Consider the following 222,163-nt stretch of genomic DNA (forward strand, 5'->3'; position numbering starts at 1 on the left):
ACCCCTCCCAAGCCCTGGCCCATCCATCTTCAGTGGGGATTCCCTGGTTGGCCTCATGACACGCTCCATGACATCACCTGCCTGCTAATAATAGCACTTCAGTGAGCCACCCGCCAGCAGAGAGACGGATGGGTTTGGTTACAGATGCACTCACTGAATGGCTGTGTCCTGCGGTGCTGTGTTGTGTCCCCCCCCGCCATCCCCCTCCCCAAGTCTCCTTTCTCTGCTGCCAAGGAAACACAGGCAACACACTCCTGGCACATTCTCGCTCTCTCTTTCCAGCACAAGCATATGATTTTTCCAGGTTTGCTTTAATGAAATCTCTGTTGACATCAGGGCCAGCTGCTGTTACTCACAAGAATCCTCAGCTGGACCACTTTGGCCATCCTGTTCATTCAACAGAGGATAAACTCTGAGCCTGTTATTTTGAGAGTTGTGCACACATAACTGCACAATGCAACTAAGAATTCAGAGTGCCAGAGGACAGCAATGGAAAATAACTCCTTCATGCTGATGCTCTCTTGGAATTTTTTCTCCAGCATCCATTAGTGCTTACTGTAATGGTGCCCAGAATTCTTCTCAGCTTAGAACTTCCCACATTATTTGTGAGCATTTTGGTCAAAACTATCAAACACATGACAGGAAAAGCATTTTCCCTCTGCACCCACTCCTGGAAAGCACTGGAGCACTAGAAGGAAGAGGTATGATGCCGCTCACTCTAAGGGAGTTTTTACACAGTTAAAGTCATCAGCAGTTGACATGGACCTTGGCACAGACCCAGTGATCAGGACAGAAGGCCAACAGGGGTCCCCCAATAGTTAGTCTGTCACTAGGCATTTGCGACTGATGGCATTACCTGACCCAGGCAGATTTAAGGTGATACAAAGGCCTAAGCCTACCACAAACACATCGTCAACTTGCACAGCCTCAGAGCAGTGCCAGGTACATTAAAACACTCAGGCCCCCAGCCCTCCCCAGGAGCATTATGAAACAGCAGAAGAGGCTCTGACAGTGATATGAAGTGAGAACTATTAAAATGAGCACCTAATCCTAACCCTAACACCTTGGCTACTGTGCAAATCTCTGCTGATCAAGGCCAACCAGTCTGTCACTTTGCTGCTCTACTCTCATTCCTTTTTTCAACTTCTTATAATTGCTGACACTATCATGAATTGCACTGTACATCACACTAAATTATTCACTCCTTTACATACCATTTACCTTATTAATGATGTTGTAAAAACCAGAAGTGGCGGAAAAATCCCAAGTATAGTGCTACAAGCAAATGGACAAACACATGCTCCCAGACCACCATCTTGCAGTCCCATAAATTTGACTTACACATCGCATCCTTTCCTTGACCGTGCTCTTCCATATGAATCTCCTCGCCATGGCTGTCGTATTGTGTTTCCCAGCCCTCCCTCTATGCCTGCATTCTAAAGGTCATCTGTGAGGCAGTCACATAACCACCCCTTGGATCTGAGACATCTGCAAGAACGGATTTGCTCTAAGCTGCACTTCAGCCTGCTCCCACCTTGCATAACCACCTACCTGGGAACTATGACAACATTGGAACCGAATCCTCCTCTGTACCATAAAGGCTGCCAGTCCTCATGTATTCTTATGAACAATTGAAATATTTAATTTTAAAAGTTTTATGAAGATCAGTTGACTTTTAAGATCTCAAGACTTGTTTTGTAGCATCAGCTTGTTAGCACTGGACAAAATACAGCACCCTCCCCTCTGAGACAAGTCCCTCTCCTTTTCTATCAGATTAACTTCAGCCCTAATACTGTAACTAGTTCCCTGCAAATGGATTTGGCTTCTAAGTGGCTCTGCCTACACTGAGCTAACTGCACAAGAGAGGCTAATGGTTAAAGCAAGGACCTTTGGAGGCTACTGTTCCTTGTTGTATTGGGCTCCTGTTCCCTCTGAAAGCCAAACAGTGACAGATTATCTAAAGTATGTCTACAACTCTGCTTCTTTTGTGCAGCTAAAATGTTAATGTTGGTATATACTAAAGGAAAAGGAACAAGAAAAAAATCTGACTATTAAAGAGAACAAGCTTGTACTCTCTGAGGCATCTATACCTCAGCAGGATTTCATGTACTAAAGCTGATACACACTGGGAAAGCCTTTCTCCGTACAGAAGTGCAGTCCCATTCAGTGACACGAGCTCTTTTCTCTCCAACAAAACAAACCTTGAGATCCTTGCTTGCTTCCCCCTTTTCTAGTCTCTATGTCCTGCTGTGTTTTTATTTTACAAAAATGGTTTCAGTTCTCCTCAAAGACAGCTTGCTTGAATGTTATGATAAATTTAAACTTGGACTTTGCCATTTTCATTTGTAGCATCACGATGCAAAAGAACCCTGTAAAGTGGTACATCGGACAATTCCATTCCTTTGTTTCATGTTTACATATTTAAATAACAATTCTTCATCTCAAAATTCAGCTGATATATGGTGATCATCCCCAATTCAACTGTTGAGAGCAGTGTTGGAGAAAGAAGGTAAGGGAGGAGAGAACAAAGCATAATACTCTTTCATTTTTAGAGACAGATTAATTTATTCTTCACTGTCCTTAACAAGTCTAACCATTTCAGCTTCCCTTACCAGTCTTCTCAGGAGGTGACGGGCACCTCCAACATGTATTTTTTGCAACTGTGCACATTCAGGACACTCTGTACTTATTTCAGACAGATAAACATTTGGACTATGGGCTTTACTTCTAGCACCAAGTGTTTTTCTCTATCTCCTAAACTTATTGCAAGGTAACCTAATCTCCTCTTCATTAAACAATCACCACTGGGGTATCTGATAACCCTAGGTTTTAACCAGGTGGAGGAAATATTTAAGTTATTACATAGGGATGTACTTAGGAAGATTTTAACTAAACACTCCCTCAAATCCTTACACTGAATAAATCAGGCTGAGAAAGATTTAAGCCTTATCACTGTTATCTTTTTCTGTACTGACAAAGCACTATTGTAAGAGATAATCTTGGAAAGGCCAGAACTTTATTATATGATTATAAAGGTCTTTGCAATTTTCTAGTATCCACAATAGGGTACTGAAGTCATGTGATTGCAAACTGTCTGCAGGGCTTGCTGGCTATCTGACTCTCCACTTCCCATTTTCAGCCAGTGAACTGCACTAAGAAATGAATAAATTAATTTAATTAGTATTAATTAATATTAACTTAATTAAGGAATTAAGTTAATTAGTATTTTCCTAAACTTGTGTTCTAATGCAGGAAACTACTGTAAACATTCCAGAAACTATATTCTCTTGGCAGTAAGTGACAGTGGTCTGCCTCATAGTAATCGTGGCACTAATTCACAAATTTTGTCAAATTATTTTGTTGGTCAGAAAAACTAATAACAAAAGGAATAATCCAAAATAATTAAAGGACCTTTTTACTCTACCATGGGTAGTCCAGAAGTCAACATCTAGACTAATACTATGACTCTTCCTATGTACTTAAAATGTTTCTACTTAAGAATAGTCCTGTCTTGAGTATCAACTGTATCAAATCTTGAGAGACTTAAGCAGCATGAATTTAGAAAGAAAACAGTGGTTTCAAACATCACCCTGTAAATGCAAAAAAGAACAGCCAGAATAAAGCAATCCCAGTTCCAATTTTTCAGATGAGAAGATAAAAACAGTGATCCTAATGACTTCTCTGACACACAGGATTAGCAACAAAAGAACAGAGCGCGTGCCTCCGAACTAGGATGTCTGGCAGTGGGGATACACCCTACTCTCAGCTCTCCATCTGCCACACATTCAACACGAGCTGCATCAGAGCAACCATCTGAGACGCGCTGATCAGTCCAGCATCTGCCATCCTGCTCCAACTGAAGCCTTGCTGATCAACAGTTGGGCTGAAAATCAGCTTCAGTCACGGCAAGGAAAGTGCAGGTACCAGAGCCTGACCTTTAGACAAATGCATGCTCCTGTCTTACAGCAGAAGCACATCCGTGCAGGACTCCGTTCTTTTCCTTACGCCCATGTCACTGAATGTTAAGGGTACACTGGCACAGACGTCTTTGTATGTTGGACAAACCAGATACACGACTGCGGGTGGCCCTGCAGACTTAACACTGATTTGACTGAGGAGCTGGCTCCAAGTTTGAGAACAAGATGTCAACAACAGATTTATCCTTGTTTTTTGTCCAGCATTGTCGAGACATGCTTATAAATATATAAGGTGCAACGACCTAGCATCCCTTGCACTCAGAAACTGGTTGTGTAAGAGGCTGCAGTTTATTTGACTTACCAGGAGATGGCGGCTGAATCTTAGGTTGTTTCTTGGTATCTCCAGTGCTGAAGACTTCTGGCGGGGGCTCCTCCCCTCGCTCAATCTTGCACTCGAAGGCAAACAGGTACTGAATGTATTGTTTTTTCAGGGAGCTGGCTGCGCTGCTCGAAGTGCCAACGTTCAAGGTGGTTGCCAGCTCACGCCATTTCTTGTTTTTATTAACCTAGCAAAGTAAACGGCAGAATCATTGGTTTGCAGCAAAGTGTTTTGTTTAAGTCAGGAAACAAAAAAGGAAAAAAAATCCCACTTAATGTCTTGGTTTACTTTTTTTATTTTCCTCTTTTAACTAATGCTCATTACTCCCACACGCAGTAATGCACAGACAGCATTTACAGTTATAAAGCCATTAAGGAACCTGCTGATAGCTACATAAAAAGCTTTGCTTGTGGAGTCTTCTGCATGGTGCATCCTTTAAATGCCTTACGCCCTTCCAGGGCCTATGCTCTTCACTTAGCAATCCATCTCCAAGTAAATTCCTGCTCACTCTCTCCCTCCCTGACACCCACCCACACCCACCCCATTCTAATTAAAAAGCAGCTTCTAAAATATAATTTAGAAAGCAATAACAGTGTTATTCTGCAATTTGTTTGAACGTTGATATGAAAAAAAAATTTTTCTCCCAAATAGCCACCAGCTGTCAAACAGTTCAGCTTGTAATTCCTGGTTCAATTCCTTTCACTTTAGTGCATCTTGCAGGGGCAGATCAATGATTCTCTGGCTAGATGAGAGGCAGAGTGAAGCCAGGCCCCTTAATTAATTAAGGCAGACTTCAAACACTCACGGCTAGTCCAGCAATACTCTGTATTACAATGCTGACTGCACCACTCCACTGCCAGTCTTGTTTGCAGCGTAAGGCTGAGAATATTGAAAGACTCTGCTCATGACTTCCTCAAACACAGGTGATCTGTAATAATAGCGAAGTTCATTTGTCATCCTGGATGATGCCACTGACTCATTCGGCTGTACCACTTGTAGCAGCCACTGCTTTTGCTGTAACACCTGATGCCCTTAAGTTCATTCAACCAGTTATGCCATTTCTAGGTATGATCCAAGGAGCAGGGTCAGCACCAAAATAAATGGGCTTTAAACATCTGAGAATATCAGCTTTTGTGGGTAGCAATTCTGATTCTATGATGTCTGCTCCTTGCCCTAAGGCCTGATATTTTAATGACTCCAACTTGTGTAGCTAGAAAGATTGTTAGCCATACTATTCCTTAGTCTGTGTGCCAGAAAAGAAAACATTTTCTTAAGTTTCTCTCTGTGTTTAATAACACTGTAACTGCTGCCAGTCAGCAAAGATCTTTTGAGGATGGCATTAACAGCAAGCAGGTTGGCATGGCTGTGCAAAGTGTTTTTATTTCTCTGGTGCATCCTGCAAGAACCCAGGAGTTAAAGGAGACCAGATTTTCATAAACTGCCCTTGTTGAGGCTTGAAATCCAGTTACACAGCTCTTTGAGCCTACTGGCTTACAGCTAAGTGGTGCGTAACAAACACATTGCATAATGCAAACTGAAACGTTCATGCCTAAATGCCCAGGATATTGGCATTTAAAAGAAGACTGCCAGCAGCTGGTCTGTTCATGTTGGGACCCCATCAGCTGCAACTCTTCAGACAGAGAATGTGCACCAGCGCTGCACAGCTCCACTCCCTGGCACTCTCTGGGCAGAGTCACAAGATGTGGAGTGCAGCACTTGGAGCAACAGCTTTTTAGGAGGGCATCACACAGACACATTTAAATAAAACTCAGCAAGCAAAGCTCTGCACCTCTGAGTTGCTCTAAACAGATAAACATAGTGAACATTCATGTGGACACACCAGCAAAACCAGAAGCCTTCATTTTAAGTGTAAATTTTCACCGGTACTGAAGCACACACATTTATAACTCAAGCTCTTTCAAAAATCAGTCTAAGTGAACAGCATCTATTCTTTGGCAAAACATAAAAGTCTGTCACTGAAAATCAACACAATGTCCCAAAACAAAATAAATTTCCATAATAAGCAAACATGAATGACTCTCTAGAATATCCCATCTGCCCCCCATCTTGTTCAATTTTGGATGCTAAGAGTCACACTGTGGGCACAATCATGCTGTATGAGGCAGAGCAGCTGCATGATACGATTTACCTGTAATAAAGTTTCTGAGCTAAAAGTAATCAAATCCATATGATGCTGAGGAGCATGAGCCGATCACTAAAAATGTCAGGATAACATCTCTTAGCCATATACAGCATTTAGCAACAGATGACTGTAGTAGGTTTCTCTGCCTTCCTTTAATAAAAAGAATAGCTAAAATCCCTGGATTTGAAAGGCCAATGATCTAATTCAGTAGTCAAATCCTATGTTGTGAGGTGCTATTAAAAATAGCTTTGAAAGGGGTACTAATTGATGTTGGACATTCCTTTCTTGAAGTAACCACATAGATTATGAAAATATGTTCTCTTTTTGAGAATCTAATTTGTTTGCCATTTTTTTGAGTTCAGATTTTGTAATGAGTGTAGATTGTACCTGTTTTAATATTATATGTTTTATATAATATTACACATGCATATTTCTCTACATGTTAGCTATGTTTAAGACCTCATTTTGCAAGGCATTTAACACATGTCTTCAAAAACATAGAACTGATGGATCCTGGCACTTCCCAATACTTTCTAGCATCTAGCCAGTGATCCCCCAGATGCAAGGGATGCTTTGTCATCAGGCAAAGACAGGCAACTTTGAATGCCAAATCTAAGCAAGTACTGACCGTTTTCTCTTGCTTTCCCTTTAGATGTTAAACAATGAAACATTTCATTTTGATCTGTGGTGAACAGCCTTATAGAACACATGAGTATTTTTCAAACATCCCTTTGCAAAACTTCCAGTTAGCTGGTGAGAACACAAACAAAAGCTTCTGTCTCCCATCTGAGACTTTTTTATTCTCAGCTCTTCCTGCTCTCATTTTTCTTCAACTCATTTAGGTAATTCACCTTTTCCTTGTAATCATTATGTTTGCAAGGCAACCCAAAATATCCTGTAAGCATTTTCCAAACACAGGGCAAAGCACAGTCTGTGTATAAGAAACAAATGTACCATATAGAGACACTCAGAATTAAAGGTTTGGGATGAAGGACTGTGTTTTAAGAACATGTCTGCAGTTTCTCTGGAGAGATGAACTGAATTGTCCTACAGGCTGTATCTCTATATGGGAAAGATGGACTTAAAAATTTCCTTTTCCTTTTAGCTCTATCATCTGCTTCTTACTCGTAACTTTGATCCAGTGGCCTTTTCCTCTTTTCTTCTCTCAGCAGCATTACTAGATTTCCCTGAAAAGGCAACAATTTCATCTGTCTACAGCAATGGTCAATCTTGATTCAAACTCCAAAGTTTTAGGGCCATTATAAAGCCCAAAATGAACTCCAGACAGATATCAAAGCATGAAATTTTCTTCAACAATATTGCCAGTGCTGGAAACCTAATGATGTAACCAGCAGGAAATACTCTAGAAAAAAAGGGCATTGGCTTTTTGAAGGTTCACTTTTAACCAGTTCTCACCTGTGCCAAACCTCCAATCTCTTTGACACAGACATAGAGCCTGAACAGGTCCAAGGGCTTCTTGCCCACAGCTGGCAGACTGGCCACAGGCGTGCCCCTCTCCTCCATGAACGTCAGGTACCGATCTACCCACATCTTGCGCTCCGGCTCATTTCCTAGCTCATAGACTTTAGTGATCTTCTCTCCAGTTGTGGTAGAGGAACTTGATTTCTAAATTGCAAGAAGAAAAGAAAGCGTTGGGGGAAGGGTGGGAGGGGAAGGGAGAAGAAAGTAAGAAACTCACAACACTGAAAAAGAGAAGATGTCAAACAAACTAAAGCTATCACACAACAGTCAGGAATGAAGGCTACTAGTTCAGGCACAAACAGTACATTCTGTCCATATGCAGAAAAGTCAACTTTATAAATAAAGGGCCCAAACTCCCCATTTTCCTATTTCTTTCACTGATCTGAACTTTGGATCCCAGAAGGCAAGTTTCTGATGTTGCCTCATGTCATTTTAAGAAGAGGTAGCTCTCACAGAGTGCTTCTTACCCACTTATTTCAAAGTGCTTTGCAAGCAAATATTTTGGTAAAATTAGAAACAAGCTTGTCCCACACAAGTTTAGAAAATCGTAAAACCAAACCAATCCTCTCCTCTTTGCCCTCAAAGATGGGCTAGAAAACCTGGAAGTGATCCTCCACAGCAGGAATTGCACAAAAATAGCCGAAAGTGTGAATCATGGCAAACTAGTACATGGAGAAGTAGTCCTCTCTTCAGAGTCATAAATGGTTACACTTTATTACCACTTCACACCACTGGTGGCCAAAAAGCAAGATAAGCAAGAGTGCCTGCAGTACAAGCAGATTGGTGGCAATACTCTTTGTGAACTGCCAATTAGCTCCCTGATCCAATAAGGCTTATAAGTAGCTACTACTCTCCTCCCTTGACAGAGTACAGAAGATATCCATCTCACTTGTCCTACCTTGCAAAAGGAATGTGTGTTATGACCTGGGGAAAACCAAGGAGGGACAGGAATCAGAGCTGAGCCACCAGGAAAAGCAGAAGAGGTGGCAAGAGCAGAATTCCATCTCTGTGGCAAAAAGGCAGGAGTGAACCTGCTTTCCTGCTGCTCTTTGGGCTTTACAGCTAATGAAAGCTCATATTATGTTTGATTCCCTTTTCTTCTCTTTTTTGTAAAATGTAGAGACAGCAGAAAGCACTGAGGCTGCTACACAAGCTATGAATTCTCACCCCACTTTTTCTGTGCAATATAACCCTGTGAGCTGGGCTCTGTGCCATGTATGGACAGACCCTGTCACAGACCCTACCCGAGCTGCATCAGCTCTGACAGCAGAGAGGGGCTGCTGCTACAGCAGGAAGACCCTCCTACTTGCAGAAAGTGAACTGATTTGCTCAGCAGTGGAAGATGGGAGTGGTTCTGAATTAAACACAAGGGGAAAAGACTGACATAAAGCTTTGGGAAAGGAGCCAAATATGTGAAGGGAAACATATCCTTTACGTCTGTATAGTAAAAGCCTAAACTTTGTTGTTGATTGCAGCAGACACTTCTTAAAACTCATCTAGTCAATCACTCTTTCCCTCCTTTGCCTTTTCCTTACTTTGAACTGAAGACAGACTATTCTCATGTAAACAGAAACTCATTCCTAGTTGAACATCTCTAAAGAGGACCCTCACTGTACCTCACAGATGCTACAAAACCACCCACTTTGTCCATGTCCCCACATAGTGGTGAGGCCTGGCACTCGACACCATGGAAGAGGGATGCAGCAGAGCAGAAACCCACTGCCAATGATTTCACCATTCATCTTGCATGTTAGCCTGGAAAATATGACAGACTCTGTATCTCCTTCCAGCTATCAGCTGCAACTTGGCAACACCAGAAGACAGTCAGGAGAACAGAAACATGAAGCCAAGGGGGGTGACCTAGTGGTTCCATGAGCCATTGCTGTTCTTTCCAGTGAATGGATATCCATTTTAATTAAATAAATACCCTCCTTTAAAGTTTTCTGCCTTGCTGACATTGTAACTTCTTCACAGCAATCCTTGCTACAGACAGATATGATTACCTTTCTTACAAATGAGGTGCATGCCTGAATTTACTTGAGCCAGACTCGGTAGCGTTACAACTCCTACTGAAGTGAGAGTCAGGGCTAAACTTGTTTTATTAATACTAAGTGGCTGGCAGGAAAGTACTTTGACATGAATCCTGCAGATCATGCAAAGGAAGCACAAACTGATTCTGGAATAGCAACCAATTTACTCAAAGCATCACTTGCTGTGTATCTGGGTGTCCAAGATCAGTTTAACTCTTTGCAACAAGTAACACTTTGTCAAAGTTTGGGAGGTTTTTTTGGGTGGGTGGAAAGGGGGCAGTAGGCAAGTCATGTTGCTACTAATTTGATATTGTAGTGAGCACTAGATACATGACCACACAGGCTTGAACAGTTTAATGAACTGGAGCTATCCCACTACCTTTTGCAGTAAGTACAAAGTTACTCTCTCTACTGGTCGCCAGCATCAATTTTAATCTGACACTTAAGATGCCCCAGAACTCTTAACAAAAATGAAGGTGGGAAATTCCAGCTTTTACCCAGCAAATTTTCTATGTGCTTATATTCTAACATACGAGGCAACAAAATAGTTTGTATTTCATGTTATGGTGAACCAGGATTAAGACAGTTCAGATTTACCAGTTTTAGGATTTCATTTTTATATGTTAAGATTCACTTTTTCAAATCAGATTCAGAGCAGAAGGAAAACTGTTAAGAATTTTTCATTCCGTATTTTTCTACTATACATCTCAAATGATGCTGCTTTTCAGCAGTGTGGCAGCAAGCTCTAAAATGACAGTATAATCTGAAAACTTTTCACAGCTTACAGAAGGTAAGAAGTGTTTCTTACTGCGTGAGCTTTCAGGTTGTCATGCTTTATAAAATGGGTGCAATTTTCTTCTAAAATGAAATGTTAACTTTAGAAGAATGCACTGCAGGGAAGAATGCTATTCCTCAAGAGTAAAGATCTTTTTCTCTTCTCTATTTTTATAAATGTAAACGTATAAAAATGACAGATTTGTGCAAGCTAGTCTACACACAAACAAACTTCAGTTTCACATGGGCAGGTTCAGCTGGAAGCCTAAATTCACCTATAAATATTAAATATTAACCCTTATAAAGCGATAGTTTATAAGAAAAAGACCCCATTGTTAATTAAAATGAGCACATCCCAGGCAATGCTGGAAGAACACTGATCATGACCTTTTCTTCTGTTAAGTATGTTGATAATTTTGGTGATAGAAGAATGCCAGTGCAAGCCTGTGGCACATATCTTTACTGATTTAGTTGTATCCTACTCTGCCCGCAATCCCCAGCACTCTTCCACGATATACTGGCAGTGTTGAAATGGGTGATTAAAAAAACTCCACCAAAGTATATGGATATCAAAGCCAATTCCCATATTAAATCTGTTGAACCCCATACTTTCTTTTCAATATACCTACCCACTATTAAAACTGTATTATACGCAGACCCTTGTATGGTGAGTCTGCAGAATCCTTCAGAGCAATACAAATTTCTGTAGGAGTTATTTTCACATGAAAGGCAGTGGGTAGTTGCTTCTGTACAAATCTTTAAGGATCTATATTTATAGAATTACCTACTGTTCACTTCCCCCACTTCAGTGAAGAATTTGCCAATATTACATGTATTACACAGACCTCTTTTACTACAGAACAGAGCGTGCATACACAGGCAGCAAAAACTGCCAAAGTCCAATCCGTGGCAGAGGCTTGTGCAGGACACAATCCTCTGTCAAGATTTTCTCCTGAAGGACTCTGGAGACCCCTCCCAGCTAGCACCATGGAGGTGCAGCACTGTTCAGGTGTATTCACTGTCATGTTCATGGGTACCTATGGACAGGGAACAGCAATTTACAAGGTTTTCATAAGCTACTGTTTTACTCATGTTGCAGTGACCCTGCGTAGTTTACACCCACACTTGAAATGTTTCTTTTAAAGAATTTTAAAACTACCTCACCAGTGTCAGGGACGCACATTATATGCAAACTTGGCATAGCAGAAGTGTCCTTTTCCTGATATACCCAAAGAGGCCTCAAAACCTAATGTTCAGCAGTTCTTTCTCCCCATTTTCTCATGCCTCACTTCCGCACAAAGCAGCTGAAAGAGAGGATCCACTTAGTAGGATCACAGGAATACCTTGAAGTGAATCACAGACCATTCACCCCTGCTTTTATCCTCTACTGGAATGGACAAGTTGTAGCACATGAAGCAGCTTTGGGATTTAATGAACCAATTCGGGCTGTTTTCAAGTGTAACGAAATGCCTGCAATCAATCGTTCCAGGCTATATCAGGCTGCTGTTAAAATCGATGAAGTTATCCAATCCACTGGCCTTCATAGGTAAAAAGGGATCAGCTCATTTGTAGCACTTATTTTGCTATCATTCCAAAGCACTGTATTTATCCATGTCTAACTGAAACTTTTGGAGAGAAGGACATCCAGAAGAAATTGAAAGCACAAACTTTCCTCACGTATTTTTTCCAATGTTATACTCTGGCAATAACCTATAGTTTATTTACATGAAAAAATCTCCACGTGTTCCTGATGACTCCAGGATTTGCTACACAGTTTATGCAATGAGCTCAGGAATGCATTATTGTTTGGTTGTAGAGGAAGCACTCAATGTGTTAGACAGCCTGTGCTATAACTCTCTTGCCTTCCTCCAGAAAACTGCCCAAAAGCAAGACCCCAAACATTACTACAAAGAAAACTAACAGAATTTTTGATATCACACTTTCACAAATGCTGTTAAGAAAAACATGAAACTTTGTGGGATCAAGTAACATCAGCTGCCTTCTGAGACTCAAAGTTGCTGTCAAATAAACATCCAAAGATTTAAGTGGTGCATTTCATGCCATGCTGCCCCCTTGCTCGGGGGATTCAGTAAATGTCTGCTTTTTTGGATGGTTAGATCTCTTACCCTCTGACTGGCCTTCCTCTGTTTGCCCTGAGACACACTCTTTAACATATCACTTTGTAAAAATTGTTATCAAAGAATTATTGCTAATTTAAGTGCACTTTAACATTAGGGAAAACCCCCTTTATATTCTGCACAAGAATATGTTTCACTATTTTTCTACAGAGAAATTACCATCATTTCTGCTTTTGATAAAAAGGAATAAGAGAGGAACAACATATACATTCTTAATTATAAAAAAAAAAAACAAAGCAAAAATGACCAAGTGGACATTTGCTCCCCATAGACCGACCACATCATCTTATGTCTGCATTCTCTTTTCTATATATGTATATAGATTTTCTAGGTGTGCGCATATATAGGAGATAGAAAGATAGATGATGAAATTTGGTTTTAGCTCCACACATCTCTCTCAGGTTTTTCTTTACAACCTGTATGAGAATGATTAAACATTACTCATCTAAAAAAATAGTTTTCTAAAAATGTACATGCATCAGGGTCTTTGCAGCTTATAATCTGGGTTATTTCAAAATAACCAAATGAAGCAAATTAGAAACAATTTTGGTTTAGACTGTGCCCTGACAGCCTAATGGCTGTATTTCCAAATACACAATTCGAAATTAAAAATCTTCCAAAAATATAAATGGCAGTTTTTCTGTGGTGCTGAGTCTGTAATTTAACTTTTGATGGATATTAGCTTCAATAGGGGAGAATACTTCTTTCTCTTTTTTGTTTGTTTTTGTTTTTTTTTTTTTTTTTCCTAAATAATCCTAGTAAAGACAAGTGCAGCAACCAGAGTGAAGTCAGTTGTGTGAAGGAGTTTGGGCCCAGGAACAGAAATGGAATTGTCCTTAACAACACAGTAGGCATGCTTGGAAGCTGATGCATTACAGGAAGGATGTTTTCTCCACAACAACTGCTGTTTTACCAGACAGCACACTTGCATGATGCACACAATTTTACTCTTTCTTATTTCCAAGTACTGTTGGGACAAATTTTGCCCTTGGATAAGCATGCTCAGGCCCCACTGAAGCCAGGCAGTGGAACTTACAGTCATGTGTCCGAGAGCAGAATTTGTACCCAGTGTTATAAAGAAAGAAAACTGTTTAGTGGATAAATAATAAAGAAAAGGAATTTACAAAACAAACAAGCAAGCATTAAAATATAATTAATTACAAAAAATAAACGAAAACCAAAATAACCAGAGCCACTTACAGGGCTTGATGGAGTCTTTGGCCAGCCTGGGCTGCTAATGCTATCACTTTCATCTCCATGAAATGAGGAGATGCTAGCAGAGCTTGGGGACATTGGGGAAGGGACTGGCAGGTTGCCTGGGGTTGGGGGCTGAGAAATACCCTGAGAGCTGTAGCTATCCTGTGGTAGAGGAATAAAAAAAAAAATATGACAAAGGCAGGGCAAACTTTATTAAAAACAAAAAAAATACATCCAGTTTAACAGACTGACCAATTTTTATATATAAAATATATATAAACAGAGAGACACATACAGAAAACACACACATACAGAAATATATTTATATATATATAAAAGGTATTAAAACAACATTGTTAATTAGTATAATTTGGAAAGTTTGCTGGATGCTTGGCTAAAGTCACTAAGCCACCATGCTTACTTCAAGCTCACATGAAATGCTAAGCATGGGTTTCCCATTATGAAAGAAAGAAACAAAAACAAGCCGTTCACCTTATTTAATCAAATAAGGCATGAAAGCAAAATATTAAGGTATGTTGCTGCTGCTGAGGTGGCCAAAACAGGAAGCTATAACTGAAGGCAGAGAAAAATGGCTGCAAGGATTGCAATCAGGCAAGACCCTTCTTTCCCACCCACCTGGCACAGCCAAATCCCCACGCAACTTTTGGCTTGGGATGCTTTGCCCCCACAAGTTAAAATGCCATAAGAACTAGTAACTTTCAGATCCACACAATGAAGGAAAAAAAGAAAAAAAAAAGAAACAAACAAAGAAATTGCACGTGAATGGAAAGGCATGCAGGAAAGAACAGAAGTGGGTAGGCCAAAACCAGGAGATGAAGGACAAGACAGCAGACTTCTGCGGGCAGAACCAACACCACGTGCGGAGGTGGTAAATACCTTTGACTTGCTCTCGGGTTGGGGGGCTCCTTCTTCTTTGCCATCTGCTTTGAGAGGAAGGGGTAGTTTGGACTCACCAGGTGTCATCATATCTGCAAGACCCATAGGTGCTAATCGAAAACAGGAGAAACAGTTAAGCATGACTATGTTTGGCTTTGTAGGAAAAAACATGCTTCCTGCTGCAAGGTTGTAGCGCCACGTGAAGGAGAGGTTTTCCCACCTCTGTCCTGTTATTCCAGCATCTGGAAACCTGGAAACCTCCTCAGCTGAATTGCAGAAACAAAGGAGAATGAACAAGAAGAGAATACAAGCACCATGCAACAACAACCACCACCACTTTACAGAGTAGAATTCATTCTTCCTGCTGCTCGTGCTCTTCAACTGTCTCTGCATTTGACCACAACATTTCAACAAAAGTCTATTTGAATTACTGCTCTCTCCCTTTAGCAGTAGACAAATGTAAGTGAAAACAATGTACATTTTGCTTGCTATGTTGAATCCAAGAAAAAGGCTGAATTTTCCGATTACATCTGTATTAAGGCTGGTGTCCAGCAGATAATTCCTACCCCTACTGACTTCAAAATGAATGGCTCAGCCACTGTGAGCCTTAACTACAGAATTACAAGCTGTAAACTGTGCTCTGTTGGAGAACCAGCACTCAGCTTCCTCCTCCTGCCAAAATGAGGTGGGACTATAACGAACACACAAATGTCTTTCTCTGATAATGGCATGCAGTTGCTTCCCAGGGGTGCAAGGAGTTTAAGGGTTTTTTTTATTTGAAGATGCAAGTGCCAAGTATAGTATTACTGCTGCAGAGCTGCTGGGTTCCTGCATTTCTAGAAAGATGCAAGAAGAAACATTCAGACAAATAGACAGAAAATACTGGGCAGAGCAGATGCTAGGAGGTGCCATGACATTGAATCAATGCAAATAACCAGAAAACAGCAGCACGACATCAGGTGATTCTTTGCCTGCTGAAAAGCATGTGCACAGCATTTGTGAAAGACTGGATTACCTTCCCTTTCTCTCTTTTTAATCCCCCTCATGCCCTTCTTTCAAAGGATATGAGTTAAGAAAAACATACAGAATAACCTAAAAGACAATAAAAAGGAAAAAAATATATATTGCAAATGTCAAAATGTAAGAATCAGCAAAGCATCATTGTCTTTATCAGAGTAGTGTGGCTCGCAAAATGACAGTGCTGGCTTGCACCAGGCAGCAGGCACACTGCACAGCGAGCCAAAGATAGGAGGGGGAAAAGAAGCTTTAAAAATACTTCACAGATTGCCCACTACAAAATGATTATTGCACATATTCATGTATTACTATGTTTTAGAAAATAATTAGTTTTAATTACAGCAGTGAGAGCACGAGCAGGACTCTAGCGAATACGCTGGCAAGCTTTGCAGTGCTAATTTGCTAATATCTTTAGCATCACTGCAGGTTGAGACTCTGGCTCTGCCAAAAAAACCTACCCAGCCATGTGCCATGTGAGTTTACAACTGTATGCTCAATATTCAGCTTTGAACTGCCGGTGTTTTTCATGGGCACATTTTCTTGTTTTTTCAAAGCACATTTGTAGCCCAATCAAGCCCTTAAAGTCATCACAACACATAAATCATAATTGAGATTAAAAAAAAAAATTACTTGCAATACTTCAGACTTCAAGAATTGGAACAAAAAGGCTTTTACAAGTGATGCAGCTGCAGAGAAAAATCTATTGGGATCAGCTAAAAATGCTGTTATTTTTATGTATGTGTGTGAAATCTCAACAAAACAGCCAGTCAATATGCTACTGGGAAGTCAGCATCCACTAAGCATTTGATTAGTATGCATTTTGCCCTTATATTCTGCTTGAGGAGCTGGGGCAGCTTGTGACCATTCTCAAGTTAAGGATGACAGCCTAACATGTTCTAGTTTCGAATTCACAATTAAAAAAAAAATAATTTTTCTTTCAGAGATTTTAAAAAAGTTCTATGTTCAAAATGGTCAAATATATGCCACAGTGTGCTTTCAAACTGGGATGCAGAACTGTTATACAAAATCCATTTTAACAGTTAACACATTTCATGCTGTGAAAGTGCTAAAAAAGAAGTCTTGGGTATTAGTTTCAAAGCAAGCAAAGCTGACCCTTTCCCTATAAAGCAATTTTAGAGAGGTCGAACAAAGCAAAGTTAAAGATGACACTTCTTCACCAGAATTCTGCATAGCTAAATCCTCTGCTGATATCTCACTTTTATGTAGTTGGAACATCATACTTCTATTACAAAGAATTTAAAAATTGTGTCCACTTCTGGTAGTCCTGTTCCCATCAGAACTCCCTTATGAAATCTCTGTTCCAGAGGGGCTTAAGTTAACACCTCATATAAAGGGCTAGTAACTCCAGTCTGCAGATTATCACAAACATTCTGACTCTATTAATCATGCTTAGAAATGTAAAAATACAGGTTCATTTTGGTTTTTGACTATTTATTTTTGGCATATGCAAATGTAACTATCAGAAGTTGGAGACAATTATGAAAAAAATAATAAAGTTACCCAAATTCTGTTTCACTTTTTGTTCTAAATTATTTAGTTCATCTACATTCTTTCTTTCTACCTCTAAGAGAAGAAAACTGCAAGCACTTTACTGGCAAACTGCAAGGTTGTCTATTATCCCTATAGCTTTTACCCAAGATGTTTCCACAGCTATTTTTCTATCTGCTGTTGAAATGCTGTTTCATAACTTCTTGCTAACATACTCTCCAGCGATTTGTGAGAAGACATTCTTTCACTTTTTTTAGCTAAGCGGTACAGCAAGAACATTGTTTTGACCCTTTCCGAGCAGTGAAATACTGTTATTGTCACGAAACTGCTAAAATAAGACACAGTCTCTTTCTACACAGGTACTAATAATTCTGCCTGTGAAGTGCAGACCAAAGGATAAAACATTGTAGAGAGGAGGATAACAGGGAAAATCTTGACTCGAAAAGTGTTGTGGCGTACTGTGAATAGGTTTCAAGTACTAGCCTCTGGCTTATTATAAGAATGTAAGAGGTAGAATGATTTCAAAAAGCAAGTATAGGTCAAGGTCCTGAATTAACTATTCCACACTGAATTTAAGGTACTCAAAGGCAGATATTGACATGAGTAAAACTGCAGCAAAGAATTATTTTTTGCTAAAGGCTGCTCTACCAGTCCCAGCAGACGATGAAATACTGTAGAAGCAGCAATATACAAACATTGTTTTTCTCTTTATTGCTAGTGCAATAACAAATCATGCTCTACAAAACAGAATACTCCCTTCTTTGTAGGACATTCCTTTCCCCCTTCCAACCCTAGCACTCTCCCTCTGCAAAAAAAAAGAGAAGAAAAAGCAAAAGCAGCGAATTAGTGACTGTGGAGTTGACGAGAGGATCTCCACTGCTTTGATGCCCACAGGAAAAACAGAATAGGGACAACAATAGTGCCTGATGTCCTGCCATGAATGATCCTCCAGCTCTGGGGACAAGGGCACCCCAGGGTTTGATTTGATTCCTTTAGTGCAAAAAATTTTTCCTAGAATTTCACGTTTTATGTGAAGTATTATGATGTTAAAAATTAATTGGGAATAATAATACCCAGAAAAATAAAGGTTTCAGTAAGACAGAGGTACTGAAATAAGGAAAGTCTCCTTGAGCAGTAAGGAGATTAATGCCTTTTTATTGGTTTGTCCATCTCCAGAGGTAGCAGAGATTGTGAACGCCAGTTTCTGTGCAAGAAAAATATGGAAACCTGTGAGATATAAACTTCATATTGCTTCTTTTTAAAGATAATTTTCGCTAGAATTAACAAAGCTCACAGCATGATCTATACTGGGGGTTGTAAGTTTCCTGTTTATTATATGCATTTTTAAACCTGGAACTTGAAAAACAGGGGGGAAAAGTCTGAAATATATATGGGTAATTTGAACTCATATAACAAAAGGACAGTGGAGGTTATACAGTTTTTCTGAATGGCAGTTTGTTCCATAATTGTGAAGGGATTCTGACACCTTTTTCCTGAAGCTTTTGTTATTGTTATGAATGGAATACTCTATTAGAAGGATCTGTCTTCTTTGATCTCGTAATTTCTGTGTTCCTAAACCACTCTGCATCAGCAGAAGCTGGTGATCTGCTGTTTGATCCACAGCCACTGCTGAAGTACGAGGATGCATAACTGCATTTTCCTTTCAATTGTGACATTAATTAAAAAAAACTAAAGACAAAAGGATCAACTGGTAATGAGGAGTTATAAATACTACTAAAAATGGGTGACAAAACCAGTGTTAGACATAGCTGTACTGAGGCTCCAACAGCATATGAAAACAATTCCATCAGTTATCAGCAATCTTCTTCTATTTTAGAGTAAAACCTAAAAGTGCATTTGATTGAAATGAAAGACCCACCTTCCTCCCTCATATCAGGCAACACAACTGCACCCTCCAAAACCCAGACAACCAAGAAACAAACTTCTCCTTATTACTTGCCTTGGGTTTTCATTGGCCTCTAACTGAAACCACAGTTGTTCATGCCCAGTGTATGTAAGCAAGTTAACCAGCGCCTTCACTCCAGCAGCAGCCACTCAGCTGCACTCTGTTTTGGCCCTCCATGTGGACTGAACGCTGGTTTATCTGACAGATGTATGATTTTACACTAATGGGGCAGGAAGGAAGGGGAAGCTAAGGAGCCATATAGCTGAACTGGTCTTCCTGCCACAGAAAATCCTGTTTTCAAGCCCCTAAATAGGTATCATGTGTAGGTTCTCCACCTCATCAAATGCAGGGCCAGAGCTGACCCTAAAGTGCACCCCCAGCTCAAGGAATTATCACTAAAAATATGGTATTTACACTTGGCTTAAGCTTTCATTTTTTTGACCAAATCAGAAGGATGAGTCATGATAGGGGGAAATTAAGCATTCCCACTGTATTTGCCCTCAGCAGTGTATCCACACCTAATTTTCTTTATTTGGTGTTGTGTGTGTCCATTTCCTCCCCAACATTGTCTCTTGGAGGCCTGTAAAGCAATTCTAGATGCGTGTCTGCTCCCATGCGGACTGAAGGGGTGCACTGAACTCCTCTAGTTCATCTCATACTTACTTTCCATTGGGTAATCTCTGAATTAATAAAACTGGAACAAAAGAAAACCTCACAAATGCACTGGCAGAAAAAACCCTGATAAATGTTTAAATTATTAAAAATCCAATATTTCAGAATGCATAACACAATAAAAAGAGTATGACTACCCCATACAAAAGACTGCTAGGATAAATGGTCTTGCATTGAACAGATTTCCACTGTATGAAATAACGAATGGCTGAATTATCTGAACAAAAAAACCTCTGTGAATCTTCCTTTAAACTGGTTATTCCTTAGGAATACATAAATCTTCTTAGGCAGGGCACTCTGCCATCTGTTTGCTGTTGGTTATTTTTGCAGCTCTGGGGGCCAACGGAAAAGGGTGGAAAAATTACTTCTGCTAATAGCAAAACAGAATTTATAGCACAGTTTCAATGCTCAGAAGTAATTTTATTTCAGCAAGCCAGACAAAACACATAACTAGACAAACAAAACATAATATTACCTGGGACAGCTCTGGTGGGGAAAAAGCAAGCTACTATCTAATGCTCTTTTCAATAGCTTGTCCCTCTTCATCCAGATGGTGCAGTGTGCTGTCTGGGCTAGCCAACAGCTTCCAGGCCAGCACTGGAAAAAGCCTTTTTTTTTTTGTTAATTTCTCTCTTTTTTTTTTTTTTTATATCTTACTGATTAGCAGCTTCCTTTCTGCTTCTTCAGCTAACCAAAATGGTAACATAATGTTCTTGAAATATAAGACACTGTTCAGTGTCTCAGCAGCTCCTATGTAGAGGAAAGAAACTCTCTGGACATACTAGACACTAGCATCTCACTGTGGCCATTTTCTTCCAAAGAAGCAGGAACATAATAGAATTTACAGGGAGAAAAGACGGAAAGATGCAAAGGATGAAGGAAATACACAGGCTAAGAGGGGTAGAGAAAAAGATACCAAAGCCAAGGCTCTTGGTAAGACACAGTTTAGGTAGTAAAGCATTTCTACAGAAATAACAGAAGTAGAAACAAAAACAACTAAGAAACAACATCATATTACCTTAGCACAACCTATTCAGCTTTCTGAAAAAAACTTCAAAAACCCCAACATTTCTAAAAGGGATAATGTAATCAGTAAAGCATGCACAGAAACTCCATGACTGGAATAAGTATTTGGGAGGATCCGCTTCAGGGTCATTGAAACTCCATCCAAACACAGCCCAATCAAAGAATTGATCTTTGCTGAAGTATTATCTTGAAGGAGGTAATTGTTAGGAATTCAAGCTGAATATGGACCATGAAGCACATTTGCACAGAACTACATTCACCTGTCTTCAGAGACACACAGAAAGCTACAAGCAATTCTGAACTCGTAAGTCATGATATGAAGGATAAATCCAGGAGCTACATTGAATATGCCCTTTTCCTTTTTTTCTTTTTCTTTTTTCCAAAAGGAAGTTATGATAAAATTTTATAAACTGATACTTAAATAAGTAAATGAGGAAACCCTATATGAATTTTGGAAACAGTAAATATGGCCTATGTTTTTCAAACAGAATAATTATGTTAAGTGCTCAACTTACAGCATCTTCAAGTCAGAGCAAGTGCTCATCTCTTTTTTTAAATGACTACCACATTAAATATCTGAAATTGCAACCTTAGCAAGTAAGATGCTGAAAAACAAAAGCAACCTCTTAAAAGAAGTTATTCTCCTTCCCTTTCCTGCAGACACATACACACAAATATACATACTGGCTAGTCAACGCCTATGTCAGGCTGAGTCTGAGTGACGCTGGACTCTGTGTGCATCAGCACTGTATGCATCTACGCGCTGTGCAGAAGGACTTAATGAAAAACGTATGAGTTACTGTACAAAAAAAAGGCGCGTACCTTAGCCTAATTTCAAATCACTCCAAACTACCCAACAGGGGTGAATCAAATGAAGAAGGATGTTCCCCTGCCACCAGCCCTGGGCTGACACTGTTAAGCAGGTTTATGGAGGAAGGTCACTGCTGGAAGGCTACTCACCATTACCTGTTGAACTGTTCACCATGTTAGGTGCCATGCTGTAAGGAGGAGCTTGCGGGTTCATCAGGCCAGAGCTGTTGTTCATCGGCTGAGTGTAGGGGGAGCTGGATCCCATAATGCTGCTCTGATTCATGGCAGGAAAATTGCCTTGCCTAGGAGAGGAAAGCACACATACAATATCTCATTACATACCTCATTGCTGAAGATGCTGTGGTTTGTCACAGAGCACATCACCTATTGTTTGTAAGGAGAAAGCAGGCAATTAGTTCATTTTACCTACGTGGGGAGTTTGAATTAGTCTTGAGCTAGTTACCATACATGTGAAACAGAACTGGACTGAAGACTAATTTCAAGAGAGGTATACAGAGTCTTTCTGTGTCACCACCAATTGAAAGAAAAATACAGCTCACATTATACCCTATGAGTAGACACCAATGTGATCAGGAGTCAAAATTAGAACCTAGCATGGCATAAAAAAAAATCCAGCGCATTGCCATTCTCACCATTTTGACCATGTAACAGCAACCCTCACCTGCCTGAGCTTAATAAAAAGCAAAATGACCAAAAGAAAAATGGGTACCATAGACTCAGTTTCTGATTTTTGCATCTCTTGTTATTGCGTTGGACAGTGTTCATCCGTATGTGTCATCTATGTCCAATCTTTCAAAAAACTCCATATATATTCCACTTTGCTGAAACAAGAAACCTCAGCAGGACTATTTTGCTTTTGAAAATTTAATCCCGTATTTGTTTAACGCTTTTATAACTGAGACTTAAATGTGTCTCAAAAACGACCCTAAATGAAGCCCTTGTATAATTCTCCACACATTCAGATTCTCCACATACTCAGACCAAGTATTTTTAAAGACTAAAACTTATCTACTTTTAAGTTCTAGAAAGTATCTAAGTATGCTCGGTACCTGATTTGTCAAACTCTGTAGATCAACTGAGGCACAAGGAAGAAAATAATCCAATCGAAGTAAGCACAGTAACCCAATGTAATGCATGATTCACTTAAAAAGTAACCTTTTATTCTTTTAATCCATAAAACAATTACCTACCTTTTCTTAGTATAGTTGAAGACTGCATGTATTATCATATGTATATGAGTTAGACTTAAACATATAAAATCATATCTATAAATAAGAACACATGGAAAAAATACTTACTTTTATATTCATAGGAAAATACATAGGAAAATACAAAACTCAGACCTGTTTCTTCAGTGTGCCCCCTGTAAATTTATGCTGTTTTTCCAAATAAAAGAAACAAGAAAGCAACCACCCTTTTACACAGCTTTAGTACCTGTCAACTTTTATTTCCTTACAAAAACGAAGCACTTAATTTCATCCTACACAAAGGGAAAGCTGAATGTCTTGGTAGCAAGATGAGAGTTTTAGTAGAAATTCTGCTTTTAATTATTATACAGTATTCAAATGAAAAAAGACAATTCCAAAATTAAGAACCCTGAGTAACTTCAGTGGCTTCTTGTCTTCTCCAAACTCATGGCAGATTCTTAACACAATTGGCAGAAGCAGATTTCTTTTTTAGGAGGTATAGGAGGAAGACCATTAAAGCACTATTTGGCCTAATTTTTCTTGACACATTGTGAATTTCTTCAAAGGAAAAGAGAACGTGTTATCTAAATAAAGCATCTTTTTCCAAGTCAGTTTTGTCCTTTGCTCTCTGAAGACAAACTTTTCTTCACTCTTGCACAGAGGCAAAGGCTTTCTTTTGATATGAAGGAGATAACTGCCATACAATGTCATTTCCCAGATGAAGCTTGCAAGGAGAAGTGGAGGGAAAAGATTTAAAATGCACAGTGGTGCAATGCTCCAAGGGAGAATTACAAAGGGAAAAGAGAAGAGCAGAACCATTTGGCAACAACTTTAAATTATTTCAGTCACACAATCAAGCTTTTCTTATGTAAATACTGTATCTTAAACATCCCCACCCTCCTTTTTTAGCTGAAAAAAACTATATTTCAACAAATGCAGTTAACCGAAAAATGCTTTCTACACTGGATAAGCAAGATCCTTTCTGTTACTGGGTAAAATTACTAGTGAAGATGAAAAAAATGTGCAAGTGTATTTTCACAGTTTAAAAAAGAAGTAATAGATTTTGAGAGGTTCTTTTATGGACTAAGGCTAGGATTCTGGAAAAGGCAAGTCTCTACAGGTATCTATCTCCTTAATGTGCTTCTTTTACTTTAAAAATACACAGGAGACACACACCTTGCAGGTAAGCTGAAATTGGTCCTTACCTACTAATATTTCAACACTATTACTTCCTATAGCATGTGTATCTTCTAAGCTGTGGGGCTGTTCATTGTCTCAAACTGAGGTACAACCTGTTTCATGTTACCCACTATGGACATCAATCTCAATTGCAGCTCATGCAAGCATATTGCTGTACAACAGCTTTAAATCAAAAAGTAGGAAACTATTTCCAGTTCAGACGGAAAGTGGAAATTAAATAAAAAAGAATATACTGGCTTTGGCCAGGGCAGCAAGAAAACAACTGAAGTCTAAAAAAATTGCTTCTGTACTCAGAAGAACCTGAATGGCAGAGCCTAATTCTGAAATTTCATCTGGCAAGGCAATACCTTTCCCTTTCATCCTCCTATGTAATGCTGCACTTGGAACGGACACAGCTCTCCATCTCTGGAAAGAGCCCAGCAAGTGAAAAGACTCAGCACCATCCCTGGCAGGACTTCGTCCTTTCCCGGCCCCCTGTCAAAGCCCTGACCCGCAGCACACGTGAGCTAATTCAGTAATGCTGAAAGGACATCCTGCCAGAGTAAATGCTGTTTTATTCTGAGATTGGGTGCAGTGAGCAGTACAGAGCTCCTCCACATATTATTTTGCTCTATGATGGTTTGGAATGGAAAGTTTTCTTTAGGGAGAAATAATCAGGTATTACTTCAGCCTTTAATTCTCACTCCACAGTAGGCCTCCTTTGAGTAAAGACTGCCGACTGTGACAAATTGTGCTGCATCAGTGCTATAATATGAAGTGGAGTCCATTAAGAACTGAGCTGAGATCACCAAACTCATTTTGATTAACCTCCAGGTCACTAAACACTTATAAATATGTTACACAGCAGCTGCTAAACATATTTATATATGCTTAAGGTCACAGCATCATCTGTTGGTTGTTGGAGTTAAGTCAAAAATCTTATGTTTCCTTCTGTGCTGCTTTTAGTTAAGGCATATCCAACATACTACAGTACCAGACTCTCTCCTACATCTCCCAATTCCCTTCTCCATTTTTCTGGGGTGCTAAATAAAAATCAAGCCTTTTAAAAACAGTCTGCTGTGCATGTAGTGACATCTAATGGCAAAAATTCAACTGTCCAGCTATGAATTTTATAGCAGAACAAACCCAGCTAAGTAAACAATTTTACAGTATTTGCCACATAAACACCAAGGGCTGGGTTGTTTAGGGACAATGCATTAGGAATAATAGGAAGAAATTAAGAAAAGAAACACTGAAGTTTAGTATAATGAAAAGATGTCTTCATGGTGAGATACAGTTACCCTCCAAGGGAATGAAGGAAACATCAGTACCTGACATGTCTGCATGCAGGCAACATGTTAGAAAACATACTGGTCAGAGAAACCCTGCATTGTGTATGAGCTAGAGTATCTGCTCTTGCAATACCTTGATCCCAGATAATGTATTTTTCCCATTTAGAAGAAAAAGCAGCCAGGCCAATAGAAATTTGGGATTATCCTATCAATTTAAACTCAGTCTCTAAGCCTACAAGTTTTTCTTCCTGCTCTACTGCTACAAGTAGATCTTCAAGAATTCAGCAGTTGTAAGAGATTTAAAGTGGGAAGAGAGGATCTGCTTGCTTTCTATGGCTTATTTACTCTGTTGACAATTTAACAATGCATAATGCCAGAGCCAGTTGTTATGCTTGAGGAAAGGGCTGCCACCTCAGGGGACCTGGACAAGCTGGAGGAATGTGCTGACAGGAACCCTGTAAAAGTCAACAGGGACAAGCGCAAGGTCCTGCACCTGGGAAGGACAAGCCCCCTGCAGTGGTGCCAGCTGGGACTTGACTACAGGGAGCAGCTTTCCTGAAAAGTCCCTGGGCATCTTGGCAGATAGAGCTGAGTGTAAGCCAGCAGACTGTCCTGGCAGCAAAGAGGGCCAACAACATCCTGGGCTGTGTGATGAGGTACAGAGTTGGGAGACGGAAGAAACTCTTGGAAGGGATGGAAGGGATCATCCCCTCCTTCCTCAGCACTTGCTGGACTCCATCTAGAGTATCAAGTTCAGTTTTGGATTCCCCAGAAAAGAAAAGATGATAATAAACTAGAGTGAGCAGTGAACGAACCCCTTAGATGGCCAGGGCTTGAGCACTCACCCTGGAGGGGCTGAAGGATAAGGCCTCATTCAGCCTGGGGCAGACAACTGTCAAGAGGAACCTACAGCAGCTCCATAGCACCTAAAAGAAGGTCAGCAAGAAGAGGAAACTGGCCTTTTCACAGTGGGCATGGTGGGGGACAAGACACACTGGGCAAGAGTGAAAACACATTAAGTTCAGACTGGATGCAAGGAAACCATTTTCCCAGTGAACACAGTGAGAGACTAGATCTGGAGGCCCAAACGGACTGGGCAATCTCTGTCTTTGGAGATTCTGAAGACTCAACACGATAACGCCCTAAGCTCTAAGCTGAGCCTGATGAGGAGAAGGTTGGACTAAATGTTCCTCCTGAGGTTGCTTTCCAGCTTGAATGATCCTATGATTTTAGCTTGTCAGCTTCACTGTGCTGTTGACAGTCTCGTGTACTCCTGGGTCCATAGTACAACTGCTCAAATTCAAACCATTTCCTTTTAAGAGGTTCTTCTGATCTTTTGCTTTCCTTCATTTGCAATCTACCCAAAGCTTAATCTGCATTTAATCTCTTTTCTCTGCAAAACAAGCAGCATCAGATCTAATTGTGTCTTCTGAGCTAATGCAGAAGTCCATGTATTTAAGAGGAGGAGTTGACATGCAAGATCTGGTCATCGTTATAAAGCAGAACAAAGAAATTGTTAGAAAGAGCAGCACTGACAATACACAGTAGCACAAGTGATCACAGCTGCTGAGCAGTCTCTTATACTGAAATGCCTTCCTTTAATTGGACCTGAAATCCTCACTAAGTTTTACATGTCTCCAACTGCTACACAGAAGTCACTCTACAGCCCTTGTGCTTAATACTTCCTGATATGTGATTTAGTACCTCCTCAGATTTGTCACCTTATGCTAGACTTATACTGTCATCTTCCTTCTTATTGAATTAGTATGAATTCACTACAAAATTGAGTTCAGACGTATACGTGGTAATTTAGCTATGGACGATGACAGAAATGGATTATGCTTCACAAGACAAGAAATGAAGACACAACTTTTCATATGGAAACATGTCAAAGCTCAGGTTGTTCCTGTGTACAGAGAGATCAAGTTCTAAAACTTTCTGTGGATTTCCTAAGAGGCATCTGATGCCTTGTATTCTTCTCTCAATCTGCAACACTGGAGCAAAGCCCTTTGTACAGCCAGAAAAAAATGATCCAGCTTCTCTATGAGCCTTGTGGCAGCCTGAGCACAGGAGGTGAGTCCAACATGGAAATGTCTAGGGAACAGAAGAAAGCTTGAGAGGTGGAGAGTTTAGAAGTGATGGAAGTGAGGAGATTCTGGGCCATAAGAAATGGAAATGAAGGAGACAGTAGAAGGAAATTAAGAAGGAAAAAGGATTGGGAGCATCCTCACTAGGTGCCAAAGATTTTTAGGGCCAGGAGGTTGGTAGGTACTCAAGAGAAAGCAGATAAAACAGAGATGCAGGAGAAGGAGCAGGGAGAGATGCACAGAATGCTGCTACTCCTAGGGCAAACACAGGTTACGGTCCCTCTAGCACAAGTGGAGCCTCTCAGCCAGATACACCTGAAGGAAGGAAGGGATTCACAGGGAAGCTTCCAAAGCAGGGTGCTACCAGACATGTGCCTTCCCTCAGCTCCTCAGCTCGTGCACCCTGCCCTGAGTTAGGCCAGGCTCTGATGTGGCCACATTGGCCAAACGCTGGGGGAGCCCCAGTCCAAATGTGGCACAATGGGGTGATGCTGAAGGAGCCGTGCAACAGGGACAAGAGCAGAGATGGGGCACACAGCTCAGGTAGGGAAGAGATGGCACTGAGCTTCCTGACACTTGCCACACAGTGCACCTAATGTAGGGATTTCGCCCAGTTATGTTGCCCTAGGTGTGAGACCTGAGAAATTATCCTGTTACTGTGACCTGGCCACCTGAGCAATTGGCTCATGAAAAAAAAATGGCCCACAAGTTTGCCATTTCTGCTCCAGATCTTTAACCTACATCAGTTTTGCAGTCAATGCACTGCAGCACCTCAAGGGAGTAATTTGTGTAAACATTTTAAAAGGAACATTTTTTCTTTTAATGCTGACACACTGCTAAGGTGGCTACTTGATTACAAACTGTGAAAATGACTGCGTTAGGCTGCACTCACAAATCACAGTGTACTGACCAAATTGCCCTGTGCTTATCTGTGCCAGGTCTGCAGCATGACAATATTTCCTCTCTCTTTTAAATGTCAAAGTATGATTTGGGGGGGCTGTTATTTAAACACACTGACCTGCACAATAACCAGAAGTACTTTATTTAAATCTGTCTTGAGCTGGGACTAGCCTTAAGCGCTTATAATCTGTCACACTTTGACACCAAATGGGTTATTATAATGAGAGTAATTCAGGAGTGAGACCTGTGAATGCTTTCTCCCTGGAGAATTTACACATAAACATGTGCAGGCAGATACATATGCTTTTTTGTTATGGATTTTCCTTCTTGCTACATTATGGGCTTCCTCGGAGAAGTGAAACCATTTCTGTTGTCAGTGGATATGGGAGAACTGAAGGAGGGAGAAGAGAGCAAGGGAAAATAAACCCCAACATTGCTTACTTTGTTCTGCCTGGAGGTTCATAGTACTCTTAGCAAAGGCCAAGACAAATGAAGCCTGAATATTGGCTTGAGCAGCTACAAAATGGCATTGAAGGCAGTTCCCATGTGAACAAAACAAACAAATTTAACATCACTGTATCTGAAAACAAAGTATCATCTTCTAGTTAGCTGCTACTAACTATACTGCAAGTATACTAGCCTGGACTTATATGTCCTCCTCTGTTCAGTGGGGAAGCTCAGCAATTGTAACAACAAAGTTTTAGAAAAACAACCACGAAAGCTGCTGATGTGACAGGTATTAGGGCTGCCACAGGACTTTTTGCCTTTTTTCAAGTTAGAAGGAAAGAGAAAATTTTAGATTTGTGCATGTGTACTTGTGTGCAAATGGAAGGCCAAAGTTCTGAAATACACTGACAAAGCACTGGCACACACAAATGAAAAAGCATCCAGATTTGTACTGAGGGGTGTGTGTGTATGTGTGTCTGCTGACAGGAGGTACACAGAACTAACACAAAACTGTTCTTCTCAACAATCAGGCCTAAATGGCAACGCTAAAATGGGGGAATATTTTCAGCACTGTAATTATGTGATAGTGCAAATTGTCATCCGCTGCAGTCGGACTGCTTACACTGACTGTTTTCTTCGTCTGGCTGATCCAAAGATTATTGTGCAAGATACTTGTAAAAAGAGTAACAGAAATAGCCTTTCTAAATATATTATTTTTCTTCTGATTTACACAAATACTTGTGCCTTTAGCATCATCTCCATTGCTTAGATTTTACTACAGAACAATCAAGGAGGGGGGAGAAACTTAAAAATTAGTTGTTCCTACCACACTGATTCAATGCTGAGCTGCTTAGCAAAACAGTCACAAAAACTTATTGTTTGTTTACAAGCTGTTGTCATCACATTAACCATTTTTCCAGTGAAAACATCTGCCTGACAGGCTACCTACTTGGTAGCCATTTAAAGCCCAACAGAACAGGAGTGTCATACCACATCAAACTCTTGAAGAGCAACATAAGAGGCACAATGTAATTCACGAGTAATGATGTTAATAACAACACAACTACCCAACATTTGCACAGCTGAATGCATGCTGAGATCAGAATAAATCTCCCTATCCTGTTTTACAGATAATAAAAACTGAGGAGGAGATCCAAGATTAATAATCATCTAAAATAAGGCCAGAAGAATAATAAAGTAGTTGAATACAGTGAGGAAAACACAGCGCAAGTCTATTAAAAATAAATCCTTAACTTCATTTGATCCTAATGACAGAAGGGTGTGTGACTGAAAAGCATTTAGTGATAGTGAAATATTGTAGGGTTTTGTTTGTTTGTTTGTTTGCAGGTTGCAGCCATTTGATTTTCTTTTTATAAAGTTCCATTTGTGTTAAAGTGGTTTTGGTCTGAATTTCATGGTGACCACAGCATTTGGTCACCACTCTTCAAACCCACAGGGAACCCCTGAAATGCCTTTATTGCACAGCATTCTTGCAAGTGCAGCAACACTTCCATATTTGAATTTATTTGTGTAAGAACAAACTAAGCTCTTGGTATTCAGTGCAACCTGTACTGGATAAATAGAATATAATGCTGTGTGACAGAAAGCAGAGAATGACTGAAAAGTGGGCCAAGTCAAATGGCTTGTAAACTCATCAGAGCTCTGCTCTTGGTAACCTCTGCCAACCTTCCCCACACATGGATTTGTATAGCAGCTCTAACAGCAACTTGCTTGCACAACTGTCCCCATCAGATGTGATATCTGAGCACTGAGGGGATACATTTCTTAGCCCAAGTGGAGTGCGTGATGCATAAAAGAGGGCTGCTTTAATCTGTCCAGCAAGCAGGAGCATGCATGAACGGGTTTATAGGGAAAAAAAGAAATTTGCCCTGTATGGCATGATGCTGTCAATCTGAACCAGAATGTCAAGAAGGGTGATTTAGTTTAGTGTGACTTGATATCAAAATGAGAATGACTCATACAACTCTCACTATGCATCTTCTATTTCTGTGCATGTTTATAAATAGCTGTATTAAAAAGTCGGAAGGCCCTATGAACTCTCTCCCAGAAAGATTACTTGAATGTGGCAAGAGTCTGTTCCCAGCACATAAACAGCCAGAAGGTCACCAAAGTGTGGTGTTAAAAAGCTACAGAAAATTATTCACTCACTCAGTTTCCTCTGGTGGGACACTGTCTTGAGAGAGGCTCAATCCCTGAGCTCCCTCATCTTTCACCCGGGGATGCTGTCTCCCACCACCATGTTCAGTCACATCCTCGCCCTGCTTTTGAGCACCTTGGACTGCACTGTGCTAGCAACCAACTGAAAATCTAATAAAATCCTCATCATTTCATGCCAGCTCTTCAGTGTATTTTTTCATAGTAAAATGTCATCTGGCTGACAGCAGGATGCTGAATGCAACTGTGCATGTGCAGCAGCATGGTGAGGAAGTTCTCCAGAGGGATTTCCCAGCAGACATGTTTTCACTCACCTATCTTTGCCCAATGGCCTGGAGCAGTTATATGTTTATCAATATTATTACCAGCACTGTTACCATCAGTCTCGGCTCTCTGGCACACCGGGCAGTTTCACAAGAGCAATGTAGTGCACATGACAGCATGATTTCAGTTGGCTCTCTTCTTCATCTTTGTCTCAATAGATGCCTGAAACCTACTGCAACCACTGCAACAGGTATTTAACGTATTGGTAAGATTGACAGCCATCATTAAAAAAATCTCATGCTGTTAGGTTATTATTTAATATGATTCTTACAAGGCTACTTATATGTCCAGCTAGAACGGGTGCTCCCATCTGAGCTCATCAACAAAGTGAAGGGTTCTTCCCACTCATATTTCCCCAGGCAGCATTGCTAAAAAAAATTTATTTTTCTCTCAAATATCACCACTGTAAAAGAACCTAAAACCTTAAACCCCCTTTAAAACTAGAAACCCTCCTACCATTTTTTATGTCTCTCCCTTTCTGTCACAAGAATCTTAGGCTGTTCAATCACAGTCTTGTACTTGCACAGTGTTATGTGCCAAATCACACAGTGCAGTCACAGAATTAGCTTTCTTCATGAGTCCCATTAAACAGATGGTTATTCTTCTATTTTGTTTTGGCTTTTTTTTTCCTAACCACTTCTGTGATTTAAACTAGTAGATCTTCTGACAGACTGTGTAAACTGTTTCCTCATCTGAAATAGTTTTTGTTGCCTAAGAAAGAGTACTCAATCTAAGATGCTCCCTTATTCTTTATACAATATCAATTAATGAAGTACTGCATTCTTAATTTCCTGAAGATCATATTTTAAGGTACACAATTTCTGTGTAACATCTGACCCTGAGGCGAGGCAGAATGTCAATAAACTACACGAAGTCCTACACTGCAATTCTGTTTCAAAATATTTACTCTTTCTACAGAGGGCAGTGAATCTCCTACACAACCAAATCAAGCCAAAAATAATCTTGACACAATACTAATCGAATTAGAAGTGTCTCTGAGGTAAGTGAAAATTCTCATTCATGACTGAAAATCATGCTTCCTTCTCAACACACTCCTGCTTTTACAATTTAAGAATGGTTACTCTCTGAAGGAGGAAAAGAGTAGGACTCTTGAGGTCTGTGGTTAATCTCTAATGGCACGAACAGCATACAGCAGTCGACTTGATTGATGAGTCCAAAGAAGAAAAAAATGCTTCCCCAAATCACTGGTTGCCTGCAAGAGCTCTGCGGCATGGTGACAACCAGGGCTCCAAAATGATGGATTTACCTTTTAGTAAAACAAAATTCCAGATAAAAATGTATTTCTCTTAGTCTCCCACAAGAAATGGCTATGGTTAGCTCAGCATGTAAAGTTTCTTCCAATTCTTACATGATTTTATCAGCAATTTTGAGCTGATCCATAAAATGCATCTCCATTTAAATAAAATAATCACAGAAGATTTCTAGCTTTCCCTGTACAATAATAAATACATATAAGCTGAGCTGAACTTCCTCCTTCCTAATACATTATAGAAAAAAGTCATACATGATTCTGCTTTGAAAAGTAAAACACAAGGGAAAGAAAAAAAGAAATAATAAAAAAATCAGCTTGATACAAATGACTATTTCTCATGAAGAGGAAAGAAGCACGGATCCTTTAGAAGAGAAATATGTCAATACTGGTTAATAGCTTCCTTAGAAATTACAGTTACAGTAAGCATTAGTATTTGGACTTTTAACCCCTCAAATCACATGGAAGCTGAGCTTGGGGAGAAGATATTCCAGCTATTACTGAATCTCCTCCAGCCTCAGGTGGAGCCAGCACAGGAGTATTTGGGGTTTGCAGAGACAATACAGCCATTTAGGCCAAGAAGCAAAACCACTTCACCCTGCTGAAACTACAAGTGGGGCTCATTTCAGGGTGACCCATCAGGATCTCTAAGGAGCAGAGCGGAAATGACCAGACAGCTTGAGCCTGGAGAACTGTGAATGGCCTGAATTTGAACAGGAGCAACTCCTTCCGTGTGACTGAATGTTAAATAAAAGACCAGGCAGAAAGAGCCTTTCTTGCCAGGGGCTTATTTCAAAGGCAACAGATAACGCAGGCCCTGGCTCCAATTATGGCTACCAGTCCTATCTTAGCCTAGTTTACTTTGGGGATTTCACAGTTGGCAGCCTTTCATCTGGAAGTAGCCTGGTTTGAATAAGCAAAGAAACTTGAATGAGTACTTAACCTTCCTGCACTCCACCGAACTTCCCAGCAGAGAAGAACAGCACCTCCAAGCTTAAGGGGAAAAGGGAAAACAATGGAAAACATATACTCTCTCCAAGGATTAAAGACGGTAAGTTTTACTGGAGCACTTCAAGACTTCCTGCTACGAAACTGCAGCTTTCAAAATCACAATTAGAATTTTAAACCCAAGTCTGAAGATCAAAAGGGCCAGACTGGAAAATACTGCACAAAACTGACAGGCACTAGGATGCAAAACAACTAAAACAGTCCTGGGTTTTATTTATATTATTATTCTTTTTAAAAAATTTATTCCCCATTTCCGCCTCCTTCTTTTGCCTTTTGACATTTTAATGCACCATGTCCATTACTGTATTTCCTCACCGGTACCTTCTAGTCCATCAGCAGTGCTGCATTACCCTGCTGTTGGAGAAAATAATACAGAAAAAGTGCTTTGCTGGCACCAGCAACACGGATTATGAATTATACATACATAGCAGGAGAGAAATAGCTGATGGAAGGTTAGTGTGACTGTGTGTGTGCAAGTGTGCATGTGCATGTATACACATGCACAGACTAAGAAGAAGACATCTAGAATGCACTTTTTAAACTAATTTATGCTAATTGTGTTTCTCTGTACAACAGAAATTCTCTAATATCAGTGCAGCTTTTCTAGATCAGTATTATGACTGATTAAAAACTTACTAAATTCTTCTCACCACACTACAATGAGGCTGTGGTATCTAACCAGTTGCTAAGTAATTTAGAACCAGAACCACATTCTAGAATGCCTAAAAGTATATCAAAGCAATGCCACATCATACATTAATTTAGAGACTGAACACCACTTCTCTCGCATGGGGATCAGCGGGAGATAATGTAAATATCCACCACAATTTAGCAACCCAATGGCCAGGATTTAAAGTGACCAGAGGCTGCAAATAGCAAAGCTGGTTTCCAATTCCTCAGTTTAATAAACTACTGTCTGAATCGCCACCTCTAAAATCAATGGCACTGAATTCTAAATTCACTCAATCTATAAAAAAAAATTGCTTTAATTTACAAAATTGCAACATGCAATCCTGAGAATCATATTAAGGTACATTGAGGTCAAAGGGGTGCCTTCAAAGATAGGATTGCTCCTCATGTAGGCACATCAAAACTCATTTTGTTGTAATTAGTTCAGGTATTGATAACTGTAGATGCACCAGCAAAAGGCTCATTTTAACATCCAGTTGGATGCACATTTTACAGCCACCTAGCACTGAATTACATCTTCTAAGGCCACAATTCTAACAGCATGCAAGCCAGCTGTTTTACAACTATGTTTTTACCTTTCCATATACTACAGTCACACTTTCAACTACTAAGAAGACATGCTCAGAATGACGCTAGAATGAGAGATGCTGAAAGTGATGGTGAAAAGCATCTAGCTCTAAAGATGTCTTTTGACTTCAGGTGCCAACCTGATAATCAGTTTTAAACTAGGAACTTGCTGTAGGAAGCAAAAGCTCAGAGACAGTGCACACATACTCCTGCAAAGATTCAAGCTGGGCATCTACGAACTGAGGAGATCAAAATTGGCTGGTACTAGAAGATATTGGCTAAATTTGCTGCCTTTCACATAAACAGGGAAAACACAATCTCATATGCTTAAAACTGTTTGTTTTTACTGAAGGCTTACTGTGTTGCAGTTTTGTGCACACAGGAGTATTTATCTATCACTATAATAGATACATGTATGGTTCTAAGAAGAGCCACAGTGTGATAAAAGACTTGATCTTTTGGAGCCACCTGGTCCTTGAAGGTCTCCTCTGGGTTCCAGTCTCCAGCAGCAGAACCAGCCCTTGGGGTTTCAGTCAATGTCAACCTAAGTTATGAAGAGTCTTTTCTTACATGGATATATTAGGTCTTTAACATAGAGTCCTCACCAGTCGATGCTTATGCTGAGACCAGGACAAGACAAATATAAAAAGGAAAACACAGTTTTGTAGTTCCTTCACACTCTCCTCCTGAAAATGAAGGGAATTACTACACAGGGTACTAGAGAGTTATTTAACATTGCCTGCTGTGAACTTTCACTCAGAGCAAGCTTGAACACCCTGGGCAGTGTGAAACAATGAAGAGGTTCAATGAAGAGGTCTTAAAAACACCTTTCTTTTCTCTAGCCTGACATGCTAGTCATCATTTGGGAAACACTGGCCTGCATGCAGAGGACAGACTAGCACATTGTAAGATTTTAGGTTACAGGGAAGGTATTATGTAACTGTAGAAATTAATCTAAGCTTAACATAAAGCAGATCTCAAGATGAGGTCAAAGGCTAATTCAAATGGTGTAAACCTAGTATCTTCCACAGCCACCACTTTCATTTATGTGATTTTTATCTTTTCTAATGAAAAGGGTGGTGGTCTGCTCTGAGGATGATACCTAGGTATAACTGGCTGACACTCAGATCTTGATCATCCTGCCCTGGTTAATGAACATCAATTTTAGGCCCCAGTGGAAGAGATTTTTTTCTGATGCATGCCATTTAAATTCATTTTATACAGCTGCTTAGTGTGGCTTGGCAAGGCAGAGGCAAACCAGTGTTCTAAGTCTAAATGAGACTCCTGAGCTGGTGAAGGACAGATCCTGTCTGTGGATTAACAGCTGAAGATAAATTTCTCTCCCCTATTGATACTTGGCTACTGAGTCAACAAGTTGACCTTGAAGTCGATCACGACCAACTTGTACAGAAATACTGCTGTGTAACCATGACTATGACACAACCTTTTAATTTTAATCTGAATTCTGCACAGAGGAGGGTGTTTTATAGTAATAAAAATCCAACAGTTTTTGAGGTCCACAGCCGAATCTTATAAACTCAACACATTCAAAGAAAAAGGCTGGGCACTGCTCATGCTTGTTGGCATACAGTAGTGGATGTCTTTCCAGTCAGGCAAAGTAGTATGGTGGGAGTGCTCTCCCATTTCACTAAGTTTTGTTTTTTGAACAGGATAACCAGTAGACTTGTGTTCTAATTTTTTGGTTTTCTTTCCGCTTTTTCTGTGCACATATATGAACAATGTTACTAAGGAAAAAACCAAACTAGCAGCTACAGAAAACTGGTAATTAAAACTTGTTAATTGCTGTGACAGCAGCAATAATTTGGGTATTACAGATTTCCTACAGAGGCAACAACTGAATTAACATGATGGCAGGGAAGTCCTTAAAGGTTAAATCTCAAATGAAGATGGACCTGTTTGCGAGGAAGCAACAGGCTGGGAGCCAACACAGATACTTTCTCCCAGTTCTGTAATTTATGATATGGTTACAGAAAACAGTGTGAAGGACTCTGGTGAGAAAACAGTACCTGCGCTTCAGGCAAATGTTTTGCAAAGGATACTTAGTGCTCCTAAAAATCTTCTAGAGACTAGTTTTTCAAATACATGCACACTCAATTACAGGGTACTACAACTTCCTTGAAAATCCCATTAGGAAATGCTGTAATCACTCCTGCAGTACATCATCTCTCAGAAAGAGATCATACTTTGGGGGTTGCAGTTCTCTGCCTAGGCAGCAGTGACAATACCACCAAGTCCAGAAAATTTGGCAGCACCACTGCAGACAAGAACACCAACAATGAAGAGAGAAAGATGGTGCCTGGGTCAGGGGAAGGAGACATCTCATCAGCCATGATGAGGTTCTTCATTTCCCTTTTAGTCACAAGGAAATGGAGCTGTGCCAAAAGCCATGCAGGTGTGTGAGTGAGCGACATGCAGATTTTTGCTGTACTGTCACAGTGATGTTAGTAAAAAGAAAACAAAAAACTAAAATCCCCTCTACAATGCAAGTACTTCTGTATATTTCATGTGATTTTTATACTCCTTCGGCAGCCAGATGGCATGATCATAAACATTTTTAAAGAATGCTAAGGTCCCACAGCAAGTCCAGTTTACACTGCTACCTACCTGTACTGGTCAGGCTGGTGCACTGAGGAGCCTGAGTGTTGCCATAGTTTGGGTGCTGTGAAGAAAACAGCCCCAGACTGGATGGGATAAGTGGGTGACCTAATGTGTGGTGGCCTAAAGCAGAATGAAAGAACAGCCTCTCTGGATTTGATCTGTATCACAAATCCGAGTCACTGTCAAGTACATGTCAAGTCATTCCTTCCATATGCGAGTCTGGAGGACTTGCAGGAATAGCCAAAAGCCATTATGCTTTCTCCCCTACAGTTGACTTGAGACCAAAGAGGAAAACAGTGTGCTTGCAATCTCCTGGCCTGAGAGCAGTGTGACAAGTTCCTCCCAATTTGCAGTTTATAAACAACCCTTTTGTCAGTATTTGTGACAGAAATTCAGTGACTGCTCTTCCATAGGTGCTGGATCACTGGAATGGGCAGTATGTGATAGGAAGGCTCCGAAATGCTGCAGTTTTGTCCAGTCAGAGCTAGAAAGAAAAAGCAGTTCTACGAAACTGACTTGGGAGGAAGGTGTGAGATAGAAATGGTAATCATTTAACCGAGTTTTTGATCAAACACCACACACTATGCCCAACGTATAAGTTGAATCACAACCAAATGCTTTCCACTTAATACAAAGTCTTTTCTTGCTGTCAAGACCAACAAATGTGAGCTTTTCCTTTCATTCTGTGATTATAAAGAAATCCTGTTCCTGCAGCTGCAGTGATGGCCTATTTATTCCTTTGTGCCTGACCTATCAGCTTATAGCCTAAACCAGACAGACAGAATCAGACTTCCATAAATCCTACTAGACAGGTCTGTTAAAACAAGCAACAGAAGAAAGGGACTGCTGGTTCACAGATATCTGCTGGAGTATGGTCTATTTTAAGGGAACCTGTTTCTATTTTACTAAGGAAGAACATGAAGCACACTAAATTTACTGTTATTGTTTTAAAAGTTTGCTGCTGCTTATCATTAGTAGCCACCTGCCTTTCAAGTTCTCAAAACAAGAAAGCAACAAATACAGGGACACATTAGCTTCCTATTTCTTGTTTAACATTGCATCTTGGAATAAGAGCAACTCTAGTGTCCACAAACACTGGTCTTGACTGATAAATACCTGGATGAATGTATGGGCATCTGTGTACGCATATGTGTAAGTGCAGTGAGCAACACACACACATAAAAACATGTTCACCAGAAGAGTGCAACTAGATTTCTGTAATTCTCAAACATTATGGACCTTCTTGCAACAGAAAAAGGTAATAAATATGCCAGGAATTATTTGAGTCCAGGGAAATGTGGATGTTACTTAATCTGAAATACTTCACTAAAAAAAAAAAGGTTTAACTCCAAATATTCAGGCACCGTAAGAATGACATGAACAGAAAACTGCCTTTTACCAAAACCCATATACAAATGGCAACATGTAGCTATGCTGGCCAAAGGGGAGACAAGAAGACATACGATGGCTCCAAACTCTGCAGTTCTGTTTGCAGGTTCTCTGTTATGGATGCACAATGGCAGGAATCAACTCCAGATTACTACAGATTGGTTTTATGTCCCCTTCTGCCTCTCCCCTCCAGCTGTTCCCCTCAGCCTGCCCTCCTCTCCCCTCTGCAGGCCTGCTCAGGAACAAGAACATCCCGCAGAAGAGAACTGCCATCAGCACTGCTGCTCAAAATGTGGGCAGTAGATGCAAGAGTTGATGGGCAGCTTCATAGGCTTCCTTACTCCCTGGCAGGGGCAAGCTGCTGAGGACATATTAGCTCTCTCTTTACTGGAGATAAAAAAAGTATAATCAGCTGATCAGTTTAAAGTTGCAGAGGGCTTGTCAAATGTCACTGCAATCCCGTGGGTTTTCCTAAAGCCTATAGTGCCAAGAACCAAACTAGAAGTGGCCATCATCTCCATTGTCACAACTGCTTTTTGAGAGGATAATTCAAACAGGCAACAGCATGCTTTCTCCTTAAGAAAAGGAGATGATTAAGAATAAGTATTCTTCGGACACACCATCTCCTCCCAGAGATAAGGGCACAGCTAGAACATCTATAAATGCACATTCACACACCTCTACAGTGCTGTTACTTCAGAAATTACAAGGAAAACATTCCTACTTATTTGAATTTCTTTCACCTGAGTGCATACCTGCTCTGAGCGGAGTTTGCAGCAGCCTGCATCACTGCAGCAGCCGCCTCCTGTGCCTTACGGTTCACAGTTGGCATGGGTGGGCCCATCCCAGGGCCTCCCTGCTGAGACATGCCAGGAGAATTGGGGGTCATACTGCTCATGTTTCCAGGAAATGGTCTGCTCTGCATCCCAGCTGATGGCATCCGTCCCAGGGGCATGGTACCACAAGGCTGGCTTGGCCCTTGTCCATGCATCTGACTGTTGGCATTTATACCCATGCCAGGTCCTGGGCCACTGTAACTTGTGTTGGGCACACCGCTGTATGTCGGTGGTCTGGAGTAGTTTCCTGAACAAAATGATAAAAAGCACAAAGAAAAACATTAAAACTTTTGAGCACATACTTCTATTTAGGAAGTTAGCAGCTGCAGAACGTACACATGTGAACTGAAGTGACCTACGCTGGCCTCAAAGTCAGGACGTTTTTACATATGAGGACAGAGAAGCAGCAGAACAAATTGCCCAAGGAGGTTTTGTAGACTCCCTGCATCCAAAATCCAGCTGGATAAAGCCAAGAGTAACCTGGTCTGATCCTTTATCTGACCCTGATATGAATACAAGGTCAGTTAAAAAAAAACAGCTCTTGAGCACTCTTCCAACCTGAATGATCCTATGAACCTGATTTTCATGTACCCTCAAACATTTTCTGTCTAATATATGTTATGAGGCATCATGAAATAAAGAAAAGCACAGCCTCCAGAGGGTTATCAGCACAGCACACAGTACACGACTGTCTTACGCAATAAAGAGAGATGTGGCACGTAAAAAGCCCATTACATAAGATCAAGGAAGACTCTTATTTTTGTAATTTCATGTTCTCATTCCTTTGTCTTTCTGCAGTTTCAGCAACAGGCTTCTTGCTCCTAACTGTTCTGCCCATTTGAGTCAGAGATGATTTGGAGTAGACTGGTGAGGATAACTGCTGGGGTCTGAGAAAGATTCCTGCTGCCTCCTGCCCCACCCCTGCTTTCCTAGTAAGTTCAGTCTGGCTATGCCAGCAGAAGGGGTGGTAGCTTACAGTACACCTCCTCTGAGAAAACTAGTCTTACACAAGTAAGCAGCAATAGTACAAAGATGCTAATGTAAGCAGGTGCCTTACGAAGGATGGCTGAATCCAATCTATGTTGTCACTGGAGTAAAGTGCTCTGCTTGCAGCAGCTTAACTCATTTGAGTGCTGATTTTCCTGTCACGTTGAAATCTCAAGAAAAAGCAAGTATACAGCATGCAGTGTTACAGAAACAAACCCAAGCAGCATGAGAAAGAGGGAAAAAAAAAAAAAAGCAAGCTAAAGATATGATAGAATACTATTTTAGGAAACGTATCACATTGCACTACTTCAGTCATCAGTTTTGACTTGTCTTCATTTCCATCTCATCCAGATTAGTGGAAACATGACCCATTCCCTCCCTGTGGGATGCCACACAGCAGAGTTTCCTGATTACTCTCAGATATTCCCACGCTTATTCGAAGGCAGAAGCCCTTGGACTCTTGCTCTGAATGTGGAGATCAGCCATGCCTCTCCTCAGGCCTCAGCTACCAGGCAGAGGAGTTGGTGGCATCCAACCCCCGTTTGTATTTAAAATAAACATATTCATCCATCATTTGAATGCACACATAATTAACTCATATGCTCCTGCTGCTGTGCTTTCACTAATCTTCTCCTCTCCACCCTGTAACTGACTCACTCTACTACAAGATCTCCTCAGCGAGAACGTGTGAGACCTACACTTCCCATGGAAATGAAGCAACCATTCTCTCCTGTTTTAAAATCCAAGCTTCTGCCTGGGGGTCCTCATGGAAGTATGTGGTTCAGCAGAGATGAAAGGCTCCAGATTCAGCTTTATGCTGGCTTAAGACTGCCCTGTCACTTCTCCTCCTCCTCTAGGCTTGGCTGCTGGCAGCTGACTGTTCTCTGTTCAGTGAGCCATTGCCCCCAGCCGGAGTTTTGGTTGCTGAGACCTGCTCAAGCCACGCATCTGATCCAGCATATGTGACTACAAACTGAAGGGCTGACTAGTTTCACACTGCTCTGCTATGTGTTACAGGCAACAGCACACAACTTGGATGTTGCTCTGGGTTTCCAGCTGCTTTGTGCAAGAAAAATGTAATACAGCAAGATAGTGTATATATGCACTCAAAGATTATGCACAACAGTTAGCACATCTTATGCACATGCTATTAGTAACACTACTTCCCAAAGTGAAGCAAATTCCCTCCCTAGACTAGCAGACCTGATATCCATGATCACTGGGAGCTACTGTCAGTCCAATTTACATAAAGCCAATTTGTTTTGTCATTTAGGGTCTACGAAGCACATTCAGCAGCACGCGTGGAGGAGCAAACACCAATGCTAAAACATTACCGCTGTTTTGATGCTATTTTGAATTGGGACAAAAAACGTAATCTTTTGTGCTTTGGCTTTTCCAGCATATGCACAACACAGAAAAAAACGTGGAATCTTCTCCATAAAAATATGTGGCTCAGTTAAAATAGCTTCTAATCGTTCATCTCCAGGGATACACATCCAAGAGCACCGGGAAGTTGTATCTTTTTAGTAAGGAAAACAAGTTTCAATGGTTTTTTCCATATTTTTTTTTCCCCTAAGCATTTCCTCAATACCTCAAGTACTAGCTATTCTTATACCTTTCCCAGACCATAAAAAAAAAGGCAAAATAAAAGCCAAACAAAATACAAGAGGAATTGCCAGGAATGAGGAGTGCAATCTTATTTCCATGTTTCTCTAATAGATTAGTAATTTGTTGGCAGTGGCTTTGACAGAAAACAGATGGATGCAGCATTAAACACAATGAATGCAGCAGATGCTAGGCCAGCCCACATCAGCTGGACGTGTCAGGCAGCCAAGTTCAAGAGCCCACACTTTTCAAGTGGGTACAAGCCTGGCAACAGCGGCTGCACAATACTACTGAACAACTCCTCCCCTCCATATCTGAGGGATTTTTGATTCCAACTCCCCCTTGGCAGACTAGAATTGTACCCAGAGAGACTACATCTCTAATGCATGAGAAAAAACAATGCTGTAACAGGAATCAGGAGGAAAAAAAAAAAGTGTAATGAAGATAAAGTATAAAAAAGCTGACTAACAACCTGCCAAAGACAGATGTTCATACTTACTGCTGAAACCCTGGTCCACTTTGTTCAGGTTTGCTGAACAAAGTGCTCTGAGATCTTGCCATTTCTAGGCAAACAGAAAAGAGGGAAATTTGAGAACTACCTGTTAGCTTTGCTCTCTGCTTTAGAGACATAGATCAGATGCATCGTATTAAAAATAGCATCTTAGGATAGTTCTAGAATTTTTTACATGTGCACTTAACCATCAAGCTTTTCTTCCACAGACAATTTAAATGTGTTGTTCTGAATTCCTCTAAACTATTTTACCCAGGGGACTTCACTAAGACACAGCTGATTTAAGTCTTAGCTCCACAGGCTCTCGCATACATGGGTCTGGATTCAGAGGTCCAGACTCTCAAGATACTCAGGGCATCTCATCCTTAAGATGCTACCAATTTTAATTAAAATCGAGGATTAAAATCAGTGGGAGCTAGACAGCAAAGTGCTTTTGTGAAATGAGTCCAACATTAAAGGTTACAAGGCACAAATACTCAATTCATACTACTTTATCACGAGCAAAAGGGGGTTTAACTTATAGTGAAGCTCTGGGGAAACATATTCAGTAGTGATTTCCCTCTTTGTTATATCCCCACAGAACAGCTTTACTGCTGAATTGAGTAGGAAAAGTTAGGAAGAGACAGGATGTATTTCTGAGACATTTTACTGATCCACAGGAAGCTTTTCCCTGCCCCGGTCTTAAAAGATCCAACTGACTACGGCATCCGACTGCTCTCCAGAGTGCATTTAATGGACATTTTGCTGTGACAGCAGTCTGATGCTCGGGTCATAGACCAGGGCTTCATTAGCCCCCAAGCTAGATGTTGTCCAAATACAAATCAAAGAGATTCTTTCAGTAACAACTTCCATCCTTGCTCTGCTTTTCTTTCTTTTTTTTTTTTTTAATTTATTCTTGGGGACAGGAAAATGCTGGGATTTAATAAAAAATTAAAATTAGTGTTCTGTACTGCATGCTCCTGTGTTGTATCCCAGACACACACAGAAGTGTGGAGCCAAAGCCATTTATTATTTTTGTAGGAAATGGTTTCAGAGAATTGGACTAGGACCCAGTACAGAGCTGCTTCCTGGGAAAATACATTCTGCTCTTATTATAGATCTAAGTGTCATGCAAACACACAAAAATCAAATAAATCAACCATAGGCATGAAATGGATCATTCTGCTCTTATGAACTGGGGGCTAATACTTCCAATCCAAACTTAATGGTGTAGTCTTTACAATGGTGAGCAATTCCACTGCACACAGGACACTAGCCTTAAGCAATGGTTTTCAGGACAGCACATAGTGAAATCCAGTATTCAAAGCTGGATCAAAAGCTTAGTGTCCAGACTGCTTTGATGCATATATGAAAATACAAGTAGTCCTGTCAAATCCAGCCTAAGCTTAACAATATTCTGGAAGAAGGCCTATGTGAACAAAACATGGAAAACAAATCAGATCTGTGAGAATTACTTTAGTTTAATAAATTAAGAACTTGGTTTCAACCCAGGTAATTTTTAGTATATTTCCTATTTTGGCAGGAAAAGGCATATGGGATAACATTATTATATATTCATCATTTCTGGCATATGATTATGCTTTGTAATAGGGTATGTTAAGAGTTGCAATTACAGATTACTTTTATTTAAAATGAAAAAACGCTATTAAAACCTTAAATCCAGGTAAACACGTAACTTGGAATATATCACTATCATCATACCTGGATTTTATTAATGGTTAGATTAGCCTAGTTAAAATGTAGTATTCTTCTGGTCTAATTGTTACCTATAGAGCTGACAGTCTGCAAGGCCCTAATTTTATGATGATCAGCGCACAGAACCACTGGTACCTTCCAAACACTGGCAGAAGAACATGGTTTTCATCCATCACACTATTCACCAAACCCTTCTGAAGCGGCCTGTTAATGACAATGATGCTCATTTTCTTCCTGTCCCTCAAGTTCACTTTTTAATAGCAGTTTCTTCCTGACCATGACCCATAAAATCATTACATAGGCACTTTCATCTACAGAGGGAGGAAAAGAACTGCTGAACTCAAGCAAAAAAAGAAAGTAGTATTTGGCGTGTTACTTAAATGCATTGATTTAGTACAAAAACCTTTCCATTCAATCAGTGTGGATGGCTAATGTTTTACTGCACTTGACACCCACTATTCCCATGGTTCGGAATCTCAGAAGCAGCAGTACAGCTGGAAGTCAGGATAGCACATCATAAATCCACTGGATTTTTTACCAGTTAAGCTAGTTGCTCACTGTGCAGATAAAAATAAGCACTTGGACAGCATTTTATGGCCACAAAATGCTTTCCAAATAAAAGGAAAGCACCAGTCAACTGGAGTTAGGTAATTAATCTTCGCACATGGCTATAAGGCATTACTAGCCCCATTTTATAGTTAAGGAAGGCAAAGCAGAGAAATGAATCTACTTGCCTAAGTTGAAAGATGATGTAAAAGGCAGAGCCAGAATTAGAAACTGGGAAATCTTGGCTTGTAGCCCTGTGCTCAGAACACTAAACCAAACGCTACCCAGGGATGAAACAGAAAGGAGCATTGCATAGGGCAGCAACGCTCTTTGCAAACAAACATCAGAACTAGTTCTCAGAAACTGTGGAGACTAAAATAACCATCCTTACTAGCATAGGCCAGTCATTGAGCCCTACAGAAATTCCCATTGCTGGCTCAAGTCCTTTTTGAAACTTTTAAGTAAGAAAGCAATAGTAGGAAGTGCTGAAATAGAAAAGCTTCTTTATGTACCTCTAAAGAAAATACTGACCCTTATATATTCTGTGGCTTGACTTCAACTTCATTAAACCCCTAAACAGATGCATACTTTATAAAGGTTATCCATTAAAGGCAAAACAATAGACAAGTTCAAGGTTGTCCAGGGGCAGAAATTGTGTATTCTATTTTTGTTTTACTCCCCCACCAATTTTGTCAAACAAGCAAAATAAAAAGAACTGTCTCTCTCAGTCTAAAGGGTTAGTTAAGATTCACAAACCATATGCATTAGAGCTCAATATTCTATTTCCACAGTAGCCACTGTATTATTATGCTTGTTAGAAGACTTTACCCTCGAAGTCACCACGCAATTTCAGGTTGGCCTTGGGATTTCATCCAAGAAAAAAAGACTTATTTTGGGATTGGTGTTGTGACCCTTATTCCATGCTCGCTCAAATGCAGCCTCATCACAGAGATGACATGCTTGGGCTCCTAAACAATAGACCTGGCAATGCCACAGATTCATCACTTCCTTGCCTAATTTAGGTCACTATTTTTACACAGAGAAAGGTGCTAATAACAGAAACAGCTTCTTCCACAAGGTGCAGCTCCACCTTGGATAACAGCTTTATTTGTTTAGCCTTTTTTTTTTTTTTTTTAGGGAGTGTTGTGTGTGTGCTTCTGTTGTTTTTAACACACCAACCCACATATATGATACACATATATATAGAAAAAAAAAATTACTGTATCTATTACCAGGAAGCATTTTACCTTGTGGTCCATACTGGCTCATCTGAGGCCCATAAGTACCACTTGAATTACTCTGCTGAAAGCTACCAATTCCAGGATGCACTTGACCTCCAGGTGATGGGTGTGGTGACATGGAAGGTCCAGTTTGTTGAGGTCCATACTGTGACATTTGGGGGTTCCTCTGTATGCCTGCCATGAAACCTGACGGGAGAAAAGTGACAAAGCAAAAATTAATATTCAGGTAACGGTTCTTTGTTTTTAAAAAATCTTTGGCATTAAAGTAAACCAACCCTCTTTAGTTATCTCAGACTAAGAATACCCAGAAAACTGCTGTTGTTCATACAAACAAAACCAAACACATCTCCAAGTCAGCAAAGATGTCTCAACCACCAAAACCTACACATAAGGTTTGAAATCCTTTACTTGTAAAATAAAGACAGGGCAGTACTGCTTAGTTACAAATGGGTGTTAATTTTAAAATTAAAACAACTTTTAGGAAAAAAAATTAAAGGCAATTATATGCATTACCTAATTAGCAGTACTAGGGAATTTGCCTGATGACTTACGGTAGAGTATCACGTCTTCCAAAATTATATGTTGCTACCAAAATGCCTCACTTCAGCATATAGAAACCTACTGTAAATACTCCTCTGTTGCCAACAAACTCACCAGAGCTAAAATTTACCTCTGTGTGAAGACTAGTCTTACCAGCCAGAAATAACAGTTGTTTTGTTATGTATTTGTGCTCTAGGTCCTTCTTCTACTCTTTCCCCAGCACATTCTATGGCATTCTCTCCTTTTTCTTTTTTGCAAATGTATTAATGAATCCCAATTTAATTTAAGGTTCAAAAGCTACAGCAAGAGGCCTAGTGAAACGGTATAAAATTTAGAGGCTTCACATAAAGGAACAGAACTTATCCTATTAAATGAAGGAAGAAGAGGGTTTTGTGGTGGGGTTTTTGAAGTTTTCATGAACTGGGAAAAATGCTGCAATCCTGCCTGTGAAATGTCCGTGTAGGAGTGCTGGTTTTCTAATGTTTTATACCTTGAATGGTTTTAGTGCTGCTTCCAATGTTGAAGAGGATGTGCTGGAAAAGTTTAGGGATTTTTTTGTTTTTATTTCTGGAGGAAATCCGCTTTCTTTCCTGTTCTGCTTGCATATTAAATTTCATCTTTCCATTTCCCTGCGGGGCAAAACCCATGCGTACCACAGGCCAGCGCTGGCTGTGCTGCCATCGTGCCAAGTGAGGAGGGAGTCCCGGTGTGTGGCTGCCCAGTGGGATCAGGGCCCTGGCACTGCTGCATTCCGGCCCATCCAGCTGCCAGCCCAGGATCCCGCACTCTGGGGCCACAGAGAGCTGAAGCCTTACGTATCAAAGTTGCCCCTTTCCAATCTGCCCCGTTCCTTTTAGTGGCATGTGTGTGGGGAGGTGTGAACTTGAAAGCCAAGAGACACCTTGCCTGGCAGCACTAGTTACACCTTTCCCTACATGAGGGAGGGAATAATAGAAAGGTAGAACAACCAGAAGCTACTGATGGGAGGATCAGAAAAAGAAGGGAAAAGGGGAGAGAGAGGCAAAGGCAAGTTGTGAGGACAGACAGACATGGGTGACCAGGAGGAGGCAGAGGAGACAAAAGGATGACTCTCCCACAGGACCGGGGTGTCCTCCCACTGGTTAGCACCAAACATCACCACCCCCCTCCCCCAAACACTCAATGCCTGATTAATGAAAAGAGGTAATTTTTTCTGAGCCATAATCAGATGTGTGATCAAACTCGTAACTGAAAACACTGAGGTGCAGGTCATAAGGAGAAAAACCAGGAGATGAGATGACTCTGCACCCCTTGTGCCCAGTTCTTTCGTGCAACAAACAGCTCAACCTCTATTGTGCTAGAACTCCAACTGCAAGATTTGGCAGAATATGCATCAAGTTCTCCTGATCTTTGTGCAAGCCCCAAGACAAGGAACTTGATCACACCTGAACTGCTAAGTCAGAGCCTGGCACTTTCTCTGGAGGTAGAGCAGACATTGACACACGGCACAGAAAAAACTGAGTGCAAAATGGCAGCTTGGAAACTGGTCTGTACTGGTTGGAAAACTCCACACTTCTGCAAAGGAAAACTTGCATGACCTTCTCCATTTAGCTGTATTTTGGAATAGACCCTTTGATTTTTAAAACAGTTCTACCCTCGGTACAACTCTTATTACAAAGCCTATGTCTTCTGCTGACAGTGTTGGTAAGTAATTTAGAAACCTAATACAATCGTATGGCTGTATGAAATAAATGCCCATGTTCCTGACAGACATACACCATATATATCACACTTGTGGGATCCATTTGAATGAAAAAATTTGTACTGGTCACACTAAGATTTTTATTATAAAGACAGTGAAGTTACTCCTGTGTCTAGTACAAAAGTGAGGGGGGGGGTTTTCTGTTCACCTTTAAATCTATATGAGGCAACTTTCCAAACACTGTGCTAGTGATTAAGGTTTTTCAGCCCCATTATTATTGCAAGTAGTACTTTTCTTAACACCACAAGGAAGGGTGATACACTGAAAAGCTACTGGTACAGTAATTTCCAGTAGTGACACAGAAGGACTGCTGGTTGTTGAAGCTAATGGAGAACATGGACTAATGTCTAATGAAAAACATGGAGATTATCATTTTTAACCAGCTCTGCTGGTTGTCAAAAGGGCTTCTCAAGGCACCAGAGTAATAAGTAAAATAAGTGTTTGTACTCAAATGACCTCTTCTTCAGTAACCTCCTTCTCATTCATTTCAGATGCTGTGGAATGGACTGGGCAGCTATGTGTACAGTCATAAATAAAACATGCCAGGAAGAGAGTGGGGCCACTTGTGTCCATCCAGATAAACCTTCCCACTCAATCCTGGTAATCTTACCTGTATGACTTTTGTGCACAGTCCCTTGTCCTGCCTTATCCATGCTCTGGGCTGTGGCTCAGGGAGTGCTAATGGGCATTGGCCAAAACTAAGCTGAGGGCATGCCAGTAACTCAAGAGCACAGATAACTGTGTGATACTACTCAAACTCATGCTCTAGCCTTAGTTTAATAAAGATGTTGATTAACACAACAAAAAAGGAACACACTCCTAAACTGCTTCTGACGTGAGGCATTGGTTTCATCATCTCAGACGGTGTAAGATTCCTCTCAAATCAAGGCTGGCTTTGCTATCTTTCCTTGAAAGAAGATGAAGCATTAAGACAGGTAAAGAATTAAGGAAAAGGAATCCTGAAATTCAGGAAGAGTATCTATGCTATACTGTGTTCTGTTACTGTCTGTACGGTCCATGGAAGCATGGCGTCAAAACAAGACATGCTCTAATTTCCTTCCAGCGAGCAGAGGAGTCCTTTCAGCTACAGATATGATGTAGAGAAGCTAAGAACAGTTCTTACTGTGATCTGGATTCCATTACAACATAGAGGAGTCTATCCTCATCAACCTCCATGAGAGCCCAGTCAACATTCAGAGATCAGTGCATGAGTTTGAAGTATTTCAAATATTTGCAGACAGCTCAGATGTCTTAGAGAGAAAAGGGTTCCTGGTCAATACATTAACATGCATGCATCATAAAGAAAAAACAACATCAATTCTAAAAATCTTATCAGAAATGAAAGGGAGCAGCTGGCATACATTCATTTTTCCTTATTTACACACATTTTCCCTAGTGTTCAACTTCATTTTATAGCCGATACAAAAACAAATAAATTTTCTTCCACAAAATTAGATCTAAGATAAAAGTTTTCTTCTGTAAAGAAAGGAAGTAGAATTACATTAGAGGTGCACTGGAGTAATGGCAGTGGAGTGATTCAACAGCCAGACTGCATCTGACATGTCAACCCCTGTGACAACAAGGTGAGTTGTTCTGTCTTTTAAACTGCTAGGAAACAGCTATGAGTTAAGCCTTTAGAAACTGCAGTGACAACATACTCATCAGTGAACAAATCTACTCCCTTCCCTTAATATTAGTGATAAAAAGAGATAGAGGTGATGCTTTACATGCCATCACAACAAAACATTACTTATTGAAAAAACACTTGAGTGGGTTTTGGCAAACTAAGCTATTTCAGAAGTAGCTGAATAAAGTGACCCTGTCAGAAGCATTCTCCTCGTTTAGTTAGCTGTTATACTACATTTACATACGTGAAGAATGACTGTATTAAAAACATTTTAACAATGCAGAATCATCTTGGCAATTTTTTTTGTTCTCAGTGGAAGAGTAGCATACTATTAACAATTATCACACCATAGCAACAATAAAATATGTTTGCATGTTCAAATAGAACATACATACAGGGTTTAAAAATGGTCAGGAAGCATTTTATTTTTCTTCTTTCTTTTTAGCAAAATATAGAGAAAAAATATAAACTGAGCAATGCTTATGATAAAAGAGTTTCTGCTCCTTTGATGATGGAAAATACAAAAACGAAGCCTCTGTTGTCCTAAACAGCACTAACACCTGGTAATACACTATATATATATAGCCACATATATAATATAGCTAATACCACTTATGATGCCTTTTTAAAAACATTCAGAAACTTGTCTTTCCCTCAGGCATATATATACACAAAACAGATACACAACAGTAAATTACTAAAGCTTCATGAAATTATGCACTAAGGTTGTCTTAATTACATTTGTACGTTGACCAAGACAAAACCATCTGTTTCTTGAATACTATCTCCTTAGCACTACCCATGAAAAACACCTACTGAACGTGCTGGGTGCTGCTGTAAAATCTCAGACGGATTCTTCTGACATTTTAAAATCTTGGCTTGAATATGAAAAAACCTTACAGAAAAGTAGAAGCTCAAACAAAAAGGAAGTGACTACAAAGGAACAGGTTATTGCATATCAGCTGACAGACAGCAACTGTCCACTGGCACACACTTAACCCATGGTCAATGAGAGGTCTTTTGATTTAGCCAGGAGTAGTGCATTGATTTTCATGAATGAATTAAACCTGAAAACATGTGGAACACTTACTCATTTTAAGCTCACAAAAACGTTGGAGTTTACAGCGATAGCAGATCACCATTAACTTACACATCTGATAAATAAAAAATTAGGAAAGGTACGATATGCAACAGTATATTGTAAAAATGAACTTACCTAAGTAAAAAATACACAGGGCTATGGCTCTTTCTAGAGGGGCATGCTTAGTGACACAACTTGGGACGAAAACAACTGAGGAACCTTTCCGAATAAGGAATAAGGAAGTTCCCCTTGTTCAAGGGCAGAGGCTGAAGAAAGGGCTAGACAGGCTTATTACTCTGAAAATCATGGAATAAGAAAAGTAAAAACAGATTGGATGCATACAGTGTTCATCAACTAATTAGAGAAAAATAACATAAAATCTTGTACTTATGAATCAGCTCAAAAAAATTAAGTACGTGAAGAGATATTTTCCACTACCTCTAAAGGAAAAACTTGTGTGTGGGGAGAATCACAGAAATTTCCAATGCTTGGTATTTAAGCAAGGCACTGGTCAGTACCCTTGAGAAGAAAGAGCAAATGTTTGCACACCCATGACACAAGTTTTTGGCAGACCTTCCTTCCTCAGATAGCAGTTTGGGTTCTATCCACTCTCTCAGGATTTTCAACAGAGAATACAACAGAACTGCAATGGATCTAAAGCAGTGACTCCCATATCTAGCTCATCTGTGGACAAACAACACTGAGATAGATGTGTCAGGGTAAAACTAAACAAATGAAAAGCATTATTCTGTGATTTGGCACCCTGTTAGCATGGCAGGATGCTGAGGAACATCACAGTCAGACTGAAACACTGCCTAGCCCACCCATTTCAGATGGCAAGGACAGCTCAGGAAGGCTTTGGACTGATGAACCATGTCTGGGTTTTTGCCCAGCTAAACATGTCCACAGTCAGCACCTCAGAGCACTGCAAGGAAACATCCAACAGAACACAACACACACATTAATTGTTTTAGTAATTGAAAGAGTTGGTTATTCTCACATAAGCCGGTGATACCAGAACCCTAAATATGCAACCAGATTGTCTGCAGACTGTTGATGGTACTTGAATGAACATCTTCAAATGGTGTGGTCAAACCTGGAGATGTGTGGCTTACAGACAGCAGGAGCTAAGAAAATACTATTGTGCCATTGCTTATGGGAGGCCAGCTCTACCTGGCCATAAACTACTTACTGTCACAGGCAAAGAATGGCGTGGTACCTATCCCTAAGGTGCTACTTAAAATAAACACTGAGAAGGACACAGTGAGGGAGATTTAGGTACTGGAAAAAACCTAAGCAGACAAAAATGTTATACAGGTCTAAACAAATAACAGCAATTAAGAAACTGGTGAAGGTTTGACCCATGTATCAGAATACAAACCAAGTAAATCAAGTGAAATCATGTGGGTGGCATAAAAAAACCTGGTATCTAGAGCAAGCAGGCACAAGATTTCTTTACATTTGAGATACCCCATCTTACTTTCATTTTCCAGAAAGCAACCTTAATAACATATGCCCAGCTAGCCCTATGTTTGACACACACGAAGCATCTGACTTAGCAATATGCATCACAGGGTGATGGGTCGGTGAGCATGAGTGGCTGAGCCTGCAGTGTCAATCTCATTTAGACACTGCAAATACTAATTCTCAATATTCCTGTCCAGTTAATAGGCAGGTAAAAGAAATAAGAAATCAGATAAATAAAACACCTGCACTACACCAATGCAATATCTTCACATATAATATTTTATAAAAGCTAAAAAAAAAATATTTAAAATTTCTTCTTTCTTCTCCAATCACATTCTATTTTTAACAAAAAGTCCCAAAATGTTTTTAGGAGAAAGTTCTTTGAGAAAAAAGAGCAAATGTTTGCAAACCCATGATACAGTTTTTGGCAGACTTTCCTTCCTCAGACATTCTCTCTCTCAGTTCTTCTGAGAACTGTTCTTCTTCTAATGAACTGCTCTTCTTCTAATTAGAGGTTCTTCTAATTTTTCTCCATTAACCGTGAAAAAACATAATCAAGTTTCTACACTGAGCTCTTTTTTCAGCCCACATAAAATCCCACATAAACCATGTCATCTTCTCCAAGTCCATCAGAGCACCACTAAAACCATGCTGAAGTTCTCTAGGCTAGAGTAACAGTGACATGATTTCCCTCTGGTATCTGGACAATTTATTTTCACAATGGCATCTGCTAATATCTGCAGTACAACCACCACATTTCTTCACATCCATTCAACAAAGAATGTTTCTTTGCTTATGTGAAACAGCAATGGAAAACATCACCATAGCAAAATTAGTTCTTCCTGCAAAGATCACTGCAGTATTTCTCGTTTCCACAGAAAGACCAATGTTCTGTTTAAGAAAAAGTGCTGGACTGGTTTTCTTTTTCTTTGAAATTATTTTCTTATTATGCTTTAATATCTATCTTACAGTCTCCTCACTGTTTATTTGTCTGACTGCTTCTCTTCACAATGTGAATAGCTTTGGGGAAGATGGAAACTAATGACCTAGCTAAGGTTTTAACCCAGACCCCCTAGTGTTTTACCAGCTGTGCTATTAGGTTAACTGGCTGAATCTCCTCTGCTTCTCTCTCTGATATTACAAAACCCCAGTCTATGTATAGCATGCAATAATGTTTAAATTTTTCCCACCCCTAAACCTCCCTCTGCTACCGCCTAGCCTTGAAATTCATATAATCTATCATTGATAAATTAGAATCTGGGGAAGGATCAGACAGATTACCCAGATGGTAGCCAGGGAAGAAATACCCAACCTTTCCTAATGCAAACCTTGCATAACGCTCTCTGATGCAAATTTTAAGTGCTATACTGAGGACAAAGAAGGAAAGACATCTGTGGAGATGTTCATGCACAGACTAAACAGAAACCACATTGCTCATCCCCCATTTTTCACATAATTTGTTACTGTAATATACCTTACACAAGATGCTTTTACTATGGTGCTTGAAAAATCAGGGTCACAGTGACTTGCAGTACAAAAACGCCCACCCTGCCCTCCCAATTGCCCCCAAAGGGAATCCTGAATTTCAGTAGGTAGCTTGGGCTGCTAGAATTAATCTCAGCAGCAACATGAAAAATCTGAGGAGTCCATCTGCTTTGTACAATCGACATTTGCTTAAGTTTTGCTAGTAACATGCACACTTAGGAAAATCACGGAGGAGAGCAAAGAAGGAACAGCATTTTATAATGTGTAATGTGCAAAGCCTGCAGGCTTAATGGTCTAAATCTCAGGTTTGAAAAATTTACCCTCCCCAGATACTGCTGTTCAAAGGTTCCTTGGATCAACTCAGATCTTCCTTTTCATGAAGTAAATATATTGAAGACCACTATATATATTTTTTGTGGACAAGACTAAAATATATGTGATGTGTCTTTTCTGTTGCACACATGTAAAATAAATCATAATGTTTCTTTCAAAAACACAAAATGAGTGTGTTGTCCCCAGTCCCAAAATGCCTTTGCCTCAGTCTTATTTTTACCATGATTTATGATTTGACTGATTTTTCCCTTCCTTGATTTGCAGCTGTTCCCTGATGAGTGTTTATTCTTTTGGGATCCTTTGGGATGGTAGGAATTATCCAGTGATAGCTATAAATATATACATTATATAGATTTCAACTCAGTGTCCTGTATATTAATTTAAAAAGACATAAAGGGTCTTAGATCAGAGGTTGTTTATCGTTACAGAAGCTTTATAAAAAGGTTAAGTTAGGTACTGAGGAAGTAGAGTGTCCTGACAACCATGGTGCTGCTGAACAGGAAGACCACAGGCAGCTCCCAGTTTATAGGCCACGATGGGAAGCTCTCCCAGGGACAGGGATCATACCCAGTAACTTTACATCAAGCGTGTGACACCAACATTGACTGTCACTCTGTCAAGTTCTTCATCAGTAACTGCTGTAGCTTATCGTGCTCCCTGAGCCCAGAGGCAGGGAATTTGATGGCTGCCTAATGAAGTCACAGGAAACTTTTCTATTGAGAAGTCTCTCTGCTGGCAACTGTATAAACTCTCTCAGAATAAGTGAATTCTGCTCCCTAATTTCAGAAAGAGAATCCCCAATTTAGTTTAAAAAATGAAATAAAGATTTATCTCCAAGTATAATGAGATTTAACATCAGCAAAAAGAGTGCAATGACCAGCTGCTAGTATACAAAATTTATTTGAGACCTCACTCTGGGTTTTGATTGTACAGATATTATTACCTACTTCACATTCTACTTCTGCAGTCTTGCTGTCTCCCAGCATGGCTTATCATATGTAAATCATACTCTTTTGTCCTCTGATTCTTCTTGCAGATGGCCTGCTGTATATTTAGTGTAGGCCACAACTAATCAGATCAACCTAAAGCTGAGACTGGCTACTGTATGTCTTAAATCCAAGTATAGTCTGAAACCAGTATCCTCAAATGGCGATTGACTTCTTTAAGAATTAACCTGTTTTGGCAGAGTTAACGTAATTTCTAATACTTTTGGCCAAGAAAACCAGGTCTTCCTGAAACACTTGAGAGACAAACAGACACAAAACTATGCACTCCACAACTCAGGGAGAAAAACAGTAACTTTTCATCCCAGTGATGTTGATTACTAATCAAAGTAGACATATTGTAAGCTTTTTTGCTGTGCATTGCTAATCAAAATAGCAAAGAAAAATAGCATGTACACATTTAAAAAAACTGCTCATCACACTGACACTGTATTTCAGTGCACTTCCACTTTTACAGTCAAATTAAAAATACAGAGGTAAAAACGAATGATGGCCCGATCTTTTTTAAAGACTGTCGCTAAATTCAGCACTCACTAAGTTGAGAAACTAATGTAGCTTTTTGAGTCACCGAAGAAGCTTAGTGCCTGGCTCTACTGCATGGCTCTGCCTTCACACACAGACCCTGCTCCGTGTACTCCTATGCATAATGTTCCTACTTCATCAAGTGACTTGAGATAAAAAAAGGATGTTTTACAGAGTTAGTGTGACAGTTTTAACTAAAACCTGCTTTTCCTCCTTACGCGATGCACTTTTTCTGCTTATTGAGGGCACAATTCCTCTAACCCCAGTTTTCCAGGCATGAAGATTTCCTCCCAGCCTGGCAATGTTCCTGCATACCAGACAGAGCTCACTGACCCACTTGGAGAACGCTGTGTGCAGAAGAGGCACTCAAACATACCTGTGGCTTTGCACTCTATGCATGTCTCAAGCATCTTTCTTTAAGAGCCTGAAACACTTCAGTCTACATCAAGTAAACTTATTACCAAGTCTGATTTAACCTTAAGTGGTGTCATCGTTAACATGGCAAGCAGAAGAATGTTAATGACAAGAATCGTTTTATTCTCTAGCTCCTCAGTGCTCTGAATAGATCCCAAATCCCCAAATGAGAGCAAAAAACGTATTCTCAGGGAAAAAGTCTTTTTAAGATATAAAAGCAAACTACAGTATCTTTTTTCTTGCAGTAAGAATTCTTTGATCTATTTTCTTCCTTCTGGATTCTCTTTTTAAGAAGAAAATAGATTTCAGGGGAAAGAATCTCTACCATCAAATGTCAGTATTAAGCCATAAATCTGATCAGGAATTGTAGGTGCAAAACACCTGATTGGTATTCTGTGTCTTCCACACAAGCAAAAACATTTATATTTTGTTAGAAGAAAATGCATGACAGTGGAATTTATGTGATGACTGTGTATAAATAAGTATGCCCAGAAAACAGTTAAAGGGGAGAAAAATACCTGTATGAAATCTAATGGGTAAATTAGGAAATTTTAGTTACATGAATTCAGTTGCTACTACTTAGTGTTTGTAGGGAAGCACAAAGAGAACATCAAAATGCCTGATCACATCCCATCTGTTACAACCTCTTACTGGATAACATCTTGACTGCCAAAAAAGCTATTTAAATTTACTACATTGCAGCTACTGATAAATATCACTTTTGTGAAGATCTAATACTAAATAAGGACAAGATCTGAGGATAAACCTTACAAGCAGTAGTGTCAGAAAGATCCAAACTTTGCTTAGTCTAACACCTGTACTATTAAGAGCGTGCAGTTTCTTACTCCTTGTCCCTGTCTGTGACATGTTTTTAATAGAGCACACAACTGTACAACACTCCTCAAAAGCTGGATGTCAACATGGAATGAAATAAAGGTACAACAGAAAGAATGACATAAAAAAGAAAAAAATGAAACGGTACTAGGAGAAGGTGATGGAGAAGGCAGCAACTTCTATTCAACAATTTCGGAGGTGCTTACTCCAGGCACTGTCCACATAGATCTGACAGGCACAGAATGCTGCCATGAAACTGCCTCCAGCAATGGAATACATTTTCCAGCACATCACAGCAGCTGCAACGGCATCAATTCTGCTTGCAATCCATGTCCAAAAAGAAAAGTTCTCAGTGGTCCTATTTCAGCATATCTCAAGGACTAATTAAATCCTCATTACTATCTTCTAATTATTCCAGTGCTCTGGGATTTCACTCAGCAAGTCCCCAATGGTGCATTAGATGAAAAGGGTTAAATAACCTGTGTTGATTTTGAGACTCCAGATCTATTTCAGACCTTTAGCATATCATCAGCATTATCATGAATATTTAACTATGTACCGCTGTGAAAATTATAAGGGGAAAACAATTAAAGATTTTTTAAAAATTAATTCTGACCCATATACATTTGCACTAATAAATAAGGTTTCTTTAAGTATCCCCATTATGAGAGTGCTTGCTAGAGTAATAATGTGAAGTCATTAACTGTTTTCATTAAATTCAATGGTTTTCAGGAGCTCCCAATTCATTATTTTAATATAAGACTGAAACCTGACATCTACATACCCAACTGCTTAAGCATGAAAATACTATTTAAAAGCAAGTAAGTTTTCTAAGCTTTTTCAAAATTACATAAGGAACCATTCATTCCTGCAGGGGTAAAAGTGCCTATTTCAACATCATTGTGACACATATTCTCCTAATAGTGCTTGCAGAGGTGAGTGTTCATAGAAGCAAACAGAAATCTTCATTAGTTTACAAAAGTAAGAATGGGAGTATAAGCTAATGGCCAGGACGAAGGTTTCTTTTTCAGGCTGCAGCTTCAGGAAACTAAATTAGGGGGTCAATTGGGATGTGCCGGGCTTCTATTTGATCCCTAGAAATAACTTCTAACTCACTATTCTGGCTACTAAGTACATCCTCAAAGTACAGCTTCCAAAACCCAAACAAATAAGTAGATACAGCTGAACACAGGGAACCCAAGCGGCTGTGTACCTCAAGTATTTGCCAAATGATTATGACAGCTGAGGTATTACTGCCGCCCTACCTCTGGGGCTGATGCCACAAAAGTCTATAAAGAGCTTTGACTTCAATAAACACAAAATATCAAACCCCTACTTTTGATCATATAAATGAAAGTCTGGCGTAAGTCTATCAGAAACGGAGAGCAAAACGTGCACCCTCCCCCCAAAAACACAGCAACTTTCGATGACTACCTCAATTAGTCATGACTACACTGTCATTATGGTAGCCCCAAGTAATGGTAATTGTTGGGATTCAACAGTGGCTAAACACACTCTCGCTTCTCCAAAAGACTTCTGACACCAGTCTGTCTCCGCAGCTGGCCGGCTCCAACAGTGCTTTAAGATGTATGGGACTTACTTCAAGTCCCAGTGCTTTCAAAGTCATGTGAGCTAAGAAATAGGTTATGTACATAATATAAATGCAATTTCTTGTTTCCTAGGTAGACAATGTGTGTTGGTAGAACTAAAACTACTTCACTGATTGGGCATCAAACAACAGTGGCCAGTTATCAGTTGTGGGACAAGAATAAAAGTGCCTAGAATAGCAGGCTACATTTACACTGAGCAGGTTCAAATGTTCTACAGCTTGAGCAGGACACGAAAAAATTATTTTTAAAAAGTAAGCATTTTAATGCTCATTACAGAAAGTATGAAGTAAGCTGTATAAAAAGAAGGCTGAGGAGAACAAAAAAAAATTCAATCCCCCAAGAAATTCCTATTACTGTGTATATGCACTACATTACTACTCCCCTACTTTCACACACAGAATGTACATCTAAAAACGTGGTCATTGCTTCATGCTGCATGGTATGACTGGTGATGCACAGTCTTAGGCAGGCAAACATAAAGATTCCAAATGGGTGTTGAGTAACCATGGAAAGCAGGTAAAATATAATCAAACACTTTGACAATAAAATAAGTGTAAACTTAATGGTTCAAGGTAGTGGTTTAGCATCCAAAAGTGCTGCAGCTCAGACCCCACCCATCGGTCAATCTTCATGATAGCTGGTAAATAACATTTTTTTCAAGTATTGAGAGCAGAAGATTCTGCTCAAGCAATGACTAGCAGTCTTTTGTCCACCCAATTTTCTCTCTAAACAAGGAAAGAAATGCTATACTAAGTGTGAAAACAAACAACTTTACCTTATCCTATGGAGTGTCTCTGGGTGTTTTGTTTTCATTTTCCTTTTTTTTTCTCTTTTTTTTTTTGGAGAAAGTGTATCAGTAAGCTGAGAGTTTAAATTACTGTAACAGATGCCCAAGGATCAGGTGTCCTTAGCAGCAACGATTTTCTGCTCAGGTTTTTATCAGTAAATGACAAGCACCTTCCCTTTGAGTCCCCATCATTCCCCCTCCTTCCTTTCTTCAAGTTCTGTTGAAACCAGTTCAAGCAAGCAAAGGAACCAACTAATGTAACAGCCTTTTTAAAAGGTGAAGTTTTCCATTTCAAAGGAGCCTCTAATCAATGGCAGGGCACAAAAGGGAATGCACGCATGTTTATGCGTACAGCACAGACTTTAGAGAAGCTTTGGGGAACGTGTTCTGCAAAATCAATATGACCTAGCTAGTTACAAATTTTGAATCTCCTGCATGAAACAAATGGACTTCTTGTACAAGCTGGGTCACAAGGATCATGCATATTACACCAGATTTTGTATATGAGGTGTGCAAAACCTGTAACATTCCTGAACACATTTTCTCTAAGAATATACCCACAATTCTCACTGCAAAGAGGAAAAAACAAACTAAATCAATCTGTAAATTTTATTTCTCTCACTGTTACTTACTTACTTGTTTGACTTCCCAATTATGGCAGCTGTCTTCTGTTTTACTTCTGAATAGGTATTCAGGTGTCCACCTCTCCTGACCATACAATGAACCACAGTTTTGCTCTGAAGCAGAACAGGTTCGACCTTTCCAGCTCTGTCAGGCCTAACTTGTCCCCCAAAGCCAGGTGAGGAACACACACTGCAGAAAAAATTATTACTGGGCAGTGTAACATTTTATGCCAAGACCCAGTTGTGTTAGGAAATGCACACATCTTTCTGAGATGTTTGAGTCTTCAAAGCCTCCATCCGATCCATTCTTGCTGCCTTGTGACGTTTCTATCCCAGAAAGCATCATATATTTGTATTGGGTACTGAGAGCATTCTTTTTTCCCCAAACATGTACATTTTTCTGATTTTTTTTAATGGGAAAATAAGTCCCTGCACTAACAACTGAGTATAAAGAATGACTGAAAAGGAAACAAAACAAATGAGCATGGAATTCTGTATTTCATGTTCTCATTAATCAGCATTCCTGGACGAGGGGACATTCAACCCAGAAAAATAGCAAAAATTAAGACTCTCTGCTCTTCTTTGTGAGTCCTCTTAGCTCCTCCTGGATGCTATCCCAGAAATTTGTCATTCTGTGAGTTCAACTTGTTTCACTGTGAGAAAACTTCTAGTATTTATGGTATCCCCATATGGTGCTACTTGGGATATTTCTGGAAGCAATTTTAGGAGGGGCATTTCATAAATAACTCCATGTTTATCACAGTTATCATGTGTCTGTTTTGCAAGCCTGTCACTGGCACATGTTAACCACTGCATGGACAGGATGCCCAGTTTACAGCAGTTGATCGCACGTATGGCCGTGCAACAAAGCTGCGACAACTATCTTCCATGAGCTAGGGAGAAAAGAGGTGAATGGAAAAAGGGCTTAAAGTTTATAAAAGGTAACTTTAATTTGAAAATGCTCTGTTTATTTTTGTGAGCACATGGTAGGGAGCACCCTTTTAGAACAGTGCTGTTGCCTGCAAGGTTTTCCATGGCAAGATTTCCAAATGTTTGAACCATTTGACCTAAATATTTGATTTCCCTTTATATTTAAAGATATTTTTATCCTAGAACGGGCTAGAGAACTATTGTGTCCATGCAAAGATATTAGAAATGACAATTCTAAGAATAGTGGCAAAACCGCTCATAGTTAGCACTCTTTCTCTACATCTTAATTCCAAGATAGACAACAAAGAGTTGTACTGTCCAGGACATGACTCAAGTATTTACAGAAACTGCCTTTATACCCTGGGCATTCACTGTATTTTGAGAAAACCTTGTTTTCTATTATAGTTTGGTAAAACCTGCTATTCAACTGCTCTTTCCCCGGAGACGGAAACCCCCCAAGCCTTTTACAATGAAGACTGTCATTATTTTCCCTGGGAAAAGAAAAGAAATACCAGGAAATCTCACATTGCTAATGTGCAACTTAAAATGAAGGCTGCATTTGGCACCAACTGAGAAAGCCCCAACACCTAACAAACCTCGGTCCTGTGGCATTGGTGACTGGCTCAAGGCAGGGTGGGAGCCGGATTCTGACTGGCTGCCAGGAGGCTGTGGTGGCATCTGACTGCCTGTAACACACAGAGAAAAAAGGGATAACAGACTTGCTTTTAGCATTTCAATGCACAAAACCAAGCATTGCTGCATTTTTCAACCACCAACATCAAAGAAAGTACCAGCTGTATAAGGTAAAGACAGAGCTCAACAGGTCTAGCTTTTTTCATACCTTTTTCTTTTTTTTTTCTTTTATTTTTTGAAACCCATGGAGGAAACATGCACAAACACATTTAGCAACAGGCATGGCGAAATGTTCAATTTCGCACTGAGCGAGTTCCCAACCTCACCAACATGATCCAATTTATAGCTGCAAATCTCCTGACACATATTTCTGTTAGAGAGTTTAACAAAATCCAAGTCTGCTGAACAATAGGGCTCATCCTGCCGAGCTTAAACTGGCCTCCAGCCAGGCAGACATGGACTGCTGCCAACAATATTACCAATGAAAATTTCGGTCAATACAAAAATTACTAACAACAACAGTTTAAAAAGTATTTCAATGAATCAGTGGTTTTAATATTGTTTGAATGTCCATGTAGAATATGGGAATAAAGAATAACATGTAGGCACACATGGTGAAAGTGAATGTTTGAAAGAGAGCAGACAGAAAAGGGGTATCTTATTCAAATAAAAGCAAAGGGAAGTTATTTATTAAAATAACTAAAATAACTAGCCCGAACAGACACATCCATTTTTATGACCTTGTTCAAAAGACATCCACTGCTGTCTACCCACCCAAACAAGAACAACACTCCCAGTGCTGTGAGGCTCAGAACACAAAATGTTCCCTTGCAATGTTAATAGATAATAAGGCAAGTGCTTATTGCACTGATGCAAGTCACTCCTCTGGGTCACCATTCAACACCGTGTCAACAAGGGAGGTTCATCTTACCAGCCTCCCAATGCCCCGAAGCCTTGTGCTTAAGTCAACCTGCCACAGCCCAAGCAGGAGGAAGAATGAGGCCTGGACATCCCCTAGGATTCCTCTTTGCTCTTGGTCTGAGACATGCCTGCTTGTGACAGCCCAAGAGGCTTGAAGACCACCTCAGGTTAGGCAGCAAATACACTTTAAGCATTTAGACACTTGCAGTGACGAGCACAGTATAAATAGCAGCAGACAGGTTTATATCCCTCATCCTCAAAAACTGTTCGGATTGTTTTCCATTTGAAAGAAATGGACAGAATAAAAACACAGGCAATAGATTTGTGCCTGCTGAGACTCATTTTCTCCTGCTCAGCAGCTGCCCTTCTGCAGTGGCAGGAGCAAGAATCCTGCGGACGGTCCTGGCACTGGGAGCCGGGCTGACAGCGGGGCAGTAGGGGCTGCCCTTTAGAGCGACCAAGGGCCCGGAGTTGGATACAAATGCAGGAAAGCAAATGTGTCTGCTCTGCCCCATCCACTTCCCATCCCCAAAGCCACCGGCTCTCAGCACCAACTCTGAAGAAAGGCCAGACTGATACAGAATAAAGAGAAAATCTATAAAATGTGGAGTGTAACCACTGCCTAGCTATTCAGATGAGGTGCTTTTGCACTAAAAACAGGACAGTCAACATTACTAGGAGCAGCTGTGACAACTGTCTCAGAGATGCAAATGCTGGACTAGAGGCAGAATTGCTCCTCCAAAAGACCAAACGTGCCACTCAGCGCCCAAGGCTTTGGGTTCCATGGCCCATTCACGAACTCTGAGGCATATGACAATAATAATGACAAATTCCAGCTTATGTTTTGATGTCACTCAAGAGCAGGCTGTGGAGATGGTAAGTGCCTGCATTATAATGAAAGCTTTCGGCTTGACAGGAAGGATTCAGTGACTCAAGACTGTAAACAAACAGCATTTCCATGTTAACACAGAGCACTGCCACTTCCACCGTGTATGCCCCAGGCACCACTATCAGACAGAGCACTTCAAGTATATGGGAACCATCTAAGATTTCTACAAACACTTAAAAAAAATAAATAATAAAGGCAGGGCTGCTCCTGACTGCACCGCATAGCTCTCAGCAGGATCCCTCCTTTAGGTGGACGCTTGGCAACTTTGAGAGAAGCTATAGTGCACAGAGTATCTATGATAGGCAACATATTTTGCATATTATACATGGTGTCTGGTTTTTTACATTGACAGTAACATCAGTTATCTGGCTGGATCCTTATCCTGTACAGGCAAATGTGCAAGCACAGACAGTGAAAGTAAAAGCCTAGAACAGTACCTGTACAACTTGTACAAAGAAATCAGTTTCATCTGCATCCTCAGTCAATACAGACTCAGGAGTTTTGCAGATTCACTGAAATTATCAGCCTCTGCAAACACTAGTGCTATTTTGTCAGTGTACTTCTATTTTTTCCTTATTAAACCAACTTCAAAGTAAAATTTCATAACATTTCATAAACACGACCAACTCTACACATATTCTAGCAAGTAACAAACTTACAAGAGAAGTATCCAGCACGCTAATTATCAGGGGGTGCTACAGATTATCCAGGTGCTGGACATGAAGGTACTGCATCAAAATGTTTTCAATCGAGCTGCCATTTTATTCTTAGAAGTGATGTGAAAGGTAAAAGGAGGTTAAGCACCCAAATACCTTTGAAGACTTGAACTGAACTCTTAATTTGGGTATCTAGCTCCTATTGATTGGGAGCTGATGACAGGACTTTAAAACCTTTGAAGATCCTGTCTGCCATGCTTTCTAAGTTTCTTTGTCATGAAAAGAAATGACCTTAAAGATTTTCCATTTCTTTCCTTTAAATGACAGTAATCCTTCTCTCTTTCAAACAGTATTGCATTTGTGTTTCTTGGAAGACACTTTAAATAATACATGAACAGACTTTTGTATTTTATTAGGGAAGGAAAATGTCTACAAAAGAAAAACAACCCTTTTTCGTTTTTAACATAAATTCTACAGCTATTTAAGAGAGAGAAAAAAAATCCAGTAATTTCTTTTTCACTGACAGACTACTGCCTCCTTTGACCCAGTGACACACAGAAGGAAGTTTAAACAGGGATGACCTTTTCCCATGTTTTGTATACCATTGTTGCCACATTGGTGAGATACTCCACCTGCCAAAATGTATGCAAAATGAATACTACAGATGTTTCACAATACTTCTATTATGCAAAACCACAGAAAATGCAATAATGCATGTTAAAGGGATAGAAGCTGCCACACTAGTTCTTTCCCCTATATTTAACAGAGGAGCAAAATGCTATTCAAAGTTATATAGCTATCTAGTAAAATTAATTGTTAAAACTACCAAAACCAGCAGTCTACCTAATATAGTATCTGCTATTTAAAATAAAAAAGGAGTCAGATGAAGAGGTAAGGGAATTAAAAAACGCATGCTTGTAAGCGGGGTTTCTATTTCTTAAATTATGTCGAACGCTTTTAAATTTTTGCACTTGGAAAATCTTCACTTCAAATGGAGTCAGGAGAGACTGCATGCTACCTTTGGAAAAGATGGACTGAGAAAATACTAAATAGCGACTGCATTAGGGCTACAGCCATGCAGTTAAAACTGTAAAAAGTAAATTCCTGAGGGCCAACATAGCAAGCAAGAGCAGACCTTTGGTATCCTGCTGAGGAGGGGTCCTTACAGTCCACATCAGCAATGTTTTGAAACATGCTGAGGGCTCTCTGCTCCCATCACTGTAATGATACTGGAGGATGCTTGACTGAGACACCCTGTACCAGCTGGACAATACCTCACAGAATTACGCCTGAACAACTGAATCAAGAAAACACTTTGGTGATAACAGGTTCCCTCTGGGAAATAACTAGTTAAAGGGGGAAGGAGGGATATAAGCACAGGAATTTTAAGATGCATGAGGAACTGAAGGGTGGGGGACTGATCACAGCCTGTGTTGAAAATGGAACACTAGTTTAAAGGAAAGGCAGAAGTCACAGATCTTGTGGGTTGTCTTTGGGACAATTCCCAAACTAATTTAGGAATTGAGAGCTATGACTGGATTAATGACATTGTGATCAATGTCATTAGGGAAAGTAGGGAATATTAGTCAATACAAAAGATGATCAAAATACTACCTAAGAAACCCTTGGTACCACCTTTTGGCCTGGATTATTAAAAATGCAAACATTTATATTCATGGATCAGAACCAGGCCTTTTATAACTGAAGAGCTGTAGATTATCAGGTAGTCATGGGAGAAGAAAAGGAAGGAAAAATCTGACCATATCTGTTGACCTAAAATGGTTATAGCCTACAAACAGGTATAACTAACCATGTGATGTGGCACTCAAAGAAACAAATTTATCACTAGGATAAATCAGGATTGTTTACAGTAGAGGTAAGGCAACACAACATCACTGCTGATGTGTCACTGGAGAGCCTTCATAAGGACAAACCCAGAAAGCCTAATGCAAACTGGAATGGTGCCACGATGCTAACCAGCATGAAATGACAGGAGGCTGAAAGTGTGAGTATTATTTTACGGCAAAATCTAGAGCGAGAATTTTGTAACTTCTTTCTAAAAACATATTTGAGGCTAAATATCAGGGAGGGAAAAGAGCATGATGATGTTTAGGAGGATAATCAAACCATTACTGGAATTTGAAACAACTTTGTTTTAGGAATAATGAGGTCCTGAAAATCTAGTGATTAAGATGAGATCTGATAAAATAACAGGATACTCATCACACAGTCAGTGTTACAATAAAGGCTCACAGACCAGAAGAGACATTCTGGGTCTTGGATCCCTACATCAGAAATGAAAGAACATAAGTAGGCTTCTATATGGGAGTGTTTCAAATGAGCTTTTCAGGAAATTGGAAGTGAGGTGCAAATGACTCAAAGGAAAGAAATTTTTCTGTGGGTAGCATAAAGGGAAACTGGTCATGTGTTTCATCTTATCAAGCCTATGACCCCTTAAGAAAAAAGATTATTTTCTTCCTTAATTTATGCATTGTAGCCAGGCTTCCTATTGTATCAACAGTATTTTTAAAATTACTTATTCATTCAAGTAAAAAGTAAGGGTTGTCTGCATATCCTCTCAAATTAAGACAAAAATATTAAAACCTTCCTCCTATCTATGCAGTAATCTGAGCACAGATGTTTTAAAAGGCCTGAGACATCAGGACCCTTTCAGATAGAGCAGCTGTGGCTGTGCTGGGGTATGGAGAGTCAAACACACTCAGACCAAGCCTTCTGGCTCTGCTCAGCACCACACTGCAGCTAATAACCCCTTGCAAAGCTGGTAATCCACTGCAGCCTGCTTACCAAGACAACTGCCACCTCCCTGACCCAGGAACTTAGGACCAAACCTAGAACCCTCCTGCCTTGGAATGCTTTTGGTGGCTGGCTGAGAGGCTCGCTGAAGGTGAGACTGCAAGAAGCTTATTTGTTCCACTGCAGCAGCGCAAAACTTCTGTACAAGCTTCTAAACAAGAAGCTTATCAACTTAAGCCAGATTTATGGATGCTCTTTATCATAAAATGTTATCAAGATTGTTGTCAGGCCTAGCCCTGATTTTCCATATTACCTCTTAAAACAAATGTATTATGCTTCAAAGACACAGATTCCCTAACATATGTGACTATCACAATCCACGTAAAATCAACTAGAAGTCAAAAACCCCACTTTGCTTCTCATGAAAGTGTAAAATTCTCAGATACCAACTCTCGAAAGTTACACTCTCACCTTCTTCTTCCTATCTATGTCACATTCACCATATCAGGGATGTGACAGAGTTTCAGAGAAATCACTGTAACTTAAGTGCTAAATTGCTCTCAGATCTCCATTAAAAAATGCAACAATGAACAAAGGGGCCTGGAGAACCCTAGCTCTGACTTTTCTCTGCACAAATGCAATAGCATAAACATCTTAATTTCATGAAAAGAAGCTACTTGTTTGACACGATACAACATTTAATTCAAAGCAAAGCCGACACTGACGGGATGAGGTAGCTAGTCAATATTTTGTTTCATCCTCATTACTCAGCATGTAGTCCCAAGGTAATACTTATGGAACACCATCCAAATGTCATCCTTACTACAGAATAATTCATTATATTATGGACTTCAAAAAAAAAGAATTAAGTAGCTGAAACTGGCATCTGTAAAATTAGACATCCAAGTTTTATTCCCAGGTTGTGTAAACTCTGAGTAAGGTATGAAGACTGTAACAAATACTCAGGAGTATGAAGTGAAATAATTGTTAGTACTGCCTGAACTGACGACGGTCTTGGTGGCAAGGGGCAAGAAAGAAAATATATTTTCCTCTGGAGAATATGTATCTTTTTCCTCTGGAGGGGAAGGGAGAGCAGCAGCAGACACTGCCAAGCAGGTCTGTTTCATCCATGCTCCATGCAGAAGTCACCTCTCTGTTGGGACCAAAGTGAAGCACTTTCTCCTGAGATTTTGGAAACAAGCCCAAAGCAAGCTGTCAATGGGAATCTTCAGAAGCCTGCGACTCACCCGAATAATGAGTGGCTTTCCAGTAGGTCACAGCAAGCACCTGTCTGCTGAGGACTATTCTTTTCCAACAAATTCCAAAATTCTGCTGCAAACCAGGAAGGCAGCAGAGCTCCTCAAAATTAAGGATGCATCATTTAATTATTTGTATAAATGAAGGCATAAATCAGTCTAAATCTAGGGATCACTGCTTCTCTATCCTCAGTAACATCCACCCCAGACCTGTAATTTCACTTTACAGTTATGAGAAGTTTCATTTGGGGGAATCAAATTCTTTCTGCTTTCACCTCCACCTAACTCCACGTCCATTTAATACATTATTTCCATTAAGCTCGAGAGAGTTTCCAGCCAAGGATATTTCTGTTGGAGGCCAGTCCTGAATGGTGCAGCCCAGGATAGCAACCAGTTAAATCTTTTCTAATCCCCACAGTCAGAAATGGTGGCTCACAGCGGCTGGCATGCAGGAACTGAATAGAGCAGGCAAGCTCGTATTTCTCTCACCAGGCCAAATTAATAAAAACAAAACCTGATTTCTCCTTCTCGTTTTCCTATTCTTCCTGTTCCCCAATATTTTTCCTTTCAAACAATTTTATTTTTTTTTTGTTTGAGAAGCCTAATGTTTGGCTGCCTTCTGAAGAAATGGGCACAGTGACAGATGAAAGGCCGTATTCATCGCCTAATTCAGAATAGGAAAAAACCGACTGCTGTGCATTTAAGATTCTAACAACCTTGCAATTTTGTAGAGCCGTTTTCCCCAACCCGTTCTTTTGAAGAAATCTGCTTTTATTCTGTTAATAACTAACCACAGTTGCAGCAGCATGGATCCGATTAGCAGTTCTTACGCTACAAAGGGGGTGGGGGGGAGGCTGTGAACAGGGTTGCCAATTTGTCCACCTGGGTCCCCAGAAGAAAGATTAGATGAGGTGCTTGCTCCTTTCTTCCCCACTCGCTTGCTGCTCTGCACTAGACAGACCTCTTCAAAGCTCAGCCACTGACTTAATTTCTTTTTTCCCCCCCTCTAAAGTCTCGTTTAACCACCCCTCCACATGTTTTGCACTCTGTCACTGCGTCCCTCTAAAGCGATGGCGTGAATTGGGATGAGAGGGGTTGGGAGAGGCCGTGGCCACAGCTTGCCAGCGCTTCCTCTCACACCTCTACAGGGCCTCTGAATTGCTTTTAGATTTTGCAAATTATATTTTCTTAAATTTGTGCAAGCCACTGGAAAAAAGCATCTATGTTCTTCAGGGAATTAACCAGACCCTGTAGTCGTACTGTGATTTTCATTCTCTCCTTTTAATCCTTCCACAAAAATGGTAGTTTTGCTTGCATTTAGACTGAAGTAGAAGATTGTAAAGGGTTGCATGGATTTAGTAATCTGTAATTACTTGGGACACATCATTACATGTTTCTAGTAATTACATGTAATGCAAAAAGCATATACTTCAGCTAGATAAAAACCATTCTCAATTTTTTTATAAAATGTCAATTAAACAGAATATAAAATTGTAATTGATGCAAGTGCTAAATATCTAAAAGCTCTAACAAAGGAGAGGGTAGTATTTCTTTCTTATATTTGGCTCATTTCTTCCCTCCAGAAATGAAACCTACCCTGCCACACACCTGAAACTTAAAACTTCAGAATTCTATTTAGGGATTTAATCCAAGTTCCAAAAGGAAGAATTTCTCATTATCAATGCTCATTCTCTAGACTGCATTTATAACTAGGAGGAGATTTTTTTCTCTAAGGTGTTCCTCATTGTGTCAACTGCATTTGAGAGCCTGAGAAGCACAACAGATGTAGCAGACATACACTTCTAAAATTTGCCACCTAAGAAAAACGTTAACTCCTAACTTTAACATTGCCAAATTCTAACCAAACCACAGATCAATTTTCATTTAAGATACCTGCAGTGTGAAAACATGCAAGATACAGAACAAAGGGTCAATGTGAACTGAAATTGCTGTTTCTTATCCATATCTCTTTTCCCTTGATCCAGGCAAGTTTAACAATTTCTCAGAATCAGGCAGCACTAACCTGGAATACCATCAATGACGGAGTTTGAGTTCTCCCTGCTCCTCCCAGCTCTCTCAAGTTTAGCAAGCAGGGAAACTGGAGCAGCGCTATGTGGCAATGAACTATTTAGCTAGTCCTGCCTGCTACTCCTCGTACTAGATCACTGTCTGTAATTAAAAAACATTTTAGTAGCAAAATGTGTGTGCTCTCACTAATACTACCCTCAAAAGGAACAAACCCTCAGCTAATCTAGCTTTTCCTATTGTGTTATATTGCATATTACACAGCCCTGGTCGCAGCAATTCTCAGGAATGAGGGAGGAAAGGGCAAGTTGAATGCACAAAGGATAAAAGCACCTTGAGGCAAACCTGCTTCCAAAAACCATTTGGTGGGTCTGATCTCCCTAGAAGACAAGATCTATCATGCCATATTTCATCTTGCCCGACAACGATAAGCTCCAAAGACCGGTGCAGAAGCGAAGCAATTCTTCATGTATTTTTAATCAACCGAGAACTTTCATCTGGCGAGCTCCCTCCGCAAGGTCACACGCACCACGCGCAGCCACGTGCCTCTCATGCAGTTTGCAAACACCAACTCCTATGTCAGCTTCTGTTTGGAAGGGGGAGTATTAACATTAGCGACTCCTGGTTATATCATTTATAAACATGCAGATGTGGATTATTAAAGATTAATGCATTTTGGGATTGGTGTCGGCATTCCGTTTGTCTCACGCCGAAACCAATTCTGTTCTTCATTAGTCAACGACAACCCACATCACCCTGTTGTGGAAGAGAAATCAAAGGTGCAAGCGTGAATTGAGAATAAGTGATGAAACTGATTACTAAGAAACTTAACGGCTGTAATCAATCAACACATCACAATAATTTGAGCCCACTGTTATCTGAAGATGGGGAACAAACAGAAAAGCTTACCAACGGAGTGAATTGTTCTTTTGTGCTTGCTTTCTAAAAACCCACTTTGCAATTTGACTTCCCTATCTACCTACAGAGTGATGCTGTCAAAGGGCTGTTCAAATCTTTCAAGTTGCAGCTCAACCTGCATGAATTTTGTCTCCAAGGGGGAGAAAAGATATCTTGCTTTTCATTAATTTTTTAAAAAATTATTATCTGGAGGTAGTGAAAATGTTCTTCTTTTGAGGCACAGAATTAATTCAAGCCACATTTGCAATTGTTCAGACTCCTTCTTCTAAGGAGGGACACACCACGTATCTGTCTAGTCAAGTCTGACACTAACTATGAAGCATGAAGGCCACTTTAAATATCTCTCATGGCAGTGATACATACTCCACTGAAAAGCTGAAAACTGCAGCAGCCTATCCCATCACAGAAACCAAACCACTTATGACATTTATGCTCTATTTTATTTAGGTATAACAACCATCTGTCAACAACAACAAAAACACACTGATGGAGACGTGAGAGACTTTTCCCATTTGCTCATCAATCACTGCTTAGTATTGCAAAGGACAAGGGAGTGAGAGACAACTTTTTAATTTATGATAAAACCCAAATTAATGCCCTATTTGCCAACACAAAGAAAGAGAGACAATCTATGTTTGTGTAGCCAAATAATGACAGAATAAAACCCCCCAAACATTCAAAAACAAATATACACCACTTAAAATTTCTTGTAGAAATGTAAGTGGCTTTAGAAAAAAGTTATAAAGAAATGCATAGGTTAATGATCAAATGTAAACAGTAATTGTCCAAGGTTGGCCTTAGAACATACACCTAAGACTAACAACAAACATACCTGTCAAATCTTGGCAGCTGTGGTTAAGTATATTTGAATTTTGTTACGTGAAGCAGAGCACATGCATAATTATGCAAATATGTTAACTGGATTCCAACAGCCCTCATACTCTAGATGGATTTGTACCAGCAGGGTGCTACCAGTGACTCACAGAGCTACAAGAAGTGGCCTGTCATACGTACGTGTGCTGCCACAGTGTCCACAGCAGCAGATGCCCTGCCATGCTGGCTGCTCAGCCATTGCCAGGATGGTAGAAACAGGCCTGGCAGGAATCAACAAAGAGGACAAACCAGATATGGGGCAGAGCACAGCTATGGGGATGCAAACGCCACTGATCTGGCCATCTGTGGGACGTGCTGGACAACTCTCAGCACTGGACTCTTCAGGATGTTCAGTCCATAGGGCAGAAGTGTTTGGCACAGGCTTAAGACAGCAATTAAACACTAAAACTGAAATGTGTGACTGTGAAATGTAAACACTGACACACCAGATATTAAGCAAGTGAAACCATTTGAAACTAAACCACGTAAACTAACCCTAAAAAATAACCACCCAGGGCATGCTTTTTTGGTGATTTACTGTTTCTCTACCTGATGCTTAACTTCGAGCCAATAAAAACCAGCAGGTTGATGCTGGTGGAATATGAAACCCTCTGTCATCATGAAAACCTAACAGGAGGAACTTGAACAGCGTGCCTCTGTCTCACTTCATCTCCTGCACCTGTTCTGCAAAGACCACCTCTGCAGAGAAGGACACCTCCCTGATCTCTGGCAAAATTGCAAGTATGATAGTTTTTATAGTGCCTTTTGCAGCATAGGCTCTCCTCATGAAACTTGATTGAGACTATTTAGTTATTTCATGAAGCCTTGAGACAACAGATTATTTATCAGTTGTGACCCGGTCTGAATTCTAATTGGTATCAGAGGTTAGACACTCCCTATGCTAGAAGCAATGCCTTGAGCTACAGTGCCTTACAATTTGCTTATTTTTTCATCCTTTGAAAAGACAGAAACACTCTAAGTGTTGTTCAAACCATTCAAAAGAAAGGGTTTTAAACCACTATTATGTGAAACATTCACATATTTCATTTGTAAGCATTCTAGATTTGCAAAACTGCTGATTAGATGTTTTGTGCACTAGAAGTGATTAAGAACATAGCTACGTCAATGGCATTTTGTGTTTTGGCTTTTTTCTGGTCTGGATGCCAATGAACAGCATGCATCTTCCTTGCAACAAGCTGTTGCAAGATTTTTGCCTCCGGAGAAGCCAAGGGGGAAACATTGATAGATGTGTTAAAATAATCTTTCCAGACAGGGGGATCATATCCATTTTACAAGGATATAATCCCCTCTTGTTTTGCAATCACTTTAGGGTATTTAAAACTTCAACAAAAAGCACAGTATTACAAATTCATACATTCATAGATTTGTTTGGGTTGGAATGGATCTTACAGTTCATCTAGTTCCAACCCTCCTCCCCCCTGTCATGGGTAGGGACAGCTTCCACTAGACCAGGTTGCTCAAAGCCTCATCCAACCTGGCCTGGAACACTTCTAGGGATGGGGCATCAACAGATTCTCTGGGCAACCTGTTCCAGTGCCTCACTACTCTTACAGCGAAGAACTTCTTCCCAATATCTAATCTAAACCTCCTTTCAGTTTAAAGCCATTCCCCCTTGACCTATTACTACATGTCTGTTTAAACAGTTCCTCTCCAGCCCTCCTGTAAGCCACCTGTAAGTGCTGGAAGGCTGCCTGCCATAAAGTCTCCCGAAGCCTTCTCTTCTTCAGGCTGAACAACCTCAGCTCTCTCAAGCCATCTTCTAGAAGAGGTGCTCCAGCCCTCTCATCACCTTCAGGGTCCTTCTCTGGACCTACTCCAGGTTCTTCTTGTGTTGGGCACCCCAGAGCTGGATGCAGAACTCCAGGTGGGGTCTCACCAGAGGAGAGCAGAGGGGCAGAATCCCCTCCCTGACCCTGCTGGCCACACTGCTTTTGAGGCAGCCCAGATCATGGTTGGCTCTTTGGGCTGCAAGTGCACATTGCTGGGTCTTGCTGAGCTTCTCCTCCACCAAAATCCCCAAGTCCTTCTCCTCAGGGAAGGGCCTCTCTCAATCCATTCTCTGCCCAGTCTCTATCTGTTGGGATTGCCCTGACCCAGGTGCCAGACCTTGCACTTGGCCTTGTTGAAGTTCATGAGGTTCACACAGCCCCACCCCTCAGGTCTGTGCAGGTCCCTGTGGATGCCACCCCTTCCCTCCGTGCGCCGACTGCGGCGCATGGCATCAGCAAACTCGCTGGGGTGCACTTGATCCCACTGTCCATGTCACCAACAAAGACATTAAACAGTGTTTATCACTTTCATGTAGTCTTCTCTCCCACAAATAATATTTAAAAGGGGTCCATGCCATGTAGCATACGAATAGTGGTGGTTCACAGGGTAAGTACATAGAAAAGCTCAATCCCAAAGAAAAGATGTTTCCAAATTCTTTTTTAAAACAAAATCTACAGTAAAATTATTGTTTTACTATAGTATATTCTGGAAACTGGTTCAACTGGTTCTTTTTTATAAGGTATGAAAGGAAGCATCATTCCTATTCAGAGTCTTGCAGTACAATGCCCATTTGGACTATGATAGACTGCTGCTCATGTTTTTCTTCTCGCAGCATTTTAGTCACACACATTGACTAACATGCACACGAAGACAAGATTTCCTGTTACTGTTCTGTCTGGGTATCCCATTTCCCTCTTGCTCCTTTTTTTTGCCTGGAGTGCTGGCTGTAATGCTGATGGATCCTGAAATTCAAGCAAGCTAACTGATCAATACAGATGTGGAAGACCTCCAGGTTTGCAGACAGTAGAGTTTAACACTGAATGGATCACATCCATTGGTTCACAGAATTACCAGAATTAAAAATTTGGGGTATTTTTAATCAGGGGAGGATGCTGACTGGTTAGCATAAATTAAAAAGTCTGGCAATAACACTCCTAAGACAGAGTATCCACAAATGGATCTCTTCCTGAAAATTGTAACTTCATCTGTATCCAAGCTCTTCAGTGAAAGAAGGCATCAGTCGTAATAAAAACAATGTAGTTGATGCTTAACACAGTGAAAATCAGCTTGTTTCTTTAGAAAGTACATGGAACGTGATAAAAGCACAAGTCAAAATACTGATCCATGTAAAAAAAAAAAAATTACATATTTCTAAAGGCAGCATTTGCTACTCGTTATTAGCACAGCATACCCTTCTGGACAGATAAAAATTGCTGTAGAGGTTTAAAAATAATAGAATCTATTAACTTGTACAAAATCTGCTTGTCCATCATGGGTTAAGGGATTCCTGGCCTATCAGCAATCTTTCACAGAACTCTTAATATTAAAAAATTTTTGCTGCTTACACCGCAAGGGAGAAAGAGCTGACAAAAGCCTTTGGCCAGTGAGATCAAAATTGGGGATGGGGGGAGAAAGGGGAGCTTAGCTTATTTACATTTTTGCTTTGTTAGTAAACTGGAATTGTTAGAGCAGGAGGGACAGGGAAAAAAAAAAAAAAGAGAAAAGTGAAATTAACAGCCTCTAAATCTTCTGGCAACAACAGTGCATTTTGATATGTGCTGTGTCAGCTTCCACTAATGGTTTAGGGTTGAATCAGGCACAGTTCAAGACCCAAAGCAGTGCAGGGCATCACATCTCATTCCTTGGAATAACATGTACCCTAATTATAAAGATGGCTACAAAATAAAGAGATCAGGATTTCTGGCAAAACAGAATAATGATCTACTTAAAAGGAAATCATAATGTCATTTTGAATCAGTAGAAATCATAGAAGAGTAGGATTTCAGCCCTGTAGTGAACATACATCTGAACAGGAAGTGTTCCCATTTTGAGAGAAAACACCTTTCTGACAAAATCCATCGAAGTTGCTTTTTCTGCTCTTAGGAGTTAATCTCCCTAGTCTATTCTGGTAATGCGAATGGAAACAAAGGCTGTATATGCATGTGCCACTTACCACACAAAATATCCATCCAGTATTTCAGAGAGCACAGGAAGGAAATGCCCACTGAGCTAGGGACGTGCCAATGTCAGTGCTGCCTGTGCCAGGCTGTTCCTGTGAAATTCGTGGCGTGCAGCAGAAAGCAATGCGGGGTGGCAGGCTTGCGGTGGGGTGCGGAGACAGCTTAAACAGGCAGTGGAAGAGAAGCAGCCATTTGGGAGGTTTAATAGGGGGCTGTTTGTTTGTCTGCCCTTTTGATGTTAAATTAGTTTTCAATTTTGTTGCAAGGAAGGAGCCATTGGGAAAAGGATGCTTCTCTTCCAGTAAACCCTGGGAAAGCAACACCTTTATTTTAACTGTCTTCCCACCAAGAACCCCCTGCAACATTTTGGCTTTCCCCAGCCATAGCTATCAGCAACACAACAGCTGCTCATTTTACAATGACTTGCTGGAGAGAGAATGATTGAAAGAGCCAATCTATGTCACATTGAGAAACTGTGGCATAACATCGCAGGAGGTAATAGGAGAGGAATGAGGTCAGAACAAACAACGGTAGGGTGAGAACAGAGAGGAAAATAGCAGAGAACAAAATTATTAAAGGCAAGGTGCTGTACTACACAATCTATGTTTAAAAACGGCTACAACCTGAATGCTGCAAACAGCCACAGAAATGCAAACAAGCTCTGTGTTACTTTTTCTTAGGGTCTCATGAATGCAGCTAATGATAAAAGCTACCAAAGTCCTTGTAATGAAGCACAATGGTGGGAACACACTTAGGTGAAAGCACAGTCTAATTCACATGGCTTGAAAGCCCCAGCACCCAGCAGCATCCCTCTATCACAGAGTTTTACATAGCAGCATTGCTCCTGTCGTTTTGTAGCTTGAGAAACGCAGCAGCAGCAGCAGCAGCAGCAGCAGCAGCAGCGATGCTACCACAGCTGCCTGGCTGCCCTCAGGAGAGTGCTGCCTTAGCTCACACCTGGGAATTCACCTTTAGCAAGAGCTGCAGAGACCAGAAGCTTGTCTGTGACAGGGAAACAGTGGAGGGTGATTTTGATTTAGCACCATTCATAAAAATCCTTCCTGAAAAAGAACCGCTTTTGTGTTACTGCAGCAGACCAGAAAACCACTGTGCAAAATGGTGGTACAGTTTGTATGTAGAGACAATGCTTTTCACTAGGTGAGTTATAAAAATGAGCTTTTGGGGCTCATCTGAAGTGATGAAGTGACTCTGACCCTGACCTCTGAGCCCATATCCCTTCTATTTTTACCCCATGGGGATCAAGTGGTAATAAAAGTTATTACTCTCCCCCTACACTCTTATGCTCATCCTTACATATCATGGCTACAATAAAGCTATTTTCAGTGTCACAACATTTTTTCCCTGTTCAGCAATCAGGCTGATAAAATGCCAATCCATTTACTGGCCTGAATCTGACTGTGGCAAAATGTTACTTTTTCAGCCAGGCGGACTATCTGGCTTCACTCAACAACAGAGATGGATTTCTATACCAAATACTGGAAATTATCTTGGAAATACAAAGCTACCACACTGCATACAATGCAAATACTCTGCCCCACTATTCCTGCTCCACTTGAGCTTGTGCTGCCAGTCAGAGCGGCTGGAGAGGGAAGAAATAACTGCAGGGCATGCACACAGCATCAGGGCTCAACATGCTCAGGCCACATTTAGTACTCAACATTCCTGTGTGCACTGAGCTTGCTTCCCTTTGCTTATCTAGTTTAACCTCTGCAGACAAACAGGCACAAACATTTTACACAGATACCTTTGTATCAAATACCGAAACACACGCTACCCTCTGAATTTTAACCAGCATTTGGTTTACAGCAACACTCAAATCACCTAACAAAAAGACACCTCTGCTTTTGTTTCTTGTAACTGAGCTCCATGTTTATTATTCCGTGGTTTTGTCAGCAACTGATGTTATCCCTAGGGTAATGTCAGCACTCTCCTACTCTTAGGAATTCCCCTAGTATTCAAAATGTCAGAAGATAATAAAAAAACTTGAGCATCAGGAAGAGAATAAACTCACCTGAAATACTAAATAAACATTGCTGCCTGACCCCCTGGAGTAAGGAACATGCCAGATTGGTGGGGATAAGGTAAGAACTGAAATTAATGTATGCCATTTTTTTCTTCTGGGTATCTTAACAGATTTCCACAAATTTCTGAATATACATGAATGACTGTGTGTCATACTCTAAATTGCACAAGAGAGCGAGTGGCAAGCATGCCACTGGTATTCCAATTATTACTGGTGGGGCTGAATCCCCAGTAACTTGTTAATCTTTGCAAATATTAAGAAATATCTCATACAATATTCTCTACTGATGTCCAAAATTACATTGTCACAATACAGGGTTGAAAAACCTCTGCCTCGTCCTGCAGGTCTGTAACCACCATATAAGCTCAACAGCCAAACCCAACAAAAATACACAGTTAGAACAAAAAAAGGATTGTAAATTATCAAGAGAAGTATGTGACTAATGACACAAAAACCAAACACAAAAACTACAGTTAAGTATTCACATTGCTTGGTGATAAAGACACGTATTGAACACCTATGGCGAGTCAAGCTCAGAATTTTGAGCATTCTGAGGGCTTGACAGCTGAAGTTTAGATGGGATTTACTCCCGCTCTAAGCATGCATTTTTTTCAGAAAAAGGCCCTGAAAAGGTAGGATTCTCAGAAAATAAGTTAGTTTGAAATACAGGAGTATTTATTTACGTATTTAATAAACCTACCAATTGCTTTAACTTTGTTTGTTAGAACCAACTTACCTGGAATACTCGCTGGAGAAATGGGACCAGATCTTGACTGGTTGCTTCCAACGGGTGAGCCTACAGGGGAAGGCGATGGACCCCCAGGGATGCCAGAGAGATGTGGAGAAGCATGAGGGGAAAACGGAGACTGTGCAGGGTTGCTCTGCTCCCCTTGGCTGCTTGTAGAGCCTGATGCACTAACAGCCGAGCTGAGGGTTGCTTCAGTTCCAGTCGGCAAGTCGTCAATGGATCCAGATAAATCCTGAGGAAAAATGAAGAAAGAACGTAAGTGCTTGCATGAATACTCAGGCCAGAGGACTCAAGAGCTGGCATGGCAATAGATCCATTTGTTTACTTATTGCAGCAGATAACTGAAAGGTTGTCTTCAACATGTAGTTAAATGATGGCAGAAAACAAGGATAGTATGCACAATTCTCTGCTTAATCTCTAATTCTTTTGAGAAAAAGAACAAGCAAGGGCAACAAATGAATTGGAACCAAATTCATTCAGCATTCAATTTAACCTTTTCCATCTGGATTAAGCTTTCAAAATTAATCCCAGAAATTCTGCCTGGGCATACCAAAACTAATGAAAATGATACATCAGTTTCACTTTTACACAGTATTTAATTTTGGGGTTTGCTACCATTACAATCACAGCTTATACTCTTCACTCCAAACTATTACCACAATGAGAGAAGAAGGGTTTAAAATACGCAGCCCTCTAACCCTCCCATGCAGCTCCTTTGCCTTGCAGCAGGGAGATGAGAAAAGGCCCAGCCCTCAGCAGCAGCACTGGATCTGCTGGCCACCAAGGAACAAGGACTGCTGCTTATTCACTTTCATCATATACCAGTGTACAGCTCACAGGTTCTCTTCAATTTCATCTGAATACAGTGCTGAACAGTTACTCCATTTTAGCTCATAACCGCTACATTTTCAATGAGAAATTTCCTCTGTAGATCACAGCACATCTGAATTCTAACTATGAACTGCTGGACATATTCCCTGAAGCTGTAACACAGGAATTATACTGGTCTTTGAATCTGTGGGAGTAATCAGAGGCTTTAAATAATTTTAAGATCAGATATAAAAAACCAAGAATGCTGTGACAAAGCAAGCACATGCTCCCCAACTGTCAAGAAAAATATTAATTCCTAAGCATCACAGAAAAACCTCATACAAACGGAAAGGTGCCAATATAGCTGTGCTTCTGTAGCTATTGGCAAGTCACAAGGAGCATGTTACTATGTTACTATTTCTATTAGCAAATTAAAGCTCAAAAAAGTAGCACGGAGCTAACTCACATATAAACCAGGTCATTAAGTGACCTCTGAGACTTGAAATAACTGGGATGACAGAGTGCATTACTTTGGTTGATCCTGACTTCATTTGTTTGGCTCATGCAAGTGGTTGCACCACAGACAGCAGGACCCCTTGTCCGAATGGCACAAAAAGAACTAAGTTCTGCTTGAGTAAAGAGCTCAGGAAGCAAAACCTTAGTGCTGCCTAATTTTCATAACAAAAACCGAAACTTTTTAGAAGTCACAGAACACGGATGAAATGCACACGTGGTGTACTTAGAGCCCTGTCCAACGATGACTACCTCCATTACAAGGGAGGCTCACAGCCAGGTTTCCCTAACAGACGGACATGGGCAGTCTTCCGAGGCACAGGAAGAGGAGGATTAACAGTTTAAGCGCTGCTAACACTCACTAGAAGCCACGTAGAACGCCGTGTGTTATTCCTCGTTGTGCGTAAGGGTAGGAAATACAAACCACCTGACTTAGCTCTCTGCAGGGCATCTTGCGGACCTTATTTCCAATGAGTTCCCACAAATACTTCAAGAACAACTCTTATCACAGTTAAATTTTGCTTTTTCTGACAAGCATGGAATTGTACCCCTATTTCATTAGGCATACGAAAAGCAAAAATTAAGGCTAAAACTTCAGTCTACATGTGGATGCTGCATTTACTCAAGAGTAGACTTCAAAATCCGTACAAATGGAAATTTAATTGTGAAGTGGGCAATAAACTATTTTCATTGTTTCCTTTTTGGATCTATTAACTGTAGAAAATGTAAACAAGAAATAACACTGCTTGGTACTGCATAGAGCAACACTAGATATTTTTCATACTAGAATGTATTTGGCAAACAGGTAAGCAATTATTGCTTTTCCATACATAATATGGTATTCTCCTAAATGGAATCAAATCGCTGCTGTCGTCATGTGTAACAAATGCTGCAGGAAGTGCTGATAAAACAAATGCTGCTGAAAAGCATATAATAAACCTATGAAAACTGAATGCAGCAAAATAGAGCCTATTCTAAAGGAATATAAATTCTGTGTAAAAAACCAGATAGGCACCCAACTGATAGAAGATACAGAAAACATAGAGGTTTACGTTTAGAATAACAAAGATTTTAAAATGGTGTGTGGAGTAAAGCTTTCACGTGGGCTGGCAAGCCAAAGTACTTGACAGAACAGGTTTGCCAGAATAACGGAAAAGCCATGAAGAAATTAGCACTGTCCTTGATGAAATTATCTGCTGTTCAAAGGCTAAGGCAAGACTTTGGGACGGGAACGAAGTCAGGTCACATCGAATTCTCCAGCTTTCCGCATGAGTGGAACAACTGGTGAGTCTCAGGCATTTTCTCAAGTGCCTGCTTTCCAGGAATTTCTTCACCCACCCGATGAAAATCCTTCATGAAGGTGGAAGGGGAAAGCTTGCATGACACCCTTCTATTTAAATTGTGAAGCCATGCCACCCTCATGCAGTGCAGGCTGAGGGAGCAGCCCGGTCACCACGGCACACCCACAGTCCCTTGGGCTCCCCACATGCGCTCAAGGGTAAGCACTGGGATTTTCTCCCAGGAATGGCAAACTTCACAATCACCACACCTGCTGAGGATGCTATGGTAGTGTTCACTCATCAGACTCGTCAAGAAAACCGAGAAAGAGGTTGCTCTCAGGATGGCACAAAAGACTGTTGCCTGTCTAGAAGTCTGGGCTGTGCCACACAGCCTCCTACCTTGCCCTCAAGTGGGCTATAATGAGAAATATCAGCTGTTCTGTACAGGGTGGTTTGGGGTTTTTTGTTTGTTTGGGGGGGTGTTTGTGTGTTTTGTTTTTGGGTTTTTTTTTCTTTTTTGTTAACATACACTTCAAGGCCTTACCTAGTCTTCTAAGGTAGAAAGCCTGAGCGGACGAGCAACTGGGAAACTTGCAGCATACGGAGGCTTTAGAAACACCTCTGTTAACTAAAAAAGCTAATTGGGAAATATAAAAGAAGGAGAAGAAAGACTTTATGTGAAGCACACCTGGACAGAAAGAGCAGAAGCCGGCTTTCTGTTCTCCTATTACCAGCATTTTAATGCTTACTTTTACCTCATTTTACAGAACAGTAGTGAAGTTGTGCAAATTCCACATCACAAACACTTATTTGTATATAAAACACTATACACACACACATTATATACGTAAATTACATGGATACACTTGCATTTACTTAGCACATCTATATGTAAAGCTATTAGAAAGCCTACTAATAGGAGAAATTCACAGCGGTTTAAGCATACAGCCTAGTTAACAAAGAAGCTCTGTAACTAATACTCCTCTAGAGGACAATTTAGTCAGCAGGGCACCAACTCTGTTCTTCTTTTATAAGTAGTATCAGATCTATGATGCCTGTAAAGAACAGAGAGACCTTACTTACTGCATCTCATTCAAACCAAGGCACCTTCAAGCTACAGTGCTTCCATTTATCTTGTTGGGAAGTTGGCAGGTTAGGTAATTGCTGGGATTCTTTTAAGGGGCTGAAGTCCCCATACCCTAAGGCATGCCTTAAATTTTGCCTCTTTTCAGAGGCTTTTTCTGGAAAGCACTTACTTCTTCCAGTAAAATCTAGCAAGTTTAGAATTACCAGTAGTCTTGTGTTTCTTACAGATCTGTTTCTTGTAATGTAATCCTATTATTCTTATCTATGGTATTTTTATGACTGTATTTTCAAATGTGACATCAAATCTAAGAAAAAATGAAAGACAAACTATTTCCCCCCTCCCATCACAAGTCTGTATTAAAGTTCTGTATTCTCTACGTCAGCTTTATATCCTGTATTATTCAGGACATTCCAACCAGCTTTCAAAGTTCATTTCCACATAATAACTTGATTACAAACTGAAATGTCCCCATGCAAGATTTATCTCTTTTAGCAAAGTGTTTTATCTTCAAGTATCTTCAGTTCTAGCCTCACCTTCCACCTATGCACGACCTTTTTTCATGCCCATCTGACAAGCACAAGAGCTAAAATGAACAAGATCACATTGTGCTTGGGATTATAATGTTATGCCTTCCTGGTGGTACGATCTTATCAGAGTGACAGGAGAGACACTCTTGAAACAGCACACCAATTTACTACCGCACTGTGGGCAGCAAGAGATAGAAGGAAGCAAATAGATTATATAGAGCCAGGAAACCCAAAGCTACAAAGAGATCACAGGGAAAAAAAGCCCTACAAACACCCATATATAATATAATAACAACTTACTCGAGGAACACACCTAGATCCAAGAAACAAGCAAAAGGGAGACGACAGTAGCTCAGCAATATCACCACAATTTTACACACTGAGTGCGACAGGATTACAGCATTCACTGTGCAGCAAAAATTTACACTGCAAACACTTCATGCAGTTGTCAGCTTTGCTTAGCAATGTCTCAGCAAAGACAAACCAAGATTTTACTAAGGGGATCCCTTGCTAAATACTTACAGTTGAAAAAGGATGAGCACCTTCTCAATAATCAGAAGAAGGAGAAAGTGTGGGGCCCCTTGCTAATGGAGTTCCTACGCCACTAAATTACAGCCTAAATTCTCTAAGAAGTTACGGCAGTTTGGGGCTCTCTTGCGGGGATTATGCAGAGCACATACAGCCTGTGATTTATTTAAATTTTCCAACTATTGCCTACCAGTTCCTTTATGCTCAGGGAGTAGAAGAAAAGCAGAGGTGTTCTGTCAATACTAAAATTTAAGACACACAAAACCTTTCTGTCTCCAAGAAGCTGAACCCCCTAGACTCTACCCTACAATCCATTGTGCTGGGATGAATCCCAGTGCTACATGTAGGGAACTGCATCAACTCACTGGCTGCAGGATCACAGCCTACTCATTCCATTCAGGCCTTCCTGCAGTATTTCCTTAGGATGGTACTGCTCAAAAGACAGGATCCTGCATGAAATATCCATCTCTTTAACAAGAATCGCCACTTTACAAGCAAAATTATATATACAAGCAAACATATTTCACATGTAAGTATGTAAATATATATTCAAACAGACATACACTCTGCTATTGTTTTGGAGCCATGGGGGATTACGAACAATATGCTCTGTAATTGAGATTAACTTTGAACAAATGATTTGGCTGACAAACACACATACGCACACAAAAGGAAAACCCACAATAGCTCTGTTTAAATTTCAAGATATTTGTAAGACCTCTTTTCATCACAAAGCAGCCTATAATAGCATGTTTCAAGAAGTCTTCCAAAGGCCCTGCTGGTCACATTGTGGAGGCAGCGAGTGAGCTAACAGCCTCCTAGCGCCTACACAACCGGAAAAATGCACAGGAGCAGCAATGATTGGGACCACGTGGAAAATTCTTTCATTTTCAAAGGCTGTTACCCACAACCTGGGTATCTTCCTTCCACGCCAGCTGCATAGGGACCTTCAGCTAAGCACAAAAAACTGTACCTAACACACATCCTTAAAAAACTGTTTAACAGGAGACAGCAGGGCTGCCATTAAATTTCTGCAAAAATTCCTTCTACACGCCTTTCTGAAATTAATTCTGGGGGAGAAAACAAGGTTCATTCTCTGAATCTTGTTGAATCAAGGTCTGGAGAAGGAAAAGTAAAGAAGATCACTTCTAGTACAAACACCTCTCAGAGGAAAAAGCTCGATTTCTATCGACAGGCACAACTCTACCTCAGAGCATGCTGTTGTAAGGAGAGGGCTTGTTTCACCTGCAAGACAAACACAAACTTTGACAATAGCTGGGCAGAGGTACTTCTTATGGTACTTTGTCATGTTACCTAGAATTCTTATGTAATTCCACTTACTATATGTTTCAGTGTTTTTAACCAGGTTTTTAACTTTAACCTCTATGTGATAAACTATTCATGCAATATTCTAAATGAAGGGAATTCTAAGTATATGATAAAAATACTAGCGTCTTGCACTAAATTTAGTGACAAAGAACAACTTGCTGGGGAAACACATTCCCTTCATTCTGTGGACCTCACATGCTTCCCAAAATAACTTGGTTACTGAACTGTGTTGCAAGTACTCTCTCTGATCAGAATCAAGAGCTTTCTCTGAGAAGTTATATAGGCAAGCTCCTGAGGATGCAAAAATCTTTTTCCCAAAAGCCCTATATTCACTCAAGCAACCAAGAAAAAGTGCAATCAAACAATGTAGTGCCAGTGCCCTGCCTGATACCTTTTCAATGTATGGGATCCTGGAACTAGATCTGTCTTCAAGAAATTATCCACAAAAAGCTGACTTGGAAAAACTTATTCAAATCACAGCTTACTACCTAATTGCTAAGCAAATGACTGTTCATTTAAAGAAAGAGTAATTTTTTACTACATTTGTTTAGCAAGCAAAGGATCTGTGCTTGTAAGAAACCTTACCTAAAAATAAAAATTGTTGACCTGGGGATACAGGAGTCCAAGAACAGAACATTACATGCCCGTATCTGTCAGACATGGGATGAGAAGAAGTTGCTAGGATGGATAAAATCGCATTTCTGCGTCTACAGTTATCCACAATGGGATCTTATTTGCTTGTCCAGACAAGAGCTTTACACCAAAGCAACTTAGGGCAGCTAGAAATTCAACACTGATGAGGCACCAGATGAAGGCCCCACCAGCCACACTCCTCCTTGCCCGCGCCGAGTGCCACTCACTGCAGGGTCCGCAGCTCCCTGGCAGTTACCAGGAAGGGGCACCTGAGTCCTACAGCAGCATCAAGTAACCTAACGGCACAAGAAAAAGTCACTGGTTTATAAACATTGACTCCCGTGTATGAACAATAAATACTAATGACCCATGTGCCATCAAAACAAATTGACAAAGTCTAACAAGGACTGTAAAGCGTAGGACACACAGCCTGTCTGACAAGGATACTTTTTTATATTGAAAATAAACAGTAAATCTCTAGAACAGAAAAACAGTAACACAGTATCTCTCAAGATACAAACTTCCCTGTTTATCTCTGAAGAAGAATGCTTAGCACGTAGAATTTCTGGAAATAAAATTTAAAAACAAAAAGCCATGAACCCTTAGGAGTCATTTGTTTCTTCAGTACTGTAGCAAAGAAAAATGCCCAGCTAACAACTCTTGTAGCTACAGCATCAGTCATTTATCATCAATAAATCATCAACTTTTAAAACAACCAAATCAATGAAAATGACAACAAATGGGCCTTACGAAGAAGGAAAGTTGTGTTTGCATAACAGCAATCTAATAAAATTCAGTTTATTCATACTACTTCCCATGCATAGTACTGTTCCCAAACATGATAAACCTAAGGGGTTTTTCATATAAAAAACAGTGAGGTGAGACATAACAACTTCCCTTTTTTGTGTCTCTTTGGATTACAACAATTTTCTAGATCATGTTGCCTCCACAGGGAGAAGACAGACTAAACTAGCAGGATAAAACAGAGGAAGCTGACTGAAGCAAAACATGTACTGATCCAAAATCTCTCAAGCTCACTGGAGAGCTTGCTCTTTTGGGGATCACTGTCCTTCTCCCTCTATGCAGCAAGCTTAGAATCTGGATGGCCACTGCACGACCACCCTGCTCACCAGCCCAGACAACTCTCCTAGCTCTGCTTCCAGCCATGCTGAATTCAGCATCAAAAAGTCATAGGGAAAACACCACGTGGCTGCTACTCCTCCCATTACCTACTTATTCTACTTTCACAGCTGATGTAGAAAGAAATCAGACTAAGTAAGCAAGGAGAGTACTAAATCACAAGAAAGACAAACACGGATTTAAGCAAAAGCATATGAGAAAGAACAAGACATTACTAAGAACATATAGGTCAGTAGATCTGAAAGAGACCAAACATTTTAGCAAGTGCAGCAGCAATATGCATTAGAAAGTATTGCTTACTCTCTTTATTCTATTTACTCTGGCTATCATACTTTGGAAATTTGCAGCACATGCAGTCAGACATAGACCATCTATCTTCGAGACTACATATTCAAAAACCTGGTATTGTGTGGGTGTGGCTCAAGCAGAAATGAACAAACAAAACTTCAGAATACCATAACGTGCAATGTGATAAAATTCACATCATGCCTCACCTGCACTACACCCACGAGACTGCAGTGCAGAGATTCTCAATAGGTCTGCGCAGGGCAGCTCACGTAGGAGAAGCTCTTTGAACATGACCACACCTCATGTGGCTGAATGTACCTTACTGTTTACTACTACAGACATACCCTGAGTCACAACACACTTATTTTGCAACTATTAATTGACATCTTTCTACATATGCTTCTCAGGCTATCCCACATGGCATCCAGAAGGCATTAACTGTGCTTTTAAATTTGGACCTACAATATTATCTGATTTGGAGACTGCAGTTGAGAGAATAGAGAAAGTGTTGGTCCAACAACCAACTGCCCACTGATCACTGAAAGCAGATACTGTCATGCCACAGTAAATTAGGCAAGTTGATAACAAGTGAGCTGTTCTGACAGCCCAAGGCCACCTATGCATGGAGTACGATAAAGGGCTTAAACAACTGATTGAACCTATACACCTGTATGCCCAAGGTTTAAAAACTCTTGATCTACAGCACTTGCCTTTTTTCTTTTTTTTTCATATTAATACCCTTTGTAGAGTTACGGTTTGATAAAAAAGTCTGTCCCAGCAGGTTACCGTGGGAATAAGGATCTACAAAACATAGTTTTTCATTAGCTTAGGGCTTGTGCATGCATCATACTGCGTCTCTTTCTTCTCTCTCCCACAACACCCTGTAACCAAATACCACAATTCAATGAGATGGTAAATAAGCCCCAGACACATCTTAAACTTCAAAAATACAGGTGCTCTGTTAACTTTCCATCTCTTCCTCTTGAATCAGAAGCAGAAAGGAGGAGAAAAATGTATACATCAAAAAGACTGATAAATGTTATGAAGACTTCCTTTTTAAGGAACTGAATAAAGTGACTTCCCTCAGAGAACAACACTAATTAATGAATTAAGTCTTATTTAAAATACTGGATATGCAGCATTATATTGCGGTAACAGGCAGAAATGAGTGCCATAAGGTTTACTTCAGTAAATTCAGCTTAATTTGCTACTTCAGGCTCATTGTCTCATCGTCATGCAAGAACCTCTCATCTCTGTTCCTTTCTCTTCATTTTTACTGAACCCAATGCGACTCAGTGGAGTGTAGTTTGACCATCAGTAAAGCACAAATGCATGGGGCTGTGATCACCCTGCTTCTGCTTTGCTCCTCACCCCCAGCTACACGCACAAACTGATGACTTCTTTCTGAGGTCTGTGGACCACAGCATCAAAGCCAAACAATTACTCTTCAAGAGCTGTTCACTCAACCCCTCCCACGAAAAGGTTGGAAAATGAAATCCAAGACAGTAAAAAAGCAGAAAATGAACTTTCACATTGTTTTTCACACATGCCTGAACATGGCCCCCACAGCACCCCAAGTTCTGGAATTCACATTTCTTTGCAGTAGTTCAGTACTTGCTGGACATGCTAAATAATTAAGCAGCCAGGGAACGTGGTATTTTGAGATGATACGGCTTTAACAAACTTGTGTAGAACTCAAGTCTCAGAAACCTCTATATAAATTTCAAAAGGCTTTTGAAATTCTATAAAAGTGTCTTGGCCTCAGTTTTCTTTTTGAAATAATGCCTTGATTAGCCAAGTAGGAAGCATAACTTGCAGCACTTCAACTGGGCATTAAGAAAAAATTCTGAAACACTGATACCCTCCCCCATCTACTGCTAAGCAACATTTTGGCATGGGAAGAGGTATCTCAAGGCTAAGATAGTGCCATGGTTGCCTTGATCACTGAGTGAACTAAGCTGAACTTTATTCAACAGGTTCATAATTTCAGGTGCACTCCCGAAATCCAGTAAATGAGGAGACACGTGGACCTGTCACTAGAGGAGTGTTAAACATTGTGGACTATGCAATCTACCAAAAAAACCCAACAGATCAACTACTACTGTTCTTTAATTAATATATCATACAAAGCAAAATCATCCATGCGGAATTTTGAGGGTTCTGTGTGCCTGAGCATGCTTCAGTGTTGCAGCTTTTGCTTATGATAGAGAGGATAGGGAATCCTGAGGTCCTTTAGATAAAGCTTGTAGTGGGTTGCTCTTCCAAAATTTTCCTTGCCTCTAAGGGAGGAGGTTGGTATTGCACAGAATTACCAATTGATTGCGATGCTAATAAAAGCCATCTGAAAAAATTCCAAGAAAGCATGGTTAGCATGTCCAGTGTACAGTAGTTGTGGTCTGCAAAAATGTGACTGCCACAATGGATGGACACTTGGTGGGGCCTTACTGGGCAGGGCGCTTCCATCTGCCTTTTTGTATGATGGTGCTTTACCCAGCCCTTCACCTGAGGTGCCAGTTGTCCTTCTCCAACACCTGCCAGGCTATGTCCCTGCTGCAGCTCCCTCCAGCAAGCATCACTGCAGTGCCACAGCCCACAGTGCACTTGTAAGCCACTAGTATAAAATATTTGTAATGCAATAAAAGGTAAATCCTTTCCCCATTGATCTCTATTTTTGTTGCCCTGAATTTTTAGAGTTTTCATAAATGGTGTGAAAAAACACATCAGGTAAAATGACAGAGGTGGAAAAAGAAAGAACTGCAGCTAGAAGCTTCTTTGAAAGAGGGTCTCCCAGGATCTTGTAAGGAAGTGATCCTTTGTTCTCCTCTCTGGCCGTTCCTGTTCCCCCATGGGAAGCCAAAAGAACTGCAGCTCTGGTCAATGGCTGCTTCCTGGTCCTTGCAAGATGGAGCAGAGACTTCAGCCCTGCCAGACCTGCAGTTGCAGCCCTACCTACTGCTGATTCTCCATCCTCCAAGCCTGTTTGAGCTTTGTAACACGGCTTAGGGAGCTGGGCCAAGAAGGCTTTTGGGGACCGTGTCTGATAGAAAGGTGGGAAAAGAGCCATTTGTATCAATGCATGATAAGTGCTACAGCTTGAGAAGAACCTGGTTCTTAACCTTATGAAAGTTTTGCTGCATGGCTTCTAAGGTCATTGCTGCTTTGCAGCAGCCTTTCCTAAGCTCCTCTCCTAGTTCCCTGTTCACGGTCTTCTATGCTGAATCCTACAAATAGGGCCAGTGTTTATACACTGCTGTCTTTCTTTAGAAAGACCACTACCTTTACCACAACTTCGAAGAAGATCTACCTAATGGAACTATCAAGCTACAGCTCATTTCAACCTCTAAGTTATTCATTAGATAGACCACCAAAAAAGAGGAAAAAAAAGCAAATCAGTAAGCTGGATCTTTACAAAGCCTCAAAATACTTCTAAAGGATGCTTGTCAGAACAAACAAATGTACCAAAGGAAGAAACAGCCTCATGAATTAAGTAAAAAAATAAATATAGGGAAAACATATGAAAATTTCAACAACCGTGCCGATCTGTTGCGAGCTGTATCCGTGCCAGTGGGCGGCCTCGGGGCACCGTAGGATTCCTCAGTGCAGTGCCAAGCTCCAGCAATATTGTTATGGTTAGAGAGGAATTTCTCACAAGAGCTAACAAAGGCAGAAGGTCATAAATAAACACAGCAGGATCGCCTTGTCAGTTCTCATTATTAGCGCTGCAGGCACTTGCTTTTCTATGGGCTGCTCACAGGTTCATTTAAGTGTAAGAGCTCCTCCTCAGAATTTCACATGCTCATAAATAAAGACAACATTTCATTAGAAAGAAAGGCACACCTAAGTTATTTTTTATTATGGAGGTTTTTTTACGCACACAGGGGCACATGTGCTTGAGCCGGCTGTGCTGCCGGCAGCCGCTCTATCCGTACACATCCTGCACTGGCCAAAACCTTACACTCGGCTAACCCAGAGCTGCAACACCCTTCTATGCTGGCCTCCATGACGCCGTGCAGGCCTCCCTCAGACCATGGTCATAATGAATGAGGAGAGCCTTACTACTGTAATAATGGTCACCAGAATTACATCTGGGCAGGAAATGAGGCTGAGCTCCTAAACTGATCCTGACGTGCATTATACAACTAGGAAAGCACAGCTGTGTGATCATTACTGCAATTATAAAGTGACATTTAGTGTTAATTTTCTTTTCTTAGTGAATTTTGAAACAGAGAGGGGGCAGGACCAGTAACCTTGGGAGTACAAATGTGCAAAAAAAGGAGATGAAAGTTTTTAAGAGTGCAAATGTTGAGTCTTCATCACCTGTCAGAGGTTTACAAACAGCAGAGTGAAAACACCTCGTATCTCCCATATAAACACCCACCTTTATCTATATTCACACCTGTATAAATGGGTGAAAAATAAGCTCTGTGTAAAACCAGACATGCTTGAAATAAATTAACACTATCATATAATGCATGCTGATTTCAAGTTGCAGATATAGTGCTTTTCAGAATATTAGGGGAAATCAAGAGATCAGCAATGCTATCTCTAGAGAGTTTTTATTTTCTACTTATTACCCTGGAATTAAAAAAAAAATGTAAAGATACTAATAAAGCTCAAAGATTCACAACCTTGGAAACACCACCAGTAAATAAAAAGTAAATAAAATAACAGGTCTTATGTTACACAGGAGATGCCTAGCAATGGGAAAAACACTTCTCGGTCACCATTCCTTCCAACACAAGAGAGGTGCTAGGGAATGTAATTACTCACCTGCCAACCCCACCCCTCAAAATACTGCTCCCTCCTGTGAACTGTACTGACCACTACTGTACCAGTACATTAACTGGTCGTGTCTATCCTTCTAGCTGGCTAAAATTTGACCGATGTTATTGTTACTATAAACTCAAATCCTCACCTTTTAAAGCAAACTACATGACTGACAAGCAAAAACCCTTGTCCCTTGCATGCTTTCTGTGAGAAGCTTGGGAAAACAATTTTCCTTCCAGTTTGCTTCCTATCCCATCACCTGCTATCAAAAGAAGTCGGGTTGTTAGTCCTGATGCACTGCAGCAGAAAAGCCATGTTCGGAGAACTGTTTCTCTGACCTGTGCAGCCCTTCATTCATCATTATCAACACCAGGAGCTGCTGAAACAGCCCTTGTGAAGGAAAAATCTCCCTGTTTAACTTCTAGAGGCTGCCAGCCCACTCCCTTTGGCCTCTGTGCTGAGGCAGGGTTTGTACCTCTGGCAGTGTGCTGCCGGCCATGCTGTGTGTGTGTCCCCTTTGCCCTGACAGGAGGGCAGCAGCCCCTCTCTCCTTCTGCCAGTGGGAACACACAGAGCCATTCTCCAAACAACTGACCCTAAACTGGTTTCTAGCAGACAGAATACCAAAGGGGCAAGGGAAGTTGCTTTCTTTCTGCACACCAGCAATGACGTGCTTCTTGGCTCCAGACTCCTTGAGAGGAAAGAGCTTCCGGAAGTGGAAGGAGCTGGAAGAAGGGACAACAGTTTGCAGCTGGTCACTTCCTCAGTTCCTCCTGATGAGTAGGCAAGGTGCTGCCAGGGCACAGGGCAGGCTGCAATCCCTTCTGCAAGCACAGAAATGGAGATGCTGCTCTATTTCTAGCCTCTTCCCTTTGCTCACTTTTTTCTTATTAATATTTTAAAAACATTTACATAGCAGACACGTTGCAATTAATTTATCTTCCCTGGTCAAAACACATTTACTTCTGCAGAAACACTCCTCTGCCACCCATTTCAAAAGAAGAGCTGGGTTTCAGCCCACTCACTCAAACATAGATTTGTATTAATTCTTGCGCCTCGTTAATTATTTCAGAAAAGGAGAATTCCTTACACAAGTTAGAGAGTGACCTAAACCTACAAACTGCTGTGTCCTATGAATGGCAATGGACAGAGACAAGGAGAAAGATGTTTTTCAGGGGTCTCTGCAGTGCTTTTAAGTCACACTGAGAAGAACTTCAGGTTTCCCAGACTCATTTTACTTTCTTTTTTTTTTTTAGTACCATCTTTTTTGTTCTTCAGTGGTTTTGGTCATATTTCAGTAGCACGATATCCATGGCTTTTTGAGACTTTTGGTATCTTAAACTTATTTTACACAGTTACACACTTGGAATTTTCTACAGAAAACATTATAGAAATATTTCAAGGACATCAAATTTCTAAGTTAAATTCATTAAATAGTTTGTCATATCCAGCACTATATTTCACTGCCATAGATGCACTACTGTGGAGTTTTTCCTCTAGGAGTGCAAAATATTTATTTTGTACAGTCTGAAAAAAGTAATTTTACATTTGTTAAGAGTATGAAAGAATTATGCAAAGAACAGTTGAGGAAGGGGAAAAAAAGCAGGAGGTATATTCTTCAGAAAAATTACAGAGGTATTTTCTTGTTACAAAATATAATTTGTTATTTTTCAATCAAAGAAAACTGCAAGGACACACTAAGAAGGTTGAACCAACTACTCTAAAAAATTATGAATGCCAAAAGATCACAAAAAGCACATTAATGTAAGAGTGTTGGCTCCCATTGACTGCTCAGGATTTTAATTTTGCTTTCCAAAGGGAGAAAACAGAGAAACAGAGAAGGCATCATTAGACTAAGTCCATCCTGCCTTGCCCTAATTTTTTAAGCTAAAACCCCCAAACTGTGTCCATGATCTGTATCGGTTTGTACCTGACCACTTCAGCTGTCCCTGACACTTGACCTGCTTCTGAAAAGCAAGAAGTCCAATTTAAGTCGACGGTCCTACAGGGAGGTAATGGTTTGACCCTTGTTCCCTCCACTGCAACCATTCCAATTCTCTAATGATTTCCCTGCAGGGTTCATTTACCAGTTCTGGGTCAAAGACCAGCACATCCACGAAGGCAAGGGGCAGCAGAAGCACTGCATGATGGATTTGAAAATAAGTGCATCGTAAAGGAAACCTCCATCAATTAGGGATGGCCTTTGAATTCAAAACAAAAGGAAGCAAAGTGCCAAGAATGGCTCAGTACAAACTTTACTAGAAATAAAGGAACTTATACATAATGTCTACTCTGCTCACTTTAGCAGCACATGATTTAGCAGACACATACGGTAAGAGATGCATTCTAGCCTAGGTGCAAAACCAGCAATCATCCTAGGGCAAACAGTCCCCCGTTCATCCTCAGAATAGATGGCCTTTTGCTCACTCTGGGCAACTGGGAAGTTGAAGGAATACACTATTCTATTCCATGCCAGCTTTTAGTACAGCTTAGTACTTCGGTATGTGCACCATGGCTTTAATCAGAAATATTAAGACCTGCTCTAACTAACTATGAAGCGAAATATTACCCAGGTCCACTTCCACTTTCTGGAATCTGTGGTTTAATTTACCTTTACAGGGAACTGCAAAACGACCAGTTATGAGTACATCTTTTCCATCCACCCAATATAATGCACATATTAAAAAGCTGCAGATTTCCTTCTTCTCCCAGTGCTTTTCAATATTGAAATGCACTACAGGGTTTTTTTGAAAGAAAGGTATGAGGAAGTCTACAGAAGGAGACAGTACAAAAGGAGATGCAGTAAGGGCATAAAAATATGAACAATGAAGAAAAAATGTATCTCTTGCTTGTAGTGAAAGATTGAGGGAAAAAAGAAAAACAGCAAACATGCAAATTAAAAAAAAATGAGAATGCTAAAAATAACTTTGAAGGAGGTCTCTGATGTCCTGTGTGAAGTGACCAGGCAAAGGCATGTTAACAACTCTGCTGATGCTAGAAGCCATGGCCATGACTAGTGGTCACTGAGCTCTCATCTAGTGAATTCTGCTTAGCTGTAACCATTAGGGAGCTATAGCCACACGTGTAACCCTTTTAATGCTATAGTTATAAGACCACCAAAATTAAAACATTAAAGAAATCCTACAAGTTGTGGTTTTGGTTTTTGGTGTTTTGTTGTGGGGTTTTTTTTTGTTTGTTTATTCTTGTTTTTTAATGTTTTTAGTACATCTAAGCTTCTCTTCCCTATCTATTTTTGAAAGACAGGAGAAACTGCTTATCTGATATTCAAAATATGTTTGTTATCATGCTTCTTGCCAAGGCTTCTCAAACTTAATAGTGATTGAGACCTCATAAAAATACTCTCATTTTCCAAGAGTTCCAAGAAGCCTGAAAAGAAAGGACTTCATAGTGTTTCAACATAGCATCTGAAAACTACAAGTTGTCTTTTAAACTTCTGCCTGCCTGTGTGCACGAGTATCACATACTCTCTCCAATAATCTGCCCAATACAAATATGCGTGTATTCTTTTCCTGCACAAGAAGCATAGAAACCTATATTCTTGCTAAAACAGAGAGAAAGAAAAACATTACTTTCTCCAACAATACTTATCTGAAAAAAGAACACGACTGCTAAGACTGAAAACAGCCGAATTTAAACAGGGAGCAGAGAGATAAAATAATAAGGAAAACATTGCAATAGACAAACTTTTTACATCACACCTCTTCACAAATGCAAAATTTAGAAGCTACATAAAATCCTCAGCATTGAGCCCATCAAGCTTGCTGACCTTGAATCTCATGAATTACCTCCCAAAGTTTAGCATTTTCACTTCTATTTTGGCAAAAGTGAGGGATGGGCAACATCTGCTGGGATCTGAGCGAACGCGGTTTGTCTATGCAACCGGGCTGGCTGAGAATAAGTTCTTGCTGCCAACCACACCATATGTGACAGGAAAACTTTTGTTAATAAAAACCATATTGATGTACTTGTTAACGACTTGAACAGCCCAGTAATTGAATTTAAACCAGTTAACTATTCACCAGGGCTTCATCAGCCCACCTCCTTCATCTCCTCGAGCCCTGTGTTATTTCAAAGCAACTGGAAGAATTTTACAGCACCACCACCCTTCCCACCACAACCCTTTCACCATTATGCGTGCTCGGGAAGCCTACCATTTGAGCAGCTCATTTGAAGAGCTCTTAACTGCATTTCTGAAAGAACAAAGCAGTTTTATAACTGTCTCTATACAAACAGAAGGCACTTATCTCAGGGGCTCTCTTATTTTCAGTCCATCAATAAGTGACACCGATATGTTACAACTGGCTACCACCATGGAGACAAAGTGTGTCCATCCCTGACCTCAAAAGGATCAATCACATCAATGTTTCGATGAGGTTTGGGTTTTTTATTAAAGGGGATCAAGGAAAGAAACAAAGCTCCCCCAAAGTACACAGAATGTTTTAATGCGTAAGTTTTTCAATTTCCTCATCCGCAACATTATTTGAAAGCTGAATTACTAAAAGGTTGCAATTACAGAAAAATGGTTTTCAATAACTTTTTTCTGAAGTAGTAATTCTTTAATTTATTTTCCCTCATTTTTCATCAATTAAGTTTAATTTTTCCTGTGAGCCCACACAAGGGAGCTGACAATAAAAGCCTGATGCAGCAAACCTTTCTGGAGGCCCTTAAGCCAAGTGATTTCAGCTTATAATCAGAATTTGCTTGCATTCACAACTACCCCCTCACTATGGCTCCACTTCTGCTCAAAAGTGCGGTTTTGCAAGATTTCTTCTGGGCTGGCAACATTTTGCTTTTGTAGTTGTATGCCAAGAATGGCTCACTACAAACTTTACTAGAAATAAAGGAACTTATTTGTTTATTTTTGCTTTAATTCAATTACTCTGTGCAGCTCATTTATCTCACGCAGACCACAATTTACTATTGCCATTTATTTAAACGAATTCTGCATCTGATGAACTCCTTATTGGTGAGCACCTACAAAAAATGAAGACACTTCTCTCAGAGCAGTCCTTCTCCCTCCCTAAATTCAGGCAGGAACAGAAAAGCCAATAGTTGTCTTTAACTGTACACCAGGTCGCAGACCAAACAGTAATCGTACACATTGCAACAGATTTGCACAACATTTGGGCAGCATCTCAATGGATTGATAGCTTGTCCGCAGAGATGTGAACTTATCAACGTTCTGCTTAGTGTAGATATCCAGACAAGCAGTTGGCAGCAAGGTTTCTTCAGCACTAATTACATTCTTTTCCAAAAGTTCACCCTGCCTGGGTGTCCAGGTAATTGCAATTAAGGCAAGAATCTGGTAATTAGAAATTCAAGTGCCCTGCCAAGAACAATACACTTCCTCTTAACGTGCTGCCCAAAGTACTAATTCACTTGGAAAAGACAGAAGCTGATGTGAAGTGGCAGAGTAGATGTTGATTAAGCAACAACCACAGAAGTAAATTCCCTTCCCCCTAAAATAATTTAGGTTCTTAGAAAGTTTTTTATTACCTTTGAAACAAATAAAATAAATTTAAAAATCAAAATTCCAGGCTTCCAAACAGCAGCATTTTCTGTTCCCATGTCTGCTTAGAATTTCTGGACTGTCTTTCTTGAAGCTGAAAGTGCTGGTCATACTCCCCTTCCACCTCCCACTGAAAGCTAACTTTGCATCATGACTCAGCAATTACTGCTCACAGGCATTACTGAGTAAGTATCAAATTGCTCAGTAATTTCTGAAGTAAATTTAACACAGAACAACAAACACATTTTAAAAAAAGTATAAAGCAAAGCCACTCACAGTTTAGTGCTCTCACAGGATAGAAGGATACTACAATGTCCTCTAAATTCCAAGTTTTTTAATGGTATTGTTAGTTGGAAACGAATGGTTACTTTTTACTCTCCCTACACATTTCGTTCTAACTCATAGCTGTTCCTGTCAATTCAGAATAACATCTTTATCCCAAATCTTGAGTCTAGCCTCTTATAGTTAATACTACTTTTTTCTTTCAGGAAACACAAAAAGCCTTTCTCCATTGGGGATAAGAAAACTCTTATTGTGTGTATATTGTGTACATGTGTGTATGCGTATTTACACAGTTACACGAACACAGACATTTCTGTCCAAATCAAAGCCCTGGAATCATGTGCCTGGCTTTAGACATAGCTATGACTATTAATTTTTATCCAGCTGAGCAATCTGAAATTCAAAGATGGAAGACTCTAGGACGATGTTATTTAAAATTATTTGAAAAAAATGGGGTGGGGGAGAAATTCCCTCCCTCTTTCTGAGTAAAAATGTATACCAGGTCCACATTCATGCTAGATGAGTCAAGGAAAGTGCTCTCTCCAGTACTGCACTCTGTGGTTCCCAAATAGCTCCTTTCGGATGACATCACTACCTCTTCTAGTGTGCTACCCAGGCACTATCAAAGGAGCCTCTGTTGCCTTGTCTCGTGTTTCACCCACTGGAGGCTTCAATAAAATCCCATCACTGGGATTGATCTGGGGATCAAAAACCACCACAAGCATCACTCACAGAATCCAGAGTGCACTTCACAAACGGAGCCTAGAGCAGCACACAAAATGTGCATAGAGCCCTGATGGAAAACTATGAAAAGGAAAGGATGCTTTGAAATTTTCAAGTTTTGTTGTTGGTTTGCTTTCATAAAGCATTGCAAAAGCAGTACTGCTCCCCTCCCGCTCCCAATGTTTTTAAGTCTAAAAAACTACTCCATTCTCTCCTGACCTCTGTTTCCTATTGCCTTAGTGGGTTTCCAAGATTTCTTAGATCATAGCCAGACATAACTACTAAAGGAACAAGCTGAGATCATCAAAACCTCATGACTGAAACACTGAAAACAAAATAAAATGTACAGTTTTCACCACCCACCCCAGAAGTACATCAAGTGCACAGCAAGAGAAGCCTACAGTAAGAAATTACCTCTCACGCGCTGCAGCAAAGCCTCAGGAGCTAATAATACAAGAAATAAAACTGCTGTTTTGATTGATAGATCTGTTAAAGTTTCTTATCGCTTATTTCCAACAATGTCAGTCAAATATGTTTCATCTTTTATCAGTAACAAAATAAAGTTATTCTTGCCTGAGAATCTAAATTATAGATATTTACATGTAGAGAAATAGCACTAAGCTGAGCGACAATTGGGGACTAATGTTTTGCAATTGACCTAACAATGTATTGAAGAAAAAATAACAAAGATTAACTCTTACCATCTAACACTCTGTTCCTTCCTATAATTCATTTCAGGTGATCGTAAGCAAGTTGTTTAGTTCAGTATATTGGGTTTTAACTTAAGTAATCTTCCCCTTTACATCACGATACAATACAGAAATTAACTGTATGGATTTTTTGTTCATCTAACAGACAAATTTTACATATGTTACACAAGTATTTACATATATTTACATGTTTATGCAAATACACCCATTTGTATATATACAATACATGTAATGTAGTATTTGATTGGTAAAGCTGGGTTCTGAAAAATGGATCACTCTCAGCAAGGTTTTGCTGTTGTATCATAAGTGATTTTTATTTTCCTGGGCAAGTTAAAATCTATTGTTCAAGGAGTATTGAAATCCTCTAACCTGCATGCTGATTTCATAGTTACAACAGGCTGAAACTCATCGGATGCTTTGTAGATGGCGTAACAGTGAAAGTAGTGCTTTGCAGGGAATTTGGACTAGAAAAGCCTGGAAAAAGTTAGGAGCCTTATCCTCCTTGTATATACACACACTTACACAGAAGCAGATGAACAGCTGACTGCGTCCACGCAATTGGGTAAGATCATTTCCCAAGGTGCTGACACTGTCTGCACACAAGCAGGGCTGGGCCCCATTCCCTTCCCAATTGCAGGGGTACATCACAACCCAGAGAACGAGAGAAAACTCTAAGAGGCCACAAACCACAAAAATAGCAGAAGAATTTAGACCAAAAGAAAGGGATTTGTCATGTCAGAAGTTAGCAGATCCCAGGCTGATGGCATGTGTAGGTCCATCCTGCTGCTTCTGAACACCTGCTGGAGGGACCCATTCCCACCTGGGTCCCACGATGAGCAGCAGCTCTCCCACACCTTTCCACAGCCTCTTCTGTGTGCTGCTGGACTAGGACTGCAACTTACACTACCCCAGACCACAGTGTAACAATGTTATCTCCAGCAGCTCTGCAGGGATGTTAAAGACCTCAACAGTGTGCCAAGCACTGGCCGTGCTCCCCAGTGCTGACTGCTGTCAGGCGTATCCCACCCCAAGAAGCAAAACTGCCTGGATTTCTCTCCGGACCACAAAATCCATTTCTTTTATATTAAATATTTTATCACAAACTAGGTAATGTAGAATAAACTTTCTCTTGTAACATCCTTTAAAATGGTTAATAAGGGATTTTTAGAAGTTAAGATTTTTCTGTGTAACACTCCATAAAACAGTAACAGAGCATTTTATTGCTTCTTTCTTCAAAGATGCACAGCTTTTGTGAGAGCTGCATCCATTCAAGTAATGGAAAGAAGCCAAGGTGAAACCAGAGGCACTTACATTTTGAAATCCAAATCATCACTTTAGAAAAATTATACTAACCAGCACATAGCAATATAAATTGCTCTATAAAAGCAGCAAACTGCCTTATAAACTGCTCTTTAAAAACTAACTTTAGAAAAAAAAAAAAAAGGTTAACAATGGGCTACATAGCTGTAAAGTAAGTTGCCAGTCCCCAACCAAGATGATGAAAATCAGCCATAAAGAAATTTTGGTGAACAGCAGAAAGAACAAGGTGATGTATATATTTGGGGGAGTGATCAGGCCTTGCAAACTCTACTTCAGCAGCAGAGTACATGTAAAACACCACATCCATCTCAGGCTGGCATCCAGTTCACCAGGCATGGTATTCAAGACAAATTCATTATCATTCAATAATAATGACTCAAGAGCCAGTATTTTCTGGGAAAAACCCAGATTTACTGCGATGGACAAGCAGCAGACTGCCAGCAGTTAGACAGGTGTGGGGACAAGTCAACCATACCACAGATAATCTCCTCCATTTTATAAAGGTTCTGCTGTAACACAGACAGATATCTCATTTTCGTAACTTCAGATTGAAGTCCTTTCCAAAAACCTCTCTGACATCTTTGTGAAACAGACTCCAGATTTTTTTCTGAACCACAGGAAAAGGCTCGTGTAAACGCAAAGAATGACACAACAGGAAAATTACTGGACACCTTCACTGTTTCTCATTAGCTAATTTTTTTTTTTTAAAGAAGATACAGTTTCTAATGACCTTCCCACCCAAAGGGTAAGAGCTTTGTCACTTGTGAGTTATTTGTATACTCTTGCTAATTGTATCGGTACACTCCTCCAACCGTTATGAATATTCATTTTATCTCACTTCTCTCTCTGTGCACTTATTAACTGTATAACACAAATACTCGAGAGATTTTGCGTGTGTGTGTATATAGGCATGTGTGTGTGTGATACTATTTATGTAAATCTATAGCTGACCTGTGCACACAAACCACTATTCGCTGGTGGTACCACAGCCCTTAGAAACAAGGTTTTAAAGGTCTGAATGGCAACAGAAATTGCAAAGGTTCCAAATAACCAAATTTCGCCTCAAACAAAACCAGTTCCTTGTACAACAATTTTCTTACTAAGGATATGAACTCACCAAGCATTTCTTATCATTATTGTTACTATTATTTACTGAGCACTAAACTGTGTTTTGTCTTATAGATTTAAATTAAGAAAGTAAGCTGCCTAAAAGACCGCATCTTGTCATGTTTGCTTCTATCTGCTGCTACAGTTTTAAAGCACATTTCCCTTTATTTCACTTTTCCACAAGCCATAAAAAAACTCATTTCTAATTCATCCGTTCGTTCAGCTTAACCTCTCTTCTCAGCAATTAAAGCACTCTGCGCATCCCTCATCTATCACACAGCCAGCTAAATAATGCATTGCGTCCTCCGCTCATCTTTTATCATCCCAAATGACAGGTATTAGCATATCTCCCCAGTCAATTACAGTGCAGCGGAATAATCACAGCATAATTGGGCGAAAGCCACTCTAATCACCAACCCTGCAAACTCGCAGAATAAAAACTGAGTGGCAGTTCAGACAGGCCTTGCTCTTGTCCATGACTCCAGCCAACAGGCTTGGCAGGTCTCCACATCCTTCTGCTTTTCCAAACTCGTTCGTTGGGGCTAAACTTCTCAGCACACACACACGCAACCCGTTTGGGTTTTCTTAAAGGAAGACCAGGGCATTGACAAATATTACCCAAAGACTTTTTGCTAACAAATGCCAGTCTGGAATACAGCACAGATGTTTTCTGCCCTTCAGATCATCCAGCGGGGCTCTGCTTTATAGACTAGCTTTGACAGATGGGTTTGTTGCTCGAGGTAGAAAGTTTTATATTTCATGTTAGAGCAAGCAGAATTTCTTTTCCTTTAAGTATAAAGGATTTATGAGATCTAACACAGTTAGGTACTGCTTTAGATGGTGCTGCTTACTGCAGACATTAGCCTTCTGGTTTTCAACACTAGTGAGATGCCCACAAAGCATAATTTTTATTTGTTGTCTGCTTAATACATCAAGATTAAAATCCTACATATGTATTTGAACATAAAATGAGCATTTCACTTGCTAAACAAAGAGACAAAAAGAAATTAACATCACATTGCTGTCTCCTGTGCTCAATCTGAGCAAATGAGAGTATCAACAGAATTTTGCCATGGCCATTACGCCAAGTTAAGGCTAACAGGCTCCTGGATGTGTGCCCTTCCCACAGCTCTCAAGTTGGTGGTGCAGGACTAACTTCAGGTGAGCTGCTTGCTCTGAGACTTCCCCATTCTAGCATGCAGAGCCATGTTCTCATGAAGGAGCTACCTGTGGGTGGTGGTGGGACCATCCCAGGCCTGGGTGTACTCCTGGGATCTGCTTACCCTACACGGCAGGAATACATCAGCTCTGCAGTCTGGGATCATCCCAACAGTTGGAAGTTGAGGGCATGAATCGTGCCCTGGGAAATCAGGATACAAATTGAATTCAAAAGAAGATTTTCCACAATATTACATCAGCACAGTTGAAATTTTCGAACGTATTACAAACAGGGAGAAAGTAATCTGAAATCTAACAGCCAAGTTATCTTTGAAATTCTAAGTGAGAAGTAATAAATTTGTGCTGTTGTCATCACTGCTAGCAGACTCGGGTTAAGCATATTTTCTAGCTCAGTCCCAAAGACAGAAAGAAATGCTACTAAAGAAAAAGAGCAGTTAGACATATAACCAGACCATTAGCATAGTGCATTCCTGCTGTTTGGTTAGCAGTGTGCATAACTACAAATTTTAACCAGTGTAAGGTTAAATAGCACATAATGACAAAAAATCAAGACTTTCTGGAAGCAAACTTTAGGCAAGCTACATACCTATTTCAGTCTAAAGGGAGGGGGTTGCTTTCACTTCCTTGTACTAAATACTTGAGAGCTTACACATTATTTTAGCTAGAACACATCATCATTTTAAAAGAGCATTTAATGTTTCATCTTCTTCCTAACCTTTTTGCTCCTTTGTTTTCTCTAAACTGCTTTCAAGTTTCTACCCCAGCATAATTTCTTTTTCATTGGCAGATTAATACCAGATACATTTAATCAGTGGTGATCTTCCCATCCTTGCTTTCCAAAATGGAGCTGAACAAGATAGGGAGGCTTTTTTCTATTTTATTAAATTCATTTTGTGTAACATCTCATTATATTTCTGTGTACCAGCACTGCTCCATACAGTGCAGCTATGGGAACAATTTGGTATTAAACCCCTGTTACAAAGCTGGGAAGGGAAGAATAAAAGCTTGTGTATAGGACAAAGAGAAATACCTTCCTTACCCCCATGTCTTCCATAAGATCTATACTACTGATTTTCCACACACAGGCTGCTGCAACCACAGCACAAGTGAGAAGGGCAAAGTAAGGCTTGAGACTGTTTCACAGTGGAAGTGTTGGTGGAGGATCTGTTTCTGTCCCCTGAATGGACCTGAGTGTTCACAAAGATGTGGTAACTATTCAGCTTTCTGTGCTGCTTCTTTCTTCTGTGCCACCACAGAGTGTCAGAGACTGAAATATTATAGTCTATGACTTAAACATTTTCTGAAAGGACTTTTAAAACTGTATTACAAAAGCTGCAGAGAAGACTACTGCACCCTGGATGGGCCCTGACTGAGGCCTTGCACCGCTCGCTGATGAAGATAAAGTAACAACTCAGGGCTGGGGACATTCACAGAGCACAAGCTTAACACCTCCAAGGTGGAGATCACAGCCCCAGGGCTATCAGCTGCCAGGCTCGCACAGACCCTCCACCAAAGGGTGGGGGGAGGAGAGGCTTTGGTTATCTTGGAAAGGCCTCTGGTCAGAGGCGCAGTGACTGCCCATCCTCCACTGTGCAGAGGAGCCCAGCTGAGGGGTCCTCATTGGGAGGTGGAAGCTTATCCACAGCAGGAGGGGGTGACATGGCCCATCACAGGGGCCCCCTCAAAGGGGTGCCCAGACCCTGCACCGGAGCCCCAGAGATGGTGCAACAGACCCTCAGTGTTGCAAGGGACAGTGTCAAGCCGGCCCCTGCAAGAGGAGACACGTGGGTGTTCCCACCTGGCCCACAGTGTCTATTAATCCACGGGATTCTGTACTCTTCCGCGCGTGGTGTGGTGGCGTGTGGCGACGGGGGACCCTCACCACCAGCAGAGCAGATGGAGGGGAGCAACGAGACATCATTGGGACCCTCACATGGGTGATACGCTTCCACCTAATCCCTGTCACCTCTCCCTGTTCCCCCAACCATGCACTTCTTTTTTCCATTTCTTTCTTTCTTTTCTCTTCCTTCTCTTTGCCTCTTTTACTATTAAATAAAATACATCAATTATTTGGCATCAACATCCAACCTTGTTTGGTTTTAATCTTGTTTCTGGGAATATTTTGAACCTTCTAAGTTCTGTCCAGTTTATGCACAGAGACTTAGGTTTCTTTGCTTTTCTGGGTTTAAACTGGATCGTAACACTGGGCCAAAGCCTGCTTCTTCTGCTAAGAGCCACAGAACAAAAGACCTACCACCTGTACCCTTCCAACACCTTTCATCCTAACTCATTTCTCATTTGAACTTTTGCTTAAAAGAAAAAATGGCACAGAGTAGTTATACAAATAACTTTTTCACTGTTTTAAAAAAATTCCAGTGTTACTCTGTTGAATCGCATTTCAAGCTGCTTACTTCATACAAGTAGATGGAGGTGGCTTTCCAAATTCCAATTTATTACTTTTTATAATGTTAGGTACTGTGTTACTCTCAACAAATTCACTGAATACGATGTGACTTGGGGCAAAGCCAATCAACAAGAAAAAAAAAGCCATTAAAAATTGGCTTTAAATCTTGGCTTTCAACTGATAAAAGACTTGAAAAAACTTTTAATTTCTCTCCTGCACTTGCTGATTTCACTCCTGTTCTGTAAAAACCCCAGCTGAGTGAATGAAGGCTGGTCAGCTAGGTCATAACAGGTTATGTTGAAAAAACCACTAAGTTAAACGCTGCTACAGGAACCTTTATAAAACCCGACAGACATTGCTTTTCTTTCTGCACTGCATTTACTGCTCATAAGAAGTGTTCAAGAGCTATTGAGGTTTCTTCATTCCTGCAATCTAAAGGCATAGCGCGTGTCCCCGAACAAGATGCACAGATGCTGCCCTTCACATCGCCCTGCTCTAAGAAATGTATCTGCTCTGCTTTTCTTCTTCCGTTTTATCTTTTTCTTTTCCCGAACACCAGCATCCAGTTTTACAAAATTAACAACTTCTCTGTGAAGAAGCAGGCTAAGACCAAATCCAATTTTGCAGAAGTACACAAGTCTCCCTAATTTCTCAACAGATGCATCTGGCAAAGCCAAAAGCTGAAGGATTTGGCAGCCTGTAATACAAAGCCTTCCCAGGAACTGGTGACAAATTTTGAAGTGCAAACAACCTTGTTAACAATTTGTTTCACCTCCAGGAGCAAAGGTTTCTACAGTTCTATTTCAACTATTTCTATTTGCTGGGGCAGGTTAGAATCATAGAATGGTTTGTGTTGGAAGGGACCTTAGAGATCAACTAGTTCCAGCCCCCATGCCATGGACAGGGACACCTTCCACTACACCAGGTTACTTGAAGCCCAATCCAACCTGGCTTTGAACACTTCCAGAGATGGGGAATCCACAGCTGCTCTGGGCAACCTGTTCCAGTGCCTCAACACCTCACAGTACAAATTTCTTCCTAACATCAAATCCGAATCTCGTCTTTGTCAGTTTGAAGCCATTCCCCCATGTCCTATAACTACAAGTCCTAACAAACTGTTAGGGTTGAACTATGAAGGTTAGGGCTCTTCTATCTGTCTACCTCACTGCTTTGCTGCTTTTACAGAAAAATCATTATAAGAGAATGTAAACTTGCACCCAGATATTGAAACTCAAACTGAGTCCCATGGTTTAAACTATGACGCTCTGGACTACTGCAAACATACCTGTATGTGTTATGAGGTTTGTAGCTTCCGGTAAGTAGCTAGGAATAGTTAACACCTTCTGCAGTATCATCTGTCAAAGCACCTCCTGATAGACACCTAATCTAAAGAATGCAGAGATGATCCTTAAAATCACACAGCTCAAATTCTACAACATTATGTTGTACCAGGACCGCTCTCAGTTGTTCCAGGGAAGCAAATATAAAGCACACTCATCACACAGTAATGTCAAAACCTTGGCCTAAGTTTTGAATATTGCCTCCTTGATGGCACACCCAGACACATACTGGAGTTCATATTTTTGAGAAAAGCAGAATTCATCTAATAATAACATCCAAAATTATGTGCTAATATGTAATTTCACAGGAAATATGAAAGGCTCTGCAAACATCAGCTTTTAAGAAAAGGTTCCAGAATCTCAGATGGAAGGAGAACATGTATAAAAACTCCTCCACTAACACCTGGAACAAAATAACGGCTTAAAAAAAACCATTTTAAATCTATATTACTTGGAACCGAAATTCGGGAGCATTATTTCCTTTCATCCATGATCAAGATTCTGTAAGCAACAAATGGATCAAGTTCCACTAAGTGTTCCTATAGATGCAGTATTTTAATGCCTCCAAGCTGCATGCAAATTTCTACCCAAGCAAGGGAATTTGTGTTGATGTTTAGAAAGTGCAAATGTGACATGCTGCAGCCGCCTTGCTCATTACGAGACACAATTCTCATAGTCCTGGACAATGCCTGTCTGCAAAACTGTAAAGACAGAGAAACATAAACTATACAAGGTAGTCAGAGAAACAGCAGAGGAGGTCGGCGCAGGGGAAGCATGGATTTAACACCAACCTCAACTCTACAGTGATGATGGAGAATTCTGTAAGTTAGTCTTTGTTTCTCTGAACATTACTCACAGTGGACACTATCAAGGTGTCTGAATTCAAAAGAATGGTCTGCAGAAAAAGCATGTAAAATAAATCCAAGAATTGAAGGGAAGATGTATTCTCTGGAGTAAGCGGCTAGTAGGGAACCATAAGCTACTACTCTTTAAACTGGGACTGTCGAAAATGTGTAGATTTGCAAAGTTTAGTCACACAGGAACTCTCTCCTGGATGCAAACTCTTCATGTTTGCACTAAGGACAGTCCTAGAGAAACAGACAGATATACAGTCCCTTCCTTTACAACTGCACTGGTTTATGTTTCAAAAATTAGGCAGCAGTATCCCTTTATCACTGAGCTTTCATCATCAGTGCAGTACTATAATTTATTTGAAAGTCAGGTTCACGTTTGTTTTGTGGATTTTGAAGGATGTTAAAATACTGACATTTTTATTAAAATACTTTTGTTCCAATAGATCTCACAGCCCTAACACTTATTTATCTCTTTCAAGAACTCTCTAATAGAGTAATAATTATGACCTATGTTCAATTGACTTGACGACTAATGAGCCTTCTGTAACCCAAGTAAAAATCCCATAAGCTTTGATAAATTGCACAGATGTAATGTTGTAGCAACACTCAGTCACTACTTCTCCGGAGTGAAACAGGAGTACCAAGACAAAGCTGAGAGGATAAATGCCTTCCCTCTTCCTTCCCAGGGGGTGGGGGCATAGTGAGGAAATTATGCATTATGTTCCAGCCACAAAATCCTTAAATCTGAGAGGAAAGTTAGGAACCTCTTTTAATGTAAAAGACTTCCTACACTACCTGGATTCTACCATTAACAGGAACGATGCCTCATTTTTCCAGAGATCTTTTAGCATAACCACACCTATGCCATGGGGATACAAGTGTCTCCAAAGGAAAAGCATTTTCTATTCAAGAGAAAATACAGTTGAGTTCTTATTACAGAGTATAATACTCTGCATTTTAGTTACTGCTTGGAGGATTGTAAGAAAAACATACATGGTCTCAAAAATGGGATTAGAGCTCCCTTATCGCAAAAATTAAGTCTAAATATATGGGAAGCAATCAGTTCTATGCATAGCTATTCTCATTCCCTTGCTATATATGCATGAATGAAAGCAGGCACATGTGCTTATTACATTTCTTAGTATATGTATGATATCAAGGAAATGATATAATCTTTGGTTATCTAGGACTTTCAAACTCACATTATTAAATAACTTCCATCATCTTAAAGACAGGTTAGTAAAATGTCATGGTTTTCTTCTATAAACAATGTTAAAGAAATGAGACAAATTAATAAAATAACTGCATTCAGAAAATGATTGCAAAAAGTGATTTTTCTAAATTAATTATTAAAACTGCTTATTACTCTCTCCCTGAAAAATATTCCAAAACCTGGATAATGTCCAAACAGTATTTTGGAATTAGACATATGCTCATCACATCATCTATCTCACAATTTCCTCACAGACTGGTTCCAGGTATTAGTTAAAAAGCCTTTTTAAGTCTGGAATGACGAGATCCAACTACAGAATAAAAATGCTAACGCAGATGCACTTTAAAACAACTTCTGTTTTAAAATATTGCTTCCTTTCTGATTTGCAAGATCATATGTATGTAAGAAAAGAAACCATTTGCAATCCCTTTACAAATAATTCCTTCATAGCAATTCACCACAGAAACATAAATATGAATTATTATAAAGCATTTTGAAATTCAGAAATATTATATTACAATTTTGAATAATTCAATGCCTAACTAACTTTCAAAATTCACTTTATAAAACTGTTTTTCCATTGTTACACAATGACTTGAAAAAGGGAATGTTTCCCCTTTGCTCAGCTATGGCAGATGCCACCTCTGGGATGGAGGAGCCGAGCACCAGACGTTTGCGCAGCCCTTTTGAAACCGAAGACTGGCACCCGCAACACTCCTCCTAAATTTATTATGCTCTTTCTTATAGCTCAGCAGTGACACATAAGCAACAAGCAGAGCTGTGAGCAACCTACAGTGACAATCTCAGGCTTATTTTATTTTCACCAAAGAGTTTACTATTACTACTATCCATGCTGCTAGTATGCACAAAATGGACCCAAGGTATAGAAAATCTTTGATTTTATTACTTCCAATTGAGCACATACTGCTCTACAGATATGCAGTCAGAACTGCATATCTACATAAGCCTTTTGCAAGATGTTCTCAGTGAGCACACGAAACTCAGAGTGAACGTATAAAGAAATCTCAAAATTGACAGAAACCGAAGCTAGCTTTTCCGCTTACACCTCCTAGCACAAACTTTACTGTGCAGTAGGGACTTTGAAATAATAACAGATAACATTGCATTTGAGCCTTATTTCTTGTTATTTGGGGCCTCTTGCCTAATTTTTTTTTTAATATTAAAATGACAAGGGGGCAAAACCAATTATAGAAACAACGCAAGCTGCTCTTAAACTGATTAGCCTAGATGTCAAAATGGTCATATTCACTTTTATTGAACATCTTTCCAGCAAAGGAAATCCACTCTCTTCTAGACCAAGTGTCATATACAAGTGTACATATGCAAATATGTACACTTCAATCTACCGACTGGTGTTTGATCAATTTACATAGTCGAGTGGCTCACTCAGACTCTCTGTGCTTTGAGGTTACATGTCCCAGAATGTACTGAGCTTGTTGGCATTTTGAAAATTAAATTTAGAAAAACGTATTACTTCACAGTTCTTTCCCCCAAGTTACTAAAATATTTAAGTGTAAGATATTCTACATCTAGATAAGGGGATAAATCAAAGATCAAGACTATGAACTTCCATTCAACGCCAGCCCTTTTCTGCATCTTTCATCTCTTTATCAAAACATAGAGAGATGAACCTTGAGGGAAGCAAGCCCTGGAGTGAGACATTCCAGGCCTGCTGAGGTATGCAAGGAGACCACAGTGCAGTGGTCGCATGTACTTGAGTGTAGCAAAAACCATCTTTCACTTTTAAATTAGAACATGCTGAACTCGAATAACTTTGCAGGGCAAAACTGGAAGTGCAAGACTAAAATAAGAAGAGACAATTCTAACCAGAGAAAGATCTGGAAATCTATCCGGTCCTGACAGGCCTTTTTTTCCCCCCCATACCTTAAAGATGTGCCAGTAGCAAAGTGAGAAGGCAAACCCTTCTCCTCTGCTGAAGCAAAGCAATCATCTGGACCTCACTGGAAGTTCATTTCAGATTTTGTACACCACAGCCACTAGCTCTGGGTAGACTTCAGGCTCCACACAACTCTGCGTTTTGAAAAGCTCTCCAATTGAGGGCTCTTGAAATATTTAATGTTAAGCAGGAGTATCCTGCCCAGAGTGGCAGCCCAGCCTTGACAGAGCTGTGGCACCCAGCCCACGGAGCGCTGGGTACGACTGGCCAGGCCAGCGCTCCTCCAGGAGTGAGGTTACTGCTGCAGTTTAGCACAAGCACAATTTGCATTGTGGGGTTGTAAAGGTAAGGCACTGATGTCCCAGCCAATACCATGAAGTGACAGGCATTCTCAATATGGTTGTTTTTTATGTGTGTGCGCATTCGGGATTTGAAATGTATATTTTATCAGATTTAGCAGAAGGATGATCTTTGCCAAAACACGATGAAAGGGTATGCATGGAATGCAATCTCCAAATTACACTGTCATAGTAGAATTACTTTAAATCACTGTAAAATATCATAAACTAACTCCAAATTTTAGCTCTTTGGCAAAATGTATATTCACAGTAAAGATCAACAAGAAGAAACTGTGGCAATCGCTGCAGCAGGAAAAAAAAGAACCAGGTGCTGCCATATAAGCTGTTGTTTTTAATTACTTTTAATTATTTCACAAGATAATCCAATATTTTAGAAATTACTGCAGAAAGAATTTATTACATACTTCTGTAACATTTTTATTCTAGACTGAAGACTTCATTCTGCCTGGTCTGAAAGAAATAAGCAGCAGTGAGAAAAAACCCCCAAACTACTTTGGCTTCACTTACTGGGGGATTTAGTGATGAGGGATTAAAAATATGTAACCAGTCTTTATCCAACGCCCTACAACTTAAGGCAAAATAAACAGAATTTAATTCTTGAATGTGGAAAGGACATAGCTCTCTTTTTACCTTTTAACACTGGTTTTCTTTGTTTAACTAAGACCTTGTATTTCAAATCTGATGGTGATACGATCATAGCACATTACCCATGCACAGCTTCTCTCCAGTAATCCCAAAACACTATGAGCACAGCCCAGACAAACAAGGGCACACATTCCTTCCTAAGAAGGAACCATTTTAGTGCATCTTCAAGTCCTAGCTCAATCCCTCTGAAGTCAGAGAGGAATCTGCCGCACACTGCTGTCCTTCTTGGCCATGGAATACCAACTTACTTCTCTGCACAGTCCTATCTAAGACTATTTTTAGCCCAACTCTCACTTGCTGTGAGAAAAAGGTGTCTGAAACAAACCCTGAGAGCCCACTGGTTACTTCAAATAATGCTGATTCCTGTGTAAAGCCAATGCAAGAGTGGTGGAATAAGTGATTTACAAACCAAATAGTTCTGCACATCACTACCAGCACCTGGGCCTGTGCCACAATGTGCGTGTGTGCACATGCCTGACGATAATGTGATCCACACCATTCCTGTATTTTGACTTCAAACTTGTGACTGCCATTTTGGCAAACAAATGAAATACAAAAAGTGATGGCCTAGAAGGAGCTGGAGTACCTGGGGTTGGTACTGGTTTTCTGCCAGGGAGGAGTGCTGCAGTAACAACAAGCTTCTCCCAACTGTGGAGGGGCCCCATCAGCACTTGGCTGACAGGAGGGAAGGAGAGCAATTGGAGGTGACCAGAAAATCCTGACAAACTCTTTGCAGACATTACAGGAAGATTTAGTGCCCAGGTATGGTATGAACCAACTTATGAAAAAATTACACAATCAGCAATTATCTCTTTTCAGGCCATGCAAAAATCCTGCCAAAAAAAGAGAAAAAAGTCTATGTAACTAAACATAGATACATAAGAAATAAAATTTTACATATATAAATACACAGCTTTGTGTATATATATATTTTATATTTCCATGTGCATGTATAAAAATACAGTTTTGAATATTTTAATAGAAGCAAGCACAAATTGATTTAAATTAATGCCTGAACATAGTGGAGAGCCAGCAGAGTAATTAACTGTGTTATTTATTAATTATTATAACCATCCCAACTGTCCTTTCTCTTCATCTCTCCAATAAAAACAACTCATTGCTAATCCACTACAGCTGCAGAAACTTCCATGAAATCTTAGTTAAGGTAATAAAACAGCTCCAGTTTTAGGTATGGAAGATCCATTTCTGCCCTTGAATAGTTTATGTCAGATTATAATCTTCAGTGAAGAATTTGATGTTATTTCAACAATCCAATACCTCATTGGCACATGCTAGCACACAAAACCATTTTTTTTAAATTACACAGCAATATAGTCTGAATAGGAAACCGGTCACTGAACAAGCTAAATCTGCATGAAGGAGAAAGACTGGAAGAGCGGGATAGAAGTGGGAGGGTAGAATGCAGCGAGCAGTATCAGAAAAATGAACACATAAACGAGAAAGGAGGAAGGATCATAGAAATGCACCTTAGTTGAAAAGATTTCTTTCAGTATCTGCTGGCACTTTCTTTTTATCTACAACTAGTTCACTCTATTGCAGCCAATAACCTGAGTGGGCATAAAATAGATTTTTTTCATGGTTTGGATCAACGCGGGATATAAACCACAACTGAAACACATTTCCATCTGCTAAACTCAGCAATGATTATTGTAATCCAATTGCTTATACAGCATACTTTGACAATTGAGGTGGTAGGCACAGGGAATACAGAGCAAAAAGGTAGGTAGGAACACGGTTCAGATTACTGCTTTCCAAATCTACTTTTGTTTTGCTGGTGTATTGTTAAATCCTTTCTGTGCTTCACAGGAAGCTACACACTTTGAAGACAGTTAGTCACAACAACTTCTTTATTTTGTTTTTGATTTAAAATGCCTATGATTTGCACACCCTGACACTTGCTGATTTCATGCCCTGCCTTTTCCTGTCAAAGCCCCTTCTTGGCTCTCCACATGAGGAAATCTCATTTATCAAAATTCTGTTTGCGTAAGGGGAAGGGCTATGCTGAACTGAGCCGTGGCCTTCATTAAACATGCAGAACATAAACTGCTGACACTAAGCACAGTCAACTTGCAGCATGGCAGAGGAGAGAGGGAAAAAAAAGAAAAAAAAAGAGCAATGAGACAGAAGGAATGATGTGATGGTGAAATAGGAATAAAAGTCACAGTTTTGCAAAGCATTTAAGTCATACTGGAGTCAGTGAGATTTAATCACAGACCTGAAGTTAAGCATGTGCTTAACTTTGCCGAACAGAAATAGATCACTAAATTATGAATGGACAATCTATTTCTGTTCCTAGGAACACGGACACTTTGTTCTCCAGACCAGTCCCTCAGGGAATGGAAAAGGTGAGGGGGAAAAATGACAACAAAATTGGAGAAAACAATCCCTTCTTCAACTCAAAATACCGGTCCAGATAAAGGAACCGTACATTATCTTTAACATAACAGGATTAAAAAGGATGGTATCCATCACTTAGGTTACAGGAGACAGAAAAGGGCATTTGCCATTATGGTCATTAATTTCAACAAGGTACCAAAGGCTGGGGCTCCGAATAAAATAAAAATTTGTAAATTTGGAAGAACCAAGCATGAGAACAGAAATGCATTAAAAACCAGAATTAGGGCTGAGGGGGAACAAAGTGGCTTTTTGAATTTTCACTTCACTTACTGTTCTTGATATTTTTTCCCCTTTAATTCTCAAAGATAGCTGTGTAATGCTGCCTACAATAGAAACTTGAATTTAATAGGCACGAAGCAGAAGGTGTGTAGCATTTTCCTCTGATCACAAGGAACAAGCACTTAGCTGTAAGAGATCCACAATGAGTCACTGCAGGGAGGAATCAAATGCATCACAGGTACATGCAAGCCTTTTTTATTCTTATTCTACCAACTCAAAATGCATTATAACATACAGCCCTAGGAAAAAAAAAATCAATTTCAAACCACCTAGTCCTACAAAAATATATAATTTTCCAATCATATATGCCTGCATTTACACAGTTCAAGAAGAGCTAAGGCAGATGCAAGGCAGGGGGATGGGGCGGGAGATAGGTGGAGGGGGATGTTAACATTTCCTCTGTAAGCTTTTCTTGGTATTTATAAATAAGATAGTAATTCCAAGTTGAAATTGTCTCAGTACTAAAATGAATAACTTACCATCAAGTTTCAAACAGTAGCTAGAAGTTATTCTAATATTATCTGAAAAATAATATTATATTAACATTTTCTGATACTTTCACACCTCTTAAAACACTTCTTCAAAGTTAATCTGGAAGTTAAGAACCATAAAATTAATGGCTGGATTCTGCCACCCTTTTCCATATGATGAATATCATCATACTCCAGAGAGAAAGAACTTAGCTCTGATCAACTAGCTCTTAACATAGTATTAACTTTTCTTCCCTCTTGCAGTCTTCTGCGTACATGCAGCTTTAACGGAAGAGAGCAGAAAGCGGACACGCTTATGGCAATGGAGCATGCACCTTGACCATTCCTCAAGAGTGATTTCTGTAGTTTTTTAAAAAAACAAATATTGTATACATTCAACAGAAATCAATAGCTGCTTTTATGTTGAAAAAGTGTTGTTTTTCTTGAGGTCACCTATAAAATAGAAGAGGACAGCCCAATTGTTCTATCTTCTCTTTGAACTTGTAAACAATGCGGTATTATCACCAGCTTTTTTAGCTGTTATTCTGGTCAACAAGGCGCTGCAGCCTGCCATATAAAGCTGCACACCACATGGCACCATTCGACAGTATATCTAGGTCAGCTTGCATTTTTAATGTGCTCCATTAGCTTTCCCTTGCTCACTGTATCAAGTTTGAACTTCTCCTTCTCACTTTTCAAACCTCTCTATAACTAAGCCAGGCAACACACAGGATCCTAAGAGTATTGTGATCATCTTCAACATTTGTTCCACCAAAGACAGCAGTTCTAATCCTACTTCCTTAATTCCATGCTGTTTCCAAACCCAGCATCCCTCAATTTCCCCTTCAAGATCCTTTTCCGCAATACTGCTGGTTGATTAAAAAAAAAAAAAAAAAAAAAAAAAAAAAAGAGGTTACTTAAATAGAAAACCCCAATGCTTTACCTAACGTAATACCTTCCCTCAGTACTACTTGGGGAAGCTTAACAACTTTGGCCTTGGCAGCATTCTGCATGCACCACAGCTAAAAAAACTACAAGTTAATAAACATAGAAAGAGCCATACGTAAATTACTGTAAAGCTTTTGCAGAATCATATGTGCTATAATGGTATAAGTTACTTTGATGCAACAAAAACCAGTTCCACATGATTCACTTCATTGATTTCCTTCATAAACAGCAGTTAACTCATTTCTTAAAATACATTTAATAATTTTTAAATTAGCATGTATTCTAACTGCTTTTCCCACAGATGATTTTAAGGCATACATCCCTCCACTGGAGCACAGCCCTTGCACAAGGACTGAAGTTGTAAAACCACCCTAGATATAGATTACAGGTACAAGGTAATTGGTACATCAGTATGGACACAAGGAATAACACTGGGAGCAAGTTTAGCAGGAGGCTCAGGGAGATTCAAACAGATCTTGATAAGTGGGGAGTGGAACTGGATGATGGAACGAAAACAGTCAGTCATGTTAAATTGAACTGTACAAATAATACTTATTTTGGTTCAAATTAAAATGGTAAGGCAAGTTTTAATAAAGAGACTGCAAATTCATCTGTTGTCTATTTCATGTAGGAGCAAGGATTTAGTACTGAAATCATAAAACACACAGAATGATTGTTACACTAGGAATGTGTCACAATAGCTTACATCTGTATAGTAGAAAACAATGTAAAGCATTGCAACAGTATGAAAATCATGCCAAAACAATCTGTAATCTTGATCCTTCTGTACAAGGAAATATTAAGACCCTGTATAATTAAGTGTTCACCAAGAAAATCAAAGGAATGACCTTGAAAAACAAGATTTCCCAGTGTCATTCTAATCTCATAAAATTATCCATCAATATCCCAATTCACTAGAAAACCCTGTCTCAACAAGAAGAAATCCTTAAAAAGCAAACTGAAATAATTGAAGCTTCAAAGTTAGAAAATGATGTCTTCTGTAAAAAAAAATATATGTTCGGTAAAAAGCCCTAGATTCTGCACTATTGTCATTGTTTTTTCCTCTTGAAATCTGCAACATGTCAACAGCACTTTTTCCAGCAAAGCACAGCTCTGAATGATGATACACACCTGACCTTGTCTCAGGAAAAAAACCAGGGGAAATGAAAACTGAAATCACATCTGTCTACCCAACAACATTCTCACGGTCCTCTCTGCAATTCCTATTCTTCACACCTAGCACTAGTTTTAACAAGCCAATTCTGAAATCAGGGGAAGCAGCCACACAGCAGAAATCTGAATATTTTTCTATATGTGTATTTCATGCTGTTAAAAAAGTATGGTATAAAGAAAAGGCAAACACATTAACAGTAGTTTTATAAAAAAATAAGTATCTGTGGGGGTTTTGTTGTTGTTTTTTAAGTCCCAATCTGAATGGGAGCATGCTTTCTGTAGCAAGGTGGGATTGGTTGCTGCAGGGCACAGTTCTGGTCCCACTAGTTGTACCATTAGGTAGAATTTACAGAAGAAAAAGAAATCTGGTCTAACCTGTTCACTTCATCAAGGAGGAACAGCAAACTATTTGCAAATATTCTGAACTGCCCTCTTCCCACCCCTAAAGAAAGAGACCACCTGCCTCAACATTTATTTAAAATGTGCAGGTATTTACAAGCAAACTTTGTGTTCCGATTGTTAGATGACTTCTTGGTAAATCTGATACTCCCTCCAAGTTCAAACCGGCAGTGTAAATCAAAGGGACCACATGGAACTGTAAAGGACCCGCCTGATCAGGCAAGCATCACCCCCGTTTACATGTCAACAGGAGGCAGCTGAGCGAGGGAGGATGCTGAGCAGCACACCCAGCCAGACAGCTCAGGCACACCAGACTCAGGCTGCCTGAGTGCGCCCACCAGTTAAAATTTAATGAGCAACAGAAGGAAGACTGAGAAAATAAATTCTTTTTTTCTGGTAGTAACTTAAGTCACTGCAATGTAGTGACTGGTGTTAAATGGTGGGTTCAAACCCTTGAGGTGATGCATTTTCCCACTGTGAAAGCAGCACCAAATTTTGCACTCTTCTGGAATTTCTATGGAGTTAGGAAAGGGAAGACCATACTACAGACGGACTCTTCATAAAAGCAGCAGGGGGTAGTATGGATTGCTGCTGCAGTTGCTGCTGCTGGTGCCACCACAAAAGCTCGATGGTTCAATGTTGCAGCAGCTCATTTTAACATAGTGGCAATCTAAATGGGCATAGGACTGCACAATGAGGGATAGTCATCAATCAGAAAAGCAAAACTAGTTGCCAAGCCTTTACTGGGAAGGTGGTGAGGCACTGGAACAAGTTGCCCAGAAAGATGCCCTGTTCCTGGAGGTGTTCAAGGCCAGCTTGGATGGAGCTCTGAGCAACCTGATGTAGCTGAAAGGTGTTCCTGTCCATGACAGGAGGATTGGAACTAGGTGACCTTTAAAGTTCCTTCCAACCTGAACCATTCCACGATTCTTACTTACAGACATTATTTTAGCAACTACCTAACAGTTGCCATGAATTGCATACACATCTTCTGAAAACTCCACACTGGTACTCCCAGGAAGGCAGTGGGAGCTTTAAATCTGTATCAAAACCCAAAATGTGGCCCCATCGACACCTTGATAACCTAAACCATGCAGTGCTGGAGAGCGAGGCTGTTCATCACATTTATGTATGTCCAAAAGTAGAGATGATGTAGAAAAAAAGAGAGCAGTTTATGTTTTCTTAGCACTAATCCCAGCTGGTTGCAGGGCACTGGGCAAACCACAGGCCAACGATGTCCAAGGGTTCTGAGGAGGGCATGTTTACCATCTGTGCTCACTCCAGCTTGCCACAGAGTGCTTGGGAACTTTGAAAAATAAATGCTACCACATACCCATGTAAACTGCCTAAGCGTAACCCTGAGGCCATCAGTATTTATTCTGCAAGCACCATGAGATGCTTCATGCTGAAAAGGAACATTAAACATGTATTTATGGCTAGTTTGGATCACTGGCAAGAGAAGCAAAAAAGGAAATATCCAAGAAAGCCTGACATGCTGTATACGCACAGGGACACTGCCACAGGAGACAGGTCCTTCCAAAAACCTCACCTTGTCTTGTCTTTCCTGAGACTACAGCAGTGTGGGCACAGGGCACAAGGAGGAGAGAACCAACTCTTATTTTTATCCAGCCGATCATGACTTTCTGACAAGTGGGGCTTCTCAGCTAACATATCTTTCTTTTCTCCTATTCTATGGATCATCTTGTCTTTTATGCAAGATTGTTATGGAATTGTCCAGACCCACCTTCACTGCACAAGGAGGCATCATGACCTCCAGGAGGCCTGCACTTTTTTCCATTCTCCCAGAGAGCTTTAAAATCCTCTCCACGTGGGAAGCAGGACAAAGTTGTGAGTAGTGGGACACCTCAAGTGGGTGCTTTTTGGACTCACCCTCCACACTCAAGGTGGTTAGATGCACTCTTCTACTGCTTGCAGCACTCAGGACAAAGCTGGACCACAATTAGGACTCTACGATGGACAGAGATGAGCTTATGGCCGTAAATCTCTTGGTGTGCCTCTTAATTCCTATACAACTAACTGGGGAAAAAAACCCACAAACCACAGATGTATTTATTGAGACTAAACTTACAGGACATTAAGAGCTATTGATTATGCAGATGAAATTTCTAAAACATGATCGCAAAATTCTCAGTTTTGTGTTTTCTTGGACTGTCCCAAATAGCATAGCAATGATATGCACAGGTTACTCAGGAAGAAACCTGTTCAAGTTGCTGCTACTTAATCGTAAGTACTTCAAAACACTTCGATACATCTGTAAGGGGTCCCTAAGAAAATGAAAAGAGCACCGTGGTCCATGCTTTAATGCCATTCTCTGCCCTTAGAAAACACCCAGCACAGAGGGCACTCAAGAGACGTCAGCAACCCCTAAACACAACTTTAACTATGAGTCAAAGAAAAAAGGTTGGAAAATCCTTTTAGTCATCTGAACACCTCTGGTGAAACAAGTCCACAAAGAAATGAACAACAGAACTGGGGAAACATACAATCCTAACTCTCCTATGAGTAGCAAAACAGAATTTACTGGAGGTTAATATGAATAACTATCTTTTCTAAGCTAAAACAAATCCAAAAACTTATTTACAACTCCCAGGTTCCTACCTAAGTCAACAGTGCAAAGACAGATGTAAATGAGGACTCATTTCTCTATATTTCCCCATAAACTAAGCACACACAGACAATCCAAGTGTCAACACATCAAGACAGAGATAATTCTGACCCTTGAAAACATTCTCTTCTGAAAAGGATTAATTGGCTTTAAAACAATTTAATTTGGCTTTGAAGACGCAGCTTTTATTAGTAACCACCAGATGGCAGGAGCAAAGGCTGCTTACAGTCTTCAACAAAAGAAAGCTGTCTTAAACAAGGTGAGCATTAAAAGAGAACAGTTTTTTATGTCTACTTTTTCTTCACTTTCAGTGGTTAATTTTCTTATTCTTTCCAAGAAGTACTATTTTATTGCAATCAAGCTAATACATTAAAAAAAAAAAAAGAGAGAAAGAAAAACGTCTCTTGAGAACATGTTTCTCAATTTTATCTCATGCCATCTCCATCTCATAGCTCAAGGGTTCTGCTACAGATATTGCAAGAACAACAGCTTCCTTCTAGGTTTGCACAGTCGTAACTCACAGGCAGCCACCAAATGTATTCCCTTTGATGTCCTATGCTTCAAACCAGAAAGGTGACACATAGCTACACTGTGTAGCTCAATTTACCCTCGGGATTTGAACTTCTGCTATCTGGGATATGAAAATAAGTAGAATACAGAAGATGCACCATGATGTGATGATTGTTGCAATAATGCATCATCTACAAGGTGGAGGAAAGCAAAACCCCTCCCCCAAAAGCATGAGCCTCCCCACTCTGCCCAGCGCTCTCCCACCAAAGCAACCAAAAAAACCACCTTAATAAAATAAAGTAAAAGTAGTATGTTTGGGAGGAAAAATGTTTTAGTCTGAGCACATTTGATTCTTAAAAACATATATCCTGTATCAGAGAAAGAGCATTTAAAAAATGCAATCCATCAGCACATACTTTAAAAGACTTAGGAACAGACTCTCTAAACAACTTCCAGAGTTACTAAATTACGGAGACAAGGTCATCACTTTATGTTGTGTCATAAAACATAAATACAGCTAGTTCCATGAACAATGCTGGAAGCTCCACCACACAGACACATCCACATCAGAAATACCACCCTCGCCGTATTTCTTTAATAGAGCTGTATCTCCATTATGCTGATTTCTTGATCAAAGAGAAAGCTTTACTCCTGTATTTGTCTTCCGCAAAGGAAACATAAAATCACTCCTACAGTGAACATATCCATCGGGAATGAGATTCTTTTTCCTCAACCCCAGCAGCACATAGTCCCAGAAAAGAACAGATGAAGCTCGCTCCTACTTCAAAACAGCGTGAGATGCAGTTGTGTAGTTAATTCTGCCTCTGTACATTAGCAAACACGCCACTTTCAAAATATGAAAGGCTTTCTTCCCTGCCCCGTTTTTAAATGACACCTGCAAATCACTAATCCAGTTGCCATTTATTTCCATATGTCAAATTACAATCTTAACTTGTGCAAAGCAACATAATAGTAATGATTAAGCCAATTACATCACAACACAGCTTAAAATGACACACAATGGAAGGATTAAAGCTCACTACCAAATAAGAGAGTCCTGTTCTTGATGGAGCTCCCCCACTGTGGGAACATAAGTGTCTCTTTTCCTGTTGCACAAACTTGTGAGCCTTCTAACATGTAGCTGGTAGACTGCCATTAACAAACTTATTTATATTAATGCAGCACTAAGCTGGGATCACTGCACCTCGGCATTAGCTGCGGAGGGCGGGCTCTGCAGCCGGCGCTGCAAACGCGGCTTATGGCACACCACAGGTCCACAGACAGGTTGGGACACATGCACGAGGTGATCTCACCAGGCTTAACCAAATAAAGCCTCCTCTACCTGACGTTATTTGGGTCAGGTAGATGCTGACAGTAAAACCCTTAGGGAAAAGGAGGGAAAGGAGAGCAAACTGAGCACAAATATTTAAAAAATCAGGCATCCTGTTGTCTAGATAGGGCCAGACACCATTTGCAGCCTCTGTGAAGCATGTGCTACTGCATTTGACACCATAATTCCAACTGATGCCAATGTGCAGCTCCTACAACAATAAAATGTGGGTTAAATCTTTACATAATAACCAACCTTTCAGACTAAGATTTTCAATTCTACCTCAGGGATTAAAAGGTTCTAATGGAAATTGAGCATCTGAATCTTTTAGGAGGATTTAAAAACTCACACACTCTTATTTTTATTTGTTCATTGCTTTAGTCTTTAAATCAGCATCATTCAAAATGGTTAAACCTTTTACCTTTTACTTCTGCCCTGGGCACCTTTTTTTTTCCCCCACTTTCTCCTTCTTTTTCACATCTTTGTATTCCTCCTATTTTCTCTGCCATCTGCAAACACTGGTCCCATCTGCTAAAATATAACTTCCTACTCAGCTAAAATAAACACAAAATAAATTGGTACTGTTAGTATTTTACACATCATCATTAAGCTGTAGTAAGATTAATGGGACTTAAAGAGTTTCCAGCTTTGAAATACATTCCTGTGTGTTGACTACAGACTCGAGCAGATATCACTCCATCTATTCACTCTTACTCTATGTTAGCTTCTTGGCAACTAAGGCTTTGAAGGAACTTACTATATATGTAAGTCTATCCTCAGCAGAATTTGAACAAACCAGGCATAACTGTTAAGCCTGTCCCAGATCACCCATCAGCTGTTCATGATTTGCTGCGTGGTCATTTCCCCTACGTCTCTCCATATATAACCATGCATATAACACTTCTAAAATACTGGAACAAAAGAGCCAGTCAAAAGCTGGAAGGTTTTTCTTCAAAAACAAACATGCATTCAAGCACACACACAAATGCATGTGTAAATTAAACTGAACACCATGTGTACCATCTTTGAAAAAGCTGTTACAGCACACCAACAGCTTCCTCCTTCTGTAAAATTAGTTGCACAGAAAGCTAAATGGGTTTGCTTCCTTCTATTCAACCAAAAGAAAGGTTTGGACAGCAATGCAATCAAATCTGTACATATTTATACTTATCAAATGACAACTTTTATTTAAACCGATTGAAAACATGCTTAGATTTTTATGGCCTTTTAAACAGTACTGGTCTCACATATGCACAAAATGAAAATAAAAAAGTTCATGTTAAAATATCATTTTTACTCCAACAAATACCTTATGTCCTACATTTGTTTGGGGAAGACTGTTTACTTATTAGAAAGCTGAGGCGGAGGAAACAATTTTAAGGATTACTATTAATGGTTTGCAATTTGCACCTGTTCCATGCTTAAGGAGTAAAGATAGGATTTGGTACTTCAAGGTGCTTTTTCCCTGGGTATTTTGACAGTTTGACACGATTTCATTTGTTTTCATTTTATTTTCTAAAATAAGAATTATTTTGACTAAATCAATATGCGTAACTTGATAAAAAGCATCCTGTACCTGATTTCTACACACACTTATGAAGATGATGATGATCATCATCCAAGACTCAACCATTCAAGGGGCAGAGTACATCAGCCAGATCTTCACTTTGCCAATGATAACTACAGTGAAGCTGAACAATATTCTGACATCTCATTCAGAACCTTTTCCTAGGAAACAGCCCCATTTGCTGCCAGTATGCATATTTACCATGAGACTGAAATCATCGAGAATTTAAGAACAACAAATGACATTGTACATTCTTTCAGTAGTCTACAAATACCTTTTTTAAAAAGACAGTATTCTTGTATGTATCTACAGGCAACACAGCCTGTCAACAGCCTAAAACTAAGTGGCATCTAAGGATAGGTAGAATGGATGCAGTCAAAAGAAGAGTCATCCCCTGCAGCAAATTAAGCTTCTGCTCTTGCATACAGCGGGGCCCTACAATGTTCCAAGCTGAGACATATGCTACACCCAAACCCAAAAAAGTTCCCTCCAACACTCTACAATAGCCCTGGAGGAAAATTCAGGCTAAAAGCAGGTACCAAGGAAAGCACTGCATGGTGCAAATTTTTAATGTTACATCTTTCTCAAATGTGTTATCTGGTATTCAACTTATGATCTAATCTATAAAATTAAACATTTTTCATTTGAAAAGTTTTGCTTATACACATTCTTTGTTCGCATACCAACTCATCTGTTAATGTAACAGAGACTCTAGCCTTTATTTGTCATTGAGACAGACAGTAAAGAAAGCATATCTTAAGGGAGAGAAGGGAAGAAAGTGCTTTCGCAGCATGTCTAAATAGACAGCAAAAATAAATTCTGGGATTAACAAGTTTTGGATGATATATTTAGCTTTCTTTTTGATTGATAAAAAGTACATGACATTCCTACACATACAGAGTTTACTATATAACATAAAGCTACTATTACAAGAGAGTTTAAAAGATCCTGATGGTTTGAAGACGAATCTTAGGAAAAAAGATATTTGGGACTCTGGACAATGACGTTCAGAGTTGGCAACAGTACAGATTCAGTTTTGTAAAACTGAAGCTTAGCAACAGAAAACTCTTAAAAGTTTTTGTAGTAAAAAGGAGTTTCAAAGGATGTCCATCAGGATGACAAGACATAAAAACACCTTGCAAATCTAGCCATGAAAAAAACTTAGAAGCCTCCTCCACAGTGCTTTAGCTCTAAGAGAAACTGGCAACAATAATCATCAGTACTATTTCTATTTACCCACCTGAAGGATTATGGAGGTGAGTTCACAAGAGCTGACCCTCAAGGTTTATTAAATATTCAATGAATATTTTGTATGCTTGCTGGGTATTAAATAAAAATCAGAAAATACTGAAGACTACCATATGTTATATACTTCAAATAATACCGGAGTAGCTCTGTTTGTTTTTTAATAATTTATTGAAATCACTTTATCACATATCAACATAAAAATGTACAATACAGACACAACGTAAATTCTGGCATCATGAATATTTAGGTACTTTTAAAGCTTTTTTTTTCTGCTGGTAATTTTGTTTATTGTATTCCAAATAAACCTGGAGAACTTATTCAGTATTTTCTTGCTTTTCTTTTTTACCTTAATAGTAATAGCACTGCTATTTTTTTCACCTGCAGAAGCATCACAGCATATGGACCTCCAGCAGCAGGAAACTCTTCACTGTCATGATTTAGCCTACTGTGCCTACAATCTCCTTTTTCCCTTCCCCATCCACTCTCTTCCTGACTAACTAGATAAAGCCTAAACACAGTCTGCCCTGATTAAAATCATCTGGTATTAGTGCTCAGGTAAAACAGTGGTCATCACTATAATGCTCACTGGCCAAAGAAACTTGAGCACTACGTAGGACACAGTCCATCCATGTAGCTGGGCAGGTCTGAAGTCATCTCTCCAACACACAGTACTGCCCACCACACACTGATCTACAGTTGAACACAGGGTGATGCAGCTGTTCAGTGAACTACTTTCTACTTGAGATGCTTTGTCAAAAAGGGCCTGAACAAACTCAGCAGACTGCCAAGCAGACAAGTACAATTTCTGAGTTGCAAATCTATGGAACAAGAACAAATTCAGCTTTTGGGCAAGTCCAATCTTAAGAACTACTGCTAAGCTGACCTTCCATGTCTCCACATGGGTTTCCACAAGTAAAACTTGCTCACAGGTTTTATACCAAGAACAGGATTAAGACAGCCTGTGTGCCACTCTCAGATTACCACACGTAAGGGAAAGTTTCTGAATTGATGGATGCAAGTCACAGGATCCTCAATTCTCAGGTTGAAAATTGTCATTTTCTGTGGCATCACATCCAACAATTCATATTGTTGGGACCTATATAACAAAACTGCACCAAACTACACACCTTGTGTCCAAATGTAGCATCCTCGGAGGCCAAGACTTCAACCTGAAATTATAAGGAGAAAGATAATTTCAAATTTAGCCACCACCAAGAACCTCTCTCTCCTGAGCACAGCACCACACTCCAGGCAAAGAAGAAATCTGTAAATGAAGGTGCCAGTCTGGATCAACCCTAGGAAACCTACATATGATAGGATGTGCAAAACTATCAGCTGACAACAGAAATCCTCAAGTGAGGAAACTCGGAGAGCATCCCTCATGACACAAACAAGGTTTCTCCACCTGAATGACATAAAGAGTACCTGTCAGTGTCCCAGAATTTACTGTACTACAGCTGGAACATTTTTCTCCATAAAGAGTTCTGACTACACCAAAAAGCTGCCTGAGCACAACTAGAATGATCTGCCACGGTCCATCCCTGTAAAAAAAAAAAGCTGGAAACACCTGAACTCTTCCCCTCTGGTTACCCTCTAAGCAGGCTGGGTACTTCTGCACCAGCACCAAGTGGAACAGCAATAAGGGGAAACTCTGCAGCCAAGGTCTTGGTTGCAGGCTCCTGTCTTGTCTTGAGCTAGAGAATTGTTTGAAAACTGTAGAATTCAGGGAACACAAGCTCCCCAGGCAAAGGCTGAGATCAGCTGGCTGAGAGATACAGTGAATGTTTGAAAGTCTGAGAAAAGCAAGCTGCCAGGTCATCAAGTTGTGCTCCAGACCAAACCCCTTGCTGGTTGCCACACACTGCACAGCTCTAGAGTTGATATGCACTAATCTGTGACAACAGGAACAGACGTAGGAAAGCAGGCACACCGATTTTTCATTAGACTCCTTAAAAATACTTCACACTTCAGCACCTTTCACCTGAGAATCTCGGTGCTTTTATGAATTCTAATTAATTAAGCTTCCCAATACACCAGTGAAGTCAGAAATGTCATCATCCCAATATAGAGAGAGAAGAGTAAGGCAGAAAGAGGTTAAATAATTTTTTAGTAGTCATGTGCCAAGCCAGGGACACACTCATAAAAAGAATCCCAGATCTCTAGTCTCAGGCTCACAGTTTAACAACTAGGAAATTCTCTATTTCTCTGATTTACATCCTATTTAAAATGCCTACTGCTGCATTATTATTTATACAACTAGTATAACTATAACTAATGTATCTAATCTCCAGTTTAACTTAAGAAGAGTGAAGGATTTAAAGCAAATCAAGAGGGAAAAAATGAATGTGAAGTTTCAGCCTGAAGCATGTTATAATGCCAGAGTTATAAACCCCTGAACAAGAGGGTTTATAATGGAAAGGCTGATAAACTAGCAATGATGGCAGCACTTAAATATATTTATGTCATGATCTAGCAACATATGGTATTTCTTCATCTCTAAATTAAAAAAGGGAGGAAAAAAAAAAGCAGGAGGGAGATAAAGCATTTATAGGAACTAAGAATAAATTAAGAAAATGAACCTTGGAGTTACCCAATTGTGACCTGTCCAGCTAGTTAGGAATGGCAGTAAGAGGCTACAAAATAGCATCTCATTCAATTGGAGGTAGGAAAAAAAAATCCAAGTAAATAAAATCAATCTAAAATGATATGATATGTATTAGCTCCTTATATTAAGCTTCTAATCCTTTAGGCACTTTATAAATATTAAACAATCAGTCCTGGTGAGACTGATAAATATCCATAATATATTTTACAGATGAAGAAACAGACAGAGGGTTAAGTGACTTGCCCAGGGCCAAAAAGAATAATCAGCTACCGGATTGGAAATAACTGTATGACTGCTTGTCACAATACAGTGCCCTACTCAGATGCTCAGGTGGCTTCTGAAAAAAGTCATTCCACTACCAGAAGCATCTCAGTTAGGGTTAATGTGGTGCACATCTAAAGTGTGAATGCTCATTTTCACTAGGCTTACTGCTTCGGTACAGCATCCAGCTACCACCACTAGATAGACGCCAAAACTTGTTCAAACTCACTCAGTTTCTCTATCCAGTATTATGCAGTCACATATCCCAGATGCTATCTCCAGTCCCATTAATCATAGAATCATAAGGGTTGGAAAAGAGCTCCAAGATCATCACGTTCAACCTTTGATGGAACACAACCATGTCAACCAGACCACAGCACCAAGCGCCATGTCCAGTTGTTTCTTGAACACTTCCAAGAACAGTGATTCCACCACCTCCCTGGGCAGCCCATTCCAATACCTAAACACCCTTTCAGTGAAGAAATTCTTCATGATGTCCAGCTTCAACTTCCCCTGGCACAGCTAAAGGCTATGTCCTCCTGTCCTGGCACTTGTTGCCTGGGAGAAGATGTTGACCCTTCACCTGGCTACAAACCTCAGTTGTTCTACCTTTCAAGTAGTTGTAGAGAGTGGATGCTTTATTACTGTGCTACATTTCTATTGTGGAGATTCATTAGGGAAAAATGGAGCCTTCTTTGTGCCACAGGGTCCTTCTCTGACTCTCTCCTGGAATCCACCACAGTTGCTGATGCCTTGCCAGCCCCAGTACACTCTGTCTCCCTTGCCCTGCTGCCCCTGCCTCCTCCCTCTCCTTCCCAAGCATCCCAGCTGGGCGGACAGCCCCATTGAGCCTGTCCAGGGCTGTCTGTCCCCTCCCTGCAGAAGCACGACATGGATGGGATGGCATGGAACCCCTGCACCAACCCAGCACAGATCGGGCAGAGTCTTAGTTTGGGCTCCGCATTGCACCTCATCTACAGAGAGGCCACCTGACATGCCAGGACCGTCACTGCAAAGCACAGGCGAATTGTCAACACCTGGGCTCTGCTAAGGAAGCTCCTGCTCAGGGCCAAGAGAATGCTCACGTCTGCCACAGTTCCAAAAGACATTAATTAACTTGGCAAAATGACCAGCACGTGCAAAATCCAATCCTTCTTTTCACCAAGAAACTGAGAACAACAAACTGTGCCATCAAAGAGTAAAGCAGAAGTTTATGTTGGTTTAACATACTCTTAGTCTCTTTTACATATAGAAATATTTTCTTTTATGCTTACAAACATAAGGCTCACAAAGACAGTAAAATGGCTTGGAGCGAAGCTAGTATAGATAACAATTCTAATTAAAAATGTTATTGAACAGGTCTGATAGTGCTGCTTCTACTTTTCCAAGAATGATCACACCACTTCTGTGATAAATAATTGTCCTCACTTTGCAGATGATGCAATGAAACATCCTCCGTATTCTTTGTTACTACTGTGTTTAACAGTGTACTGGTGTGTTAGTCCATTCATTTACATTTTCACCTCCTCGTATAAAAGACAGTTAAGCTAAGTAAGAGACAAGTAACTGCTGACACCATAAGATACGCAACATAAAGGACTGAAAAAAGATGTGGGACAACATGAGGTTTTCCTCATGCTCAGCTTCCAAAAAAAAAAAAAAAAAAAGCCAAAATGCATTACAGCCTAGGCTGAGTGGACCCCCCTCTAGTGGGAATGCTTGTGTACTTCAATCAGCACCCACACCACCCCAGTAAAAGACAACATTACTTTAAGAATCAGGCAAGCACCATCTTTCTCTTAATTGCCTTTCAGAACATATCCCTTCCATTCCAATACACAAAAAAAGAACATGACATTTATTATTGGTTTAAGATAATCTGATGTTAATTAAGAACTTCTCATTATATACCTATTTGTAGCAGCTAAACATTTTCTATTTTAGTTGGCTGTTCTGAGTGTACACATGTAAGTATCTTGGGTAGGTGGAGTGTTTTTCTTTTACAGTGAAAAATTCACTGCATCACTAAAAAATGCAGACTTGATTCTTAAATGAAGCACTGTTGATTTCATGTACATATTTATATCTGTATCAGATACAGCAGCTTTCCCCTAGGCACTGCTCTGAATCTTTGCTCCAGTCCACAGTTTCCACTCCCCAAAATACAGTGCTACAGTTGAATGCTGTTTGCCCTGTAATTTATTTCTATGTAAAAGTAATTTTTGGTGACTGTTTTTTGGTGGGTTTTTTCCAGTTTATCTAAAGAACTGAACGGCCTTTTTGCTTCTAATAAACAAACTCTAATAAACAAACTGCAATTCTGGGCTAGAAGGCTATTGTAAGTGGTAAGGGGTAAATGAAGGGGTACTATTTGAGGGAGTATATGTATTAACCATACACTGGGGATCAATTACACGAGTTAGTGGTTTAAGCAGGAGTATCCCACAGCTGAATCACGCCTGTCCTACCTGGGCAACTGACCCTTCCTACAGCCTGCTCCCCACTGCTGACCCTGGTCCAAGAGGAGCCTTCCGGGGCTGGCCAGGATGGGGTCCTGAAACCTCCACAGTGCATGACAAGGTGAACTTCCCACCTCCCTGCACAACTTACGTGGTCTCCAAAATGGGCAGCTGTGGCCAAGGGCATTACTGCTTATGTAGTATTCTGTGATTTAACGGTCAAATAGAATAGCATTTAGTATTTTTTTATAAGATGAAAGAATTCATAAACGTCATGTCACCCTGAAGGACCCAATGAATAAGGTGTGGAGTACCCTGAAACAAGATGGGGAGTAGCCTTGAGTCTCTTTTTGTCAGAAGTAACGAGACTTTGTCAGTAGTTTTATCTTGCTTCTCAAAAAATGAGTCATACCGACCTAGTTCGACAAAGAATATTGCATCGCGACCAAGAGACTTACAGTAAATTACACACAGTCATTTTTACCTCCCTGTCAAAGAGAAAAGGAGTTGAAACATAGATAGAACTCTTGAGGTGCAATGCTGAACATGGCCTTTTTGGAACGAAGTTGTACAACCTAGTGATCAGATGACACAAAGAATTATTCTAACTTAGTCTTCTTCAAAGCCATTTTCGGCATTGGTTCAGACCTCACCTCAGCCCAGGACCTTCTTGGCTCATCAAGACATTGCTTGAGATAGGATTAGGCGAAACTAAGCAAGAGTCATGGGAAGTGGAATACCATTAAGAGGAGGAATTACAGCCACGCTTAATGCCCACACTGTTATCCGAACAATGGAACATGAAATAGCAAGTACACAAGGACAAAAATAACTAACTCACAAAAGACTTGGGTTACAAAAGCCCTCTCCATCTTCTTTGGGGAATCTGAAAATAAGCACTAATAATAATTTCTGATGCATGCTGATTCCTGGTTAATATCCTGTTAACATTAATGCTGAAAAGCATCATCGACCTACATTTAACTACCCAGGCAAAAACTTCCAATACAGCACACACTTAACGCTGGTCTGAGATGGGCTGGAGCTCCTCAAAGTTCACTCAATGGAGCCAGAATTTGCAGCTGGCAAGTGAGGGGATTACAGCTACTCTGGCAAGGGACACAGTAGACTGAAGCAGCTCCGATCAAGACAAAATATTCTGTATGGGCACTTACAGTTTCTGTGGTTCACACATGAGAATTTGCCCAGCTGGCTGCAAATTTTATAGGCTTTCTATTGTCATTTGTTTGACATTATTATTCTAGGAAAATTATAGCACAGGGCCTTCTCTGATACCTAGAGGGTTTTTGCCAACTGCCTGCTTACTAAAAAGGCATGCCTCTGGCTCTTCTAAAATATGCTCAAAACAAAACAAACGTGTAAGTTAATACTTGCATTTTGCAATACTTTTGTTTTCCCTGTTCGGTAACGATCAATCAGTTTAGAAAGGGCTCTCCTCCCCATGATAACAAAATCTAAAAAGAATGAGGGAAGACAGGTGCATCCACTTGAATTACTACTGCCAAATCACCTTCTTGCTGTCAGGGTACACTTCTTGCTCAATTGTTCCAAGACAAAACCTTGTCACGCTGTCCAGTTCAAACTGTTTGGTCTTGTACGTATGTTTGCCCTCTGACTTAACGCAAGACTTGGTGACTTTTTCCCCTCCTGGGGAGAGGCTCTGTAGCTCCAACAACTCAGTGGGTCTCATCAGTCCAGGTGCAGAGCAATACAAATGTAACTCCCATTACTATTTCCACATACCAATCTTGCTGAGCTGCCTGTAGGAAATAGCCTGGATAGCATGAAACATGGAGGATGCTGTAATGCTTGGTGCAGATACACCCTCATAATCCTTTTCTAGCGTAGATTTTCAGCTTTTAAGGTTTTCCCATCAGCCCACCCACCCACACACCACCACTTCTGAACTCATAAACGAAGGTGATAGGAAGTTAATCCAGTTTTCATTTTTCAAAGTCCTTAGTTTATTTCAAAGATGAATATAGTTACAGTCATTCATATCTTTATGAAATCCACTTTAACTAGCTTTAACAGCTCCTCCCTTTGCCATCCTTTTCAAGTAATTTAGGATTCAGTAATTGAGGCAGATAGCTGTCCTTTTCATTGGAGCAGGGACAAACCTACATGACCCACACTGTTCCTGGCAGTTCTTCAAGGACTTACTGAGGGTGTACACAGCTTTACATGCACACTGAACTATGGTAATAAACTTTGGTAACTGCAACAACCCTTCCTTCCCTTTTTTCTCTGCTACCCGCCACCAGTTTTATTTATTTTTAATTGTAATCATGCATGTACTTCACGCTAGGTTTCAGGTCTGTAGCAAGTGAGTGTTAGGCGTGTTTCTTGGGCAATCTTTGAATAAATACACCAAAGACACACCTTTGTTATGACCCTGAATCTATGCCTGAAACAAAGGTGTGACAGTCACATAGTATAAATCTCATGAATTAAGGACAGATCAGCTGAAATTTCCTCATTTTCTATACAAAGGCTGTTGAGACTACTTACTGAGTTAAGTAAATGCTACTGCCTCACAGTTCGACCTACATAAAAACTGGAAACCATGTGACACAGTTCACGGTAATTATTCATTATATCTGGCATCCCCTTCTTCTTAGGCTTTCCCTTTCATTTATTTTGCTTCTTCTTTGTGGTATCAGTCATTTATCTCTTAGCTCACTGGGTCCCGCAATAATAAAGATCAACGTTCTAATTTTTGAAGGCACAACTTTTAGGTAGAAAAAGACAAATTAAGTAACAAAATGATCCCTCGTTAAATGATAGAGTAACTTTGTGTGCTACTTTTTGCTAAAAAGGTTTGAAAAGATGTTTCAAGTAACTACTCTGCAGCTCAAATTGCTTATTAATTCTCCTCATTCTCCATATTAGCATGTACAGACAATGCAGTGACTCAAGGACGCAGCTCGCTGAAGCAGCTCTGTTCTTGGTCAGCCAGTGTTTGAGATAAAACACAATGATGCATCATGTTCTTAAAACCTGATTAGTGGAACAGATGTGTCCTGCTTGTATTTTTAAATTTTCTCTTGAATGTCACTACTTTTGGGGAAGCTGATTTACAACAATTAAAAAAAAAAATCATTCACATCTCCAGCATTGAGTCCAACACACATTGCTGGATGTGCTATTGACCGACCTGCTGGTTTAGTCTCCCTTTGCAAATATTTTGCAAAATCCTGGGAACAAGGCCAATCCCTGAGAAGGAAATATTAGCTAACTAAAAGTAATAACAATCAGCCTTGTAAGATATAATACATACAACATTACACATATCAGAAGCACCTCAGGAGGAAAAAAATGGTGTGCTATGGGGCAATTTCTGTAAAGTCAAGACAGAAAAGTACAAAAATATTTAGGTTTGCACCAGGAAACAAACATTACAATTCCCAGAGAAACTGACATTTGAGACTATGTGCACCCTCACTGCAGAGAAACCTATGAGACCTATCTGTGGGCACCCTCCCATCCCTTACAACTCTGTCACAACTTCCTGCTCTGTAGGTCCCATATCAGTAGCGGATCATCAGCAAATTCACGGCAGTAACATGCTCATCTGCTCTTGTCATTAGGAGATGAAACAGGCAAGATATATATAAACACACACACATACCCATGCACGTGTTTTCCATCTGTAAGCATATATTCAAATTCTTTTATATTTTCCTGTCATACTGTTTTTCATATATATATGCAAAAGATGTGTAACATGCAATTAGTTCTTTCACACCAGAACACTGCATGAAACAGAGTAACTGCACTAAAAATGCTTTTGATATTTATTTGTTTGACAATGGAGAGATCAAAATGAGTGTTGTACATAACCCAAAATCTCAGAGCAGTTGCTATTTAATTTCCCTTAAGAAAGGAGTGGTAGGTATCATAAAAAAAAATTCCAACCTCACGCATTCTAGTATGTGGGAAATTCTGAAAAACTGTCATTATACCATGTGACATAAGCAGTAACAATTACTGCCACGAGTAAGTCTTTAAGGTATTGTGACTGCATCTTTTCTAATCCTTTCGTATTTTTCGCTCTCTCGTTCCAACACTGTGATCTCATTTTAATTCCCCACTTTCAAAACTGAGAAACATAAAACCTTGTCTGCAAAGGGTCTCTATAGCTATTGCCTTGGGGCACTACCACACTGTAGGGCTGCATAGGGACTACTAAGGAAAAACTCAAAAAAGGGTTAAATGTCGCTGCCCCCTGCTAGCAGGGCTGGAGCTTCCCACTCCCACAGCTCAGCAACCCAAGCACTCATCTGAACATCCCCAACAGCTTTGTCTTTCCAGACAAATTTGGGTTCCTCAGCCTTAAATACAAGATGCCATCCACCAGTAACTACAGGGTGGTAAAACAGCTGCATTGCCAGAATGCTTCTAAATATTCCAGAAAGTTCCAGAAAGGCATGTTTTAAAGCCACCCTCACCAGTGGGAAGGGTTTTTGCTGCTTAAGGCTGCAGCTGCGGAGTACTCCCCTGTCCCCTTTACCTACATCTCTACATAATTACTGCACACAGCACCTGTAAAAGTGAAAATAAACACAGTTCCAGGTAAAACGGCATGTCTTAACAATCTTGACTAAAAGAAGTTAAACATTTTGCAGCAAAAATTGAAGATAAGTGACCAAGGACAAAATCTTTATGGAAACAAAGCTTCAACTCTACACCATTCTGTCAGCAGCTTTCTTACTTAATTGAGCCCGTATACAACCAACATCAAAGATACAAAGCTATTTTGTGCTGAAAATATTGGAAGCATGTTAGGAAGAGGTGGCAAACAGAAAGGATCTGTCAAAGGTAACAGATGTATCAAGGGCACCAAGCACTGTGAAGAAGGCGTTAATTATCTATGCTGAAAAAGAAAAGGTGTTTGAAAAACAGAAACTGTTTTCAAGAGATTCGACATATTCCTATTGTGCTCAGGAGAAAAAAGCTTCCTGCACCTTAGAGAACATTATTTTGAGTATGCGGGTTAAAAAGAACTTTTAGGCGAGTTTAAACACAATGTAGGGAGCACTCTGTTTCAGAAAAATAATTTTAACTTCAAAACCTTTACTGTGTCTCGCAACCAATTCCAATCGTAAATTGCATTCTTTATTCCTACTTTTAATGGAATGGGTAACTTACACAACCTAGCGGAATCTCAAAAATAACAGGCAAAGAACACCTTTTTCAGCACCTTTTTGTAATTTAGCATCACTTCCCACAGTACTTTCAACTCCCACCCTACAAGAACTGTTTCATTTTTCTTCTTGCTTTATCTGAAAAAAGTGGTGCTTTTTGAAAAAAACACCAAATCACACCAAGGCAAATTTATCACCGTTAAGATCTACCCTACATACATCTTACGCTCTTCTATACTTGCTTTCTAGATTGTATACAGTACTACTTGCTCCCAACCTAATTCTGAGTCAGAAGAAACTGATTCTTTATTATACCTGTGCTTCCTCTTTCCACCTTCCCTTGTAGGACTGGTGAATTGGGACTTTCTAAAACACGATTTTGAGAAAAATGATCAGTTAACATAAAAACGAACCTTTTCATCTTCAACAGAAAAAAAAAATCGGAACAGATGCAAAAGGAGATGAGAAACAATTAAAAGCAAGGAAAGCCCACACTTTTATACAAAAAAGGGGTGAAACACATTTTTCTGAACATGACTGAAACATACTAAATGCGTGTCTGATATTGCACACTCAGCTAAATTAATGTTACCATAGGATAACAAGAAAACCATGGTGCTCCATGCAACTGTAAAGTACGTGGGGAAAGGATCAAGGCAACCGCCAACAGCATGTAACACGCTCCCAGAATTTGGCCCCTACCTTCCCGACTAGATCAAAGGCTCTTCCTGACGTCCCCTTCTCCCATGTATCATGCCATATACAGACAGTGGCTAATGCTGACAACATCTGGGCAACTCATGTGGGCATCATCTGGGCATTGTCAGATCCAGTGCACAGGTTTAGAAGGCATAGTTTGCATAACAAACTGTCCACACACCTACCAAATAACCATGCAGTACGAATTCCTTGGGCAGTGCTCTGTGTTTCCATCTCTAACTTGAAAAGGTAAATCTGTGGAACAAGACTCAGTTAAACTACTTGATTTTTGCCAATGACATGAGCTTTTCTTTTGAATTATCTTAGGATTGCCTCCACACATGGTACAAAGATTGATAAACACTCTGACTGGATTAACTGCTTTAAAAATTATTCAGATGTCACAGCTGGCCAGTTCTTGACCCTTCTGGTATCAAGATTTAAGAGTTGACTGGGAAAGAACAAGCGCTCTAGTCAGTACCATAACTCCTCCACACTCTTCCAGCTCACAATAGCAATACAATTCCTCAGAAGTGAAGGAAAAACTGGCTGTCAAATCTAGTCCAGCTTTACACTGAACATTTCAATGGGATAGGCAAAAATACAAGCATTCCTAGGAATCACTTCAGTCGTAAGTAGGGTGCATAATAATAAAAGCTTAGAAGAACCGACAAACTGTTTGCATTTTTTTTTCCATTTAACTTGAGTTCTCTACACATTGTGCTGAAGAAAACTGAGCACAAGCCCTGAAAACATGTCCTCCAAAAACACACGTTCCATGATTCACATGCACAAAGCCCAAATCTGCATACAGGAATCAAACAATTAGCTTTCTCAAATGCTTGAACTACTTACACAGTTCAGGACTTTTGCTAACCCAAGCAAGTGCACAACATATAATTTTGCTGACCACTTCAGCATTTCACTTTTTTGCTACAGCCACAAACAAACAAACGAAGTAATTTAAGTCCGAATTCTTCTCAAAGTTACTGCTAGCAAATAGTGGCTCACTCATAAAGCCTGATTAACAGCAGAATCTTGGCTTTAGAATTCAATTACATGTTAGAATATTAAAAATTCTAGAGTCTATAAACAATGACTATGAAACTGTTTATAGCATTTTAAGTATTTTGAATACTGCAATATGAACTGCAAATGTTCTTCCCCCTCCCCCACTTTTCTTCTCATTTGTTTGCTGCAGCTTCTTCATGCAAACAGAACAAGAACGACACTGAGGGAAGGAGGAGAGGAGAAAGGATGTGGCAGGCTATTGACACACCACCTCCTCACAAACTCTGAATCTTCCTTGTGCTTTATGCCTGTTCTGTGAATTTTATTCTGGGTCTAAAAGGGTGCTTCTGGATAATTACAGGATACAAGCTAACTTTTTTTTCCCCAGCCTGTCTCAATTTCAAAGTAAACCCCCTCTTCATTCTTTTACTGCTATTCAAAGTGAAACAGCAAAACAAATCAATTGCTAACAGCCTTGTACAGGTTTCCAAACTTAGCATTTCTGTACGACAGTGTGCATATAAGGCAATATTCATTGTAGCAGTACATCTTCAGGCATGAAAACCTTGTATAAATCCTCAACTTCAATGACCACTTCTGTAAAGATTTCTTCTTTATGCACATATATTTATATATACACATACACATATGTATATATATATATTTTACAAGTGCCCAGTAAAGATTTTCTTTACAATGTTCCCTGAAGAACTAAATCCCAGCACTCACCCTGTTTTCCAGTTAGGTTATCTGCATCAATTGTAACACAACTGGCAATCCCAGAGACCACTTTTTCTACTTATTTTAAGCTCATTTTACTCAGAATGTAAAGAAAGACCTGAACTACAATTTCAAAGCTGAAAGAGTTTTAATTTCTGAACTGTGCAGTCCTGGCAGGGCTTTTCAACACTTTCATGTTTTGTAGAATCCATTTTATTTCTGTAGGTATTTCTACTAAGGCTCCCCTTTTCCCTTAAAATAAAGAACGTATCACTGTATTTACAAGGAAGCTGGTCACAGACAGGTTTTGCTGCAGCTCATTTGTTACGTCTCACTGTGAGTTTACAAACAGCTGTCCCATGCATCTCTACTGGATACAATTTTAGTCTAGACAGGGGAAATCCAAGCTACTGCTGCCCAAACAACATAAACACAGGAAGATTTTCAATCAATCATTTCATTAATAGAAACACATCTAATAATATAAGGGGAGGGTGTTTTGGAAGAAAGCCCATTTCAGAGCCTGAAACAGCATAATTGTGCGGTATTGTTCTTGTGCTAGGCAGGGCTATGGAACGACACTCTCGCAAACCAGATTTTGGTGCTGTGGTACGTTTCAATAAACTAAGCCTTGTTTCTCCAACACAAGTGGCTTTCAAGACCACTAACAACTTTGAATTAAATGGTAAACAGACTAACTAAGGCTTGCACAGCGCTGGCATTCATCTCTGCTTTGATACAATCGGGTCAGTGCCCACACAAATACATTTCTAGCATGACCATTATTTCAGGTTTTCTTCAAGCTGTTTTACCTGGGAAAGAGCATTAAACCCAGCAGCTAATAACATACTAGTACCTTTCTCCTGTTCTCACCTGTGCCAGCCTGTTGTCTGTCTTCAGTCATATAAATGTTTGAAATCAGCTGCTTTGAATGCAGCTAGTCCTATGTTGCTGTTTCTTAAAGAGAAAAACACTGCGGTCTCTCATGTTATGTTTGGAGCATCCACACAGTAACTTGTCAAAAAAAAAAAAAAATCAAAATGAAGACCATTGCAATGCTTTTCATTCAAGAGGAGGAGGGGGAAGAAGCTATTCTTCGGTCCATGTTTTGTTTTTTATTCCTGAGTAATAGCTGTCCTTTTACTATCCTGATCTCAGATCAACTTTTACCAGTGGGTGTCAGTGTAACAGTATAATGATATAATGGGGGGAGGACAGGGAGAAAACGCATGAAAAAATAACGATTAAGTTTTATTTTTAGATGCTACATTTATATTAAAAGTAAAGAAAGAAAATGTTTCCTTTCAAAACTGATTTCACTGCAGATTTATTCTGCAAAGATCCTCCAACTGATTGTTTGTGCCAAGTAATTAATTACAATTTTTGTTTTCCAAACCTATGTATCTTCTGTGTACGTACACACATGCACACAATCATGGACATACAATAAATGTTTGGTATATAAACCTTTTTTCATCGTTTTGATAAAGTGAGACTGTCTCTTTAATTCAAATTTCACAGCAAACAGTTAAGAGGCTCTATGGACCCCAACTTATTAACCTGTGCCAATTTAACTAGTATTACTCAAGAGGTTCGAAAACCTAAAAATAGGTGTTAATCTGTGCAGACTGACAGCAACTAATCAGTACCCGCCCCGCCACAACTTCTGCCCCTCCTACATACTTGAAGGGGGGCAAGTACAGCACAAGGAGAGGCAAGAAAAGGACAGTCCCCATGGTGCGGTTTTTGTGTGTGTGCGTGTTTTGTTTGCTTGTTTCCGCTTGTCTTTTCTGAAAGGAAAAAAACCCCACCAAGTGTATTTAGTAGAGCTCGGCTTGAAAACTTGTTTCCGTACTAGCAAGCAATGGCTTCCTGAAATCAAGAACTGCTTGAACGGCTACCAAATCATTCTGCCGAAGTGATAAAAGCCTTTAGTTTTACATACCCTAAAAATAAACATGCTTTAAAAATCCAGTGGCCTTAGCTCCAAGTCTAGTTAGACACCATTTGAAATTTTAAACGTGCCACTTTGCCTTTTCAAACGCTGCTACATTAATTAATAACCTAGTTCGGAGACTCTCTCCACCAAAGCACAAAGGTACGTCCTCTTCTTCTCTTTCTCGTTGCCCGACCGTAAGCCTGGCATTCCTGTGCCATGGAGAAAACCCTGAGTTAGATGCTCATATCCCCTTTATTAAACCCAAAACCCATTAAATACTGAGTGAAAAGCAGCCCAAGTTGCGGCTCACAGCTGTAGCTGTAGCGCTGCCCCTGGAATCAGATCCTACAAAAGCGGGTTAAAATAAAGAGCCGGCCGGGACAGGGCGATAACTAAACTGTCGAATTAAAAATATGCACCGAAGTAGGTTAGGTCTTTCCGTATATAACTCGTACTGCCCGGGATATGTCGGGCTCTGTCAAAAGGAAAGACCTATCGGTCCGAGCGAGCCGCCGCGGGGCAGATTTGCAGAAGTACCAAAATACCGTACAACAACTCTGTTGCAGCCATTGTTAACAGAAGGAAGTAAACAACGCTGGGCTAAGGCTGGAACGGGGAGAGAACAGAGGAGCCCCCGCCGGGCCGGGCCGGGCGGGCTCGCAAATGGCGGCGCCAATGGCGGCCCGCGCGCCCCTCCCCCGGACCTGTTTTTGTGCGCGCTTCACCCCCCCCCTCCCGTCCCACCCCCCGGCCCCTCGCAGCCATCAGCCGCTCGTCCCAATTACGCTGAACGAGTCGCAACTCATCCAGGCTGAAAGTTATATATTAAAAAGAGATCGGGCGAAGCGTAGGGAAAGAGGTCGGGAGGGACGAGGGGGATGGAAACCGGGGAAGAGCAGCTGAGAGTGGAGTTGCGGCCGGCGAGGGCTCGGCAAGGGGCGCTCCTCGCCTCGGCACTGCCACTGCCCACGCGACCTTTTATTTTGGGTTCTCTCCCGGGTCAGCAGAAACTTCTCTCCCTCCGTGTTTCTCCCGCTCTCCCGCTCCTCTCAAGAAAAGATCAGTCTTGGGAGCCCATCCCTTTAACACACGGCCTAAAAAAAACTAAAACAAAAACAAGGGGGTAAAAAATCCCCAGGGGTCAAGTACACCCCGGCCGCCCGACGGCGCTCGGCCCCGCGTACAGAGGCGGGGGCATGGCCGGCTTTCCAAAGTTTCCCTATTTAGGTCGCCTCCAGCTTTCTCTGCTCTTTGAGCCACTCCGAGGAATTAAACAAGGGCCACTAACGAGAGGGGGGCGGAGGAGGAGGGCGGCCTTGGGCAAGGAGCAGCCGCATGCCATTCGCCTCGGCCGCGCGCTCTTGCCCTCACTCGCCATCCTCCTCCCTCCCCGACGTGTGTGTGGGTTCACAAAGGCACATCTGTGCGTGTCGGAGGGCCGGCCTGACGTGTTCTCCGCTCGCAGCAGCTGCGGTTTCTGAGGAAACAAGGCTGATTTTCTAGTCAGGCTAGAAGGGCTTTCCCCCCCCCCTTCCAAGCGCCTACGTGCGGGGGAGGGGGAGCGGGAGCGGCGGGGGGAGGAGAGGAGCAGGAGAGCCGAGCCGAGCCCGCGCCGCAGCGGAGCCGCCGGGGGAGGGGCCGCGCGGGGCCTGCCGGGAATGTGCTGGGAATGGTTCGGTGTTCCCAGGGCGGCTCTCGGTGTCGCAATCTCGCTCTCTCCTGCTCTCTCGGCGCTCTTGGCTTGTTTTCTTTAAGGCTACAACCTTTGTAGTCGCGCGGGTGTTGCGCGAGGGCTCGGGATCGTCAAGGGGCGCCTCGCACCGTTTGCCAAAAATCCCTTTTAATCCTGCCAACTTGGGGGAGGGGGAAAGGGAAAAAAAAAAAAAGCTCTGCTCAACTAAGTCCCCGCAGTTCTCGGTGCTGCGGGCGGGTTTTCACGCTCTCCGCTTCGGCTTCCCCGGCTCCTCAGCAAGGGAAGGGGTTAATCCGAACCACTCCAGCTCTTTAAACCGGCTGCAGATCTGCGGTGCGATAGCGTCCGAGCAGGGGCTCGTCCTTCCCTCTCCCTCACACTGCCCGAGCCCCCGCTCAAAAATCCAGCTCTGGCAACCAACACAAACAGATAAATTGCCGTGCCCATGAACGATGAGCCCCGGCGTGACACGCAGCCCGGCCCGGCAGCGGGGGAGGAGAGGCGAGCGGAGGGATGGGGGTCAGCCAGCGAGGGGCCCGCGATGGGAGGCGGCGACCGGCCGCCCCAGCGACCGGCCCTGGACACACAGGTTCGCCTCACAGAAATTTTCCTGAGGTTTTCCTGTGCTACCTGCGCTTCGTGAAAAGACACGGAAATTAATTAAAGGCTGTAGAGCAAACCCGGAGCCAACAAGGACATGCCAGGGAAAGATGAAATGTTCCGAGTTAAAAAGGAGCGCAGCCCTTCAGCTTCCCCGTTCTATCCGCCCGTAATAGCCCCCCCTCATAACTAGAAATTAAAGACTGGGAGGGAGGACAGAGGGTGGGAACTACTACTGCTCTGACAAGGACGGGAAGAAGAAAGAGGAGACCGGGATAAAATGTACATGGAAAGACTTTTGCCGAGTTCGGTAAATGAAGTCGTAATTGACTGTAATAGGCAAAGGTGGAAGATAAACATTTGTGCTCTTTGTTCTGATACTAGAAATGTCAGATAAAACTTTAATCCCTTGTAGCTGTTTATATGTAAAATGTCCAAACATCTTCCTGTGCACACACCATAACAAATTAATTTCACTGATGTTTAGCGTTTGAGATCACCGTAGACAAGCAAGGAATTGATTCTGAGATATAAAAGCTAATGTTACAAATTTTTCAAACTTGATTGCCTGCTATTAGGTACCTATGTTCATATTTAGTCACTGAAATAATTGGCCTAATTTTCAGAAATGATAAGCACTCACATTTTCAATTAATTTCACATCTCTGAAAATTAGGCCATTACGTATCTAAATTTGACGTAGGTTTGAAAATTCTGGTTGTATCTCTGAAACAGAAAAAAACCTAGAGTGATTACAACCGAATTCTGGCATAATTACTTAACATTAAATATGGAAAGAGTAGAAAAGGAAAATATATTCATTGGGCAATGGTATCTAGTGCTACAGAAGCTATGTGACAATTGAATTAAAAACATTCAAAGCTCCATCTGAATCTGATAGTTAGACTGGCTTCAGTTATTGCTGTGGAAGAAAAAATAAACAATTCGTATCCCAACAGAAAATAAAGCACACATTTACAAATTGTCAGGACTGACCCCAAATATTTGGCCATATTAACCACATTTAATGCACATTTTCCACAAAGGAATTAAAGGGGGAAAAAAAATAACTTCTGCTTTAAAGAGGGGAAAAGGCAAACTGGATAAAGACTGCATGTGCAAATATTCCTCACTGCATTTAATTTAACTGCTATTTCTAACTGTACAAAGGCTGTTTTTCCCACAATTTCAAGTGAACTTTTCTGCAAGGTTGAGCAAGGCACAGGGGTGGCTCTAAAGAGGAATATTAGAAACAGAGGGAAAAAAAGATTCTTGAGAAATGCCAAAAATAATCATGTTTCTTGCCTTCTGCCAGAATTGGAGTCAGTTTTACCAAGCGGAAGCAGTCAAAAATCCCGTGTCTGGGCTCAAAACAAGGAAAAAAGCTTTACAGAACATGAAACTTTTAGGAAACAACTCTGGATTCGTTTTATACATCTTCTAGTTTTTGAACCTGTAGAGTAAGTGCTTAGATCATTATTCTCACGTCCCTCCCCCACCATTTTACAAGAGCTAAAAAATGCCCCCCTACAAGCACTGGAATGTAGAGGCTGAAGGGTTTTGTTATTGTTGTTTCGTTTTCTCAAATTGTCCAAAAAACAAGAATCCAGTCTCTGATCCATCCTCATCTCCTCTTCCCCTCTGCCCTCCCATGAAAACCCTGAAGTAATCCCCAAGTCCAAACGCCCGGGGAGCTGGCAGCCAGGCTTCCCCGAGGCTGCTGCCTCTGCCTCACCCCCCTGCGGGGCAGCAGCAATAATGGCTCCTTCTGCCGTGCTCACCAAAAAAGGTGATCTGCTCTAATAATAAGGTAGTATCTTTAGCTCGATCTCAATCCTTTACGCAGGAAAAAATTAGCTGCAGTGGCCTCCAGAGTCCTAGCGCTCCTTGTCAGCAGGCCTCCTAGGCACAGAGATTGCAGGAGGGAATTCACATCCCAGCCTACTTCGGCCGGGGAAGGCGGCAAGCAAGGGTGAGTTGAGCACCGCGTTTGGGATGGCCAGCATAAGGCAGAATTTTTAGTTGAGGTCCTTGGAGGAACCTATGGTTTACCTCGGCATACTAAATTGTTTGAAACCCCCAAATTATCTCATCCTGATCGTATTACCTCACGGTAGTAAACTTGCTAGGAATGCTGTTCTTTAATGACAAGCGCTTTAAAGGCACAGTGCAGAATCTCAGCCACTGTGCTTGCTTTCCCCTTAACAGCTTTGGCAGGCCCTGCAGCAATGTCGAGCTCTTGCTTTGCAGGCTTTCTGTGTCTATCTCAACTAATGGTCAGTGTTGAGGGCCAGCGGAATGGGGGCTGGGAGAAGGGTGTTTGAGGAACTGAAACACATGGTGGAAGAAAAATCTAGTAAGCTTCTCTGATTAAGGGGGACCACAAATGAATGGTCACTGTTGGAAAAGAACTCCTGCAATTTATCAGTACTGTAATGTGGACAAGTACAAGTTCAGATGTAGTGACCTGTAAGCAGCAGATGTAGCTTTAAATATGGTTGAAAAAGGTGGGTTTTTTTCAGTCTTGTAATACTTTGTGAACAGTAACAGCAACTGGAAAATGATGCAACTATAACTCATATACAGAAAGCAGATGGTCTGTTTATACTTGGAGAAACCAAATATCTAATATGTAGACTATATTGCCTTACAACCTTTTCAAATGAAAACACAAATGCTTTGTATGTTTGACACTCTAGAAGTGCCAACAAGACCATTCAGAGCTACAAAGTATAAAAAAAAAAAAAAAGCCATCCATTTCAGTGCCTGTTAAACAAGAAAGTGACCCCAATTCCTTTAAAAAAAATAAGGTTTCCAAAACTCTAGAAAAAGCAAGAAAATTCCCTTGCTGGTAACTAAATCTCTATTTCCAAATCTTCCAGGATCCAATAGCAACATTCAACACACGCAATCACAAAGCTCTGAAAAATGCTTTTAAAGTTTTAAGACAGCCTGTACTGCCTCATAGGAATTATTCACGTCTCTTTCCACGCTGTGGAAGACTTGAAAGGGAAAATAAGGTATATATGCATAAATATTTGACATACTGGTCCAAGCCTCTAAAAACGTATGAAAATACAGAACATGTGAAAGGAGCCAACCCAGATGAATGCCTGCATGATTAGATGAGTGCTGCCTTCCATTCCCTTCCTTTTACCACTAAATGAAATTGTCATTAGCAGAGTGTCAGTCCCAATATCATCAACTTAATAAAGGAAGATTGAAACAGGAGACTAAGCCAGTTAATGCAGTCCTCCAAATGCAACCCATATCAGAAGAATACTGTTTGAAAGGCATGGTGCTGCTTCTAGCAGAGGAACTAATAACTAACCTGTTAGTTAATGACTGGGCAACAATTCCTGAAGGAAAGAGCAAAGATCCTTGTACTGTACAGAACACTGAAAAGCTGCATCTGGGAAAGTTATGGGTAAAGGTGAAACATGATATGGAAAAGGGTTAATTACAATATAGTTTAAGTTTCTAAAGATTCTTTAGTAATGAATGATCAGCATACAAGCAATAGATTGGTTAGGCAGATGCAACCTTGGGCACTTTAAAAGATTAACATTGAGATGATCCGCTACTGCTCCTGACTATTTCCCTTTTCCTCCCCAGTTCAAACTGGTGTCATTACCACTGTTCATCTGGGAGTGGGAAACACCCCAAACCAGAAAGCATTTACATACTGATCATACCAATACACTGTATGCAAGGAAAATTCTTATAAAGACTACACAGACTCCCTAACAATGTTTCTCTGAAAAGAAACCTATTATAGTAGACGTGGGCAAAAGTGAAAATTCATGGTCATTGAAGGAAGCTGAGTCTTCTTCAGGGACTGAAAAACAAGGATTGTTTTAATACTGTACAAAAGCCAAGCACCCAAATCCACATGAGGAAACCCAAAGAGGTTCCAGCCTAGCAATTCAACAACCTACTGAAGTTCTCATCTACAGTGCATCAAGAGATTTACAAACAGAGTGCTACATGCTCCACAGCACAATGGGACCAATTTCTGAAACAAGAAACCTGTAACAAAGCTAATTTATTCCATCAGATTGGAACAACCTTCATTAGGTTCCCCACAACCTTTCACAAACACAACTTTATTTGAAAATGTTTGAGCATAAAATTCATCAATAATTGTTCTTAACTGTGTTTTACAGTTTCAGGTAACTGTTCTTGTATAAATATTGTCTATTTATACATTCTCATTGTGAGTGAAACCATATGCAAGCACAGAAAGCCTACGAATTTTATTTTCTCATCAGTATCTGCAGAGGAGGGAGACAAATATGACCCGCTCCCCTTGCCCTGCATACAGCTATGAAATCAATGGCATGTGCTCTTTCCTGTCAGTTTCTAACCTGAGGAGATTTTTTATCTAAGGGACTGTAGGGAGAGGGTTTATGAAAATACAGGAGAATAACACACTTTAGAGGCAGAATAGCTGCAAGTAAATAACCTTTCCATCTCTTTAAATGCCTCCCCATGTGAGCTTCGAATTGTACTTCACACAAAATACCATTTTCCTAAAGGACGATTCCAAAGGCCATGGGAGATAGAAGCTCTGCTCTCCCAAAACCACCGTCAATCAGCCAGGCTTCAACAGGGTGCAGAGCTTGGCAAATGTGGAAAAAAACCCTGTCAAGGTAACGTGTTGAAAAAAACTTGAGAGGGAAAACATGCTGGCATTGTCCCAGCTATGGTAGAGCATGCCTGGGTCATCCCAGGCCTTCTACTTTCCCAACTGACCCTCAAAGCATCATTTAACTATCTGACACTCTCTGTCTCGAGAATACCAGGCACGAAGAGTTTCTAATCAGATCCAGAAAGCCAGGGGAATCCTCCAGTTTTTTGTTTTGTTTTGTTTGTTTGTTTGGTTTTGGTGTTTGTTTTTTTTTTTGTTTTTTTTTTTCCCTGTTGTGTTTTTTTTTTTTTATGATGATGATGATAATGATGAAACATGTAAGATGTAAGAGGAAGCCTAAAGCCCTTAGAGGTGAACAGGAGCACATGAGCTGTGGAGACTCAAATGACTGGAGTTCTGACATGGCCTCAAGGGGAAAACTTAGTGTGTGTTCTAGAAGTTACCTTGTCCTGAAAAGTTAAAAATTAACAGTCCACCAAAATGCCCTGGATCTCTCATTTTGGACAAGATTATGTAGACATGAAGACAACTATTGGCTTCTCTGTAAAAATAACAGAGAGGGTAGGTGGACACTGGCTGTAACAGGTGAGTAATCCAGAAGGCCGACTGACTACAGGACCTCCTCCTTGGCCAAGAAGAGGTTGCATGGATCAGGGCGGGGTGAATTAGCACTGAGAAAATCTCTACTTGGGAGTTCCAGGCAGAGAGAGAGAGAGCGAGCAAGTGCAACCTGAGAAAACTTAACAGAGGCCCACTTCTTTTCAGCTCAAGCAAGTAATCCAGAATACTGGGCAGAGCAACCTGAAACAGGGTCATGTTTGTTTTGTTCCTCTGCAGATACTGCTGAGGAAATAAAATTTTCTGGCTTTCTATGCTTGCATATGGGTTCACTCAGAATTTCAGCCACCCACCAAGCTGAAAAATGTGGTTTATTTAGCCATATACATTAATTAAAGATATATTCCCAATCTTCAGTGATTTGTAATTCAACACTTGCTGAACCAGAGGTCACACATCTTTGTATTAAATAGTATTTGATGGAGTTTTCTTCTACTTATGAAACCTTTATTTTGAGCCCACTAACTTTTTTGGCATCTCTAACATCTTTCAGCGAGAATATCTACAGTTTAACATGACTCTTTTGGTTTACTTTCAGCATGCTACCTTGCTTTGAAAGAGACCAAAGTGGGACTGGACTTCACAGGTGTTTCTGAAATGGCACCCAAAGATAGAAATTTGCACATGCGTATTTGATCCCAGAATGAAAGAACATGAATGGGAGTCCTAAAGTTCTCAATGTTCACACACATATATATAAACAAAAAGATACTTTTTATGAGCAGGGGACCTGTTTCTATGCAGATGTTAGCTGGGAATCAGAGGATTCCAGGTGCAGAACTGTTCCTGCACCTGTTACTTGTTTACAACAATTGCCAACACCAAAACTGGCATCCCACCACCACAGTGCGGCTCTTACAAGTGAATAGAGACCAAAACACATGCCAAAAATCTGGGGGAGGAGTAACAAAATGGCACTCTTTGTATATCCAGAAAGCCCCTTACAGAAAAGCCAACCTTTCAGTCTTGGACAGCACAGTTTGAAAGGTTAAATCACTTTGGCATTTGAGATAAAACAAGTATCTTAACTTTTCCCTTAACCAGTTCCCTACTAGAACTGGTTACAATGTCTAATTTACACTTTCCTTACCAGATGAAAAACATTCGTTGGAATGCCTTGGTTAAACATGCACTAATTGACTATGTGCAAATACAATTTACTTTGACAGTTTAAATCCTGTTATTTCCCCAAATTTGAATTCCACATTATTTTTAAGTTACGGTAAATACCTCTTAAAATATTAGCAAAATTTTGGAATGACTGCCAGTGTTTCATTCCTTTACAGAATACATTTTTTCAGAAAAGAAACAACCTTTTGATGAACTGAATTCATTAACATAATCCTAAAGGAAAAAAATATGCATATCAGTCCTACCCATTGAGAGACACTGTATAGGAGAAGTTGTGACAAACAATTAACAAAGATTAATTTTATTTTAACTTTACTCCCCCCATCCCAGTTACACTTTCATCAAGAGTAACTGCAATAACTTTTAAATTTGATAGGTCAAATTAAATAGGAAGAAAATAAAACTTCCTCTGGCTCTTTCTTGTGTTGCTTGTCTTTAAGAGGCTTTCTGACTATAAAGAAAATTACTTTAACCTAATCCTATTTTGAAGGGGAAAAATAACTGTTGGGCTATACTGCCAGACTTTTTGGGTTAATAATGAGGACAAGCCCTTCAAAACAGAAATAAAATACAAAACAACTTACTACAGAAATGATGTTAATTCAAATCCAACTATGACAGCTCAGTGCTATCAGGCAGATGTCTTTTCACCTCCACAGCTTTCACATCTCTCTGTGTCCATATAGATACACACTTAAAAATAATTTCTTAATGCATTTCTTTAACAGAAACTACAGTTCAACATTTGCAGGGTGTTTTAGGCCAGGAAGGATGATGACTACAAAGGTGAGGGAGATTTACATTACATTTGGCTTTGGATCTCACAAAACTATCTTTCAGTGGAAAATCATCTCTGTTCTCCAGGGCACGTAATTTACTTGTCTTCACAAAAGGCAGCTGACACTAACATTACAAATACAAGGCTCTGAGTCTCAATTACAGGAATTAACTCCATTTGGCCTGGCTGGATTTTGTTCCCTAGCCTTGCTGCACCCATGTGTCAATACAAATTCTGAACTCAGAACAGAAATGGTAGCAAATGTTGGGTTATTGGTAAAATAGCTTTGTTTATGTACACACATACACACAGAGTTTTCCTCAACAGACCTCAGTTAATGTGATTTACAGATGTTCACCTTTCAGAAAACTTGTGTTGCATCTCTCAGTACCAGCTGTGCCAGGCCACATTACCTTAGTGAAAAAACGTCCAGGCAAAAATCTCAAAACCACAAGCAAGCAAAATGAGATCCACAGAGTTCTACCACAGAGATAGCATCGTCTGTAGTAACAAGCTGTAGCCTGCAAAGTGTGCATGTCCCAGCACACAGTGCACCTCTGCAGCATGAACATTCAGAAGGCTGCACGAGATCTGCTGCATTTTACAAACACTAGCAACTAAACACCATGCTTTCTGTAGAGTTTGTATGTTATTGCCTTAATATAAATTTAGGTAAAAACAGATTCTGTTTGCACAATACAGGAAAAAGTGTATTTCCAACTAAGCCAAAAGACCCCAAATCATCTAATCCAGTCAGCTTTAAGACAAAAGGACAGGAAAACTAATTTTTGTAATTATTCATGAAAGCTGTTATATTTGAAATAACTGGTATTTCCAAAGTGAGATGCAACACATTAATGTTATTGGATCTCTAAATACCTGGCATTGCTTTTTACGTTTGTATGTATTAAAGCAATGGAATATAACTTTGAGGTATATGTGATGATACTGAATTTTCTGGTTTTCTGTATCCAGTCCTGCGTGTGGAGGCACATGCATATACACACACTCCTTCTCCCTCCAATGGTACTTGCACAGTTAAAGTGTTCCACTGATTAGAAGTCTGAAAAAAAATTCGTTTTTTCCTCCTCTGCTTTCACACAAGCACCTAGAAGAATAAAACGAGTAGGAACGGTTCTGCTAATGATTCACTTTGCTTCAAAAGTCATCACATCAACATCTCCATTTTCATTTCACATCCACTCCCCAGCTGGTGCACACAAGTGACCAGCACATGGGACAGTCCATTAATGAGAGGAAGAAAACAAAGAAAGAAACAGTTAAGGGAAGACTGCAACTAATTCATACTCACTTTTCAGCATTTGTTAGAAAATATATTCCCACAAACAGGGATGTATTAAACATTATACCCTTTCTCACAGAGGAGGACAAAAATACTTATTTTTGGTTCAAAATGACAGGGTATAGAAAGGATGGCTCTGTTTGTGTTTGGAATTAACAGCATAACCACAGTATCTGAGCTGTATCTGAGTAAATATACGCAATTAAGACATGAAAACTTGAACTTTCTTCTGAATTTTTTGAAGTATTCTTACCAAAGTCCTTAAGAACAATGTCTCCCTGACAGTTTAATCTTCTGACAATCTCTAGGCATTCAAACCTGTCCTATTCTACACATTTTGCTATACAGCAATAATAAAATCAGTTTTTTAGGGCTGAATGGTACTGATATTTGCCTTGACTCATACCTGCAGCTGCTACAGACTAACTTCTATGGTACCAGTCCTGGCAAGGCCCTGGTATGCTGGGCTGAGGGCTCAGGAGGGCTCTCGGGTCAACACAGCAGTCCAGTCTATCCTACATGAAGAAGCCAATGTAAATCAGCATCTTTCTATGCCTTGGCTTCTAGAGCCTCCATCTTCAAAAATTAGATAAGAAAACCCAAACCAATTTGTCCTTTATTAAGACTGTTTTTTGGAAAGCTTAATCACTTACTTCAGTAACTTTAAAAAGAGAAATCTAACAGAAAAGATCTCTCACCTTGGTACCTCCTATACAACAGAAGGGAGTTCTACAGCTGTGTTGTGTCAGCAAATAGGCAAGAAAATGAGAAGAGAATAGGGAGACAGGCTTGCAAAACACATATTGCAAGTACGAAGTTAGCTCCTAAGTGGCATGCTAGCCTTGGGGGCTTCCTCAGGCCCTGAAAAAAACCAGAGCAATTAACAGATAAACGAGCTGAATTTTGTTAGCTTGTTTGGGGCATGCATTTTTCTTTTTTTGGTTGGGTTGTTTTTGTTGTTGTTTATTTTTTGATGCTCAAGAACAAAGATAATTCATAATGTGCAGATTTCCTAAAAAGCCAAGGCAGACCAATAATGTAACATTGTTATTTGTACTTGTTAACAGCAGCAGCAGCAGCAGCAGCAGCAGTAACAAATTCCTGGAAGAGAAGAGACAGTAGGGAAAGGAATATGATGTTTCCTTTCTTCTCTAGCATTCGGAAAATGGCCTGTAGGGAAACACCACTGATCATTTTTCATAGCAAAAAAACCCCAGAAACCGTGCTTAGTCCCCCACCACTGAGGACTGGCTGCTCAGAGAAAAGATTTTTCATTTTCGCACATGCACACGCCTCTACACACGCTTGGTTTAGATAAATTTGCACAAGCTGCTTTAACTAAACTGATGGGAAGCTTGGCTGCATCTGAAATACATGGTAATTCTCGTAGACAAGAGGGTGGGTACTGCATGCATGTTGTTCAGAATTAGACAGCAATTTAGGACATCAAATTGATCTGGGATGAGCAACCATGCTTGTATTCAGTGACTTACTATGAAGCCACCAATACTGTGGCCATGGTTATAAACTTGGGTGCACGTGTGGGCGCAGGTGAAAGAAGCAAGAGGACAGACTTTGATTATTTTCTCTGCTTAGATTTTAATAAAATAATTTTAATTTGAGCAAGTGTACAGCCATCTAATTGTTCGGTCTGATTCACGTGAAAGTGTAATTCACCTTTTCTTCCTCCTCCCCCTTCATTTGTTCCCTCTTTCCATGATTCCCTTATAGTCAGATTTGACAAAATGTGAAAAGTTTATTTTAACATCTTTCGGAAGCTGCATAAGAAATACCTCTGAAAAAACTCCATGACTATGGAATCAGGGCTCAGGGGGAGATCATTTCACTCACCATGGCTCACTCTGTTTTAATGTTCAATTTTTCATTTGTAACTACAGTTACATTTCTGCAACAATACATTTAAAAGGGAAGAAAAAAAAATCCAGCTCAGCAAGTGCCTTTTCTATTGTTTGACAGATTTAAGCCAAGCTAAAAAAAAACCAAAAAAAAACCCCAAAACAATGGTGGGTTTAGGATAAAGAGTCCACTCATCCTCCACTGGTAGAGAAAGTCCAGTGGGATCAAATCGTGGGAGAAAAAGGAATAATATCCTTGGAAATTCAAATACAAGCCTGATGAGTTCTTTGAGACATGACTAAACTGCATTTCTGAAGAGACTTTTACAGACTTACACTTCTACTGTAAGTCACATATGTTCTCTATTAAATGTAACAAAATAAGCTTTAATCTTTGTGATACTCAAATGTTGTAATATGTGAGACTGTAATCTTCTGTAAGAATCTTTTTGCTATTATACACATTTTGAAGGTATTATACACTTTTTGAAGTACTCATAGTTGCCTTCCCCCTCTTGACTACACAGTATGTACATTTTGCTTAATTTCAGAAGTATTCCTGTTTGCATATGGTATTCCCAAGGAAGATTAATAGATTCCTACAAAATACATAATTCAGCTCTCTCTTGCCATTCTGCAAATACTACCAACTGTACTTCAGTACACAATTCCTGAATATCTTAAAACTCATACTTCACATTTTCCAGTCCAAAAAAAAAACCAACAACAAAAAACCAAACCCAAACCAACCAAAAAAACCCCAAACCAGTTTCATGGCACTCCATATAATTGTCTTGAAATTTTTGAGTTTGTGCAGTCTGTTATCAAATTTAACGTAAGTATGTGAGAAAGGATTTTCAAAATCGTTTCTATTTCTGTAAATACCATTTTATTAATTAATACTTCACAATTAGAAGCTAACCTCGGCTCATATTAAATTCTTATGCAGGTTTTTGACAGATGAAGAAATTAAGATACCAATCTTCAAGTGAAATGTTCTTCATAGGAAAAAATTAGTTGCTGCACTTAGAACTCTCAGTGCTTAAGAGCAGAAAGCCATCCTGGACTCCATAAAAGTGGCAACTGCTGTCCAAGCCCAAAAAATGCTGTTCATCCTCTTCCATCAACGAAAAAATCCCAGTTCCCTTCACGGATGCATTGTGTAGCCTGTTTATCCACACACTGCTTGGAAGCAGCGGGATGCATGGCTGCTGCCAGGTGTGGGACTGTGGGACTCCTCTCCTGGAGTCTTGCAGCACAGAGGAGCCGTGTACAACACGCAGAAGGGAGAGAGAACCATGCCTACCTGTCATCGTGCATTTTCCATTACATTTAGTTATCAGTAAATCCAACTTGGACGCTGAGGCAATCTCCTATCTTCCCTTCTAGTTTACTATGGAACCTGTCATGACTGCAAGTGTCCAGGACCTTGGTTTTACATCTCATCTGAATGGTAGGGCCAGCAAAAGCTATATTGTCCCCTGATACACTGCAGGGGCATTGATTCTGCATGGGTTTAGAGAGAACAGTGTCACCTACTGAATCACAAATACCACTTGCTAGAGCAGTTTTTCTTCTATGTGTCACATCTAATCAGCATAGCACAATTCTCACAGCTGCTAGGAAGGCTGATAACATTTTCTTTCAAGGAACTAAAATTTAATTTTATTCAGGCAAGATACTAGCATTGCTGGAAAGACGGCTTTTACTGAGATTTGGAAGAGCATTAACAAAATGTTATAGGGCCATATGGCCTTCAGTAATCTGGCCAAGCAAAAGACCATTTAGGGGTAGTTCAAGATGTGGAGGGAATTTCATCACAATGGGAAGATCTCTTTGTGAGAGTGCAGAGCTGATGAATGCAGAGATGGGTGACACACGCTGTGGCATATCCATGCTGCTCACCAGATCACTTCTTTATTTTTTAAATACCCAGGATTTTTTTTTAGATTGAATTTGCTATTCAAAACAACTTAACATGAATGTTCTTTTAGTATTAGCAATAAATTTGCACAGCCTCCGTGCAGCGTGGAACACTGAATCCATGTGGCTAAAAAACTGGTTATGCAAGCAAGGCATATGCTTGAGAGGATGAAGAAAAATTGGCAAGATACAGCTTGCCAAGGCATGCCACACATTAGTCTACTTTAAAACTGTTAGGAAATTTCAGCATTTGCAGTTCAGTTTTCTCTACAGATACACAAAACGGGAAGCATCTTCCTTCAAGAATCATCATGAGATGTCCTCCCCTCCCCACTTCTCTCCTATTTTGATCACATCTTCCCTTTGGAATTAGTGGCCAGCTTTCTCAGATGGTGTTATCTCTGAGCTAAGGAACACTATGTCATTTATTATTTAAAATTAGGTATTAAACAGAAGCAAACATTTCTTTGCAAAGCAATAACTGCACATTTGTGCAGCATACAGCATTGTTCTTGGAAATGGCTTAAACCATTGAACAAACACATAAGAGAAAGATTGCACACATGCCATATTATTTTAAAGAATTGCTTTACCATAAATAGTCTTTTTTTTTCCTGAACTCGTGTTCTGAATTTTTTTCAGTTGTAATCCTGCGTATTGGAAGAGTCCAGGGCAGAATGGGCAGTACTAGAAATTTTAAGGAATCAGTATCGCCTACAGTGTATCTTAAGTATATCTCTTACAATGATTCGAGAAAATATGTTGTGTGCTTGTAGCACGAAAAAACCCCTAAAATATTAGAAAATGTTAGTTCCTTATTTACAAGTAGTCAGAACGTAAATTTTAGGCACTGGCCCAATTTGTTGATGTTTATCATGGCCTGGTGAAGTATAAAAACTTCTCTGGAAAGAGGAGCTAGGAAAAAAACCAGAAAAGGAATGAAAGGGTGTAGGACTTGTCTGGAAAATACACAGGAATTATAATAAATGAAAAGATGAAGGATGATATTACATCACTGAATATCAATGTTTACATTCCTGTCTTTCTTACAACAATAAAATTTCCAGGAACTTTTAGAAAAATCGTAGATTTTCACTACATTGAAAAAATTAAATTACTCTCAAATAATGGGCTTTTAAAAATCCTGTTCAGTATATCCAGACTGTCTTCTTCTTCCCCAAGGTTATTAGCTTGCTGCAAACCTCCACCAATGCAGTTAGCATAATTACTGAGCAGTGTTATTTTTAAGCTTCTGCTTTCAAAGTGACCATATATATGTAGAATGTTGCACCTGGAACTCTGTGAGCAAAATAGGAAAAACAAGGCAAGCCCACAGTATTTTACATTAAAACATTTCATTCAACCAAATTTCTGTCTCCCCAAGTTGCTTCTGTGTGTTCTTTTTTTTTTTTTTCCAATTTTTTTGAAGAGGTAAGTTAATTTCATTAATAGTAATGATGTAGATGTTCTTTCTCCTCCCACTCTTCCATTATCATTCTTTTGAATACAGATGCACCAGTTACTGTGAAGCAGCGGGTCTTCCCCAAACTTTTCTGGAATTTCACTCAACTGTAGCTCCATAAACTTATACTCCATAAGGCAAAGCAAAGTGCTGAGCATCTTTCATTATGATCCCATTACTTTCTCTCCCAGTACTTGTTCACAGGAGACAAAACCGACCCCATTTAACGTTTTGGGGGGCTGCAAAGCTATTATCCTTGCTAAACATTCAGCAAACATGTAATTTACTTGGCAGCATTAGACAGAGTTCAAGCTCTTGCTTGGCATGCAGTTAGCATCCCCAGCCTGTGACATTTCCATGCAAAGCAGGCTTCCTGAGAAGTAAACTAATGCTAATCAATAGATCTGACTCAGTGAAAAGCCTTAGACTGATAAAAGAAGGCATCAAACATGAAGACAGATCATTACCTCGTCTAGCAGCTGTCTGTCATTTCTAGTGAGGTGCAAAACTTTTTCTGAAAACATCACTTTAACTCAGTTCAAACTGAAAGACCATTTCAAATGCAAGCTAGGTGGGTTCAGTGCCAGTGTTTTACTAAAATTGGTCAGATCTCATTTTGCGACTACCAGAAACCATTGCTATTAGCACTGCTCAAAATACATCCACAAAGGCTGCTTAAGTCTCTACAGAGAGACATTTGGATACCCTCTTTAAAGTCAGGTACTTTAAAGGTTAAAATAATAATTTTTAAAAATCTGTAAAAAGGCAACGAGTTTCTTCCTGTATAAAAGGCTGTAGTTAAAACTGAAGAAGTTTTCTGCCTTTGCTCTGTAACAGGTGTTAACAGAGACAGCAGTTAACCCTTATGCCCACATTCATTCTTGACACAAGTATTTACTTCAGTGAGTTTTCTGGAGCACAGATTAATTCAGCTCCCGCTGTGAATAATAGCCTATCAACGGAATATTTAAGATATTTAAAAATTTTTTTAAAAATTGAAAGGAGCTACATTAACATTTGGAAGGAAGGGAAAAAAGCTTGCATGAAATCCTACCTCTTACAAAAGATTTATGTGCCAAAGTCATACTGAAAGCTCGTATCAAGAGAGAGTCATAGCTACCTTTGAAAACAGTACCAGTAAGTCTAATAAGCATGTTGAACACCCAGCTCTGCCACCTTCAGAAAGTCTTCTGGTAACCTTGTTTGTTATAACTTAAGACTCTGTGTCAGTTTACAAGCACCTTCACAGAAACAGCCAACCAAAACTGAAGTTTTGCAATATAAAAATGATGTGCAGTTCTCATGAGGGAGAATTTAATGTATATGTGCTTCAGACTGCAGTCAGCTTATTTTAATGAAGCCTTCCCTCTCAAAAGAAAACGTACACAAACCTCAAGATGTGTCATGATTTTTAGAATATGAGCACTGGAGGTCATGGATGTTGAAGTATGTACTTGTGAAGTACAGGCTGTTTTTGCAAATGCTCATACAGCAAGGATATTCTGTGTTCTTCCAAGGTCAGATATTTTTAACATCCCTACGCACGGAGCCCTGTTAAAACATTATAGTAGGTCACAAAAATAGGATCAAAAGTTAAGATGTGAATATTAAGGTTGCTGATGTCAGCTCAGATGTGGTCTTCTTTCCCTGTCACCTCCCATTTGTTCATGTCCTACCTAGTCCTGCTACCTTTCCCATGTGAATCTCTTGGCCTTAATGCAGATCAAGAGGCTTCACTCTCCTGCCCTCTGGACAATTTCTGTCTCTACAGCTCCCAGCCTCTGCTTTCCCTGCCCATCCGTCCCTGGGGAACCAGGCCCTGTGCTCCCCCAGTGCTCAGACAATGTCCCCTGTCCTCCTTTTCTCTGTCCAGCCTTCACTGCATTCCCCTAAAGCCAGCATCACCTCCAGTGCTGAGGTCCCGCTCACTCCCCCCCTACCACAGTATAGCTCCAGCCTCCCCCATGGCTCCTCAACAGACCCTGGCTTCTCCCTCCTTTTTCTGTCCTTTCCTTCAGCCAGTCCTCTTCTGACCTCCATCATGGGTTTTGCTCCCTTCCTGCTGTTGCTAAGGTCCCTTCTGTGCCACATCCTCAGCTCAGTCTTGTGCCTCACCTCTGCTTTCAGAGCAGCCTGCTGTCTCCCTTGCCAGGCACAGCCCGGGCTGCTGGTGAAAGGCTCTTTGAGCCTCTTTAGCTGCACTCCAGGACTGAGTGGGCAGCGTTACCAACTCACATCTGCCAGGTGTGGTAACAGGGGCAGATTTATGGCAGTGGCAAGTGACCTACCCTGCATGCCAAGTGCAGCAGCAGTCAGTTAGTTTTTAACTTTCTGCTAAAAATAATGGGACTGCAAGGTCTGTTTAAAGAGAAGAGGTTGTGCTATGGTGGGGTTTTTTGGGGTCTAAAAATATTCTGTAAACCCACTTTTTTAAAAAAAATGAGCTGGTTTTGTGATATTTTCAACATTTTAAAAAACTATCTGTAAGCAAAAATTAAAGCAGGCTTTTACAGTAGGAAATGTCAGACACCCTGAATATTAGTGCTATCGCGCCTGCCCATAATAATTTCCAAATCAAATTTAGATTCTGTGGTATATCTTTACCTAAACAGATTTCCATAACCACCAACCAGTAACTCTTCTTTTAATTTAGGAGTGCTGTTAGATGAATTTGTTCCCAGACTCAGACTATGAGGCTAGCCTCCCAAGAGACACTCCCACCTCTTCCTGGGGATAAACAAGCCAGCCCTGGGAACATGAAACAAACAGCAAGAAACACTATTTGACTTTTATAAATTTTAATAAACTAAAACACAGGACTGAAAGCTTGAGATCTTTTTTATTTACTATTACCCTGCAGTGAAAATGGGGGAGAAAGGAGGGGGTGTATTTTTTGCATATACTTTAAATATATAAATGTACCATTTTTGTCATTCAATACCCTTTCTATCTACCTATCCTTTTCCATTTACTTAGTTTTTTAAACAGTCTGACATTAGGCAAAAACTTAGTTTTCACTCTTTTTTTTTTTTATTAATTCTACGAGAGGAATATATCCACAGTAGGCTTCATAATCCTAGCAGATATTTTTCATGGCCATTCTTTGGTTTATGAATCAGGCAATTGGAAGTCACTTGTGTCACTGCCATTGCCATTTTGATCACCACATGTGAGAAGTAACTGTTCTACTTTAAAACTTGTTCTGGAGTCTGCCCTCAGCACTGCACATTGCTTTTTACTACTTCCTTTCTGCCATTTTTTAAAATATTATAAACATTAATCTCTATGCTTATACATATGTCAGCTAAGTAATCATTTTTTTACATTCCCAAATACTTAAGTTTACAAAGGATATTTGTAATTAAAAGGGCCATCTTAGCTCATTTTATCATTGTATCACTAATACTTATTTTTAATGTATTGTTGTGTTACACAAATGTGTATGTAATGTATGTATTGCTGGATGGGAGAGGCCAAAGGGGAACATGGGGGTACCTTAAATAAATATCTTGGAGACAGTAAAAGACAATAAATAACAAAAAAATCAAGTCTACATTGTTGAGAATGGATTTGTATCAGTTTTTGAAGTCCAGGGATTGCTCTGCTATATCATATATATGGGAAATGAGGGGTGCTGCAGATCACAGTCTCTCCTTTGACCTTCACCTTCCTGGGCTAAACTGTCAGAAAGGAAAACTGTGCAAATATAAATACCACTAGTAATGCAACAAAACCCAAAGAAAGTACTAACTACTCCAGAGTAGGCTGGGCTTCTGGTGACCCATATGGGAATTTGTTTTTTCCTGAAATGGGCTATCTCCAGCCATCTTTCACAGGCTCAAAAACCCAGGGAAGAATGAAGAGGAAGAGAAAGCTGCCATTCCAACATCAATACTTTAGCCGTGTTTTTCTCTCTTCATTCCCCCAGCTATCACTCCTCATTCACTCCACATGGTGGAAGAGAGTCTCAATTTCTTTGAATTTGTCTCCACTATTTTCAAAAGAGATGAGGGGCAGCAGAAGAAAGAAGAGAGAGAGGGAAGAAAAGAGAGAAGGAAAGAGACAGGGAGGACCATCAAGGTGAGTTACATTTCCACATCATTTATCCTACAAGAAAGCACATGCTTTAATCTACCCTGAGCCATACACAGGCATTGTCAGGGTTGCATTTTGTCTACAAAGCTAAAGAAGTAGCGAGTGTAAGATTATGCTGCTGTGTCAGTCTAGTTTGACCAGTTTCACAAGTTCGCTAGAAAAGGAAATGTGACATTTTCATTTAGAAGAACATGAGCGAAGTTTAGAAACATGGCTGGGCATGTTGGAGTAAATGGGACGGTGTTTTTCTGAGCAGGAGAGAGCCTTGTTTTACAATGAACTGGAGATTTTTACAACCAATGACAGATTTGCCTGAATTTAAAATCTGAATGCAGAGAAACTTCACTTAAGATAGTGAGAGACAAAGAAGAAAGAGATTTTGAGAGAAAAAGAAAAGCTGTATTTGCTGCTCCATCTCCCTGATCCCCCCAGCTCACAGGTACAGTCCCACAGCAGGTATGGATACACCCTGGCACTCGTGAGCAGATGCCATGTACCAGCACCTGCCTGGCACACGGCTCTGGGCCTCCCTCACGCTTTCTCCCTGTGGGTTTAAACCGGAGCGTGTCCGTACCGTGCCAGTTTTTAATCCGACTGCAGTATCCCAAAGACAGGAGTTTCAAAAGGACTTTCACGGGATAGAGTGTAGTGAGGGGAAGAGGAATGCACACCATGAACGTTCATGTGTGCTGCTGTTGTAAAGAACATCAGTTACCAGTAAGTAATGTCTGTTTTCAAACCCCGTAATTACATTCACAAAGGGCAAATGCAGGCTCCAGGAACAAGCCCCATTCACACTCACAAACCTTGTAGGGGTCTGGGAGCAAACCTGTTGACATTGAAGATGCAAAGAGTGGCCTTGGCACTGGAGGCAGGTTAAAACCATACCTGTTGACACCTGGGTTTAAGGAATTAAAAGGCCACTTTGCAGAGAAACTCTGAATGTGCTACAGGAGCACCCTGTCCAGCCTGCCTGGGAAACACCAGCAATAGGGGCCTGGATTCCTTCCAACTTCCAGAAAAGGTGACTGCAAAAGGAACATCACCTTCACAGTAAGATGAAATAAGAAAAAATTCTTGTGGATTGAAGGTCAGGCCAAAGAGCACGGAGGTAAGTTTATCCATCAGCCCACAATAAAACAATGTAACTTTTAAAATCTAGAAATGCCTGTCTCTTTCACATCATCTTGTCATCTGCTCCCTCAGTCCTGTGTGCTCACAGCCAAAATGTGATCCCTAGTTCAAAATCAAGTATCTGTCACAAAAAAAACAGAGGAAGGGTTTCCAGTGTTGGGTCTGTCCCGCCCTGAGTAACAGACTTCTTTGCTGGGATGTGTCCATAAACTCAGATATCTCTGCATATTAAAAGAACCAACCACTCCTCACAAATCAGGGAATCGTCTAAACACAGGATTTTAGGTTTCATGTCTGTTTGTGAAGCTGCATGGTTTAGAAGGGTTGCACAAAACTATACTGATTGAAAATGAAATCAGAACGAGACAACGGCACATGGTCTTAAAACCTATGCTGCTGCACAACCTTTGAGCTACTGAATCCACATTCTCCATAATGATCTTTAAAGCCTGGATGGAGGTAACCTGTTGATTTTTGACATTTATTGTTACACCTCCAGCTCTTAAGGCATAAAATGCTCCTAACAGAAAGGCTGTAAGATTGTTTGATCAAACAGCTATTCAGATTAAGTGAAAAAGATAGTGAATTCCCCTGAAGTGGGAACAGCTTTGTTAAGGTGCTCACTTGTAGTAGAAGAAGAGACAATTTGGAATTAGAAATGGTTTTGCCCTTCCCAAGACAAAGAAAACATCTACAGGATGTTCTCACAGCTGTATGAAACCAGAAACCTCAAGATCGAAAGGCATCACCAGTCTTTTACCTCAAATACCAAGAATCATAGCAGCCAGGGTCACTATCCTGGACTTGAACTTGCGAATTTTGGTGCTTAGTTTTTCTAAATGCAGAACACACTTAAATCTGCTATTTCTCTTCATGTAATACCTGGTTTAGGTATCTCACACACTCTGTAGCGTATGAAAATTATCTGTAGGGCAACCTAGCATCAGCAAGGTACTTTTGCTTATGTGAAGTAACACTAATGAAATTCTCAAATAGGGGTAAAATAAAGTTTTGGGGAGACAACATGTAGACAATGACTTCTGATAACAATGTGTTGAACCCTGAGCCTGACATTGCATGTGCCCCTTGAAAAACTTGGTCTCCAGCGATAAAATCAGTGTGCACTTACTACACAGAATCACTGCAGGGGAAGAGAGAAGATTATATATAAAAATGTATTTATTCATATTTAATCCACATCACTTCCCAAGGTACAATAAATTTTAACAGTTTGGGAATCAGATGCTATAGATAATAACATAATAATCAAGGACAGCAGAAAGGATGTCAGAAGTTGACCGGTTCTGAAATACTGAATGTTGCATTATGAACGGTTTCCAAAACTATTCTGTACAGATAGCTACACCTAATCTGCAGAAAAATTAAAGACTGCTATATTTTACAAACATTATTAGTTACAGATGAAACATACCTATGAAAAAAGTGTCAGCAACATGAATTGTGTAAATTAAAATGATCAGAAGATAAACATGATGGGAAAGACAGCTAAATAAGAGAAAGGTCAATGTGGCATAAGCGAAAATGGGTAAAAACTGCCAATACTGCCAATAATAGCTGTGCTTAAGCTGGAAGTGAGAAGTTCCTAAGTAATGGCATGACCCTCCAGGCAGGGAACTGAATGCAAGAAGGTCCCTGTTTGGAGAAAGAGCACTCAATGTGCTGTGCGCAGAACCAAGTAACAGATCTTGTGGTGATCTGTGATTACAGCATAAAGGTTCCTCATTGGTCCCAGCTGCAGAGCTATTCCATCACCAGGAGGTGTGCCTCTGTGTGTTGCTGACCTTGTCATGTTTATTTCAGAGCGCATATACAAGCAATAGCAAATTAACTGAGTTTCCTTGGTTTCTTTCTCTTCTTCTCTCTTATTTTTCCCTTCTTGTTAAGGGTGGGAAGGGAGGTAGAAGGGTACGAAGGCAGCAGAGAAAAGACAAGCTAGAAGATATTTTAAGCAAATGCAGAGACAGAAACCCTGAATTACAAGTATTAGTTCCAGTATAGAATATGGTTCCCTATATGTCTACAGACAATTTTTGTTTTCAAGGAATATCGAAGTGATACATGCAACTGTGTGTCCTTCTTCAAAGGCATGCTGCAGTCACAAATGGATCCTCTTACACAGCTGTGAACGGTGACAAGATCTGTGTTTCAGCCTTAGGCTAAAAACGGAATCTATTTCTACTGTATCAGTTTCCTTTTAAATATCAATAAATACCACAAGTCCTGGGTGACTTTCTTGCAAGACTTGATGTTTCTGCTTCTGTTCATCCATTTATGCTATTATATTTCAGGCTAAACATATTTTGTTAATTACGCAGCAGGATAGGATACGTCTTCCATTCACAAGCTTTTAATTAAAAAACAAACAATAGCAGCAATAGGTAGGTTTTTCTAGTCATTTAAGCCTTTAAGCTCGGTCATAGCCTGCCCACCAAATGATGCAATTATGTTTTATTTCCCTGCACCTACTTCTTCATTGCAAAAGAAAAGCTGATGATAGAGGTTTTTTTTTCATACACTGCTGAGGAAGGAGCAACTGTAAGGCCACAAAAAAAGAGTGCTGTCGTGGCTCAGAAGTGCACCAATGTGCTCGTCTGTTACACATCCCGGAGTTTAACTGTAAGAACAACCCATACAAACACGGGAACAACAAAATGCTGCTATAAAACATGTGACAAGCACTACCTTCTGCCTTGATGTAAACTGCAAACACATGGTCATTTTCTTACTGAAATCAGTTTTCATCACGCTACGTTTGGTGAGAATCCTCGGGCAGGCAGCACTCAGACATGACCACTGCCAGACCACATGGTCAGCTTATGGTAGGTCACAGAAAATTCCATAAAGCTCTGGGATGCACGCGCTGGTGTTGGCACATGGGGAAAGAGGTTTCACAGAAACATCTGCAAGGCCAGGGATGGTGACGAAGAATTATCCAATATTAAGACGCTATTGTACCTAGGTGCTCAACAGGAGACACACTATGTATTCCTCCACCACATGGGAAACAAAATTACCTGACAACTTCATCAATACCTCATCTTCTATCTCTCCTTCATTAGCAAGATCGGAGAACACATTTCACTGTGCCTTTCCACGTTCACATCTTCATTTCCACCCTCCACTTTTTCTAAGCAAACTTCTGCTGCTAGATCCCAACTCAAACTCTTCTGCCCAGAAAGCCCTTCAGGCTTCCCTGGAGCTCAAACTATTCCCAACCTCCCTCATCCACCCTGTCAGCCTTCCTCCTCAACCCTCCTCCTCCTGTGGCTTCCCATTATCCATCCCCTCCCAGTGATAAGCCCACCTCCAGTAACTTGTTCTGTGTGCTCCTGGGAGAGCTTCTTCTCATCTTCTGTCATCTCTCCAAGAGAGACCTGCGACTCTTGGACACAGCGTTTCACACCAAAGACTGATTCCTTGGGGAAAGCAATACCACTGAGCCAGGAAGACAAATGAGGTAAGGAGAAAGCACCCAGTATTTTTAGGGAAACACATCACTCTCAAACTGTATTTGTGTAAATCCTCCACTTTTCATAACAGACTCTCCGCAGAATACGGCATTTCACAGAGCACTTGAAATTTAATCCTTGGCACTGATAGCCAGGTAAAAGCCACTGTCAGAGCTGCTGCTCCCATTCCGGTCTCACCTTAAGGACAGAAGATAATGATAAATAAGGCACATGGACAAGCCCCCAACGGGAAAAACCTCTTGCACACATACGAAAAGATGTACTGGGAGCCACCAAGTCACTAAAAGGGAACAAAATAATACATTCTTTTAGGAAGCTATTTTCAGTGGTTTTTAAACTTCTTTATTAGTTAAATAGAGTATTTCAACATCTGCAGTGTATATTAATATAAATTCTATTTCAGTGGTAGGAAATTTCAGGACAATCTGAATTATTTGAATTCAGAAAAAAATTTTCATATCAACAGATTTTACCATGACTTCCTCTTGCATCCATTTACGTACCTCTAAAATATTGCTGTTTTAAACTCCTAAGTCCTGATATTGAAATGTTTAACAAAAACCCCCACTTCTACTGAATAAACATAAGAACTTATATCTCCGTATGAACTATGGCACTGCTTCCACAGTGCTATAATAATTAGAGTTAACATAATGAAAACCTAGTAAAAAGACTATAAATTCACCATATGAGCACATATGGATGTGAAAAAGGAAATCAAACAAGTTCTCTGAACTAAAATTAGAGTCAAAACAGAACAGTGTCCCACAGAAATAGCACAAGCCTAAAAAGTCTATATAAATTTACTATGCCAAATCCAATTTTATCCAACGTTCCGTTTCATCTATCCATATTTCCACAGTGTATTTAAGGTATTGAGAGCTTAACTGTTCATGTGAGTCTGGACTGCAGTTTAGCTACTTGAGATAGATTTTCATGTTTGAAGCAAACCAGAGCTGAGCTCATTGCACAGCTACAAAACCATGGAGCCCAGTCCACCAAGTCGTGAATGTGATCTTCCTATCCAAGCTTCTGCTCCTGATATTTTGCACTGTGTGCCCTATTTATGCTTGCTCTACAATGGAGTCCTCCATTCTGAGGGTTTCAACACAATGATTAATTTAAAGTATACTTCTGAAGAGGGACCTCATCATAAAAAAGGAGAGCAAAATGCATTTATTCTCTGTTATTGTATATGTATTAATTTAAATATTGTTTTAAAGCAATTCATCTGTGAAGATGAGCCACCTCTCGACTCAAATAAAGACATTTGTGAATGGTTCTCCTGTAGCCTCTGCAACTTTGGTTGTAAAAAACTTCGGTGTAAAAAGCTTGTGAAAGAGCTCTGAGCAGTTTTTATTTTGTTCTCTTTATGCTACATCCTCCATGTCCGTTTAACTTGCTGTGTCCTGCACCTTCTAATATATTCATCATATGCACGGAAGGAAGGTCACGTCAACCATTTATTGGGGAATCAAACCAAGCAGTAGCATGTGTCCATTTTGCTTCTGGACTGCATCAGGTGTTTGTTGCAACTGATGCCAATCATTACATCAGGACTCTGTTAAATTCTCAGGCACCTCTTCTGTGGGATAGAACCAATTTCTTCTGAGCTGTTTAATTACTTTGTGACTTCTGAGATTTAGCTTTTTTCCTTCTTTTTTCGGGAAGTCATCAAATAAACAGAAATGCTACACAACTACTGAGGCTGTTGCAAGAGAATGTGGTAGCCAAGGATGTGCTGGTTCTACTGACTGGGGAACCATGACAGGGAACAAGCCAGTTAATCACTCCTGCCTGCATCTTTCCTTTTTATTGTCCAGATGTGTGGCAATCCTGCATTTCACAAAATATTCAGGTCCTTTTTAATATAAGAAAGAGCTGCTACGCCTAGGAGATGAGTGAATATTCCATCCCTCACCTATAAGGTCTTACTCGCTGGACAATTTTACAGTGTTTCAGCTCTTACGCGGCTCTGCTGTGCGCAAGCTCCTCCGTCATCTTTCTATTCCTGTTCTCTCTCTGAACTTCTTTTCTTCTGCTGCGTCTCCTGTTTTCAGCAATCCTCCTCTCAGACCTTCCAGGCTCAGTGACAGATTTTGTGCACAAAAGGCTGTAAATTTTTAGGGCAGGAATTATCTCACTACTTTTGTTAGTTAGCAAGCTATGTACCCTTGATAGGGGATGAAAGTGCAACCTACTATATGGTTTTAAATAACCACTATACTCATAAATTATTTGTAACAGCAATAATACGCCTACACCAAAAAGCAGTAGGATCACATACAGTCATGGTCTCTCACAGTCGTCGGTGCCATCTGGAGCTCCAAGAGGCTAACTCTGCTCGGCAGTCTGTGCGCAACGAGTTGCACGACAGGCAGAAAAATATTCCAGGACTTCACAGTTCCTCCCCAAGTAACAAATTAATAATGATCTTCCACCCATGGTTAGCACTTCAACTGCGAACACACTGCTGTTGACGAAGGCACAACAGGTCCGTTGGGAGGAGAGCAAGCGGCTTTGTCCCCGGCACAATGCCCTACAGCCGCCACACATGCCCCTCACTCAAGTTGTGTGTGCTCTGTCATTATCCTTGCTGCCAGCTCCAGTGGGACTGCTCAGAGGCTACGGCAACTCTCCAAGGTCCACAGGCCTCCAGGAGGGGACAGGCCACCTTCTGATCCACAGCCGGGATGAATGGATTAGCGGCGAGCCGAGCCAGCTGCCACAAGCTTTATCAGTACGCAGCCCCGACAGATGGGAGCCCACTGGAGAAGCCTCCTGCTGCAGCCCGCGTGGCCCTCACGCCGGCCTTCTGCTCACCCCGCGCTCACTGACACGGAAGCGGACACAGAACATGCACAAGGGGCAAAATCACATTTAAAAATACACGCGTCCCGTTTGGGACTCTGCTCAGGTTAAGCAACAGCAAGCGAGCTGCTCTGGGAGCACAACCTGGTTCACTGCAGTGAAGCTACTTGTGGTAAAATGCTTCATTTTGGTTTGGATTTGCAGTTGGTAGGATTTCTGACACATGATGTTTGTTTCCACCAGAACTGAATTACGTGCTGACATTAAAACTGGATCAGGACTGTAGTAAGAGATACACCAAAGATTGAAGAGACTATTAACTGTAGAGATGAATTCAAACTAATTGACTTTCTCCTGAGCTATCTATCCATATAAAAGTCATACATATCAGAAAAAAGGCATACCCCAACTCAATCCAGTGGAAACTGGGGCTTCCATGTTTCAGACAAGGCAGGTAATGTCAATTTGACTTTTAAGTCATGAACCTTGCACTTGCTCCAGAAATATTCGATATATTATCTGAGGCAAAGGGTTGCAACAGCATCAAAAACATTGACAGTTTTTATTGTCGCAATCAAAAATCTTTTAAAATCATAGAACCAGAAAATTGTTGAAAAAGGGAAAACACCTATCTAATTGCTGCCAGAAAAAAAGACACTTTACTTTTGACCACACCACACTGAAGTATGAAGTGCTACACTTACGAACAGCAGTAAAAAGAAAAGGAAACCCTATTGCTTCTATTAAAGAAAGAGCCTCTCTTAACAGATCATTACACAGCCAGATAAAAGCTCCGTGGAGTCAATGGCCGCCTTTGCATTCATTGGAAGGGACTTCGTACGAGACTTTACATATCAATACACATAGTTTCTCTCATATTACATCTCACAAGTCACTTAATCTTCTCTGAGCACAAATGTGAACAATATTTATAAAGAAATGCTACAGTTTGCCAGTCTTGTGTGTAAAAGTCTCAATTTTCCCTGTGTCTTGCTTCTTGAAAGGCATCTCACATAAACCTCTACGTCTGAAGCTGTTTTGCTGAAAGACAAAATTTTGCGACTCAAAAAAGCTGCCTATCTCTGAGCAAACAAAGTATCTAGAATTCTATTTGCACAAGCTATGCTTGTGCACTGTGGAGAGTACAAACCTTAATTTATGATCTTATAGGTAATTTCCTTTTAGAACTCAAAACCAACTTTATAACAACCAAGAATCATTTATATCAGCATTCTTGATTTATGCTAGTAATCTCAAAAATATAGTCCTAAACCAGTTAATCCAGCTTTAAACTGATTTCACAACTTCCTTAATTTCAAAACATATTTAGTGCACAAAAGTGAAAATATAACATTCAGAAAAAAGAAAGCTAGTAACAAGTACTGCAATGAAACTTGTTTGAACTTTCATTGAGCCAAGATGTCTACAAGAATTTATAAATCATACCTCCAGGTCAAAATTGGCTGTTTTATTTACATTTAAACACAGTGATTCTGGTACTCTAATATAAGTACATGCTGAGGACAACTTTTTTATGATCCATTTTCCAAAAATTAAATTAAAAACTGTCTTCAATATGTGAAAAATAAGACTGTATATTTAGGCAGTATCCAACAGTCTTAAGCAAAAGTGGCCAGTGCTTACTTCTAAAGACAAATTGACATTGCTTCAGCAAATTACATCAAAGTGTATACAAAAAACTTACCAAATATCTCCTGAAAAATAAAACCCATTTCTCATTAAGGATTTCCAGCAGGCATTAAGGCAAGATAAAAAGGTAAGGAGCTGACTGTCTCCAAGTCTTAAATCAGAAACAGCAAAATTCTTTATAGTATGCTCAAAATCAAAAGCAACACTTAAATAAAAATACAGGCATCTAAAGCATAAGTAAACAGTATTTGACAATAGTGTATTTATCAGAAGAAACAGTCTTTCAAAAAATGTTTTCAACAAAAAAATGTGTTAATCAGAAAAACAACCAACCAACGAACACAAGCTGAATGATGAATTCTCCCTGAACTTTGCATTGTCGTATTGCTGCAACATGGTCACTTCTGTATTAGGAAACACAAAGATACAGGTGCTGTCAAGATACTCTTGTTCTTTGTACTCTTATCAGTAAGCGAATTTGTTTTAAAAACTTAATTACTGAACGCCCCTTCCCTCCTCCCCGAACTCATAAAGACCATTTAGAGAAGGTAAACACTGATTAGAAAGTCCCACACTTACACTTGTGGGACTTCATCAGTTGAGCCCTAACCCCATGTTTCATAAACATATTTAGAAATTCTGTGTGTCATTTACAAATGTAGTTTCTGGTATGCAGCTGAACACCCATGACTAAGTGATTTCTGAAGAAATGTGTCATCTGTAGATTTCAGTCATTCACTTTTTAAATTCTACAACATAAAAGAATATTGAAGGAACTTATGAATACTTATGAATGCCAAGGAAATAACTTAAAATTGAAGGGTTTAGGGTTGGTGGGTTTCTTTAATAATTTGGAGGGGACAGGGGGCATTAAGTGCAGGAGACATCTGTACCTTCACATTTCAGGCCATGTAATGTTTGTTTGCCATACACTGACCTATTTAAGTCTGACGGCAGCACTAACAAATACGACCAACAAATTCAACAGAGGAGGAACAAACACCTTTCATGAGGAAACAAGAACAGAAGAACAACAAAAAAACCCAGTAGCTCTCATCCACTGAAACATCAAACATCCAGGGTTGACCAACGCAGTTGCATCACCTGCTGAAATACTGAAAGTCCAGATGTATTCTAATTTCCACTTGTTGCAGAAGCCTAATTAGTGTTGACAGACAACACCTCTCTGTGAAGGCTGCAGATAATCTTCAAAGACAAATGTATAGAAATAAAAACAAAAACACAGAAGAGATGAGTTTGGGCAAATACTGGAGCAGCTATCCAAAAAGTGCAGAGCAGGTGCAAGTAAGGCAACCGGTTTAACCAAGCTCAATCAATCTACAAAAAGACCTACACGATCTAGCTGCCTACAGTGGTCCTTGGTTCCATCACTCTTCTGCTACAACAGCCACTTCAACATGTCCAAATGTGACGTCCTCATGCTTGAGTGTCTAAATTGATCAAAACAGGCTTTTTGTATCATTTTAATAGACAAAGCTTGTGGAAGATCACAAGGAGGAATGGAAGCGAAATGTCAGAGAATGAAATTTCTTCAGGCAGCTCTAAAGCTGCTTTGTTGTGTGGCAACTTCATCAGATGTTCCCTCACAACCAGAACTGTACAACAAATGAGCAGTGGCAGCACATGTTCTCTCTCTCACTGTAAGTTCCCTGTGCCTTGTAACCACAGATATATACATGAGTCCATACATACGATCACAAAAAAGAACCCCTCAACCCCAACCACCTCAAAACTCTTCTTTGCGTTAAGAAGAGGTTGTAAAAGACTGAATGAAAATGCAAATACATAAGCAGAAGTTCAGCCACAGCTGAGATTACTGATGGAGAAAAGACAATGAATGGACAGAGAGAAAAGAAATGAGGCTGTGTCTAGTTGTTCTGCTTGGCAAGTTTTGGAATATTTCTTCCCATCAGCACCATATCCAGGTGTCCTGAGGCAGCAGAATGTTGCTGCTGATGTGAAGAAGCTTTATGTGCAGTCATTTGCCTTGCAGTGAACAATTTCCCAGCTGATTAAAATACTGTGACAATCTCAAAGCTTGCTAAAACCAGGGAAAGTAAACATATGGATTGCTTTACAGAAAAACTAGAATACTGACTGGGGGGGACACGCTCCTTTTGCCAAGGGTACTTTAATGCATCTGAACTACAGCTGCCACTATCATTAACAGCTGATGGGCATTAATGTAATCCAGGTGGTACATGGCACTCAGGGCAGGAAGCATATCCCTCTGCCTATTCCAAAGACAAAGAGAAGCCACCTAACTGAATGCAAGTGCTCAGCCCTGGAAAGCAAAGCACAGACACATGAGCAAGTTGCTGTGCACCAGGAGTCATTTACCCTCCTCTGTTGACAGCTACAGCAACGGTGCAGGGTACTAATGGCGATGTGTGTCAATGGACAGTAAGGACAGAGCTGGAAATCCCCCACAAGCTCATCCCTTCAGGTACAGTGGGGCGTGTGCCTGCAGGCGGGAGCAGGGAGGACACGGGTGCTGCAGAGGCCACTGCTCCTGCAGAACCCCTCGGGTGCTGTGTGCTGCTCACTGCACCTACCTGACTGTAGAAGCAACAGATTTGTGGTCCAAAAGCCTGTCTTAAAGTTTGTTAATTCCAAACAAATTACCAATGCAGAGAACAGAGGGGAGAAAAGAGTTTAAAGGAATAAAATAAGAATTTAAAAAAAGGTATGGGGTAGGCCAAAAGCAATGCCAGCAATTACTTAATAAAAATGAAATATTCAAAGTATGATGAGAAGAAAAACTTAGAAAAAAGCAAGGTGCACCAAAAAAATGTATGGTTTTGGTTTGCAGTGCAGATGTTTAGGATTTACAATCAATATGGTTTGCTTTTTCATGCTATAAAATGCATATATAATTATGCCCAAGATGTGTGTAAATGTTTAAATATTAAAACAAAGCAGATATTCTGGATGTTTGATGTTTGTTTTTAAAAAGAAAAAAAAATCTATTTTACAAGGACACAAGCATTAAAGTGAAATTAACATAAAACAAACAAACCAATGTAATAAAATAAAAAGCTCAAAACCAAGTTAACCAAGGTTGTTAATGTCAGTTCAATAGCAAAGATCCATGTTACCCAATGTTTAAGTATCAATTAAATGGGAAAAGACTGCCTTGCAATTACACTTCACAGATTTATTTCTGCTTCTTCTAGGATATATATATATTGTCTCTAGCAAACATGCACATTTCCTTACGTTTCTAAAGTTTCAATTTCCTTATCTAAACTGTCACACTACTCAGAAATTTGAGATTTCCTCCTTTTTGCCATTCATTTTTCTAAATATTTTGGAGAATGATAGCATGGATCTGCTAAGCCCTACCTACCTCTTCCAGTGGTAAATCTGTAACTACTGAAACCTTATGCTGAACTTCTCTATTTGAACAGGAGACAAAACTGTTGTCCACCTCTTCACTCTAAAAATACCCTGCAGCTTAAAATGTTGAAACACAAAAGGCACAACATGCATTAACACAAATTCACAGTGTTTTGCTGACCATAAAAAAAATGTCCTTGTATGGATGGAAAGGGAAGTCTGGAAAAAAATACTTGGTAAAGAGGGTTTTTTTTCATGCCCTCCCTCCAAGTAATTCTGCTTGAATGGAATTTACAGAGAGCCACAGTCTAAAAATACATAGGCTGAGAACAGCAAAGCAGCTACATGGATTACACTCAGCCCTTACAACCCTTTGTAGTTTCATGGGAAAGTCAACTCCTGGAGCACCGTCAATGGTACAGTTCTTTCTCATATATTGGAAACAAATAATTTGAGGAGAACAGGTAAAACGTACCAACAGCAGAAAAGCAAAGTCAAGTGTTGGCCACTGTACAGTGCCCACATAAAATATTCAGAGAGGGAAATGTCAGCATTAAAAAGTTCACCTAGAGTATACTATTATTTACTTATTTTTAATACAAATCCTTCTGCTTTTTAGCCTACAAGACATAAAGGAGATACAGCAGATAGGTATTTTATACTAACAATAGCAGGGGAAGACCAGCAGCCTGCATGCCACTGACACAGAACTATCTAGTTAAAGAAACATAAATTCTGATTTTTCCTAAACCTCCAAAGATTATGAAAAAGGAGGGTTTGGGGTGCTTGGCTTTTTTTTGCTTACTTTGTGTTGTCCCCCTCTTATTTCAGTGTCCTAGGTAAGTTTGCCTTATGGGCCCCTACACATAGGATTGTGTCACAATTCTTTACAAGGATTAAGGCACAGCATGGGAGGACTGCCTTTTAATTGAAACAAAACAGTGCCTACTATAACTTTTTTTCAAGAGGTCAATAGAGAGAAAAGGACTTTAGTAGCAATCCTGGCCTTTTCACCTTTCTATTTTCATAAACAAGTTCAACAGCAAAGTTATTTTAAACTGCCAGTGGAAATACAGATCCTGCTTACAACTGTGTAAGCATTCCCCTTTCCCTTTCCTGTTGATCATTGGGGTGTGAAGTTTTGGGAGGAGCTGGCTTTTCCGTTTAAACATGCTATCATCTAAATAGGTAGGTTTTTAAAGAGGTGAGTACCTAGTTTGATGTGAATGATTCTTTTCCTGGAACAGGAAGGTTTGAATTTGTTCAATACAGAGATGCAACCCAATTTAGGAAAGATGTTCTTGGACCCTTTCTTAGTTTACTTGCATAGACACACTACTACCCTGCTGAGCAAGAAAGGACATTCACACAAACCCTGCTTCAAGGCGAGGAAGATCTCTGAGCAGCACCAAGCTTGCAAATGTCAAGGCAGAGGTTCCTGATCCCCTTAAAGACAAATCAGCTCAAATCAGCTCTTCATCAGCCCAAACTGAAATCTGTGGTCAGATAAATGTAAACCATAGGCACCAGAAATGTATCTTTCAAGGTGTGATTCCTGTTAGTCTAAAGGCAAGAAGAACATCTTGCATAAAAGCATATTCCTCTCTCATGAACTGTATCAGAGCCATTGCAAAGTAGCCAGTTATTCAAGTCAGTCAGTCGCTCTTTTGCCTTCCTCTATGAAAACACTGAGACAAAGGTACCAAGCCTTCACTGGAACCACCAGCTCGGAAAACTTACAAGGAGGGGAGCAGGAAAACACGCCCGTGTTTCAGCGCACAGTCATAAGGCCTGTCCAAAATGGAATTACTAACACGGGTGATAATGAGCTCTCTACAAACAGAAACGTAAGAACTTCCATGTGAAATCCACTGCTAGGCCCAAGCAATCAGGCTCCTAATTCTCTTGACCATCAAAGCAAACTACTCAAGATCCCACCCTCTAGGTAACGTGTACTAGGAATCATCTGATGGGGCTCTGACAGCACAACTGCCCAGCATTTGTGTGAACACCTTGAAGGTAAGGACCACACAGCAGAGTAGAGTAGGAATCAGGCAGACCATGCAGGATTGCGGAAGACAATCAGAAGATGTATTTTCCCAGGATCGATCTTCTCTGAAAACATACCATAGTGTACTTTTATTGCTTATGCAAGGCAGTTCAGGAATGAGCTTAGTCATTTCAAGCTTCCCTGGAAAACAACAGTGTTTCTGGATTTTTGAAACAGTATTACCAGCCTTAGAAGATGTCAAAGGGAAATAGCTATCTGAAGTACAGAAGTACTAATAGCTTTCCTCCAGCTCCCACTCGGAATGCGTGAAAAGACACGCAGTAGACCTCAAGAATCCAAACAGTCCCCAGCTCTTTCCAAAAAGAAATGGCAATGTCTCTTCAAAAAAAAGACAATGGATTTTGTGCAACACTAACTGTGTGCAGACATTCAGAAATGCAGGAGTATGTAAATCAAGCACGCAGAAAAATCTTTATCAGGTGTGTCCTCACTGGAAATAGGAACACGCAAATGAAAAGCTCTGACAATTACCAGCCTGCTTGCAAGATGAGAAAAAGGAAGGAGTTACGAGTCACCCAAGTGTTCATAATAACCAGTACGTACAAGCATCAAGCACTCTATGAATACAAGAAAGCATCAGTACTGGATATTAAGTAAGCTAATGAAACTTTCAAATGCCTGGAAATTAAAACATAAAGGTTTTCAATGCAGATATTAAATCAGCATGTACAAATTTCTCCATCTCATTCTGCAATTCACGTAGAAAACCTTGCTCTTTTCCCTCCACCATCTGTCTAAAATTTAAATAAAACACTCAGCTCTAGAGATGTTCTTAAGTTCCAATGAGGCAGGTTTCAGCACTACATGAAATCAAATTAAGGGAAAAAATATATAAAAACTCAGTAACATTTTTTAGAGTCATTTTTTGTTGTGCCTTTTATACAAATAATTTCCTTTCCACAGATTTGGTCAGTAATACCTTTGAATGCTTGCAAGTGTAGTGCTTTTTTGAAAGCAACCTGAAAAATTAGGTTAACCTAGAAAGTGAGTTCCATCTGTCCTGGTTGTCATCAGTAAAAGATACCTATTCAGTTCCCTTCAAGCATATAATCTAGTACTCAGTCTAAAACAGGATTTTAAAGACTTCTCTTATCAGCTTTTAGCTTTACTTCAGTAAGAAGAAAATATACAACTTCAAGCTGGTGCTGTAGTAAAATCAGAGAACTGATTCCCCCACTCCCTGCCCCCCAAAAGAAGAATGGGTACAGATAATATAGGAGTTCAACGCAACAAGAGAGGTGGAGAGAACCTAAATACTTTGCAGTTACAACAATATTTACCACGAACACTTGAAAGAACCACACAGTGTGCAACTTGGGGATGGGAAAAAGGTGTTGTATGATTATTGCAGCCTAGGTTTGATACTTCAGTGTATACAAGATTCTGCTTATTAAAATAAATATCATTTCTCTGAATAGATTAATTTTTAAAAAAAATATATTTTGCATATGACAGTGTTATTTCAAAAATATGCTAATTTTATTGCAAACACAGCATATGAAACTTGGGAAAAAGAAATCTGGTCCAAACCCACAATATTTTTTCAGTTAGATGCATTTCTTCACAAAGTTTCCAGGATGGTGCAGTTATCTACTCAAGACTGTGAGAATGACAATTGCTCAAGCTTGCACTGAAACAGGTGTTATTCCCTACAATATCTACAGATTTCTTGGTTTTGTATGAACCTTTAGAAATTCAAGTATTTTCAAACTCCGTTAATTCTAGGATTTGACAAGTACCACACAAGGAGTGCAAAAAATAGCTTTCTAGTTCAAAAACCAAGGCAATATGAATAGCGTACTACATTCTGCTCCTCAATAGGTGATGTAAATTCTTTAACATCTCAACACTACTCACACATCTGGACAAATTCTGAAAAATATGAGAAAGTATAGAGTATACTCTACAGTTTTTACACATTCCAAGATTTTGGGAGGAGCCAACATTGCTATACATGCAACTGAACCCAAAGGTTTCACCTGCCAATATGCCTGCTTATAAAAATCAAGACTGAATGACCTGGAAATTAAAATGTACACAAGCAAAACAAAGCAGCATATCAATTCTTCAGTAAACTGCTTCTCAAAGTAAAGATCACTTGAAAGACTTGGTCATGCCTGTGACAGGAAGAAACATGTCACAATCTATCTAACAGCTTCATAAAGGTTTACTGCCAGGATCGAGCAGAGGTGCACCTCAGCAGGGGTGCTGGAGAGGGAGCAGCTCTCAGACCCCAGCCTGCAGGAGGAGGCTTCCTGCACTGTACCCAGCAGACAACCAGCCAGGAATAGAAAAGCCTCTGAGATTAGCTGGGGGAGGGCATATTGCAATCCTGAACCTCTCAGATCTGAGCAGCCCTCCTGAAAGAACTTCGTTTCCTTCTTCACTTGAAGTCTCAGCCCCAACTCCAACCGCAGTCCTTCAGTGACTACACTGATTCTGCCACTCGCTGAAGCATAATTTTCTTTAGACAATGACCAATAATCACCTTGCCAGCTCACCTGAATTTACAATTGTACAGTAAGAAGGTAAAACAGAATAACAGAAGTTATTTAAAAAAACCACAAACCAAACAGGTAGGATGAGAAGACAGTGTTTGACCAGTGCAAGACTGCAGGACAGCTACCACTAATGCACTTCAGCTAATGAAATTATCAAACAACATGGCTGAGTTTACTCAAATTTAATGGTAGTTACAGTATATGTTATAGAATTGTCAAATCAACAAAATGACTGGGTTTGTCCCCCAAATGTTTTCTCTGTTTTGTAACACATCATTTAGGGCTTGATATTTACTTCTTGTTTCTTTCAGAGCACAGAATGTGTAATTCACTTTCTGCTATTCTACTCATTTAATGTGGACTGAAACACAACTAGGATTCTTTACTGCTGTAGGTTCCCAAGAAATGCTCCAGTATGAGAAAATTAGTCAAATTCCCAGCTATTATAAACTGACTTTTACTCATGTGAACTAAGCAACTACTAACATACGAGTTAATATGAGCATACCAAACTTTACTTAGGGAAGAGAAATGGGCTATTATAATTGTATTTGATTCCCATTCACTTACCAGATCCACTCTGGAAAATGAAATAAACCATGCCAAAAGACATTAATTCCCTGCAATGAATCAGAAGTACTTTACAGAAGCAGCGTAAAGAGAAATAGCTATTGTTCTTATTTTATTTCCAATCCCCTCATGCTCCTTACTGTTATGAGGATCAAATTCAAATACACCAAGCAGCTATTTTGAATGTTTGCAGCCCTAGTGAAACAGAATATGAGCACACTGCAGCTACATTCTAACTTGCCTGCCTGCCATCCACCCGTCATTTGGATGGGTAATTTCTCCCCTCGGGACCATATGCGGTGCTTAAAGCTGAGTCAGTTTGCCGTATGGCATTATTCTATAAAAGCAAGACGGCTTTGCTGGAATCTGACCTAGGAGGGTAAAGGCTTCTACGTACTTGGCTCAGTAGTTGCTAGACATGTTAAAGAAACAAAAAGATTTCAAATGTTCGTGTAATCCACTTGTTTTACAGGGCATTTTTCCTATCAACAAGTACAGGCTTTACACCATTATGAAGCAGAGTTGTGAACATTACTCTTGTTATTACCTACACCAAATTGCACACAAGAAATTAAAAAATACAGAATGAACAAAACAATTACATTGCACTGAATTATTGATCTACAGACGAATTATAAATCCACCGAATATTCTATCTACTGAATTATACAGATCTGTTTTATACTTTTGTTTCATAATTCGCACTTGCCATCTCTGTTCTACTGCACTTCTTCTCAAACATTTTACATGAATAATTTGGAGAACACTGGACATCAAAGGCTTCTAATAAATGGCTAGTGGATGCAGGACTAGCATATTAGAAATGTTTACTAATATTACACACACACACACACTTTTGTTTCACTGCAGCTACCATTTCAGCGTTTTACTGAGTAGTAGGAAAGTAATTAGTTCAAAAGGCTGTAGACAGTATCACTCTGTTTTTAAACTGTATCTTTCTTGAGCATGATACAATAAAAGCAATACGAGGAAAAAAAACCCCACCACATAAGCAGGAGGGTTCCTTTTCATGTTTACTCTTGATTTGTTTTCTGTTGCAAATGCTGCTAACGCTGTTCAAGATCAACAGAAACAAAAAAATATTAGAAAAAGCCTTCTTTAGAGATGCTGGTAATTCTGCTGATGTGCATTTTTCAATCTGCATAGAAAACACAGTTTACAAGCACATCAGACATCACAGGCAACACTGGCTTGCTAAGATGATAACAATAAGAAGCCATGTATCATTACCCAATTCTTTCCGGCCCCTTCTTTTTTAAAAGTTTTACTATGTACATGAGAAAAGGAAAAGAGGAAGATTATAATGTATTTGTTGATGTAGACCTCTGCTGTATTTCCACAGTCCAGACAAATGGTGCTCAGAAGGGGTCCAGCCAAAATGGAACATGTGCGTGTAGTACAACCCACTGGCCTTGACCATGGGTATTAAAATATTCATATCTCCTTTCAATGTCACTTGCATACAAACAGCTTTTCCTCCTCCTTTAAAACATTAACCTCTGCTCTCCCAGGTGATACCAACTGGTCACAGAATTAGTACTGCCTTTCCATACAAAACCACCACCGAGCTAAGTAGGGAAGAGTCTGTCAGGCACCCGCTTCTGTCTCCTCTGAACTCAGGTATGTATTAATTACAGCCTACCCACTCCACCAATACATGGGTCAAAACAAATAGGTGGGGGTGAAAGTGTAAAGATCTGCCCAGGAACTAAAGGAAAGCAGCAGTACCCCCTCGAACTTCATCCCTGGGGTAGCCTCCCTCCCTCTCCCTGCTGTCCTCCTGCCATGGTATTCACTACCAAGGCTCTTTGCTAAAAGAAGCTTCATCTTCTTCACAGAACCTTTTATTTTAAAATGCGAGGCTCCATAATTCCTCCTTTGTGGCACACAGAGGAATATCAATAATAAGCTGAGGATTCATATGGCTTTATCATTACAGGGCAATGTAAGATAAAACACCCAGAACAGTCAAAACAAAACAAGAAACCTCCTACTGTAGTGAATCTAAAGTGTTTTGATCAGGAAGTTATCCAGATTAGGTATTTATGTTTTTAACAAGGAACAGACAGAACTATATTCATAAAAGAGTTTAAAGCCCAGAACGATGCACACTCATGCTCACTGCTTGGGGTGAGGGGGGTGGAGGGGACATGACATCAAACCAATGAACATTCCCTCACTCTGCAAACAACCAACATATAACCAACCCACCCCCAAAACCAAGCCCCACAAGACAGACACTATCAGCCCCTTAAATAAATAGGAGTATTTTGGCAGATGGGTGTCCACTGGGAAATCACATCTGTATAAGCCCAGAAAAATATGGTTGCAAAGTATTTACCAGGAAAATTCTGTCCAAAAGCCAGCTGAAGCTTAAGTCTGGCTGTGACACAGCTACCCCATGGAGGCAGACAGTGGAAGGAAATGGCCTCTTTAATGCTTTCACCACCACTACCCATGGAAAGAGATACAAGGAGCATCACTTCTGCATTTTGGTTTTTCTCAAGCATAATTGTCACAGTGATGGATGCATCCAAAACATACATAAACCAATTTCAGCATCGAGAGCATAATGCTCTCCCACAGCCATGCAGCAAGCCAGTTGCTATGCTGGAAGCAGCACTCAGGTTCGTAGGACCATTAGACAGAGCTCTCTTACTATAAAAGCCTGCAAATAAATGTAGGCTAAAATAAACAGCAAGTCAGATGTTTTATCTGGGGACGCTACCTCATTAAAGGCTATATATGACAACTCCAATTCAATTTGAAGTAACCTTATGAGGGAAGACATCTCCCCCCCAACCGGAATTAGATCCACTTGATCATTTTAATTATACTGCATTGCTCTTTTCAAAAGAGTCCTGCGAGCCTTCATAGGCTGCTGTGCTCCCCTTTGAAATTAACAAATTAGGCTTGGTAATTAGAGAGTCAAAATGGTGTGTTATATTGTTTGGGGTGACAAGGGATTTAAGTGTGTTTCATTTTAAGCCGTTTTCAAAGTTTGAAGGTAAAATACTATTACTAATCATGTATGTTCCCATTTTCCACCTATGCTGATTAATATCTACACAGTGCACTGAGATAAATTTCTTTGCATCTTAATTAAGAACATTTCAAGGCAGATTCCTCAAAGTTCTGTTCTTTTGAATGAAGCTGTAAATATCTTTTAAATGCTATTTACCACCACCACAAGGAAAAAAAAAAAAAACAAACCCACACCAGAAAAAATGAACCCACAAAGAAAAAGCTTCTAGGGTATAATAGTACATGCTAATTTATTCCAGAAATTATAAATTACTATTTTGCTCTCCTTAATGGACCTGTCATCAAATCTTAGAATGTCACTGAAGCCTGATACATCAATTCAAGGATACAGCTGAGTCACCCTTCCTTCTGAGAACAGGCCTGTGCACTTGCTCATCGTCAAATAAAAACTTTAATAATTTACATCTCAGTTTGCATTGGTTAACATTATGCTTCAAGCCCTGAATTGATTATTCTTAACCTCACTGCCTCGGCAGAAGGTCTGCTGTGATGCATCGCTTCAGGGCCTGATGTCCATCCAGATTTACTGGACAACGCCAACATCAGTTCTGAGCAAAGTATGCCAGAACTTGTGGAAGGTTGTCCTGAGAAGCCATGACAGGACATTTATAGCATTGCATCTTTCATCTCAGGCTCTCAAGCCTCTTTACATGCAGAACAACTCAGGGCTAGTTAATTAGTTCTGTATGATATACAGGGATAAACATTTGGCAGGCTCGGTCACTGAGTAGGGCACAAACCCAGAATTGAAGAAACCCTGATGCCTCCCCCACCACTGTTCTTCTGCAGCAAGCGATGTACAGGTTATGTTTTGATATTACAGAATTTTCACTTGCATCAAATCCAGCGCTGATGTTTTATTCCCATTTTCAATGTTTGTTTTTCAGCAAAGCCACTGACTTTCTAACAGTGCTCAGAATAGATGTAATATGGCAGGATTTCTCACAAAACTTACAAAACCTGAAGCATAAGGTATTTTAATTCTATTCAAAGTTTTAAAGCACAGAGTATATAGACTTTCTTCCCCCGAAGTACTCTTCTAAGCTGGCATTGTATAACAGTAGGTGAAAATGTCAGACAGAAGGAGGGAACTTCATTCCCATATATAGGATCAAAGAACATAAAACATAGAAGACAATAAAAAGAAAGCAAGCAAGAAAAAGGGGTATTAAAAGGGTATGATGAATGGCATATACACCCTTGTGATAATTCCTTTCCTGCTTTATTGCTCGGTAATGATCATACAATACTATACTTCATTGATCACTGCTTGAAATCTAAGCTTCATTTCCTTCACACACGTTAAACACCTTTGACTCGAATTCACTTCATGTAACTTTTCAGTACTTTCTTTTTAGTGTAAAGAGAAACTGAATATAAATACTGAATGAAGGAAAAAAAAAATCATTCTACATTATTGTTCTCTGTCATCTATAGAGCCAGGAGATGTCTTTGAGGTTCAAACGTGTCAGTGGCAAAGCAGGGCACCACATCAAGGCACTCTATATATTAAGAGTGTGCCTCGGGCTAGTGATTGAAAACCCATTTTGACCACGAGCTGCAAAGACTGAATGCAGATTTCCCCGCAGCCAAATCATTCACTGTCTGGACAGGAAGGAGGGAAGCTCCCGTATGGTCACTCCTACGAGCAATCAGACCTCAGGGGCAGGCCAGCGCTAGGGCTGGTCCCACCAGCTGCTCCACATCCTCTTCACCCACAGGGCTCACCAGTGGATGAAGTCCCCCACAAGTAGCTCAAGTACCTGTAGTATGTACAAGGCAACATGTATGTATGTGTGCAGACACTTATTACAGACCACTACCTAATGCTTTTTGACTACACACGTGTTTTCAGACGCCACATGAACAAATAAGGATGCTGGGAGCTCCTTTTACACAGATAAACTCCAGCTGGAAGGACATAATTTATGAGCAGTTCCTCACTGCATACACTTCCCTTTTAATCAACCGCTAATGGTCACTGCGGTGCTCCCCTTGGACAGCCCCATCTCCTGCTCACTGTGGAGCACAATGGCTCCAAACACAGGAAGGCATATAATGAATCAACACACCACTAACAGCTAATATTCTTTTGGCAGTTTAATCCTTTATCGTGATGAATTCTGTACCACAAAAACATTGGGGGGAAACTACATTAATTAAATAACTGAATGCATTTTGCTTATATTGTGGTTTCAACATTCAGATTTACTTGACCAAACAAAGTGCAAATATCTAGAGTCTTAGAATTAATATATATGTATATGAAAGAACAGATGGCACTTAAACCTGAAGTCCCTAAAAATCCTTTTCACTAAGTTTCTATCCAGGAAAAAAGGCATACTGGATGAGGATTGACAAAAGGCAAAACAAGGCTTTTAAGATACAATACGAAGACCACCTAGTTAAGCAAACAAAACCACAAATATTAAGGGGTTATGGTCCTGTGATTAAGGCGTTTGACCAGAAGGCAGAATATCTGGATACAATTCCACCTCTGCCTCTCACTTCCTCCATGACCTTGGGCAAATCAATTCATCTTTCTGTGCCATAGAAACTCAGCAGGGATAGTAATAATACAACTTCCTACCTCCCTGGACTGTTGTGAGAAGAAATTTGCTGATGTTTGTGAGGTCAGCACACTCCCTCTTAGGTCATATAGATTGACTCTGTTTTGTTTATATCATCAGAGTACTACAGCAGCAACCCAACACTGTGTAATTCCAAACAGCAAGGCAACTATTTCTGCAGATTGTTTTATGCACTAAAAACCACAAAATTCTTATGACACCCGAATTCTCCATGTGACAGTGTACACTAAGGGTGTATTATGGACTTTGCAGCTCATGACCACCAACCACCTAGTAAGAGTTGAAAGAGTCAGGAAATTCTAAGCCCTTATCACATATCTGTGTGTGAAAGATTCCAGTGTCCTTCAATTTTGAACATTACTGTCCAATACAGAGAAGTATAGGGCTGGAAAGTCCCTTAAAATACTCCTTCTAGGAAGAGCACCAACTGCGTGCAGCTCTTAAATTCAAAGCACTGGTTCAATACATGTGAGTGCAGGCAAAATGCATTGTACTGCTCTCAATTCCAGACTACCTTGTGCCTTATATATGTGATTAAATGAGTCCTAGAGATTTATTGTTTTGAAAAAAAAAAAGGCAAATACTATATTCTGTGTAAAGTTTGAGAACAAAATAGCTAGACAAGAAAAATAAGTGGTCTGTCTAGTCAAAACAACACTTGATATTTTTATAAATATTTCTTTTATTGCATACTTCAAAGAAAAAGAAAATTTTAATTTTAAACAGACTGGACAGGTGAGTATTAATGGAATTCTTGAATGAAAGAACAGAAGAAAAGTGGTGAGGATGCCTTAAGGTCAGCTTTCTGTATCTTGTATTTTCAAGCCAGTTTGGCCTGTTAATATTATTCAAAACCTTCAGGTTTGTTTAATTTTCAGCCATCTGCCAAAGTGCTCAAAGAGATCCAGAAAGCAGTCATGAGCCAACTCAGCATGCTACAGAAACTCCCCCAACTCAAGGTCTGAAGGCTATGTAATGGGGCATTGCACTACCTTGTTGCTCTGCAACCTTTGCCCTAAGCCACAGCAATTTTCTAATACCTACAACACAAGTTGCTACAGAAGAGCAAATGTAGCTATATAGACCCCCTTGCTCAACTCTTGCAGCAAAAAAGCTGTACTAAAGTGTCATCAACCACTTGCACTTTTTTATGATAACTTTCATCATCCAGTAACAAAAAGTAGTAAGAGAGCTCTACAGCTGTGCTGTATCACTAAACTGAATTTCCTAGTAGTGGCAGAGGTCTGTAACAGCCATGTTTTCATTTTAAATTAAGTTTAAAATATTTTAAATCAGTCACAAAAGCTGCACTCAGCATGAAATAAATTAGAATGTTTCAAAAATTTGGGACCAATTTTAATACAACTTCTGGGTTCTTCCTAGCTCTCAGCCACAAGATTAGCCACTCATCAGGAAACATTTTCAAGTATTTTCTTGCCCTTCCATGGCTGAAAACAAGAATAGGAGATGAGGAGAAATAAAAGGAATTTAAAGCTGTTGAAAACTAATGTCTACCACATGAGGCACAAAATAAGCATGCCATTGTATATTTGATGAAAAAATAACTGTTATGAAATATTCATTTGAAAAGTGATTAAGCTTTGCAATTGAAAAGCTAACCCTTCACAACACGAAATAATCATGCAGCTTGGGAATGAACACATCCTGTGTCCTCTGGTGCTCATTATAATATATGCAACATCTCTACCCCACTACTTTGGTTGCTTAGATATTTTCCTTTTTTTTTTTTTGTTTTTTTTTTTAAATTTGAAATAAAAGATCACTAGACTTGTTTCTTACAAGCCGGCTTCAAACCCAGAGAACCAGATTTACCATTCCCATACATTTCCAGGCAAGGAACAGTAGGTAACACTTTCTCTGAATTACCTGCGGGGGGAGAAGGAAGCTCTCCAGGCCCCAGCACAGGGGCCCCCAGGACCCAGTGCAGAATCCCACCTCCTGCTATGCAGCAGGAAGAAGCTTCTTTCTTCAAAGCTATTAACAAATTTACTCACCAGCACAACGCATGATGTCTCTCCTACGGGTTAAAATGAACAACCTTTCATACAGAATATGCAACCTATTCCCTAAACTATGAGGGATTAATCCACCGAGCAAAAGAAATGTTTTACAATCCCATTTATTTTAACTATATTTCTTCAGGGATATTTAACTTTACATATGAAAGCTATACTTTATACATGGTATACATGCAGGCGCATTATTTATTTACAAATCCCAGGCACAGAAATCATGAGTCCGAAATTTTCCTTACAATGAGTTTCATAATTAGCCCTTCCACAGTCAAGGCACATACAGAGATCAGGGATTATTCATTAGAGGAAGGAATTAGCAGGATTTTAGGCTTCAATGGCCTGTACAGACTATTAGCTTACATTTGGCTATTAGGCGGGTAAGCAGAGTGGTCTCTAAAGCGTCAGCAACAGATAACAATAAATTCTCCAAATGAGACTTAACACCTGCTTTTCTAATCTTGAAGGGAAGTTCTAAGACAGTTTGGTGGTGGCACAGCACCCTTCCAGCTGCACCGACTCCCAGTGATTGGCCAGCAGCACCCCGACAACTCCCTGCCACGGAAGCCAGAGGTCCTGGGATGAATGAATAAGGTAGGCAGCTGAGACCATGGCAACATCAGGCCCTGGCATCAAAAAACGCCCTCCAGATCTGCATGACAGCATGCAGGCTCCAACTGCTTCCCTCCGATAGAGGGGGTTTTGAAAATGAAACAAAAGGATGGCACACGGGGCTGGCTTATTTGAGGACTATCAGCTGGTCTGCTTCCATCCCTTCCGAGGTCTGGACCAGAGATGAGAGGAACATGGAGATTGTGAATGGCTGATGGATGCACAAGTGCAGGTGTGTCCTGTCTATGCATTTTATTTATTCTGAATGCCACCAGCACCCTCCACGTCCTGATAACACAAACCACCAACCTGGTAACACCAGCCTATCCTTTTAACACACTAATCTATTGCTTCAAAGTAGATGGGAAAAATGAAAAGAGTCTAAAGATGTTCTCTTCTTTTTTTCTTTTATTAAAGCTAATGCCCTCAAAGATGAAGGACAGAATAATGCCCTCACCAAAAACACAGTGCAAGACCCTCAGGACCACTTTGTTCAGCTACAGCCAGCAAGTAAATACTAGAAAAATAAGGACTTTTGATTTTAACTTTTCTCCCCACTCCTTTGCGTTTCCAAGGCACACAGAAATAACTGCATTAAATAGAGCTCCTAGGAACGGAAGTGCTGACAGATAAGCAGCATGAACCCAATCAGTGAAATGTCTCACAGCTTAGTACAACATTTCATCCTCACCTCGATCAGTAGAGTATTTTGACTGGAATAAAAAGCACCATCAAGAGTGTAACCCTAATTCACCACTACTGCAATTTTCTATCAGTGTAAGTTCAATGATTTCAAAGTAATTACATAGATGTAAAACAAGTATAACTGTGATAAATCAGTCTCAGAGCAAATTCAGAGGAATTCTTCCATGCACATGTACAAATAAAAATATTAAGACAAACCATTACAGGAATACACACACAATTACATGTAATTATAAATGTACATTCTACTAGATCCTTGAGTCCAATGATGAAATGGAGCTACATTCTGTTCCCAGATTGCTTCAACATCATTATTATACCATATACCTGTTTTAAGAGGAAAAAAAGAGTACAGATTTTTGCAATTTAACAAAGATGAAGACTAAGTAAACAAAATAATACAGTAAATAAAGAAGCAGAAGTTCAACAGATCCAACCTGTCCATGTTAATTTGTTACAGCAATAAGCTGATTTCCTACCTCCCATGAAAGGATTCAGAGGAAGCGGGAAAATGAAAGCTTTTCTGAATACAGACCAAACACCACCTTGCATGATAAAAAAATGTAATTACACACCAAAAAAAAAAAAGTTTGTGAAAATTCTGGATGAGAGCGAAAATTTCAAGGGGAACATGTGAGATACAGGGAAATGAAAAATCCGTAGTTTTGTTATTCTTTTCTGTCCTTGCTTTTAAAAACAAATTTGAGATCTTTTTTCATTAGCACTGTTTTTAGACCTATGGCATCACTCATCTCAGAACACTATTAATACAAATGAACATTGAGATTTTTCTTCCTCTGTCCTGGATTTTTACTCCAAAACTGTGAAGAAAGTGGCTGCTGGTAATAACAAGGGGCTTACCGCATGATTTTAAGAGGAGCAGACACCTGCACTGTGCAAATCTCTCCACTGCTTGTCAGTGCAGTTCAATCCATGACCCAAAACTCCTCTGCTAATTTCAACCTTGGACCTTACTTGAGCAACGAGTAATAATTTTCTGACATTTTTTTTGACAGGGACAAAAGGATTCCAGTAGATAGCAAGAAGCTCACTTCCACTTGAGAACTGATCAGACTATTTGAACTCAGTTCTTTAAAAGGTAACATTTCCTCATTATAGAAAAATCTCTGAACATCCCTTTTCAGATCACAACCAAATCATTAGGGCCTGCCACAAAGCCTATTAAAGTCAATGGAAGGCATTCAAAGACTTCAAAGGGCTTTGGATCCAGACCTTATGTAAAACATCCAGATGTGGCCCAGCGGCACCTTGCATTGAAGGGAATGCAGTGCCTGCCAGAGCCAGCAGCGTGGCTCCTCAGGACCTGGTGCAGACGGGAGAGCGCAGTGCTGAGCACCTGACACCAGGCTGTACCCCTGTTGGAGGGCTCTCTGTCAGGTTGGCCCACGGACCGAGTGCCCAGGAGCAGCTGCAGTGCATTAGGCAGGCTCCGGGGGCACATTTTTCAGTTTTGTTTCATCCAAAAGGAATCCAGCTCACTCCTTGCCTGCTGGGTAACGTGAATCAAATGGTAACAGGGCTCAACCCAGAGTGTCGCTTCAAAAGCCTTCGCCTGATATGAACCGAAATGCTCATCCAGCCCCACTCCAGCATGGGACGGCTTGAGCAGCCCCTGAAAGAGCAAGGCCAAGTTTCTGTAAAATAAGGTCTCTAAGAGGAATCAGTCTCCAGAAAAACTGCGGACGTCGGGGGCTGCAGCACAGCAAGTGCCCTCAGGAAGAGTTCAGTTTAGAGCCAGAACTACAGCTTTTGTTCAGTGCTCTGAACATCATTCTCATCATCTGTACTCAAGATGGATCCAGAGTTTTCACATATAATTAAAAATAATGAAATACTACTGTCCGAAAAATTCTAAATCTAGGACTAAAGGTAAGCCAGATTACTTTCTATGAGAAGCCAAGTTCAACTTTCAGAACTTTCCACAGTCTGATAATCGAAGATCAATGGCATCACTATGCTATTTCAGGCATGCACACAATTTTCTGTATTTTTTTGAATGGTTGACTAATAAATCATGCAAGTTCTCAACACTTCCTACTTAACTAAGAAGTGTCTTAGTGTAATTCAAATCACTGTTCATTGTTAATACTCACATTTAAAAAAAAAATGAAATAAAACAAAATAAAAAATACTTCCCCTCCCCCCCCCCAACAGTTCAGCAAGAACATAAACAAAATACTTCAGTGATGTCTTTCTCCAAACTGGCTCCAAACCAGTTTTGCCTTTCCAAAAAGCAGAATTTTGAAATTCCAGCTGAATTCCAGTTTTCAATGTGTAAATAGACAAACACCTGAAAATTTTAACATACTTTATACAAACTTAATTTTAGACCACAGAGAAGAGAAATCTAAAAAAGTCTTCCCTGCTGAAAGGAATTATACATATTCCACTGATCGGCCCTTCCCCAAGCTGAAACCACGGTTTCTAAAATTTACCGAAAGGAAATTTGTGATTAACTAGAATGTTTACTGATGTTCAACAATGGTTTAAGTAAATTAACCCAAGAGTAATAACTATTAATTATTTTCATAAAATATATTATTATGTTCTGTACTCTGAGCAATCACTTTCTAATTTGGGATGCAGTTCCTCTTCTGAGGTATAAAAGCAAACCTAACATAAAAAAAGGACATATTAGTGTTGTCTTTTTACTTGATAAGTGAATGAAATTAAAACACAATTTCATTATGGCAGTGCTACAGCAAACGAACACACCAAAAATCCACCAGAGCAAAACCGAAGAAGACACTTAACCTAGCTCTGAAAGGACGTATCAAACCAAAAATGACAGTGTTATATCACTATTATTGGTTTTAGAAACAAAGCTTTTAGGAGTAATTTCAGTTTTTAGTACATTACCCTAAATGATGGCATATGTAAAAGAGCACATGCAGAAATGTAGTTTGAAAAAGATTAAGAGATTATTTTAGAAGCAAATCACTCCATAAATAAAGCATAAAGGGAACACAGCATCATTCAGGAATGGACATCTGTCACCCAAGCAGATACCACATCACACATTTGCAGCGTAATTCTGCGAAGTGGAAAAACAAGACTTAAAAAAACACATAGTCTTACATGCATTACATTTATTTTTAAATTTCTAGTTACCATAAATATACAGACATCATCAAGAAGTATAAACACTACACAGAGAGGAAATGGTGAGAAATAAAATGAACAAAGAACAAAAGAAAAGAAAAAGTCACATGGAGTTGGAAAAATCCAGCCCTATCCTGAGTAATTCCAGTGCCGCTTTTCTTCTAGTGGGGGAGGGAATGAAGAGGGAAGAAAAGTCACATTCAATGTCATTATGACAGCGACCTCTTATTCAAAAACTATTATTTTTCCATCTTGAATAAGAGAGAACCAAGTGCTCTTCATAATCACATAAATGACCTACCACTCTCTAAGTGCTCTCTCTTAGATCAACAAAGAGCTATCGGAAGCAGAAAGTATTGCACACTACTCCCCTGTCATCTCAATCCAAGTCGTCTGCACAGCTCAACCTACCATAAGAGAGAAGGCCAAAAGCTTTAGGAAATAGACTTCTCAGACTACCCCTCCTCCTTGAAGCAATCCTTTTAGAATGTTGCAGTGTTAAAATTATAAAGGCACACAGAAAAATAATAGTTAAGAGCAGGAAAGGAGAAGCACGATGGGAGTTAACTTTTATTTTTCTAGGAGAAAGGACTCAATAGCTTTAAAATGGTGTTTTACAAGGGTGGGAGGAAAGATTTCAGTTGTCCTTAGAGGCAGACCATTCCCTAATGCCACATTTTCAGTCAACTTGTGCAACTAACTAACTTAACATAAAGGCTCTTATTGCAAGGTATGCCACACCAGAATGTAAACTGACCGACTCACACTTCTCCTCTCTCTGGGGGAAACAGAAGAGCCTGTCCTCATAAGGTCAATGGCAAGGCTAAGGATCTTTATTCCAAGAGAAGAGCTATTCGGGGGGTTGGAGGTGTTTGTGTTTATTGTGTTTTCTTTTGTTTTCAAGGACGAGGGGAGAAATCCCATTCATTTATTTGTCTTCAGGTTTTTTTCCTATGATTGAACCAGGAAAGTACCCAAAGAAAAAAAAAATGAAAACTGTATCATGCACAAGAAAACCGGGAAAAAAAACCCCAAACACCTCTTTTGGACTACAGTATTGCCAAACACACAAACATCTCCCAGAAATGCTTTGCTGCTATTTTGAAATCCAACTACAAATTATGTAAGTTTAATTAAAAAAGAAGGATCTGGTGCATGGAGCGACTTAGGAAGTCAGACCTCAAGTAACTCAGGGTGGGAGTAAGGGGGGTAGCCCACAACCCAGATATCCTACCCTTGTTAGTGCAACTGTCCCAAAACACTCCACAAACTGTTTCACCTGTGAGGAATGTGATGATCACATATGGCAGGATACTTTTTCCCCTTGACCCCCCAAACGCTTAAGTCAGGAGTGACGAAAGCTTACCTTTACCAGTCAGGTCAGCCTGAAATCCTGACTGTGCACGAACTTCCATTCATTCATCCAAACCACCTGAAAAGGTGCAAACCAAACTACTTCTAGTAGATGGATTTGCTGGAAATTCAAATCCTCTTAAAGAGAATGGGTGAACCACTTCTGACAAATGGCATTTGTTGAAATGCTCTGTGTTCACAGGCCGCAATAAACTCTGTGCAATAACTAAGAGCTGGGGAACAAGGACCATAGCAAGCACCGGGATGACTCAAAACTCCTTCAAAAACTAAACCCATATATTCACCACTACCATAAAGCAAAAAGACTAAGTTTACATTATCAGTAGGAGGAACCAACAGGCCATAATGCTTTCTTCTGTTTCTACCGAGAGAGAGTATAAGTCACAAAGGAAAAGCAAACACAAGAAAACCCTGAGAGAATCCTTGGATCTGACCGTCTCTCCATATTCTCCCTCTGTCATTTTTTTTTCCACTTCCTGCACAGCTAGCTGTATTGCTGACTGCAGAACACTTACTGAAGAATGCATAATTACATCTCTTTAACCCCTTGCTGTCTCAGTGTATATACTATGCTTGGATCTAGGGTTTTTAACATTCCCCTTCCCCCAGCAAAAAGAATGACGAGAATTTGCACAGGCTAATAACGCCCCAAAAATATAAAAATGCCATTGATATGGTACTATTGCTGAAGATTCCAACCCATACAAATGAGACTCTACATTACTTCACCACTAGCTGTGATCATGTATTCCTCCCCACTACATTTTGTTTCAGGCTGCTCAAGTATACACACAGTAGAGTCAATGAAATGCAGGAACATCACCAACAAAGGAACATTTTGGGCCCAGTAGCTTTTATTCACATGCTTTTCTACAAGAATTTTGCAGTGTGCAAGTGCAACAAACTCTTTCACTTCCATCATATCAATCCTTACTCTGGAAGAGCTTGAGAACCTACTCTTACACCAGTGACAGTAAGAACTTCCTGTGAATTTTATCCAATATTTAAAGCAATAAGCAACTCTTCAAATTAACAAGTAATTTTGAATTTTTATGGATTTGTTATGCAATCTCAGGCTAGAGTGCTTGTGCTTTGTAAAATTCAAGAACTAGCATACTCTGAAACAGTGCTTTCTCATATAAGCAGTACATATTTTTGTAGGTCCTAGCTGCTGCTAGTAACAAGGACAAGAATTTTTTTCAAATATCATTTCAGAAGTACCAGCTGTGGTGTTTCAATGGACAGCAGACCTAAACTAATAGGCACATGAGACCACAGTGGCAGTCAGATGAAAACAATGGAAAAGCAGAGATCCTGACCTAAAAAAGACTTAAACATAAGCTAATGAGAAGTTGGGTTTTTTTTTTCTCCAGTTTGTCTCTATTTCCAGCTAGTCAGAGGAATGGCTGATGGCTTAGGGCTCTGAATAAAGATACTACTAAGCTATGTAACACTGGTTTCTAAATGAATTTTTCTTCATTTATGTATGGTTTGCAAATATATTGTTTTCAGCAAGGCTTCCACCTGTGCTGAAGGATGCTATTATAGCTCAGCAGAAGGCTACAAATGTTACCAAGGAGAGCTGTATTTTCTGGTTGCTACAGGTAGCGCATACGCTGCTGTATACAAGTTTGCAGCCCAAGGGGCTCAAAACAGACACTGATACAGAGCAACAGGGTGGCAATTGGGTAGAACAGACATTAAGAATTACTCAGCCTAATCCAAGCTCACTGAAATCAGTGAAGAAACCCACTTCAGAAAAGTCTGAACTGAGTCCTCGAAGAATAAGGAGAAGTGGAAGCGTAGAGTGAGACTTACATTCATTTGGGACTACTGTAGCTGTTGTTCGCTGACTGACTTGGAAACAACCACTTGTATGGAAGAAATGCTACTGGTGTTTGAGTTTGGATTTTTCTTCCATGTGGTTGGTTTTCTTTTAAAAGGCTCTCTAGTCTTTTCTTCTAATTCCAAATCGAAGACTGGTATCAGCTACAAGAAACCAATATACTCTTTGACTCCCATGGCAAAAAAATGATAAAACATACAGAGCTTTCTGATCTTCTGTGTGCTCTTCTGTATCATGCATTATTATAGTTAAAGCTGAACTGGTTTTAGTTAAATTATTTTATGAAAATTGTCCTAGTTTGATGAAGTCAACAGAGATATGACAACTACAGCAACAAAAGGCCTACACAAAAGATTTTAAAAAGAACCGAGAAACTGAAAACACCAGGAATTCTGGAAAAACCTGCAGAAGGAATAATTTTAAGTTGTTCTGAATTCTGCAAATACAGCACTAAGAAGAACATTGAGTACCTAAATAATTAAAGTTTATCCTCTTTATTGAAACAGTCCATGTTTGAGAATTCATGTGAGTTTTAATGTTTAATTAAGGGATTTAAACCTCGTTTTAAGTGAAAACTCAGTGCAACCTTAACTATGACCCCACGAGGTCACCTCTTTAATATATTCATGTTGGGAGATCCAGGACCTGGCTTTTACATAAGTCAGTTACTACAAACACACAGTTCAAATATCAGTCACAAGCACGTGAAAAATCAATTTACAAGGAGATGAAAAAATAAATGTTCTAGGAGATAGGATATGCTAATGAAAATTAGTGTAGTGTGTTTGCTTTTTGTCCACATCCAGGTTTTAGTTTCACATCCAGCAACTGCTGAGACATGTTTATTTAGTGATTAAAAAAGAAAAAAAGATTAAGCAGCAACTTTTAAAAGCCCTGTGTAGATAAAGATACGCCTGTTTTATAAGCAATTAGTAATTTCTTATTCATGGAATATAAACTGTTTTGTCTAATTTTCCCAGAATTTGCAGATTTAAGGGGAATGCAACTCAAAGGATGAAATTCATACCCATAAAGCCTGGAGATGAGAGTAAGCCTCTAGTCCAGCCTATTTAATATATGCAGTTGTACAATACTATATCCACACCTAGAGCAGATTTATCCACCATTGCCTTTTGTTTAATATTTAAACAGAATTTAAAAAACACATAAAAGGAAAAACTTTTAAAAATGTATGTTATTGCCACATTCATCCACACTCCAACACACCAACTCCAGACTGGCCTGCAACACAGCCCACAGCTGCTGTTGGCCCAGAGCAGCTACAGGCCTCGTGCAGATCTCAGGGGGCCAGGGAGCTGGGAGGCCTGTCCATCTTCCATATATCCCAGGGCCTGCCCAAGGTAGCAAATACATGTCCCTTGAGTTTTAGATGCACCAAGGTGTCTATGGTAGTCACATGGATGCTGAAGATGGACATGGTGGGGAGAGCAGGAGCCCCACACACACAGTTTCCCTGCTTGGACACCCGAGCACAGTGTGCAGTCAGCTGGATAGGTGAAATAAATCTCAGCATTGCGGTCCACTGTCCAGAAGCTGCAAGCCCATCCCACAAACGGTACCATTTACATCACCATTGCCACATGGCATCGGTAAACAAGGACAAAAAATGAGGAATATTTGCCTTTTCCTGAGATGCCCTTGGAAGATTTTAGGACAGAAGGATCTGTGATAGATACAGATGGACAAAGTGAGGTGCCAGTAAGCACCCCATAACAACAAATTCACAGTTAAAAAAAACTGAGGGAGGGGGTTGCGAGAAAATATGAATTCTAGGTTTGCTTGTTAACCTCCAAGTTTTTAACAAAGAGACCGTTTGTGTCGGCAGGGATGACTGAATCCCCGTATCCACAGCATTTGACTGCACTTGGATATATGCCTCCTACTAGAGACTAAATGAAAGCTGTATTTTAGAGCACTAGAAAAGTGAAACAAAGCCTGCAGCTTGTGTTTATAGCAATACTTCTACTTGTCTAGATGTATTTCACCAGCTCCATATTAACAAGAAAGGTGGTAGACGTAAATACTGTGTCCCCAGGACTGTTCTGTAATACTGTCTCTGCCCTGCTCTGTGGCGTCCCACGAGCACCCACAGACGCACGGGTGGGTTCACTATTATAGTCGGTAGCAAAGAGTCAAGAAGGGCATTTCTGTGCATTCCGGCAGGAGCATTCATTGCTTCTACACTGTCGAAGGTTGCAGAGGCAAATACCAACATCATCCCAAAACCCACAGTTTTACCTGGGGGCGGGGAAAAGGCAGGATTAGGGAACGGGGGCCAATGGGGAAGCTCTGGGGGAGTGACGAGGGGTAGAGGCCAACAGCCAACCGGGGAATCCAAACTGGGATAGATTAACAGAACAGAACAAGCATGCTGGGAGAAGCCTTTCTGGTCACCCTAACATAAAGTGGTTCTTGTGGTACTAGGGAGTTGTCTTACTGAAAACTCTCTGTCCCTTGCAATGCATGTTCACCGGCCACCACAGTTCTGGATTTTTTGTTCCTCAGTCCTTCAACCATGAGGTGCATCTCTTTCTGAAGGCTGCCAACAAAAATACTACATGTAAAGAGTATGGGGCGCAGACACTACAGGCAGAAGAGAAGATGGGCACACAAATGAAAAGGCAATCCCAAAGTATTTCCTCAACTGAAACCCTCCACAATAATATCAAGGCTCATGTGTGCTGACTTCAGCATCTGTTTCAATTAAATTAAAAGAACAGACCAATCTGCATTGCTTTTTAGAGCACTTCAAAAAAGCAGAATTGTTGAAAAAAAAAATTAAAATAATAATAAAAAGGAAGCTTTTTTCTCGTTTTTAACACATTAAATGGGAGCAACCAAGTCTGCTGGAGGCTTGGCTCCAAGTTTTTGAAGACAAGATCAAGGAGAGAAAGGGTTAAGTCCTGAAAAATAAAAGAGCAGCAGAGCAAATCTGACTACATGTTTGAAAGGGCCTATAAAACGTTACAAGCAAAACAGGAAAGCTTGTGTTAATAATGCATAAACCAAAGGAGGGGGGAAAAAGCTACCCATTTAATGGAATAATGCTTTTATCCCCGCAGTTAAAACGAAATAAACCATGACTATTAATCTGCTACGGCCATGTAAAAGCGCAGTTTTTAAACATTTTCTAAGAGGGGACAGCTCAGTGAGCGCTCCGGCGAGCGGGGCCTTCGCAGGGCCGCGCTCGGCGCTGAACACCAGGCTGGGCTCGGCGGAGGCCATTACCCGCCCGTCGCCATGGCGACGCTAACAGAGCGCCCGGCTTCAAAGACAAAGCCGTAATTTCAGACGCGCAGCAGCCAGAGGGAGCGGGGAGAGCTCCCTGCCACCTCACCAGCCATTACACAAATGCCCTGGACGGTGCCGAGGCGGCCTGAACGCCGCCCGGCCGCAGGAGAGACAACCCGAGCCTGCTACACCGACACGCTTTCGGGTTTATGGTGTCATTCCAACCACCAGAACAACAAAAGTCGTTTTCACTCTTTCATCTTGCGTGAAAAGAGTGGGGATACTTGTGAGATCATCAGTTCTGAGGAAAAAACCCTCAGCGGGAAGGAGAACGCTCACTTTTAAGTTTTGCCACTGTGTGGATAATGGCAATAAAGAGTAATGGTAGTGTAGAAATAACAGACATTAACTCAGCTTACACACTGTTGTCTCATCAATGTGCTGTTATTAAACGTGACAAAAATGTCCACTTGGAAATCAATGTGTAAAGCTGGCCTTGTAGCCTAGCAATAGTTCACTGTGCTGCCTGGGAAGCCACGGATCCAAGCTCGAATGCACTTTTTAAAATCTGCTGTACCGAGTCTCCAGGAGGAAATGCAGTTCTTCTCTGAGATGCCATGTTCCCCACTGCATCACAGCCATGTGCTGAAACCAAGATAAAAGTAATGTACTCCCTTTTGGTTTACTGAAGTTGGGTAACCTTGCAAACCCCTTGAAGAGGAGACAGAAGAGATGGAGAAAAGCCACATCCTTGAACAACCCAAAACTTTGAAGTATATTTTTTTATGTTAACACATACAGAGAGATGTGTATAATCAAAATGGTATCACATGCATAACTTGGTTATTACCTACTCTAAAGGAAACCTAACCCTGTTCTGCAGAAATAGGAACACCTTGCTTCCCTCTCAGTACAAAAGTACGGTGAGGTTTTGTACCCTTCCCAGCTGAGAGAGCCCAGAATTGTCCAGAGACACTTCTGATATTAAACCCCAAATACAGCAGCACAAAGCACCCTGGTTAGCCAGCAAACACACCACACCACTCCTGCACACACTTCAGTCTAGGATAACATGTCAGCCCGTGAGCTGACTGGGTGAGCAGCAGAACATGCCACCACACCCTGTCCCTGATCCATGTTCTCCCAGTCCAAGGCACAGCGTGGGCAGCACTTGCGGTTAGGTTTTGCCACTCTGGTAAGGCTTGGAGGTATGTATTGCTTACAAGCTTGAGCTGGATCCTGTGTGTGACCCTGGACCAATAACCCCAGACTGAACTTGGAGAAGCATAAGCTGCCTGATCTGCATGTGTTTAATCATGAATCTCTCAGTTCTGCGGGATAAAAAATTCAGCTTTTGACAAACCTGAGCCTGCGTTATTCAAAATAAGCACACAGAAACAGAGTGTGCGAGAAATTCAAATATACATAGATGGGTATACAGAATGTTTAAGATTGAGGGGCAAAAGTAGTAATTCTAAAAAGAAAGAATAAAGGAGGAGGTTGGGAGTTTTTTTGTTTCAATCTTGTTTTAAATAAACATTTTTTTAAAAAACCCTTTGCATCATAGCTGATCACATACTTTGTTTCCAAATTTCATCTTTAATGGATATGGGTGGCAGAGAAAAAATGTGTCAGACTGTAAGTCCTTTAATTACTTTTAAATTCTGGAGTTTCACTGCATGCTGTAAGTGAAGATAGTCCTTAGTTGGCGTGGCTAGCTGACTACTGCCCTCTGACCACATCTCAATGGAAATGGAGGTCAAGTGATCAAAATTCACACAGGAGGGAAAGTTTGTTTTCCTGGCAAAAATAAGGTAAAGAATTTACAGGACTGACTTCAGTCTGACCTATATTACTCTGAATATAGGCATTAAAAAGCAAGCACTAGAAATCACTGGTTTTAACCAGCAAAAATTAAAGAGCTAAAGTGTTTTTAAGTATATGCAAGTACACACATGGGTGCATTTCTCGGCATTTCACAGGATTTGATATGTGACCTCTGGTTCTTTGCAAAGGAGGAAGGCAACTCTGTAGGTAGCCCAAACGGCCCCTCTCACACCAAGCTGTGGTCTCAGCGCTAAAATGACTTTCTGGCCAGAAGCAGGCCAAGGCTTCCACAGCCAAACAAATCCCTGTATTTCATCATAAGTCAGAATAGGAACAAAAATGCTGTTACTGTGATTTCCAGTGGGGCAAAATGTCTAACAAGCCATGCAGGAAGACTCAGCAGTCATTTGAAAACATTGATGTGTATATGCAGTCTTCCTAAGTCTTCTTTAAAGGTACAAGCAAAACAAAGGAAAGTAATGAAGACTGAGAGAAAATGGATTATGACAGAATCCAAATGAAGCTATGAGATGTTACTTATTAAAAAAAAAAGCCAGCCCCCGCCAAACAACAACAACAAAACCCACTGATTTTAAGATTTTCCAGCCTTGTTTCAGTGAATTCTGAAGAGTTGTGCTGAAAATTGAACTGAATTTTACTTTTTTCCTACTTTCATGTAGGCATGATAATAACAATACAATAAAAAACAAGATGGAAAAAAACAGGTTTCTACGAAGCTCTCATTAAGCCATATGATTAAAATCTTGACATGAACTCTAAGTTAAAATAAATGAAAGAGATAATCTGGAGTTTTTCTTCCATCTCCACTCTCCAGTGGAGTATCATATGAAAAACTGCTAAGGCCTTCAGTTTCAAATCTAAACCCAAAAGATAACTGTTTGTATTAAGTTTTATCCCACGCAGTATTGGATAAGTTCACTAGAGTCAATGTCTGTACTTAATCCATACACCATTTTATCTACCTACTTAAATCTTATTTTGATTGTAACAATTGAGTTTAAAAATCTCAGACCACTTCCAGTTTCTTTATTTCCATACTTTTCAAAAGCAAGAACTAGCTATTGTATAATTTGCAGTTTAAGAAACAAAAATAGTAATATTTTAGATCTCTTTCATTACTTTTTGTGCAAAATGCATTGGGAAATTTTACTAGCTACGATACTGTAAATGTACATGTGAATCTACACCTTATTCTATAGTATGAAACAAGCTTTGTCCTCTACACTAAGTCCACTACTGTGTATTCAGCAAACCTCACTAAAGCTTACTGATGCATAATGTATTATTACATGCAAACATAAACAAAGACGCTCATGTATGCTTATCTTTACATTACTTCCCAAAATGATAACTTCAGTCAGAAGGTGGAAGATAAACTATTCAGTGAATCTCTGCCTTCAAGAGAAAAAACCAGAACAAAAACACCAAACCCAACACCACACATCTATACAAATTCATGCAGTTTAACTATAATGTAAAACAAATGATCCAGGATGGCATATTTCCCTATCCTAATGCAATTATTCAAATGTGCCTCAAAATTCAGGTCCTAATTCTTATTTAACACAGTAAGTCTCACAACAAGGTTAAGATGATTAAAAGGGTCATCTGCAACTGTATGCATGGAAGGAAAGAGATCAAAGGCTAAAGACTGGGAACTGAAAGTAGCCTTTTCCTGGCATTATCAGCTTTTCTATCTTAATTTCAACACTCTATGATGCTTCATCCTCCAAAATTACACTGCTGTTTCAAACAGGACCATCTTTACAAAGTCCTGTAGAAGCAGAACTGTGTTTGGAATTGAGTGGGAAACAATGGCACAGAATAATCTGCATGGCCTTAAAAGAAAACTGACGCAGCGGGTTAAAATGTAAATGCCTTCCAAAGACAAATGCAGACGCCCCTTCTGCTTGTGTGTGTCTGTGTGTATTTATGTTTTTAAAGGTAAATTGATAATGGAAACTTATCTACATGAAACACACTTCAGAAGCATTTCTCACATATAGCACAATATAGCACAGATTGTATAAGAAGTCACCACATATCACTGTCTTCAAGAGAAGATTCATAGTGAATCTGAGATGTATGGCTCCAGCAAAGAAAGGAAGGTTTCAGAGGCTTAAGTAGTACAAGATATTAGGTTTAAAGAAAACACATTTAAAGAACATTTAAAAACCTGTTTCAAACCTCAAAAAAACCCCAACAAACAACCAACAACAAAAGAACACTACTGAAACGTGAATGGTCTCACAGTACAGGATTGAATTTATCGTGATTCCAACACAGTACTATGAAACAAAGAGTACATTACAAACACTTCCCATTTGCACTGTGATGGCACCTAGAATCCCCAGCAATTATGGACATACCATAAACAATCAGACAAAGTACTGTGAAACCTGGCCTAATCTTAACACTATTGACCGTGACTGCACAAACATCTGCTCACACAGAAACAGCAGCTGTCCAGGACCACTTAGGAGTCAGTGTCACATCAAAGACTAGTAACGTTTTTTTTTTTAAACATGAAAGCAGGAACAATAGCACCAGAAACCAACATGTTCCCAGCAAACAGGAATGGAAGGAGGAAGAAAAAGAAAATGCATCTACTGCTAGGCTTCAGATGTTGCTGGTCAGAGTGAGTTACCGTGTTTAGCCAAGGTTATGAAGCTGAGGTCATACTTCACAACGGTTGGACAAGCAAAGGAGTTATTTGAAAAAAAAAATCCAATCTTACAAGAAGACTTGTGGTAAAAATAAAGAAAAAACATTTACAGTGTCTCAGGTACTTCCTGAAATGGTATTCAAGTGAGTAATACTCCTTTGTCTTACTTTCCGCGTTGTAATCCCAATGTTCACACAGGCATGAACAAAGACATGCACCAGTGACTACATTAAGCTTTGGAATTGATAGTATGCTATGAACTCAAAATTTACAAACAACCAAGCAGGTAAGACATGTGTGTTTTTATACACTATACATGTGTGTACACACATTATGTAAAATGTTCAAACAATAAAAATTGATCTACAAATTAAAGAAATCCCTACCACTTTAGAGACAGATTCCCAAATGCAGAATCTAAGGCACTGACTTGGAAATTCAGGCAGATTAAAAGGACAGCTAGTGCAGTTACTGCCCCTGCAGCAGGTACATCTGAGCCATGCATGCAGAGGCACCTGTGCTACTACAGTTTATGGCCTTGCATATTAAAGTAACCTTGGGAGCTTTTAGCTTGCCTCTCATTCCAAGCTGCAAGATTTGGTGGTTCAGGGGCTACCACAAGTGCACTTCAGTCACCCTAGCTAGGAGGGCAGCAGCCTCTTTGGAAAGGATCAATATGAGGCAGGGGGTGGTAAGCAAATAAAAAATAAAATACTTCGAGCACCCAAATTAAATCTAATTTCTTTAATTTCTGAATCAACACCAATACTGTTCTAGTATTTGGAGGTATATAATGCAACTCCTGATGGCTTCAAAAAACAGTGCAGGAAAAAAGCTACTGATACTTTACTATTCCACTTAGAACAACATTGGCCTATTTAACTACAAGTTTTTGCAACCTTAACCACTACTGGGATCTATAATCCCTTAGCAGCTTTCCCATATAAATTTCAAGAGGTCAGACTAAGTATTTATTCTTGCATTTGTAAATTTTCTTGGATCATAAATTAGCCATTTTGTTATTACAAGGGTGTTGTAAACATTGTAAATGTAAAGTATTTTGAATGCTGAGAAGGTGATGAATAGCCAAGTATTTTTTACAATACTTAGTGAAATTACTTTTTATACTTCAATAACAACCTAAAACTGTTCTTTTAAATAAATATGATCAGTCTGTCAAGCAAAACCAAGTAATTCTGTGAAGTACAAAACACAAATTAATAACAACAGGTCCTTCTCTTCAGACTATAAATAATAGTAGTAAGAATACCTAATTCGAGCATCTGTAATTTTGCTTTCAGTGTTTCAGATTAACCCTACATGGACAACACATTCCCAGGGCTACTCTGCACAACTTTAATTGTACTTTTCCCCCAAAATGGGACTTAATGTACAAGTCGACTCTAAGACAATGAATTACTCTGACCACCCTACCTGAAGTCCTGGTTTAACTGAAGTTAAATGTAAAATGTGGGCTAGGATGTGGGCACACAAAGTTCCCTCCCCTGGTAACATCACCAATGTCAGTGGTGCTGCAGTGGCTCACACTGGTTTTGACCCACTATTCTGACTGACACAGATGGGAGGTCACATACAGAATCTGGATGTGCACCTGCAGCAACTACAGAGCATGTTTTGCACCTCAGAAACACACAGAAATACGTATACTTGATATCTCTATACACATGTGTTGTATGAAACTGGTTCTAGCTACAGGTTTATTACAAAGAATGTTAAGGAGAAAAAAAAAAACAAACCCAACCTAGCAACTGCACTTGATCCAGAATTAAAATAACTTGGAAAAAATAGCAACTTCTTCCAACTCTGCACGTAATGGCTAAGAAAAACCTTTGAGATAGCTTAGTCACTTCTTTGCAACTTGAAGCTTTTTTCCTTTTATTCCAGGCTTAAACAAAGTTCAGTGGGGCATCAAACTGCCTCAGTTTTAAATTACAGTCTGTACTTTAAAACAGAATGCATGCACCACATGTTCCTGAAGCTAGAGGGTGGGAGTGTTATTCACTGAAAATTGAAGGCTTGTTGAGTCAATAATCTTCTTTCACAGAGTAACAATTTTCAGCTTGAAAATTTCTTGACCCAAACAAAGGAAAACAAGATCATTCAGTTATTTTACAATGTTGCATAAAAGAAAAAGGAAAAGTGGGAAAGAGGCACACCAGTTTTATCCTACGTGATGTACAAACAGTGGAGAATTTAATTCACAAGTATTACATACTCACATTTCTTTCTTGTTCACGGTTTGCCATACTCCCAAACAGATATTTTCAGGCAGAGACATGAACAAATTCAGGACAGATTTTGCTATCATGTACTACGGACATCTATCAGCTGACAATAGCATTTGCCTCTCAAGAATTAGAAAGAATCCATTTCTAGAATTTGTTTCATCTTCTTTCTCAAATCATAACCAATACTCTGTATTTTTAAAATAGCAGTTAGATCAAACTTTGTAATTTGCTTACCTGCAAAGAGTTCAACAAAGACTACAAAAAAAGAGGGTCACTGCTCTATGTTTCCTTTAATACTGGTTTGTTCTTACAAGAAGGGCTACAGTGGTAATTAATATTTACATTATGGTAGTGCCCACAACCCTGATCATGATTAGGGCTTACTGGACTAAGCTGTATATAAATGTCACCAGAGTGCCTTGTCCCAGTAGTTTAATCTCTGAGAAAAGAAGAGTTACCTCCAGCTCTTAATCACAGATGCTCAAGTAATGCTGGGAAGTGTTTTCCTGGTCTATTAAGACTTCAGCCATTAAAGGCATTTGTTCAGGATGTGCTGTTGCTTGAGATGACTTTCCAAGCTACTTCATATTCTAGAAGTGGGACAGAGAATGTGGATTCCCAAACCATCCCATGTATTTTCCTCAGAGCCTACACCTATTGAGATCTATCTGAAATGATGCTGTTCAATGAGCCAAGTATGTCTAGTTTTGGATTTAGTTCACTACTAATTCCCAACAGAGGTCCCCTGAAATCTAATTTAGTAGCTGCCTTCTACAACAAAAAAGGTGTGTCAACCAGAGGAAAAACTGTCCAGCATGCTAAACATCTTTCAGAGGCTCATTAAAATGAGGTAGAACAGAACTGTGAAGCAGTTAATAAAATCAGGAAGGGATTGCTGATGTGCTGTTTTCCTCAGTACCAAGCATAATGAAACAAGACAACTGACATCTTAAAAAAGTTTATCTGTTCAAGCAACAGTATGTATTATTTTGAGCTCTGAAGATCATACAACTGCAGACGTGTAGAATCACAACCAGCCTTGTCAGGTCACAGCACTGTGCAAGATACAAGTGGCATTCTACCTCCACTGCTGGCTACTATTTTGTTTTGCATAGGAATTGCTCTGCCTCAGTGAAAAGACCCAGTGAGTAACTGATGTCACAGAATGAATCCATAAACTCTGAATTCTGAACAACCTAGCAGAATAGTGATCCCCTCAATCCCAGATACAATCTTCCCTTTTCATCACTGCATGACCTCCAGAAAGCACAAGATAAACCTAAGTTATAACACTAAAGCCACAATTTCCCTACAGTTTACACAGATGGAGGTGAGGACCAACACAACCCCACCTTGTCCACAGCCTCCACCCACGCATGCTCATGCCTCTGCACTTGCACTCATGGGCTTGCATTAAACAGTGTAGGGATGGCAACCGGCAGAAAACTCACCTTACAAAAAGAAGTGAACTGTCTTCTGTCTGTCTGTGGTTCTGTGACTGCTGCAGGGCCTGACTGTGAACACTGTAATCTGCTGTGCCCCCATGTCTCAGCTGACAGGATGACAGCATCTTAAACCCTTCCAGCAAGATCATATGGTCCATTGGGATGTGGCTAAAATCAAAGCTGCTGTGGTCCCCACTGTCTGTCCCCTTTCCCATCACAGCTACTGATTCCTATCTCCTCTTCCTAGGTGCCACTGATGCCCACGCAGTTACCCAGTGATTCAGTCACAAACTAACCCAGAAACAGAGAGAGATTATTTTTTATCCGGTTCAGTTCCCCAGGTCAAATCCACTGGCCAGTCCCAGGAGCAACAGTGGAGGAGACGGGATGGCACAGACAACATGCAGTGGGGCACACAGCAGGACTGCAGCTGCCCTGGCTTACAACAGCTCAAGATGCCACAGAGCTTTACCTGTAGGTTGCAACAACAAAGCCTTAGCAGAAACCTGTCTTTCAAAAGCTTGGCAACCGTGGGCCCTTTGGCCTCATAGCTCAAACAAGCACACCTGACACTGGGCAAAAAAGGGCGTTATTAAAACAAAGTAACAGCAAAACCAGCAGCACCTATCTGAAATTACTTTAATACTCATGGCAACTAAAAATCATTTAATTAATGTTTTCTGCTCCTCATTCTATCAACACAATCCAACATGAACATTTACAAATGCACTTACTAAAGACAAAATAAAGGATTAGTCTTCATACACACACACACAGAGCCTACTGCTGACACAAGCTCCTTTACTGCAACAACGAATCTGCAGATCCTGTGGAAGCCTTTTCCTGTAAGTCTGCTCCAGCTTTCTCACAATAGCAAAAATGTGTATTTTGCTATTATCCCTTAAGTCTTGATAAATATGTTCTGTAGTAGCTGTTCTCCAGACAATTTCATTCAGGCCTCTCCCCCTTTATTCCTCCACTCTAATAAGGAACAGTTTCTGTTTATGACTTCCTTTCCTTCACAGAGTACCTAACTCCCATGTTTTCTCAAAGGCTTGAGATTTCCTTCTAATTGTGACCCCAACAAAAGTGCTTGGAGCACTATTCTGTACAACTTTTCAGTTGGGCTCTCAGTGACTCCACATGGTCAGAGACCCACAGGTCAAACCCTCCAGATATCAGAGCAGTTAGGAGAAGGAAAGCAAGCATTGTATAGAATCTGACAGGCCATTAGAAGTAGCTAATAAAGCCATATTTTGTTTGTAGCCATTTGTTACCAACCCACATTACAAATTTGTCTGCTTTGAACTTTATGGGAACATTCATGCCAGGACTTTTATATACAATGTGTGAAGGAAACGGAACAACTATTGAGCTGTTTAGCTGCGCTTACTGTGACACAAACCTGCTGAAAAAACTCCCCCAAAGGGTGACACAAGCCAGCATTCAGTGCTGCAGAAAGTGGCCAGCTCCTCTTCGAATCCATCAAAGGGAAATTCTTTTCTCAAAGCCACATCAGAGAAAACCATTCACCATTTAGTATTACATCTCTTTTGTTGTTTTTCGACACTTGTATAAGCTTGCTGTATAGCTGCTGTGATTTTACACAATGCCCTTAAGAAATAAAAACATAACGGGCAAATTGTATAAATACCAGAATACCATGAAACAAGACATAACTAAATTTTATTAAAAGCCTAACACCACTGCTATAATTTCAAGCTTCACTGTACAGAGACAACTTACTGACTACTACCCTGAAGAACCACATTACCCTGAAAACAAGCTTAAGAAGCCATATTTAGTATACCAAAATGAAGCGAACTAGGAATACTGAGCAAGAAACAGTGATCAAGGGTTTTCATAAGCAGTCTAAAACAGAATACAGAACTCTCCTGCTTCAGGGAAAAACCACCATGTTAAACCATTACCCTAAATAGACATATTAAAGCTTTTAATGTATGCATCATCAAAAAACCCCTTGTTGCTACATACAAAGAATTGCAGTTGTTTTTCAATTTGAGAAACAAAACAAAAAAACCTCTCACGCCAACACCAAAAAACAGAATTACAGTATCCTCTATATGAAAACAGCAGTGTTTTTGAGTATATGAAGTGCTCTCAGGTTATGCATCAAAGCTTTTCAGTAATTAGGTGTCTCAGTAACAGCATTTGGGACCAACTTAGAGTTTAAGCTCTGTGGCCAAAATGGTTAACATTCACTGTTAATACGACCAGCTTGCTCATACCTAGAATAATTATGAGCTACTAAATATACCAAACACTCAGGGACACAGATAATACCCAATACTCTGCTTAAAGATCATGATGCTGGAGATAGGACAGAGCATGGATTAAAAGTAGGACAATTGTTTAAGAAAAAACATAGGCAAATTAGCAGAACATTAGCTGATAAATAACTTTACTTCTCTCAACCCTAATAAACAGTGTTCACGAAAAACTGGGAGATAAAAAGTCTTTTGTAGTATCTCTGCTTTTTAAACTAGGTAGTTGTTGCCAAAACAGTTAAATGTCCACAGGGGCTACTATTTTTAAGGTAACTGCCAGCATCCATTTTTGAGAACTGTTCAGACAAATTAGTCTGTTTAAAAAAGGGTTCCTGAAAAACTGTCAAATTAATACTAGGTTCAAAGCAAATGGATATCTTTTCTCATACCAGTTTCCATAGCTTCTCCTGAGACTTGCATGTCTCAAATGTCATGTAAAGAATTTGTAGCACATATACTCTCCTAGGTGCCAAAGACATAATTTTAAAATTCTGTGAAGATGTTTATTGCCCTATTTTTAGGGATTTACAATTGTGCCATGTGCCAGAGGTAATATATACAACACACCACCAGATTTCACAAATACATGCAATATCTTGATACAGTAAACTTTCAGAGAGATCCCTCTGCCGACTGCAAATGAATACATACCCAGTGAACTGCAGGAAATATCCTACATGTTTCTGATACATTATTCCAAGCCAGAGGTCACATAGTTTATGAAGTTTCCATCATTTAAACTGAACATATTCTAGTTGGTTTAAATTCATGCTGGTTTATACCAACAAACAAGAAAATCTCCAAACCACAAGGGGCACACAGAGACAAGGCTAAGTACTTTGTCCATTACAAGACCTTCAAAAATGCAAGCAGCTGCAATGTCTTCACAAAGTATATTAATTTGTGCTTTTTCCCCCACAGCAGAATGCACAGAGCTCAGAAAAGCTGATAAATATTAGTCCAAAATAATATCCTAACCAAAAAATCAACCTAGCCCAAGTACTGCTGTCATTCCTGCTTCTACGCTTGTGTACTAATACATAGCAGCAGAATTAACATGTCAAACTCATTACTGATGATCAGGGTTCGGAACACACGACTCCTGGTGACAGTATTCTAAACCAGAATCTACTGAAAACATTTCAAAAACGACACAGAAAAAAGCCTCCTCCTCACAAGACTGGTTTGTGCAAGTATGAAATTCCTAAAGTTAAAAAAAATCTATCACTTTCCTGTATGCAAATACACGTGTGCAGAAGCACAGACCATGCATGTGCATAAATAGTGCTGTTCTGAACCAGAACAAGCCTAAGCAAAGTCCACTCATATACAAGCTATCTGTTCCCCTATTTTTAAAAACAATTTTTCATCAACCTTGTTTAATGTTTGTTCTTTCACTATTTCTCATCTGCTCATCCCAGATGCAATAAAGTCGTATGTAAAGCGCTTTCATTTTAAAATACTGAAACAAACATTATTTTCTTACTGGTAAGCTCGATGGTCTTTCTTGCTGGATTAGATTCAAGTCTTCATGGTTAGGCTTTCCTGGGGCCATAGGGGGTTGAGATCTGGTTCCATAGCCTTCCTGAGACATGTCCTGCAACAACAGTTGTAAAAGAATTATTAACCTGACTCAGTAATTTTAATTAAATCTGCATCACAGAAGGGTGAAAATACAACAGCTGAGTGCTGATGGTTTTTTTGATCAGAAGTTTTTGCTAGTTAAACCTTTCTTATACAAGTATCAAGCCCACACAGGTACTACTATGACAAGTGATGTCTGTAAAGAAAACCTGGGAGCTGAGATGCATGCCAACAACCAGCAGAGAATCGTACCACTGGAACATGGGAAAACACACAAAACCAAACCTCTTAAATAAACAACCCCATTTTACTGTAAAAGAGTAAGGAGTAAGCACAAACATTCATCCTACTCTAAGATGTATTCTCAAGAGTTTTGATAAAGTACTGAGCCAGGTGGAAGACTGGACTTGAAAAGAGGACTGCAATCACACTGTGTAATCACACTCCTGTAACAACCCTAGATTCACCATCAGTACTACTGGCGCAAATTTCAAACCCTGGCCATCAGGTCATAGCACACGGCACAGTCGCTGCATCTGCTGGAGGCACGTTCTGCCTGAAGGGTTAGAGGGCACATGTATTTGATCAAGAGTAGATCCAAAGCTTGTACCAGTAACCTGGGGATTTTTCTCCCTACACAAGCCCAAGCAGCTGTAGTTAATGGCCCAACACAACACCCACCATGCCCGGGTGAGGGGAGCAATGAAACAACCTCCTGTCCTGCAGCCCATCCCCCACCCCCTGAGCACAAGCTCACTTCACACGCAGAGATACTTGCCCATTGCAAAGCCTTAAATTCAGGTGTCATTTTAGCTTCTATAGCAGCTTCTACACCAACTTCTTTAGGGAAAACAACAGAAAGCTCAATACTGACTTCAGCATGTATAACTGGCAGGGAAAGTTGAAGAACCAGTTCCTGCTAGAAAAGATATCTCACCTTTTTCTTCGTTTTTAAATGGTTTAACTCTCCTCTCCCCTTCCCCAGTTTGCTACCAGTTCAGTTTGCTTCAGCCACCCTCAGGCTTTCGATTTTGTGGCATACCTAAAGCAGGCGGGAGCCGCAAGGCACAGAGGGACAGGGCAACTGCCTTCCGCCCCACCCCACCAACACCTTGCTGCTGCCTGTGCAGGGCTGCTCAGGCAGCCCGGTGCCCACAGCCACAGCTGTGGCTCATGCACAGACTCCAGAAGGCAGCTGGTTGGCAGAGCAGGAAAGCTTTCTGTCTCCAGTTTTAGCCCCGCTTCTGACAGAGGGAAATTTGTTAACAACTGTACCACTTCCATTCAGCCCTTTCCACCCATTTGGACTCTCACAAATTATTTTAAGGGATGCAGAAAATTCAATGGGGCTAATTAAACAAACCCAAGCAAACCTGATACAATATAAAGCCAGCAATAAATGATCCTATCCCTAAGCCTGTGCCAAGTAAAATCAAGAAACACTTAAAAGGCCAGCACTTCAATGTGGTTACCAGCAGAGGGTAACAATTAAGCTTAAGGGTGACAAAGGCTGATGGCTGAATGATTATTATCCCCTGTGACCCCCCGCACTCCCTCCCGCCCAGATTTCCACTTGTCACACAGCTCTCCTGCTGTGCACACCAGCAGGTTCCTGTGGATTAACAGTGAGGTTTAAAATCAACAAATGGCACAAGGCCTCCATTCAGCAGCCTTCACCCCAGTACAAAGGAGTAGAAAGGTGCAGGACAGCTTCACAATAGGCAAACAAATGAGCAAACCTCTGCTTTCCTCTTTATTTAAAAATGCGCACGCACACACACACACACCACGCTCACGCACGCTAGGGCTGTCACTACACAGGCATTCGCAATAAACCCAGCAACCCCAGAGTTCAACTTCCAATTCAGCGTTCAATGCTGTTCTTTCTAATTCTTAAAAAATTACACCAAATAAAAACCACTTGTCAAAACAACAACAACAAAAACCATACAGTTATACCAAGAGTGGTGAAAAAGGATAAACGTTTAGGAGATGTCATTGTAGAAACACAATTGTTCCTTTTTCCAAACAGACACTCCAGGATTTTGCTGGGAAGGAAAACATGTTTTATATTTTGAAAAATCAAGAGCCATTACTTCCTTACAAAGTACCAAGCATGGGTTTTCCCACATGTTTGCAAGATTTTAACCTTGCTTCCTACTGAAATTTGCAGGGAGACCAGAGCAAGAGAGAGAAGAGACAGCATGCTTTCTCACGAGAAATACTGCAGGTTGAATGGAATTTACTTTTACCTGGGTATTTGAACACTATGTATGAAATGTCTTTCCACACACTGAAGAGCACAGTAAAAACCCACAACACCCTTTGTCTTTTTAAATGCATCATTTTCATAGAGCTTTCCTTTCTTTCTGTAGAAAAATCCAGTCAATTTGCTCAGTTCTAGATGAGGTTTCGAAACACATAGACATTTGGTTTGTTAATGATGCAGGCACCTGTGCACTCCAAATGGGACTGAGATTACAAACTCTTTCTTACACTCTCTGTAAAGCCATGTAGATATTTGGATCACTAGAAACTTGGAAAGCAGCTCTTGAGAAGTAAAGAATCAGTTTGCTCTCAGTAAGCTGCAGGCATGGGAAATCTCCCAGATGAAATATGCATGGGACTGTGTGTATAATTTTATCTGTTTATGCATATGTATTGTCCAATAAAAACAGTCCATTTATATCCTAAACATATTGATTAAATAATAGCATATTTCACTAAGAGGTTGGCTTCATAACCAAAGTAGTGCTTAGTATCATTTTCACTGAAAAACAGAACAGAGAAAATCCCTACTGCCTTTCTTCAGTTCTGCATTTGGAAATTTTGCTAACATACAGCATATTACAGAATAGCTACAACAGATTTTGAGAGATAAATAAGAAGTAAGGACAGAAGTATTAGGGTAAATTGTCTGTCACGGAGGAAATGCATGGAATTGGCAATTCTTGCAGCTTTGAAAGGTCATTTTTCTTCCTAGCATCTAGGAATGGATTTATCGGGGACTGAACAGAGGGAACATATGGGAAGAGGAAAATGTTACCACGTGTTGTGCTACAGTCATGGCTGAGGAATTCCCCACTGATACTGGGGCTCAATCTTCTTCTGGGATTCCCAAGGTTTTTTTTTGACTCCCAGTATCTCATCCATTATTGACATCAGATTTCAAAGCAAAGCTTATGATTTTTTATGAATCACAGAAAATCCTTCCTACCATAGATGAGCATGTGTGTAAGACACAAATCCAGGCTTTTATAAACAGAAGGCTACAAGTTTCCACTCAGAACTTCCCAACTTGGCACAAACCCAATCATATCATAGCTGTTACAGCACAAACTGTCAACAAAGTTGTAAAATAACTAGTCAGGGTTTCCCCCATCAAATTTTAGAAAAGCACAAGGACAAATAATCAGCAAGTCATAAACATATACTCAAAATAGCTGAGATTTAGACTCTTTTAGACTTTTTGAAACACATTTATGATTAAAATAGGTAGACAAAAAAAGGACTAGACAGAGCCTAAAGCCTATGTATTGGGTAAGCTGTTCAGAAATTGATCCATTAACAGTTACTATATTTGGGAATTAATAATAATAACAACAACTAATTGCTTATCATCCACAGAGCCTGGACTAGTTATTCACCTCCTATTTATGTACACTTTCAGCTTTTTCCACAAATTGTGGTATATGGAGCTCAAGATTTGTGTAGTCTAAGCAGTAAGGGAGGAAATGGGGTATTTTCATCCCTCTTGTTCTCTGTTACTGTATTCATCATATAGACTTTCAAAGTCTCTAATTCTGGTGTGGGATTTCTCTACCACAGAGGTTTAAAGTGACAGAGTGAGCCTATGTACCGACCTGCAATAAAGTCAAAGGCTCCTTGTTCCTGCTTCCCACAATTCTTGCAGCTGGACACACATCCCTTAGCTTGTATTAGTGGTCTGTATTAGACCACTTTGTTAGACGGTGCAATTTAAAACTTGCCAGGTAAGCAACGCCTTCCCCCTCAGCTTTATGATGCTTTACTGAGTAGAGCTGGCCTTGGGAAGGGTTGGGTGAGCAAGAGAGGAAGGAAACTTCCCTTCTCTGGCAGCAGCCAGCCATGAGCCTGGCTCCACACTTGCAGGAGTCAATTACACTGCAACCACTTTGGAGCAGGCCACTGCCAGACAGCTTTTTCCCTTTTTCCTATGCAATGGTAATTAGTGTCATGCTTTCATTCTCTAGCTAGCCTAACACAAGCAAGCCTGGCCACATGGATGTCTTCTCTGAAAATCTGAATGAATATAGCGCCGAAAATGATTGAAACCATGTAGATGAAATGCACATTTGTTTTAAGTTTTGCTGAAGATGATTAGATCTAATTATTACATAGTTTAAATTATTTTTAATGGAAAATGAAAGCATAGTGAAAATATCAATGTTTGAGGGAAAACCACATTTAAAGGAGGGCTGGGTGAGAAATATCATTCAGGCTTCATCCACTTCTACTGCAGTGAGTTTCAGAGTGATAACATGACCACCCAGGAAGATAAGTACCATGATGGTTAAATAGAAAGAAAATAATTTATTGAAAATAATATGCTAGAATTCAATCTGAAAAAAACTCATTAAAAACTATTTTAGCCCATGTTCTTGATTCAGTGAGTTAATCTTAAGAAGACTTCAAGTGTGGGAGCAGCAAATTCTATAGCAGTGTGACAACAGCAAAACTGAAAGCAAATGTAATTTTTTTTTTTTTTTTTGCCTCAGACCACTTGAGAAAGGAAGTCAGGGCCCAGTAGAGCAGCCAAGAGAAGTGGACAGCCCTACAATACAAGATTATTTTACTCATCTCTGAAGGAATATTACTGAACAGAAAGAAGCCAAGCGATATGTTAGGGGCTATGCTAGAAGGACATGCCTTGTTACCACTCAACCAAGCATCTGTTAGTTTTGTGTAGATAAAGTTGTATCAACACATCTCCCCTGTTTTCACCTTCAGCACTAACAGGTTACAATAAAGCAAAAATGACTTACCAGAATGATGACATATCCCTAAGCAGCCAACTTCTAGCCCAACCCTAATACCTAACATGTCACCTCCCAAGCTGTATATTCTCTGGCAGCACAAAACTGACAACAAAGGACAGCCAACCTGTTAGAGGTATATTGTAGGGAAGGCTGCACTCAGAAAAAATGTTATGCCCACGGGCACACGCAACACTGAGTCTCACACAAGCAGCCCTGTGGGGAACGATCCACTAAGGACAAAAGAGCAGAGACATTTGCTTGAATCCTGGACAGATGGTCTGCAGAAGTCCTACAGGATGTAGACAGACTCTTGTAGAAGCTCTTGGGTCAAGAAGAAATACATGTAATATATGTGTCTTGAATTTTAGGAATCAGAAATGGAGAAGGAAAAATGAAACAAAAGCTTGTAAAAGCCTTGAAGAAAATTGGTATCTTGCAGCTGGAGAGCATTGTGCACAAACCAGCAAGAAAGTCTCTTGCTGCACAGAAGGAACAGGTGATTGCAGAAAAAAAAATTGCTTTGTAGGTCCCAGCACCTATTACACCAACAAAACGAAGAGCATGCTAACCACCGGAGGTGGATTACCAATGCAGTCTGGTAATCCTCTTAAACACGCAAGTCTGTGTTTACGTGATGAACTGAATAAACCCTGTTCACAACCAGAATACGTAAATCATTTCAAGCCAACCCTCTACCACCACCATGGAAACCTGAATGGAGACAAGGAAAGCAGCTGTCCCAAAGAATGGCAACCAGCAGGCTGGCATCTCCCTCTGAGATAGCTGACACTATTTTGCTAACTGCTGCTTCATTGGGACTGGCAAGCAGTGACTGATCCTCTTTCAGGTCGTTACCATTTGCCCACAGTCAAGCCAGGGCAGGAACATGCCCTCAGAAACAAAGATGATACTCTGCCTCACCAAGTTAACTTTAGTCTTCAACTTCTTTACAGGTACTAAAGGGAGTCAACAACTTCAGAAAATTGCCAAAGCAAAATGGCCCCTTCCTTTTCCAAGAGGAGAAATTAATCCAGAAATCATAACTAATTTGTCAGGGAAAAATCCTACCATGTATGTGGAGACATTTGGAAAACCTGCCAGTTTGCATGCCTCAAGTGCTGACCAGTCATTGTCACTAAGACACCTCATCATCTTCTCCAATGCTATTAATACTGTCCCTTCCAAGATATCTGCAGTTTCTTTCTAAAACTTACTATTTCATAGATGTCCTTTGTTAAGCTGACTAAAAAAAAATAATTTACAATGGTAACATAATTTTCTCCCTTCAAGATCCCAGTTATCATGAAATGACATCTGAGTTAAGTCGTAAGACTGAGAGGAAAGAAAAGAAATACACTTTACACAGCAGTTGATGCAAAAGATACTTAACTTCGGTAAGCAAATATACTGTTGAGGGTCAGTTCATCAGAATTCTCTGGAAGTTATTAGCAAGTCAGATACCTAACTATCAAAGGCTTTTTCCTGCAGAATACACTGAAAACATTTTAAGCACAGACAGGGTCAAAAAAACCTCCCCACATCTTACAGGAAGATTTTTTGTTTGGACAACATAGCTTCTAGTCATATATTAGGTAACCTGAGCCAACTAACAAGACAGAAGGGTCTCTCCTCCTAAACACTCTAGTCCATTTTCACATGTGTCTTGTCTATATGGCCTCCAGGAGCCACATTAAGCAAGTGATGCAGGAAGAGCTCCAAGATGAAATCATTCTCAGAAACCCTTATCTTGCTTTTCTCTTTCACCACTATTGCATTCCATGGATCACAGAGCATATCAATAGTGGATTTAATCAGAAACAAGACATTTCTTCTCATTTTCCTCTCTCATACTAGTAACATGCCACAAGAAAAATAGGCCAGTTTGATGTTTGTATTAAAATGTGACTGTTGCACGCTGCACAACCTGATAAACAGCTGTCAGCTCTTCATTTACAGGCAAAAAAGGTAGGATTTTGTTCTAGAGATTTAAAGTTCCAGTGTAAATAAAGAGATGAGAGTCCAAGGAAGTAATCTGAGAAGTATAACTTGGAAATGAGAAGTAACATGAGCATTTTATTTCCATGCATTTTCCAATGTTTACAGAGCTTTTTGGACTTTTCCTTAAAAACCCTACAGAGCTCGACAGTCCAACCACGCTTTCATTTTCTACACCCCCTCCTTCCTCTCCCTGCCATCTTTTCTCTGACAAAGCTATATTTAAAACAAAACAGAACAAACAAAAAACCAAAAAAAAGTTTTTTAAAAAAGAGGCCTGGCTGGTTCTGCATGTCCTATTCTTTATAGTCACTTGGGACAGACTACCATGTTAATGTGATGACTTACAGATTTTGTGCCATCCAGCATCCTGCCCTGCCACACTAGTCCTTCCTAAAACTCCAGGAGGAATGCATCGCTTCAGCAGACCCGAGATGCGAAGCTGGGCTGAGAAACAGCTCTGCACCCCAAAGAAACAGCTAAACCCAGCAAAAGGTGAGAGAGGGGCAGGATTTAAAACCTGCCATTTCTTTCAACTCAGCTGCTGCAAAAGCAGGGAGCTGGGGGGCTCTGTGTCCCAGAGGGCAGCAGCCTGCCCCAGACTGCCTGCTGCCGCCGAGGAAGCTCTCCCAAGCATACGGCTCGCTGGCAGAAATGAGGTCAGAGCACTGCCCGCAGCTTACAGCAGAGCTGAAAGCCTGAAGCCAGCTTACAGAATATAAAGAGAAAAGCTGCACCGAGAGCAGCTGCTACCTCTAGGCTAATCGAGCTAGGTAGTACCCAAGGATGAGACTTCCTCACTGGAGACCGGAAAACATTACTTTGGTGTTTTCTTAGCGGCACGTCTGTGTCTGTGCTTCGAGGTAAAAGCCAGGACTTCATCTAAAGGCTCATGAAAACCTGCAAATTGGTGAGGAAGAGCTGCAAAACATCACTGGAGTTACATTTTTAAAAAAACGTTATGGAGAGGTTTGTTCCTACCCCTGTCCCTCATATATAAAGCTATATTATATTACAGACAACTTTTGTATCACAGTCCAGTGTCACCTGCTAACTTACTCCCTAACACTCCATCACAGTTTTTAAACAAAAAATTCAAAGGAGGTTTACCAACTATTTTATCAACAGTACAATCATAGGAGAAGGAAGTGAAGCTCAGATGCAAAAATATCTGTAATAAACTTGGTAAAGAAGGTATTTTCAAGTGGTCTCTACTGTTTTGGTTAACTTTGTTTTTCAGTATATGAAAGTGTTAGTGTGTTACATTTGGGGCTACTGGAAGTTGAAAATTAGCTGCATTACCATCCTCCCTTTCTCTGCAGTCTGTGAAGACACAGAGTATCTGTGCAAAAATTGTTAAATCCAGCCCACCACATGGAACAGTATCTTAGTCCAAGGAGTGGGAAAAGAACAGTAATTTCCAAAAGCAAGCACCCACAAGTAAAAGCAATTCAATGGACTGAACAATACAAAAGTTTAAATCAAAAGCAGTAAACTATTTATTTATTCTTTTGAGATAGAAAAGTCTTCACCACCATCACCACAACCACAATTTCTCAAAAGAAAATATTCCCAACTGTGCTGGTGCTGGGAGTGGCAGGAGGAGGGAGTAAGAAGGTGGTGGACAAATGAAAGAAGTGGTGAAAACTTCAAACTCTAACACTGGACCACTGACTCTTTAATACAGCAATGTAAAAACAGCGACATTCATTAAAAGTTGGTAAAGGATTACTAGGTAACAAAGCAACAATAATCCTCTCCTTTTTTGTGAGGGTGAAGGAGAACAATCTTCATGAATTCTGTAGGCAGAGACCCAAACCCCAGACTAGTTATAGCTGGTTATTTAGCTTTCTACCTAAAAACATGCATGTGGAAGATAGCTTCTTGGCAGTCAGGGATAAGCATGAGGAAAACACAAAGAGAGAGGCTGTGCTCTTCCAGAGCTTGATTTATTGAGGGACAGCTCACCAAGACCAACAGTTGTTCTACTATCTCCCGCAACATAAACACCAAGTAGTTTTGTCAACATGTAAACTTGTTTTTTAAGTGGTATCTTATTTATTTTGATTTGCTATTTCATTCTTTGTTGTACCTATCTGATTGCAACAACTAGAACACCCTGTAACAATTCAGCTGCATGCTCCAAAATCTACTTGAAATCCTACTACAGTAGGAAAAAGTGTCAGCAGAAGGGAAACAATGGAAAGGATAATGAATGCATATGAAATATATGCTGGTCAATACTCAGATGATACATTGTCTCAACAACAAAATCCCAATGCAAAATACAGAAAATAAAACTAAATATATATATACTGAACAGCTTCAATTATTAAAGAAAATGCGTGCAGCCAAAAAAATGCAGTGGTAAATTTTAGGCCAGGAATATTAACAAACTTATTTTCCCTACCTCTGAGGAAAATAATGTGTGTTAATTTAAAGGCCATAAGAGAATACTGCTATATTGCAACTGGCCATGAGGTGCAATTTACAAGACCACTGAAATTTGGAATATATACTGCTCATGCAGAACTAAAAAACCAAGCCAAACAAAACAAACAGTAAAAAAAAAATCCTATCACTTAGATTTATGAGTAGTTTTTAGACTTTACAACATGATAATTTAATTCAGAATGCTATTCTATTTGCATTTTAGAATTTTTCTTAGAACAGCATTTGTGCCTTTATATTTTAGAACATTTGCATAGACAACTTTTGTCAATGAACAGCCATCAGATTAGTGGATCATAAAATAAATGACAATTATATGATCAGGTATCTTTTGATAAACTCACTATTCTGTTTAACTTACTGCTACATTTCAAAGGTATGGATAAAATTATTTCTGGGATATTAATTTAGCTCTCAGAGTAACATTAAAAGAAAACTCTCAATGAGTAGTAAGGAGAGTGGTAAGGGGAGCAACAATAGTTATTATCACTAATCTCCTACAACAAAATAGTTTTTATCAGCCTGCATTCCAGTAGTTTTACTATCAAGTTAATTAATTGACTCCTATGCTAATATCTAAATGCCAAGCAATTAATAGCACTGAACTATAAATGGTTTTTCTTTGCTCTTGTAGTTATTTTATAAAGCAAATGCAATTCTGTCACTTCACTGATTTAATGCAGGCTTTGTGAGGTTAATATTCCAAAGCAGTTGCAAAATAAAGAACTGCTTTAATTAACCTTCTGTAATTTAAATACTGGGAGATATCAGAACTTAGAAACTTCAAATAATATCACCGTCATAACAACAACAACAATAATACTTTGTGGATCAAAGCCAAACCACTGATTTGAGAACTTTAAGAAATACATTTGGACACGTGTATCTTACTGTGTTTCTAAGCTCATTAGAAAGACTTTTCTCTAAGCACAGCATACTAAATCCATGATAGATTTTACATAGTTTTTGTAGTTGAGCTGAAAAATGTTTCCTTTTAGAATTATTTCCTTATAAATACTGAAGTTTTCAGTTTGAACAAATGATTCAGCACCCCCACTTTTTGGACTAGACTAGTTTGAGAAGATTTTTGTTATGGACATAGGACACTGCCCACTAAATCTACAAACTGATTGCATGTAAGTAACTGACCACTTAAAAATAAAGGAGCAAAACAGGACCTTCCTCTTCCTAGGAGACTAAGTTTTCTCTCTTTCCAATTTAGCTGAAAGGAGGCTTTTATTGTCAGAGTTTCTTTATGATGTTGTATGCTAACTTCATTTTAGTACATGAAAAAAATCAAGACTCAAGACTTTTCAGCATTGTGTATCTTTCAAGTACAAAAGCTGCAATATGTCTGCCAGGCGCAGAATGATACCAAAAACATGGGAATAAAAATTAAAAACCAGCAGGATTCAGGTGGTCATGAACATTCCTGCCAAACAGGTTTGCAGTGTGCTCTGACCTATCTCCTCTGACTCTCCGGCTGGGTATCATCAAACCCCCATCAGCAGCAGCTGCCTCAAAAGGTGCACTTGCTGGTTTCACAAGAGAAGAAAGCTGACCTTCAGAATTCCTCCTTCAAGTGGAAAAGCCTGCTTTCGGCAGAAAACCATTAAGAGATGAAGACAGCAAAAACCCATATATACTGAGAAAATGTTTAACTACAATGAGGGAACTTTAAACTGAAGGTGCTGTTCAGTTGTTGAGACAGCTCAGAGGCAAACAAATACTTTCACTGACAATCCTTTGGAAGATTATAAAACAGAAGTATAAACAAGCTTGTTACATTTTATACATGAATAATAGTACCACTTTGCAAGATAAAGTACTTCTCCTTTCCCAGTAGTATCACTTAACAAATCCAAGTTACTACAAAGACAGCAATGTGTAAGGGGTAGTTATACATGCTAACTTTAACAGCTTCAGGCCTAGCAGACTGGAGTTGGATTTTTATTTGCATGAATTGATCAATGTCTGTAAACACCCTCTTCAAAATAACAGGGCCAAGAAAGTCTTCCCTGAATCTGAATGCAGATTTTTGAGTTTGGCCAACAAGCCTTCAGCAAAAACAAACCTGTGCTGCTGTGACTGCTGCTCTGTGCTATGCCCTCAATTTTGTATTTATGCTCAGGTGTGAGTTCACAGACAATTATACTTTCTTTTTCTGCCTGACTCTATTCCTTCTAGCTACTTGGCTCTGGATGATTATTTGCCAGGTCTGACAAGGTAGCACTTATTATAATCTTACAAATACAGAGAGAAATAGCTGAGGAAAAAAAAGAGAGAGGTTTGACAAATTTCCTGGAATGATATAAGCAATGATGAGCAAACAGAGCAGTTCCCAAAAGGACAATAATCAACCATTCCCACTACTGGGAGAAGATGCAGCAGAGGAGTCACAGTTTCACTGAACTTCCAAGCTGAGTTAAATAACCTCAACCACATAAATAGCCTTATGCTTAACACTTATTTGCTATCATAGCAGCATCATGATTATGAACTAAGACTTTATAAAAGCAGAGATCTAACTGGCAAAGATTTCAATCACTTAAGTACTCATTGAACCTACAAAGGTTCAAATCTCTCTTGTCCTTCTTGAAAATATCATGTGCTTAAGAAAGGCTCAAAAAGGATAAATCAGTTTTATGTACAAGTTCAATATGGTTCATATTTCAACAGTTCTTAAATCACTTCAGTGTTCAGCAGGTGCTGGTCACTGGTGGCTTGTCTAGAAGCTAGGATTTAAGCTGTGGTGTGTAAGTTTGGAAGCCACTTGCTGAAAGCCTGCTCCCTCTAACCTGCTTCCCCCAAGTCCAGTCAAGCTCTACTACAGATGCAAGAAGTCAATATTGCACTCTCCCTTTTGGTATCTATCCGACCTCTCTGAAACACATTGGCAGCAGAAGGTTCAGCATACCAAAACCAATGCCTTCATATAAAGTAATACTGTTGGTGATCCTTGTCTCTAATTTCAGCTCCCCCAGAAGAGAGGCTGAAAAAGCTGGCAAAGTATGTGTATCTGCATGAGTTTAGTGCCATGGATCTGGGATTAAATGTTTTACAGGAATCACTTGTCCCTTGTACCTCTCCACTCTGGAAAGAATATAATTGCTCCTAAGCTAAAAACAAGTCCAGCATTTCAGAGTGGAGTGAGTGCACATTGAGCACTAGGCATCTCTGTTGCTGCAATGACGAAAGCCATGAAGGATTTATGGCACACAACAAGCAGTGGTGTCAGCCACTGCTGCTGACAGCAGGCAACTATCTCTTCTGAACATTAAATTTGATTATGAGTTCCCATATAACTGTAATAGCCAACTTCCACAAAGAATACTTTCCTATATGCCTGGCAGCAAATGTCAGATTAACATACAAACTTGTTCTTTCCGAGATTTCCTGTGGTTCATCACCCAACAAATATTAAGTGCAACCACTCATCTAATGGTAGATGATTACAGACACAAAAGTTAAAAAAGGACAGAAGGACAAATGATTTTTATTACGACTTTAAGACAGGAGCAGCTGTATGTTACTCCTTAAAACAAATTTAAATTAAATTCTGAAGGATTTCAGACTAAACTACAGTACAGTCGACTGCTAATTCTGTGCCAATTTCCAGTAGCTTAAAAGTGAAGATTTTATTATAAAGAGTAATTGCATTGAGGTATACAAATTTGGACTCACTGAGGACTGTCTGTATTACTTACTAGTGAATTTGGTATTTGCATGTGCAACAGTTACTCTTAACTTACAATACTATTTTTGTACAGTTACACCCCAAAACAGCTTGACAGTGTTAATTAACATATTGCTTATTATACTGTTTAAAGAACTTTAGCAGCTCACATTGAATTTAAAAACAATACTTCATCTTCATTGTACCAAAATCACTTTAATAATTTGGTGCCTTTTGCCACAATACAATTTGTTCTGTTTTCATGACAGTCATACAGATTGGACATGAAAACAGATTAATTAGTTTCACATTTTGTTCACATTTTCAAAGACTGTTTCAAATCAGGAAATGTTTTATCTGTCCTACCTTGCACTGACTCAACACCAGAAACAGATGTCTGCTAAAGAACGTTCTCATCATCATCATCATCTCAGGCTTGCAACTGAGACTAATTCCAACCACTGATCCCAGTTCAGGGAAATAGAGAGAAGCTGCAGCCCCTTATGGAAGCATCAGTGGTCCCCAACCCTCTACCTGGAGAGACTAACCAAGGTGTCACCAGAGATGCTTCCCATCTTCTCATGTACACTGCCATCCTGCTTCACGTGCCTTTCTACCTGGGACTACCAAAACAATTCCCAAATTCCTACTGGCCCAAACTGCGTTTGTCCCCCTGGCCCAGTCTTGGAAAAAAAACTTCCACTGGTTAATCTGCTCTTTATTTGTCCTATACAGTTTGCACAGGGAAGAAATCTTGCCAAGATCAGTAGGTAAGGTATATTACTCTGAGGGGCAAACAAGATCTTGGCCAGCTTTTAGAACATTTAAAACCTGTGAGATGGTGAGAGAGTGCTGTTTGTTTGCTTGTTTATAAAACATTTTCTCCTTTTAAGTAAAAGAAGACTAAAGAGTGAGCCTCAACTACTTAAAAAATCCCATAGTAACCACAACAAAATGACGTACAAACACACACAAGCTCTTTGTGCACACAGTTAACCGTAAGGACCAATGCCCCAGAAAAGGGCACATGCATGCCCCACCTCAAGGACTTGCCACACTTTTTTCCCATTTAATCTTACGCCTGTACGTGAGAAAAGGGATCAGCGTTCTATTCTGGAAAACTGCAAGCAGAAAGCTTCCATGAAGGTATAAAACAAAGGATGGCTTCA

At 40.1% G+C, this 222,163-nt stretch overlaps 1 protein-coding gene across 5 annotated transcripts; it reads right to left on the reverse strand.

Moving 5' to 3' along the window:
- Positions 1–1,147: 1,147 nt before the first annotated feature.
- Positions 1,148–207,865, reverse strand: LOC121673552 (AT-rich interactive domain-containing protein 1B-like). Of its 5 annotated transcripts, none has more exons than XM_042046923.1 (11): positions 207,757–207,865; positions 125,741–125,782; positions 79,148–79,391; positions 62,068–62,157; positions 46,480–46,659; positions 39,808–40,135; positions 22,054–22,199; positions 14,958–15,067; positions 14,064–14,222; positions 7,856–8,065; positions 1,148–4,483 (listed from the first exon to the last, which is right to left on the reverse strand). In XM_042046923.1, the coding sequence occupies exons 1-11, from the start codon at positions 207,862–207,864 to the stop codon at positions 4,220–4,222; spliced, it is 1,881 nt and encodes a 626-aa protein (XP_041902857.1). In that variant the 5' UTR covers position 207,865; the 3' UTR covers positions 1,148–4,219. The 5 variants fall into 5 exon arrangements, with proteins under 5 accessions (XP_041902857.1, XP_041902856.1, XP_041902858.1 ...); XM_042046922.1 differs by having other exon boundaries at positions 22,048–22,199; XM_042046924.1 differs by lacking the exon at positions 125,741–125,782 and having other exon boundaries at positions 22,048–22,199.
- Between the last annotated feature and the right edge of the window lie 14,298 nt (positions 207,866–222,163).

This window comes from Corvus kubaryi, unplaced genomic scaffold, assembly GCF_017639235.1.
Source record: "Corvus kubaryi isolate FWS band 111438036 unplaced genomic scaffold, C.kubaryi_AGA036_p1.0 65499, whole genome shotgun sequence".
NCBI classification, from domain to species: domain Eukaryota; kingdom Metazoa; phylum Chordata; class Aves; order Passeriformes; family Corvidae; genus Corvus; species Corvus kubaryi.

What these genes read in the sequence shown, in the direction of transcription:
- LOC121673552 (XM_042046922.1), bottom strand. Translation starts at nt 207,864, where the DNA reads ATGTCTCAGGAAGGCTATGGAACCAGATCTCAACCCCCTATGGCCCCA. An exon ending in AAAGACCATCGAGCTTACCA is followed by an intron (nt 125,783 to 207,756) that starts GTAAGAAAATAA and finishes TTATAATTTCAG; the next exon opens with GTTGAAGTCTTGGCCTCCGA. An exon ending in AACCCGAGAGCAAGTCAAAG is followed by an intron (nt 14,223 to 14,957) that starts GTATTTACCACC and finishes CCTCTACCACAG; the next exon opens with GATAGCTACAGCTCTCAGGG.